This window comes from Vitis vinifera, chromosome 12, assembly GCF_030704535.1.
Source record: "Vitis vinifera cultivar Pinot Noir 40024 chromosome 12, ASM3070453v1".
Taxonomy (NCBI): domain Eukaryota; kingdom Viridiplantae; phylum Streptophyta; class Magnoliopsida; order Vitales; family Vitaceae; genus Vitis; species Vitis vinifera.
Genome location: NC_081816.1, coordinates 18,723,778 through 19,012,135, shown reverse-complemented (window position 1 = coordinate 19,012,135; position 288,358 = coordinate 18,723,778). Strand labels below are relative to the sequence as shown.

Sequence of the window (288,358 nt, the reverse complement as noted above, 5' to 3'; positions counted from 1 at the left end):
CAAAAGAATATTTACCAAAAATATTATCCATCATTCGTTGGAATATATGAAGAGCATTTTTTAGTCCAAATGGCATTACATTCCATCCATATAATCCACAAGGACATGAAAACGTTGTCCATGGTTTACTATCTTCTTCTAATCTAATTTGGCAAAATCCACTTTTACAATCTAACTGAGAAAAATACTTACATCCTTGCATAGAATTAATTAAAGAATCTTTTTTTTGAAATTTTATAGGCATCATCATATGTATTAACATTCAATCTTTTATAATTAATAACCATCCTAGTTTTTCCTCGTGTTTCTTCATTATGGTTTCTAACTAAAAAAAGCTGAGGATCTATGGGGACTGAAACTTTGTTTTATGAGGTTATTCTGTAACAGTTCTTCTATTTGAATTTTGAATTTCTTTGCATCTATAATATTACATGCTATATCTACAATTTTATTGTTAAATCTAGGTTTTTAATTGGTATTTTATAGGTTGTTTTATTTTTATTCCAATGGTTTTGTGGGTCTTCTCCTATAATTCCTGTTTTTTCTGCTTCTAATATAAGGTTTTTTTTAATCTATTTGCATTTCTTAATTGTTCTGAGTAGTCATTAATTATGCTATCCTTTTGTGCCTCTACTTTGTTAATTTAATGAGATGTTATATTATGATTTTTTTTAATACATTTTCCATGTTTGTATAAACAATTATTGTGGTTTTAGGATGAAAACTGACTTGGTTATTTTGTATTGTTATCCCTCCTTGTAAAGAATGTACAAAATTTAAACCTAAAATAAAAGGATATAAACTTATAGTAGGTACAAGATAAGTTTGGGGCAACACTAAGGTTATGTTATTAATTATAATTGGTACGTTTGAAATATACTTGGTTAGTATTAGTTTTTGTTGATTATATTGGATTAACTCTATTGGTTGAACTAATGTTTGTTGATCTTCCTAAGGTACTAAGGTTTCAAATAAAAGGTTTTTACTGGCTCTAGTATCTAACATTGTGTCTACCTTTAATTCTATGGTTTTTAATTTGATTATTGTTGGAAAAATAATAGATTTAACTTTATTTTCCATATTTACTTGTTCTATTGTTTGTATGGTTATTTTTTCAAGATTTATTGGTTCTTTTATAGGACTTTTTGGTTCTTTTGTTTCCTTAGGTTTTGAACAACTACCTTTTTCTTCTTCTAAAATTTTTCCTTTAATTATTATTTGTAAATCTTTCCATATATTATAAGGTTTTATTTTTACTTTCTAAAGGTTGTACATGGTTTTCTAAATTTAAAGGGCTTTTCTTAGCTTGATTTTCCTCTTTTACAATAATCATACAAATTTATTCTTTTTCAGTTTCACTATCTTCTATACTATATACACTTGAATTTTCACTTTCAAAATCTAATTCACTGATAAGTTCTTCTTCTTCACTATCTACCTGATACTCATTTATTAGGTTTATTTTTACTTGGGTTTTTCTATTTCGTTCATTTAATGGTTTTTTAAGTTCAAGACATTCAGGTCTTATATGGCCTTCCTAACCACACAAATAACATTTACACTGTCTTTTTCTTTATGTGGTTATTTTTCTTTTTATCCAAAACTTTCTAGGTTTTTTATATCTTGTCTAATATGGTTGTTTTTTATAAAAGGTTCTTGACTTTCTTCTTAAAAATTTATTATAGCTCTTAGGTTTTCTAAACTTATATTCTCTACATCCTATATCTAGGTTTTCTCCTATATGTAATTTTCTACAAAGTTGTTGATTTATGTCTTGTTTCTTTATTTGACTTCTTTCTCCTATACTTACACATTCTCTTTATAACCAACTTTTTACAAATTCTATTCTAGCACCTATATAAGAAGAGTTTTTATATTCGGAGGTTGTAAATTCATTCCATAGTCTTAAGTCCTACGGGTCCTTGTATTTTTAATATATATTTATTTAAATATTCAGGGGTTCTATCTACTCTAGCAAGGATTGCATATTTCCTAAATTTTTGTTCATATTCCCTTATATATGAAAGGTTACATAATTTCAATTGTTCTAACTTATGAAGGTATATTGCGGGTTCTTTTACATCTTCTTGTGTTGTTCCCAAAAAATAAAGTTTTATTAGATTTATAAATACAGATATGCTAAAATTATTTCTAACTTCTTGAAAATAACTGTTGTTTTCTTGTTCCAGGTTTCTAAAAAATTGTAATACGGTTCCTTTAAGGGTGCTTTTACAAAATTCATAAATTTCTTGTTGGTTTTCAAAGGATACTACCACACCCACTGAATTTAAAGATTGTTCCCAATTTTCTATGGTTTTCCTAAGATCTTGTACACTATCTATATCTAATATTGTTCCATATTCATATACTGGTTGCAAAGAACTAGAAGGTTTTATTTTAGCTTTCCATTGAGGTCCTTTTGGCCTGCTGTACGACTTATTGTATCTTACTATTTCACTTTTTACATTTACAAATTCCTTTTCTTCATTTATTGTATTTACTGACTCGTTTGAGATTATTTTTATGTTTTCTTTAACATTTGGTTTAATAGTAAATTGATTTATTATTTCTATATCTATAAGTTTTTTTTATTAAATTGGCTTTATAGAGTTGTTCTATTATTTGTTCATTTGTATAGTTTTTACACATTATATCAACAAAGTTTTCTTGATCTACCTGTTCGTCTAGTAATGTTGGATTACTAAATTCCTCTAACATTATATTTACTAACTCTGAGTTTTTGTATAGGTTTTCTATTGTCTCAATGTTTAGTAAAATATCTTCTTGTATAACATTTATAGTTTCTATCTCACTATCTGACTCTACCTCTACATTTACAGTTTTATAATTTCCAAAGGTTATACTTGCACTTCCATCTTGGTTTTCATATAAGCTATTGGATGTTGGATATTTTATTACTAGTTTATTTATTTGAGGTAATTCCCACTCTTGTCCTAATAAATAGTCTATATTTACGAGTTTCGCTTCTATCATATTTACAACCTTACTTCCAAAGGTTTTTACTATATCATCGAATTCCATCATACATTTCAAACTTAAAGCATTAGTAGTTTTTCCTATAAATCCTATAGCTATGCTAAGGTTCTTACTTCCTAATTCCATATCATAACCTTTAGTATTTACAGTTATTTTTATTTTTTCTGTGAATTCCTTAAGATCTATACAAAATTGAGGTATACAGCCAATAACTGCGTAATTTTGGTTCATATTAACTTCTGCACTAACTAAAATAGCTCATCCTACTATATTGTTTCTAGTATATAAAAGGTTAATATTTATAAGTGCTCCAATTTCTTTACGATGAAGTCCTATTATTCCTATTAAAATTATTCCTAAGTTCATATATTTATCGGTTTTATTTTTTAATAATTTGTGTTTTGTTTCTGGAGATACTAAGTCTAAATATACAATATTTCCTATTGAAGTTATAGTATGTTGATTTAAAAATCTAGTTATTTTATAATTTTGAACTAATTGTTTTTTGTAAGGTGTTACTTCTTTTACTGCCTTTTTAATTTTTTCTTCAATAAATTCTTTTACATTATCTTTAGGGTTTATTGCTTCTACTATTTCCATGGGTTTATTGCTAGACTTTTTGGTTCAAAAGGATTTATTTTTCTTTCTGTTCTAATTATTGGGTTTTCTCCTAAACTAAAGTTTTCAAATTGTTTAAAAGTTTATTTAATTTTTGTTCCTCTGATAATACTATATATCTTTGTTCTAAAAGTTTATCTACTTTTTGGTTAACTTTTTCTAAAGTTTCTTTTGAATTTTGTTGTTCTAATTTTATTTGTTCTATTTCATTTCTAACAAATTTTTATTCTCTAGCTAATTGTTCTTTAATATAATCTAGGTTATTTCTTAGCAAGTTATGGTTCTTAAAGTCTTCCAGCTTCTTTTCTAATTCCTAAGACTGTGTTTAGTTTTTCTACAGATTTTATTTGTCTTTTCTGGATTTCTTTTAAAATATCTATATTATTTTGGTTTTCTTCTTGGATTTGTTCTTGTAATACTACGTTTGTTATTTTTAATTGTGTTTCTACTAAAAATTTTAACTGCTTTACCTCTTGGGTTTGTAGATGAGGGTTCATTATCTTTAATATGTTTTAATTAGATGAGCTAGCATAAAAGGTAATATTTTATAATTTCTCTTTTAATTAAGGTTTTTGTAGCAAAAAGTTCGTCATAAGCTTCTTGTATAGCTAATTCGTATTCGTTCAAATATTTAAGAGAAGTTAGGTTTTTAATATCTGTGGTTAAATCTTTTACAGTAGTTCTTAAATTATGCAATTTATCACAAGTTTCTCTAAATTCTTTACGTTGAGCATACAACCTATTATTAAGTTCTTTTACACGATCATAATCTATATTATATATACCAGGAGGATAAGGAATAAAAGACATTAATTCATATCAAATAAGTAGAGTAAACAAAGATTCAGAATAAATCAAGCAAAATTAATCAGACTTTAAATAGGATAAGATAAAGTTCGGTACTCTGAAAATTAATTTGAATCTACAGTCTCCTTTCCTAATTAATATACTGCAATACATAGAGAATCTCTGACACCAACTTTTCCCATCAACAGTTTCAACAACAGTTTGTTAGTCAAAGTAATGGTAGGGGTTTTGAAATCTCTGTTAACAATGAAAGTTTTATATTGAATTAAAGTGTGAATACATTTATTGTTAACATTAAAATAATATAAACATTTCCAAATACTTATTATTTTAATATAAAATTTTCAAACCCTCATTAAAATAATATAAACATTTTCAAACAATTATTATTTTAATATATATTTAACTTAAAGCTCTCTGCTTAGAGTCTGAAACCATTTAATGTATAAAAGTTAAGTTTTTGAAATCGGATATCTAAAAAATTTAGGTAATAAAAATAAAAAATTTTAAAACATCACTTCGTGTCAAGGTAACACCCCCCTTCTGACCAGACATAGTCTCCCTAACACGCCAATTTTCCGGCAAAAACGGGTTTCAGGTCAAGGGTTAAGACTAAAGACTCTAGTTTTAAAACATGATTTTACACCGAAAATTTTCTAAATAACCCGATTTTTTTTTTTTTTTTTTATGTTGATGAGAACATTATATAAAAATGATCGATGTATATTACAGATATTAACTAGTAAAGAAAACTGAAAAATAATTCAAATAATTTTCATTTCTCTACTTTACCTTTTTACCCCTTTTACCCCTTAAGGGCAAGAAAAATACACAATAAAATAAATTCTGAATGAAAGCAGAAATTTAATAGAAAATTCTTATTTTCTTATTGATTGCTGATAAATTTACAAGGCTGAAGATACAACTTTCTTTCACAGACACCTTTACACTTTTGCACACTCCTTTGGACTCACTCTCTCGTGCACACTTCTTTTCTTTTACTACCACTAATTTATAGGCAAAGCATTTACAAGTGAAAAGTGAGAATTAAGTTCAAGTGGTTGGACGGTAGGAAAAATATTGACAAGGTGTTCAGAGGTTTGGTATAAAATAACTACAAAATAAATACAAAGATGGTAAAAGTCTTCTAAGACTTTTGACTTTTGTTTATTCATCCGTCTATCACTTCCTTCTTGTCTCTTTCTCTTGTCCTTTTCTTCTTATTTCTGTCACATGCCGAATACTTGGCTTGTACATGGCCTTCTTTTTGAACTTCTACTGCTCTATTAAATTTGTGTAGTTGGAGATGCATTTACTACTTCATTGTCGTCATTGCTGACATCATCCTTCCATTGCATTTTACAAATTATGATAACTTTCATCGTCCAAGTTTTCCCAAAATAATGTGTCATCGTTGAGGTAGGAAGATGGTTCTAGCATATCTACACTGAGTTCGGTTATAAAATCCTGTTCTTCAGAAGTAATAAAAGGTTTTGGAACAATAATGTGTTCTAAAGGTTTGACTCTCCATATAGACATGGTTTTTGTTTCACCAATAAGATGAAATAATTTATTCTGGGTTGGTCTAAGATCATAGATTTGAAAAGCTCTAAAGCGAGTAAAAAATTTGTGGAAATTCATTTGAACGGGTCATTTCCCATTCTAGTTCTTGTTAAGGGATGAGTGGTTCTTTATTATGTTTTATATATACATGATGATAGGGGCTGGTACTAATGATCCATCGATTTGAAATAAAGGTGGAATGGTTTCAAAAGAAATATCTATCTGTTTTTCGGTTTTAAAAAGATAAGTTAAAATATCTTTCAATTTTTCTGGGAAATTTTCAGGGATTTGAGATATATGGTTTAAAAAAACATTTTTTAAAATTCCCTGATCCATGAGCTACGGTACTAAATAAAAATTTTCTCTATTTATAACAGACATATTTACGTAAGCTAAATATATAACAAAGAAAAATTCAGGGTCATGATATGCCATATACCCTATTTTTATCCCGAGGTTTTTGGTTCTAAAATGTTTATACAAAAGTTCTTGATTTTTAAACACTTTGTTATATTGAGTTTGTAGGAAAAAGGTTTCGACTAAAAAGTAGTTATCAACTCCAATTAGGTTTTTAACAAGAAGTTTTTCATATTATTCAATCAGAAAAGTTGATTTCTTAATTAAACTAATTACTTCAAGTTGACTGTTCGAACAACTGGTTTGATTGGTTGACATTGTATTGGTTTTCAAATCTTCTATCAGTTTTGCCTGATTTTCTTGGATTTTGATGTTTTGAAATTTTTGGGTTTCTAAAGCAATCAGTTGGTTTTGAAGGTTTTGTAAATGTTGGGTTAAAGCTAACACAGTTTTTCCATAAGCATATTCTAAATTTTGGTTTGAAAAGCTTTGTGGTTTTAAAGACCAAAAATTATCTACAATAACCTTATGTTCTTCAAAAAGGTTTTGAGAAAATAAAGAGTTAAACCGCATATTTGGATTCAACACTTCGTTCAGACATATGGTTCTATATTGGAAGGTTCTAGGTTTAGTAGGTTTTCTTTGAGCCATGTTCTTGTAATCATAAAATCAATCATTAATATTATTAACATTATTAATTATTTGTCTACTTAACCAATATGCTAATATATTATCTTTTCCTTTAATATGTTCAAATTTAGGTTTAAAACCAATTAAAGAGTTTTGAAATTTTATCCATCTTTTGGTGGACATTTTTGAAGAATTTTTGTATTTTTTTTTTCTTTCATGTCGTTCCACATTTACCATCCCAAATCCATATTTTTTTTTTCAATATCCTAAGCCCATGCAAAACATTTATTTATTTTTCAAAATCCAAGATTTATTTTTATCCATTTATTTATTTATTTATTTATTTTTAATCTACTAAATGAATATTCAAAATTTCTTATCTCTTTCAATAAATCAACATATGTTCATAAATTCTCAATCTTTTTTATTTAAAATTTAAATAAACAACCCTTAATCTAGATTGAGATTTTTCAAATAATATTTAAAGTGCTCAAAACTAATTAATGAATTGAAAATACTAACCTAAGGGTTAAAATCTTACCTAAAAATTTGATTTTCAAATCCTAAACCTCCAAATTTTTTGTCCTACATTATCCTTCAAATCTTTCTAGTCTATGTGTAATAGGGTTTTTTTAAATTGAAAAGACAAACAAAATCTAGTTTATACCTTAGACTTTTAATGCAAAAAAACATTTATACCTTATTAAATTTATTTAATTAATTAATTTGTATTTTATTATAATTTACAGTTTTGCCCCTAACAATAACGATGGGGTGTTACAACAAGAGTCAAAAGTGAAATATTAATACATATTCCCATCCATGTATTTTTTTTTTCTTTTTAATACCAAATGGTTTCTTTGCGCATCTACTTGGAATCAACATTCTGAGGAAATACATGTGATATTTATTTCACATAAAATTAGGGAAAAAGTTTCTAACACTATATATATATATATATATATATATATGAGTTTTTCTTAATTTTATTAACACATTTTAAAGTTATGAAGGCCTCTAGGGCCTAAAGTAGACATATCTATATAGTTGGGAGTAAGTCATTACAATTGGTATCAAAGTCGATCTTCCACTCTAATGTAAAAGTTTCTTTGACCTTGCAATCTCATAGGACACACACACACATACATAAACACACAAATGGACTCCCATAATGAGAATATTGTATTTGCATAGGAAGCGATTGTGATATCCCACATTGGATAAGTATGTACTTCTTTTAATTTTATAGATGCATTTTAAAGTCAGAGTTCTTTAGGTTCAAAACAGATAATATCTACATAGTTGGAGAATGTCGTATCTGCATAAGGAGTAATTGTAATATCTCACAATGAATAACACATATGTATATACTCTTCTTAATTTTATGAACGCATTTTAAACTGTGAATTCTTTGGGTTCCAAGCAAATAAAATCACATGGTTGGAAGCAACTCATTACAATATATCTCGTCCAATTTAATCTTTAAATGATTGAGAAACTATTTGAAATATCAATATCCATATGTATTTATTTTTCATTAATATAGGTAATCATTTTCATATTAAAAGAAAAAAGAAATCATCTGCTATTAACTCTTTCCATAATCAAAGCTAAAAAAACTTTAATTCTAAATCATCATCTCCATTCCAATCATCTTCCTTGTCTTTATTTTCTTTCTTACAAGACTCAAAACAACTACCTCCTAATTCAAAAGGCTATAGTTAGAATCTTTTGAGTCTATATATTAATATCTTCCATGCCTGGATGCCTTGATCTACATTGATGAGATATTACTCTTTCCTATAGTTAATTTCTTAAATTCATACCAAAGCATCAAATAGTTTGAGACCATTAATTTGTTATTAAGGCATCGTGCTTGTAGAAAATAAGATACATATTGCCTAATAATTAATTAAATTTCTATCAATTTGTATCTCAAATGGAGGGTTCTCCCTATTAGTGATTCAATTGAACAAATTCTTATAAAGCTTCTTATGTTTATTTATTCCAATCAAACAAATTCAATAGGTTTTGTAGATTTTTAAGCATATGGTTGATTTTATTATTAGTCCAGCTCCCCATAGGAAAATATCCAATTGTGTATTCATTGATCAATGAGATTGACATACAACTAAATCCATGCCCTTGTAAACGTCTTCACTAAATAAGAAAGAGAGAACACCTTTCTTAGTTTGAAAAGTCAAATTGCTTAACAAATTATTTGACCATTGAAATAAAGCCGTTGATAAGTTAATTGGAGCCTACAATGCATCTTTCCCTTTCATCACTTTGCTGTCCATCATGTCTTCAATAAAATGGCCTAAAGAAAAGTGTGAGGATCCACCATCTATCATGACTTTTCTACTTATTTTTTGCATTTCTTTCTTCTTCTGCCTCACTTCACTATTGGTTTTTATTAGGTTCCTTAATCCATTTTCAATCTCATGAGCACTTACAATATGATCACGATCCTTATTGTAATCAATATTAATTTCTACCGCCAACTCCAAATCTTTCACCATTTGAAATGCGTTGATTTGTTGTTCTGCATATATTGGCCATGTGGCTACTGGAACACCATACCATATGCTTTCTAGCAAAGAATTCCATCCACAATGAGATACAAATCCTCCAACAGCTGAGTGGGCTAAAACCGCTATTTGTGGAGCCCATCCAATCACCTTTCCAATTCTAGCCGTCCGATGTAAAAATCCTTCTGGTAGAACTTCCTCAATATTTTCATAGCCGCCTGGAAATTCCATTTTACCCTTTTGGGGAGGTTGGCGAAGGGACCACAAGAAGCGATGCCCGCTGTGCTCTAACCCATATGCTATCTCCTTGATTTGATCCGCACCAAAGCTTCCCCTGCTCCCGAAGCACAGGAAAATCACAGACGATGGAGGCTGATCGTCAAGCCAACGCATGGTGGCACTAGCATCTTGTTGACCCCCACCAGATCCCATTCGGGTGTTGAGTATGGGTCCAACGGGATACACCTCGGGTACTGTACTGCCAGAAAGTGATTGAATGGCATGTGATTCAAGCTCAATAAATGTATTTACCAGAATACCCTTGACTTCTCTGAATCTCCTTGTGTGATACAGAAGCATCTCAGCCCCTCCGCTTTCCTTGTCAAACATCCAAGCAGGGAAGACGTTACCCGGAACTGAGTTAACAAAAGTCGGAACATCCAACTCAGCATCCGAGTCCTTGAACTCATTAATATCCAAACCCTCATAATCATGGAGGAACTGAACATGTAACAGGAAGCCAAGAACAGCAGCGCCGGAAGAGAAGAAGAGATAGGAAGGCACCCCAAACTCATCGGCCACGTCAATCATGTGGGTGCAGAGCATATCAATAATGAACCCAGAGAGCCGAACCGAGTTGGAGCGAATGAGCTCGTGGACGGCGTCTCGGACGAGTGGTATGTGAACTTTGACGAATTCAGAGATGAAGTGACCAGACAGGGTCGTTTCGGAGCTGACCTCTACAGGAGGAAGTGTGACGAAACGTATGGAATCAGAGTCCGTGTCCATACCTTCAGTGGACCCAAACGGAAACTTCATGATGAAAATCGTGATTGAGAATCGGGGGTCTCGCTTAGTAATCAGCTTTGCAATCTCCAGTGCAGACGCAAGGTGGCCGACGACAGGAAATGGGATGAAGACCAGCTCAGTTTGCTCCATCACTAACTAGCAGTTACTGCAAAGACACAGAAAAAAGGGATGTTTCGAGGGCTTTGCGGTGGTGTCACGCTCTTATACTAGTGGCTGGATAGTATTGGAGGGCAAAGGAACCGATGTCAGGTCTTTTAGCTCGTTCAATGTATTAATACAAATTTTGGAAAAGTCCATAGCACTAAATTAATACAAATTAAAATTCAAATTTGGACCCTTTCAGTTGTCCAATAAAATTTTAGTATTAAATGAAATGACAAATATATGAAACCAGATTACAAACAAAGGAGACCAAGGTATTAAATAATGGGACCAAAGTATAAAGCAATAACATTAATAAGGTACAATGCAATGGGACCACATTAAAGATACAGAGTAATGAGATCAAAGTCTAGGTTGAAGATTGACACAAAGGTAGGTGGTTCTAGATTTCTCTCATTTTAACTTAAAACAAAGAATAAAAATATGATTTATATTATGAAAGTTTAGAACTTGCTTATGAAATACCTAGTGGCAAATAGGTAGCTCTTTTTTTATTAGCTCAAATTTTTCTTTTTAAATTTTTCTTTAAGTATTATAGACAAAATAAAAAAGTTCAATGGCACAAAGAGACAACCATTTACATGGAAAACCACCCACAAAGTCTCCCAAAAACTTTGAGGATGTGAAACCCATCAGGTCAGAGACCATTGAGGGATTTGGAAAGATGTTTTAAAAAAAAAAACAATTTAGGAAATTTAAGAATCTTAAAAAGATTTTATTTTTTTCAATTAAAAATATTTAGAAATATTTTCTTTTTTAAATTATCAATTTAAAATTCTTTCAAAATTAATTTTATTCTCAATTTTTGTGTATATAAGTCCATCCTATGTCTTTTATATTATTATTTTCAATAAACTCAATCATACATACCTGTTTAATTCTAGATTGATTTTGTTAGCAACCTTGAATCTTCAAAATATATGTAAATCACAAGAAAGTACATATAGTCCTAAAACCAAGATGGATGGAATAAAATTGTCAACTTAATCTAAATAATCTAATCCACTAACAATCTCCCCTTCTCTAGCAATTTTTTTGACAAAATAATGATTACATAAATCTCCTAATATTCTCAAACAAAGTTTACAACTTGTTGATCAATGTCACTCATCTCAACCAAACATCCTATAAATTGATTTTCAATATCTACAACGCATCTAAAAAATTCTTGAAATCTAGAACATGTAATTTGCATACTCTTAATAAATAAAACATGTGAAAAGCAGTGTGTGGGAAAAAACCAATAAAACAATATAATATGATCACAATCAATCTTGCTTGGAAAAATAGTTATATCTAATTCATCTAGAAAAAAATGGATATCTTCATAAATAAATATTAATACAGGTTATCAATTAGATATCAAAATAATCATATGAATTTCTCCCTCTTTTTGTTCTAAAATTACTAAAATATAAATTTCTAATCATGTAAGGTTCACTTAGGGCTAATAGAGTGCCAAAGATGCAATTCTTGAGGCAGATGAGGTGAAATTCCATAGTAGTGTGTGATTTCAAAATTGAGCAAAATTTCAAAATAAATTTTGAAATTAAGTTGAATTTATGAAATCACCATTTCAACTTGAAAATGGTCTTTCAACTCTACCTAGTTGCCTTCTAATGGCCATAACTTATTTGTTTTAGTTTTGATTTGTGCATCATTTGAAATGTTGAACTCTTAAGCTTCAAAACCATATATAGCTTGCCCCAAAAAAGATCTTGGAAAGTGCTTCAAAAATCATGTCAAATTCAAGGTATGTCATATTGTTGAATCTCATGTCTTATTAGTGTTGAATCTCTCTTCAAGCATAATTGATCTTATACTCTACTTTGGATGAAAGTGACTTTAGCAACTTGTATTCTTTTTCTCTTTCAAACTTGAAATTAAACTCAAAATACATGTTAGATCCATAATTAAGGTTTTAACATCAATTTGAGTTAAGTTGGATGATGTGAGCTTTTTATATTGCATAAATCATATCATATATATGTCATTAGAGCACATATTTTGGCTTCAATAAACCCCCTTATGAGTTTAAGGCTTGTGGCTTTATCCATTCTATCTTCCAAAACAAAGAACCTTGGCCTCCATTTTTATAGAGAGAATTTCACCATTGTTACATGTCAAAGTCCAAGTGAGAGGTTATTAGGTAGAAGATTGCAAATTATTTGAGACCTACATCATCCTATTCTTCATTTGGATTTTGGTCTAGGAACATCTAGATCAAAGGTATATTTTTTTAAGCCCTAGATCTATAGTTTTTGAATTATTATCGCTTTTGTTATGTAGATCTAGTGAACCTAGATAACTAAAGAGCATGCACCTATGATCTAGGGTTATCCATATAGGTTTAGTGCTTAATGCCACCCCACCCTTTTAGTTCATTAGTTTAAAGTCAAGAAACAAGAGTGAGTGTTGGGATAAAGTTTGAAATGCACATACATAAAGTTTGAGTCTAATAGATTCTCATGTTCACATATAATTGTTATAATCAAAATGACACATTTAGAAGATAATTCCCCAAGTTGTACCATGAAAAGGTGGACAAAATATTTTAAAAAAAAAATTCTAAGATGTAATCAAATCATGCTAAGCAAAGTGAAAGTGGTGATGCTTCATAATCCATATGCTTTGGTGCTTTGAGCTCTCTAAGAAAAAAAGATGGTTTATTTTGCTTCACAAATACATCAAGGTTTCATGGATATATACCAAACATCAAATAGATAGACGTTATGTAGAATTATTGAGATTTTCAATATTACATCCGAAAGGGAAGATCACATATCCTCAAAAATGGGCATAAACACAAACACTCATTCTATGAACCTAGAGAATTACCTTTTTTGGGATCTAAATAATGTGAAGAATAAAGGGAACCTAGGTGGCTTAAAGGCCAAACTACATAAACCAAAAGATTTGGTAAATGTAAGAGTGCATGTCACACAATTTGAAAATGGCCAAAGATGTAATCAAATACAAAATTTGAATAGCAATATCACCTTACAAGATGAGTCCCTCAATTTACATATACAAGTTGACATATCAAATGAGGAGTATCATGCTCATATTCTAGAACATAGCATGACTCAAGTAATAACCTTTATTGTATTTATTTATTTATACTTATTTCACCATTATTTATAATGATTTGAAGTATTTATGTAACTCTCAAATTGTATCTACAAGATCACATATCTTTTTTTTCATGAAAACATGAAACTAGATCAACATCGACCGTTGGAAAGTTGTTAATCCACTAAATTCAAGTGACCATATCAAAAATGTCAAAGTCATGACGGATCAGTCACCTTAGTCTTTAAGTAAGTTTGGACATTTTTTATTTGTAATAAAAATAATCTATTTGAAATCATTTGAACAATCGCTACTACTCTTCTTAAAGGGTAATATATCTCACAAGCTCCTTTCTAAATAGTAATAACATAACCCTTTTCTTGCAATTGACTAGCACTCGACAAATTACTTTTCAAATCAGGAACATAAGAGACATTAGAAATTGTTTCCACAAAACCATTTTTGGTTTTTATCTTAATGTCACCTTTTTCGACAACCTTCACAGTAAAACAATCACCAAAACTCACATTGGTATTAAAGTCTTCATTTAAATGAGAAAAAAAAAAAAAAAGACTTACTACCACACATATGTTTATTGTAGCTTGTGTTCACAAATGAGACACCTGGTTCAATCTTGTTCTCATTCTCATGGAACACTATCAACATGGAATTCACACATGGAAAGGCGTAGACATCCAGGATATAAAAGATGCAGGAGAACCACCATGCTATTGCTGATTCTTTTTTAGCTTTGGCATATATAAAAAATAATATGTGCAACTTTTTTAAACTTTCATTATTTATAAAACTTAATTAAACATAAATATCTACCTTAACATTTAAAATAATAAAATATATAACTTTTGATATATAGATAAAATTAAATAATATAATTTTTTTTTCATCTTAAATACTTTCTCACATTTAAATATTATATATGTTATATTTAATAAAATTAAATATATGAATACAATTATATTAATCCTTATTATTGTTTTGTGATAATATAATATCAAATATAAAAAATAAAATATTAATAAATTTTACAATTATATATATATTCTAATGTCTTGCATCCAATTCAATTATTGATCTGGTTCTGAAAACATTGTTATTAAGTGACAACTTTAAAGCTTACTCTTCTTTGACTTGATGGACAAATTTGTTTTCATGAACACGCAAAAATCCTTGCAATTTGTCAATTGAAAGTTCATCAAGATCCTTTGATTCTTCAATAGAACAAACAACAGAATTAAATTTCAAAGTCATTGATCGAAGAATTTTCTTTATTATTGTAATGTCTATCATTTTGTCACCATGAATCTGCATCTTGTTGACAATTGCCATCGTCCGTGAAAAGTAATCCATAACCAATTCTCCTGAAATCATTCGAAGTGTTTTGAGCTCAGACCGAAATCCTTGAAGCTATTGCCTCTTTGTTCTCGTTGATCCCTTATATTTTTTCTTTATAGGATCCTATATTTGCTTGGAGGTTTCTTTGCAAAGAACTGTTTTCAAGATTAAGCAATCAATTACTTGGAAGAGATAATTTTTTACCTTCAAATCTTTTAGCTTCAATCATTCCAAATATGTCTTCTGTTTCTCTGTCAATACCACACCAGTTGTTGGTTCTTCTATTCCCATACTGACCACCTGCCAATACTCCTTAGACCTCAAAAGGTTTCCCATTAGCATGCTCCAATGGTTATAATAACCATCAAAACAAGAAATCGTTGGCTACACAAAATTATCAGAGGCCATTATTCACTGTTGTTGCTGCTGCAACACAAAACAAAGAAGCTACTACTAAAATTTTGTGTCTCACGAACTCTCTCTCTCTCTCTCTCACAGTTCTCTCAGGCTCACTTTTGTTTTAACCCATCCTTCTGACCAAGCTCTGATACCACTGTCAATAATTTAAAATCTAAACGGACTTCAAAACATAGGAGACAACTTCAAATTCTATTCATATTAATAAGGTATTTGTAATTTGAATGCAAGGAAATTAATTTAGATAACTTAATACAAGAATTGAGATTTAATATCAATTTGTAAGTTTTTAATTTTATGTGTGGAGAGAGATTAAGAAAAAATAACCAAAATAGAAAAATTCTATATAAATACATTTTCTTGGTGGGACCTTTTTGAAAAAAAACATAACATGTAAAATTACATAAATAGGCTTTCATCATAATTATATTCTCATTTTGCTATGGTAGAACAAATAATGTATTTGTACACATAAAATAATATAACATATTTTATTCATTTTGTGGAGGAATTTAGAGAATATGAGTTATATGGAAAGTTATAAATCAAAAGACTTTCAAGGGAGTATGAAAAATATTAAACTTAGAAGAGTTTTATGCCGTGTTTAAAATTGTAGTTAATTTCTATGTTTAGGGAGAGGAAGAAATAGAAGTAAAAGTAATTATTAAAACTCAATATTTTTTTCTTAGAAATTATATTTATCGATGATTATATAAGATATAAGGACAATTTTAATATTTTTAAAATAAGTAACAATCCGATTGTAAAATCGACTTAAGAAAAAAAATATTAGCATTTCAACTTTTTATAAAAAAAAAAATACAATTTGTGGGTATTCCCTTTTTTAGCCTTTGCTTCATTTTTTATTTTTTAAAAATTTTTCTACTAAAACCCTAATTTTTTTTATTCCCTTTCTTATTGGACATGAACTACATATTAGTTTCTACCATCTTTTCACACTTAAATAAACTCATTTTGAAAAGTTTAGTGAATTATTTTTTACCATATTTGATAAAATGATTTAAATTAAATTAGAAATAAATCAGTTAGTAATATTCTAATATTAACTTTTTTTTTTCTTAAAAATTATATTTTAACAATATTTATAATAGAGGTAAGAATAGTTTAAACATTTTTACCAACTTGAGGGAAAAAAAAATACTAATATTTAAACGTTATAAATCAGAACAATGAAAATGGAATGAAATAGAGTAGAAAAATAAAGCCGAAAATAATGGGTTGCCCAATTAAGTGATGGCTACAGAATCAGTCCCTTCTCTGCCCAAGGAAAAAGAGCAAGAAAATAAAATAAATTTGGGGTTTGGTCACTCCATGTCGTCTAAATGTCCAAACACTTCCTTCCAGTGAGATGAGGATTCTTCTGAAGTCCTAAAAGTCCAGATGTGAGGCTTGTCTTTCTCACGATTTTCCAGAATTTCCTGCATTTCAAACATCAGGTCTGTTACCTCCAGGATCCAGCAAAAGACATAATCAAGAGCTACAAAATGAAGCAACTGTGAAGTGAAAATATATGGCCATTCTCTCCCACAGTTGAAGTGAATGTATCTTGTTCAGCTACAATTTGGAAACCACTGCCATCATCAGGTGAATGCCTGGGGTTTTCTGAGGTGACCAAAATGTTGGAAACCACTGCAGTGGTCATGGTTGGCTCCCTCCCCTCCGAGAGAAACTAGAGGGTACTACTTGAGACACAGAACTCAGGGATATGCACCCTATGCATCTCAATGATGGACCTGACTTTTCATCACCTAGTTGGAATATTAAAGGTCTAGGCGAGATGGCTGGAGCTGGATGCTTCTTTGGGTGGTTATGGATACTCATACAAGGCTTGTGCCAAGCCTGCTTTGACCAGATTAAGAAGAAAGATGAATCTCCTGTGTCCTCTGGTCACGTGTAAGATTCATCAGAAGTTCAGAATGCGCATTCTCTTACAACAGGCTGATTTTTTGGTGTTGTTAATAGACTGAGCCTATAGGCCTGAGATCCTGGCTCACAAGGTTTGCATATGCAGAGTGTTGCTTTAGGTCATAGTGCAACTCAGCTAGCTTCTCCTAATCCTAAGGCCCAAATGGCCAAAATCATGGAGCCCAATATCCATGATGCCAAGCAAATTCTCAAAGGGAAGCTCTCTTTTATCTTTTTAATCTTCACAGCCACTGCTCTGCCGTGACAAACAAAAAAGAGAATACAACAATATTTGGATTATCCTATCAAAGCCTCAAAGACCTCCTCTGAAACAGATCTCTCTCAAGCACCTTGCCTCCTCCCTTTGAATAGAATTTAAACACATCTCATTAAAACTAGGTCCCCAATCTCCTGGTTCTAATAGGAGATTCTTAAAAGCATTTACCACCCCCCCTCCCTCCCCCGTCTCTCTCTCTCTCTCCAATTCAGGATCTTCTGAGGGCCTTACCCCATTCAGCTTAAGCAATTTTTTCTAACAAAGCCCACTTGCTGAATTCTTCAGCATCCTTTTTCCGAGCCCCCACCTCTGTTGATAGGATTGCCTCTTTCTCTTTAAAGTCTCAATAACCAATTGGGCTAAAACTTTTTATTTCCTAGAAGCCCCTTCCCAAATACCTTTTTGTTCCACACCTTTAGATCTCTTTTTAGAGCTTTTAACTTGCAGGCAAGAATGAAGCTGAATAATCCCCTAAAGTTATTACTCATCCACCACAATTCTAGCTGCTCTTTAAACCCTTCCACTTTTAGCCACCTATTTTCGAACCTGAAGGTGTTTTTCCTTTTCTCATCCTTCCTTCATCCGACAAAATAAGAAAGTGATCAGAAACTAGACTCTGAAAACAACTTTGCAACAAATTACTAAAATGGTTCTCCCAATCTCTCAATACCAGGAAGCTATCCAATCTTCATGAAAGTTGATTATTCATGCCTCCTCTCCACGCATATGGACCCCCTATTAGATAAGAATGCACAAATTCAACTCTCCTATCACCTCATAAAAGCATCTCACAGCTGAAGACAGCCTTACACAATTCCTTCTTTCCCTCATGTTTCTGACTACAATAAAATCAATCCCCTCCTTAACACCAATCACATAGCCCTTTGATATTCCCCAACTTTCCCAGAACTTTTCTCAGTCTCTCCCCTGAGTTGGCCAGTAAACCTTGGTGAACACCCATGTAAAACTATCATCAACAATTTCAGAATCAACATGATACTGAAAACACTCCTTTTTCCATTTCAATCGATTCTAAATGATGTCCTGTTACCCTAAAAAAACTACAACACAACCAGCTCCTCCCCTAGCTTCCATAGCACCCCACTTTAAGAACCCACCTACCCCAAGCTCTTGACTAAGTTCAGGATCATCTCCTGCACCTTGGTTTCTTACAAACACACTAAGTCTGCTTTTTTCATTTCGATAAGATACTTCATTATTTTTCGTTTCTTCTCGTCATTTACCCCTTTGACATTCCAAGATAGGATTTTAAGCTTCATTGACCAACTGATACTATCTCCCTCCCATTCTTGCTGGCACCATTCACTTTCTTTAGTCCACCAATGTAATTCACTGAGCTTTCCAGCTTACAAAGCACTCTTGTAGTTGTGGACACATTGGTGGATTTCCTTTTCTTTGCTGAACCCAAAGTCGGAGCCCCTCTTCTTGACTCCTCCTAAGCAGGGCTAGGATCTCCTTTTCGAACCCAGTCTCTGGTATTGCTGCAAATCTGCTAGAAAAGCGATCAATTGCTATTTTGAACCACCCGGAATCAGAAAAGGTCATGTCATCATGGCTAACTTCAAGATTTCCTTCTGCAAAAACAAGCTTTCCCCTCATCCCCACATCCACCCAGCCTGCCAGGTCCCTCTTAACATTTGCTGGAAACTCCATCATCCTCCCATCTTGTAAAATCATCTTCAACAGACCTATCTCCCATACAATGACCATCACCATGGATTCCACCTATCCAGAAACTTCCCTTGACCTCCCTTTCTATCAGTTCCACTGAACCAGGGTCCCCCTGAGAGAAAGGAGAAGAAGCCCCAACCCTAAAGAAAAAATAGAGGAAGAAGAACCTGGATTCGTATCCACTTCCAAGGACGAAGATTGATCTTGAGCAGCAGAAGCTTCTGGAGACGCCTCTGAACTTCACATTGCTTCAACAAGGGCTTTGAATTGACTTCGAGGCTCCTTTGCAGAGTGTACCAGAGAGGGCCTTCATCTAGATGGGTATTCTTATGCCTCAGCAACTTAGAAGGTTCAGGGCCCTTCTTGGCCCGACCCATAGCTACAAAGCACCTGCTTCTCCTCACAATTTTTTCAAGCATGAAGCTTGATTTCCTAAATTCCAAACAGATGCTATAAATGTCATGGCTTCCTTTTCTTTAACAAATTATTCCAATTAATTTTCAAATTCAAAGCATCCACTGTCAAAACCCATACACAACTCCCAACTTGTTACCATGCTGACAACACAAAGTAAATAGCATGAAGTAATGCTGTTAGGAGAAAGCAACAGCTACCAATTTTCTTGGTGACAATATTGAAACTATTCCTTTTACGATGCAATTCCTTGTGGCCACTCCCAACCACCAGTTTCTGCCACATATGTGCAGAGGTAAAGGTTGAGGTAGAACCATAAAAGAAAAAGAACCAAGGAAAATATCGAATTAGAACTCTACCATGAAGTTAACCACAAGGAAAAAGGGAGGTTCCCAAATTTGAATTTAGATCAACATGAAATGGAGCCCAGAAAAATTTCTACTGCTGGAGTATTTATTGTTTTCAAACCTAAACAACCAAGAATTAAGACTTGGATCAAGATAATGAATCCATGCAAACATTTTTCCAGATTCCTTATTTCTAAGATTGTAGGTAGCCTTAACACAATGAGAGAAAGAGAAAAAAAAAAAAAAAAAACCTAAGTTTTAAAGTAAATTAAGTTTAACAACCCACCTGCACCTCAGAAGATCGTTTTGTTTTCAGACTTAAACAGTCAAGAAGAGAACTCCATTTATCAGCACAGTTATCAAGAACACCGAGCCGATAATACTGCTGCATTTGATGAACTGGAGCTGTCAGAAGATAAATGCTCATCAACTTTATTGCTAAAAGCATATGCAAGGGAACAAATAATAGGCCAGAAAAGAGAGTTAGAAACAGTCAAAAGAACAGCACAGCATTCCAAAAAACCAGAACAGGCCAACACACTGCACACATCCCCTGTTTTTCTTACCAAAATGCTCTTGAATGTGGTTCCCCATTTAAAAACACTATAACACAAATGGAAGTTCCTCAAGAGAATACCAAGGGGGATATTCTTTTACAAAGTAATATCAACTGAATATTCAGAAAATGCAAAGGTAACTAGACAGCACAATTGGATGTGCTTCAATAAAATTGTAGTATCTTTGATTTAGTTCTACAAATTGCTGCAACTGCCAAGGCTTTTCACATTCCTTGATACATATAGCAACCACTCTCTTTCATGTACATGCATTAAATTCCAAACTTGCTAGCTTGTTCCCATTCTACCTTGTCAGGCATTCCATTACATTTCAATTACCACTTCAGATTATAGGAGATGAATATTCTCCAACTGATCGGTATGTATCCTTCTTCCCGAAGGAGGAAAGAGTATTTACTTTGACCAGTAACTCTATTTCATAGAGGACATATATGAAGATGCCTTGTCCCTTTATAGCAAAATCTAATAAACCTTCAATTACTATGAACTTGTCAACTGCCTATATAAATTACAAGTGTACCATCATAACACCATCAAAATTGGTTTTTACAAAATAATTCTAGTTACTTGTGAGATCAGGGATTGACCATAAGGCATTAATACATGTATATGACTTGAAATATGCATCCACACATAATAATGCTAAAAGTCCACAGTAAGTCTATATCCAATCAAGGGGCTTGACAGAGCTAACTACTTTAAAGATTAACTAATAAAGACAAACCCGAAAACGGTGGTTAAGGACACGAAACAAAAAACCATAAAAGCATGCAAAATAAGAAAAGCAGGCGAAACATGTTTTCCTTGTACAGTCATGACTTATCTTCTTAGTGATTTCCAGGTACCCCGTAATTTTTTTCTCCCTTTCTGGAGAGGTAGGGTTCACCTTACAAAAGGCTGCAAAAGTGTTATTTATGGAATAATTTGAGGAAATGATTTGCGTTGGAGCATTATTTAGTTGGATCTGGGAACAATTTTGGGTACAAAACCTACTCTCTTCACTCTTTCAATTCTCAAATTTTCATTATTTTTAGTTGTTATTTTGGAGATAATGGCAGTGATTGGCAATAGATCATCCAGTTTCTAACTCCTTTGTAGTTTAATTGTGCATTGCCTTAAGGTTTATATTAAGAATTGCTAAAAGTAGTCATTCATGCTGCTTTATTTCTGGTACAAGAGCTAGGGTTTCCACAAGAACCACAACATACTTATTATTAGAGGGAAGATTAGACCTGCAAACAGCCTAGGACCAAAGAATCTATGAGAATATATGGCTCATGCATATTGTTTCTTATGGAAGAATGATGTAAGCCTAAATACTGCACAGGATGATGAGTCCAAGAGTATGTGATGTTAGCTGGCAATGAATAGTCTCCAATTTAACAGAAAATATAGCATTAGATGGAGCAAACTAGAAGACAAAATTGGTGCATCCAAGATCCAACAGAACCTAAATAGGTGAAACAAGCAATTGAGTTGAATTTTAAGTCCAATTCCCACTTGATTGAATCCCAAATTTTAGGATCCCAAATGGGTACAATACTTATTTCTACACACAGAGAGGAGCTTCAAGACTCTTCACCTTTTTTTTCCTCTCCTTACAGTGTTCCAAAAGTTGTCTTTTAATTAGGGTTAAACACGAGGAGAAGATGGTGCCACGTGATTTTTCAGACACTCTGGAAAGAGGGGCAATGTAATGTTCCAAGACATCTGCATCTCCACTCTGAATTCAAAAGACTCAAAGCATTGTACCGAGCAGAATTTTTCTTTTGAGACCCCTATATTGCAAACTTCTTCTGTTCCCCTCCAATCTGATGTTTTTCCTATATCTCAGGTCAAACCACATGTACTGAGCAATTTCTACACATTTTTCTTCTTCATTAATAAATTCAAACCACCAAAATCAAAGTTTCCTAAACCCAAAACACCAAAAAACAAACCTTAATCTTCTACATTGCAGGATTTCATGCAAATATTAATGCCCCAATCCACCCAATTTGGGAGAAGCCTAAAATACAAACAACAACAGCAACAACTGCATCACTAAAATACTCCACTCTTGATTCTGAAACCAACAGAATAACATTCAACATCAAAATTTAACAAAAGAAGTATCAAATTCTTCGATTGCAATCCTAAGATTTCACCCATTCTAAATTGTTCAATTCCATACATGACTTCCAATAATAGCAAAAACCCAACATTACCAAAACCCTATCATTCTCACAAATCAATTAAAGAAAACAGGATCGAAATTTTCAACTGTGAATACAAATGTTGATGTGGAAATGAAAGTAAAGAACGAACTGAAGTGAGACGATTTATGGAAATAAAAAATAAAAAAACATACAGTAACAAAACCAGAGATTGTCGATGCAGGTCTTGCAGGACAGGCGCCTCTTAGGAACGGTGGCGGCTTGGCCCTCGCCCTCCGAAGTCATGGCTATGCCGGTCGTTCCACAGAGGAGGATGCTACGGCGTCGTTTTCCGGCATACGCTGTCGTTTTGCACTTCTTCACTCTTATTTAACTGCGGCTTTTCCCATATAAATTGGGCCGTTGGATTTTTTATCCATTGCCGTCTCACGTGGCACGTCACCGTAAAGTATCCCTCCGTTTGGCTTGAAAGTAAAATTTGTCTCTCGATTTTTATTTTTTTTAAATCAAAACAATTTGTTAAAAAAACATTTTTTTTTCAATGATTTTAATTAAGAGTTTAAGGCTAGTAAAAAAAAAAATTCATAGTTGAAATGTGTTTGACCACAAATAGTGTTTCAACCACCTTAAGGTCATGTTTGATATTCGAGAATAAAGATTAAGAATATATATCCTATTCTTTTTTTTCTTCATTGTCATGTTTAGATAATCCAAGTAAGTATGAGAATGGAATTAAAAATACTTCTATGAAGATGAAATCTTGTTTATAAATAAGATTTCAAAGGGTCTTTAAGAAGAGATATTTTAAAACATTTTTCAAAAAATAAAAAACTATTGGATAAGTGGTTTTTGAAAATAATTTTTTATTTTGATTTTATAAAAAATTGTAAATTCAATTTATGTAATATAAACTAAATTTAATTCATATCTTATTAAAATAAAAATAATTTTTTTATTAAAAATGTATATTTTTAATAAAATATGAATAGTAATATATAATAAAATCATAAATTATATATTTTTAAAAAATATTATAAAAAATATAAATATTAAAATCCTCGTAAGCATAATTGATTTATTTTGTTAAAAAACAATAATTTAAATTTAATAATTACTATTAATATTGTATTCTAAATGAACTTAAAAACAAATAAAGTTTAATTTTTTAAGGTATACATAAGCTAAGTTTTTCTGAAATTTTTTAGTTGGATTATAATTAATTATTTAGTTGTTTGAATTTCAAATTATTTTTAAAAATTAAAATATTTATTAAAGAATTTAAAGTGTTAATTATGTGTTTGTGTGCATAAATTTTGTAAAGTCTTACAAAACAAGGAAAAAATAGAAAAAAATTATACAAATAAAACTTTTGTACTAAAAATAATTGTGGAGTATAGATTTAGTGATAATATTTTTTACAAAAGAATTTTTTTTTCTCTAAATCATTTACTTTGATCACAATTTGAAAGACAACAATGAAAACACTTTCTTTGTTTTGGAGATTAATAGAAGGTTTAGAATAATTTATTTCTAAATGACTTTATTGAAAGACAAAAAACATATGTATGGCACTTTGATTTCTCCAACTTGTAAGAAAATTTTATGAAGTCTTTTTTTCTTTGTAAAATCTTTTTTCCCATATGAAGTTGTTTTCACTCTCCTCCCCTCAAAAGAAGTCACACGTATTTATAAGTAAAGTTAAAGAATTCAATTTAAAATTCCCAAAATTTGATGGGTTAATTAGTACTTTAATTGTTTGATTTGATTCCTTTTTGAAGACTTAATTTCATAGCAATTAAATTTCATCACATATAACCTTTTGAGTTGAGTTGCATGCCACATGTTTGATGGGTAGAACCTATCCCTTATCAAACCCAAAATTTGTTGAACTACAATTTAATGATAATTTAATTCATTAATTTTTTTTTATGTGTTTCATTTAATTTAAAATCAATTTATTGAGAAAATTCGTAAAATATAATTATGTGTACAAGAGAAACAATAAAGTCATAACTATATATTTAATGAATCTTTTATTTTGCAGTTATTCATTTAATTGTCTATTACTTTTTTTGCGATTATATATACTTTTTAGTTTTAAATTACTTATTGTATTAATAAATCCAATAAAAGTCTCGCTTAATTTGAAATTCACTAGTGAGAAAAAAAATGATTTGATGAAAAAGAAAAGCAATAGAGTACCAATTTTTGCATCCATAAATTTTTTGTATTTATTGGTTCATTATTTGAGTTTTAAATTATTTTTAAAAATTACTAGATTTATTAGTAAATCCAACATAATATGTTTTGTTTAATTTGAAGCTTATTTACCTAGAGAAAAAAATCACAAAATTATGATTATATAAAAGAAATAAACATTCATTCAAAATGGATTTAGGTCAGTGACTTTTTACTATTAATTCGATCGGTTTTGAGCTACATAACTTTCTAATACTAGTTGAATCGATTTTGAATTTTAAATTATTAAATATTTTGTATTAAGCATGGCATGGTTTTGAACCTATTTGTTTAACAAAAAATAAAATAGAGAGCATTATATATAATGTCTCTCGCCTTGATTAAAAGACAATCATTTCATTTTTTTTCTTTTTTTGGGAAAGTTATGCTTTGAGCTTCCCATCCCAACATAATAGCATTTTCGAAACCCAATAATGGGAAATATGATAATCAACTTTTAATTTGAAAAGTATTATCATTTTTGTGCACTTTGAGTCGGCTCCATCTTCTGTGCCCAAATTGCCCCTCCATTTCTCCAGCTCAATATCCTCAACATCATCTCAACCTCCATGTCACTCTCTCTCATTTGGAAGCTTTCTCTCATCTTTCTTCACTCCCGACAACCCAAAATTTCTCTCATTTAAGTTCAAAAACCCAAATCCAAAACTCCAAGGCAGTGTCAAAACGCGCCTTGAAAGTCCAAGAGAATTCGAGAAAAACGAAATGGAGATCAAGTGGACAGAGTAGGTACCCAAAAATCGAAACCCTAACCTCCAAATGAGTCCTAAACTCGCAAATCTGTGTCCAAGATAGTTCTATCGGCAAGAAATAGCACCAAACATCTCAACTAGACCACTGAATCGACAAAGCCCTTGAAGAACCAGAGGAAACGGTGCAGAAAAATGAAGCGCAAGAGACTCTCGAAGTATTGGGTCCCAACGAACCAATCGACCGATCCTTGACCAGTCCTCGACCGAGAAGAAAAGTCTACTAGAAGAGAGAGAATGTTTGTTCCATCTTTCGATCGAACTTCGACTAATCACCTTTGGTATTTTGGTGACTGTACCTTAGGTACTACCTTAATATCCCTTAGGTACTAGCTTAATCTACTTTAGATATTACCTTAGTTAAACTTGTGTACTACTTGTGTGAAGGCTCAAAACTTCATTTGTGGATATTGCTTACTTCATTTGTGACCCTTAGAGCATGTCATTATGTGATTAATTAGTGTGGTCAATTGGTTCACCTTTGGTATTTTGGTGACTAAACCTTAAGTACTACCATAATAGCCCTTACATACTACTTTAATCTATCTTAGGTACTACCTTAACCGACCTTAGATACTACCTTAGTAAAACTTGGGTACTACTTATCTGAAGCCTCGGAACTTCATTTGTGGATATTACTTACTTCATTTATGACCCTTAGAGCATGTCATCATATGATTAATTAGTGTGGTCAATTGGTTCACCTTTGGTATTTTGATGACTATACCTTAGGTATTATCTTAATAGCTCTTAAGTACTATCTTAATCTATCTTAGGTACTACCTTAACCAACCTTAGGTACTACCTTAGTAAAACTTGGGTACTACCTATATGAAGCATCGAAACTTTATTTGTGGATTTTACTTACGTCATTTGTGACCCTTAGAACATGTTATTATGTGATTAATTAGTGTGGTAGGTAGTATCCAAGTTTTACTAAGGTCGATTAAGCCAATACTTAAGGTAGATTAAGATAGTACCTAAGGCTTATTAAGGTAATACCTAAGGTACAATCACCAAAATACCAAAGGTGAACCAATTGACCACACTAATTAATTACATATTAGCATGCTCTAAAGGTCATAAATGAAGTAAGTAATATCTACAAATGAAGTTCTGAGTTTTTCACACAAGTAGTACGTAAGTTTAACTAAGATAATACCTAAGGTCGGTTAAGGTAATACTTAAAGTAGATTAAGCTAGTACCTAAGGGTTATTAAAGTAGTACCTAAGGTACACTCACCAAAATACCAAAGGTAACCGATCGATGTCCGATCGAAAGATGGAACAAACATTCTCTCTCTTCCGGTAGACTTTTCTTCCCGGTTAAGGACCAATTGACCGATTTGTCAAGACCCAATACTTTGAGAGTCTCATGTGCTTCATTTTCTACATTGTTTCCTCTGGTTCTTCAAGGGTTTTGTCGATTCAATGGTCTATGAGAGACGTTTGGTACTATTTCTTGTTGATAGAGCTATCTTGGACACAGATTTGCGAGTTTAAGACGCATTTGGAGGTTAGGGTTTCGATTTTTAGGTACTTACTCTCTCCACCTAAGCTCATTTTCGTTTTTCTCAGATTCTCTTGAACTTCCAAGGCGCGTTTTGACACCGCCTTGAAGTTTTGGATTTGGGTTTCTGAATTGAAATGAGAGAAATTTTGGATTGTCGAAAGTGAAGAAAGATGAGAAAAAGTTTCCAAATGAGAGAGTGTGACATGGAGGTTGGGATGATGCTAAGTTGGAAAAACGAAGGGACAATATAGGCACAAAAGATGGAACGGGCTCAAAGTACACAAAAATAATAATACTTTTCATATTAAAAGATGATTTTCATATTTCCCATTGTTGGGTTTTGAAAATGCTATTATGTTGGGATGGGAAGCCCAAAGCACAAGTTTCATTTTTTATTTATTTAATTTATCATATGAAGAATGACTAAATTAACATCATGTAACTTTTTTTTCCATTTTTCAAAAATAAAAAATGAAAGTAACATAGGAAAACATTTTTTTAGCTTTATGGTTTTTAGAAATGCATAAAATATGTTAATAATTTAACAAATATCCTTTACCATTTACATATTATTGATAGTCTAGATCTTCAAAGAAGTAGCTCACAATATATATGAAGTCCTGATATATAAGGTAAACAAAACACCTAGTGAGGCTACAAATCACATCATTCTAAATATTAATATATTTTTTTTTTGATAAGACATCATTCTAAATATTAATATTATGATATCATATTCAAAGTTTTAAAACGCGTGCATAAAGTGCCCTTGGGCTCAAAACCCAACCACTTCATACCTATAATGTCTTGCTTGGCAAGACATGGACTCCCCTTATCTGTTTTACTTTTTATTTTTAAACACTCTTATTCTTGAAATTTTTAATTATATATTAAAATTTATATAATTTTATTACTTTTTTTTTTAAATATCATTTTTAAATATTTAAAATCTTAAATTTTTTACTGACCTGATTAAATTTTGAATCATATTTTATAAAATTGATATGCATACTTAGATTATGTTTCACTTCACTTTAGCACGCACCTTGTGTTGCGCCTTGCGCTTAAGCTATAGCATACTTTTGGCCCTTATATGCGCCTTACGCCTTTTAAAACTATGATCATATTAAACCATCAATTATGTATAAGTCAAATCGAGGAAAAACCCAACATTGACCCATTAACTTAAAAATGAAAAATGCAAATAAAATCAAGCTTATTCTTCATTTCCCGTTAAAATTCATTAAAACTAAGCCTGATACGCACAATATGCGTGCCATTAAATTTTGTTCTTAATATAAAGTTATAAAATTGATATGTAAAAACTAGCCTTAACTGATATATAAGTCGTCAAAATTTTTAAGTGTGGTCATCCATAAATACAAGAGAGGATTACCGGGAAAAAGTTGGAGACAAGCTACCTCCCCTTAAAGGAGGTGAGACTGCCGCTGGTGGTCCTCTCCTCCTTGAAAGGTTGAGTTGATGCATCTGATATGCTGGGTAACCTTGAAACACTGCCCTTCCCTTTCCTCGCATTTGGCCCCAGCTCCTCTATCATGTATTTCCATCCATCGATGGGTCTCCTCCGGCTGAATATGTGCGTCTTAATGAAACTCGCTATCTGCATACCAATCTCAATTAATGTAACATTTATGAAAGAAAACCAGCAGTGACAATGGTGGGGTACAAATTTTTTGGTAATCAAATCAGTAAAAACCATATCTTCGTCAAGTTATAAATCCAAAAGTCCATAATCACGCTCCCAGAATATTGTCCTGCATTGAATGGATCTTAGCAGAACATTCAGATTTGAGAAGCTTGGTCTCTACATGCAACCCTAAAAGATCTATAACATATAACATATAGGGAACATTACACAGTTTCTGAAATTCAGAAAAACCAATGAAACTGCATGGGTGAATGATGATCCACTTCAATAAAAATTCTTTCAATAATTGGGGATAGTTTTTTTAACAGATAAAACTATGGTTTCTGAATCTTTTCAGACTAGCATACACATGTCATTGCTCTAGTAATCATATTCTGGGCACCTTATCACACCTAAAAAGAGATTATCAAGACCAAAGAACAAATAACATGTAATATGGCCAGAATAATCAGGCGATGTGTCCCACTCAACATGGGCGGGATGGATCCTCAGCAAGCAATGTGAACATTATGGGTGTCTGTATCCTTTGTTGACATAACACTTGTAACTAACTAATCAATTTTCTCGTAAGAAACTGGATGAAAATCATTGACCACACAACTGGAAAAATGTAAGCAATGATATTGACGCACCTGGAATTTGCAGTATGCGATTCTACGATCGAACTCTTGAAGGAGGATATCTTCTTCCCTCTGTGACATCTCCCATATATTCCCATCTTGGGCCTTTGATATTGTTTCCCAACCATCAGGCTTGTTTTTAAACTCAGAAGAGCTCGGAATATTCGAGTTATTGAAATCATTGTTGCCAGTATCAAAAATCCTGTGTCATTGAAGTCATTGTGCCCAACAAGTTTATTCTTATAATTCCAATTCCAAATTTGCCACATCCAACAAATGACAAAGATGTTATAACTGTGATAATATTAAAAAAAGAAAAAGAAAAAAAAAGTGTTCCTGTTCAAGCAATTTATCATGGCTAATCATTGATGACAGAGAAAAACTCAGTAGCTTTCAATTCTTCCCAGAAATTCCAGCACAATAATTTGATAGATCACCATCATAAACTAGTAGAAGTTTGCATCCTAATTATTAACCTACAATATATAATTTAAAGGACATACATAGGAAAAGAACAGCCAGTTCTGATTGGCATATTGAGAACCCCTAATTTCTTAGACCTTTTGGGGATCAAAACCATTCCATCTTGTTCTGGAGAGCATTTGAAGTCATTCTGTTTCAATTTTTATAACATTTATATTGCATTGGCAGGAGATCCCTTTAAAATTCTTTTATTGTGATTAATGAGTTCAACCATAAAATTAAAAATAAGTGATTTGATTTCAATGCAGAGACAAAACACCAATCTAGTGAATGATCTGCAAGAGCAAAAGAAAATAGAAACATACTCAGAGTAGCTATCAAGCAATCTATCGATGTCATCTCCGCCACCTGCAACCAAATCCCCCAACTTGGCTTCCTCCTGCTTCTCAATCTCTTTCATCCACAACCCAGCGTGCAGCCTCTGCTTCTTCAACCTGTAATCTTTCTTCATATTCTCAAGATTATAAAGTGAATCACGCTTCTCCTCTTGCTTTTGCTGACCTTTTCTCCTCTCATTCCAATTCTCAGTCATGTCCTCAACAAATGCCTTTGTCTCAGCATCAACATCAGACGGAAGAACAATAGCAGACTCTGAAGATGAGAAGTTGACATCAGTCTCCCAGGGAGCTCTGTTCTTGGCAGAGAGGTCTTCAGGAAGCCAAGCGGATTCCCAGGCATTGTTCCATTCATCATCACCGGCGCTTTTGGACTTGGTGGAGTAGGTTTTAAGATGGTGGCCAATGGGGTTGAAACTGGTGGTTCTGACTGCATGAAGGCGATTGTATATTTTCAGACGTTGCAGAGTCTGCATCTTTCTAAAGATTGATAGAGAAAATTAGGTTAGAGGAAAGGCTATTGGTGATCAGAGGCTCATAGGAAAGCAAGTTCATGAACCTTTACTTGATGCTTGGCTTCGTCACAAGACACACACCTTATAATCACTTTCCAATTATCCAGATTCAAATGTTCATTAAGCATTTTTCTTAAATAAATTATGCAGCTCCATCAAATGCTAGATGCTCAATGACAACTGAATCCCATAAAATTTAGGAGAAGGCTAGAAAGCACTAATGTGACACAAATGGAAGGAACCCCAAATTTAGAATGTCATCTGAAAGTTTCTACAAGAAAAAAGAAGAGACAAAATTTAAAAATGAAACAGTGAAAATTCAATAGAATAGAAAAAAATATGATAAATTTAAACAACATAAGTACCAATAGGGAAAAGAAAAAAGGGTAACATATCCTAATAAATTAAACCTGAAAAAAAAAAAGGAATAAATAATAGAATAGTACTTCAACAAAGGATATAAAAGTTAGCCCCTAGAATTATATGATCAAAGATTGCATGACCTGGATTGCAGAACGTGGTAGAAAATTTCTTCTTATTTCAGGCTCTTAATTTTCTTTTTTGGTGAGGCAAAGATTTAAGGTATTGAATCATAAAACTCTACAGGCTTCCTATCCCCATGGAGGAGAGAGAGAGAGAGAAAGTTAGAAAGAGAGAGCGTGAGAGAGTGGGTGGGGAAGAGAAGTCTGTGGGTGCGGGCGAGGAGACAGAGGGTGAGACATGGTTGGGGACTAGGAAAAGCCGGAGGGTGAGCAACTTTGGTGTGGAATCGAAATCGTTTGAGGTCGTAGTGGAGGAGAGGAAAGGTAAAATGAAAGCTACTATGGTGGAGAGGAAAAGAGGGATCTCCTCGTGGGTCAAGTTGGGACCGGTGAGCCTGGGGCTGTTTCTGGAGTGCTTGCTCCTCTGCTTAGAAGAGAAGAGTGAGGAAAAATGGGAAAAAAGGTGGGAAGAGGACGGCAGGTCCTATTCGCTGTTGCGTGATGCGAATAAAGGGGGTTGTTATCTACGTCTGGGCGTGGTGGATGTGGAAAGTAAAAGGTTTAGCATTTTCATCCCTAAGGGAAGAGGGGTGAAGGGAGGATGGTCTCTAATGGCGATGACATTACGCAATTTGGGGGTTGTCATGGATAGAAAGGAAAGGCAACAGCCGGATGTGAGGTTGTCGGAACCGGACCTGAGGAAATCCTTCGCGGAGGTGGAACAGACGCCAAGGAGTAAAGGTAAAGCAGTGGCGAAGGTGAAGATTAGGAAAGAGGCATTGAGCAGTAATTTACATAAGCTGACCCACTGTCTCGTTGGATTCTGGAATCCGAACTCAGGGAGAGGTGACGATCTGCAAGGGTGGGGAACCCAAATGGCAAGTATGTGGGGATTGAGGGGTAAGCTAGGGTTGGCAAAACTGGAAAGGGGTAAGATATTGTTGGAGTTTGAGAGGTTGGAAGAAGCTAGGAAAGTGCTCAAATCTGGGGAAGTGTTGGTGGGGGGGATTTCCTTACGCGTGGAAGAATGGAGCCTCGAAACGGGGTGTGTGATGGAGGGGGAAGCTAGAAGCGAGGCCTGGGTGAGGATAGTGGGGTTACCGGTATCGCTTTGGGATCGGGACACTCTAAAAAGAGTAGGGGAGGAATGTGGGGGTTTCTTGGCAGTCGACAATCAAACGGAGAAGCTGGAGGAGCTGCAGTGGGCCCGGATACTGGTGAAGGTAAACGGTGATGAGATTCCTAGCGCGGTGGAAATCTGGGTTGATGAGAGGTGCTATGTGCTAACCCTGTGGTGGGAAATCAGACCGCTTCTGAGGATTTTTCCGACGGATCAAAGCGGGAAGAAAGTTGCAGTAGATGCCGAGGTAGGGGGTGAGGCAGTAACACGCGCGGGGAAACGCGTGGTGGAGGAGGGTAATGGCACGAGTTACGAGGTCATGATTCAGTCTGCAGATGGGATGCAGCGTCAGTCATCTGGGTCAGGGTGTCCTTTGGGCCCTATTCCGGGCCATGGGATGTTGGGCCGGACCAGTGGAGGCGGGCCAGCGCTGGGTGGTTCTTCCAAGAAGGGCCCTGTTGAGGTCCCTTTCCCTAGCCCAAATGATTTATCCTTTGGCGCCTTTGGGCCTGGCCCATTTGTGGCTGGGCCAAGTAGTTACGGGCTGTGCACAAGGATGGCTCATGGGCAGACCAAGGTTAGTGGAATAAACGAGGATCTTGGGCTGGTAAGGGGTCAGTATCACTCAGGGCCAGGGGGCGAAGCCCAAGCGGGAAAGGCCTCTTCTTTAGTGAGGGTAGATCCAATTGTTGTGGGAAGGCCAGTATCAGAGTCTTTCATCTTCTGGGAGAAGGATGATTTGCGTAAGCAATTTGAAATAGAGAGCCAAGCTATGGAGAAATCGAAGACTGATCTGGCCTTAATTGAGGAAGCTTCGAGGTATGGGACTACTCTTAATTTTAAAGGAGCATTAGTCTCTGGTCTTTCTCCCCCTCTCTGTTTTTTTCATGGTCGGACTCTTGAAAGGGAGTATTACGACTATTCTGGGGCTGTGTGTGAGGCTGGTCAGGGGGAAAGGCCGTTATGTATGATCAATGCTTCGGGTCTCACGGAGGGTAAAGTGGTCTCTCGGTGGGAGCTGGTGGAGGCAAAGAATGGTTGCAGTATAGTAAGCGGTGCGGAATTGAAACCAGTCCAACCTAAGCCCCATGAAGGTAGCGATTGGGAGGAGGCCAGCTGGGAGGAAAGCGATTTGGCTAGATTCAGCAATTTTTTGGGGTTCTCCACAGAGGGACTGGAGAAGGAGATCATGGATTTTCTGGGTAAAATTAGAAAGAGAAGGGAAAGAATCCATAATAAGTCTTTGCTGGAAAAATCTAAATTTGAGAGGGAGCTAAGAAGACTAGAGTGTTCTATCAACTACGAAGGAGGGAAAAGGCAGGTTGGTGGCAGGCAAGGTAGAGGGTGTCAAATATTAGAAGTCCTATGAAGTTAAGACTTCTGAGTTGGAATGTCCGTGGAGCTAATGACAGCTCCAAAAGGAAGGTGATTAAGGCCCTGATTAGGAGTCAGAGGGTGGATGTGTTCTGTCTCCAAGAAACAAAAATTCAAGCTATGTCGGAGGGTGTGGTGAGAAGCTTGGGTACGGGTAGGTTCTTAGGGTGGGGGGCCTTAGAAGCTTCAGGCTCTGCTGGAGGGATTTTGGTTTGTTGGGATAGAAGGATGATGGATGTGTTAGATGTGGAGGTGGGCCAATTCTCAATTTCCTGTAGAGTCCGGAATGTAGAGGATGGTTTTTGTTGGATGTTCACAGGCGTGTATGGACCTTTCTCTAGAGACGAAAGGGAGTGTTTGTGGGAGGAGTTAGGGGCGATTAGGGGTCTGTGGGATGTTCCTTGGTGCTTAGGGGGGGATTTCAATATCACCCTTCTTCAAGGGGAAAGAAGTAGGCAAGGAAGGATTACTAGGGCAATGAGAAGATTTGCACAGATGGTGGATGAGCTTGAGCTGACTGACCTTCCTTTGCAAGGGGGGAGGTGTACTTGGAATGGGGGTAGGGGGAGTCAGTCGTGGGCTAGGCTCGACAGATTCTTGGTGACGCAGAATTGGCTTGATCATTTCAGTGGGGTGGTTCAGAGCAGGCTGCCAAGACCTACGTCAGACCACTTTCCCATATTGCTGGAGTGTGGAGGTCTTAGGAGGGGTCCATCCCCGTTTAGGTTCGAAAATATGTGGCTGAAAGTTGTTGGGTTTAAGAACTTACTCCGGGGGTGGTGGCAGGAGACTGTGGTGAGAGGGACTGCCAGCTACAGACTGGCCTCAAAGTTGAAGGAGTTGAAGAGGAAGATCAAAGTATGGAATAGGGAAGTTTTTGGTCGGCTGGAAGCTAACAAAAATTTAGCTCTCCATCAAGTAGAGCACTGGGATGGGGTGGAAAGTGAGAGGATCCTCTCAGAAAGGGAGACTGAGCTGAAGAAAGAAGCCAAGGAAAACTATCAGAAGTGGGTGCTGCTGGAAGAAATTCATTGGAGGCAATTGTCCAGGGAACTTTGGTTAAAGGAAGGGGATAGGAACACAGGCTACTTCCATCGAATGGCAAATGCACACCGAAGAAATAATACATTGGATAGAATCAAGATTAATGGGGTTTGGCTGTCGGAGGAGCAGGAGGTGAAGGAGGGAATTGTTAATGTCTTTCAGCAGCTTCTCTCTGAAGAGTCAGGTTGGAAAGCTGACATAGAGGGGCTGCATCTAAGTCATTTAAGTAGTCAAGAAGCTGGTAATCTGGAGCTACCTTTCTCTGAAGATGAAATACATTCTGCCTTGTTGGAGATGGATGGGGATAAAGCCCCAGGCCCGGATGGGTTTACAGTAGCTTTTTGGCAAGAATGCTGGGACTTTGTGAAAGAGGAGATCCTGGAGCTATTTAAGGAATTTTATGAACAAAGATCCTTTGTTAAAAGCTTGAATACAACGTTTCTGGTCCTTATTCCAAAGAAAGGAGGCGCTGAGGACTTGGGTGACTTTCGGCCGATCAGCCTGTTAGGAGGTTTGTACAAGCTTCTGGCAAAGGTGTTGGCAAATAGGCTGAAGAAGGTCCTAGGAAGGGTGGTTTCATTGGACCAAAATGCGTTTGTGAAGGGGAGACAAATATTGGATGCTTCGCTTATAGCTAACGAGGTGATTGATGCTTGGCAAAAACGTAAGGAGAAAGGGTTGATTTGTAAGTTGGACATTGAAAAAGCCTATGACAGCATAAGTTGGGATTTCCTTATGAAGATTCTGCGTAAATTGGGCTTTGGGTCTAGGTGGATGGAGTGGATTTGGTGGTGCATCTCTACTGCCAAGTTCTCTGTTCTTGTTAATGGTGTGCCAGCAGGTTTCTTTTCAAGCACCAAGGGGTTGCGTCAGGGAGATCCCCTCTCTCCTTACCTCTTTGTTTTGGGTATGGAAGTGCTTAGTGCACTGTTAAGAAGGGCGGCTGTCGGGGGATTCTTTTCAGGCTGCAGATTTTGGGGGAGGGGCAGGATGGAGCTAAATATTTCTCATTTGCTTTTTGCGGATGACACAATTATTTTTTGTGAAGCAAGGAAAGAAAACATGACTTTTCTAAGCTGGATTCTGGCTTGGTTCGAGGCTGCGTCTGGGTTAAGGATAAATCTAGCCAAGAGTGAGTTAATTCCAGTTGGCGAAGTGGAAGAGATTGAGGAGATGGCTGTGGAGCTAGGTTGTAGGGTGGGGTCTTTGCCCAATGTGTATTTGGGGCTGCCGTTAGGGGTTCCTCACAAGGCTTCCTCGATGTGGGATGGGGTGGAGGAGAAGATGAGGAGGAGATTAGCCTTGTGGAAGAGGCAATACATTTCCAAAGGCGGGAGGGTTACCCTCATTAAGAGCACGTTGGCCAGCATGCCGATCTACCAACTGTCCCTGTTTCGAATGCCCAAGATGGTGGCGAGAAGGCTTGAAAAGCTCCAAAGAGACTTCCTTTGGGGAGGGGGAAGCTTGGAAAGGAAAGTCCATTTAATTAACTGGGAGGCGGTGTGTGCTCAAAAGGAGAAGGGGGGCCTTGGCATTAGGAGGATTGCCCGTTTGAACAAGGTTTTGTTGGGAAAATGGTTATGGAGGTTTGCCTTTGAAGAAGATAAGCTGTGGAAGAAGGTGATTATGGAGAAGTTTGGTCAAGAGGGTCTTGGTTGGAGGACTAATGAGGCTCGTGGGACGTTTGGAGTGGGAGTTTGGAAGGAGATTCTGAAGGAAGCTGATTGGTGTTGGGATAACATAGAGTTCAAGGTTGGTAAAGGGACCAAAGTTAGGTTTTGGACTGACCATTGGTGCGGCAATGCAGCGCTGTCCCAAACTTTCCCTCTCTTATTCGATTTGGCAGCTCATAGGAATGCAACGGTGAACGAAGTTTGGGACCCTAGCTTTGGCCAAGGAAGTTGGAATATCAGTTTCTCTAGAGACTTTAACGATTGGGAGGTGGATTTGGTTGGTAATTTGCTGTACATGCTAAGGGATTACAAAATCTCTTCAGAAGAGGATTCGGTATTATGGAAAGGTGGGGGAAGTGGCATCTTTAGGGTTAAGGAGGCTTACAACCTCCTTGTTGCTTCGAATGATATTGTATTCCCGAATAAGGGCATTTGGGTGGACAAGGTCCCAACTAAAGTTGTGTTTTTTGCTTGGGAGGCCACGTGGGGAAAGGTCCTAACTTTGGATAGGCTACAAAGAAGGGGGTGGCAGTTCCCCAACCGATGTTTTTTGTGTGGGTGTGAAGAGGAGACTGTAAATCATATTCTTCTACATTGTACAGTGGTCCGGGTACTCTGGGAGATTGTCTTCGTCTTGTTTGGCATTCAGTGGGTGTTCCCTGAAACGGTTAAAGATATGTTGTTCAGTTGGAGGGGTTCTTTTGTGGGGAAAAAAAGGAAAAAGGTTTGGACTTCCATCCCGTTGTGTATTTTTTGGACGGTTTGGAAGGAAAGGAATAGATTAGCTTTTAGGGGGGGATTCTTATCTATACAGAAACTCAAAAATTCTTTTGTATGTAATTTGTGGAGTTGGGCTAGGGTGTATATTGGAGAGGAGTCCTCTTCACTCATAGGTTTTCTAGAGTGGCTCGCGTCCAATTGAGGGTAGGTAGGTTTGTGGGCTTTTTGTGGCTTTTGGGTTTGGCTGCTTTGTATACGTCCTGTATGCTGTGTGGCTTTTTGCCTTTTTAATATAACATCTGCTTACTTATCAAAAAAAAAAAAAAAACAAAGGATATAAAAGTTGTGCTTTGATGATTTCCAAATACATGGTTCAGTAAAATTTAATGGATAAGATCTATTCCAAGTTTCCAACTGCATTATGAAACAAACAAGGATTTTATATGGAGTTTTACTCAGATTCTAAATACATTATCTTAATTCAGTTTCTTTCAATCAAATATCTAGTCTATGCATAACATGGTTAATGATTTAAAGAACATGCAGAGTAGTCATATCAAGTTGTATTAGGAATGGCGAGTTTGACACAGTACAACATTTTTCAACCAAAACAGGTGGTTCAGCCAAGTTATGAACAAATTGCAAAATGAATCTCAAGTTGTAACACTGTGACATTACGACACAGCTGAGTTGTGAACAAGTCTCTCAACAATATCCTTAGCATGGGAATTACCACCCTGATTTATATACTAACTGTAGGACTAACAACAATGACTTTGAGCCTCTATGTCACTCAAACTAGAATTGAGTATAATTATTTATCAGAAAATAATGGCACATATAGTAGTAGAGTTTTAAATTCATAATATTAACAAAACACAATTCCAACTTTTGCTTATATGATTATTTTAACAATAACAAATATGGTACATGTTCTTTTATTAAGTTGTTAAGTCCATCTTATTATATTTATTTTCCAAAGATTTTCATTATAATTTAGAATTTTTTGAAAATTTTAATGCGACCAATCTGTCTCATAACCCCCTAAGTCAAGATCCGATACCACAACTTTCTACCATGGTATCTACCCCAATCTAAATTGAATTTAGAAGTGATCTTGTTTGGTGAATGATACTAAAATCTTGAGCCTTTTCAAAATGTAGAGGGGATGAAAATAAACCTCTAAGACCTACTCAAAAAAGGAACGAAAGAAAATAAAAAATAAAATCCTAAAGGTTTACATTTGAGTTTTATTTAAAATTTGAAAAGTTTTAGCATTCTCCTTAAGAGAAGTTCTAAACTTTCTTTTTTTTTTTCTTTCTAAATTAATCTCTTTTAAAGGTTTATATTTTGGGTTCTTAGAATCTAAAAGTCTTCTTTATTGCAAACTTTAATACAAAAAGTTCCTATAAAAGTAAGTTTCTAATTTTCAAAAGCAAGTTTCTTAATTTTTTTAATTTCTTTTAGAAGATTCAATAGTTTTAGGAAAGAAATGAGTCTCAATAAGTTACAACTTAGATTAAATTTGCCTTTTCATGTTTTTATTTTGTCTTTAAGGTTTTCTAAAGCCTATAAAACAAGGTTAATTGATGTAAAATGAAATTAAGGATTAATGATCAACACTTTTGTTTTCATTTTTGTGATTTTATTTTATTGCACACCCAACAATTTTCAACAATGAGACTCCATTGCTTTTTTGCTAGGTGAGACTCCCAAAAGGCCTTAGTGAGACCCTAAGGTTTGTATCTTTTCCTCTTTATCCTTCTTTTACCATATGCTATTTAACCTTTTCCCCCTGCCATAATTTTTATTCCTTGTTTCTCTCCCTAAATCCTAAAGACTAAAGCCCTAGCCTACCTATTTGATTGTAGACACCATCCTAGGTTTGTTCTACCTTAATATTGGTATCAAAGCGAAAGTTCTTGGCTTGCTTGAGGAGTAGAGCAACTTATTCAACCATGATTGACGGTTACAATTTTTTTATGCAACTATTGGTGAACAAACCAAGAGCAAATGAAGAGGAGGATTGACAGCATACTAGCATTTTCCAAACTTGTGCTACTTGCCAAGGGAGACTATGCACTACAATTATTGACGGAGGTAGTACTTTCAACATAGTTTTACAAGAACTTGTTGACAAACTAAATTTAAAATAAAAAAAACATCCAAACCCCTAACAAATACCATGGATAAATGACAACTCTATTTCGGTGAGCTCTCATTGTCTAGTAACATTTAATTTTAATAATAATTTTGAATTATCAACATGGTATGATGTTTTTCTGATAACAGTTGTTCATATTATGCTTGGAAAACCGTGGTGTTTTTATTAAAGAGCCTAATATGATGCCTATGAGAATACTTGTACACTTGTGGAAATAGGTGCAAGAAGATTTTTCACTCAATGAAAGAAATTCTACCACTTAAACAACCGGTGGAGAAAATATCATAATTGACACCAAAACAACCATCAAAGACTCTCATTAAGATGTAATTCAAAGTTGTGAGCAAAGAGGAAAGAGTTGTTAAGGATGAATCTAGAATGCGAGATGTGGTAAGACCTATCCCATAACAATTTATAGAGAGCTCAAAGAAGTGCAGCAAATATTCGTCAATTCTAATAACTTGATTCCTAAGGTGCTAAAGAATGAATCACTATCTAAAATGTAAAGCATGATCTTGATCTAGATTCCTCCTCTTTCCAGGTTTTATTCCCCCCCACCATACATATAACAAGTAGCAGATGGACTCTAAAAAACAAGTCAATAAGTTGTCCAATAAGGACTTTATTCCAAAAATGTTGACCCTTTATGGAGTTTTCTCTTTGCTAGCTCCTAGGAAAAATGATTATGTGAATGGTCAGACATGATCTTCTAATCAAACAATGCACGAAGTAGGTTTAGATGAGTCTTGATATGCATTTTAATTGTCAATGTTGAAGAGTATATATGCATATTACATAGTGGATACCATAGATTGAAAAATCGGATTTTATCGGCGATATTTCACTGATACATCATATATCGGGCGGCCTCAAAACGAAATTCAACACAGATTATCAAACAGGAGGAATATCGGCAAAAAAATCAACAAAATCGGTGACATATTGGTTTAGAACCGATAAATCGCGAGTGGAGTGACGTGCGGAGCAGCAGGAGGAGGATTTCAAAAAATGGCTGAAAATGTCGCCCATATTTCGGTCGGTATTTTTACCGATTTTTCGGGATATTTCCTACCAGTCCAGCCCGCGCACAGGATACAAAATCTGTCCAATTTTTTTTAAAAAAACAAAAACAAAAACATAAGATGCTATTTGGTAATCTGATCATGATTTGCAGGCAAAGATTGTATTTTTCAGCCTGGCTCAAAAATCGTGGATGGTTCGTGAAAGTTAAATCCAATGGCACAAAAGCAAAGAGACCCCTGGAACAGATCCAGAAAACACAGGGAGCAAAAGAAAAGCAATTTTTTGGGTTTTCCTTGGGGGTTTTGCATGGATTTTCTCGGAAATCAAACGAGGATGAATTTTCCCGGAAATCGAATGGGGGATGGATTTTCGGGGGTTGCAAAAAAAAAAAAATAATAACATGATTAGATTAGTACCTGCGTGGATTGAGAGTGGCAGAGGAAAATAGGGCCTTTTTAGGGAGTCTCTCGTCTGGAGGGCAACTTCAGAGAAGGGCTTCCTTTTGATTTTCAGATTTAGTAGAGATTAAAAAAATAAATAAAAAATCATGATAAGAATTTCCCTCGCTCTATATAAATAATTATTAATTATCTATCTTTATTTGGATTAAATCACTACCATGAAATTTCGGTTTTTATTGCTCACATATTTTATGAATTAAAATTAATTTAATAAAATAAATTATTAATAATTTTAATTATTTAAATAAATTAATATTAATAGAAAAAATGGTTACGACATATGTTTAATAAAATTTTAAAAATTAAATCTCAAATAAAATATTTTATATAAATTAATTTAATTTTTTATTTAAAATATAATAAAACATGTTTTAGTAAAAATATTTTAAAAATTTTAAAATAAATATTATCTTCAATAACAAGATGGGCTCCCTACATCTAATAATATGACGAAACCACATCGTTCTTCATTTTGATACTAAAGACTATTGTGATGTCATATGTATTATATTTATATATAAATTACTTTTATTCAATAAAATCAAATATTTCTTAACTCAATTCTAACTTTACATACTTCTAAAAATTCATATTTATTATTCTTAAAATTCAAATATCAAATTTACAAATATATATATGTCTATCAATGTTTTTCTTCTTTATCGTATCTACGTGAATTATATTTAATAATTTTAAAATGTGTATTTTTGTTTATTTATAAAAAAAATATCTATCAATATTTTTTATATATAGTAATTACCAATATTTTTATTCTGTTTCTATATAATTATTAAATTTATAAAAATTCTAGCTTGAGCTTTATTCCATTATGAAATCATAGAATTCAAAATTTTCAACGATAACACTAACAGGTTAAAGGCATTAAAAGAGAAACCCTAACCCTCTATTTTGTTTCCAGGAAAATACAACAATTAAAAAAAAAAAAAAAAACGACTCATTAGTCATTTCTCATATTTTGGTTCCTGTAAAGTGGCATGCTTCTATATTCCCGACTTATTGGTACCCTCTGTTTGGCCACCAGGAAAATGAAGAAATAATAAAAGAAAACCACATTTTGATCACTATGTTATCTCTCTCACTTTACATGCTGTCAACAATCCAAAACTAATAAAAAGTTTGAAAAAAAAAAACTAAACCTCAGGATCAAGTGATTTTTAGATAAAGTAAATTTTGTTGTATTCTCGAGCTCTAATGGTGAAAGATTTACGATTCAAAATTTTCTTTCATTTTCTCACTATTTCTCAGCATCCAAACGATTGTATGTAACCTAGAAGTCGATTGACTGAATTGGGAATACAGATTGAAACAGTACCTTAAACTCAGATATCGACCGAAACGCAGCGTTTGGAGAAGGTATCAATCGAATGCTTTTGTCTAAGCAGAGAGTGAATGCCGTCGTGCTCGATCGAAAGGCAGCGAAAGAGAAATTGGGGCTAGGTGGGTTGAGTCGGGGAATAATAGGCTAGACATGGGCCGGCCCAAGTTTTAACTAATGGGCTGTAACCGGTCCGCTTTAAGATTTACCTCATAAATCTCTTGATCAAATTCTACAAGAATTTCAACCTTTTAAAATTTTAATAAAGTTTAAGTTGGTTTTATTTTTAATATTCAAGTTGGATATGAGTTAGGTTTTTTTAAAAGAAAAATACTAGGGAAAGAGACAAAAAGAAAGGGAAGTTATGAAGCATACTTGCAGTTGTTGGCGCATGGTCCTGGTAGTTGAAAGGTTTGTCTCAAGCTTTGCTACGGTTGTTGGCTAAACCCTTGGAAGTTTGAACCGAAAGTTTCCGAAATTCCTAACAACGGTGGAAGTTAATAACCGCCACGATCTGCCAACGCCTTCTCCAATTGTTGGTAATCTTGTATTTATTTTACTAATTTTTTTGTCTGATATTAAATAACAAAACATAGTCTAACCAAATTATTAAAAAAAATATTTTCATAAAAGTGCTATTAACATAAGTTATTTTCTATTTTTAAAAAATAAAAAAATAATAATTTTTTTATATAAAATATAATAATAGGTATGAAATTACTTTATACCTCTAAAAATCATTTTTAAATTTTGAAATAGAATTTTTTTTAATACTTCAATTTTTTTAAATGATTTTTAAAATTATCATCTTTTTAAAGTAATTTAAAAAAAATATAAAACTTGAGTTGTTATAATTTTTTTGATTTATTACCTTTGTTTTCTAACAATAATTTTGATTTTATTTTTATGAAAATTTGTCCATTTTCAAAATCCAAGCTCGGGTTTTTGGAGTTAACTCACTATCGCATAATCACAACCCTTTGTCTTGGTTGATTTTGACTCTAAGCCCAATAACCTTTTGTAAATAAAAATAAAAATAATAATCCTCTTAGTTACAAATTTTTGATGCTCCAAGTTTTTTTCTCTTTGATTATTTATACACTTTATTAAGTGTTTGATTAATAAATATATTATCAGTTTTTTCCAATACGTGGACGCGCTTTGTTGGCGCGTGGAGGAGAGTACCAATCTTATAACTCACAATTCAAACCGAGTCGCTCTCACGGAGGGAGTGCACAAAGGCATTCACCATTGCTGATTTCACACTCTCCCACCTCCCTCTCCACCAGAATTGAGGAAATCCCATGGATTCATCCATTGGAGGATCCAGCTTCTCGATTCAATGGCTTCCTCCCCTTCTTCTCCTTCTTGTTCTTACCTTCGTCTCTTCCATCAATGCCTCCATTCACCTCTACGACCACCAAGGCTTCCGGGAAGTCGGGAACTCCTACCTCCTCTCCGGCGGCAGCGAGGGCATTGTCGCTTCCTCCACTCCCGGAACTGCCATCTCTCACGCCCATTCCTTTATCCGGTACTCTTCTCTCCCTTTTTTACTCAGATCTGTGCTTGCATTGTTCGATTCCTTGATTTTCTGTTTGGATCGCGAGAATGTTGGGAATAAAGATATGAAAATAGGGAAATGTTGGGTCTTGTGTTGCTATGTCAATGATTGAATTTTTATTTTTTTATTTTTTTATTTTCTATTTTTGGTAAGTGCAGCTAAGGCGAATGTCGGTGTTATCTTGTTGGATTTATAAATTTTTAAATCTGCTTGGTTGCTAAGAAACTTTAGTAGGAAAATGCTGGATCTCGTGTTCTTATGGCAATCTGATTTTCCCCCCTTTTTAAAGCAAGTTCAGCTATACCAAATGATAGTAACAAGCTTGTTCGGTTTACAGTTTTGTTTTCTTGATCCCAAATCGTGGAGGAAAATGGTTTGTTGATGAAGAAGTATTAACATTTTCCTTTGGTTGGTGGGAAACCTGCGGAGAAGAAAAGAAGTATTGAATCTTCTCTTTTTGGAACAAATCCAGCTAAGTCAAAATAATGGTATTAGGCTTGTGGGTTTGAAAATTTTGTTTTCGAAGGTCTCAAATCATGGAGGAAACTGCTCCATAGGTCTCAAATAATGCTGGAAAATGCTCTAAAATACTAACTGAAAAGTCTGACGAAAAATGTATGTGTAAAGTGAATAAGAGAACCATTTTGGGGTTGATGGATAATGGGGCCAGTTACTTTGCAAATGAATTGTAAAATACAATGCCTCTCATTTTCCATGTAAATTATATATATATATGGTGTTACTTGATATTGAAATACCCATCTTTCAAATTTTGTCACTGTTGGTTAATGGATCCATTTTCAAGAAAGGATTTGTACCTCGATTCCTATATATAGAATACAAGATGAAAACATTCAATTTTTATGGCAACCAGGAATGTTCAAATATCAATATTGCTGTATTTTTTATGATAGAATTATTAAACTACCTTTTTGAATCCGATGAAGAATAATAAATGGAGAATAGCATTATAAGTTTATGATGAGTATTTATAATTATCAATTCTTTTGACAAAATGTTAAAATTTAGTATGTTATATTTCTAAAAATTCTGGGGATGTATCATTTGTGTCATTAAGTTTCCTTTTCTTTTCCATTTTTCCTGCTTTTCTAAGAGCGATCATTTGTGCCCATTAAAAATTATGTTTTCAAAAAATTCAATTGCTTAGCTTCGAGAATATCACCTTCTGGAGGAGCAAGGCAGCTGCTGACCAGCACTCAGACATGGGGCACAGTACCGGGTTGATACAAGTTGTAATCTTTGAGGCAGCTGATCGTGATAATATTGGTGGTTCTGCTTATGGTGGACAGAGGTCTATATGCTGCACCCCTGATCTTGCTAAGCTGGAAGGCTGTAAGCAAGGTGAAGTCATTAGGATTCCTTCTGCGACAGATATCAATTGGCCTATTGTTTTAAATGTGCAGTTCAGTGGGAAATCTCTATCCACAAGTATGGCTAATTCAGAGGTTCCCATTACAAAGACTGGAATGTATAACTTGTTTTTCATATCATGTGATCCAAAACTCAAGGGACTAGTAATGAATGGAAAGACGTTGTGGAAGAACCCTGATGGCTATTTACCTGGTAGGATGGCCCCATTAATGAAGTTTTACGTGTATATGTCACTTGCATATGTATTGCTTTGCGTGACATGGTTTTTCCAGTACATGAGGTTTTGGAAGGATATATTGCAACTTCAGCACTGCATTACGGTTGTTATTGCTCTTGGATTGTTTGAGATGATTCTTTGGTATTTTGAGTTTGAAAATTTTAACCGCACGGGAACAAGGCCAGTTGGAATCACAACTTGGGTTGTGACAGTTGGAGCTGTAAGGAGAACAGTTTCACGTCTTCTTATACTCTCTGTTTCAATGGGTTATGGTGTTGTGCGGCCTACTCTTGGTGGTCTTACCTCAAAGGTTCTTCTTCTTGGCATAACTTATTTTGTGGCAACTGAGTTGCTGGATATTACCGAGTATGTGGGGACCATCAATGATGTATCAGGAAGAGCAAGGCTCTTCTTAGTCCTTCCTGATGCATTCCTGGATGCATTTTTGATATTGTGGATTTTCACTTCCCTTTCAAAGACATTAGAGCAACTACAGGTATCAGTTCTTCGTCTACTATCAGTTTTGAGTTCCAGTTGTTAATATCAGTTAAAATAGTGGCAACAACATCAGAGCTTTTCTTTCCTTTTTATCCTTTCCTTTTCTTTTTTACTATTTTTATTTTTCATTCATTATCATATTCTGATGCTATAATTATTTGTGTTCAGGCAAAGAGGAGTTCTGTTAAGCTGGATACCTACAGGAAGTTCTCAAATTCTTTAGCAGTTGCAGTGATTGCTTCAGTTGTTTGGATAGGATATGAGGTATGTTCTCCAGTGAAGACACTTGTGGTTTTGATTGGCAATAACATTGTTTTACTGTAGTTTATGTGCTTAATTTATATTTTACCATGTGAAAAAAATGTCTTTATTCAAAAACTAGTTTGATATGGATGATGTATATAATGTGCCTCCACACATGTCATCCGAAAGAAAATAATGTTTGTTCAGGTGAAAATATTCTTTTAGGCCTTTAATTGCTTCTTGTTAGTGTTTTCACCTTTATTTCTTCTTTAACAGCCGAGTACATGAAGTTTTATTGTTGAAACTTGTTTCTTTTTTTTCCTTGCGCTTAAGTATTTTGCTAACCTGGGGGATGCTGTTACATACTGATGTATAGATGGAGAATGGAATGGTTTTCAAGTGGATTTAGTCAGTTATGGTCCTTTGTTTGAAGCCATGTATACAAATGCTGTGTAAATAGCTTAAAACCATTTATACAAATGCTGTGTAAATAGTTTAAAACCATTTATACAAACGCTTTATAAATAGTTCAAAACCATTTCTACAAATGCTGTGTAAATAGTTTATGTTACAAAAGAGATGATTGTGTAATCAATTTTTTTTACCTTTTGTTTGTATAAGAAAATTTTTTTGATAGGCAAAGTTTAATATATTAACAGTGCCTACACCATAAGGCACACAAAAGTATACACTGCCTATATGAAGGCCTCAAAAGGCCAACTAAAGTCAGGGAAACACAAAAAGCAACTCTCTTACACTACTTTGCGCTTAACCAATCAATAAAATCCATCATGGACATAGAGCAATCTCCTATATACACCTTTGTTTGTATAAGAAATTGAATTTTATAGAATGAGGAATAGTGCAGAGAGGAGTTCTCCATAAGCAAAAGGCTAAGCCAAAACCAGAATCCAAGAAACTGGCCAGGCATGCAATTGCTGAAACAAAATTCTCTTGCAATATCAGTTTCTGAATTAGCCAATCTGGGATTCTGGAACAGACTTTTCTGGCTTGATGCGTGTTCTAGGAGAAGGATCACTGATCCTTCCATGTTTTCATTTGCTATCATAAATTTTATTTCTATCTCTTCTTGAGCCTCTCTGCAAGTCAAAGCCCTTTCCTGGAGAGTTGCTCTGAAAAGGGTTAATACCACTGTCATGCTTCAGATGTGGAGAAGATGCATCATTTCTCCCTGACTATTGCCTCGTATATTTTATTAAAGAGATGGTAGAATACCTTTTTCTTCTTCCCTCCATTTTAAAGATCTGTAGTCTTTTATCTTCAGTGATGCTAGAATCTAGATGAATCCAGCTGATCTGTTCCTTTTGAAACAACTCTTGCTCCTTGGTTTTGGGGAGTTTGCATGAATTATGGAGGTCTGCAATGCTTCCCTTTGAACAATTCAATATTAGGATCCATTGATAGGCCTCCTTCTTATGGGTTTTTTGTTTGCTGAAATCTCTATGGGATGGTTTTCAAAGTCATCGCTCACAGGTTTAGCATGCTATCTTAATTACTAGACTGCCATACCTGCATACTCCAGAACCCTCTGCCATTCTTTCCTTTCAAGGTGGTGTTAAGAGTTCCTCTTCTTGGTGCAGCTCATTCCAGATAGGACTTGGGGTTTTATGCTGGGATCCATTGGTCTCTATTGGTTTGCTTCTGTCCTAAGAAGTTTTAGATGTCCAGGGCCTGCGTTTGTATTTCTTGCTTCTGAATTGAGTGTGAGGAGATGCTCGAAAAAGAGTTATTTTTGCTGGTGGGGTGGAGTGTTGGGAGTGAATCTAACAATGTGGTACAATGGGTCAATTATCAACTCCCTGGTTATTGGAATATTCTAGCTATTTTATAGAATTCCAATAATTTCAATGATTGGAGAACTATTAGCTCTTGGATTCCTTATTTTCCAAACTCCAAGGTTGACTGCTTGGTGACATTGACCTATCTGGCAACTCATTTTATATGGATGTTGGGGTTTTATGTAGAGATCACACTGTCTTCATTCACTTGGCCTCATCCAGCTCAGTTCGTTAAGCCTTTTTATAATTCTTGCTTTAGGTAAAGAGATTTTTGAGAGGAGTTTGGAGCTTTTCCTTTTTCAAAACTATGATATGCTGTATTGGGTCCATTGTCAACTCCCTGATCTTGGAAATGCTACAACCTACTTCAAAAGATATCCTAGCTTGTGAGGAACAGAAAAACTAGTAGCTCTTGTATTCATTATGTTGTAAACTCAGGTGAACTTCTTGTATATCTTTGGGCGACTCAATTTAGATAGGTGTTGGGTTATCACTCTTGGACCCTGTTTGACAAACTCCAAGTTGTCCTACTGTACAAGGGAAGCAAACCCTGTGGAAAATTATGGTAAAGCATCTATTGCAGGAACATGTGTTCACCTTCATGAAAGTTCATGCATTTTTTTATTTTCAGTTGCATTTTATATGCTATATTTCTCCTTTTTTCTTCATTAACTGTTCATATTATATTATAAGACATGATTTTATTTGTCACTTTACTCTTGAAGACTGTTCATTGTTGTTGTAATAAGCTCTTTCCTACAGGTCTACTTTAAGGCAACGGATCCATTCAATGAGCGGTGGCAGAGTGCTTGGATCATTACTGCTTTTTGGGACATTCTTGCTTTTGGATTGCTCTGTGTCATCTGCTATCTCTGGGCTCCATCTCAGAGCTCCCAACGGTGCGTTAAATTTCTATAAATTTCATATGGTCATAGGGAGGTTCTTCTTAACTGTAAACTACTAAAATATAAATCCATGTTTTGGGTCATATTAGTCATTTTTGCAAATCAAGCACATGGATACAATCAAATTATTGAGATACTCGATTTTTCTATATCTTTCAAGGCAAAGTGAATTACATCTGTAGCTTAGCATGGTTAACATGGGTCCTTTATTCATATAGAAATATAACTGGCATGAAAGAAGTCAGTTCAGAAAATTATTTAGTGGAATTTATAGTGAATTAGGATTTTGTTCTTTCCTTACTTTGTTGGACACACCTGACCAACACATATTACACATCCATGGCAATGTTGGTTGAGACTTTGGTCCAATAAAAGCTCAGTGAACATATTCTTTTTCTCAGATTGACCATCTTACCAAATTCCCTTCTTAGCTCAAGAATCTTATTTGGGGATTTCCTTCTGTGCTGAAAATCCAAAATGCATTATAGTAAACTCTGTTGTCTGTAGGATGGTAAGACACCCCTTTCTGAAGGACTGAGCCTGGGTAACTCAAGATTTCAAAACCTGTATGCATATATTTATATATTGCCATCTGAACTTTTATATTAAAACAAAAATTGAAAATTTTGAAGTAGTTGGCAGTTTGTGAATCATAGGTTTAATTCTCACCCTGCTTCTGGAATGATTTTGGGCGACGGTTAATGTTACTGTTCATAAAGGGCTGCTACTTGTTACAAGAAAAAAAAAAAGGTTTTCTTCTCCGCATTACAGTCACAGACAGACCTTAATCCCAAACTTAGATCCAACATCTCTGGTGATGCCCCGTCATCTCATCTAGCTGACTTGTAATATCATTTATTTGCAGGTATGCCTACTCAGATGAAAAGGGAGAAGAGTTTGATGATGAAGAAACTCAATCTCTAACTAGAGGAAAGCCGGAAGGCGATATCAGTCTTGCTAAGCAAGATAATTTAGAGGATGAGGAAGAAGAGGACAAGAGGGAATGAGAACCGAGAATTCACTTTTAGGTACCCTTTGCTGATGAGATTCATGCAAAAGAGTCATGGAGCTTAGCCAAAAATTGTTGAAGTGAAGAGGCCATGTAATCGTTCACTACGTCGATTTTGGTTTATTGTATATGTGAATAAGGGCTGCAGTGAGCTCTTATTGACAAAGGTTAATGAAATCTTGTGAAGAAGAGTGTTAAAATCTTGGACATTGATGATTTGAGTGAGGTGTAGGCCGATGTATATGATTGTGATGTTAGCCAGTTATTCTTTTTTTCCCCCATTCGGAAGGACAGTAGAAAATCATTGTTAAAAGGTTGATTTCTTGGTGTCTGAAATATCATAAGTTTATTTCATAATTCTATTCAAAAGTTAATAAGCTAAGGAGAAAGTAGCTGATTAAGATAGTTACGGATGGTGGTGTTTGGTTTTTTACTTAATTCTAAATAGAACTTTAAAACTTAATAGTATTAAGTATTAGGTTGTTTGTTTTTTAAATATTTCTTTCTTTTAAATATTAAAAAGTAAAGAAAAATCAATATGTTATTTTTTTTCATTTAGAAAAAGTCAAATATTTTGACTTTATTTTTATCTAGCAAAAAGTTTATAATAAGTTATGAAAAAGTAAAAACACAACCAACCTAAGATTTAAAAACAAATTGTTTTGAGTAAAAAGCTAAAAAAACAATTGGTCTTGTAGAGGGTGTTTGTTTTTTTTAACTATTTACTAAACTCAAATTATTTTTAAATTCTATGATGCTTTCTTTTTTATTTTTTATGATTTATTATAAATTTTTTACTGAATAGAAAAAGTTAAACTATTTAACTTTTTTTTAGAGAGAATTGTGTTTTGGGCCCAACTGGACCAAAAATTAACATTTGGTCCATAGATGTTACAGAATTAAGCCCAACACCCAAATAAAGTCTCAAAATTAATAAGAAGGATATACAATGTATAATTTGTCGAAAATGCCCTTTGTTGGGTATTAAAAAAAAAAAAAAACTAAAATCCATGTTGGATTTCTCCATTTGTTTTCCCCAAATTGGAGTCTACATTAGGCGTTTTCACATTCCCGACTTTGTCCCTCACTTCCGCCCAAAGAATGTCCTAATACTCTATGTCAATCTTGTTATCTCTCGATCTCGTCTTTCCCGGCCATCTGATTTTAGGTGTAGGCAGTGGAGTTTTTCATCTTTATCGATCCATTGCCGTCGATGATCACCACTGGATTTGGCCTTCGTGGTGAAGTAGTTGATAGTTGCGGTTAGTAGGTTCAACAATTTCATTTTATGCTTCATTTCGGCTATCCGGACCATTTGATTTCAACCCAAATACATTGCCCTAATTTATCTCGCGATTTCAGTTTGCCATATATTGTTCCTTCATCGATCCCCACCGACGGTGCCCTCCGTGCTGAGCATTGTTGGATATTTGAGGTTAGGTGGGACTTTCTGGAGGTTGCTTGTTGTCTGAATTGAGGAGGGAGCTTTTCTTACCATCAGGTAAAGAAATTTTTTTTTTTTTTTTGAAGCTTAAACCCAATAACTGATGTTTTTTGGTTTAACATATATATTTTTTATGGGTATTTTTTTATTTAGCATTATGATTGTCAACTCTTTATTTTGTGTGGATGACTTGATCTCTTGATAGCCATCTTTCATTGTGGGTTATGGTGTTTCTAAGACATGGCTCACAGTTTGAAATAGTGAGGATCTTCATGGGTTAATTGTAGCTACATCTCGTGGTATCAACAGTTTTTGTTTAGATAATTATGTTTGTGTTCAATTTACATGATTGATAGCCTTGACATGCAAAACCCACTTCTTTTTATTAACCTGTGATGTCACCATGATTGACTTGTTTCTCCATCAATATGACAACCCCCGATTGGCATGAACAATAATGGTGATAATGAAGATGACATAAAAATATATTTGATTTTGCCTGCATTTTACTTGGTTCACTGATGTTTGTTTGATTTAGCATTGCATATTCATTTTAGAATTTTGTTTTATACGTGCAATCTGATTCTAATATATGATTAGTCAATGCAAATTGATTTTCCTTTTGCAGACATATTTTTCCTCCTTTGGTTCAAATCAAATCTTTTAGCATTATATTTACTTCCTCCTGTGGTAGTCTAGTTCAGTACGATAGTTCGTTTGTTAACTTTCTTCGATAAAACCCAAGTTCTAGTCACCCTATAGTATGAGATATTGTGGGCTACTTAGTATGTGTAGATAGATTATCATTTCCAACTTCATGAAATCTGTACCTAACATGAACATAAATAGCAAATAAAGAAACAAATCAGTTCAAAGCCAGTTCAATGACCCTTAATTCTATTAAATCAGACCAACAATTAGGGATTCAATACATAACAAATCAATTAAGGGATTTCTCATTGAAATCCAAAATGGTTTCCAACAATCATTCTAGTGCCCAAACACCTCCTTCCATGTTTACTATTCACTGATGTTAAATATCAAACGCATGCAAGTCAATATTATTTTCAGCATACAATTCAACCAGAATGAAATTCAAAGAAATTTGAAGCTAACTATTGAGCATGAGCCAAAACACTAACCACATAGCCATCATCTGTCCATTTATGAGTGTAAAAAATAAGTGTGATGTTCCCATTGGGATCCAGAGGGTCATAGCAATCTACAAAAACAGAGAAAGAGTCAACCAACTTGTTAAAAAACAGAATAAGTGAAGTAACAAAAGGAAAAGTATATGTATAAATGATGGTTGATAAACTGGACATGGCGACTAATAATAATGTCAACTTCAAAGAAAAAGCCGACATGAGAGAAAAGATTAACCCCATTTTCTATAATATGCATAATTGTTTGTTCTATAATATGAAATTTGTGCTGTGTTTGTATAGGTTGATGGACGCAACTAATAGGATATATTGTTACATTTTCGTGGGAGGCAAACTTGTCCAAAAAAATGATGGGCAATGGGAATACGTGGGTGGAAGAAACAAAGGTATTCACATATATAAAGGAATGTCATTTGAAGAATTCACCAAAAAAATCTTAGAGAAATTCGACATCTCCTTTGATGCGATGAAGATGCACTACACCCTCAAGTTCAACCCCGGAGTCATCCAAGATTTAGAAGATGAAGATGACTTGGATAACGTGGTTTCCCACAGTGATGACTTTGCAAATGTATACCTAGTAGACTTACCCTGTGTAGAAGCCATTGAAGCAAATATACTGAATACAGAGTTGACATTTGGGTAATGGACTTTAACATGAATGTCTATTTAAAATATTATGAATATCAATTTTACGCATCACGTAGTCTAATTATGTTAATGTATGTAAATGTAGAGGTTCTTCTGCCACGTTTCCTTCCTTTAATGCATCATGTGATGCAATTCCTAATACTATGATGCTATCAAGAGGTTTTGTGTCGCGTTGTGCAGATAATGAGTACACCCCTTTGGAATCGATTCGTTTTTGTCAAGCAATATTAAGGTTGGGACATACATTTAAAAATGTTGAGGAGTTTCGCAACGCAATTTACCAGATGTCATTAGGTGGAAGGTTTGAATACAAGTGCAAGAAAAATTCCCCTACACATACGTCTGTAAAGTGTTCGGTTAAGGGTTATCCTTGGAAGATAACAGCTCACGCTGTAGAGGGAAATGTCATCTTGCGAAGTTCATACTTACCAAGTGAATCATAATCATATAGCTCATGATGAGTGTTCATCTAAGGTCAAGGTTTCTTCAAAGAGAGGTGCGATTGTTGTTGAAGATGTGTTAAGAACCACTCCAGACTATCTTCCCCTTCAAATTTGTAAGGATTTTGAACGTGATCATGGAGTTCAATTGACATATAACCAAGCATGACACCTTAAAGAGAAGGCAAAAGAGCGCATATATGGAGCTCCACGTGAGTCCTACACGTTTGTCCCTTGTTTATGCCATAGGTTAAGGGAAATTAACCCCGCCACTATTGCATAGTACACTTCCCATGAAGGTCACTTCATGCAATTGTTCATTGCCCATGCATTTTCAATTCAAGGGTTCATCATGGGGTGTTGACCGGTATTGGCTATTGATTCTTGCCACCTAAGTGGTCCATATAAGGGAGCTCTTTTGTCCGCCATTGCATATGATACAGATGATGAAATGTTCCCTCTAGCCCTTGGTGTGGTCAGTTTAGAAAATTATGAGGACTTGTATTGGTTTTTGGAGATATTAAAGGGGGTCTTAGATGGTAAAGAAGTTGTTATTATATCATATGTCTTTAGGGAATCTTGCGTAGTGTTTTCAAGTTGTTCGGGACAGGAAATCATGCATATTGTTATCGACATGTGAAGAAAAACTTTTCTAACTTCTTGAATAAGCAAAACATTAGAGGAAAGAAAAGGAAAGAAGATGCTTTGTTACTTTTAGACAGCATTGCATATGCTAGGTTGGATATAAACTATGAGGAGGCATTTGAAAAACTTGTGCACTTCAATGACAACCTAGCAAAATGGGTTGCGGAAAACAATCCTGAACATTGGGCAATGTCAAAGTTTCTTCAAAAACGATGAGATAAAATGACAACTAACATTGCAGAGTCCTTCAATGCGTGGTTAAGAGATGAATGTCACCAAACAATTTAAACGTTATTGTTAATGCACATGGATAAACTTGTAGCCATGTCGGACACCCATATGCATGGTACACAAAAGTGGAAGAGCGTGGTCGGACCGAAAACTGAAGAGAAACTAATGTCAAATATCATAAGGTCTGATCCGATTAGTGTGTTGCCCTATTTGGGGGGGACGTTTAAGGTGTTTACTGGGGAGGTTTATTTGGTTGTCGATATGAATCAATGTACGTGTACTTGCATGACATGGAAAATGTCTGGCTTGCCATGTTCACACGTATGTGCTGTCATCCACACACTGAGACACGATGTGTATGAGTATATCGACCCATGTTTTCATGTCTCCACACAACATTTGATTTACTCGGGTCAGTTTCAACCATTACCAACACACAATATGCTGAAAGTTTGTGACGATGGGAATTTGCAAGATTGCGCAGGCAACTTCTTTCCTACTCTCCAACCCCTTATGTGAGACGTCCTCCAGGAAGACCCCGACAAAGACGCATTGAGTCACAGTTTAGTCATAAGAGAGCAATTCATTGCTCTCGATGCAATGGCATAGGTCACAACCACTTTAAATGTAATAATTCGTTGTCGTGACATGTGCCTTTTTTGTGCTTGTACGATTCCAATATTTTGTATCATCCCATACATTCTATTATTGGGTATATGGTAAGGGGTTGTTGATTTTCATTCTTATGTATTGGCCTCGTTATAGGCACGATGCCCTATTTTGTTATTTTCATGATTTAGAGTTGCTTTGATTAACTAAATTAATTGAAAGTGCAATTTGAATGTGGTTTCTTTTCACTTGTTATTTAATTTCATCAGTGTGTCTACATTATCAAGCATTTCTTGTTTGGAGCCTAAATGAGGATGACGGTTTATTATTAATATATTCACTTATTGGGGTTCACAATTTTTGTTTTTTTTTCAATAAAGGGAAACTTCCCCTTTGTTATTTCCACTTTTTTGTTTTTGCTTCTTATCGCATCATGTTCTGGTTGCACTTATTTGAATGTGTCATGAATTCCTAACACGTAATGAAAATTGTCTTTCAATGAGATATACTTGTTACGCACTTTGTAACCATTCCAGTTATTATCTAGTAATTTATATGGTCAGTTGTCGGTAGGATAGTAGTTCATACACATGTTTGCTTCCAAACTGTAAGCGCTTTCCTAAATTGCCATATTGTTATTTATTTCATTTATTTTTACCTTATAAATCTGAATATGGTATACCATTACCAAATTTATCCAACCGATTAATGGTACGAATAGTCAAATTACCTTTCCCTTTATTATTTGTTTCTCCAGGTGAGCGATAACTACTATAGCACCCATTTGAAGTTATCGATTTTTCCAAGGTTCAAGCTTACAACAATAATTTCATTATTCAATGGCCACTACGGAGGTAATGCATTCTTTCTTGTTTTTTAATTTTCATCACTTATTTTGGGAACTTGATATTTTAACCTACTTAAGGCAGTTACTTGTTTTGGGTGTTAAAGATTCTACATAAACATCCACTAGTAAATTATTCCTCCACATTAATTTGTTTGTTAGTTAATTCAATTGTATTGCTTTTTTTTTACCACGTTTATGTATTCATATTGGTTTTTTTATTTTTTTTTAATTACTAAAATTCATGTGTAAGATACTAATGATCTCCAACAATTTTAATGCAGGCCACCAGATTGTTCACACGTTGTTTATCTTCAAAATTCCTAAAACTATGCAACAGGCTCCCAATTGAGAAATTGGAAGTGGTTCGAGACCTTTAGCTTGGAGCTCTTTTAAACTTAAATTGCAAGGAGATACGACATAATATATGTCTATGGCTGATCGACCATTTTAACGTTGGCTTCAGACCCATAGACATCATCCGACAAAAGCTATGATCTGACAGCTGCTAATGTGAGCCTTGTCTTTGGCCTCCCGACAACCGGATGGATTCTACAAATTGCATCAACCCCATCTGATTATCTATTCGGTACACTCAACACATGTGAGGATAGACTCCTCAACTTACCTGTCGGGCAAGAGTTATGTAGATGCTTCCTTGACTACGCATGTGCGACGATATTGGCGCCCACCTCAACGATAGATGGATGCCGAAATTTGTGGCATACCATCCATGAATATGGTTTCAAAAACGATGTTAATTGGGGCCAATTTGTTGTTGACCAGCTTGTTGAGGGTATAAGACGATTTAAGCAACGAAACAGTGTCTGGGTACATGGTTGCATCCTTTTTCTCCAGGTATTGCTTTTTTTTTTACATTCATTACTTGGTCACTTTTTAATTGTTAACATCACTAGCAGTAAGTAACGAATGCACATATGTTTATTTCCATGGTGCAGCTCCATTACGTAATTAAATTCAAGATTCTTTTCATTCATGTTCCCATGACAGTGCCCTCCTCTCCGTATGGTCAGATGAGTTGATAAAGGAGCGCTTAGCTGCTAAGATCAGTGAATTTGGTAGTTTTGGGCATGGCGAGGTAGTCATTTAGTCTACATGCAGTTTGTTATGTAATTTGATGACATGCAAATTGAATACCTTCAAGGTTTATGTGTTCTTAACAAGCGTCATGTTCTCAACTGTAGGGGTTTGATGATTCATCACCGCCCCGTACACATGTGGAGGCTGAGAGTGGCTTGACAAGTAGTCATGTACGCATACTGTTTGTTACTTTACGAATTAAATACGTCTGAATGCCATTAGAATTAGGTTTACTTATTGGAATATTGTAAATCATTGGTTATAAAATATTTTCTTGAATAGTTTTAGAGTAATTTATCTTCTGGAAATTCGTTAACATGTCACAGGAAATATTGGAGAAGTACTATGCAGCAAAACACGTAATAAATGCATATCAAAAGGGCATTCAATAGCAGCTTGGCATCATGTGTGGTCTGATGCATAGATTGGAAGCCCAAAGAGAAAGAAGTGTACCTTTGCCTATAGTTGGTCACTCAGGCAATGCAGCCGATGACTTTCCCCAGCTCGAACAACATTCACACTATGCCCGAGATAACATGGCATGCCATGGCACTGAAGATGCACCAGACACTCCAATTCGGCATCCAACAGTTATTGGTAACATTTTGGGAGACATTCATTACTGCATCAATGCGTACATAATAACTCATATTATATTGCCATTCATTTAACTAATCTATTGTTACTCCAAACTAACAGCTGATGAAAAAGTACTCGTCTATGACCACTTTCCTTTGCGTTCTATGATTGTGGCCCCATTTGATAGGAGTGGGAGGCGACGAAGAGTGCGTCGGATGGCTCCTAATCTGTTGTCATCATTCATAGTGTAGCCACAAACCCGACAGTCTGCCATCAAGATGGACATGAAACAAGCAACTGCAATTGTATTTGATGGGGACTTAGACCCGAGGTATGTTAAAGCATATAATACTCCATTTTCAAATGTATGAACCTGCAAAAATTGGTATTACCCTAACATATATGGTTTTGTTGACAGCGAGGAACTTGTTTCAATGCATGACACGAGTTTAAGCAGAGGCAACCTCGCCTCTTTCCAAGGAGACAATTGGATTGACAATGATGTTAATATATCAATTTCTCCATTAGTTTGCATTATTTTTAGTTTAATATTCATGTAACATCTTGTCATTAGTCAATCTGAATATTGCTTACATATTAATCATTTCTTGTCTTAGGTTGTGGATGCATATTGTAGAATGTTGCAATTCGACGATGTATCAAGGACCAAACTGTTTCTTTCGCCATACATAGCTGTAATGATTATGGACACTACATTTGAATGATTTGTTGTTATAACATATCCACAAGTTTAGATATCTTTTAAAGCTTTAAATTTTTGCATATGATATGCAGGAAATGGTCATGCGCTCCAACGCTAAACATTTGACACACGACGCAGTAATTGCCCGTTTTGAGCCATATTTGTATTCCTTAGATGTTTCATATCAGAATGTTAATGAGGTGAGCTGAAATGCATTGTTTTATGTTTGTACACTTCTAATCTCATTGACCCAATATATATTGTAATCCATTGTAAGTGGCATCATGTAGGTCTACTTACCAGTTCTTGTCAAAAACCATTGGACGCTTTATGTGTATGACTTGCATAACAAAAGAATCCAACTCTTGAATTCTTAACTTGGAAGGAAAAAGAGCTGTATGAGTGGAATACAACAAAATTTGGTAAAGTAGCTTGTAGTTCCGTAATCTTTGTTGCATTGTACATAAGATGGGAAGTTTGAATGTACTTTGTTTGATTGTTTAAGGTGAAGGTTGTTCTATGGCTTGTTGCCTACAAGAAAGAAATGGTGGATGTAGACTTCAAGATGTTCTGTTTTGTCATGCCAGACGTACCATGCCAGCCAAATGAGTGAGTGTTTACGTTGCAGTCCGTAATTAGGTTTAAATTGATTGCAACGCATTTTAAGTATATTATACTTGCCATGTCACACATAATATGAGCAATCAGCTCGACCGGTTACCCTTGACCGGTCGAGTTTCGGTCGAGGAATGTGCCACAAACCCCCTCTCTCATCCAGTAGCTTCCTCTTCTCGGTTGGAGTGCCCTATTTCCCTGTTGACAGCCGGTCGAGTTTCGGTCGTTGTCCGATTGAGTAAGTATTTTATGCCTTTGGTTTTGCATTTTATAGGGTTAAATAATGAACTAGTAATTGAAAAATGTGATGAAGGTCAATGGCTATTGAAATGAGATGGCTTTTTAAGTTATAATCATTCCATGTAAGACAGATGCTATGAAATAATTTATTACATGCTTTTGTTACAAATTGTTAGAATGTGGTCTTGCCTCATGAAGTGATGATTGATTTACCATGGTTGTGATGACGTAGAAATAAGAACTAAAAATGACTATTTATTTTTTTGGTTGTGGGCAGCAGCGTATGCACAGTACTAGGATCAGACCAGTTCTATGGTTGGGACATGATTGGCCTTGGATCCATGTCAGAAGGGCCTAACGCAGGGCCAATGAAGGGGTTAATACAAGGCACCATTCCAAAGTTATCACTACCCTCACACGGTGGCTACGAGTTACTTCAATTATACAATCGTATATGGAAGGGGTCCTTCCAATTATATCCAGTTATAGTATGGTTATAGAATGCATTCAGATAAATTTTCAAGATTCTAAATACAGCAAGTAATCGATCAACATGTCCATTATGTGGGACTGAAGCTTTATTAATAATGCAAATGTGAAGACTGAAGCTATGGTAATAATGAAAAAAACATTCTGAATTTTTTATATCAATTGATACTGTTTTTTTAATCTTTAATTAAAAACTCTTAAAACAAGTATGATCAGAACATCTTAATTTAGTTTTGTTCCTTGTAGTCTCCAATTTCCCTTTCCTCTGCTGCAGTAGCCATCAACTCATCAAAGTTCTCCGTCTTTCCAAGCAAAATTTCAATCTGAAAGGGAACAAAACAAAGAAGGTAATGTCAGTCTCACATCCTCCAAGGTGCCTTGAAACTGTAGGAATAACTTAGTCATAATAAATTAATATGGCCTACTGTCACAACTTGGGTGTTTTCTTGGCCTTTTTTAAGCACACATATAGCACTTAGATAAATCAAGGCATTTTGAAGTTACCAAATCACTCAAAATTAGTTTGTCATGCTAGGCAACATTACGTAACATGGAAGCTAAGGAGGATGAACATAGGAAGAAGGGAGGTTTGAAAGAATATAGTTTTAATTAATCAAAGGTACATTACAATGTTTTGGAAGTTTTCAGTACTTTATACCACCCTTAAATAAGCTCAATTAAGACAATTTGGGCATGGTGCGATGCTACAATATGGTCTAGCTTGTAAACCAAGCTTGGTCTAACCATCAATCTAGAAATAACCAACCAAAGCATCAAGGTGATATGCTAAACCTACAAACAACTTATTTTAAAATCTATGATTCTAGGCACAAGTTGAACAACAGCACACTAAGTTACACACAAACCATTGCCTTTGCAGGTGTAAACTCTAGGAACTTCATGAAGGCATGCATGGTTATGTAGAAACTATTGGAAACTTTACAACTACAAGAACTTAATTTTGGAGGCTATGTAAAATTCAACGCTCAATGAGGCATGGTAAAACATGACATCATTGCTCCATTATTGAATTGCCAATAAGCATATGACATAACTTTCTAATAACTCAGACACACTAACCAGTACGTCCCAAATGATCACATGTCACCAAAACTAATATGGTTGGATGAGTTTTAAACTATTTGCTCCTATAAAAAAAAAAAAAGGAAATTTTAAACCATCTGTATGCACACTCTTAACAGATCTCAAAATCACCAAAGATTGTATGACAAAAAGATCCAGTCATACAGATATTTTTGTAAGGTTGCTCTACTAATTATGATCCAATAAATGATGTCTCTTTTAACTTTTAGGAACATAAGCTACATCTACCATTAGGTGATGCCGCAATGGTATGTTGTCAAGCAATATGTGTGAGGAATGTCCCCCACAATTGGAAAAAGTAAATGACTAAGTTCTTTAAAATCACTTGAAATACCTTAAGATACACACCCTTGTACATTTAGTACATTGACCTTGTACACTTGGTGTAAATACCTTGTACAGTTGGAGAAATCTGACATAGATACAACTGAATGAGTGTATATGGGCGGGTTAACCACATTCCAATGAAATGACTGAGTGAAAAGGGGAAAAATGAAACCCAATTTAAGTTCCTATTCATCATAAGTGTGCTAGCACATTCCAATGAATGTGTACGAAGGGAAATGAGGAATGACCATGAGGAATGTCCTCCTATGAAAAAAAAATGAGCAAGCAATTTTTTGAAAAAAAAAATTGAAATCCTTCAAGATAGGTAGCCTTGTACACACTTGTACAGTTAGCACATTTGCATTATACACTTACTATAAATGCTTTGTACAGTAACGAAATCCAACATAGGGACAACCTAACAAGTGCATATGGGTGGGTAAACAATGGTTCTATTCTCATGGATAAGGGAAAATGAGGAAAAAGTTAACCCTCGTTTCGGTTCACATACATCATTAGTAGGAGAGCTAATAGAATGAATTAACATGGTAGACATCAAATAAAATGCATGCAATGAGTGTGTTGTCAAGCAATATATGTGAGGAATGTCCCCCATGATCAGAAAAAGTAAATGAGTAAGTTCTTCAAAATCACTTGAAAACCCTTAAGATATACTCCCTTGTACATTTGGTACATTGGCCTTGTACACTTGGTGTAAATGCCTTGTACAGTTGTAGGAATTCGACCTAGCTACAACTTAATGAGTGCATATGGGCGGGTTAACCACTTCCCAATGTCATGGCTTAGTGAAAAGGGGGAAAATGAAACTCAATTTAGTTTCCTATTCATCATAAATGCACTAACTAATCCCCACAACTCACCGTCTGCACCATACCCATTTATTCTCTAGACTATAAACCCAACAACCAAATTATAAAGTGAAGAATTTTCAAACAGGTGAAATGCCATTTTTTAGGAGATTTTTTTCCAAAAGATTAACTATAAGTTTCTTCAATTTACTTAGGTTGTGCTTCATTCCGATAAGCCAAGATGGATATGATCAAAGTCTCATTTATACCCCACCCTGCACCCAAAAACACTCTATTATTAAGTTCAAAATTTTTTAAGAACACCCCATCAAAACAAATGTCTTTCCTCAAATCTTGTACTGATCCAGTAAACAAACATCCACCACATCATCAAATGAACCCACATGATCAAATCAAAATGTGAGAAAAAATAATCCACACCCACCGTCATTTCGATTTGGGAATGATGATGATCAAATACATGCAAAGGCTTTTCTGAGTTACTCACAATCCTCGACTACTAAAGAAACCGATTGGGGGACATTCACAATTGGCATCATCTTTGAGCATGGTGTTTACGAAAGGAGAGAAAGAGTTAGGAGGGTGATGACCCTTTTTGCCCTTTATTTCAGATTTTTTAGTCAGGTGACATGGCATTTCAAGTTTAACACCTGTGAAACCCATTTTAATTTACAACCATCTGACTTGGAAATATTGAAGGGTATATTGGTCAGTTAATATCTCATAGCCTTTCTATTAATTTTGTAACATCTATAGACTAAATGTTAATTTTTAGGCCCAAAACACAATTCTCTTTTTTTTTTAAATGAAAAAAGTAACATGTTGATTTTATGTACTTTTTAATAATTAATTAAAATAAAATATTATAAAAATAAAAATTTAATATTTAACACTATTAAATAATATTCAATTTTAAGTTATATTTAGAATTAAATAAATAAAAAACAAACATCATGGAGTTACCAATTATTTTTCTTCAATTATTAATGATTTATAATCATAATAATTAGATATTTATTTATTTGTTTCTTTCTTCCATTTTCCCTTTTTTTATGTTTTGTTTTGTTTTGTTTTGTTTTATATATATATATATATATATATATATATATATATATATATATATATATATATATATTTGGGTTTCACACCTAAGTACTTCCTTACCCTTTTTTTTTAATCAACGTTTTTGTTAAAAACATGTTTCTTTGATAGTGTAAGGTAAAAATAAAATGGGTTATTTGGTTAAAAAGGCCAAAATAAGTTGGTATTTGAAAAAACTAAAGATAATTAAGTTTAAATTAAATATTCAAGGAAGATAATTAAACTTGAATTATAATTTTTAATTATTGACAAGTGCAGATAGATAATAGGAAAAACTTAATCAAGAGAAAATAATGTGAGACATGATATGAAGAATGCGAAAGAATGTACAAATAATGTGAGACAAGGTATGAAAAATATGAGAAAATGTACGAAGAATGTGAAATAAGGTATGAACGATGAATCTTTCTTCACATTATTCATACCATTTTTTATATTTTTAACATCATTTCCCTTATTTTTTTGTATCTTTCTTCACTTTCGTTGTATCTTCTTCTCTCACAAGCAATAAATGTTGTTTTATAATTCTTAAATACTAAAAAAAAAATGATATAAAAATATTGAATTGTTTAAATACCAAATTGATAACTAGTATGATTAAATAATGTAATATTCTAACTACTCTTTCTTTTATATTTGAATTCCTTCATGGATATGATGGGCAAAGGCAAAGTAAAGGAATTCATTATCGATTTGAACAATGAAGATTTTGATTACCAATATAATGGCAATGCGAATATTGAGTTTGACGAAGAGTCCATGCTAGTTTCATAGAAGATTTTAAATGGTTTAACACTTGAAGATGTATGGAAAATGGAATATGGAAAATGGTTTAACTCTTATCAAACTAATGCTTATAGAAAATTGTTGGTTATACTAGTTGGCATTAACCATCACCATCAAACTCTAGTGATTGGATGTGCATTATTGGTAGATGAGAGTGTTAACACTTATACATGAGTTTCGGAGACATCTAAATGTAATGAATAACAAGAAGCATTTTTTCATTATTACCAATGAGGACAAAGGAATGCCTTAAGCTATTAAGAGAATATTTCTAGAGTCTTGTCATCAATTATGTGCTTGAAATATTCAATGTAATGCATTCACTAATGTCTATGTCAAAGACTTAACTAATAAGCTTTCTAGGTGCATGTTTATGGAATGCATCGTTGAAGAATTTGAATGTGCATGGAGTAACATAGTGGAAATGTAGAATCTTCATAGACATAAGTGGGTGACAAACATATATGCTAAGTATTCCAGATGGTTAAAGGCTTATTTAAGGAGACATTTTTTGCAGGTATGAGAAGAACACAAAGGTGTGAAAGCATGAATGCATACTTGAATCATTTCTATAAAACTCATTTGAAGCTGTTTGAGTTTATGAAGCATTTTAATAGAGTACTCTCATGTATTCATCATAATTAATCAGGATAATGCAAAGTTTGAGACACAACATTCTTCATATGTTATAAAAACCAAACTTTATGCAATTAAGAAACATGCGAGGATTGTTTTCACATGACAATTTTTTTTCTCAAATTTAGGGGTGAGATGAAGTTTTTTTTCCCTCTTAGTATAGAAAATCATGAAGATTATCATGTCCATGCATTGACCAAATTTAGAAGTCTTGGACAAGTTTTGAAAAGTATGCTATGGTAATGGTGATTGGTCTAAGAAATGTACTTATATGTTGTTTGTGTTAGTTGGTTTTTCATGTCCCCACATGATTGTTGTAATGAAGATAGAACACCTTAAAGAAATAATTGAAGTTATATTATGAAAAGGTGGTCTAAGTTAGCAAAGGAAATGGTCCAAGTTGAACATGGCAATGAAAGTCAGGGTGATGTGGCTAATATTATATGATATGGTGCACATAGATTTATGTGCTCACATATATCTTATTTTGCATCTCAATCAAAAAAAGTTTTTAAAGACGTTAGATGTGAAATTTAAAGGTTCACTTGTCAAATAAAAGAACTTTGTAAAAATTTAGTCAAATAAGTTGCATGGGAAAATTAAAAAGCTACAAGTTACCATGTTTAAGAGATCCTAACATTGTGAAGACCAATGGTAATCAAGGTATCTTAAAAGACAAATTTTAGAAACCAAGGCACTGTGGAAAATGTAAGAAAGTAGGACTCACTATTCAAAAATGTCCAGAGTTCAATAACACTCACAATGCAAAGATCCACATTGAAGATTCCAATGAGGAAAATGTATGGTCAAACTCCTCATTGAATTCATTCATTATTCACTTTACAATTATTTTCAATTGATAAGTTGATTGAAAATATTTTGAATTTTATGATGTTAATATAAAGGACATGTCTTCATTACTAAATCACAACATAGAAGTTGAACAAGACATGAGATAAATGAGTTTTCTCAAAATGTAATTTTTTTATAAGTTTTATTAAGACATGTAAAATATTATTTATGAGAGTAATTCAAAAAATAAATCATATTATTAGAAATGATTGATACATTCTATAATGGTCTAGAAATAAGCTTATATTATGGATGGCTCGGGTTACATTCACCAAATTACTTTATAAACCAAGTAAGAGTCATAGCATAACTTGCCTATGCCATATGTCATTTATCCATATATTGAGTAAAGTTTCTAAGTATTTAGTACTTAGTCTTATGATTTTCCTTTCAAAATATTATGTATAACTATAAATATTTTCAATATAGGTTAACATGAACCACTTTACATCTGGATTTTTAGGATCAAGTTCTTCATATGAGAACCAATGGGTAGTACTATGATATATAAAATCAATGACTGCATTTGCTCATCATATAGATAAAAAATAAACTCTTGATTGTATTCTATACTTTTTTTCTTTTGTTTTTTTTGTTTTTGCATGAATATGAATTTTATTTAATATTATGACTTTCTCACTATTTTCATTATCAAACACTAATTCAATTACCAACTTGTACCTTGTGAGTGTAGACTCCTCATGAATGAAGATTGAATTTGACTCCATATACTTTGATCTTTGCATGTGATTGACAAAATGTATTCTACAACCCCATCTAACATAGAAAACAAGAAAATTTTCACTTAATAAATAGAAATGTTGTCTTAAACACATTATATTTGATTAAAATAGCTATGCTTGTTTACTTAGTGTCTTGTAGATGTGCCCAAGTAGGTCTTTCAACCGGAAAACTTGATAAATCCTTGTCATGTATATTGAAATTTAAAAAATGTATACGTCTGTGGACCCTGCATTTCGGCTCATGCGCTTTCCACTTAATGGCAAGCTCGATTTTTATTTTGAAAATGATTTTATTTATTAGAAAATGACTTGGAGTCGCCACTTATTTTTGTTTTATTTTTAAAAGGGTAAACAAAATAAGAAAGAAAACCCTAAGTGCGACTCCTTATTTTGGAAAAGGTGGTTTATGAAAAACCGGATCGGGCTTGGGGGTCAGGTTTCTCATCGGGAAGGTACGGCAAAAGGCTGTGGCACCCCTTTAAGTCCCTAAAAATCGGGTCTCTACTAATAAAATGAAGCTGACGTGGCAATCAATAGGAAAATCAATGGATACTCAAATTGATTATGCACATATGAGAATCAAAACATGCATAGAGAATGACCAGAATAGGAGTGGATGCATACCTGGGCCACGAACGAGCAATGCGCTATCATAAAAATGGAGTTAGTGCACAATATAGAGCACGAAACATATCACATGCATCACCAAACAAAAATTAAGATTGTTCAAAGGAAAACTGGATTTTTGAAATTCGTTTGAAAATCGGAGTCTTAGAGATTATTTGAAAATTGGATTTTTAGGAATTAAATGTAAGAATGAGAATTTTAGAAATTAAGTTTGAAAGAAATTGGGATTTTGAAAATTATTTAAAAGTTTAGAACTATGAAAGTTGAATTATAAAAATTGGAAATCTTGGAAATCGTTCGAAGGCGGAATTTTTAGAAATGATAATAATAAATGAGTAACTTAATAAATGTGAGAATTGGAATATTGGAAATTGAAAATTAAGTTCGGAGATAAGAAAATTGGAATTTCAGATAATTAAATTTGGAAATCGGAATTTTGAAGAATTATTTAAAGACGAAATTTTAAATAAATGAATAAGTAAATAAATAAATGAATGAAATAATAATAATAATAACGGAAATAATACTTAAGCGAATGAACGTGAATAGTAAAAAATTTTAGATTGAAAATTAAATTTGGAAAACGGAATTTTGAAAAATTGAACTTTAATGATTGGAATTTTTAAGAGAAATAAATAAACAAATATGGAATAATAATAATAATAACGAAAATAATATTTAAACGAATGAACGTGAATAATGAAAAAAAAATTTAGATTGAAAATTAAATTTAGAAGACGGAATTTTGAAAAATTGAACTTTAATGATTTGGAATTTTTAAGAGAAATAAATAAACAAATATGGAATAATAATAATAATAATACCGAAAATAATATTTAAACGAATGAACGTGAATAATGAAAAAAAATTTAGATTGAAAATTAAATTTGAAAGTCATATTCTTTTTTGAAAAATTGAACTTTAATTATTTGGAATTTTTAAGAGAAATAAATAAATAAATATGGAATAATAATAATAATAACAAAAATAATATTTAAACGAATGAGCGTGAATAGTGAAAAAAAATTTAGATTGAAAATTAAATTTGGAAGTTAGATTTTTTTGAAGAATTGAAATTTAATGATTTGGAATTTTTAAGAGAAATAAATAAATAAATATGGAATAATAATAATAATAACGAAAATAATATTTAAACGAATGAATGTGAATAGTGAAAAAAAAATTTTGATTGAAAATTAAATTTGGAAGTCAGATTTTTTTGAAGAATTGAACTTTAATAATTTAGAATTTTTAAAAGAAATAAATAAATAAATATGAAATAATAATAATAATGACGAGAATAATATTTAAATAAATGAATGTGAATAGTGGAATTTTTGAGATTGAAAATTAAATTTGGAAGATAGAATCTTGAAAGATTATTTGAGAACGGTATTTTGAAAAATTAAATTAATTAAAAAAAAGAAATTTTGAAAAATTATTCTGAGAATGGAATTTAAAAATAAATGAATGAATAAATAAATATCATAATAATAATAATAAAATAAATAAATAAATAAAAATAAAAATATTGGAAAATTAGGATTTTGAGAAATTATTTTATTTATTTATTTTTTTTTAAATGTGAATTTTGAGAAAAGAATTTCAGAAGATTAAATTTCAAAAATCGGGGTCTTGGAAAATCATTTTGAGAATGGCATTTCGAAAAAAAAAAAAACTAAATTTCGGAAATTGAAATGTTAGAAAATTGTCCTAATATCAAAATATAAAGAAATAGCGAAAGAAAAGGCTTGTGATGATCTTCATTTGCAAGACTTCTCCACGTGTCCAAAGTGGAAATCAACCCATTCCCTATCTTGCCAATATACTAAAGAATGCCACAAGACTACTATCCCCCATATTACAATAATGCCACCCAAAACCCACTTTTCATGCAAGTCTCAAACAAACCCACCATGCACTTCCCGAGAGCACCACAAACATATTTTTCTTCATGAAAAAAAAAAAAAAAAAACTCCACTCCACAACGCAGCCACCTTCTTACCTATCCACCATTCTCACGTGGTAGCATGCGCATGGAGTTTCCATTGGTGGAATGGGTTAATGGGTATTGAGATGAGTAGGGAATGGAAGTGAGAACGGTGTAGGTAAGAGGGTATGAAATGGGTGGGTTAATGGATATGGCAAACGGGTTAGTGAGAGAAACATGGGTTCAGTGGTGTTATTCATGAATGGCATGGATGTTGGGAAGTTAGTGGAATAGGTATCGAGAAATGAAAAACATAGATTGGCATAAATGGAATGAGAGATGAAGAGTGGCAAGATCTTATGGGTTTAGTGAGTGAAGAAAACGGGTTGAAGATGGCATGTGGTGTAGAAAGAGAAAGCATGCGAATGAGAAATGGGAATGATGGAGAAAGATGTGAAGGGAGTGGGGGGCGGCCATGCACGCATGGCTCCTGTGCATGCAAGCAGGAAACGGGTATGGGGATTAGGAAAGGTGGGGTAAGGAATAGCAGCCAAGAACGTGAACCTGGCCATTTCCGATCTGACCCAGGCAGCACATGATGACAACCTGGGCAATGAAGTTGGCTGCCTCTTCCAAATTTGCTTGCCCGTCCGCTGAATGATCTTCTCTTACGCAGAACAAGTTTTGGAATCAGTTGAGCTTTCCTTGGGTGATGTCCTTGGAGAACCTTAACTAGTGATCCACGTTTCCGCTTCCTTTTTTCATCTAATAACCATACACGGATGCTATGGCTTCCCTGCTGCTTAGGTCCACACAAAGATCAGCAGCTCCATTCGCATCAAGGTAATCATCTGGACTACAGTACACAACCCTCTCAAATGCATCCACCATCAACTCAAAAAAGAACCAACCATTTACAGGGGAAAAACAAAGAGTATCCAGGAAGACAAAAACAGAGCATTACATGCAAACAAATATGTTCAACCAAAACCAACAACAAACGATGCTCAGAAATCAACAGAGAAATGAAACAGTGCATCCAGAAAGTGAAACCATTCAAGCTCAAGGTGGCCTTACCTGATGATCTGGGACCCCACCTTCTTTTGCTCTTCGTTTCCTCTGTAAAGACCCTTTTTCCCTCAGTTCAAAACTCCTTCCTGTCTTCCTGAAACCCCTGCTCTCCGTCTTCACCAGCAAACTTCCAACAGATATCTAGCTCCTCCCCTGTTTCTATCTTCCGCAACAAGCCATTACTAGCTCTACTATTCCTCCATCAACAAGCATGGCATCTTCAACCACCCTCATGGCCGGCCATCCCCCTTTGCCGCTACACGTCCAATGCAGCTTCTTCCTAGCAGAAAAGGGGTCCCCCTCTTCACTTCAAAAAATGGGAAAAAAAACTCTCTCAGGTGGTCCCAAACCAAAATAGAAAACCATTGGTCTTTGAAAGGGCCTACAACGTCTCAACTTAATTCGTATCATTATATTTTTTAGTAAAATAAGACATGTGAAGAATTGATAGTACTTAAAAGTAATAAAACTTTTTCACAAATGTAGTTCGTAAGTGGTCATTTTCCCATGATGGTAGTAGCGATGAGTCCAAAATATGAATATTGTATTGTTAAAAGTGCTTTTAAATTAAAACATTTTATTATTAAATATTTAATACAACAAAATCAAAATTATAAAATATTTATTTTAATTGATTTACGACCTTCAAATTTAATAAATTTCTTTTAAAAGTCATGTAACCTTTTGATTTCATATTTATCCATTTTATAAATAAATATTTTTATTATTAAATAATTTTATCGGAAAATTTAGCTTCTTTTAAATTAAAATTTTTATCATGTAAAAAAGAAAAAAGAAAAAAAAAGAATGGTTTAGGGAGTGCCCGCTGGTCAGGCTTGATGACGAAGATTTTCTAACCGGTGATGATTTCTTCGGCGAAATTAAGGAGGTATAATCCGTCGGAGTCATGGTTGACAATCCCTCCAGTGTTGTTGCTGAAGGAACCCTGATGAGAAACCGGTTCCGCCGTAAGCAAGTTCTTTCCTTTTTCATTTTCAAATTCAAATGAATGGATGGTCATGATTAAATCTACAAATCCAACGGTAATAAATCAAAGTTCGGTACTGCCGCGTGGGTACCATAGACTTCTCCTTTTAGTTGCTGGCTTGTAACGTTTTTGTTGAGTGTAGGGCAGAAGAAGGTACAGACTACGCCAATGGCGGCTTCTCTGCAACTGAGCGCGAGGCCATTCAAACCTCACTTTCAATCAAAATCACTCTCCAAACCCTCTTCTATCAGATTGGCTACTATCCGCTGCTCCGCCGCAACACCCCCAAAGCGATACTCCATCACTCTCCTTCCCGGCGATGGCATCGGCCCTGAAGTCATCTCTGTTGCTAAGAACGTTCTCAAGCTCGCTGGCTCTCTTGAAGGTATCTCATGCCTTTTTCTCAATACCACACATTTGATTTTATTGGCCTTTTCTTTTACCACATTTTTTTTCTCTATTTGGTTTCCGGGAAAACGATGGAAAATAAGACAAAAGGTCGCATTACGATCAATTGAATGGGAATGTGTACCATATACTAATTTAGTTCGATTTTCGTCTCTGCTGTTGTTGTCCTTCGGTAGGTTGCCGAGAAAACGGAAGAAAATACAAAGGAGATCGTTTTACTCGGATGGAATGTTTTTAAAAAATCCCAACTTCATTTTCTTTTCACTCCCTTATGATTGATGAGAAAAATGGAGGAAATGAAAAGAAAAGTTTGTGCTTCGCTGAATTGAGTGATTTTTCCTTTTGTTTTTTAACACATCTTTATATTCACTTTTCCTCTGTTTGATTTTTTTCTTTAATGGAGCAATATAAAACAAAAGAAAATAAAAGAACGAAAAGAAGGTAGCCTTGTGAATTTTTATTTTTACTTACTATTTTTGTTATTGCTACTGCCATTTTTGTTCTCTCGAAATCCTAGGAAAAAAATTAATACTGATGATTTATTTTTCTTTTAAATTAAAAAACAATATTAGGTATCGAATTTGGGTTCCAAGAGATGCCTGTGGGTGGATGTGCCTTGGATTTGACTGGAGTTCCACTACCGGAGGAGACCCTTTTGGTGGCTAAGCAATCTGATGCAGTTCTTCTTGGAGCCATTGGGGGGTAAGAATTTTTCATCAACCTTGTTCTATTCAGTTAGTATTTATTTTCAGAAAATTTTAATGTGTGACTATTCCTTATTTGTGTATTTGTTTGGTGGGTCAAGGTACAAATGGGACAGTAATGAAAAGCATTTGAAGCCAGAGACTGGATTGCTTCAGCTACGATCTGGTCTTAAGGTCTTTGCAAATTTGAGGCCAGCATCTGTACTACCACAGGTAATGTTTGTTATAATGCAGTAGAATACAATCTCTGATGTTTCGCTTCATGTGTAAATGATATGTATTTTACTGTAAATTGTTTGTAAAAATGCATAACATTAATTCGAGGTTTTTATTATACATTGATGCCAAGTTGTAAGGCTTATGGTATGAACTGAGAATATCAATACTTAATATGGTTGTGGGATTGGATCCAGTCAACTCCAAATGGGTTTGGAGGACTTGGGGCGTACTCTTTTAATTTCTTAAAAATCAATCTTAGGTAAGCTGCATATGGAAAATACCATGATCAATAGCAATGATTAGAGAATTAAGACTGTAGGAGCTTTAAAGCCTTGAGTATTAACCAGTAGCCAATTACAATTGAAAGATGCCCTTTCCATTTGATACTTCTATGTATAAACTAGTACACAAGATGACCTCTTATATCCATGAGTTAGCATTAAACATAATTAGACTGTAATTTGATTCAATCTAAGATTAGATTAAAATATTGTATGAGAGGAAACATCATACTATCAATCATAGTGATGATGAGATGGAGGGCTATCAATCTAGTCTTGATGAAAGTGATGACAATTTTAATTTCAATGATGACTATGTTTATGATGCCTAAAGCTTCTCTAGGATGTTTATCTTTTTTTATTTTGATTTTTAGATGTTTGGAAAATTAGAATATGTATTTAGAAAAGATGAATTTCTCTAAACAATATAATGTTTCTTATGATATCACCTTTTGCTTTAGACTAAAAGGAGTCCTATTGCCTTTTGCTTTTGCCAACACTTACATATTATTATTATTGTTGTTGTTGTTGTTGTTGTTGTGCATATTTCAACCTTTCCTTGAAATATACCCCCTCTAACCAAAATATTTGTCTCCACCCTGAAATATGCCCCCTTATTGTGCTTATTTCAACCATGCCCTGAAATATGCCCCCTCTAACCAAAATATTTGTCTTGCATATTTGAACCTTGCCTTGAAACATGCCCTCTCTAATGAAAATATTTATCTCTGCCCTGAAATATGCCCCTCTAACCGAAATATTTGTCTCTGCCACTGCTATCTATATAACTTCATGCAGGATTACACTATAAGGTCAAAAGTGATATCTACGCCCAAAATTTTGACCATCAAAGTTGTTGGGCCAACTATCACAAGAAAAATCGCTTCCCCTCTTGCCATCACTGACTCCCCATTAAAATCTACAAGCAAACTATTGCTAGATTTCAACTGCTCCACTGTAATTCCCATCCTTTGATATGTCGACATAAACAAAATATTAATTGAACTTCAGGCATTAATTAGGATTTTTTTGAACTTTGCAGTTGGCCATTGGCAATGTGACCACCAATGTATTGTTGTGTGGAAAGTTGACATTGCAAAGGGTGCTTCCTAAAAAATCAATTTGTTAGAACATGGTTGATGGATTCCCACAAGACAAACTTTCATGCGAACTTAATTAACTTGTTTGATCTTGGTAACTTTGCTTCTTGGGTCATCGCCATGTGTAATTGCAATTACCCTCCTCTGCTCCTTGTCGACAAATTGGTTAGGAGACTTTTGAGGCCGGTGGGATTCTTGAAGTCAACCTTGACCTTTGAATCAAAACTGCTGAAGCTGCCTCCTTTCTTAATAGATTTCAACCATGTGCTTGAGACTTGTGCAGTCCTCTATACCATGCCCATGAGTCCAGTGATATGTGCAATATTTACTTATATGTCCATTTACTTAGATGCAAGAGCCAATACATTTCCAAAGGAGGTAAGATCACGTTGATTCGGAGGACGTTGGCGAGTATGCCCATTTACTATATGTCTATGGTCTTTATGCCCAGAAAAGTCAGATTGAGGTTAGAGCAGATTTAGAGGGATTTTTTGTGGGGAGGTGGGGCCCTTGAAAAGAAGCCTCATCTTGTTCGGTGGAGCTTGGTTTGCCTTGATAAGAGTAATGGGGGTTGGGGGTAAAGTGCCTTTCTATCCTCAATAAGGCTCTCTTGTGTAAGTGGAGTTGGAGATTTGCTATTGAGAGAGAGGCTTTTTGGAATCAAGTGATTAGGGGAAAGTATGGGGAGGAACAAGGGGGATGGTGTTCTAAGGAAGCAAGGGGGGTGTTGTGGAAATCTCTTAGGAAGGATTGGGATGTTGTAAGAAGTAGACTATTTTTTGTTGTGGGGAATGGGCAAAGGGTAAAATTTTGGAAAGATTTTTGGTGTGGGAACAAACCTCTTTGTGTTTCTTTTCCCTCCTTATTTGCTTTGGCTGTTTTCAAGTATGCTTGGGTTAAAGATGTGTGGTGTAGCAATGAGGGTGGGGGGAGTTGGTACCGTTTAATGACTGGGAGTTGGATGAGGTTTGTAGATTTTTTCTGGCCTTATACCGGAAGAGAGTTCAACAAGCAGTGGATGATAGGGTGATTTGGAGAGAGACTAAATGTGGGAAGTTTTCAGTTAAGTCTCTTTACAAATCATTAGTATTAGGCCCTCTAGCCTCTTTCCCTTCGTCAGCCATTCCCTTCGTCAGCCATTTGGAAAGTCTATTTGCAGCCTAGAGTGAGTTTTTTTTGGGTGGGAAGCAACTTGGGGGAAGGCTCTTATCTTGGATCAACTTCAAAAGAGAGGATGGGCTTTAGCGAACAAATGTTACCTATGTCAAAGGCACGAAGAATCAATAAATCACATTCTTCTCCACTGTGTAAAGACAATGACTCTTTGGGCGTTGCTTTTCTCTATGTTTGGGGTGCAATGGGTGCTGCCAGCCACTGTTAAGGAGATGCTTTTGGGGTGGAATGGGTCTTTTGTGGGAAAAAAGAGGAAGGGTGTTTGGAGAGCAAGTCCTTTGTGTCTTTTTTGGATGGTTTGGAAGGCAAGGAACAAAATTGCCTTCGAGGAAGAAGCGCTGTCCATTCAAAGGCTTAAGTATTCGTTTGTAAATTTTCTTTGGTCAGAGACGAAATTGTCTATAAAAGATGGTCCCTCGACCTTAGCTGATTTTGTTGGTTGGGTGGGAACCCGTTAAGGTTGTGTGTTGACCTTGGCTTTCAGCTAGAGAGTGGGGTGTGTGTTCTTTCTTGTTTTTCTTTTTCCATTGCTTTGGTGGTTTTTATACAATACTTTTACTTTTAAAAAAAAAATAAAATTTACTTGTATGTCTTTTTTACAAATTTCCTTATGGTTGAGGTGGCCAATGGAAATCTGTAAGTTTGCCTAACTCTTGAAAGACATGTGCATTTATCCTATACATTTTACTTCTGCTTGTTGACTCATCTGATTTCATTGAGTGCTGCTTTTTATTCGTGGTGTTAGTGGTAACCAGTACCTTTTAGTTGAGATGCTGCAATGTCCTCCTCCAGACTGGCATGTAGGCTCTTGAAAAAGTGTAGTAGCTAGAAGTCCTAGCTTGAAAGCTATCGAAGTAGTTTTATTGTCATACACTTCCATCTGAACCAGGCTTTCACTTTCTAGTATCCTAACATTAAAAAGAGAACTTGTATCTCTTCTCTTGCATGATGAGCACATATTGGAAAATAAAAGCTGTACATATCTCTGATAAGAGGGCTGAATGACAACTATAAGAGGAAGGTAATTAAAGCTTTAATTAGGGCTTAGAAGGCAGACCTTGTTTGTCTTCAGGAGACTAAGATCCAGGAGATGTCCATTGGAGTGGTGTGAAGTCTTGGAGTGGCAAGGTTTTTGGAGTGGCGTGCAGTTAATGCAAGGGGAACAATCGAAGGGGTGGTGGCTTTTTGGGATAATAGAGTGTTAGGGTTGACTGGCATGGAGGTGGGCTAGTTCTCGATTTCTTGTTGTTCTAGAAACTACGAGGATGGCTTTGTGTGGGTCTTTACGGGGGTTTATGGTCCCATTTTGAAGAGATGCAGAGAACTTTTCTGGGAGGAGCTGGGGGCTATCTGGGCTATGGGATGACCCTTGGTGCATTGGAGGGGACTTTAATGTGACAAGGTTCCCTAGCGAGCATAGTAGAGGTGGGAGGTTGGCTGCTGCAATGAGAAGATTTTTGGAGGTGGATGATGAATTGACTTTGAGAGACCTTCCATTGCATGGGGGTCCGTTTACTTGGAATGGTGGGCTAAATGGGCAAACTATGTCAAGATTGGATCGTTTCTTAGTGTCTGAGGATTGGGAAAGTCGGTTCAGTGGGGTGGTGCAAAGCACTCTTTCTAGATCGGTGTCTAATCACTACCCTATTCTATTAGATGGGGGAGGGGCGAGGAGAGGTCCTATGCCTTTTTATTTTGAGATATGTGGTTGAAGGAGGAAGGGTTTAAGGACTTGTTAAAAGACTGGAGACAAGGGTTCAACTTCAGGGGTTCTAGCAGTTTCATTTCGACAGCAAAGTTGAAGGCTCTCAAGGGTATTTTGAAAATTTGGAATAAGGAGGTGTTTGGGAAGGTGGAGGTTAACAAGAGTTTGGCATTACAACAGGTCAATTTCTGGGATATTCAGGAGAGGTCTAGAGCCTTATCGGTGGAGGAGGTGGAGCCCTGAAAGGAGGCAAGGGAGGAATATAAGAAATGGGTCCTCATGGAGGAAATCTCTTGGAGGCAAAAATCTAGAGAAGTGTGGCTGAAGAAAGGTGACAGGAATACGAGTTTTTTTCACAGGATGGTGAATTGTCATACAAAGAGTAATTTGACTAAGATTAAAATTAATGGAACTTGGATAGTTGAGGAGAGGGAGATTCAGGGGGGTTTTGTTAGTGCTTTCCAACACCTGTTGTTGGATCCTGGTGATTGGTGTCCAAGTTGGGATGGCCTAGTTTTTGATAGATTAGCAGGGGAAGAGGCAGCTAGGTTAGAGGAAACTTTCTTTGTTGAAGAGGTAGTCTCTGCTCTTTTTGATCTAAGCGGGGACAAAGCTCCGAGGCCAGATGGTTATTCCTTAGCTTTCTAGTAGTCCAATTGGGATTTGGTGAAGGAGGAGATGAGTTTTTTCCGAGAATTTCACGAGCATGGGATGTTTTTTAGAAGTCTAAACTCTATTTTCTTGGTGTTGGTACCAAAAAAAGGAGGTGTTGAAGACTTGAGAGATTTCAGATGTATCAGTTTGGTGGGAGGGCTGTACAAGTTGTTAGCAAAGGTGTTAGCTAATAGGTTGAAGAAAGTGGTGGGTAAGGTGGTATCCTCGTCTCAAAATGTCTTTGTTGAGGGGAGACAAATTCTGGACGCAGTGTTAATAGCTAATGAGGCTATAGATTCTCTACTGAAAAGCAATGAGTGCGAGGTGATGTGTAAACTTGATATAGAGAAGGCATACGACCATTTAAAATGGGATTTCCTGCTCTAGGTGTTGCAAAAAATAGGGTTTGGAGACAAATGGGTAGGATGGGTTAAGTGGTGTATTTCTACATCTTTCTCAGTTTTGGTTAATGGCACATCGACAGGATTCTTTAACAGCTCCCAAGGGTTGAGACAAGGGGACCCCCTTTCACCTTATCTTTTTGTAACAGGTATGGAAGCCTTAAGTTGTTTGATTAAGAGAGCAGTTAGTGGGGGCTATTTAACAGGCTGCAGGGTGAAAGGGAAGGTGGTGAGGGAGTTCAACTCACCCATCTGCTGTATGCTAATGACACACCGATTTTCTGTGAAGCCTTTAAGGACCAACTAACTCACCTAAGCTGGGTGTTAATGTGGTTTGAAGCCATATCTGGTTTAAGAATTAATTTGGACAAAAGTGAGATCCTACCAGTGGGGAGGGTGGATAATCTAGAGGAGTTGGCCCTTGAGCTTAGGTGTAAGGTAGGGATGCTCTCTTCCTCATATTTAGGGCTTCCTTTGGGTGCACCTCACAAATCAGTGGCGGTTTGGGACGGGGGGAGGAGAGGTTTTGGAGGAGACTAGCTTTGTGGAAGAGGCAATATATATCAAAAGGAGGGGGACTCACTCTCATTCAAAGCACTTTGTCCAACATGCCTATTTACTACATGTCAATTTTGCGTATTCCTAGATTAGTTATATTGGACTTGAGCAAATCCAAAGAGATTTCCTTTGGGGTGGGGGGACTTTGGAGAGGAAGACTCATCTTGTTAAGTGGGCGGTTGTATGCTCAGATAAAAGTAAGGGGGGATTGGGCGTAAAATGCCTCTCTACACTTATTAGAGCTCTTTTGGGTAAATGGAGTTGACACTTTATGGTAGAAAGGGAAGCTCTTTGGAAACAAGTCATTAGTAGGAAGTATGGAGTGGAATAAGGGGGGTGGTATACTCGGGAAGGTAGAGAGGGATTTGGCGTGGGGTTGTGGAAGCAGATTAGGAAGGAAGGTTCTCAATTGAGCAACTACATTGTGTTTTCTGTGGGTAATGGTAAAAGAATAAGATTTTGGATGGATTCTTGGTGTGATGATGAGGCTTTATGCAACTCTTTCCCCTCTTTGTTTGCTTTGACGGTTTCAAAAGAGGAGTGGGTGGCGGAGGTTTGGGACCCTTCGGTTGAGGGGGGGAGTTGGAGTCCTTGTTTGTCTAGGGCTTTGAATGATTGGGAGGTAGTTTTGGTGGAGCGGTTGCTCATGACAATTCAAGGAAAGAGAGTTAGTGCAAAAGTGGAGGATTAGGGTGGTTTGGAAAAAGACAAAAAGTGGGTTTTTCACAGTTAAGTCTCTTTACGGTGTTGTGGAGCCGGGAAGTACAATCCAGTTTCCAAGGAAAATAATTTGGAGTCCTTATGTTCCTCCCAAAGTGTTTTTTTATTTATTTTTGCTTGGGAAGCCTTGTGGGAGAAAGTTTTAATTTAGGATCAACTCAAAAGTAGGGGCTGGATCCTTGCTAATAGATGTTTCTTTTGTCTAGCCAAAGAAGAGTCTACTAATCACTTGTGGGAGTCATTATTCACTTTCTTTGGGGTGACTTGGGTTCTCCCTTGCTCGGTAAGGGAGACTCTCCTTGGTTGGTTTGGGTCCTTTGTTAGCAAGAAGTATAAAAAAGCTTGGAAGTTGACTCCTTTATGCCTTTTTTGGGTGGTGTGGAAGGAAAGAAATAGGATAACATTCTGCAATGAAGAGTTTTCAGTACATAGGTTGAAGAATTCTTTTGTGTGTAGTTTATGGTCTTGGACAAAGTTGTATTTAGATGCTGGTCCTTTATCTTTAATTGACTTTTTTAATTGGTTGGGCTTTAGGTGAGGGCAGGTGAGGTTTTTTGTATTCCCTCCTTTTTGCTCTTCTTAGCCTTATGGCGTCTACTGTATACTTCCTGAATGCCTTGGATTGTCCTCTTGGCTTCTTTTTTCTAATTAATATATTATCTTCTGTGTTTACCCATCAAAAAAAAAAAAAAAAAAATCTCTGATAATGAATGGATTGAGGATTTCGTCAAGTCGTGAAATCATGCTAGTTCTGCCCCCTGCAGATTGGACAGAAATGCTTTGCATATCAGTGCATCATTGCCATGCACTAAAGTCAAAGGTTGATTTGAATAAATGCCTTATGTGATGTACTTGGTCTCCCATGCCATCATAAACTCGGAATTTTGGGAAGATTAACCAATGTCAGACTTCTATTTCTAAAGTATGAGAGTTAAATGGATTGATCAGCCCTTGAACCACTCAACTTGCTAATTGCTGGGAAGTCTTTCCATTATGGGAATCCACCTATGCCTTTAGCTCTTCCAATCTCATTTCAAGAAACCCTGTTTTGTGAATTAAATGTTCTGTTCATTGATTTATCCTCCTCGATATAGAAGGAAGACTCCCCCTGAAGGGATCTCATTACCATTGAGGGTGTGGTTATGGGGGAGAGAGACCAATGCAAATGCAATTGAGGACACAACTCTTCATTATTTGGGGCCAATGGCTTGTTGTGTTGCATCAATGAACAGTTTTTTTTGCTCAAACTAGACCTGTTTTTGATGCAAGCAGTCTTCTAGATGCCTTAAAGGGTCTTCTCCTCCACTAGTTTCTTCCACTGTGGCTCCTATCGCCTGTGACATCTTGCATCCCATAGACAGAGCCAAAGATGTAGGAGCTTCAAAGCCTTGAGAATTATAAAGGTGACCAATTGCAGTCAAAAGATGCCATGTCTATTTGATTCTTCTGTATTTATACTAGTACACAAGATGTGGTTACATGAACGTGGGTAGTGGTTGCAAACATTGTGGATGCCATTTCCATTTGATTCTTCTCTTGTGATTGGGCTCTTTTTAACTTGTGGTGTGTAAATCCAGGTGTTGAGCCTTATTCTATCAAGATGGCAATTGGGCTGGATGTGATGTTGGTATCACGTGGTGTACAACTTTTGCATTCATTGTTCAGCTTAAGCTTGGTGGTGCTGGAAGTTTTTCTGCCTAGTTTAAGGGGCACCTATAAAGACTTCACCTATGAAGCATTTCAAACAACACAAAACCATCTCTCACCTCCACACACACATCTATCCAGAATGGAATTTGATTTGGTGGGTTTCCAGAATTTCTTTTATTTTTTCAAGAAACCTGGAATCATATCCCTAATTCCATTTGTCTTGAGGCTTGCATATACATTTGTTTCTTTGTTTCATTTTTATACAAATAAATGAATAAAACTTCTGAATCGTTAGTTGAAAAATTTATTTAAAGAACTGTCCCCAGGATTTTTTTTCTTCCAAAAAACATATCTACTATCAAATTGTATTCAATGAATGAAAGTCTCTGAGTGGCTGTAGAGACTTGGTATCCAAGTTTTTGACTGCATGTTTTCACATGATTGTCATTGGGGTTGACTGAATCTGTAACTAATATATAGTAAAAGGCAATCTTTGTGTTGTTTTAAAGTGCTGGCACCTTATATACTAATATTCTCTTTCAGCCCATTCATCAAAATCCACATTGAGCTTGTTGCACATGCTTCGCTAGATTGACTTGGCTTCTGTATCCATCAGTCAATATTGGCAGACCATTTCCCACCAAGGCCTCTCTAATAATGAATGAAGTTGTGCCTTGTGCCTTAAAATGGCATGCTACCAATTTATCACTAGATTCACCATATTTGAACTCAAAAAAATTCAGACACTCAAAATTTGATGTATATTTGATTACCTATCTCATCTAAACTAATTGGAGGGTGTGACCTGAATGTTTGGACAATCAAATAGGTTCAGTTTGTATACTTTTTTTATTTGATATTAGGACTTGCAGCAATAGAACTTTACCCAGCTCACTCCATATATTTTCATATTAAGTTTTCTGAAAAGTTTTTGTAGGTCCAATATAGAGGATTTCTCTGTATATTGCTATCTGAAAATGTGGGGAAATCATAGGATACATGATATTCATTTTTTGGAGATTGTAGGGATGCTGCTTTTATTATTTTTGCTTATTTAGTATGAATTTTTATGTTCTAGTGCTATTCTTTGTGAATTGTTTGATATTTAGGTTCCTCATTGGCAACCCAATTTTTGTTTATAGTTTTTCAAGTTTTAGTTTCACTCTTTATAGATTGTATGATATTGGTGCCTGATTAGAGACCTAATTTTTAGTGAGCCATTCCTTATATCTGATACCTGGACCTGATAACATCCATCAATTTGGGTTTCACTCTGTGGTTGGGGGGGAGAGAGAGGTGCCTGATTAGGGGACCTCATTTTCAGTGAGCCATATCTTATATCTGATACCTAGACCTGATAACATCCATCAATTTGGGGTTCACTATTTGGTGGGGGAGAAAGAGAGAGGTGCCTGATTAGGGACCTAATTTTCAGTGAGCCATTTCTTATATCTGATACCTGGATCTGATAACATTCATCAATTTGGGATTTGTTATGTGCAGGAAATAGTAATAGAATTGGAGGGAGAGAGGGAGGGAGGGAGGGAGAGAGAGAGAGAGAGAGAGAGAGAGGAAATAGTAATGGAATTGGAAATGACAATCACATGATACTCTTTTTATTGAAGATTTGACTTCATTCTTTACAGTCCACATTTGCTGAAGTTACACTTCTCATGTATGATCGATAGAAGAGTAATGTGAGAAAGGTACTAAGTTGTGGGACTGCTAGTCAACATTGTAAGACTGTAGAACAATTTATGGATGGAACTTGCTACATGTGTTGAGGTGTAATAGGCTTGTGATGGGGAAACTCTTGGAACTATTTTATATATCTATAAACAGATGTATTGTTCTTTTTAGATTTAAACGTCTCTATGAAAAATGAGTAATTCTTTGTTTTCACATTTTAAGTTAGTGGACGCTTCAACTTTAAAGAAAGAGGTTGCTGAAGGTGTTGACTTAATGGTTGTACGGGAGCTTACGGGAGGTCAGTGTTCATTGATATCACTCGGAGTCATAGCACTTCTAAAAGTCATTTATTTATATATTTTTTGTTTTTACCAATGTTTTCAGAATCAGACAGGTGATCGAATCGGAAAAGTTACTGGTTCACGGTTTACTGGTCGGACCGGCGGTCCAACCGCGGTCGAACCGGTGACGTAATAAATATATAATTTATATATTATTAAAATTAAAAATAATTATAAAAAATTTAAAATATGTATGAATAGATTAAAAATCAATAATATTATCAAATTAAATCATATTAATATTTTTAATTTTATTAAATGAAATATGTAAAATATTTAAATGTGAATATATTAAAAATGAAAATTTAAACTAATTTTATAATTTTTAAAAATATTATATTATTTTAATTTAATATTACAAAAAATTTTAAAATCTAATATATATTATTTTGTTTGGCATATTAGATAACAAAAACTATGTAGCTGAGTGGTGTCCTTGGATGGCTATAGAATCTGGGGTCCAAGGTTCAAATCTTCTTGGGTGGGACTTGTTATTTTTTTTTTATTGATTAGATTGGTTAGCAATCCCACATCGGATTGTAAGAGAAATGAGGATGTAATGGATGCCTATAAAAGCTATCCATATTGAGGGCCAATGCATTTCCTCATCTGGTGGGCCAAGACTTAGCCCAAAATATGGTTGAGTGGGGTATGGGCTTTGTCATTACGAGACAAGGCCTAGCATGGGCTTTTGCCAAATCTTTTTATACAAGGGAGCCTTTAAAATGGTGGTCCAACTAGAATTGTTCGGTTCGATTAGAACCGTCCGGTTCCACCGGGTCACTGGTCCGACCGCCGGTTTAGGCAGTTCGTGGCCGGTTTAATTCTTAAACAGTTCAAAGGGCAAATCAGACCGGAATTGTGACCGGTTGAACCGGTTGGACCGGCTGCTCCGGTCCGGTTTTTTAAACATTGGTTTTTACTTATGTGAGTTACCATTCTAATATTGTCTTTGTTGGGAACAGGTATTTATTTTGGAAAGCCAAGGGGTTTTAGCAAAAATGAAAATGGCGAGGAGATCGGTTTTAATACTGAAGTATATGCTACTTATGAGGTAGTTTTCTGATACAAGTTCTCTTGCTAGCAGACTTTCATATGAAATGCTTGATATGGACCTAATGTTTGTCCTAAGGAATATACAAGTTCTTATGGGCAAAATTAGAGGAATTATCTACTACTGCAATTATATGTCTGTGAAGAAGAAAAAAGTGATTCAAATAGTAGATTTATCTTTAATCATGTGGGGAATTTTTTATGGGACCTTAAAACATAGTGGGTGTTTTGTAAATGCAAGTCTATAGCAGTTACAGAGAGTATTTCCTCTGCCAGACTGATGGTCAAGTATTAAAATGTATGTATTTAAGATATGCAAGGAGAATTCTTCTTCTTCTTCTATAGTTCTATTTTTAATTTTGATTTATTTTTATTTTTTGAACTTTTGAACTTGCAGAATAGCATGTTCTGAACCTCTTAAGAATCCTAGTTTTATTTTTTCCAGACATCTTTCTTCAATTTTGTCCTTTTGTAATTGCTTTACTATATTAGTGCATTAGTGGTTACTAAAGATGTAACATTTCTATTCCAGATTGATCGCATTGCTCGCATTGCTTTTGAGACTGCTCAAAAGCGACGAGGAAAACTTTGTTCTGTTGACAAAGCAAATGTCTTGGAGGTAGAAGTTCTTTTATATCATTCAGCTTCTCATGATATGAATAAAAATGTTGTTTGCCCCATCCTACCCTCCCCAACAACACCTCCCTTTTCAGAAGGAAGAAGTTTTGGTTTACACTGCAGAAAATATCTTTTGTTTTCTTTTGTCATCAGGCTGCTGGTTTTACCTTCTCTTTAGGTAGTTTATTATATTCTTTGATGATGCTGTGAGTGCCCTGCTTGTGACATGGAAAATTTGATAGAAAAATCAACTTCGACACAGGTAGCAATGCCCAAAACTCATAGAAACTTTATCCTTATCTATTTATATTGTCTTTTCTGTTTCATATGGAGAATGTGATAATCCTTCAGGAAGACCTTGTCAGGAGTTTTCATCTCTGTTGAATTTCCAATGTTTGTGGTTGGGTTTGCACTTCTTTGTGTGTTTGAATTCAGAAGAGGAGTTGGGCGCATGGGCTTATGTCCTAGGCTAGCATGTGTGTGCATCTATGATGAGCAAGAACTTAACTGTATTACCCTGGTAGGAAGATGACCATTTCAACTTTTATCACACATTCCAATCCAATGAACAAGCAAATAAGCATAAGTTTTGTGTGTCAATGACAAACTTTTCGGCCTCCATTTATTCATGACAATTTTTAGAGGCCCGCATTTGGTTTTTGCAGTCATTTCATGCTTCAGTCTAAGGTCAATTACCTACAGTTTCCATCATATGGTGGCACTATAGCACAGGCCATTCTATATGAATAACTTGAAGGATTAACCTATTATAGCTCTCCTTTTAGATGAGGCGGCACTAATTTACTCCATGAACTAATGAGTGCGTACAAGAAGCCACTTGGCTGGATTCTATGTTACATGGGATGGAGCATGTCATTGGATCTGACCATGAGTTTACAGTGCCTAAATGTCAGATTATGCGATTACTATATTTTAGCACATTGGAACTTGGATTCTTCATGGGCATTCTAAATATAATTTCTTTTAGAACAAAAACTAGATATACATTTTTTTCTTCAAAAAAAAAAAATTGTGAGAAAGAAAATAGCAGACTTGGTGATTGCAATTCTCCTAAAGTGGATGCTTCTACCAGTCTCAATTTTCAAGTTAGAAGAATTGTTACAAGTTCAAAGATGTACATACCAAGACTAAAACGAAAAAGAGCCATCTTATAGTAATAAGTCCCCGAAAGCCTGGCTAGGAGTACATGTCCAACTGAAATACTCCAAGGTCAATCTGGGTAGGATGTTGCTTCTGAATCTATTGGTTTGGGAGTTAAATAGATACTCCATTCCAGGGCTTGGGGTTGGATGGCTTTATGAAAATGTGAAGACCAAGGTTCTGAAATCCCTCTAACCCACTTAATCATATTTCTAAGTCATCTTCTAAACTTAACATATTTAGCCTTCTTTAGACCCCAATTTTGTGAAGTCCTCTTGCTGTAAATCTGGAAAAGCCAAAAGAAATAACTTCCTTTTTTTTTTTTGATAGGTACAAGGATATTGTATTAAATAAAGGTATACACGATGTATATATATACAAAAACCAATAGGGGCGAATACACACAAAAAGCAACCGCACCTATGGGCAGATTAACCAATCCACAAAATCTATCAAAGAAGTAACATTGTCCCCCATCTACACTCTAACCCAATCTGAAAAGAGATACAGAAAAGAACTTTTAATTGTTTGGTTTAAGCTTTTCCTATCCTTAAAAGCTCTCCAATTTCTTTCCCTCCAAATGGACCAAAAAATTGTAGAGGAGCAACTTTCCAAGCCTCTTTCCTTTTTTTGCCAACCAAGAAGCCACTCCAACTTAAGAGCACCCCTCTCACAGAAGAATGCATCACCCATTGTACATGAAATAGAGCAAAAATTAGCTGCCACAATATGGTTGCTTTCAGACAGTGCAAAAAAATATTATCTCCTATTTCCCCTTCTGCTTTGCACATGTAGCATCTGTTTGGCATCCTCCATTCCCTCCTTCTGAGCTGATCCTGAGTCAATATCTTAGCCCAAGTTACCTCCCAATTGAAAAAGGTATCTCTTACAGGGGCGGCGGGGCCTAAGAGTTCCAATTGCTTCTTGATCTAGTTTTCACGAGGTGAATCGTTGACTAGTGAGTTCAGCCAAATAGAATTAGTTTATGGTGTCCTAAAGCATTTTAACATGGACTATGGACAAGGTTGGATATGATTAATTTCCAATTCATGGTTAGGCCGAAAAATAGGATATTTGTTGTGACGACGGAAGCTTTCATGCAAACAAGGTTAATTCAAGAACACAAAGACAAAACAATCACACATATGGTATCCGATGTTTTAATGTGGTTCGGTTAACCATGCCTACGCTCAGGGATGAGAGAGAATCATTCCACTATACAATATAGAATATCACAGGATAGAACCAAATGCAATTATTGGGTTTTTGAAACATCCTATGTTTCCCCACTCTTTGTATCCATACCTTACCAAGAGTCTTCTCGCTCCACTGGGTGCCTCCCATTCTTCCTCACATCTCTATCCACCTCGTATGGTCTCTATAGGCCCATCTCCATCTCATAACTTTTTCCCTTCATGATCTAGAATATTTAGAGAGATTTCCAACAACTTTCCTTATTCTATAAGCAAATATAATATTACAATAATATATTAACTTAGGAAATATTCTATGCAATATTTTTTACAAAAAGGAATCTATACTAATTAGGAATTTGGGACAATTCCCAACAATCTCCACCTTGGACCAAATTCCATGAAGCCAATCTTCAATCTCTCCATGACATAGACTTTTTGTATCATATCACCACGAGAGAGCAATTGACTCCACCTTCAACTAAAATTTCTTTTGTCTTCGTCTTGTGTGCTCTGTAATCTTTTACTCTTCTAGAAATCTTCAACCCAAACTTTGATACCAATTTGTTGTGACAACGGAAGCTTTCATGCAAACAAGGTTAATTCAAGAACACAAAGATAAAACAATCACATATATGGTACACGGGGTTTTAATGTGGTTCGGCCAACCATGCCTACATCCACAGATGAGAGAGAATCATTCTGCTATACAATAGAGAATATTACGGAGGATATAACCAGATACAACTATTGGGATCCTGAAACATCCCATATTTCCCAACTTTTTGTATTCGGACCCTACCACAAGCCCTCTTGCTCCATCAGGTACCTCCCGTTTTTCCTTACATCTCTATCCACCTCGTATATAGACCCATCTCATAACTTTTTCCTCTCATGACCTAAAATATTTATAGAGATATTTCAAATAACTTTCTTTATTCTATAAGGAAATCTAATATTATAATAATATATTAACTTAGGAAATATTCTATACAATATTCTTTACAAAAAAGAATTTTTAGGAATTAAGAATTTGGGACAATTCCCAACAATCTCCACCTTGGACCAATTCCATGAAACCAATCTTTAATCTTTCCATGACACAGACTTTTTGTATCATATCACCATGAGAGAGCAATCAACTCCACCTTCAACTAAAATTTCTTTTGTCTTCATCTTGTGTGCTTTGTAATCTTTTGCTCTTCTAGAAATCTTCAACCCAAGCTTTGATACCAGTTTGTTGTGACAACGGAAGCTTTCATGCAAACAAGGTTAATTCAAGAATACAAAGACAAAACAATCACATATATGGTATATGGGGTTTTAATGTGGTTCGGCCAACCATGCCTACATCCACGGATGAGAGAGAATCATTTCACTATACAATAGAGAATATTGCAGAGGATAGAACTAGATAAAACTATTGTGTTTTTGAAACATCCCATGTTTTCCTACTCTTTGTATCCATACCCTACCACAAGCCCTCTTGCTCCACCGGGTACCTCCCATTATTCTTCACATCTCTATCCACCTCGTATAGTCTCTACAGGTCCATCTCCATCTCATAACTTTTTTCCCTCATAACATAGAATATTTATAGAGATATTTCAAACAACTTTCCTTATTCTATAAGGAAATCTAATATTACAATAATATATTAACTTAGGAAATATTCTATACAATATTCTTTACCAAAAAAAAATCTTTAGTCATTAGGAATTTAGGACAATTCCCAACGATCTCCACCTTAGACCAATTCCATGAAGCCAATCTTCAATCTCTCCATGGCACAGACTTTTTGTATTATATCACCACGAGAGAGCAATTGACTCCACCTTCAACTAAAATTCCTTTTGTCTTTGTCTTATGTGCTATGTAATCTTTTGCTCTTCTAGAAATCTTCAACCCAAGCTTTGATACCAGTTTGTTGTGATGGCGGAAGCTTTCATACAAACAAGGTTAATTCAAGAACACAAAGATAAAACAATCGTACATATGGTACACGAGGTTTTAACATGGTTCGATTAATCATGCCTACGTCCACAGATGAGAGAGAATCATTCCACTATACAATGGAGAATATTACAGAGGATAGAACCAGATATAACTATTAGGTTCCCAAAATATCCCATGTTTCCCCATTTTTTGTATCCATACCCTACCATAAGCCCTCTTGCTCCACAAGGTACCTCCCGTTCTTCCACACATCTCTATCTACCTCGTATAGTCTCTATAGACCCATCTTCATCTCATAACTTTTTCCCCTCATGACCCAGAATATTTATAGGGATATTTCCAACTTTCCTTATTCCATAAGGAAATCTAATATTAAAATAATATATTAATTGAGGAAATATTCTATACAATATTCTTTACAAAAAGGAATTTTTACTAATTAGGAATTTGGGACAATTCCCAACAATATCCTTTGAGCCTCTTTGTTGAGATGCCTATATGTCTTCTATGACTATTTGATCAATTGATCCAAACAAACTGATGAATTGTTTGTAGTATTGGGAAACTAGTCCATTGCACTGAATAGTGTTATTGGATCATCAGCTACTTCTTGCATGCTGAATTTGTGTTACCATCAATCTAACTAGTGATTGTTGGACTTGGTGACAAAAATTGCCATATGCACCTGTTTTTTCCTTTTTCGTATTTCTCTTGCATCTTATACCTTGAGAGAAATTTGTTGTTCTTGTAGATACATTATTTTAGTTCCCTTCTTACATTTTATATTGATGCAATTATATCATTTAATTGCATGATATCATTGCTACAAAATGGTAGTGCTAAAAGCATGTATAAACAGTCATAATTGGTTCTAGGCACCGCTGACAAAGATAACAATAATAGCATAAACCAGTAAACAAATTGCATGAGGTTGATATACATACACACATATACACACCCATATATATATATGTGTGTGTGTGTGTGTGTGGTGAATGTTTAAATAACTTTAATTTTATATATTGAATCATGGAGTCTTATTGGCTGCTTTTTAGGACCATATATAGTATTTTATAGTGTTAATGCTTAAGGTTGAAATGCAAGATATCATACTGTATTGATGGTAAAGACTATAATCTTAATATTTTAAGAAATTGTCCAGGCATCAATGCTTTGGAGGAAAAGAGTCACAGCAATGGCTTCAGAGTACCCTGATGTCGAACTCTCACACATGTATGTTGACAATGCTGCAATGCAGCTTGTTCGTAATCCCAAACAGGTTTACCTTCATCTTTGAAACAAATTTTCATGATTTTCCTCTTCCATGTTATTCCTCATCTAATTCCAGTTAAGAATCAGGAAAATAAAGTTTCAGAGCATTGATGAGAATTCTAACTGTTTCAGTTCCAAATCTGAAATATTGCAGTTTGATACTATTGTAACAAACAACATATTTGGCGATATTTTATCCGATGAGGCTTCAATGATCACTGGGAGTATTGGGATGCTTCCGTCAGCTAGTGTTGGTGAATCGGTATTGCCAAATCATCTGATTCTCTAAATGATGGAATCTTTGAGTGGTTCAGAAGGAATTCCTTGTAGTGCATTCCACTTTTAGTCCCAATTGAAGTTTTATGTTCTTTTTCGTTTGATGTTCATTTTAATTCTTTTTTATCTGTAGGGGCCTGGACTTTTTGAACCAATACATGGTTCTGCTCCTGATATTGCTGGACAGGTTAGAGTTGCTGTGCTTCTATTTTATCTTCTGCATAGAGATAAAAGCTGTTATTTATTTTAACTTTATGTGAACACGTCTTTTTATCCTGAATACTTTGTTCTAATATGCAGGATAAAGCAAACCCATTAGCAACTGTGCTGAGTGCTGCGATGCTTCTGCGGTATGGTCTAGGTGAAGGAAATGCTGCTAAGAGAATTGAGACAGCAGTGTTGGATACCCTAGATAGGGGCTTTCGGACCAGAGACATATACGAAGCTGGAACTGTATGTATAATTTTAGTTTACTAAACTACTTGTTCTTATTGTTATTGTTGTTGCTGTATTTTCTTTATATTATTTTTAATCCTTCTACCTTTTTTGCTTGTTTCTGCCATTTCCTTGGTAGGAGACATTACTGACCGTCAAATTACTTAAACTTTTCTAGTTGGTTGCTCCGAGGGGCATAGAAGGAGGGGGGAGGGGGGGTTGGGTTTATAATTAAGTAGTTGAAGGAATTCAACTTTCCCTCTTCTCCTTGGTAACCAATTGGACGTTAGAGAATAATCTACTTCAATTTTGTTTTAAAAGAGAGAAGAGTTCAAAATAAAGTAAGAGGGAAGATGAGACATTAATCTCTTGAAATCGAAAATTTCTTGTTTGGCATCCAAGTTTTATAGAACTGTTTTTCCAACAATGTCACATTCTTTGCCTAGCCTTTGCTTGGGCCATCAATCTATAATATCCAACTGACATGGCAGAATGGAATTCTTTCATAGCCATATCTCATCTGTCATCATTTTATTCTGCATGGTCCTTGTAGGGGTCTTACTGATGGATTTGTTCCCAAATTAGTTTGAAATATTCCCTCTGATTGCAGAATTGATTTAAGCATATGGTTATGGTGAGGGATAACTACAGAGGCTGATAACAAAAGGATGAAAAGAAAAAATGCTAAGAAAAATGGTTTTCTCATATTTGGTTTTACTATGAAAAATACAAAAGAAAATAAAATATAATTAGAAATTTATGTATTTTAATATTATTTAATCATGAAATGAGTTTGAAGAAACATATAAAAGTGATTGATTGACTTTGAATTAATTTTTTGGTTTTCCTTTGCTTTTTCTTTCCTTACACTTTTCCTCTTTATTTTCTTTCCCTTAAAATTTCCAGGAACCAAACATAACATAGAGCCTTTTCTAGTTTGTGTTCACCATTATCCTTGTTCCATATGGGTTATAAAAATTAGTTTGTTAAAACTCTTTAGACAGAAGGGATCTTTATGGTCAACATTCACTTAAAAATTCTTCTGATGAATATAATTGTTTAATTGATCACTAATGGCTTGCTCTTGCTTCTACAGAAGCTGGTAGGATGCAAGGAGATGGGTGAACAAGTGCTGAAGGCAGTAGAATCTCAAATACGTGCTGCTGTATGAACTGAAACCAGATGAACCTGCAAGCATTTCAAGGACTACAAGTCAGTTCCACCATTGTTTTTGCATTGGCCGTTTTGGTCTGTTATCCTGCCCTTCTTCTTCTTCTTCTTCTTCTTCTTCTCTCTCTCTCTCTTTCTAATTATCTTATCTTTATAATAATTTCTGATTTTGGAATTTATTGGTGTTAGCATTTAAGAGTGTTTCTGTGGTTATTTATTGTTAGGTCTTAAAAGCTGTTGCCAGTTAAAGTTGAGGACCTGGTTATTAAGGTTGTGTTTGGTTTCATGAAAGAAAAAAAATGTTAAGAAAAATAATTTTTTATATTTCGTTATATGATGAAAAAATAAGAAAAAAAATCAAATATAATTAAACTTAGTTGAAAACTTGTATATTTTTAAATTATTTAATCTCTTATGTCGAATAGTTAAAATAAGTGAAAAGAGTTTGAAGTAATATATAAAAATTATTTATTAACTTTAAATCTATTTTTTATATTTCTTTCATTTTTTTTTTCCTCTACATTTCTTCTTTATTTTTTGTCAAAATTTACAGGAATCAAACATAGTCTTAAAAGTCTTACTAATTGTTAATTGCCACCATATGTGTGTGTTAAGAAGTTGCCAAAAACCGAATGTTTGGTTTCTTTCCTAGAAATTTTGATTTTCCTTCTAATTCTTTTGGTAGAATCAGACATGGAAAAAAAAAAATTTCATTTTTTTTTTATAAATTTTCTAAGCATTTTGTGGAACAAAACATAGCTGAATAGATCGTTTTCTACTAATTATTGAAAAGGGTGTCGGATCCATACTAACTTTAACCAACCAACCAGAAGGATCTAAGCATATCCGCCTTAAAGTTGTAAGCATTATTCTTCTGTGGCACTCCTTCCCATTGCACTTCACTTCCTACACTGCTCTTTCTATCTACAATTTTCCCATTTCAACTCGGCAAGCTCTGCTTAACATCAGTCAGGGCTTTTTCACATCCATGATGAATCAACCCCATTACACTAAAAGCTTGTTTAGAAGTGAATTTGAGAGGATTATAAGTATTTTATAATAGTAGGAAGCATTTTCTTAGAGAAATTTAAAGAATGTTCTATAAAACTTAATGCTTAGGGGCTTTCAATGGCTTTAAATTAAATTATAGTTAAGTTATTAAATCATATCAAGTTATAAAGTTGATATATTAAAATTATTTTTATCTTTAGTTGTAATATTAAGTTATTTTATATGTATAATAACTTAAGTTAAGTCATTAAATCATATTAAGTCAATAAGTTGATTTATTAAAATTACATTTGGTTTTCAGGAAGTAGTAAAGAAAGAAAAAATGTTAAAGAAAACTGATTTTTTTTTAAACATTTGGTTGTCCTTTAAAAGATACAAAAAAAAAAAAAAAAAACAAATATAATTAAAATTCATTGAGAATTCATTAATTTTCAAATTATTTAATCTTTATATCAAAAAGTTAAAATAAGTGAAATGAGTTGAAAGTAACATATAAAAACAATATATATATATATATATATATATAGTTAATATGTTGTTTTTATATATTACTTTCAACTCATTTCACTTATATATATATATTTATTTATTTATTTTCTTTCACTTTTCCTGGCATTTTCCCTCAATTTATTTAGGAACCAAACATAGTTTAAATTCATTTTTAGTATGTTTGAATACATTTCTTATTTTATATTTTTAAAATAATAAAATAATAATAACTTTTATATGAGATATAAGAACTCTTACAAACTTATATTGAACAAGTAGTAGTTTTAAAAACTATTTAAAAAATTGAGATATTTATAAATGTTTACCATCTCAAATTTAAAAAATTTTCAAAGTAATTTTTAAGTATAGATATACATTTTTTTTTTGTATAAGATGTTCTATTTTTATATTGAAGGTTTTTATTTTAAAATAAAGAGCAAGAAATGTATGGTATATATATAATAACTCATGCTTGCCCCAAATCGCTCTTATAAAAAGACACAAAAGGGAGAAAATTGGAAATGGGAAGAAAAAAAAGAAATATAAAACTCAAACACAAATGTAAATTAAGAAAATACTTTTATCATATCATTATGTTGTTACATATAAAAGAACATGTATCAAGGGCAAAAGAAAATCGAATGTATATGAGTTCAAACATCATCCCTATATAAATCATCCTCAACCAGTAAAAACAAACCTAAAAAGAATATTTCGTACATATTTGACACAAACTCACCACTCCAATCTAATTGAAGTGCCTTGATATGTTTACCCAATAGGTTATTTAATTCTATCTTAAATTCAACAAATTTGTCTAAGGCATGAAATTTTCTATGTACTAGGTACGCATATCCAAAGTTAGAGCATTCATCAATAAAAGTGATGAAGTACCTTTGTCCTCCCCATGCATGAATACTAAAAAGTCCACACATGTCAGTATGCACTAACTTTAAACATTGCTTGGTTTCAATGTCCTTTAGCAATAAAGGGCCTCTTGATCATTTTACCACCTTTACAGGATTTATAAATTGGAAGATCCTCTAGAATCAAAGTGTCTAAACTTAACCAATTTTTAGATCTTGTTTAGATTATTATGACCTAGACTTTAGAATCCAAATATTTGATTAGTACTAGGTTGTTTTCTTTTGGTGAGATATGACTATTTTCATTACTTAGTAAAAGTTGTAATGGAGCAAGAAGTAGTATCTCCCACTAGCCGACACAACTAACTTTGGAACTGAAGTTAAGGTAAGTACATACCTATCATGTAACCTTCTCACTTATTAAATACTCTGTAAAGAATTATAAATTGTGGGCGTGGAATGTATCCACCATTGCATATTCAACAATGAGAATATGATGTGTTTTTTTTTTTTTCTTAGGTAATTCGGGCATTCCTTTTCCAATGTCCCAAAAGGCTACAAAGGAATTGTTTACCCCTGAGCTTGCTTTCTTATTATCTTTCTTGAACTTTCGTTATTTGGTGTTGTTCTTTTTCTCATTGATAGAAGATCATGAAGAACCCTTGACTCTCATATGGACATCCCTATGATCTTTGAGAATCCCCATAATCATCTTAAAGGCATCTGGTAAGGTCTCTAAGGTCATACAAGGCTTGGTATTCATAATAGTTCTAAGGGTAGCTTGTCTAGCTAACACACCCTCATCACCAAATATCCTTTGCAAACTAAAGAGATTATAAAAACCCATGATAATAGACGTGTTGTTGTTGCAACACATTATCCAATGATCTAACTATGAGACACTTGGTTTTTTGATCTGTCTTATACCGAATTTGATATACCACTTTTTTTTTTTTGGTTAGGTTTTTTCACAAGGGATAGCTAGCTCCACCTTAATTAGCTTCTCTACCATTAGTTACTATATGTAGATTATTTTTTTAGTAAAAAAGATTATTGGGGTTTGGTATATTAACTGATTGTGATAATGAGAGTGATAATAATAGGTAAACATGATATCTATAACAAAGAATATGAGCATGCATTCATTATTGAGTATTCAAGGCAAACAAAAGTTTAACAAATGCAGTGCTCTTATGACTACATATCGTTTGCTAGGTATCTTAGCGTCATAAGTATCAAATCTACGTTGGGTTGTTCATGATCTTATTACTAGGTAAAGATCCTCGTAGATTGATCTCCCTGCCTTAAATTTGAAAATTTTCCTTAGGCAAGATCAACACACCTTTTAGTTTAGGCCTTAGTTCATGAAAGCCCCTATGTTAGCATGCCACTATCATATTCTAAGTTACTGTATAACTAAGATCCTTGACATCAAGTATAGAATCCCATTGTTGGGGATGTTGTTTCCACTACATACATATGTAGTTTTGTACTTAAGAAAATCTATATGCCTTGATACCTTGGCCCAACCCATCTTTAGGGTTGTTATGGCCTAAATCAAGATGGGCTTGATCTTGGAGGTTATGGGTTTGCCTATTGCTCTCTTACACTACTTTTGAGTTAATTAAGATATTTTTAAAAAAAAATTTTAAAATTTTTTAACATTAGTTATTACCTTGATGAATATATTATCTTCTATGAAAATTTTCAAAAAATATTTCTTTCATAATTGGAAATCTAGGCAATAGGAGAATATAATCTTCAAAAAATTTAAAATTTCTATGAGAGTATTTTATCCAAAAATAAAATTTGATACAATCTCTACTCTCAAAATTTAAACCTATTTTATCTTTGAAATATTTTCAAATAAATTTATTTTCATCAAATTACTAAGGGCATACTTGGTACTTGTTTTCAAAAACAGTTCTGAAAAACAGTTTTTGAAAATTGTTCTCTAATGTTTTGTAGAACAAAAGTCTGTTTGGAAACCTAAAATGTTTTTAACTTTTTTTTTTTAATATTTTTAAATATGTTTTAAAAATAATTTTATTTTTAATCATTCTTAATGTTTGCATAATTATTTTTTAAAACATTCCTTAAAAAAGAAAAGCAAAAACAATAAAAAACAACTAAAGGATGTTATTTGAAAACACCGTGTTTTATGTTCTTATAAAAAACAAAAATTAGTTTTTGATAGCCAAACAATTTTTCTAGTTGTTTTTTTTTTGTTCTGGAGAACATAAAATTGTTTTAAAAAATAATTGCCAAATAGACCCTAAGTTTCTTTAAATCTTTTTGGTAATATCCTTTAATAATAAATTACCTCTTAAAATTTTTTTATACTATTTATTTTCCAAATTGGAAACTCTAGTGTAATAAGGAAACTTTCGATCAATGAGATTTTGAAAAATTAAGAGTACTGTAGACCCCCACCCGAGGAGAGGAGCTTTCAGGGGGGGGAATTATTATTATTTTTTTGCTGTTCCTCTGACCACACTCAAGTGGGCTGCATGGGGCGGCCAGATGGGATGGAGATGGGACGGGAAAGCAGGTAGGGAGACTTGCTGAGGAACCACAGAGAGAGGGGGAAAACAGGGGATAGGGAGATATTTTTTCGGAGGGTTCCATTGCTGTTAGAGAGGGTGTGCTTTCTCTGCTGTGGAGAAGAGGCTTTTGACGCTGGTCGGAGAGATATTTGTGGGGGGGCATTGCTGAAAAAAAAGCAAGCCGGACTGGCAGAGAGAGAGAAGGATTCTGGGAGGGGAAGTCTGGAGAGAACAAAGAGAGCATTGTGAGTAGTAGCAGAGAAATGGGAAGGGAGAAAGAAAAACGGGAGAGAGGAAGCTTGAGAGGGACGTCTTGAAGGGCATCACAGGTATGAGTCCTTGGAGCCTTTCTCATACATGCTTCCTCACAGTCATTGGTTTTAATTATCTCTGATCTGGATACCTGAGCATTGTCATATGATTGTATACTGAGTCGCATGGATTTGTTTGATATATAGCTTCTATATATATTTATTTGCCCAACCTTTCATTAACCATGTTATTCCTCTCTCCTTCTTCATCAATCCTTCCCTGCATCTACTTCTCTCTCTAAACCCGCGAATATCCATACACCCATGCATACCAAACCCATCCTTACCCTCATTCCCTCACCATTTCTCTCGTTCATCCATATCACCTAACCATACCCGTGCTTAGCTCATCTCCATAGGAACCCCCAAAGCCGTTCGCCTACCTGCATGGGAGCCATGCATGCCGCCCCTCCCCGCGTCTTCCTGCACCGGCCATGTGCGCGCCTGCACCAGCCACTAATGGCGGCAGCGCCTTCTGGACGTCGCCAGGCCGCTGCCACCTGCTCCGGCAACGCGCGCGCCTGCACCAGCAGCCATGGCGGCGGCACCTTCTGAACGTCACCAGACCGCCGCCACGGCTCCCCTCTTCCCCGCACCGCCGCTGCTCCTCTTTTCCCCGCGCCGCCATGGCTCTCCTCTTCATCGTGCCGCCGGTGGAGTCTTCGCGGGTGGAGAGGCAATTGGTGAAGAGAAGCTTTGCCCATGATGGTTTTGGGCTTGGGTTTGAACTGGGAACCCAGGCCCAAGCCTATGAAGAGAAGCCCAGGTTTATGAAGGCTTTAATTGCCTTGGGCTTGTCCATTAATATCATATGGATTGGGCTTGATGAGGATGGGGCTTATTGGTGGATTTGGGCTTGACTAGGTTTGGGCTTTATTAGGGTTGCTGATGGACTGGGTTTGGGCTCTATTATTATTATTAATTCCATATTTAAAATACTATTATTATTATTATAATTAATTCAACTTTCAAAACCTTATTATTTATTATTATTATTATTAATTCAACATTTAAAATACTATTATTATCATTGTTATTAATCAAACTTTTAAAAATCTTATTATTACTATTATTATTATTACGTTTATCATTATTATTATTTCTATTCAACATTTAAAATATTATTATCATTATTATTATTAATTCAACATTTAAAATATTATTATTATCACTATCATTAATCCAAACTTTCAAAACCCTATAATTATTATTACTAACCCAAATTTCAAAATCTATTTATTTATTATTACTTATTATTATCATTAATCCAAATTTCAAAATCTATTTATTATTGTTATCCTTATCATTAAACCCAACCTCCAAAATCTCATCATTATCATTATTATTAATTCAAACTTTCAAAATTTATTTATTATTATTATCATCATTAATCCAAGCTTTCAAAAATCTCATCATTATTGTTATTATTACCTCAACTTTCAAAATCTTATTTTTATTATTATCATTGATTAAAACTTTCAAAAACTTATTATTATTATTAATTCAAACTTTTTAACTTCCAACTTCCAAGCCCAATTTATAAAAATTCAACCTTCAAATGATACTCCAAAATTCCGATCTTTAAAACTCAATTTCGATTTCCGAAAATTCTCATACTCACTTTAATCTATTTAATTATTGTTATTTTGATTATTTATTTCAAAACCCCATTTCAAATCAAATTCTCTAAAACTTCTGATTCCCGAATTAAATTCCTAATCCCAAAAATTCTCATGTTCCCACTAAATTATTTGATCATTGATATTTTATTTATTTATTTATTTCAAAACTCCATTTTAAATCAAATTCTCTAAAACTTCTGATTTCAGAATTAAACTCCTAATTCCGAAAATTCTCATGTTCTCATTAATTTATTTAATCATTAGTATTTTATCTCCATTTTAAATCAACTCTTTAAAACTTCAGAGTTACAAATTAAATTCCTAATCTTGAAAATTCCCATATTTACACTAATTTAATCACTAATAGTTTGTTTATTTATCTTAAAATTCTATTTTAAACAATTCTTTAAACTTTCTGACTTCTAAATCTAATTTCCAATTTCAAAAATTCCAGCATTCCATTCATTTATTTAATCATTATTTTCGTCCTTATTATTATTAGTCCATTTATTTACTTCAAAATTCCATTTTTAAACATTTTTTTGAATCCCAATTTTCGAACTTAATTTCCGATTTCTAAAATTCTAATTTCCTTCAAGTTTGACATCCCAAAATTCCAACTCTTAAATTTAATTCTCAAGACTCCAATCTTCAAATAATTTTCGAGACTCCAATTTCCAAATAAATTTCAAAAATTCAATTTTCTCTCTAACAGTTTTAATTCTCTTCGGGTTTCAAATAACCTTTGATTTCTCTTGATTTTATATAAACATGAATGTTATTTTCATAATTCCAGAATAATGGGATTTGTGATATTAATTCCTGCAAAAATGAATGGGCTTTGGTGGGGGCCCAACATACGTGCTTTCCTCATGATTGATTGATTGTTTGATTGATTCAATTGCCATGCGTGTTTGATTTTATTCTGCTCTATGGCATGCCCGAAATTATCCTTTAATTGTGCACTAACCTCACTTTTTGATAAGTGCATTGTGGCTCGTCACCCAGGTACGTATCTATCCCCATTCCGATATTTCCATATACATGTTTTGATTCTCCTATGTGCATGATAGTTCCGGGTATTCATTGTTTTTCCTCATCAATTGTCATGATTGCTTCATTTTATTAGTAGAGACCCATTTAGGGACTTAGAGGGGTGCTACGGTTCATACCGTACCTTCCTAATAAGTAACCTGACCCCCGGACCTGATCCGGTTTTTCACAGACCACCTTTTCCAAAGTAAGGAGTCACACTTAGGGTTTTTCTTTCTTATTTTGTTTACCCTTTTAAAAATAAAACAAAAATAAGTGGCGACTCCAAGTCATTTTCTTAAACAATAGAAAATCAATTTTTCCAATAAAAATCGAGCCCGCCATTGAGTGGGAAACGCATGAGCCGAAATGCGGGGTCCACAAGTACCTTATTCAATTAAGAAAAGATTTAATTCTTCTATGATTCTTAGAAAATACTTTTAAGAAAAATGTTTTAAATCCTTTAGAATAAATTTAGAAAGAAATTTTAGCTCTCATATTCAAAATTCATTAGAACATTTACTTTACTTATTTCTAGATTTTCCAATTTAATAAATATTATTAAATATGAAATCTCATTTTCATAGTGATTTATTTCATTAAAAATGACCAAAATACAAAATTTTAGTAATTACCTTAATGATAAATTGTCTATCTTGAAATTTTTTAAAAAAAATTTATTTATTCTCCAAATTAGGCATTATTGTAATAAGAAATTTTCAAAAAATTGAAAAATAAAAATCTAAAGAACATTTTATCCAAAAAGGAAAACCTTTTATTCTATAAAGATTCTTATTAGAATAAATTTAAAGAAAATATTTTAGAAATCCTTTAAAATAATTTTAGAAATAAATTTAGCTCTCATGATTTTATTTTCCAAGTTTTATTTCCTTAATATACGCAATTCTAAAATATATAAAATATTATCTTTTTTAATCCAATTTTCAAGAAAATTTGTTTTTCATTAAGATTACTAAATATTCCCATTTTATGCCACACATACTATATATAAAAATTATATATAAAGAATAAAACATAAACATGGAAATTAAAATAGAAATGAGTCCCATGACTAAGGGTTCAATGGTGAATTATTTTGGTAGTTTCCTTTTTGGAATTAAATATCCAAAACATGTAAAAAAAAAACATAGAAGCTTGTTGCCAAAATTTGAGCCCAAGAAGATGCCAAAACCGAGCCTAAACCACCAAAAAATACTTGATCCAAACTCAATTCCGAAGCAATATTTAACTTTGTGCAGCCTTACTTCAATTGGTCATATCTCCCTTGCTTCAATTTTGATTTGTGAATGGTGTGAGCCTTGGATTCAAGTATATGTGTCTTGCCTCATGAAACTCATGGGAGATTACTCCAATTTTGAGTCAAAGTGAGAGTTAATGTGTTGCCAAAGATTAAAAAAAAAAAAAAAAAAAAAAACTTCCAAGACTCATATTTTATTCATGGGTCACCATAAATGGATTAAAAAAAATGATAATTTTATAATAATAAAAATTTAGATGTTCTTATAATGGAGCTTACAACCCATCTATTGAAAGGGAAAAAATATACAAAGGAAATAAAAAACCTATACTCCTTTTGGAGTTTTCAACCCATCTATTAGATCAAAAGACAAACACCACGTCCAACCATACTTAATTGAATAAATTGAAACATCTCATACATTCATCCTTAAGGCCATGAAATGAGTAAGATAACCCTATAAAACTAAGTTAGCATACCTTAGAATAGTTCTAACATGCAAAATCCTAATCCAGGGCTTTGATACTAGTTGTTGGAATCTCTAGATTGCTTCATTCCAAGCCTTAGATTGTTGAGGTGAAAGTCAAACTATCTTAAGGATCTCTAAATCTATGCAACATAAGTATTCAAAACATTGAATCAAATAAAACTGTAGATCTATGTGCTCAAAAAACATACTTATGATTTGAATGTTTCTAGATGAATTGCAATTGGTAAAGAAGCTAATGGGGATCTTAAAAACCAAGAGATTTTCCACCTGATGACTATTTTTCTTGGATCTAGGCACTTGAGGTTGGTGGAATCCTCTCAGAGAGATAAAGACTAGGGTTACTCTCCCTAGATTCTGAAAAACAAAAGAAGATTACTAAACTCCTAACCTCCAAGGGGGTTTATATAGGTTTCCTTATAGACTTTAGTGACTTAAGTCAATCTTAGGCTAGGGTCATTTAATCCAGCCCACTTAGGTTTTAATTGATTAATTAACTTTATTAGGCTCCAATTAATCAATTAGTTTAGTCTAAAGATAACATTCACAAACTCTTTTTCAACCTTACTTTTTTACTAAAATTTCCTTATGTACACATGTGAATAAATAACATAACCCTTAAATACTATGCCTCCAATTTTTAAATCTAATTCTAAAGTAGACTTAACATCCTACTACAGAGAGTTAATTGTACCCCAATATACTATGATATTAGATTGAGATAGGACTTAGGTCCATTACCTACTATCCACTACATGTAGACTCTTGATGAGTTGGTGCCCATAATCTAACGAGGTATATGCCATCAACCTTTCAAGATTACTTCTCTAATCCTTGAGTTATGGATTATGTGATCAACTAATATACTCTAACTCATTAGAGCATATGTCAAATTTTACATAAGGAATTATTACGATGCCACAGATTTCATGATTAGAAGTCCTTAGGATCATCAATGAGGAAAACACTATCTCAATTTCATGAGATACCATGGTATATTTATTGAGAATACTTATTGTCACTAGCTTCCATCAATAGTGACCCAATCTGTAGGGAATATATGACCACCTTAAGGTCTTACTCATTGTTCAAAGCCTCTTGATGACTTCAACATAGACTCCATACTCTCTCGAGGTTGAAAATCCATGCAGTATGATAGCTTAATTAGTAAATCATGACTACCTGATAACCAATTGTAGGTCTTATCTAATGTGTCATATATACTAACTTCCATCAATAGTGACCCAATCTGTAGGGAATATATGATTGCTTTAAGGTCTTACCCATTGTTCAAAGCCTCTTGATGGCTTCAACATAGGCTTCATATTCTCTCAAGGTTGAAAATCTATGCAATAAAATAGCTTAATTAGTGAATCATGACTACTCGATAACCAATTGTAGGTCTTATCCAATGTGTCATATATACTAGTGCAATCATCCTACCCATCTTGATGACTAAAACAATTCATCCCTCTAATTAGAATATAGTACACTATAACCTTATATGAATTGCCTAAATCCACGAACTAACCGTGAACTACTCATCAATCTTGCAAGGAACCTATGAGTTGGATCTTTCATGTAACTCCTAATGCACCGAAGTCATGTATAATGTAAGGGATGTAGACTTAGATACTCAAATCAATATGAATACAAACAATGCATAGAAGAATGGAAACTCAAGTCTAACTTTGTTACATTATGTTTTACTTTTAAGGGCTCTATCATAACACACTCACCATAGGAACCACATTCCCATGACCAAGAACAATCATTTCTCTAATTAAGTGGTAGTGCACCACAACCTTAAAGGCATTGCCTAAATCCATGAACTAGTTGTAAATGAGTTATCAACTTGCAAGGTATGCATGACTTGAATATTTTGTGCAACTCCTAATTCACCCCTAAGTCATGTACTATACAAGTGATGCAAAACCTGAATGCTTAGAAAGGATATTATACCATCAACTAATCTTGTACTTCACCCAATTCTTAACACTTTTTTAATATTATATATTTTCCTCTTTCTCTCGTATCGACAAGGCTGATTCCCATACTTCTTTCTTATTTTATTTCTATTCTTTTTTTTCCTTCACACAACACATGCACACACATCTATCTCCCTTCTCTTCCTTTTTCTTCTGACCTACACTTCCAAAAATCATATCGTATACTCTCTTCAAGGCACCAAAAGTAAAATTTTTGTTTTTTTTAACACCTAAATTCCATGCACAACCACAAAATCTTGTTTTTTTTTTTCTTTCTTTCATGTCATCACATGGTCACAAATCCTTTTCTTTCTTTTTCTTCTTTTCAATGCCCTAAGCCCACCAACAACAATAGTTTTTTGTTTTTTGTTTTTATTTCTTATTTTATGTTCAAGATTTAAGACTTATTTTGTTTGCATGTACTCAATGAATATTCCGAATTTCCTATCTCTATCAATAAATCAACTCATGTTCTTAAAATTTTAATCTTTTTGATCTAAAAAATTAAATAAACAAATCTTAATGTAGATTGAGATCTTCTAAATAATTTTTAAATTATTCAAAACTAATTAACGAAAATAAAATATTAATTTAAGAGTTAAAATCTTATTTAGAAGATTGATATTTATATCCTAAACCTCCAAAAATTTTAACTCTATGTTGCTCGTTCTTTGATTTCTGTGTAAAACGGTTTTGCAATAGAAAAGATATTACAAATCTAATTTATACATAAGACTTTTAATGTGAAAGGATCTTTATACCTTTATTAAATTTATTTAATTAATTTTATGTTCATAATTTACTAATCCTTGGAAATTAATTCGGGCTATTATAAAAAAAAACGTGAAAAAGAAACAAGTTAATTTATATAAAAAAATATATTAGAAAAAATAGATAAAAAATTCTTAAACTCCCAATTTCATGATAATATTTTGAAATGTGTCTTCAAGTCACAACTTCAAAATAATGTATTAAAATTGTATCTTTATGATTTAAAACAAGTTGTGATGTGGGACTTAAGTTTCAACTAATTCAGTTTTAAAAATATGTAAATAATGGAAAAAAATATATTCCTCTCCCTTTTCTTTTTTACTTTTGCTTTTATGTTTTACTTTTTTTAGTAAAAAGGAAAAAAATGAAGTAAATTATAACATTTGAGTCTCAATATAACAACCAAGTTTTTTCTAAAGCATTGTCAACCTAAGATTAAGGCTCAAATATCAAATAACTAGCCTCTTTAAGTAAGATTTTCTATAAAAAAAAAATTTAGATAAAGATATATATATGACAAGCATATATACATTGGCAGAAGTTTTTATGTTATAGCTAGAGTTGGATAAAATTTAATCTATCTAATGCTTTAGCAAGATTTTTTTATTTATCTAATTTTTTATTAAAAAATCTTAATAAATCATTATATAATTTAGGATTGATAGTAATTTTTAAAAAAAATTTAGGCCTAGTATGGTAGGACAAGTGTGGAAATTCACACTTTTCCCTTTGTTTTTTGACTTTTTTCCTTCTCTCTTTTAGGAAATGGGAAATGGGAAACTTCTCTTTTCCCAAGGTGGTTAGGCCAACCTCATCAGGAAAATTGCAGACCGCCCAATGAGTCTTCCACTAATTCTTGCAACTTGGATGTATAAAGCGACAGCCCATGTTCAACATCATTTTGTTCCTTCAAAGGTGGTCAACAGTCAACACTCCTTTCTATCTTTATCTTTTTGTGGTGGGCTCTTTTCAACATTTCACAACTGAGATGGGTGATTTTGTCAAAAGTCCCTTAATGCCATACACTATTGAATGGAAGACCTTTCCAACATTTGAAGCATCCAGAAAGCCTAAAATCAATAATTTTATTATTGCTCCAAAAGCCTGCTGTTGGGTTTACCATGTAGACCTGCACCTAGATTATGGGTCCTGGAAATTAAATATGTGAAAGGTTGATGAATGTTTTCTTATTTACTTATAAGGCAGGGACCAAATTGCAACCCATATGAATTCATCTGTACATTTGGCATTAGTTGATAGGCCACCGTTCTCATCTACCTCTTTCTTCTAAGGCCCAGGCTCTTCCTCGTTGCTTTGCATCTGCTTTCTTTCATTTTTCTCTGATCCACTGTTCACTTCCCTTGCAAATCAACAGACATGGCCGGGGCCGTAGTAGGAGGAGCACTTCTCTCAGCTTCTTTCCAAGTTCTATTTGACCGGATGGCTTCTCGCGACGTCCTCACCTTCCTCCGGGAACAGAAACTCAGTGCTACGCTCCTAAGGAAGTTGAAGATGAAATTTCTGGCACTTAAGGCAGTGCTGAATGACGCCGAGGCCAAGCAAATCACGAATTCAGATGTCAAAGATTGGGTGGATGAGCTGAAAGATGTTATGTATGATGCAGAGGACCTAGTGGATGAGATCACCACTGAAGCTTTACGATGCAAGATGGAGTCTGATTCTCAAACCACTGCAACTCAGGTACCGAACATCATCTCTGCCTCGCTTAATCCGTTTGGTGAGGGGATCGAGTCCAGGGTAGAGGGGATCACTGACAAACTAGAATTGCTTGCACAAGAAAAAGATGTTCTAGGATTGAAAGAAGGCGTTGGAGAAAAATTGTCAAAAAGATGGCCGACAACTTCCTTGGTAGAAGAGTCTGGGGTGTACGGTAGGGGTGATAATAAAGAGGAGATAGTTAATTTTTTGTTGTCCCATAACGCAAGTGGGAATGGGATAGGTGTGATCGCCCTGGTGGGTATGGGCGGTATTGGAAAGACCACACTTACTCAGCTGGTCTATAATGACAGGAGAGTGGACAGATATTTTGACCTTAGAGCATGGGTTTGTGTTTCAGACGAATTTGATCTTGTCAGGATAACGAAAACAATTGTTAAGGCAATCGATTCCGGGACTTCTGAAAATTCGTCTGATGAGAATGATTTGAATCTGCTTCAACTTAAACTGAAGGAGAGACTTAGCAGGAAGAAATTCTGTCTTGTCCTTGATGATGTTTGGAATGAAAACTATAATAATTGGGATAGGCTACAAACTCCGTTCACTGTTGGCCTACCTGGAAGTAAGATTATTGTAACTACACGAAGTAATAACGTTGCAACAGTCATGCATTCAGACCGTATTCATCATTTGGGACAGTTATCCTTTGAGGACTGCTGGTCGCTATTTGCAAAACAGGCATTTAAAAATGGAGATTCTAGTCGGCATCCAAAGCTAGAAGAAATTGGCAAAGAGATTGTAAAAAAGTGTAAAGGACTGCCTTTGGCTGCAAAGACCCTCGGGGGTGCCTTATACTCAGAATCACGAGTAGAAGAATGGGAAAATGTATTGAATAGTGAAACCTGGGATTTACCAAATGATGAAATTCTCCCTGCCTTAAGGTTAAGCTATTCTTTTCTTCCTTCCCATTTAAAGCAGTGTTTTGCGTATTGCTCAATTTTTCCTAAGGACTACGAATTTGAAAAGGAAAACTTAATTCTAGTGTGGATGGCAGAAGGTTTTTTGGACCAATCTGCAAGCAAGAAAACAATGGAAAAGGTGGGTGATGGGTACTTTTATGACCTAGTATCAAGGTCATTTTTTCAGAAGTCCAGTAGCCACAAATCATATTTTGTAATGCATGATCTCATCAACGACTTGGCTCAACTTGTTTCGGGAAAATTTTGTGTTCAGTTGAAGGATGGTAAGATGAATGAAATTCCTGAAAAGTTTCGCCACTTATCATACTTTATAAGTGAATATGATCTCTTTGAGAGATTCGAGACCCTTACTAACGTGAATGGCCTTCGGACCTTCTTACCCTTGAACCTAGGCTATTTGCCTAGGTATCACTTGATGGATAAGGTTTCAAAGAATAGGGGACCAGGCGGTTATGATTATTTATCAGGGTTTCAATTGAGTAATAGAGTTCCAAATGATCTATTATCGAAAATTCAATATTTACGAGTGTTGTCATTGTCTTACTATTGGATAATTGATTTGCCTGATACAATTGGAAATTTGAAACACTTGCGCTATTTGGACCTTTCCTACACATCCATCGAAAGGTTACCGGATTCAATTTGTAGCTTGTATAATTTACAAACATTGATATTATCTTTTTGTTGTTGTCTTGTTGAATTGCCTGTAATGATGAGCAAATTGATTAGGTTGCGCCATCTTGATATTAGGCATAGCAAAGTGAAAGAGATGCCAAGTCAATTGGGTCAATTAAAAAGTTTACAAAAATTGACTAATTATAGAGTGGGCAAGGAGAGTGGGCCAAGGGTTGGAGAGTTGAGGGAGCTTTCCCACATTGGTGGCATTCTTCGCATTAAAGAGTTGCAGAATGTGGTCGATGGTAGGGATGCCTCGGAGGCTAATTTGGTAGGCAAGCAGTACCTGAATGATTTGCGGTTGGAGTGGAATGACGATGATGGTGTTGATCAAAATGGAGCAGACATAGTTCTCCACAACTTACTACCTCATTCAAACTTAAAGAGACTCACGATTCAAGGATATGGTGGTTTAAGATTTCCAGATTGGTTGGGAGGTCCCGCAATGCTGATGATCAATATGGTGTCCCTACGTCTCTGGCGTTGTAAGAATGTGTCAGCCTTCCCACCGCTTGGACAACTACCCTCTCTTAAACATTTATATATCAGTGGGGCGGAGGAAGTGGAAAGGGTGGGTGCTGAGTTTTATGGGACTGATTCTTCGTCAACTAAGCCCTCCTTTGTATCCCTAAAAGCTCTGTCATTTTCGTTTATGCCAAAATGGAAGGAATGGTTGTGTTTGGGAAGCCAGGGTGGAGAATTCCCTCGTCTCAAGGAGCTTTATATACAGGATTGTCCCAAGCTAACTGGGGACTTACCAGACCATCTGCCATTGTTGACAAAACTAAATATTGAAGAATGTGAGCAGCTTGTGGCTCCACTTCCAAGGGTTCCAGCCATCCGCGAATTAACGACGAGGAATAGTAGTGGTGTGTTTTTTAGGAGCCCAGCTAGTGATTTCATGCGTCTTGAGAGTTTGATTACTTCAGACATCTCAAAGTGGACGGAACTGCCACCAGTACTGCAGAAGCTCTCGATTGAAAATGCCGACTGTTTGGAGTCCCTACTGGAGGAGGAAATATTGCAAAGCAATACTTGTCTTCAAGATTTGACATTCACAAAATGTTCTTTTTCCAGAACCTTGTGCAGAGTTTGTTTGCCCATTACATTGAAATCATTGCGTATCTATGAATCGAAGAACCTAGAGTTGCTCCTACCTGAGTTCTTCAAATGTCACTTCTCTTTACTAGAACGTTTGAACATCTACTATAGTACTTGCAATTCTCTCTCGTGCTTCCCGCTCAGCATCTTCCCAAGGTTGACTTTTCTTCAGATCTACGAAGTGAGAGGCCTTGAATCCCTCTCCTTTTCAATTTCAGAGGGGGATCCTACATCTTTTGATATCTTGTTCATCAGTGGGTGCCCTAATCTTGTGTCTATTGAATTGCCAGCGCTCAACTTCTCAGGATTTTCCATCTACAATTGCAAGAATCTCAAGTCGCTGTTGCACAACGCTGCATGCTTTCAGTCATTAACATTGAATGGTTGTCCTGAATTGATATTCCCAGTGCAGGGTCTTCCCTCCAACCTAACTTCACTTTCAATTACAAACTGTGAAAAATTCAGATCCCAGATGGAGTTGGGTCTACAAGGTCTGACGTCTCTTAGACGTTTCAGCATTTCAAGTAAATGTGAAGACTTGGAGCTATTTCCAAAGGAATGCCTGCTGCCCTCCACCCTTACCTCTCTCGAAATCTCAGATCTTCCAAATCTCAGGTCTCTGGACAGTAAGGGGCTTCAACTGCTCACCACTCTTCAAAAATTAAAAATCAGTTACTGCCCGAAGCTCCAATCCTTGACAGAAGAGGGGCTGCCCACCTCCCTCTCTTTTCTAACAATTGAAAACTGTCCATTGCTGAAAGATCGGTGCAAGTTTGGGACAGGTGAAGAGTGGCACCATATAGCTCACATTCCACACATTTTGATCGATAACCAACTTTTGTAATGAAGGTACTTATTCTGTCCTATAAATAATTTTTTTTTGGAAAAAAAAAGGGAAGTTGAGCTTAAATACCCAATTTTGTTTTCTTTCAGGCTTTGTACATGTTTCCTGAAGCTGGTGCACCAAGCAGCTCTATGTGTATGATTTCTTGGTCTACTAAAATATCATAGCAGCAGGCTTTTAATACTGGTTTTTCTGATAAGCAATAGGAATATCTTTTGTTGTCAGTTCCAAGAGTAGAGACTGTGTCTGGAAATCGCATTTTTGGTAATGTGCAGATGAAGGGATCAATTCTGAAGTGTGGCTAATTAGACTCCCGAGATCTTGATAATCTGATTTAAAATCATCTTAAAGATCAGGTACATGTTGTATGCTCAAAATAATTTTCTTCCAATTCATTGAGTAGACAAATCTGTGCTGCAAAAATTTTGATATTTATTTATTTATTTTTAAATTTCTAAGGTTAATATGGGCATCGACACTCTCTGAAAGACTCGAAGTAGCTCTCCAGGTATAATAAGAGACTTGTCTTCTTGATATTACTTGGTACATTATTAACATTTTCCATCACGTAAAACCTTTCTTGACTTTGTGCTCCCTCTGGTAAAAAACAATTAAAAATACAACATTTTCTGTTTTTAAAAGAAAATAATTGTTTTCCAGTTATTGAACATATATTTTTGTTTTGTTGTTTTGATGAATAACAACTTTCAAAAATAGTTATCAAACAAGGCCTTAACTTTTTAACCCTCAAATTGCAATTATTTTAATCATATATGCATTGGTTTGCAGGTTATTTGGGAACAGATACCTGCAACAATGTCTTATTTTTTCCAAAAAGCAATGGGTATGTCATTTTTATTCTTGTTTCTTCTTGTAGAGTGACGGAGTGGGTGTTTCTATTTTCGCATGCACTAAATTTAATTCAAGTAAATAAAAAATTGAACCTACCTCTCAAGACCTCTCAACATTTATTAATGGGTCTTATCAAAACTTAACACTCTGCATTATGTTGTGATTTTGCTTCCTTCAATATTAAATAAACCTCTGTTTCTTTTTCAAAACAGGAGCAGCTCGGAGAACTTCTTAGAAGAAACAAAGTTTCCTTGCAACAACTGAAAACATGTTAGTATAGAATTCTCCTTGGAACACTATTGTTCCAAAAGGCCTATATTTTCCAAACTTGATATACTTGCATCAACTTCTTCAGCAATACCTTCTATCATCATGACAGCCTCAAATCATACACTGACTATTTTTTCATATCGGCTTTGCCTTGAGGAATTGTGAATTAATTGGATCAACTCATACCACCACTCTCCATGCATAAATTTTAACAAGTACAAATATTTAAAGTTGAATGGTTTAACTATTAAATTGTGCTGATTACCATTTTGGATCTTTTGGAGCAGTCCCAGGAGGAAGATTTGCCATTGCCTGCCCATGCAATAGACGGGTCTTTAGTTGCAAGTGAGATTTGAAGACTTGAACTCTTTTCAGGAATGCTTCTTAAGGCACTACAATAAATTTCACATTTTGCTACCATAATTTTAGGCATAAACAAATTTTTATGGAAAAAAGAAGATTTTTGTAACAAATTTTATTTTTATGACAAAAAGGATTTCTTTTAAAGATGAAGCTTCTATTCGTAATAAAATATGATATTTAGCCACATCATATATTTGTGTCAAATAATATGATAACAAAATATACATATAGGAGAAAGCTTGCCAAAGAACTGCATAAATGTGATGGTGACTGCAATAGAATGAACAATTCTAGGCTCTGTAAAAATAAAAAAAATACTATACACTGCACCAATTTGAATTGTAGTGATAAATTTGTAGTTGTTTTTTCTCATTGTTTACCAGATTGATGTTCTTGCCATGTCTATGTGTGATACTTCTTCCAATCTGTTCTTGACACATGGTATGTTTCGATTCTTGTCCAGTTTTCTGTAAGCATGGGATGCTTATCTGCTTCACCATTTTTCATTTTAGGTTTGAGGTAGCCAGCTTGTAGGGCACAAATCTGAAGTAAGTTCATTAGAACTCAACAGAACCTTGGATGCATTTTCCTTTGATGACTAAATGACAACCTATCTTAATCCTTGCTTTTAAATCCTCTGGTGTGTGGGCTGAAATGGTCCCGTAATGATAGAGAACTTGCATCAAGTGGTAATGATAATCAGGTATCCATCCCACCAGTACTTTTCCCACTTCATTTTTGCAATTCAACTTTAGTGAAGTACTAAATGAGAGTGTATTGTTGTGGAACCAGCATTCTTAGCAACCAGTTTTGAAGTTGACAGAGCACACACCTGCTGTGAAAGACACAGCTTGGTCACCTCACCAGAGTGGCCTCCTTGCATTTGGAGGTGGGACTGCGGATCAGTATATCTGCTTCTGGAGTACCACAAGTGGGAATCAATTAAGCCATGTTGACATAGGAAGCGAGGTGTGTTTTCAACTTTTGTGGGGCATGGCATAGAGTTTTAGTGCACTAACTGAGGACACCCAAATATACTATACTGAATCAAATTTCAATGGTTTCACCTTCAGGTATATAATCTGGCATGGAGTAAGATGTGAACGAGGTAGTCAGCACTCATGGCTCTTCCCAAAATCAGATTATGGTCTGGAAACACCCATCAATGACAATGGTATTAATTAGTGAATTGCTTGAAAATTCTGGCATTATTTTCCATTACAAATGAACTAAATCCAACTTTCCTATGATTTTTGAATAGGTTGTAACTCTAATTGGTGATAGTTTGCGGGCACTCTACCTATTTACAGATGCATAAGTGAATTCCATAAGTGAGTTCCCAGGCATAACTTACTATTGCATATGCACATAATGCTCTCTATAAGAAAAACTTAGAAAAAGTGAAAACTGCTTTTGCAGACAATAGTGAGTGCAGCAGGGGATGAGACATTGCAGTTTAGAAAACACCAGTAAGCATGACGAAACTTTGAAAAAACAATTAGTGGTTAACTTCCATCATCCAAATCAACATTTTCAACCCCCCCCCCCCACCCTTTTTTTTATTTCTCTTTTCAGGCACCAGTCAAAGATACTGTTGTTTGATCATTGGGACGAAGGCATATTTGATGGCACATATGGGCAGAGAAGTGGCATAGGGACAGCATCAACTTGCAGCTTGGTACTCTCAGTAAGCTAATGCCTAAGTCTAAAAAGAGATGAAGCTAATTCCCAAGTCTGAAAAGGTACTACATCTTTTTCTCTTTCAATCATCCCTTTTCTTCTCCATTACTTGATTCAGCTCAATTTTTGAAAATTTAGGCACAAATAAATTTTTATGGAAAAAGAAAGATTTTTCCAAATAAAGTACTATATGGGTTAATTGTGGTGTGTTTTCAATTTTTGGTAACCCAAATAAAGTAAAGACATACGAGGTTTAAAATTTTATTTTCTTTTGTTTTCCATGGTGTTCTGGAAAGCCAAACCGAAGGTTTCAGCTCTTTGTGGTTTTGAAATTCATGCTATGCATATATATGAGTCATTGCAGGAGGAGTGTTTTTTGAGTTCACTAAATCTCTGTGTCACCACTGCTGCAGAAATTTCTCATTCAACTACGATGACCAAAGTTGTAGAAATTTCTCATATTGTAGTCTTCTTCTGAATCAGATAAAAGTCAAGAGACTTTCTCACGATGATTCTGGTAAATATGAAAAAAAAAAAAAAAGAACATTGAATTGAAATTTTTTCTGTCCAGAAATCCAATCTGATTCAACGACCCAACTGAGTATTTTTCAGGTTCACTTGGATAGGCCTGAAGCCAAGAACGAACGCCATTGGGAAGGAGATGCAGAGAGGCTTACAAAACACTTTTGTAGCTATTATCATTGGGGTTGGATGATAACTTCCATTTGGCTGTGAAGAAGGTAGATGGTAGAGGCCAGGATTCTGAGAAAGAATTTGAGGTATATATCATTGTTGGCAGCTTAGGTGGTTTTCAACAAGCCGCATCTCGACTAATCCCCTACCCTGCTCATAAACATGTCAAGCTAAGAGCTTAAAATTAATCCACTGAAATTTGTTGTAGCCCAACGTCTTCTGCAATCCGCATTTTATTTCATACCTCATCTGGTGGCCTTGCTGGCCAATTCCACCAGCAGGACAATATTTGCTGAAGGGTGAAACACATTTGATAAATAACATTCATTAAATTCGAGTTTTTTAACATTTTTTTCCTCTTATATTTCTATGACACAAACTAGTAGGAATTAAGATCTCTGCCTTACTAGTCAAAGAATTGTCAGGATCATTTCACAAATAAGTCTATGTGCTTTACCAGAAGGAGTTTTTGGAAATTTACAGAAGTAGCTTTGTTTTCTTTACAGATGCTTGTCCTGGACTCTGCTGAGTCTCTGATCTTCCAAGTGAAAAGCCCAGCAGAAACGCTTCTGATCATGCCTTGGAGACACATGGTAGGTAGTGGCCATTTTTGAAGTTCTCCAAAGATCAAATAACTTGTAGACTAGTTCACTGAAGTTTATAATGTTCCACTTTCAATACTCTTCGAGCAAGAACAGCAGCATAGAGAAACCATCAGGAGATACCCACAAGACTACCCCTCTGATGTTCCTATTTAGGCCAGGCTTGTGGATGAAAATCTAGGAATTCTAACTTTGGAAAGATTTAAATTTCAGAAATGTTCATGGGAAGCTTATAAAGTTGTATTGGATTTAAAGTTGTATTGCTTTTTTTACAATTTTTTTTTTGCTATTTAACCTTATTATGCATTTGAAAGCTTATAAAACATATTTTATCAGAAATTTTATTTCATGGTGAAAAGGTGATCTTTCACCATAATATTATTTTATTTTATTTTTTTTATGACAAAAAAGTGACCCTTTATCATGATTATTTTCATTTTAAAAAAACCAACATATTGGTATAAACTTATTTTATGGCAAAAAAAAAAAAATGATATGTTGCTACAAATTTTATTTTATGATTCAAAATAACAAGTTGCCACAAATGTTATTTTGTTGAAAAATTATTTATTTTTGCTATAAAATTAAATTTTATGATTAAAAATAATTGCCCATGGGCTTATAGCAACAAAATCACTACAAATAATTTTTTTGTGAAAAAATTTCTTCTACCACAAACTACATTCCTTTAATCACAAATTAATTTGTGGCAAAGTCTCATATTTGTTGTAGTGAGAGAGTGAGCTTTTTAGTCCCAAGAATGTGACAAGGAAGAAATAACACGGAGCCACTTGTGGATCTTATATTAAAGGAAGAAGATAGTTGTTTCTTTGAAAATAAGAAAATAGCACCAATCTTGGATTAAGTTTTTTTGTGGAGTGAGATTCCCATGAATAATATTAATTGTAATTATTGATTTGACCTTCAGAGTATTTGTTTTGTTTCTTATTTTGATGTTTGAGAAATTAATGTGTTGTTATCTTGAAGTAGTTAATTTGAATTCTCTTGTTAGCTTGTATTATTGATTTTATATAGAAATGATGCCTCTTTATTAAGTTTTTTCATCCATCTAGAATTTGCTTTTTGGCTAGATGCCAAAAAGCAACAATTACCCTTCACATTGGATAACATTCTATTTATATTTCACAACTACTATGTAATGTAATAATTCTTTCATCCTCATTCATACTTTTACACACTACCTTGTGTTAGTAGAGTGCTTGTACGTGTGAGTGTTTTAAAGTGAAAAAAGAAATCCCGCATTGGAAAGTGATGAGCACTTTTAGTGGGTATTTATATTAACCCACCTCTTTTAGCTTCATGAGCTCGTGGAGAGGCCAAAGAGGGCCTCATGTGCTTACGGGATGCACGATGTGTCTGCACACGCATCATACAAGGGTTTAATTCCCTCAATTTTGGTTTTCAAATCAAGTCAAATGACCTTTAATTCTCTTCCATTATGAGTTTATTATCTGGTGTAAATAGGTTTTTATTTGGGTTTTAATTCTGGAGTCGTTTGGCCTTTATGGCTTATAATCGTTTTACTCTTTAAAGCTTATAACTGTTTGGCCTTTAAGGCCCTTGACTATTCACTTAGAGAGACTGCCTAGAGTGTCCTCTTCAGTGTTACACACCTATATGCCACTACATCTCTCTCTTGACTGCTCTCGCATTCAACCACTGCTTCTCTCTCTCTCTCTCTCTCTCATTCTACCATTGTAGCCTCAATTTCTCGATGCAGTTTTCTTAATAAAGACACGCTATCCGAACACTACTGGTTTTATTAAAAATAAATAAAAAATAAAACAAACATTCTTTTCAGCCTTTCGTTTAGAGGAATATCAGTTCGAGTTGTATTACTCCTTGCTAAAGGTGTGCACTGAAAGCAAGGTTTTTTGGTTGTTGAATCTTGGAGGGAGGTTGTTGGATCCCTTTGCACCTCGTTTTGATACCCAAAGAGGGCAAATCTACTTTAAGGACAATGATTATCACACCTCAACTTAATCTAATAAGTGTCCTTTCTCACTTTTCCTATTTCTATTTGTTTGTTTTGGGCTTAGTCAACTTTCTTATCCCTTTCTTTGAGACCTAATTTTTTTACCAACAATCTTAAAGTATACGATTTTTTAAAAAGAATGAAGACCTTCCTAGTTCACACCCATCCTGATACCTCTAAGATTGATCCATTTAATGGAACATTCTTTAAGAGATGGTAGGAAAGGGTCTTTTATGCTATTGACGTAGTGAATTTGAGACATATTTTGACTAACCCAAAACCCAAAGATAGGTCTAAAAATTTGCCTACCTAGGAAATTGGAAATAAGCAAGTTAGATGTGTCCATTCATAATGCACTCTTTAATCAACTTTTTGATGTCTACTATTGTTATAAAGTAGCTAAAGATATTTGGGATGCCATGAAAAATAATCACATTTTGGAACCTAAAAATATGTTATAAGGAATTTTAGAAAAATTCCAAATGACCAAGGATAAAGATGTTTCATCTCAAATCCATGACTACCACTTGCTTATAAATGACCTTGCTAATGAAGACCTTAAATTGCTTGAACCTTTTGTGGCTAGATACTTGATTAAGACTTTTCCAAATTCCTAGAAAGACTATAAAAATAATATCAAACACAAAAGAAAACAAATGTCCCTTGAAGATGTCATAATCTATATTAGGATTGAGGAACATAACAGAAATAGGGACAAAGTTGAAAAAGCCAAAGAACTGTCTTCCAAGGCTAATGTGGTAAAAGATAAACCTAAACCCAAAAACAATAAGTGCAGAAAGCAAAACTCAAGGACCAAGCCCAATTCAACAAACAAGGTCCATAACCCGACAATAAAAAAGAGGGGTAACTATTTTGTCTATGGCAAACTTGGCCGTCATGTAACCCAATGTTGGAAGAAAACTGATAAATCCAACCCTAAAGCGAATCTAGCAGAGACAGAGGTAATCATTGTTGTAGTCTCATATGAGATGAGCATGGTCACTAGTATGAAGGACTAATCTGAAGTAAGTTCGTTAGAACTCAAGAGAACCTTGGATGCATCTTCTTTTGATGACTAGATGACAACCAATCTTAATCCTTGATTTTAAATCCTCTGGTGTGTGGGCTGAAATGGTCCCATAATGATAGAGAACTTGTATCAAGTGGTAATGATAATCAGGTATCCATCCCACCAGTACTTTTCCCACTTCATTTTTGCAATCCAACTTTAGTGAAGTACTAAATGAGAGTGTATTGTTGTGGAACCAGCATTCTTAGCAACCAGTATAGAAGTTGACAGAGCACACAGCTGCTGTGAAGGCCATAGCTTGGTCACCTCACCAGAGCGGCCTCCTCGCATTTGGAGGTGGGACTGCCAATCTGTATATCCGCTTCTGGAGCACTACAAATGGGAATTAAACCATTTTGACATAGGAAGCCAGGTGTGTTTTCAACTTTTGTGGGGTTGCAAATCTAACTGGTCATAGTTTGCGAGTACTCTATCTTGCCATGTCATCGGATGGTCAGGTACAGTGCTATCTCCTCCATAGTTGGAGCATTCTACTATAGTTTATAACCATATATACCTATTTACAGATGCATAAGTGAATTCTATAAGTGAGTTCCCAGGCATAACTTACAATTGCATATGCACATAATGCTCTCTATAAGAAAAACTTGGAAAAAGTGAAAATTTCTTTTGCAGGCAATGGTGATTGGAGCAGGGGATGAGACATTGCAGTTTAGGAATATCTTCCCTTCCATGAAAACACCAGTAAGCATGACCAAACTTTGAAGAAACAATTAGTGGTTAACCTCAATCATCCTAATTAACATTTTCATCGTTTTTTATTTCTCTTTTCAGGCACTAGTCAAAGATACAGGTGTTTGGTCATTGGGATGAAGGCATATTTGATGAAAACTCTGCACATATGGGCACAAATCTAAAGTAAAATTTAGTTGTGTTGTTTATATTTAACCACAGCCAGGCAGAGAAGTGGCGTAGGGACAGAATCAACTCACTACTTGCTACTCTCGGTGAGCTAATCCCCAAGTCTAAAAAGAGATGAAGCTAATCCCCAAGTCTGAAAAGGTACTACATTTTTTTCTCTTTCAATCATCCCCTTTTTTCTTGATTGGTTGATTCAGCTCATGTCTGAAAATTTAGACACGAATAAGTTTTTATGGAAAAAGGAAGATTTTTCCTAATATGTACTTTCAGAAGTTGGTAGCTTGGGTGGTTTTCAACAAGCCTCATCTCCACTAATCCCCCACCCTGCTCATAACCATGTCAAGCTGAGAGCTTAAAATCTACTGAAATTTGTTGTATCCCAACGTCCTCTGCAATCTGTATTTTATTTCATACCTCATCTGGTGGCCTTGCTAGCCAATTCCACCAGCAGGACAATATTTGCAGAAGGGTGAAACAAATTTGATAAATAACATTCATTAAATTCAAGTTTCTTAACCTTTTTCTTCCTCTTATGTTTCTACGACATGAACTAGTAGGTTGTGAATTAATATCTCTGCCTTACCAGTCAAAGAATTCTCAGGATCATTTCACAAATAAATCTGTGTGCTTTATCAGGAGTTCTTGGAAATTTACAGTAGTAGCTTTGTTTCCTTTGCAGCTGCTTGTCTTGGACTGGGCTGAGTCTCTGATCCTCCAAGTGAAAAACCCAGCAAAAACGCTTCTGATCATGACTTGGAGACACATGATAGGTAGTGGTCATTTTTGAAGTTCTCCAAAGATCAAATAACTTGCAGACTTGCTCACTGATGTTTATGATGTTCCACTATCAATCCTCTTCAAGCAAGAACGGCAGATTAGAGAAACCATCAGGAGGCACCCACAAGACTACCCCTCTGATGTTCTTGTTTAGGCCATGCTTGTGGATGAAGATCTAGGAATTCTAACTTTGGAAAGATTTAAATTTCAGAAATGGCCATCGGAAGCTTATAAAGTTGTATTGGATTTGAAGTTGTATTTTTTTTTTTTACAATTTTTTTTATATTTAATCTCATTATGCATTTGAAAGCTTATAAAACATATTTCACCATAAATTTTCTTTCATGGTGAAAAGGTGATCTTTCACCGGAATTTTTTATTTTATGACAAAAAGTGATCTTTTACCATGATTATTTTCATGTAAAAAAATGACATATTGGTATAACTTGTTTTATAGCAAAAACAAAATTGATATGTTGCCACATTTTATTTTGTGGTTAAAATAACATGTTGTCACAAATTTTATTTTGTGAAAAAATTATTTATTTTTGCTATACCATTAATTTTTATGGTTAAAAATAATTGCTCTCGGACTTATAGCAACAAACTCACAACAAATAATTTTTTGTGGAAAAAAATCTTCTACCACAAAATACTCTCTTTTAATCACAAAATAATTTGTGGCAAAATCTCATATTTATTGTAGCGAGGGAGTGAGTTTTTAGTCCCAAGTACGTAACAAGGAAGAAATAACATGGAGGCACAAGCACTAGTACATCTTATATTAAAGGAAGAAGATAGTTAGTTCTTTGAAAATAAGAAAACAACACCAGTCTTAGATTAAGTTTTATGTGGAGTGAGATTCCCATGAAGAATCTTAATTATAATTATTGATTTGACCTTCAAAGTTTTTGTTTTGTTTCTTATTTTGATGAGTGAGAAATTAATGTGTTGTTATCTTGAAGTAGTTAATTCTAATTCCCTTGTTAGCATGTATTATTGATTTTATATAGAAATGATGCCTCTTTATTAAGTTTCTTCATCCATTTAGAATTTGCTTTTTTGCTCGATGCCAAAAAGCAACAACTACCCTTCACATTGGATAACATTCTATTTATATTTCACAACTACTATATAACGTAATAATTCTTGCATCATCATTCATACTTTTACAAACTACCTTCGTGTTGGTAGAGTGTTTGTGTGTGAGTGTTTTAAAGTGAAAAAAGAAGTCCCACATTGGAAAGTGATGAGCACGTTTAGTGGATATTTATACTGACCCACATCCCTTAGCCTCATAGCTTGTGGAAAGGCAAAAGGGGGCCTTGCGTGCCTAGGGGGTCCAAGCCCATTCAAAAGTGGCTCAAGTAAAAAACCCTAAATGCACGATGTGCCAGCACATGCATCATGCGCAGGTTTAATTCCCTCAATTTTGGTTTTCAAATAAAGTCAAATGACCCTTAATTCCCTTCCATTCATAGTTTATTATCTAGTTTAAATGGGTTTTTATTTGGGTTTTAGTTTTGGAGTCGTTTAGCCTTTAAGGCTTATAGTCGTTTTTCTCTTTAAGGCTTATAGTCGTTTAGCCTTTAAGGCCCTTAACTGTTCTCTTGGAGAGACTGCATGCAGTGTCCTTAGTGTTATGCACCTATTTGCCACTACATCTCTCTCCTGATTGCTCTCTCATTAAACCACTGCTCCTATCTCTTTCAGTTTTCCATTGTAGCCTCAGTTTCTCGGTGTAGTTTTCTTAACAAAGGCACCTTACCCAAACACTATTGGTTTTATTAAAATAAAAAATAAAAAATAAAACAAACATTTTCTTCATCCTTTCATCTGGAGGAATATCCATTCAAGTTGTACTACTCCTTACTAAAGGTGTGCACTGAAAGTAAGGTTTTTTGGTTGTTGAATCCTAGAGGTATGTTGTCGGTTCCCTTTTGCACTATGTTTTGATACCCAAGAAGGGCAGATCTACTCTAAGGACAGTGGTTATCATGCCTCAGCCTAATCGAATAAGTGTCCTCTCTCACTTTTCCTATCTCTATTTGTTTGTTTTAGGCTTGGTCAACTTCCTTATCCCATTTTTGAGACCTAATTTTTACCAACAATCTTAAAGTAAACTGTTTTTTAAAAAGAATGGAGACCTCCCTAGTTCACACCCAAAATATGTTGTAAGGAATTTTAGAAAAATTCCAAATGACGAAGGATAAAGATGTTTCATCTCAAATCCATGGCTACCACTTACTTATAAATGACCTTGCTAATAAAGACCTTAAATTGCCTAAACCTTTCTGTGGCTAGATACTTGATTGAGACTCTTCTAGATTTTTTTAAAAACTATAAAAGTAATATGAAGCACAAAAAAAAAATGTCCTTTGAAAATGTCATAATCCATATTAGGATTGAGAAACATAACAAAAACAGGGATAAAGCTGAAAAAGCCAAAGAACTATCTTCCAAGGCTAATGTGGTAGAAGATAAACCTAAACCCAAAAACAATAGGTCCAGAAAGCAAAATTGAAAGACCAAGCCTAATTTAAAAAACAAGGTCCATAACCCAACAATAAAAAAAAAAAAGGTAACTGCTTTGTCTATGGCAAACCTGGCCATCATGTAGCTTAATGTCGCCATAGGAAGAAAACTGATAAATTCAACCCTAAAGCAAATCTGATAAAGATAGAGGTAATCATTGTTGCAATCTCCTCTGAGGTGAGCATGGTCACCAGTGTGAAGGACTAGGTGGTAGACTCTAGGGCTACCAAGCACATATGTGGAAATAAAAGTACATTAACTTCTTATACCATTGTAAAAGAAGGAGAGCAACAAGTGTTCATAGGCGATTCTTGAATGTCCTCGATGATTGGGAAAGGGAAGATTCTCCTTAAGCTAACCTTGGGCAAAGTGCTCACCTCTAGTGATGTCCTTCATGTGCCAGATATTCATTGGAACTTAGGATTAGTATTTTTGCATGGGAAGACAGGAGTGAGGATCATGTTTGACTATGATAAACTCGTCTGAATAAAGAATGATGTTTTTGTGGGGAAAGGCTATTATAACCATAATTTATTTATGTTGAATGTTTCCAATATTATCAATGACAATGCATCTTCTTCTTCTGTTTACATAGTTGATTCTTGTGATATTTGGCATGGTAGATTAGGATATGTGAACATTTTGTATATAAAGAAAATGGTTTAATTTCTAAATTGTCCTTAAAAAACCCTGGAAAATGTGAAGCATGTGTAGAATCTAAAACCACAAAGAAGTTTTGCAAATCTATAAAAAGAGAATTTGAACTTTTAAATTTAAGTCACAATGACTTAGGAGATTTGAAAAGTACAATGACTAGAGGTGGTAAACATTTTTACATAACTTTCATAGATGACTACTCAAGGTATACAAAGGTATATCTTTTGAGAAACAAAGATAAAGCAAGAAATGCTTTCATCAAGTACAAAAATGAAGTAGAAAATAAAGTAAGAAAATTAAAAGGCTTAGAAGTGACAGGGGAAGACAGTATGAGTCCAACCTCGTTAACTTTTTTTATGAAGATCATAAGATCATTAATGAAATTACTCTAGCTTATTCCCCTAAGTCAAATGAAGTAGTAGAAAGAAAAAAACAAAACCCTAAAAGAAATTATGAACTTAATGTTAGTTAGCTCAGGAACACCCTTGAATTTATGAGGGGAAGCTATCCTTTTTGTGTGTCATATTCAAAATATGATACCTTATAAGAAAACCAGTAAAACACCTTATGAGTTATGGAAGGGTTATGCACCTAACATTGTATACTTGAAAGTATAGGGGTGCTTGGCTAAAGTTCTTTTTCTTAAACCCAATAAACTAAAACTAGGTCCTAAAACTTTTGATACAATGTTTATAAGGTATGCTGAGAATAGTGCAACATATAAATTTCTGGTTATCAAATCAGAAAACAACCTAGCAGAAGTGAACACAATAATGGAAACAAAGAATGTTGATTTCTTTGAAAACATCTTTCCTATGAAACCTAGTGGTAGGGAACAAATCTAGAGAACACTTAGAGTAGAGTTTAATAAGTTTTCTAAATTGAACCTAGAATGAGTAAAATAGATAAGGAAATAAACAAACTTTGGAGATGGTTTCTACACCTTCTTAATAGATGAGGAGCCTAGATCCTACAAAGAAGCTATAACTTCTACTGATGAACCATTCTGGAAAAGGCCATTAATAGTGAGATCGAATCAATTATGTATAACCGTACATGATAACTAGTATATTTACCTCCTAGTGTAAAGACTATCGGTTGTAAGTGAATCTTTAAAAGAAAGTTAAAACAAGATGGGTCCATAGAGAAGTATAAGCCATGTTTAGTAGCCAAAGGCTTTAAACAAAGGAGATATATTGATTACTTTGACACTTTTGTCCACGTGACTAGAATTTTCTTAATTAGAGCGTCAATTGCTCTAGTCTCCATTCATAACCTAGTGATACATAGAATGGATGTCAAGACTATGTTCTTAAATGGGGAATTGGAAGAGGAAATTTATAGGGACCAACTCAAGGGTTGCATGGTTCTAAGGAAGGAGGAAAAAGTGTGTAGGCTAGTGAAATCACAGCATGGGTTAAAACAAGCACTCAAACAGTGGCACAACAAGTTTGATCATATGTTATTAACTAATGGATTTTCCATTAATGATGCTGATAAATGTATTTACAACAAATTTGAGGATAACATATGTGTCATCATCTATATGTTGATGACATGTTGATCTTTGGAACTAGCCTAAAGGTCGTTTGTGAGACTAAGAAATTCCTAAGGTTCAAGTTTGACATGAAAGACCTAGCTAGGAAAGGCAAAGGTGGTTCTAGGAATCAACATAACTAGAACACCTAATGGGCTTAAACTATCTTAAGAACATTATGTTGATAATATCTTAAGGATGTTTGAACACTTTGACTATAAACCAATGTTAACCCCTTATGATTCCGGCTCACAACTAAAGAAGAACAAAGAACATAGTATTGCCCAAACTAAGTATGCTTAGATCATAGAGAACCTAATATACTTAACGAATTGTACCAAATCTGACATCACTTATGCAGTTAGTAGATTGAGTCGGTACACCCAATGTCCTAATTAGGACCAGTAGACTATTGTTCGTAGAGAACTTAAGTATTTAAGAGGAACCATTAACTATAACATGTGCTATAGTGGATTTCCAAGTGTCCTTGAAGGATTTAATGATGCAAATTAGATCTTTGATTCAAGTGAGATGAAATCCACTAATGGGTATGTCTTTACCCTTGAAGGAGGTACAGTTTCTTGGAAGTTTGCCAAGCAAACATGCATCACTCGGTCTACCATAAAGGTTGAGTTTATTACCTTAGAAAAGGCAAGTTATGAGATTGAGTGGCTCATAAACCTCTTTGCAAATATCTCTTTATAGATGAGACCAACATCCTCTATGTCAATGCGTTGTGATAGCTAAGCTACAATATCTAAGACTAAGAGTAAGATATTTAATGGGAAGAACATGCATATAGGCCTAAGGCACAATATTGTGTTGTAGTTGCTTGAAACATGGAGGAAACTTCGAGGAGATTAGGGCTTATGCTTAATACAAAAGTCAAGAGTTATGGAAACCCAACCGATTAGATTGGAGACCCTATGAAGTAGGTTCATATGGGTAATAACAAATCATTTGTGACTGAGATGTTCTATTAGTTTTATCTGAAAGTCCATCCCTATAATGTAGCTAGATAGATCAATGTCTAATGATAAGTATATTTACAGTTAATGAATACCATATTCCTTATGGATAGTGTGTTTAGTTGTAGAAAACACTTGATGGATTCACCTATCTGACAATGAAGGCGGGGTTGCTTCCTTTGAGAACTTAGATAGGTTCTCTAGAGCTCTTATGAATATCTAAGTAAGGCGTATGACCTATTTTCATCGACTTGTTTTGTACAACTCGTAGTTGAAAAACCAATGTGGATTGTAGGCTCCTTGAATTACATAAAGAAATACAGGTTCATAAAAATTTATTTTCACCAAGTTTCTATAATTTAATACTTATTTATCCTAAGGCTGGTTCATAGCCTGTTGGTACTAGTTTTGATGCATTGGATTCTAGTTTTCCTCCAATCATCTTCTTCTTCACACATACACTTTGTGGGGGATTGTTGGTAGAGTGTTTGTGTGTGTAAGTGTTTTAAAGTGAAAAAAAAAGTCCCACATTGGAAAGTGATGAGCACTTTTAGTAGTTATTTATACTAGCCCACCTTCCTTAGTCTCATGAGCTTGTAGAGAGACAAGAAAGGATTTTGCCTGCCTAGGGGGTCCAAGCCCATTTAAAAGGGAATTTGGATGGCTTAGGCCGAAAACCCCTTAAAGCCCAATATGTCCACACACACACATCTTGTAGGAGACCCCTTGCATATGCACGCGAGTCCAACGACTTTTTACATTTTGAGAACTAGAATTTTTATTTTAAATTTTGAATTCAATTTTGAGTTTGGAATTGGTAATCGAAAAATTAATTTTGCATTCTTCCATTGGGTTTTTAATTTTGGTTTTCAAATCAGGTCAAATGAGATTTTATTCCTTTCCATTCTAAGTTTATTATCTAGTTTAAATGGTTTTTATTTGGGTTTTAATTTTGGAGTCATTTGACTTTTATGGCTTATAGTCATTTTGCTTTTTAAGGCTTATAGCCTTTTAGCCTTTAAGGCCCTTAACTGTTCTCCTAGAGAGACTGCCTATAAATGGGCTTCTTCTCCTTAACATTATACACCTATTTGCGAATACATCTCTTTCCTGATTGCTCTCTTATTCAACCACTACTCCTGAATCTCTCTCTCTCTCATTCTACCACTATAACCTCAGTTTCTCAGTGTACTTTTCTTAAAGAAGGCACCCTACCTAAACACAACTGGTTTTATTTTAAAAAACAAACAAACATTCTTTTCATCATTTCGTCTGAAGGAATATCAATTTGAGTTGTACTACTACTTGTTGAAGATGTGCACTGAAAGCAAGGTCTGTTGAATCCTGGAGGTAGGTTGTCGACTCCCTTTTGCATCGCGTTTTGATACCTGAGGAAGGTGAATCTACTTTAAAGACAATGATTATCACGCCTCAACCTAATTCGATAGGTGTCCTCTCTCACTTTTCTCATATTTGTTTGTTTATTTTGTGCTTAGTCAACTTCCTTATCCTATTCTTTGAGACCTAATTTTTAACCAACACCTTGCTCTATTTTTTCTATAAGTATTATGACCAAAAGCAACAAAGAGGTATGTCACACCCCAAATTCTAAAATTATGGTTTCATTATAATATTAAAGGATTAACCCATAATTCCATGATTTGAAATGTGAATTAATGAATATGCTATAATGTTTGTAATATAAAATGCTAATCTTTTGGTTTTCATGTTAAAAAATTCTAGTTCTATTGTACATGTAACAAGTAGAAGTTTTTTTTTCAAATACTTATTTGTTTATCCTTACATTTAATTATTTTAAGTAGCAATAGTTGAAAGTTTGTAGCTCTTGCTTATGAAATACCTAGCAGGGATGAATAAGTGTTTAAACTTTTTGGTCCAAAAAATTAATTATTTTTTAATTTTGTGATAATCACTTTTCAATTTAGGAAATCTTAAAGGCATTCAACATAAGACACATAGGATTTTTACATGGAAAACCACTCACACAACATGCAGATGTAAAAACCACGAGGTCAAGACCTCGAATCAACAATCTACTATATGAGAAAGTAGTACATAGAATTATATACTACCCTTAGATTTACTCTGCAAAACCTATACTACAATCCATGTCTATGATGCAGCACCTCGTGTCCTCCAATGGATCTCTCCTCAACGCATGAGGGGATATAGATCTCCTTTATAACCCAACAAATGGAAAGCCAAGCTTATTTGAGAGTTTTGGGTTAAGCGCAAGGACTAATGAATTAAAAGTTTAGGTTCATTCACTTTTCAAAAAACTCTCACAATAGGCATATATAAAATCTAGTGGACTTAGAATAAATTTAAAAGTCATATTTTAACAAAAATAATTTAGAAACTTAAAAATTTTAAAAAGGTTTGGAAAGATTTCATATTTTAAATTAAAAAATAATTGGAAAGATTTTCCTTTTAAAATTCTTTTCCAAATTCCTTAAAAGATTTGGAAAGATTCTCTTTTTAAAATTCTCAATTTAAAATTTATTTCCAAATTATTTTTATTATTTGAATTTTTTTTTAATTCTCAATTTTAAATCCTTAATTTAAAATTCCTTTTTAAATTATTTTTATTATTTAGAAAGACTTTTCTTTTTAAATTCTCAATTTAAATTCTTTCCAAATTAATTTTATTTCTAATTTTCATAAGTCCATTCTATGTCTTCTATGTCATTATTCTCAAATGACACAACCACACTTACATGTTTAGTCTCAAGTTGATTTTTTTGGCAACCTAGAATCTTCAAAGGAATAAAAATCATGGGAAAGTACACGAAGTCTCAAACTAGGATGGATGAAACAAAATTGTCAACTTAATCTAAATAGCCTAATGCACTTTTCCTATTTAAATTTTTTTAAATATAGATAATATGGGCCTATGGATGGAGAGTTTTCAAATACATACTACATGTTTTATTAGAAATTTCACTAAGTATGTGAAATAGTTAATTTTTCAAAATTTCATAACTTAATACAAAAAAAATGGCAGATATTGTTATTTTCGTGTTGGTAATACTCAAAATAACTTTTCTATATTTTTATCTTTGATAATTTTACTTAGGTGAACTTTTTTTTTCTAAGAAAAATCAGTAAAAGCTGTCAATTTATAACAAAAATTGAAAAATTAGGTTTTGATTTACTTGGAATTAGGTTTTCAAAGTATTTTTATTAAATTCAAAATGGAAGGTATTTTGTTATTTACATTGTAAACTTAAAGTAAATGCAGATATAAATGACAAAATAAAAAATAAAGTTGGCATAACGTAAATGTAATGTTGAGGATATAACTATGTTGAGGTGCTAGAGTCAGTGTGGTTGAGTTGAGAGGTACGCCAACTACACTAAGAGGTGCACCATTTTTGTTGCATGTTGTGCACTTTAAAACAAGTTTAGCACACCTTACCTTTTAAACATATTCTGGACACCACTAGTTAATTTGTGCATCTCACCCTTTAAACAAATCCTATGCACCATCACTTAAGTTGCACAACTTATCCTTTAAATAAATCTTGCACACCTTAAGATAGAAAAATCTTGTGCACTTCAACCTGTTGTTCCTTTATTTGTCACACCTCAACTTGTTGCAATTAGCGCCTCTATTATACCTTAGATGTTTCCCATTTTTCATATTTTCTCCATTTTTTGTGCATTGAAAATATCTAAAAATCATTTCTAAACCCTTATTGAATAATTTTAAACTTTAAAAACTTATTTACAACTAAAAACTTATATTTATAATCAAGATAAATATATACATATCCAAAAAAGATGAACATTAATTGGGTTCCTTTAAGCAATAGTTATTTTTATAGAGTTATGAGTATAATTCTTTGTTCCTTTCATGTACAACTAACTAGCATAAAGCACTCCAAATACATTAGAAATCGATAGTAACAATAGTTACAAAATATTGTGTGTGTGTGGGGTGTGGGTGTGTATATTGGTGAAATTTCATTTTTCCAAATGAATTCTATTGTGTTACTATAAACAAGTATTAAATAATTATTTTATAAACCTTTTAGTTATAAATAAACTTTTCTCTACTGAGCTGTCACTCATTTTTTTCTCTAAAGGTGTATATATAGCATTTCCACACTAAGTCATTTTCAACTTATTATATACCTTCATGTACCTCAACAATTAGCATTTTGTTTTCAACCATGAATATCTATATTTTAGGGACTGTTATTCAAGGACATACATTTATACCCGCTATTCTATCCCCCCATGGATATTCTTAAGGTATGTCTTGGGTCTTTCACATTATAGTATTTTATCCTTCTTCTTTTAAGGACACTCATCCAGGGACCATTTCTCTCATTATTTTCCATAAGGTAAACCTATCATGGTGCCATGATTTTAAATTCATAATGCCTTCAACATTCTTCATGTTGCTCATACTGCATATCCAAGTTAGTTTCCAGCAAAACAAAGCCTATTACACATAACAAAGTATATCACAATCATGAGCTATAAATTCTTAGCATTTCAATCAACATACTTTGCATTCAGTCATTATATATGCTTAGAATTTCCTCACACATCCATAATTCAACATGTTAATTAATTTCACACCTTAAAATATCAACCAAAATATCAATAAACAATTTAATTTTCAAATCCATAAAAAGAAAAATTAGAGTTTTCAATAGCAACTTTTGTACCTATTTTATTTCTCAGTTTTTCATTTCATCTCCTTTGGTTTTTTCACTTTCAAGAATAGTTCTCAGTTTTTAGAATTTTTTTTATCAGTTGATACAACCTATTAAAATTATATATTCTTGCTAGCAACTTACCTTTCTTAACCTCATGAGCTTGTGGAGAGGCAAAAGGGGGTCTCGCGTGCCTAGGGTGTCCAAGCCAATTCGAAAGGGAATTCGGGTGGCTTGGGTCGAAAAATCCTTAATGCATGACATGTCCGTACACACATCCTGCATGCCCCCCCACCCCTTTCCCACGTACACGCATGAGTCTAATGACTTTTTACATTTTGAAAACTAAAATTTTCTATTTTTAATTTTTAATTTTATTTTGAGTTTGAAATTTTGAATTCTTCTATTGGATTTTTAATTTTTGTTTTCAAATTTGGTCAAATGATCTTCAATTCCCTTCCATTATGAGTTTATTATCTGGTTTAAATGGGGTTTTATTTGGGTTTTAGTTCTAGAGTCATTTAGCCTTTAATTTGATTGTTCTCCTGGAGAGACTACCTATAAATAGGCTTCTCCTCCTCAGTGTTTCACACCTATTTACTAGTACATCTCTCTCCCAATTGTCATCTTATTTAGACACTACTCCTCTCTCTCTCATTCTGGAATTGCAACCTCAGTTTCTCGATGCAATTTTCTTAATGAAGGCACCCTACCCGAACACTACTAGTTTTATTAAAAAAAAACAAACAAACAAACGTTCTCTTCATCATTTCGTCTAAAGGAATATCAGTTTGAGCTACATTACTACTTGCTCAAAGTGTGCACCAAAAGCAAAGTTTTTTGGTTGTTGAATCTTGGAGGTAGGTTGTCGGTTCCCTTTTGCACTGCATTTTGATACCCAAAGAGGGTAGATCTACTTTAAGAACAATGATTATCATGCCTCAGCCTAATTCTATAAGTGTCATCTCTCACTTTTCCTATCGCTGTTTGTTTGTTTGTTTTGGGCTTGGCCAACTTCCTTATCCCATTATTTGAGACCTAATTTTTTACCAACACCTTGCTTTATTTTTTCCATAAGTATTATGACTAAAAGCAACTAAGAGGTTTGTCACATCCCAAATTCTAAAATTATGGTTTAATTATAATATTCAAGGATTAATCCATGATTTGAAATGTGAATTAATGATATGCTATAATGTTTGTCATATAAAATGCTAATCTTTTATTTTTCATGTTAAAAAATTCTAGTTCTATTGTACATGTAACAAGTAGAAGTTTTTTTTTAAATACTTATTTATTTATTATTACATATTAATTATTTTAAGTAATAATAGTTGAAAGTTTGTAAATCTTGCTTATGAAATACCTAGTAGGATGAATAAGTGTTTAAACTTTTTGGTCCAAAAAATTAATTTTTTTTAATTATGTGACAACCATTTTTCAATTTAGGAAAGCTTAAAGACATTCCACACAAACACATAGTATTTACGTGGAAACCACCCACACGACATGCAGATGTAAAAACCATGGGGTCAGGACCTCGAATCAACAATCTACTATATGAGAAAGTAGTACATAGAATTATTTAGCAGATACTACCCTTAGATTTACTCTCTAAGACTTATACTATAATCCACGCCTGTGATGCAGCACCTCATGTGCTCCAATGGATCTTATCTCTGGGCCTAAGGAGATGTAGATCTCCTTTACAACCCAACAAATGGAAAGCCAAGCATATCCGAGAGTTTTGGGTTAAACGTAAAAACTAATGACTTAAAGTTTAGTTTCATTCACTTTTCAAAAAACTCTCACAATAGGCATATATATAAAATCAAGTGGACTTAGAATCAATTTAAAAGTCATATTTTAGCAAAAACAATTTAGAAACTTCAGAATTTTAAAAAGATTTGGAAATATTGCATATTTTAAATTAAAAAAATATTTGGAAAGATTTTCCTTTAACATTCTTAATTTAAAATTCTTTTCCAAATTCCTTTAAAGATTTGGAAAGATTTTCTTTTTTAAATTCTCAATTTAAATTCCTTTCCAAATTATTTTTATTATTTGGAAAGATTTTTCTTTTTAAATTTTTCCAAATTAATTGTATTTCTAATTTTCATAAGTCTATTATATATCTTTTATGTCATTATTCTCAAATAACTCAACCATACATGTTTAATCTCAAGTTGATTTTGTAGCAACCTCAATCTCAAAAGAATGCAAATCATAGGTAAGAATGAAAAGTCTTAAACCAAGATGAATGAAACTAAATTGTCAACTTAATGTAACTTGCCTAATGAACTTTTCCTCTTTTTTTTTTTTTTTAATATAGATATGTGGTCCAATGGATGGGGAGTTTTCAAATACATACTACATGTTTTATTAGAAATTCCACCTAGTATGTGAAATAATTCATTTTTAAAATTTTCATAATTGAAGATAAAAAGTGACGGATTTTGTTATTTTCATGTTAGTAATACTCAAAATAATATTTCTAGATTTTTATCTTTGATAATTTTACTTCGGCAAACTTTTTTTTTTTCCTAAGAAATTTAATAAAAACTATCAATTTATAACTAAAATTTAAAAATCATATTTTGATTTACTTGGAATTAGGTTTTCAAAGTATTTTTATTAAATTCAAAATTGAGGGTATTTTGTTACTTACATTGCAAACTTAAAGTAAATGGAGATATAAATGAAAAAATAATATATGAAGTTGACATAACGTAAATATAATGTTGAGTATACGACTTTGTTGAGGTGTTAAAGTCAAGATGGTTGAGTAAGTTGAGACGAACACCAACTGCACTAAGAGATGCACCATTTTTGTTGCACAGTATTCACTTTAACATAAGTCTTGCACACCTTACCTTTTAAACGCATTTTGCACACTACTACTTAAGTTGTGCATCTTATGCTTTAAACAAATCTTGTGAACCACCACTTAAGTTGCACACCTCACCCTTTAAATAAATCTTGTGCACCTTCAGATAGAAAAATCTTGATCACTTTAGCATGTTGTTCCTTTACTTATCAGAGCTCAACTTGTTGTAATCAGCACTTCTGTCATACCTTAGAAGTTTCCCATTTTTCTTATTTTCTTCATTTTTTTATGCCAAAATATTTGAAAATCATTTCTAAACTCTAATGAATAATTTTAAACTTTAAAAACTTATTTACAACTAAAAACTTAGATTTATAATCAAGATCAAATTTGTACATATCCAAAAAAAAAAACCTTCATCAAGTTCTTTTAGGAAACAGTTATTTTTATAGAGTTATGAGCATGATTCTCTATTCCTTTCATGTACAACAACTAACTAGCAAAGAGCATTCCAAATACATTAGAAATCCACAATAACCATAGTTACAAAATATTTTCGAACTTCATAAAATAATTCTCAAGATATATATATATTAGTGAAATTTCATATTTCCAAATGAATTCTATTGTGTTAAAACAAATATTAAATGATTGTTGAATAAACCTTTTAGTTATAAATACACTTCTCTGCTAAGCTATCATCATTATTTTCTTTAAACTGATTTTTGGACCAACCTGAAGGTGTATATATAACATTTTCACACCAAATCATTTTCAACTTATCATATACCTTTCATGAGACTTTCATGTACCTCAGCAACTAGCATTTTCTTTGTTTTCAATCATGAATATCTATATTTTAAGAACTCTTATTCAAGGACATATATTTATACCCGCTATTCTATCCCCTCGTGGATCTTCTCAAGGTATGTCTTGGGTCTTTCACCTTATGGTACTTTATCCTTCTTTTAGGGACACTCATCCAGGGACCATTTCTCCCATTATTTTCCATAATGTAAACCTATCATGGTGCCATGATTTTGAATTCATAATGCCTTCAACATTCTTCATGTTTCTCATACTACATATCCAAGTTAGTTTCCAGCAAAACAAAGCCTATTACACATAACAAATTATATCACAATAACGAGCAATAAATTCTTAACATTTCAATCAACATACTTTGCATTTAGTCATTATATATGCTTAGAATTTCTGCGCACATCCATAATTCAACATGTTAATTAATTTCACACCTCAAAACATTAACCAAAATATCAATAAACAATTTAATTTTCAAATCCATAAAAAGAAAAATTAGAGTTTTCAATAGCAACTTCTCTACTCATTTAATTTCTCAGTTTTTTGTTTTTGTCTCCTTTGGTTTTTTCACTTTCAAGAGTAGCTCTCAGTTTTTAGAATTTTTTTTGTCAGTTAATACAACCTATTAAAATTAAATCTTCTGGCTAGCAACTTACCCATCTCTAACTACTACCACATGTCATACAACTTGTCATTCGAAGTGTCTTGAACTCACCCTCTCCTCACACCTGTTCCAACCCCTTTTAATTAAATCTAGAGATGACAAATGACTTCCATATTAGCCAAGTAAGATAAAGAAGAATGGTTGAACTTCCAATCACACAAAAATTAAGCAAGCAATTGAATAATCTGCCAACTTAAGTGCAACTGTTGTTACAAAAAAAATTCACTATTGTCAAACACATTTAAACTAATTTATAGCTAAATAATCTGTCAGCTTAAGTGCTATTGCTATTACAGAGAAATTCCACTATTATTAACCACTTTTAAACTAATTTACAGTTAGTTTAACATGCTAATCACCCAAGAAAACACATCCTTCAATTAAATATATGGTCAAACCGATAATCGAATCATCAATCTTCATTCAAATATTAAGAAAATCAATATTAAGCTTATTAATAATAACTTCAAGTCTTTATAAGATCAGGTAACTCAAGTGCTTTAGGAGTTATAATTGACTCTATCGACAAATAACATATCTGTGGACCCCGCATTTCGACTCATGCTCGAATGCGTTTCCCACTCGATAGTGAGCTCGATTTTTATTTTTTTAAAAATTTGATTTTTATTGATTAAGAAAAAAAATGACTTGGAGTCGCCACTTATTTTTGTTTTATTTTTAAAGGGTAAACAAAATAAGAAAAAAAAACCCTAAGTGTGACTCCTTATTTTGGAAAAGGCGGTCTGTGAAAAACCGGATAGGGTTCGGGGGTCAGGTTACTTATCGGGAAGGTACGGTAAAGACCGTAGCACCCCTCTAAGTCCCTAAAGTCGGGTCTCTACTAATAGACTGAAGCTGACGTGGCAATCAATGAGGGAATCGATGAATACTCAAATCGATCATGCACAATATGAGAAGCAAATCATGTATAAAGAATGAGCAAAATACGAATAGATGCGTACCTGGGCGGCAATCTTGAATGCGCTATCATGAAACAGGGTTAGTGAGCAATGAACAAGATATAATTAAGCGCATATCATGGAACAAAATAAATCAAACACGCACGATAAGTAAATCAATCAAACAATCAATCAATCGTCAATTCACATATGTGGGGCCCCCACCAAAGCCCGTTTTATATTGCATGAATTAATTTCATAAGTTCCATTAATTGGAATTACGGAATTTAATTCTTACTTATTTCAAAGCATTTTAAAATATTTTTAAAAATTCATGGAAGTTGTAAAAATTGCATGCCGAAGAAAATTGGCGGCAAATTTTATTGGAAATGAGATTTTGAATGATTCTAAAAGAAAAACCTAAAGATGAAAATTAAAGATAAATAAAATAAATCCTTTGATAAAAATGGAATTTGGAAAATTAGAAAGAAAACTAGAATCCGGGGAATTATATAAAAAATGGGAATGCAAGGAATTATTTTAAAACTCTGAAATGAGAAAATAATGATAATGAAAAAAAAATGAGGAAAGACACGCAACCTAAAGTTGCATGCCCAAAATGGCCATGCAAGCCATGCAGCAGGGATGGAGCCATTCTGAAGGGGTGCTCATTCTGTCGTTTCTCTTTTCATACCTACTTCTGAAACTACTGCTGTTTAGCCTTTTTCCTCTGAATTGTTTTCTGGCGAGACTCATAAAATGCAAAATCTTCCAAGACACATGTATTGATGGAGTGTTCCTTAAAGACTTGGAGCATCTGAAGCCCCTGCTCTAGCTTAACCCCTTGTTCTTTCAAACTTACATACCTTTGACCGCACATAAAGTTTGGTATGGCTGTGTGGCACAATCAGGAGCTTTCTCAAAGTGTTTTACTGCTTCGCTAGAATTCTCAGGACCCCAGAGAATAATCGTGTTCTGCCCTAGTGGAGCCCTGTTATCTGACCATCATCGGATGATGCCGAGATGTCCACATCGGTATCCAAGAACTTCTCCACAAATCCTAGGAACCAATTCTTGTGACTTCATTCGCAATATTTCAGTCAAGTCAATGGTTTCGCCAAGACCATTTCTTCTGATCTACTCTGTTGGAGGTGGGGACCTTGGTTTTGGGCTTGCAGTTGGCCATTCACTGGTCTGCGTGGAGTTCCTGGTGCAGCAAGCATAGAGCCAACTGGAACAGCCACCCTATGCACACATGGGTCATTCCCAATGAGTGACGCACTTGGAAACATAGCAAGAATATGCTCAAGGGTTGAACGGTCACAATTTTGTGCCAACTCATGAGATAACTCCATCAACCAAACCATTATTCATTGACAGAAGCTTTGTGGTTGTGTTGACAGAAGCAGCAGCCAATGTCATCGTCGGAATCGAGATCAAGATCTGCATTCTGACGTGTCCTTTTCAGCACCGAAATGCCTCTGCGGCTTCTGGTAGAGAACCCGTCCAAGGCTTCCCCATCTTCGCTGCTACTTATGTCGACGCTACAGCAGCCTCGGCCACCGCCGCCATCACTCCTCTTTTCAGACGAATTATGGACCTCGGCAGCCCTGCTTCTCTTCGATGAACTTCGCAGAGGAGCTGCCTTTGCCGCCACCTCTCCTACCAATGCTTCAAGACATCCCTCACTCTCGCAGTCGTATTCGTTCAGGTCAATTGTCGAGGCCTCCAACTGACGAAGATGCAGTTCCGGCGCCCACGGGAAAATAAACGCCGGTAGAGGAGTTCATTACGTCCCATAGATCACTTGTCCCATTAAATCTGTTATCCAAATGAATACCTTCCTTCCGTCAACATGAATATACTCCGAGCTCTCCTCATAAAACCCAAGAAGCTCCAGAATACATCATGGTTCTCCTCTATCAAGGCATATGCTGCAGAGGTCATCAGAGGAGAAGGAAAGTGAAAGAGCTTCAATGGTTGTTTGGCGTTCTGGTGATGGTGGAGGCGTTTCGCCGCCGGCGGCTTTGCCGCCGGCGTCGTTCGAGGATAGCTTTGCTCGCTCTATTTCTTTCTCAAGTTCGTTTTCCTTCACTCTTTCCCTTGTAGGAGTTTGTAGACAGACCCAAATCTCATCTCTCACAGTCCTGGACACGGGCTCATAGGAAAATCAATGACCATGCCAACCAAAACCCTTATTTGCAGCCCAAATAAATTCGAGTGACCACCATCCTCCAGATTAGGAGCAGCCAAAGTTTTCTCAAAGGATGATACACAGTCCAAAGCATTTTCATAGCTAAGCATACGCGAGCATAAAAGTATAAGGGATGAAATAGCTAAAACAGAGTAAAGATGAGAGACTCAAGAAATTATCAAGCACTATTTCGTTTCATGAGTGATGAACGAAATGTCAGTTGGTGGAACGAGAAGTAAGCTTTTAGATATTTGAGCAAACATCAAACTCAAAGAAAGCAAACCATACCCCAGTTATTTGAGAAAGAAACAGAGAAACCAGAGAAAAGACAAAGCAAATCAAATATATGAACAAAATCCATCCAGCCATGCCTCAGATCGATGATATCAAACGAGGAAAAACAGAAAAACAACAAAAAAAATACAGAGTGAAAGTGCCCATCATGGCCATACCTGAGTCCTCAACCGAGGATAATACCACTTGCTTTCTGCTCACTCTTTTCAGACCCCTCTCGTTTTCTCCTTCAAGCTCCCTTCTTTTCTAGCTAATCTCCTCTAAGCCTTCCCTCCGTCGCCGCCTCAAATCCCGGAATACCCTCACTCTCTTCTCCTTTTTCCCTCTCAAAAACCCCCCTCTCTCTGGTATCCTCACCAGCTCTGAAAAGCACCTCTTTCCTGCAGCCGCAAGCCTCCACTACCCCCATGCAGCTGGCAGCCTCTGCTCCTCTAACCTCCATGCAGCTGGCAGTCCTCAAAAATATCTCATAACTGCCTGAAGAATCACTTTACAGGTGTCACCACCTGGTTTGCCTCTCAAATCCACTACTTGATCCTTCAGCAGCCTGTCAAGAGGCACCACGCGGCCTCCTAAAGTTGCTCCACCTGGCAAAATTTGCCACAACAATTACCTCCCAAAGTGGGGGTCTACAATATCATTGTTAGAAAAAATTCCCAAAGGACATTGATTTCAATCAAATGTAATTCCTGATGCAACTAAAGCCCCCTTAACGTTTAACACTCATCACATTACTTTTATGAAATTAGCCTTTAATCATTATTCTAAGTTGAAATTTCTTAAGGTTTAACACTCGATCACCACATTATTTTTATGAAATTTGTCTTTAGTTATTATTCTAAGTTGGGATTTGGCTGCAACAAATTAACCTAGAATCAGCAATTAAGATAAACTCATACTCTAAATCCACTAAGATTTGTCATGTGTTAAGTTATCAATTGATTCAAAAGTTTAAATTATTAAATTATAATATAAAAAACTAAACTAAAAGAATCTAAAAACTTCCATTGTGGTTTAAAAATTATCTTTTTATATTTTTCTATGAAAAGGGTGTTGAAAATGAACCAAAACTCCTCTCTTTTTCTTTTTCTTTTTTTTCATAAGAAAATTTTGATAGGAGAAGAGTGGTAAAGAATGACATAAACAATTATTTTGAATGTATATTCATATGTTATTTTAAAAAAAAATTGAAATAAATATAAATATTTATGTAATAATACAAATTTAATATTTTTTAAGATGATAGAATGGTATAATATATTGAATAAAATTTGATTTTATGCTATAATATATCTTTTAAATAGTAAATCATAAATATTATATATTTATACTATTAAATAAACATAAAAAAATTTAGTAATTATTTTAAAATTTTATATTATGATATCAACATAATTTGATTGTGGTTGAACTATCAATCTAACTAATAAATCATAAATCGATAATTTTTTTTATTTAATGACCAATCCAATTATGAAAACATTATATTAAACCATGAATGTATCTAATTCCTAAAACATTATATTCCCTAAAACATAATGTGTTATTAATATTTTGAATCTTTGGAGAAGTCCCATGACGAAGATTTGCCATTGCTTAAGTTTTATACTGAGCGAGACTCCAATTTGGTTGTTTGAGAAATGTGTTATTATCTTCTAGTCCCTTGTTGAACTTTCTGATCTTGCATAGAAATGAATTTATTTTTATTCACACAGAAATTGCTTCTTTGTTATATGCTTTGCTCAAGTTATTTTTACATGGTGATCACTAAAATTACTTCAACTAAAACTTTGGATTGTCCCAACGGCATGAGTTGACTCAATTAAGGTGTGTGTTCCCTTTTCCTTTCCTTTTTGCTCTATTGAAGAGTGACATCATAGGTAAATGACAAGGTTTTTTTTTAAAATACCATAATTTTAAAAAATAATTTTCAAAACATAAAACTTTCAAAAATGTTTTTAAATCTATGACAATTTATGACACTAAGACTCCTCACATATTTTTATTGTATTTTGCTAAAACTGTGATTTAAAGGCAGGATTTTAGTGCATTTGAAGTATATTTTGTTGAAGTTGTGATTTGAAAATACAATTTTAATGTAATGGTAATGCATTAAAATAAAAAATAATATAATAGTAATAATAATATATGATTTCAATAAAGATAGAAAAAACAATTAAAAAAAACATGAAAAAGAAATAAAGTAATTTATATAAAAAATATATATTATAAAAATTAGATAAAAGAAAAAAAATCTTAAATTCACGATTTCTTGATAATACACTGAATCCTATCTTCAAGAAATAATTTCAAAATATTACATTAAAATCATGTCCTGAAAACACGATTTTAAGATAATGTATTGACATCATATCTTCAAGACACGATTTTAAGATAAGTTGTGATATAATGGTTTTGGTAAGCTTATATGATATAAAGGAGTATAATGTTGTCAATAGTTTTAAAACTACCACCTTTTATAAATGATTTTTTATTTACTATAAAATTATCAAAAATCGAATAAATGACAGGAGCAGCGTGGCAATACTCCCCACCCTTTTATTTTTTTGTTTCTTTTTTTGCTTTATGTTTCAACTTCAGTTTTAAAAATATATAAATAAAGTGCACTCCTCTAGCATTTCTTTTTCACTTTTGCTTTTATGTTTTACTCTTTCTAGTAAAAAGGAAAAAAAAAAAATGAAGTAAATTATAACATTTGAGTCTCAATATAACAACCAAGTCTTTTCTAAAGCAATGTCAACCTAATATTATGTTCAAATATCAAATAACTAGGCTATTCAAGTAAGATTTTCTATTAAAAAAATAGATAAAGATATATATGACAAGCATATATACATTGGCATAAGAATTTATATTATAGCTAGAGTTGGATAAAATTTAATTTATCTAGTGCCTTTAGCGAGGATTTTTTTATTTATCTAATTTTTTTAATAAAAAAATCTTAATAAATCATTTATTTTGATATTAATATAATTTAGGAAAAGTGTGGAAATTCACACTTTTTCATTCTGTTTTTTTCTTCTCTTTTTTTGGAAGTAGGAGAGATGCCTCTCTTTTCCCAAGGTAGGCCAATCTCATCAAGAAAATTGCATATTATCCAATAAGAGTGCGTTTGATAGTAATTTTAGAGAACCTTCATAGCATTTCTAACACTTAAAAATGATATAATTTTTAAAGTATTAAAAAGTTCGAAAACACTTCATGATATAATTTTTGTGGCAGACATTCAAGGGTCTCTTTTCAATATTTTACAACTGAGATGGGTGATTTTGTCAATATCATAAACTATTCAAAGGTCTCTTAATGTTATACACTATTGAAGGGAAGACCTTTTCAACATTTGAAGCATCTAGAAAGCCTAAAATCAATAATTTTATTATCGGTCCAAAAGCCTGTTGTTGAGTTTACTAAGTGGATTATGGATCCTAGAAATTAAATATTGAAAAGGTTTATGAATATTTTCTTATTTATTTATAAGGCAGGGACCAAATTGCAACCCATATTCATCTGTACATTTGGCATTAGTTGATAGGCCACCGTCTTCATCTACCTCTTTCTTCTAAGGGTCAAACTCTTCCTCGTTGCTTTGCATCTGCTTTCTTTCATTCTTCTCTGATCCAGTATTCACTTCCCTTGCAAACCAACAGACATGGCCGGGTCTGTAGCAGGAGGAGGAGCACTTCTCTCGGCTTCTCTCCAAGTTCTATTTGATCGGATGGCTTCTCGCGACGTCCTCACCTTCCTCCGGAGACAGAAACTCAGTGAGACGCTCCTAAGGAAGTTGCAGATGAAATTGCTGGAAGTTCAGGCAGTGCTGAATGACGCCGAGGCCAAGCAAATCACGAATTCAGCTGTTAAAGATTGGGTCGATGAGCTGAAAGATGCAGTGTATGATGCGGAGGACCTGGTGGATGATATCACCACTGAAGCTTTACGACGCACGATGGAGTATGATTCTCAAACTCAGGTACGAAACATCATCTTTGGTGAGGGGATCGAGTCCAGGGTAGAGGAGATCACTGACACACTAGAATATCTTGCACAAAAAAAAGATGTTCTCGGGTTGAAAAGAGGCGTTGGAGATAAATTTTCACAAAGATGGCCGACAACTTCCTTGGTAGATGAGTCTGGGGTGTGCGGTAGGGATGGTGATAAGGAGGAGATAGTTAAATTTTTGTTGTCCCATAATGCAAGTGGGAATAAGATAAGTGTGATCGCCCTGGTGGGTATGGGCGGTATTGGAAAGACCACACTTGCTCAGGTGGTCTATAATGATAGGAAAGTGGTGGAATGCTTTGCCCTTAAAGCATGGGTTTGTGTTTCAGACGAATTTGATCTTGTCAGGATAACGAAAACAATTGTTAAGGCAATCGATTCCGGGACTTCTAAAAATTCGTCTGATGACAATGATTTGAATCTGCTTCAACTTAAACTGAAGGAGAGACTTAGCGGGAAGAAATTCTTTCTTGTCCTTGATGATGTTTGGAATGAAAACTATAATAATTGGGATAGGCTACAAACTCCCTTCACTGTTGGCCTACCTGGAAGTAAGATTATTGTAACTACACGTAGTGATAAGGTTGCATCAGTCATGCGTTCAGTCCGTATTCATCATTTGGGACAGTTATCCTTTGACGACTGCTGGTCCCTATTTGCAAAACATGCATTTGAAAATGGAGATTCTAGTCTACATCCAGAACTACAAGAAATTGGCAAAGAGATTGTGAAAAAGTGTGAAGGATTGCCTTTGGCTGCAAAGACCCTCGGGGGTGCCTTATACTCAGAATCACGAGTAGAAGAATGGGAAAATGTATTGAACAGTGAAACTTGGGATTTAGCAAATGATGAAATTCTCCCTGCCTTAAGGTTAAGCTATTCTTTTCTTCCTTCCCATTTAAAGCAGTGTTTTGCATATTGCTCAATTTTTCCTAAAGACTACGAATTTGAAAAGGAAAACTTGATTCTATTATGGATGGCAGAAGGTTTTTTGGACCAATCTGCAAGCAAGAAAACAATGGAAAAGGTGGGTGATGGGTACTTTTATGGCCTAGTATCAAGGTCATTTTTTCAGAAGTCTAGTAGCCACAAATCATATTTTGTAATGCATGATCTCATCAACGACTTGGCTCAACTTGTTTCCGGAAAATTTTGTGTTCAGTTGAAGGATGGTAAGATGAATGAAATTCCTGAAAAGTTTCGCCACTTATCATACTTTATAAGTGAATATGATCTCTTTGAGAGATTCGAGACCCTTACTAACGTGAATGGCCTTCGGACCTTCTTACCCTTGACCCTAGGCTATTCGCCTAGGTATCACTTGATGGATAAGGTTTCAAAGAGTAGGGGACCATGCAATTATGGTTATTCACCATGGTTTCGATTGAGTAATAGAGTTCTAAATGATTTAATATCGAAAGTTCAATATTTGCGGGTGTTGTCATTGTCTTACTATGGGATAATTGATTTGTCTGATACAATTGGAAATTTAAAACACTTGCGCTATTTGGACCTTTCCTACACATCCATCAAAAGGTTACCGGATTCGGTTTGTAGTTTGTATAATTTACAAACATTGATATTATCTTTTTGTAAATATCCTGTTGAATTGCCTATAATGATGTGCAAATTGATAAGGTTGCGCCATCTTGATATTAGGCATAGCAGTGTCAAAGAGATGCCAAGTCAATTGTGTCAATTAAAAAGTTTACAAAAATTGACTAATTATAGAGTGGACAAGAAGAGTGGGACAAGGGTTGGAGAGTTGAGGGAGCTTTCCCACATTGGTGGCATTCTTCGCATTAAAGAGTTGCAGAATGTGGTCGATGGTAGGGATGCCTCGGAGACTAATTTGGTAGGCAAGCAGTACCTGAATGATTTGCGGTTGGAGTGGAATGACGATGATGGTGTTGATCAAAATGGAGCAGACATAGTGCTCAACAACTTACAACCTCATTCAAATTTGAAGAGACTCACGATTCAAGGATATGGTGGTTTAAGATTTCCAGATTGGTTGGGAGGTCCCGCAATGCTGATGATCAATATGGTGTCCCTACGTCTCTGGCTTTGTAAGAATGTGTCAGCCTTCCCACCTCTTGGACAACTACCCTCTCTTAAACATTTATATATCAATGGGGCGGAGAAAGTAGAAAGGGTGGGTGCTGAGTTTTATGGGACTGATCCTTCCTCAACTAAGCCCTCCTTTGTATCCCTAAAAGCTCTGTCGTTTGTGTATATGCCAAAATGGAAGGAATGGCTGTGTTTGGGAGGCCAAGGTGGAGAATTCCCTCGTCTCAAGGAGCTTTATATACATTATTGTCCCAAGCTAACTGGGAACTTACCAGACCATCTGCCATTGTTGACGAAACTAGAGATTACAGAATGTAAGCGGCTTGTGGCTCCACTTCCAAGGGTTTCAGCCATCCGGGAATTAACGACGAGGAATAATGGTCGTGTGTCTTTGATGAGCCCGGCTAGTGATTTCATTTGTCTTGAGAGTTTGATTACTTCAGACATCTCACAGTGGACGAAACTGCCACCAGCACTGCAGAAGCTCTCGATTGAAAAAGCCGACTCTTTGGAGTCCCTACTGGAGGAGGAAATATTGCAAAGCAATACTTGTCTTCAAGATTTGACAATCACAAAATGTTCTTTTTCCAGAACCTTGCGCAGAGTTTGTTTGCCCATTACATTGAAATCATTGCGTATCTATGAATCGAATAACCTAGAGTTGCTCCTACCTGAGTTCTTCAAATGTCACTTCTCTTTACTTGAAAGGTTGGACATCCTCGATAGTACTTGCAATTCTCTCTGCTTCCCGCTCAGCATCTTCCCAAGGTTGACTTCTCTTCGGATCTACAAAGTGAGAGGCCTTGAATCCCTCTCCTTTTCAATTTCAGAGGGGGATCCTACATCTTTTAAATACTTGTCCGTCAGTGGGTGCCCCGATCTTGTGTCTATTGAATTGCCAGCGCTCAATTTCTCACTATTTTTCATCGTCGATTGCTGCGAGAATCTCAAGTCGCTGTTGCACAGAGCTCCATGCTTTCAGTCATTAATATTGGGAGATTGTCCTGAAGTGATATTCCCAATACAGGGTCTTCCCTCCAACCTAAGTTCACTTTCAATTAGAAACTGTGAAAAATTCAGATCCCAGATGGAGTTGGGTCTACAAGGTCTGACGTCTCTTCGACATTTCGACATTGAAAGTCAATGTGAAGACTTGGAGCTATTCCCAAAGGAATGCCTGCTGCCCTCCACCCTTACCTCTCTCAAAATCTCACGTCTTCCAAATCTCAAGTCTCTGGACAGTAAGGGGCTTCAACTGCTCACCACTCTTCAAAAATTAGAGATCAGTTACTGCCCTAAGCTCCAATCCTTGACAGAAGAGAGGCTGCCCACCTCCCTCTCTTTTCTAACAATCGAAAACTGTCCATTGCTGAAAGATCGGTGCAAGGTTGGGACAGGTGAAGATTGGCACCATATGGCTCACATTCCGCACATTACGATAGATGGCCAACTTTTGTAATGAAGGTACTTATTCTGTCCTATAAATAATTTTTTTTTGGAAAAAAAAAAAAAAAAAAAGGAAGTTGAGCTTAAATACCCAATTTTGTTTTCTTTCAGGCTTTTTACATGTTTCGTGAAGCTGGAGCACCAAGAAGCCCTATGTGTATGATTTCTTGATCTACTAAAATATCATAGCAGCATTGTAATACTGGTTTTTCTGATAAGCAATAGGAATATCTTTTGTTGTCAGTTCCAAGAGTAGAGACTCCTGAGATCTTGATAATCTGATTTAAAATCATCTTAAATCAGGTACATGTTGTATGCTCAAAATAATTTTCTTCCAACAATATTGATGTACCACAATTCATTGAGTAGACAAATCTGTCCTTCAAAATTTCTGATATTTATTTATTTATTTTTAAATTTCTAAGGTTAAAATGGGCATCAACACTTTCTGAAAGACTCGAAGTAGCTCCACAAAACTTCTTTCCATGGGCTGATTTATTGATATTCATAGCAGGCTATCAATTTGATTTGCAAAATGCTACAGATGTGGCTGTTCAATTCTCACATCAACGAATTGTAAGATTTACTTTAATGCATTTTATGTACTACGTGTATATGGCATCCAAATTACTTGGTACATTAACATTTTCCATCACATAAAACCTTTCTTGACTTTGTGCTCCCTCTGGTTATTGGTCAGGTTCATATATCCTAAGCTTTTAGCCTTGAGTTTCTCAACATTGCCGGAGGCTTTTGGCAACTATCCAACCATTTCAACTCTCTTCAAGAATTGTTCTCAGTATGCTTTCTTCCTTCGATTTAGGGTCTAGAAGGGTGTATTTTCGCATGCACTAAATTTAATTCAAGCTAATAAAAAATTGAACCTCTCAACATTTATTAATGAATCTTATCAAACTTAACATTCTGCATTGTGATTTTGCTTCCTCCAATATTAAATAAACCTTTGTTTCTTTTTCAAAACAGGACCGGCTCGGAGAACTTCTAAGAAGAAACGAAGTTTCCTTGCGACAACTGAAAACATGTTAGTATAGAATTTTCCTTGGAAAACTATTGTTCCAAAAGGCCTATGTTTTCCAAACTTGATATACTTGCATCAACAGCTTCAACAATACCTTCTATCATCACAACAGCCTCTAATCATACACTAACTATTTTTTCATATCGGCTTTGCCTTAAGGAATTGTGAATTCATTGGATCAACTCATACCACCACTCTCCATGCATAAATTTTAACAAGTACAAATATTTAAAGTTGGATGGTTTAACTATTAAATTCTGTTGATTACCATTTTGGATCTTTTGGAGCAGTTCCAGGAAGAAGATTTGCCATTGTCTGCCCATGCAATAGACGGTCTTTAGTTGCAAGTGAGATTTGACGACTTAAACCATTTTCAGGAATGCTTCTTAAGATACTACAATAAATACCACAATTTGCTACCATAATTTTAGGCATAAACAAATTTTTATGGAAAAAAGAAGTTTTTTGTAATAAATTTTATTTTTATGGCAAAAAGGATTTTTTTTAAAGATGAAGTTTCTATTCGTAACAAAATATCATATTTAACCACATCATATATTTGTGTCAAATAATATGATAACAAAATATATCATACTAGTGAATCCCCTTTGCCTAATTTCGATGCTCTCCTCGTCATCCTTCTTGCTATGGTGATGAATCCAATGATCTCTCTCTTCAGTCGCAGCAACAAACCCTGCCACTGTGTGGAGGTATTTTCTTTTACCGTCTGTTTGGTTTCTTTAATTCAATTTTGAAGTTGAGTTATTGTGTGTGTTTGTGGACAATTCTATTTCGATGTTTGAACAAGAAATTCACAATGATGAATGTGATTTGGGTCCTACTCCGAGACCAGTTGGTGATTCTAGTTGAAGCCCTCTTGTTTTCTTGTGCAGTACTATCTTTATCATCAGGGAAAATAAATGAAAATGGACAAGCCAAGCCACTAAAATGAGTGGCCTCACTAGAGATCAATCTGAGAAAACTTAGGATTGTCCCTGGTTGTGAATTAAGTTTTAGAAACACCCTCCTCTGCTTTATTCCATTTAGCAAAAAGCAACGTCTAATATAAGGTTTCACTATCCTTAGAGCCAAACACAACTCCATGCCCGACACACAATAATACCATGGTTGAAAATACATATACATACAGGAGAAAGCTTGCCAAAGAGCTGCATAAATGTGATGGTGATTGCAATATAATGAATAATTCCAGGCTTTGTAACCAAAAAAAATATACACTGCACCAATTTGTATTGTAGTGATAAATTTCTAGTTGTTTTTTCTCATTGTTTACTAGATTGATGTTCTTGCCATGTCTATATATGATACTTCTTCCAACTTGTTCTTGACAAATGGTATGTTTTGATTCTTGTCCAGTTTTCTGTGAGCATGGGATGCTTATCTGCTTCATCATTTTTCGTTATTCTTGAAGATCCTTTTAAGATTTAGCTGTGTTGTTCTCATAAGTAAAATTTTAGGTTTGAGGCAGCAAGCTTGTAGGGCACAAATCTGAAGTAAGTTCATTAGAACTCAACAAAACCTTGGATGCATTTTCTTATGATGGCTAAAGGACAACCAATCTTAATCCTTGATTTTAAATCCTCTGGTGTGTGGGCTGAAATGATCCCATAATGATAGAGAACTTGCATCAAGTGGTAATGATAATCAGGTATCCATCCCACCAGTACTTTTCCCACTTCATTTTTGCAATCCAACTTTAGTGAAGTACTCAATGAGAGTGTATTGTTGTGGAACCAGCATTCTTAGCTGCTAGTTTTGAAGTTGACGGACCTCACAGCTGCTGTGAAGGCCATAGCCTGGTCACCTCACCAGAGCAGCCTCCTCGCATCTGGAGGTGGGACTGCCGATTGGTATATCCGCTTCTGGAGTACTACAAGTGGGAATCAATTAAACCATGTTGACAAAGGAAGCCAGGTGTGTTTTCAACTATTGTGGGGCATGGCATAGAGTTTTAGTGCACTAACTGAGGACGACCATATATACTATACTGAATCAAATTTCGATGGTTCTACCTTCAGGTATGCAATCTGGCATGGAGTAGGAATGTGAACGAGCTAGTCAGCACACATGGCTATTCGCAAAATCAGATTATGGTCTGGAAACACCCATCAATGACAAAGGTATTAATTAGTTAACCGCTTGAAAATTCTGGCATTATTTTCCATCACAAACGAACTAAACCATCTTTCCTATGATTTTTTATTAGGTTACTACTCTAACTGGTCATAGTTTGCTGGTACTCTATCTTGCCATGTCATGGGATGGTCAGGTACAGTGCTATCTATATATAACCATATATACCTATTTATAGATGCATAAGTGAATTCTATGAGTGAGTTCCCAGGCATAACTTACAATTGCATATGCACATTGTGGTTTAGGAATATCTTCCCTTCCATGAAAACACCAGTAAGCATGACCAAACTTCAAAAAAACAATTAGTGGTTAACTTCCATCATCCTAATTAATATTTTCATCCTTTTTTTTTTTTTTTTTCTCTTTTCGAGCACGGGTCAAAGATCGTCTTGGGACGAAGGCATATTTGATGAAAACTTTGCACATATGGGCACAAATCTAAAGTAAAATTTAGCTGTGTTGTTTATATTTAACCACAGCCAGGCAGAGAAGTGGCGTAGGGACAGAATAAACTCGCAGCTTGCTACTCTCAGTAAGCTAATCCCCAAGTCTGAAAAGGTACTACATTTTTTTCTCTTTCGATCATCCCTTTTTTTCTTGATTACCTGATTCAGCTCATGTCTGAAAATTTAGGCACAAAAATTTTTTATGGATAAAGAAATATTTTTCCAAATAAAGTACTATATGGGCTAATTGTCGTGTGTTTTCAATTTTTGGTAACCCAAATAAAGTAAAGACATAAGAGGTCTAAAATTTTCTTTTCTTTTGTTTTCCATGGCGTTCTGGAAAGCCAAACTGAAGGTTTCAGCTCTTTATGGTTTTGAAATTCATGCTATGCATGTATATGAGTCATTGCAGGAGTAGTGTTTTTTGAGTTCACTAAATCGCTCTATCAGCACTGCCGCAGAAATTTCTCATTCAACTACTATTACCGGAGTTGTAGAACTCTCATATTGTAGTCTTCTTCTGAATCAGTTAGAGTCCAGAGACTTTCTCACGATGATTCTGGTAAATATGAAAAAAGAGAACATTGAATTGAATTTTTTTCTGTCCAGAAATCCAATCTGATTCAACGACCCAACTGAGTATTTTTCAGGTTCACTTGGATAGGCCTGAAGCCAAGAACGCCATTGGGAAGGAGATGCTGAGAGGCTTACAAAACACGTTTGTAGCTATTATCATTGGAGTTGGATGATAACTCCCATTTGGCTGTGAAGAAGGTAGACGGTAGAGGCCAGGATGCTGAGAGAGAATTTGAGGTATATATCATTGTTGGTGGTGGTGTTGTTGTCCTGGTTCATTTTTTTTCCCACTTTTTTGGTAATACCCTTGATTGGTAACAGGATCATGGTTTAAGAAACCAGAATAGATCTTCAGTGTTGGATTGATGAATAATGACTTGACATCTTTGCTTTGTCTGTATGATTGCTAGTTGAAGTAACACTGCAAATAATTATCACATTAAAAGCGCATTTAATTTCCCTATTGCTAGTAGTTAAGTCATCTTTAAATATTTGTATGTACTTTCAGAAGTTGGCAGCTGGGGCGGTTTTCAACAAGCCTTATCTCGATTAATCCCCCACCCTGCTCATGACCATGTCAAGCTGAGAGCTTAAAATCCACTGAAATTTGTTGTAGCCCAGCGTCCTCTGCAGTCTTCATTTTATTTCATACCTCATCTGATGGCCTTGCGGGCCAATTCCACCAGCTGGACAATATTTGCTGAAGGGTGAAACACATTTGATAAATAACATTCATTAAATTCGAGTTTCTTAAACATTTTTTTTCCTCTTATATTTTTAGGACATGAACGAGTTTCTTAAACATTAAATTCGAGTCTGATCTTCCGAGTGAAAAGCCCAGCAGAAACGCTTCTGATCATGCCTGGGAGACACATGGTAGGTAGTGGCCATTTTTGAAGTTCTCCAAAGATCAAACTTGCAGACTTGTTCACTGATGTTTATGATGTTTTACTATTAATCCTATTCGAGCAAGAACGACAACTTAGAGAAACCATCAAGAGATAACCACAAGACTACCCCTCTGATGTTCCTGTTTTGGCCATGCTTGTGCATGAAAATCTAGGAATTCTTACTCTGGAAAGATTTAAATTTCAGAAATGGCCATGGGAAGCTTATAAAGTTGTATTGGATTTAAAGTTGTATTGTTTTTTTTACAATTTTTTTTTTTTAGTATTTAATCTCATTATGCATTTGAAAGCTTATAAAACATATTTTATCAGAAATTTTATTTTATGGTAAATAATTTTTTTATGGCAAAAAAGTGACCTTTTACCATGATTATTTTCATGAAAAAAATGATATGTTGGTATAAATATGTTTTATGGCAAAAAAAAAAATGATATGTTGCCACATTTTATTTTGTGGTTAAAAATAACATGCTGCCATAAATTTTATTTTGTGGAAAAATTATTTATTTTTGCTATAAAATTAAATTGTATGATTAAAGATAATTGTTCACGGACTTATAGTAACAAATTTGCTACAAATAATTTTTTGTGCAAAAAAATCTTCTTCCACAAAATACTATTTTTTAATCACAAATTAATTTATGGAAAAATCTCATATTAGTTGTAGTGAGTAAGTGAGCTTTTAGTCCCAAATATGTGACAAGGAAGAAATAACATATAGGCACTTGCAGATGTTATATTAGAGGAAAAAGATTGTTATTTCTTTGAAAATAAGAAAACAGCATCAGTCTTGGATTAAGTTTTATGTAGAGTGAGACTCCAATCTTAATTGTAATTATTGATTTGATCTTCGAAGTTTTTGTTTTGTTTCTTATTTTTATGTGTGAGAAATTAATGCGTTGTTATCTTGAAGTAGTTAATTTGAATTCCCTTGTTAGCTTGTATTATTGATTTTATATAGAAATGATGCCTCTCTATTTGAAAATAAGAAAACAGCATCAGTCTTGGATTAAGTTTTATGTAGAGTGAGACTCCAATCTTAATTGTAATTATTGATTTGATCTTCGAAGTTATTGTTTTGTTTCTTATTTTTATGTGTGAGAAATTAATGTGTTGTTATCTTGAAGTAGTTAATTCGAATTCCCTTGTTAGCTTGTATTATTGATTTTATATAGAAATGATGCCTCTCTATAAAGTTTCTTCATTTATCTAGAATTTGCTTTTTTGCTAGATGCCAAAAATCAACAAGTACCCTTCACATTGGATAACATTCTATTTATATTTCACAACTACTATGTAACATAATAATTCTTGCATTATCATTCATGCACACTACCTTGTGTTGGTGGAGTGTTTGTGTGAGTGTTTTAAAGTGAAAAAAGAAGTCCCACACTGGAAAGTGATAAGCACTTTTAGTGGGTATTTATACTAACCCACCTCTCTTAGCTTTATGAGCTTGTGGAGAGGCAAGCGGGGGCTTGGGCCCATTCAAAAGGGAATTCGGGTAGCTCAAGTGAAAAAAGAAAACCCCTTAATGCATGATGTGTCTGCACACGCATCTTGTGAGGGGGAATTGTTTAATTCCCTCAATCTTGGCTTTCAAATCAAGTCAAATGACCCGTAATTCCCTTCTATTCCATTCTAAGTTTATTATCTAGTTTAAATGGGTTTTTATTAGGTTTTAATTCTAGAGTCGTTTGGCCTTTATGGCTTATAGTCGTTTTGCTCTTTAAGGCTTATAATTGTTTGGCCTTTAAGGCCCTTGACTGTTCTCCTAAAGAGACTACCTACAATGTCCTCCTCAGTGTTACACACCTATCTCCCATTACATCTCTCTCTTGATTGCTCTCTCATTCAACCACTGCTCCTCTCTTTCTCATTTTACCACTGCAAACTCAATTTCCAGGCGCAGTTTTCTTAACAAAGGCACCCTACTTGAACACTACTGGTTTTATTAAAAAAAATAAAAAATAAAACAAACATTCTTTGCATCCTTTCATCTGGAGGAATATCAATTCAAGCTATATTACTCCTTGCTGAAGGTGTGTATCGAAAGCAAGGTTTTTTGGTTGTTGAATCCTAGAGGTAGGTTGTCGGTCCCCTTTTGCACCACATTTTGATACCCAAGGAGGGCGAATCTACTTTAAGGACAGTGATTATCATGCCTCAGCTTAATCTGATAAGTGTCCTCTCTCACTTTTCCTATCTCTGTTTATTTGTTTTAGGCTTAGTCAACTTCCCTATCCCATTCTTTGAGACCTAATTTTTTTACCAACAATCCTAAAGTACATCGTTTTTTAAAAAGAAAGGAGACCTCCCTAGTTCACACCCATCCTGACACCTCTAAGATTGATCCATTTAATGGAAAATTCTTTAAGAGATGGTAGGAAATGGTCTTTTATGTTATTGACGTGGTGAATTTGGGACATATTTCAACTGACCTGAAACCCGAAAATAGGTCTAAAAAATTACCTATCTAGGGAACTGGAATAAGCAATTAGACATGTCCATTCTTAGTACACTCTCTAATGAACTTTTTGATGTCCACTGCCCTTATAAAGTGGCAAAAGATATTTGGAATGTCATGAAAAATAATTACATTTTGGATGATGCAAGAACCTAAAAATATGTTATAAGGAATTTTAGAAAAATTCTAAATGACTGAAGACAAAGATGTTTCATCTCAAATCCCATGACCACCACTTGCTTATAAATGACCTTGCTAATGAAGACCTTAAATTGCTTGAACCTTTTATGACTAGATACTTGATTAAGACTCTTCCAAATTCTTAGAAAGACTATAAAAATAGTATGAAACACAAAAGAAAACAAATATCCCTTGAAGATGTCATAATCTATATTAGTATTGAAAAACATAACAGAAATAAGGACAAGATTGAAAAAGCCAAAGAATTGTCGTCCAAGGATAATGTGGTAGAAGATAAACCAAAACCCAAAAACAATAAGTCCAAAAAGCAAAACTCAAGGACCAAGCCTAATTCAACTAACAAGGTCCATAACTTAACAATAAAAAAGAGTGGTATCTGCTTTGTCTATGGAAAACCTGGCCACATGTAGCTCAATCTCTCCATAGGAAGAAAACTGATAAATCCAACCTTAAAGCAAATCTAGTAGAGATAGGGGTAATCGATGTTATAATCTCCTCTAAGGTGAGCATGGTCACCATTGTGAAGGATTGGGTGGTAGACTTTAAGGCTACCAAGCACATCTGTGAAAACAAAAGTGCATTCACTTTTTACAACACTGTAAATGAAGGAGATGAACAAGTGTTCATGGTCTATTCTAGAATGTCCCCGATGATTGGAAATGGAATATTCTCTTTAAGCTAACCTTGGGCAAAGTGCTCACTTCAGTGATGTCCTTCATGTGCCAAATATTCGTTAGAACCTAGTATCAGTATTTCTGCTTAGGAAGGTAGGCGTGACGATCTTGTTTAACTCTGATAAACTTGTCTTAATAAAGAATGATGTTTTTATGGGGAAAGGTTATTGTAACCAGGATTTATTTATGTTGAATGTTTTTTATATTATCAATGATAATGCATCTTCTTCTTCTGCTTACATAGTTGATTCTTGTGATATTTGGCATGGTAGATTAGAACATGTGAACTTTTCTTATATAAAGAATATGGTTGAATTAAGTTTAATCCCTAAAGTGTCCTTAGAAAACCATGGAAAATGTGAAGCATGTGTAAAATCTAAAACCACAAAGAAGTCTTGCAAATTTATATTTAATTCATAGTGACTTAGGAGATTTGAAAAGTACAATGACTAGAGGTGGTAAGTGTTTTTACATAACTTTCATAGATGACTACTCAAGGTATACAAGGTTATATCTTTTGAGAAACAAAGATAAAGTAAGAAACGTTTTCATCAAGTACAAAAATGAAGTAGAAAATCAACTAAGTGAGAAAATTAAAAGGCTTAGAACTTATAGGGGATGAGAGTATAAGTCCAATCCCTTTAACACCTTTTATGAAGATCACAGGATCATTCACAAAATTACTCCTTCTCATTCCCCTAAGTCAAATGAATTAGCATAAAGAAAAAATAAGACCCTAAAAGAAATGATGAACCCAATGTTGGTAAGCTCAAGAGCACCCTTGAATATGTAGGGGGGTTATCCTCTTCATGTGTCATATTCAAAATAAGATACCTTATAAGAAAACCGGTAAAACACCTTATGAGTTATGCAAAGGTCATGCACCTAATATTGCATACTTGAAAGGGTAGAGGTGCTTAGCTAAAGTTCTTTTTCCTAAACCCAAGAAACGAAAACTAAGTCCTAAAACTGTTGATGTTGCGTTCATAGGGCATGATGAGAATAGTGGTCATATAGATTTGTGGTTATCAAATCAAAAAACAACCTAGTAGAAGTGAACATAATAATGGAAACAAATAATGTCAATTTCTTTGAAAGCATCTTTCTTTTGAAACCTAGTGGTGAACATATCCAAAGAACACTTAGAGTTGAGTCTAATAAGTCTTCTGAATTTGAACCTAGAAGGAGTAAAAGAGATAAGGAAAGAAACAAACCTTAGAGATGGTTTCTACACCTCCCTAATAGATGAGGACCCTAGATCCTACAAAGAAACTATAACTTCTCCTAATGCACCATTCTAGAAAGAGGCCATTAATAGTGAGATCGAATCAATCATGTACAATCATACATGGGAATTAGTAGATTTACCTCCTAGTGTAAAGACTATTGGTTGTAAGTGAATCTTTAAAAGAAAGTTAAAACAAGATGGGTTCATAAAGGAGTATAAGACATGTTTAGTAGCCAAAGGCTTTAAACAAAGGATGTAGATTACTTTGAAACTTTTGCCCCTATGACTAGAATTTCCTCAATTAGAGTGTTGATCACTCTAGCTTCCATTCATAACCTAGTGATACACTAGATGGATGTCAAGATTGTGTTCTTGAATGAAGAATTGGAAAAGGAAATTTATATGGACCAACCAGAGGGTTGTGTGGTTCCAAGGAAAGAGGAAAAAGTGTGTAGGCTGGTGAAATTACTATATGGGTTAAAACAAACACACAAATAGTGGCACAAGTTTGATCATGTGTTAGTAACTAATGGATTTTCCATTAATTATGCTAATAAATGTATTTACAGCAAATTTAACGATAACACATGTGTCATCATCTATCTTTATGTTAATGACATGTTGATCTTTAGAACTAGCCTAAAGGTCATTTGTGAGACCAAGAAACTCCTAAGGTTCAAGTTTAACATGAAAGACCTAGGAGAGGCAAAGGTGGTTCTAGGAATCAAGATAACTAGAACATCTAATGGGCTTAAACTATCTTAAGAACACTATGTTGAGAAGATCTTAAGGAAGTTTGAACACTTTGATTGTAAACCAATGTCAACTCCTCATGATCCCAACTTACAGCTAAAGAAGAACAAAGAAAATAGTATTCCCCAAATTGAGTATGCTCAAATCATAGGGAACCTAATATACTTAACAAACTATACCAAACCTGACATTGCCTATGCAGTAGGTAGATTAAGTCAATACACCTAATGTCCTAATTAAGACCATTGGACTGCTATTCGTAGTGTACTTAAGTATTTGAGAGGCACCAGTGTCATTGACTATGACCTAATCATGGAACTCTTATCGAGAGTGTGTATAAGGCTCAACCAACAGGGTTTGTTGATCCTCAGTCTCCATCCCATGTGTGCTATCTCAAGTGAGCTATTTACGACCTCAAACAAGGACCTTGTGCCTAGTATCAAGAATTGAAGCAATTTAAACTCCATCAAGGGTTTGTGAAGACACTTTGTTGTTCATTTATAAGAAGTCTCAATTTATTGTTTTCTTTTTTGTATATGTTGATTATATTATTGTTATTGGCAATAATGACGGTCTTGTTAATCGCTTTGTTCATACACTTTCAACTCAGTTCTCCATTAAAGATCTGGGTACTCTTTCTTTTCTTTTTTTTTGTGAGGAAGTGGGCGAGGGGGGATTAAGGTTATTCCAAGCTCCTCTGGTCTCTTTCTTTCTCAACAAAAATATATTCTAGATTTTTTGGAGTGCACGAAAATGGTGGATTCCAAGCTTGTTACAACTTCTATGTCAACATCTCAACTATCTAGTCTTATGGATGGCACATCTTTGACTGATCCAACTGAGTATCAGTCCATTGTTGGTGGTCTTTAGCACCTCTCCTTGACACCAAACATTGTTTTCTCGGTCAATAAGCTCTCTCAATTCATGCATAGACTGAGTAACACTCACTAATTGGTAGTCAAATAACTTCTATGATCTCAATGGTACGATGCATCATGGCTTATTTCTCAAGAAAGGTTCCCTTCTTCACCTCCATACCTTCTCTGATGTAGGTTGGACTACTGATCGTGATGCTCGCACTTTGACCAATGCTTATGTTATGTTTTGGGGTCATAATGCCATTTCTTGGAGTTCAAAGAAGCAACGTTTTGTTGCCTGTTTCTCAACTGAGGCCGAGCATCGTGTTGTAGCCTTAACCTCTTATGAGCTTCTTTGTCTTAAATCCTTGTTACTTGAGTTGGGTGTTTTGGTTCCCACACCTATGTCGATCTATCGTGACAATTTTGGCACCACTTACTTGTGCACCAATCCAGTTATCATTCTCGAATGAAGCACATTACTATTGACTTTTATTTTGTGCATGACAAAGTTCAAAATGGTACTCTTCACGTGTCTCATGTTGCTTCCGCTGATCAGCTTGTTACAAAACCACAATCCTCAGCTTATTTGCAGCAATGTGTGTCAAGCTACACATTCAACCAAAGCCTATCTTGAGGGGCATGATAAGGAAACCCGTTTCTTTTGAAAAACAATCTCAATCTCCCCTGAACCCTCCTTGATTTGTTTTCTATATTTGGATAACGTGTACAGCAAATTTTCTTTATTTGAATTTGTAATCAGCCATGCATAGTCGCTTCTTTTGTAAAGATTGTTTAGGTAAGTTTGTAACCAGTGCTAGGTTTGTATACTATATATATTTCTCACCTTCGTTCAATGCAAGACAAGCCATTTTCAGTCTCAAAGCCTCTATTATCTTCTATGGTTTCTACTCTTTTTAAATTTCACTCCCAAATGGTTTGTGAGTATTATACAAATTATATATGGGTTTTGCATTTTTGGATGATAGAAACAATTAAAATTTGAAAAAGTTTTGTTGCATTACAATTAAAAACTATTTTTAAAAACATTGCCAAATAGACCCTAAATTTATTTTCCAAAAAGGGCAAATAAATTAATGAATAAGAAAAAAAAAGTGAAAAAAAAAAGAACTTTAACTTATTAATTTAAAAAAAATGGTGAGAAAAATAAGATAAATTAAAACCAATGATTTCTAAAAACAAGGTGAGAAAATTCAAAAATAATTTTAAGTCAATAATTTCTCATATCATTTTTAAAATATATATATATATATATATATATATATTCCTCTTTAATAGGAAAAAATAGATGATTATAAATTTTTTTTCTTTATAAAATTTTTTACCACATGCAAAATAAGAGACTTTGAAATTTTTCTTCTTTTCTAAGTCTTTTTCATGTCATTTTTTATTATTGTGTTAGAGCCATTCCGGAATAACTTTGATTAAAATGATTTTAGTTTGATTATGAAAAATCACCTATCAAGTGATTATTCAAGCCTCTAATATGATTTTCAAAAATTTGCTAAACACCCAAGATTTGTTTGAAAATATTTTTAAAAATGTTGTATGCAAAAATATGCCGAATAGGTTTCTTCTTGAAACATAACTATATATTTAAAAAAAAAAATTATTTGGTAAATAGGCTCCAAGACAAATAAAATGTAATGTATTAAATTAATTAACAAGTTTAATAATTTTTAAAAATAATATAAAACTCCAAAAATGGGCTCAATTGATACTATAATTTTGTCAACCAAAAAGTGTTCAAAAATGCCCTATCAGTAATTGAATAGTGAGAATGTGTATTTGTAAGGAAAAACTTGATTATTTATACATTTTAAAAATGAACAGTCATTATTTTATAATTCACTTAATAAAAATATTTTTTGTTTATTATTGGGGGAGAAAATATATGAAACTTAATTTAAGGGTAAATTTCAACGGGGACATTTGCCCCTTTGAGGGGCTCTGCCCCTACTTGTATTTTTGGCAACAAGTTGAAATTGTTAACTAAGAGATGCATTGTATTTTTGGCAGCTTTGAAGACTCATTTTGGGACTAATTTTGACTCATAATACATCCTCTTTTGCCCCTTTTGAATGGATGTTTAAAGCAATTACATCCTCGGGAAGTAATTGTAAGTGTGCTAAATATTACATTTTTGTTTTGTCTTATTTTATATTTATTTAAAAATATGTTTATAATAGTCTCACACAAGTTGCTTCTTGGATAATTTCGGGTTGATTCAAGGAAAATTTGGATGATATGAAATTATAATTGTGTATGATAGTGATTTTATGATGTATTTTTGGTTTTTTAATATTTGAAAAATAAAAATTTTTAAGTATTAAAAAATTTAAAAACGTTTTCTAAAATTATTATTAAACACACTCCCCAACGCCCATAGATCATTTTAAATACTGAGGACGTTAAAATTTATTATTTAATATCTACTTAAAAGGCATAAAGAATCCCAAATTTTTATTGGGATAGTCTTTTTTGTTTTGTTTCCAAGGATCTTTAACAATGAACTTGTTCTATGATAAAAGATTTGGAACATAAAAATTAATAAAGAAAAAAAGGAAAAAAGTAATAAAATAATTATTTAATTATTTAGAAAAATAGAAAAAAAAAACATCTAAAATGAGTATAGGAAAAAATTAGATTATCTCCATGTATTAATTTTCTCCTAAAAATTATGGCAATTATTTAATTATTGAAGAAATTTAATTCTATGATATAATGGGCTTCTTCAAGAGTTTGATGGTGTTTGAAACTACTCTCGAAAACAATTTTTTGCTTTTGAGAATTATTTTGAAAACAAAATATTTTTGAAAATATGTTTTTATTATTTTTAGTTGTTTCCATTTGTAATTTTTTTAGATTTTTTATAAAATGTAATTATGTAAATATGAGAAATGATTGAAAATAAAACACTATAGATAAAAGTTATTAAAAAAATACTTAGAAACGCACAAAATAAAGACTTTTATTCAAGAAAATATCTATTTTTAAAAATTATTTTTTGAAAACTTTTTCAATTAGTATTAAAAAATTAAATTAGTTTTCAAATTTGTAAAACCTAAAATCGGCTTAGTCCTAATCAAGAGTACGTTTAACAGTGTTTTTACTATAAATGTTTTTAATGAAACTGTTTTCTCTAAAAGTGTTTTTAGGAAATACTATAAGTGATTTTTCATATTTTTTTAAAGTGTTTCCTAAAATTTGTTAAACATCTAATTTAAAAAAAAAAAAATTATAAACTACGTTTGATAGTAATTCTAGAAAGTGTTTTTGGTCTTTCTAATACTTTAAAAGATAAAAATTTTCAAATATGTAAAATCCTAGAATCACTTCTTAAAATCACTATCGTAGTTTAAAAACGCTTCCTAAAATTTATATCAAACATGTTGTTAATGCCTCCGGGATTGAAAACCATGAAAAGTGAAGTGAGCTAGTTGCAAAAATTTTATTCAGCCCATTCATTAAAAAACTGGGTGGCCCAAATTTCAGCCCATTATCACTAGACTCAACTCACTCAGAGTGAAGTGAACTAGTTGCAAACAAGCATTCAATCGTTCCTTCGCCAAATGCTGCGTTTCGGTCTATCTCTCTGAGTCTAAGGTACTCTCCCTATCTTTATTCCCAATTCAATAGATCAACTTCTAGGTTTGATACAATCGTTTGGATGCTCAATAAATAACGAGAAAATGAAAGAACTTTTGAATCGCTAACTTTTCATCATCTGGGGATTTACCTAGATTTCTTGTTGAGTTTTTTAATATTTAATTTTTTTTTTTTATCTTTGTTTGTTTGTTTTGGATTTCTGGTAACAAAGAAAGTAGGCGATATGACATTGTAATCAAAATTTTGTTTTCTTTTGTTGTTCTTCATTTTCTTGGTGACCAAACAGAGTCGGAATTCGTGCATTTTAACTGTGGAATGCTATTGCCAGGGTTTCTCTTTGGAAGAACTATTGCCAGTTTGGGTTACAGTGAGATTTGGATTAACTGTCTGGCGTAGACAAAGAAAATATCAAAAAAAGTATTAAATTTTGTAAAATTTTGGGAATATAGAGCAAAAAAATGCCACTTTACCCAAAAATCATATGCTGAGGGGTTTTCTTTTTTTGTTTTTTTTGGAAGCAAAAGATGATAAATAACATAAGAATCAACATTTTCTCTTATTTCTCTATTGTCTTGGAAACCAAACAGCATTGATGAGTCTATCAACATTTTTAATAATTTTTAGAGATAATATGAAACTCAAAAATTGATCAGAAAAAAAAAATGTATTAGTATTCATTTTGATATAAATTAAAAGTTATGTGTCTCCTTTAAAAAATAAATTAAGAAATGAAATATTAGAATGATTTATGTGATTGGTTATGTTAGAATGAATCATGCGATTTTTTATATTAGAATGAGTTGTATGATTTTTTAAAATATTAGAATAAAATATGCATTTCTAGATCCATTTATCCTTCTAGTTCTTATTATTGTTTTTAAAATTGATGGCAATGCACATGGATTGCATGAGGTTTGTTTGAATTGAGATTTTTTTTTTTTTCTTTTGTTTTTTTTACTCTGTTGGAATACTTTCACATTCAAAATATCATTTCCAGTCCATTTCTTAACCATACTAAGCAACCAATCTCATAGGAATGGATTTTGTTTTGGTATTTTCTTTAGGTTCAAATGATCTACTTTCTATGATATCTACTTGTTTTTGTCAATTAAAATACCCAAAGATTTTGGGCTTTTAAAAACTAATCCCTTAAAATTCCTATATGATCAAATATTCGATACCTGCTCTTTTCTTTCTTTCTTTTCTTTTTTTTTTTATAGATAAAAGGATGTATATTAAACGAGAAGAGAAAGCACCAAAAACAGGTTGTCAAAATTCCTATATGATATCTTCTTTTTTTTTTTACTTATTAATATACTATACTTCCAAAAGATTATAATGGTGACCAATAACGATTATATCAAAAGAAGTGTGAATGTAAAGGAAGAAATATTATAATAACAATCCATAGACTATGAGAAAGAGATGCTGAGCAGCATAGTTTAAAAACTGCTGCATACATGAGAAATAGTATTTCTCAAGAAAGATTATTTAAAAAATAAAAATAATAAGAAAGAAGGAAAGATGACAAGAAATAGTTAATTTTAAGAATAATTGAGAAAGTTTTGAGTCATTAAGCATGCGTTTGACAGTGATTTTGATAAGTGTTTTTGACATTTCTTATACTTGAAAATTAAAAAAAAAAAATTGGTGTTAAAAAGACTAAAAACACTTCATAGAATCACTGTCAAACGCACTCTCTAACTTTTCCAACACTTGAAAATTTTTATCTGTTAAGTATTAAAGATGCTAGAAACTCTTTCTAAAAAGGAAGCGTTTCTAACCTTTCTAATCCTTAAAAAATAAAAATTTTCAAATGTTAGAAAGATTAGAAACATTTTTTAAAATTACTACCAAACACACTCTAAATGTATGAGTTTATGTAAGGCTTGAAAACCTAAGGGGGGGGGGAGGAATTAATAAGAAAGAAGGGAAGATGAGAAGAAACAGTTTTATTTTAAGAATAATTGAGAGAGTTCTGAGATATTAAATATATTTGAGTTTACATCTATATAAGGTTTGATTACCTTTTAGTTTTGAAAATTGAAATAGAAAGGGGGTTTATACTTTGTGGTAAAACCATAGCCATATTAAAAATAAAAGTGATTTTTTTTTCTCCCTCAGCTTTGAAGGATGAAAAAGACAACTTGAGAGGGACGAGCATCTCACTTCATGGTCATGGTACAAATGAAGGGCTCCATGGTATGAGGTCCAACATCTCCTACAATGAATTATGGGCTCTCTTGGAAATGCACACCATCTGTTTGATAGAATTACTAAATACTAATTTTGTTGTAAATCACACCTTGTTTTCAGCTTTCTAGTATGACTCCTGTCACTGCTCCTACACTACAATTCAAGTCTTCTGGTCTCTTTGGAACCCATTCAAATTCTATTAGTTTTCTTTCCATGCCCATTACAAGTAAGTGGAAGTTGAACCCTTTGCTCCTCATTCTTCTCTCTTCCTCCTTTTATGGTATAATGTTCTTCTGTTTTGTGTTTCTCCTCTAGTTTGGCATTCTTGCTTATTGTATCTTGCGTACACTGCTACAGATTCTTTTACCAAAGCAATGGTGATTGAAGCAAGGGCAAATGCTAAGAAGGACAGTGCAAAAATCCGAAACAGAAGATTGCAAAGAAAGGTGTGTTTTCTCTGCACTTCACCAAAATAAGCTCTTTCTAAGATCAATTTGTCCTCTTGTATAATTTTGTTTCACTTTTTGGTATTAAAATGCTATTTATGGAAGGTTAGTTTTTTTTTTAATTGATATTACATAATAGGGGATCAGTATATATTATTGCATGTTGTATTCTTTTGGTAAAAGACAAATCATGAATACCCTGTTGTTGATGTCTTGCCTACTTAAATGTGGCTGAACTCGTGTTCTTAGTTATTTGTTGGAATGCCCTGTTTTGAGTAGGATAGAGTTGTTTGCTGATCTATACCGTGATTTTGCATTGTCTTGACCAGTTCAATGGCTCCCCTACAAAACCAAGACTTTCAGTATTTTGTTCAGCCAAGCAGTTGTATGCTATGCTAGTAGATGACCAGAACAAAAGGTGTTTATTTTATGGAAGCACTCTGCAGAAATCTATTCATGGGAATAACCCTTGTAGCGCCATTGTAAGTACACCTTGTATGCTTAAAGACATGTTCATGCTTATGATAAAGAAACCTTAATCCTTTTTCAAATTAAAAAATTTTGTAGGCCCCATAACTTATTTTAATTTCATCTCTTCTTTTGTTGTCACCTATAGACCCTCTAATTGTATTGTATTGTTGATCCGTTGTTTTTGTTCTTTTTTTTTCACATTTGATTCTCTCAGGAAGCTGCTGAACGTGTTGGGGAGGAGCTTGTGAAGGCTTGTATCGATCACCAAATTAATGAAATATCATCTTATGATCGCAATGGTTTTGCCCGTGGAGAAAGGATGCAAGCCTTCGAGATTGCAATTTCTCGTCATGGGTTCTTGCCTAGGTAGATAGATAGATAGATTCTTGTCTAGATAGATAGATAGATACGCAGATAAATAGATAGACAAATAGGTAGATCCATGTCTAATTTTATCAGACAATACTTGGGATTCAAGAGTAATTTTGGTAGGATTTCCAAGAAGTGTATATGGGTTTGCATGGGTTATTTTTTTTTTTTTATATTCAAAATTATTAAGAAAAAGCATTCCTAAAGATTTTAGGCTTTTAAAAACTAATCCCTTAAAATTCCTATATGATCAAATATTCAATGCCCACTCTTTTCTTTCTAGGCATCTTTCAATTAGATTATATTACCCATATATTGTCAAAATTTTATCTTAATTGATAAATAATTTTCTTAACTATTCGTAAAATCACATTTTTTACTTGTGAAATAGGTGTTTCGTAAGAGAGATTATTTTAAAAAATAACATTTAATAAGAAAGAAGGAAAGACAAAAAGAAATAGTTTTATTTTAAAAATAATTGAGAAAGTTTTAAGCCATTAAATATATTTGAGTTTAGTAAGGTTTGATTACCTTTTACTTTTAAAAATTCAAATAGAAAGGGGTTTATACTTTGTCTTAAAACCATAGCCATATTAAAACTAAAACATTTCCAATTAATTCTCATAAGTGAATTTTTATTTTTATTTTTTTCTCCCTCAGTTTTGAAGGGTGAAAAAGACAACTTGGGAGGGGACGAACATCTCACTAGGCATTGCCAATAGAACCCACATGGTCAGGGTACAAATGAAGGGCTCCATGGTATGAGGTCCAACATCTACCATCACACCACAAAAAAACACCCCAATTTTTTTTTAACTGTGCAGTGCTAAGAACTCCTTTTTAGCCAACCTTCTCCAAGTGCCTCAATAATAGTGGTGTAAAAGAGGCCAAACAATTACAAGAACTTTTCCTGTGCTTATTAATCAACTACAAGGATTACAAAACTAGATAAGTGTCTCAACACTTATACACTGAGTCAAAGAACATATAATCTGTCAAACCTTTCTCCTATATGCGTCTCTGATATGCAAGAACCTTTTATAACCCATTGCTTATAGTTTTCATTTTGAATTCAAATTAGGAGCCTGGAGGTGGTAATGCAACCGCCATAACCACCTAGCTGAAGACACCCTTTGGAATCGAGGTCTCTTTGCCCCAACTGTAGCCAATCAGCCATCTTCATGTTCCCATGATGCTGAGCCTAGGCTGCTACACTCCATGTGTCTTCCTAAACGGATGCAACTCTTCACGATGCCCTTAGCCAACCATTCCTTTCAAGTCATCTCTTCAAGGAGCAACTGTTGATGAGTCCCCAACAAGGTACCTTCTCCCCACAAGGTGTCTCTTGTCAATGGGTGCCTACTAAGGTGCCTCTAAGTCAAGGGCTTTTTGAATCGACATGTTACATTAGTCATCCAATTGTGTCCCTTTGATTCATCATTGTGCCTTCCCCTTACTGATGCTTGAGCCCACGTCATGTCAAGGTGTCCATGGCAACAGGCTTGTCAGGCTCCTTGATGCCTTGCTCATGCCATGCACTACCAACCCACTGGTCTAGTTGCTGCAACAACATCTCATGTCAAGCCATCTTGACCATAGCATCAAGTCATGGCATTGCACCCATGGCATAGTCATCCTCGTGCTTAGGGCATTGCACCCCTATGCCATGCATAGGCATCCTGTATGAGTCGGTTGTATGTGTCTTGTCACCCCATCGAGTCATGGCAATAATATTTTATTGCATTCTATTATATTATTTTCAACATAATAATAAATCTATTTAGAATAAATTAATCATACTTGCCCTATGATTTTAATTCATATCATACCAAAAATTTTAATTAATATAAAAAAAACCTAAATAAATAACATTTTCTAATGTTTCTAAAATTCTTCTAATTTAATTTTAATTCGTATTAAAATTCCAACATGTCATTAGGTTTTTTTTTTTTTTTTTGACTTCTTGATGATGCATCGTTACAATCTTTTTCTATCAGTTACTTAAAATTTTTTATTTTTAAAAATAGAAATTTCAATATAAAAAAGAGAAATTCTTATGCAAAAAGTATAGACTTATATTATGTTTTTAAAAATTACTTTAAAAAAATTTAGAACTTGAAGCAATAGAAACTTTTTAATACCTCAATGTTTTTTAATAAGTTTTTAAAAAATCATTACATCATCAATGTGAACCTCTTATATAAAAATTACTATAATTTTCTATTTTTAAAAATATAAAACAAAAAATATATCCAACCGATCTTTAATCGGAGTATTGCCTTATTCAATTTTCAAGGTTGATATCAAGGATTCATAATTGTTATTTTTTCTTATATTTTGTCAATAATATTAATATTGTCATCGGTTTTTTTGCTTTGAAAAAAAAAATCTTGACAATGTTTACATTGTTTCTCATTACAATCTTTTTCTATTATTTACTTAAATTTCTTTTATTTTTTCATGAGACAAATTACGATGATTTTTATATCTCATCCGTTTTTTAATCCTTGATGATGTTTACATTGTTTTTCATTATAATATTTTTCCATTATTTACTTAAATTTATTTTTATTTAAAAAAAAAAAACTTTTGTGTAAAAACTAGAAACCATATATAAAAAGTATAGATTTACCTTATATCCTTAAAAAAATTTAAAATTTGATATGATAAAAAAAATTAATTAGTTTTCAAAAACTATTACATTTTAGACTTAAGCCTTTTAAGAGCTAATGTATTTTATATAAAAATTATTATTATAGTTCATTTGGTTGTAATATTAGACAACGCTTTTAATTTTTTTAATATTTAAAAATTTTAATTTTTTATGAAGACAAAAATTACTGTCAAATACATTCTTAATTTATGTTATTAAAAACAAAAAGTAGAAAATGTTTTCAAATGAATACTAATCAGTGAATTATTGGATCAAATTTTAAAAGTTGATGTCATGACTTCGTAATACTATCATTTGTTCTTATAGTTTGTGATAATATTAATGTTTATCTCATCTTGATGTAAAATAAAAATATCATCAAATCTTAAAAAAAAGAAAAAAAAAACCCTAAAAAATTGATCAAATATTAAAGACAATAATAAAATATTGTTTATTAAAATAAAAATATCATCAAATAACAATATATATATATATATATATATGATCAAATATTAAAAAGGATAATAAAATATTTATGTTAAATATTTTTTATTAATATATAAAATATTGTAAAATTTTATTTAAATTTAGCTCAAATAATAATGTGGAAACAATTAAAATAGTTAAAATCATATTCTTAAAGAAGTTTGAATGAAGATGGAAAGGTTGTAGGTTGTAAGTTGTAACCCACCAACCATATTTTCAACTACTTTATATAAATTAAGTAATATTATTTGAGAAATAATTTTGAAAATTTTTTATGAATATAATTTTATTTTTTTTAAATAATCTAAAAAGAAATGTTTGTAGAGAGAAGAGGTGAAGTGAATTTAGGGTTTTTGATTCTGAGTAGCTCAGAATTGGAATTCTCTCAGACCCAAATGCATCCAATGGAAATGTGGTGAAGTGAATTTTCCCTAAGATTCCCAACAACCAAACCACACTACTACTCCACCCCTGAAAACCGAACCCTTCATGGCCATGGCTGGCAGTGACGGCAGAGAAGGAGAAGAAGAGCTGAAACAGTTGGCGGAGCTCAGCAAATCGCTAAAAGAAGGAGAGAGACTTCTAGCTCCGACTCGAAGACCCGATGGTACGCTCCGAAAACCTATCCGAATTAGGGCTGGCTATGTTCCTCAAGACGAAGTCGCCATTTATCAATCCAAGGGCGCTTTGGTATGTGCCCGTTTTCATTCAATTTCGCTTGGTTTGTTTTGTTTTTTTCTTGCTCTCTGTTTGGTTGCTGGGAAAGCGTGGAAAAATGGGAGGGAAATTCGAATGATGATGAAAAGAAAAGAAAAGTGCGACTGTTGTTCTTTGCGATCCCAAATGATGCAAAGTTGAAAACTTTTTTCAATTGCCTCTTATTTTTCTCTTACCCTCAATTTGGTTGCCGAGAAAGCGTGGAAAAGAGAAAATTTTGAATGTTGGCTCAACTGAGAAGGCCGCTCTGTGGAAAGTGGTTGGGTCCCAAATGATGGAGAATCTAAGACTCAAAACTTTCTTTCAACTTTGTCTTGTTTTCTCTCTTACCTTCCAATTGGTTTCCAATAAAGCATGACAACATCAGAGAAAATTCCGAATGTTGGTTCAACTGAGAAGCTGGATTGTTGTTATGGGCTTTGTGGGAAGTGTTTGGATTCCCAGATGATGAAAAAATTATTCAGAATTTTCTTTTTTTCCTACAATTTCTTGGAAACCAAAAGATGCATGAGAGTTCTGTTGTAATTTTTTGATACAGTGGAGGAAGGAGATGGCTTCACAGGAAGGGCCTCCCGGTTATGATCCACCTACGGATGCAAAACCTAAGACCAAGTCTGTTAAGAGGAATGAAAGAAAGAAAGAGAAGCGACTACAGGTACTTTTGCTCTAGCTATTTTCTTTTTTGTTCCTTTTGGGTGATCAACGCAGTGTTGTTAGCTAGCTGGCTTCATTCTCCTACATGGGTTTTATTGGCCAGAGTGAGTCTTGAATCAAATAATTGATTTTGGTGCTTCACTGATTGTTACGAAATGTTGAAATATGGACTTAGAAAATATGATTTGGTTTCTATTTGCAGACTTTTGGATGGAAATTTCCTTGACACAAGAGAATCCTAATTCTATGTGCTGCTTGTCATCAAGCTTGCACCCAAGTTAGGTGTGATATGGATATGGATTTCTTTACATGCTCATGGTTTGTTATGAATGTTCTTTTTCCTTTACTATTAAAATAAATTTCTTTGGGAGAAGAATAATATGCATGATGTAAAATCAATGATTTGTAAATTTTATAGTAGGAATCTCTAGGTTTATAAGCAAAATAATTTGAAGAGACAACACAAAAGTTCTCATTCCTCTTTCTTGAGTGCTGTCAATTGTGACTTCCAAGCTTTCGAGCATATGGGATCCTTCCTAGGGATCAAAAACAGTGTAAGGGACATTTTCAGTTGGATAGGGTTTGGGAGTACATAGGGGATAGGATTTGTTGGAACTCCAAGTTCAGAAGACAGATTTATGATTGGGAACTAGATAGGGTGGAGGTCTTTCTTAGGATATTGCAAATGTAAATGATTTGTAGGGACATTGGCTAAACTTGAAGTGTGGCAAATTCTCAATCGCATTTTTCTATTACTCTTTATCTATTAGAAGAATGAAGGTGTTCCCTGCAAGCATTGTTTGGAACCCTTGGGTTCTGGTGAGAATCAACTTTTTCGCTTGGGAATCTACATGGGAAGGATATTGATGTTGGATAAGCTCAAAATGAGAGGCTCAACAGATGTTATTTGTGCAAAGGAGAAGAAGAAATGGATGATCACATCCTCCTACACTACTCGAAAAGGGAGGAGGGGAGGTGGGGGGCAATCTTTTATTGGTTCTTCTTCCTCTATTCCATGAATGACACAAACACCCCGTCCTTCATGCCTAGACTCTCAAATTCCTCCTAGAACTTTCTGGGACACATCCTGAAACTTAGAGTTATGTATCATAATTTCTGGTTTGTTCCTGAGATCACCTCTTGAGCAGCTCTGTATTTCCTCCTCCAATCAACCCTTACATTCAAACTAATGACCATTGTAACAACAAACTACAGCCCAGGAGTCCACTCAAAATGTTCAGCCTATTACCCTTACTTAGGGGGAAGAGGGTCCTTTTAGCCTTTTCCCTTTCTTTTATTATAGAACCTTGCCCACATATTTTGACCTTGTTTTCTCCATCACTATTGCTCCCAAAATGGGACTTTAGTCTCTAGTCTTCATCCATATATAAGTCTCATACTAATCCTTCCCATGCTGACCAAAGGATTCAAAGATATGGTTTGATTGTGGCCATAGTCCCCAATAGGACTATTGATCTTTCCATGATGTGTTAGGTTGTAGAATAGGGAAGCTGCCCACTTCCTATTTGGGTCTTCCTTTGGGACCCTCTTGTAAATCTTCCAAGATGTGGGATGCTAGGGAGGAGGGATTTAGGGAAAGATTAGTGATGTGGAAGGGCAATAACTTTCTAAGGGTGAGATACTTATTCTGATCAAAAGCACTTTATCAAGTCTTCTGATTTATTTCATGTAAGTTAGAGAAAAGACCTCTTTTGGTTAATTGGAGCTTAGTTCGTTTGGGAAAGAAGGATGGGGGCATTGGAGTTTGCAACCTCTCTATCCTAAGCAAGGCATTGCTTGGTAAGTGGAATTGGAGATTTGCTACAAAAAGGGAATCTTAATGGAAACAAGTCATAAGAGGCAAGTTTGGAGAGGAGGAAGGGGGTAATGTTCAAGATGGGTGAGAGATGGTTATGGAGTGGAGGTTTGAATAGCCATCAGAAATGAATGGAAAGGTATAATAAGCAAGTCTTGTTTCTTAATTGAAAATGGGAGAAGAGTTAAATTTTGGAAAGATTTGTGATGCGAGGATCAAACATAGGATGAAGCCTTCCCGAATTTATTCTCTTTTGCTTCTAACAAAGATGAATGGGTGACATACGCATGAGAGTAGGTTAGGGAAGGGGGTGGTTGGAGCTCTTGTTTTTTAAAGTAGTTTAATGATTGGTAGCTTGATGCAGTGGAGAGTTTCTTTCGGTTATTATATTCGTTGTCAATTGAAAGGGAAGTGGAGGACTAAGTTGGAATGAGTCCAAGTGTGGCATTTTTTCAGTTAGATCACTTGTTTCTTCCTTGTCCAAGGGATATAGTGAGCCTTTCCCGACTAGTATAGTGGGAAGCACTTAAGCACCTATGAAGGTAAGTCTCTTTGCCTAGGAAGCTTCTTAGGATAGAATTCTAATCCTTAACCAACTCAAAAGGAGGGGTTGCACTCTCCCGTGTTACTTGTGTAAAGGGGAGGAGGAAACGACATACCAAATTACTTTTGCATTGCTTCAAAGTAAGAGTGATGTGGCACTTGATTTATTCTCTTTTTTGGAGTGGAGTGGGTGATGCTTTCGTCAGTCAGAAGGAACTTGTTGGATTAGCATGACTCTTTCATGTGGAAAAAAGGGGAAAAAAACATGGACAGTCACTCCCTTGTGCTTGATGTTTGCTCTTTGGAGAGAAAGGAACAAAAGGATCCTTAATGATGTTAAGCAGTCCTACCAAGCAATCAAATCCGATTTTATGTATACTTTTGTGAATTGGGTTAGGGTATATATAGAGGACCACACAACAACTTCTATTTTAGATTTTGTAACTTGGTTGAGCTTAAAGTAAGGAGAGGGGTTTTTTGTTTCTTAACCTTCTCGCTTATATTAGGCACTTTTTTGTATACTTTGTTTGTACTAAACTACACCTCCCTTTAGGCGCTTTTGATATATGTTCTCTTTCGCCTATAGAAAAAATGATCTTTCCATGATCATTTAGAAGGAGAGGTGGAGATGAAATTTTTTGTGGGTGAGGCATAAGCCTCAAGTCATTTTAATTATTTATAAAATAAAAAAATAAAAGTAGAGAAATAAATATGAAGGTTGGGGGTTGTGATCTTATGAAAAATAATGAATCTAATTGCAGAATGAGATAGTTTTGTTTAAAAATCCTTTATTGTGATGGGAAAAGAACAAGCATCTCTCTCTCTCTCTCTCTCTCTCTCTCTAGCTGTTTAAGAACTGATTTTTCTTACATTGGTCTCTTCATTAGGTAGTGTCTCTCCACCAATAGTTGTGACAGCACTTGTATCAAACATTGTTATACTGCCAACATTGCCGTTCTTGAAACTCCATTCCCTTGAATACTCATTGAGATGTAGGAGTGAAATTCTTTAGACTTGTGAAAGGAATATAAATAAATTACAATAGAACATATCGGTTCAGCTTGTTTTTTGCAATTTTTACAAGAGATAAAATTAAAAGTGAGAGCAGAAAAGAATATAGAGAAGACGCAGCAATCATGGCCTTATTAAATGAAATTTTGCTACATTTTCTGGTAGGGAATGAGGAATGCTAGTTTTCCTTTCGCAGGAGATGTGAGACACCAAATTCCCTCAAAAATCTGATTCACTTGGATGGAAAATGAAGGTCATAATGATTGATAAATATTCAAAAGAAGAGATCCTTTTTGGTGCTGCTGCAAGAAAACATGATAAAGAAGCAATAAATAATATTTCATTGCATTGTAGTACAGCTTAGGAGATCTAGATGTTCATTTTTATCTTTTGGGATAGCATGGGTTATGCCGAATTCTAATAAGGAGTTGTGTATGGATTGGAAGGGATATTCAGTGAAAAAGATGATTGGGTTTACTTGGAGATCAGCCCCTATATTATTTTAGGTATGTTAGGAAAGAAAGAAGTATGAGGGTCTTTGAAGTATGGAGCTTCTGTGCATATGATCAAATTTTTGGTTTAAGATCTCTCTAGTCTACTTGCCTAAAAGGTATAATATATAGAGTCTACTCCTTTAGGTGTTAGGAATGTCTTTTCAGGGGGAAGGATATGTTGTTGGATCTCATTGACAAGTTGATTTGCATGCAATTTGTTTTATTTTACCTTTTCTAAGGTGTTTCTGATACAATGTTCATGTGTATGTCATACAGCCTCACCCTCAATGATGCCTGTTATGAAATTCGGTCAATTATAGAAGAAAAAATATAGTTCATAGTAAAATATTAAATTCCTCTAATAACAATAAACTAAAACTTAGCCATCATTGTATCCATTACTGCTACCCCACCATTACCCTCTTATCTATTTTTTAAATTTTGTGGTTGTACATGCCACCACTCCATCTTTTTCAACATTTCATCACCATTGTGTTATTATGTCACCACCAATACAAACTAGGTTTCTGCTACCATCAACACATCAATATCATCACATCCACTGTCAACAAGTTACTACTAGTTACACCACCTCCACCACACAATCACCAACTTGCTACCACTTCCATCCCCTTGTTACCGGTGCTGGTGTTCTGTTTTTTGATAAACAAATTAAGGAAATAAATATTAATAGTTATTAACATTGGGGCCACAATCTGAATACATAGGAAGTATACAAGGTGCATCAAGGGGAAGAGCAAAAGAAAACTCTCATCTAATCCAACCCAATACCCAATCTATTAACAAACTTAAGGAAAGACAAATTTAACATTTACCATAGAACATATTTGATCATGACAACAAACTCATTATAAGTTTTTCACCACCAGCATTTTTTTTTTTGATAGGAAACGACAAAGGGATATATTGATAAAAAGGAAGTACAAGAGAAGGATGATGAATCCTCCCACCAAAGAAAAACAAAACTACAAGGAATCAAATACAAGAAAATACAAACTAAAAACAAGCAAACTCTCTAGGTTAGAGTTTTTCACCACCAGCATCAAATGGCCAAAGCCATAAAAATATTCTTCATTTCTCTCTTTTGATGTAGTAAAGATGTAATCTTTCATGCCAGCTTCCTCCCTTGACCCACAAAATTGGCATGCCATCCTTGCAAAATGTCTTCGATTGTCCAAGAAAGAACCCCAACAAGAAGAGCACCAAGGACCATAAATTGGACCACAATTGGGATAGAATATGATCTCCCAACTCTTCATAATTCTTGCAAAGATAGCACCCATTACCAAAGTCATCTTTGACTCCTGATCATTTGTGAGAACTTTTCCCTATACCACCTTCCAAGCAAAGAAGCTAACCTTGGACAGCACCTTTGAGGCCCAACGGTAAAGATGTTGCAGCTACTAAACACAACTTCTTATAATAGGATTTTACTAAGAAATTGCCCTTTCTAGTGACCTCCCAAACCAGCTTATCATCAAAATTACTCCAGATTGTCACTGACTTCCAAAGCAGCAGAAGCTTTTCCACTTTCTCCCTACTTTCAATTATAAAATCTCCACCTAAACCTAAGACTCCAACCACCCTGCATCCCATCCTTAAGATTGCAATAGTCCACCACCCAAGTTTCTTATGAGCTGCCTACTTTGAGGACCAGAAAATGAACCATAATAGGTGCCTTGCCACCCCAGAATTTGGTCCAGAGGCCGTGACTGAAAAAAATGATGGTTCTTACATGAAAGTCTCCCCACTCTACTAATGGCTTTCTAGAATTTAGAAACATGAGCCTCCCTGCCACCCTCAAACACCAACCTTCAGCAATCTCATCATGCATCCCCATTATGACTCCCCCCTATTGACCATCATGCCTACTAGCCATTCTTGGTTCCCCAAAGCTACTTTCTGAGGAAAGCATTTTTAGAGCTGAAAGCCTTCTGATGTCTGGTCCTCCCTTGCTCTTTTCAGAGCAGACCGCTTCCCACCTTTCCTCCTGCTTTACCTTTTATATTGTATGTTATGTTATTTGTGTTTAATTTGGATTTTAATTTCTTTTCCAGCATTTTTTAATTTGAAGAATCTGTTCTGTACTGATTCATCGACTGATTCAAAGGGTGATATTAATGCATGCTGCATATGTAATATCCAACCCTTTGAATAAAAAATCTGGATTCTTTCTCATTGTGATTATTGACGAGACCCTTGGTGTCATTTCCTAGGAACCTTGATTTGATTGCTAAGATTCTCTTCATTCTGCCTCACCCAAGTGAGATTGCTTAGGAGGATTTAAATATGATAACCTAGGAACCAGGGTGTGATTTACCAAGATTCCCTTTTCTATCCTTCACCTAAGCGAGATTGCTTAGGAGCCTTCACGTAATTGCCAAGGATTCTCTTTTCTTTTCTTTTCTTTTCTTTTCTTTTCTTTTTTCGTGTGTTTTTTTGTCGTCTTTGATCTTTCATCCCATTATACAATAAATAAAAAACCTCTATAGTGCTGAAAATTTTATGATCCTGCAGGAGCTTTGGCCTTTCTATTTTTATTTTATTTATTCATTGTTTCTTTTCTGTCTCATGCCCTTCATCTATTGTACTTGTTCTGTTTCTTATCGGGGGGAGAAAGAGAGAGAGAGAGAGAGGTATCTTGTGAATTAGGAAACATCTGTAAGAAAACCAGGATGAGAAAACTTGTAGGAGAAATAAGGAAGAGTGACAGATGAAGATCTGTAATTTTGCTAGTTTGAGCTTTGAGTCTTGACTCTGACACCTGCACTCAAGGTTGAGAGTCCCTGTTGGGATTAATAGAATATCACCAACTTGTAAGCAAAAGAAACCTCACCACAGAAATCAATATGCTTGACACTTCTGATTCTTTTTTTATAGGAACTTACTGTTTTACTTCAAACTAATGGGAAATGCATTCATGAAGCCTCTATGCAACCGGGGACTGGGGCCTTGTTTATTCTATCCTAATTTGTGGAATGAGTGCCCAACGTATTCCATACTCTAAGAATCTTAGACTAACAAACGCACATCAGTTAGAATAACAAATTATACTTTTCTTATTCATGCAATCTGTGCCCATGTCCTTCTTCGATTCTTCTTCCATTTAATCAACTGTCCAAGCTGAGCAGTTCCTTTGGTGTTAGAAATATTAACAGTTAGTGAACATAGCTGGGCATGGGATCAGAGGAAATTGTATGGTAAACAAAGTTATCTGATTTTCTTGGATGGAAATCATTGTCATACCAACAGTCCCCAGTTTCTGGTGCACTACATCACTTTTGATACATTGAAGGAAAACTTCCATAAGATGTAGAACTTATTTTATCAAATGACTGACATGTCAGCTCATCAAAGGTTTTATGAAGTTTATAAATCATGTAGGGAGATGGATATTGTTTGCAACAGGCCTCACAATTACTGGGAATAGAGTACTCTTTTTCATATTTCTAGTTTTCACCTATATTATCAATACCAGGCAAATAAATTTCATAAAGTGTGTGAAGTTCACAGTAAGCTGCTGCTTGCTTTCCTATTTCTCTTTCCTTTTCTCTGATTGGAGGTAAATTTAATAAATTACTTGTGGCAGGCTGCACTTGATAAGGGTAAGAACTTGGAGCAAATGGTAGATGGAGAGGTTAACCAAGATGGAGTGCTTTCTGCTGAAGATGTGAATCATGGATCAGAATTTGTCGAGTCAGTGGCATCTCAGATGAATGAGCTAACAGTTACTGAAAATCCTACTACAGTTACTCCTCCTTCAGAGTCAATAGAGTGTCTAAATCCAGGGGGAGCTGCTCCTGATATTGATAAAAGAATCCGAGCATTAAAAAAGAAGGTATGAATTCTTATGCTCCTGTGTTCCCTAGGAATGGTAATCACTGATTTTTAAACATTATATTATCTTCAACAAACTGTTTTACGAACTGATCTTGTTCTCTAAGGAACATATAGCTCTGTTCTTTTTTTTTTTAATCATTATTGAAAATGTTTAACTCAACAAAGTTTTATAACCCAATCGCTTAAGGTCCATTATTGGATCCTTTCTATTATTCAGTTCTAACTGAGCCCTTTCGTCTGTTCTTATTATTTAAAAGAAAAAAAAAAAAGACAAGAATTTTTGGTTTGATGTCAATATTGTTCACTGCATTATTTGCCGTGTGCAGTTTCTAATGAACATACTCTAGTGGAATATTTTTTGTGAGAAAATGCTACTGAGATTTTAAATATTTCAATTTCTGGGATTCTATTTGTTATTTCAAGAGAGCAGATTTATTTTTTTCTAGAGTTGAAATGATCAACTATAAGGATCTTGTTCAAGACTGATGTGAATATGAAAAATGCTACATGGGGATGCATGCAAATTCCAAACGAAACCTGTGGGAAGAAGCCTTAGTTGATCACAACCACTGTAATATGGAACTCATTCTGAAGGTATGGACCTGCAGTATAAACTCTCTTATGCAGGTCTTGACTCTTCTGCTTAGGTGTTTGAGAGAGAGGGATTCACTCACTCACTCAAGGTTCAGATCTGTTGGATAAGGATCTCTTCTGTGGCTCTTGGCTGTTGTGCTGAATGGCACAATAGTAATTGCTAGTTTGAGAGAGAGGGATAGAGAATTGGGCCTGTCTGAATATATCTGGTCACCCAGCTTTCATCAGGAGAGAATTGGATCTTTCTGCTCGTTACTACGGTTACCCAGTTTTCATGAGTTAGAGAATTGGCCCTTTTGAGTAATTATGGGTGGAGCAGTTGACGACATGCTCAATTTCATTGTCATTCTTAGATCAACTACTTTATATAAATGTCGTCAAATCTACTCCTGTAAGGCAATAGGTTTACATCTTAATCCATGACTTTCCTCTTTAAAGAAATTAAGAATGTAATTCGAGAAGGAATTAGAAATGTGAATGTTTTTATTTTTTTATCTATCTAGTTTCAGTTAAATGTCAGTAATCATGCTATGGTGCATATTTACAACTGCAGATTCGGCTCACAGAAGCCCAACAGCAGAAAGCGTCACAGCAAGAAATGAAGCCAGAGCAATTGGACAAGATGATGAAACTGGAAGGTTGGCAAAAGGAGCTAAAGCTTTTGGAGGACAAAAAGGCAGAACTGGCAGCATCATGAGTTGAGGTTTGTGTTAGGGTGATGAAAACTGGGTAGCTTCTTATTCATGGCTGTTTCATGAAGATGTAAACACTACTGCATTGCCGAAACAGAGGTTTATTTATCCAGATTTTGTTCTCCAGCTAACTATGGTAATATGTGTATGTGTAGAGGACCATATGCATATATATGGGTCCCAAGTCTTTGCACTCACACCCACCCCAAGTGGTAGGATTCTGCATTAGTCTTATTCGGCTTCATTACTGTGTTTTTATGATCTTTCTTCAACATCATCAGCTTCCTGCTTTAATCCAGTGTTTTGACTTTATCCCTCTCACGATCACACACGTCTAAGCTTTGAACACTTTACTCTTTTTATTGAAACTCTAAGTTGAGGTGTTTTATATAGAAAAGATAATCCAGGTATGTTATGGATTTTTGTTTTGCATTTTTCATTGATACTATTTTGGGTCTTACTAAAGCTAGAAATGATGAAGATTGGTCCATCCGTATGATTTTGTGTACTCTTAAGATTGAAACTAAACAAGGGATGTCATCTAATGAAGATTGATGAAATCCTGGAAAACCAGCAATTGCATTGAAGTTTTTGATGTGTTTTGTTTAAGTGTGTCAGGTTTTTGAAGAGAGACCAGGAATAAAAATCTGGAGCGGCTTCGAACAGAGGTGGTAAAGTTTGATAAAACCCACCCTGAAGTGGTTTTTAGATAAGTAGAGAGACTGAGAGCCATAAAAAAGAGAAGCCTACATCTAAAAAAGAAAAACAAAAAAAAAAAAAAAAAGGCAATTTCTTCGTATCTTGCAAGAAATTTTACAAGCAAAATCTTCTCCGGGGAAAATGTTATACCTCAAAAAGAGCACAAGCCTAAAATTAACTGCAATAGCTTACAAACGAAGGTCATATAATAGAAAACACTTTCTATAACCTCAGAGTTGGCCAGGGGACCCTAAACAAAACTCAGACACCATTTCTGTATCACTTGGCACAAAAACTCAGCATCACCGTCACAGTTGTGATCAATGCCCACATCAGTATTTTATGAGGATTCAACATCTGAGTCATCGAGGCCTTCTTTGTAGAGGTCAAATTCATCTGGGCTCCATCTGCAAACCAAGTGAAGTCGGAAAGTAGCCATCTTGATCCCAAGTAGACGCTGCAATCAATCAGAAATCAGTGAGATTGTTCTTCAGTTCCATCTCACAAAACAGACTTACAAACATAGAGAGAGTTTAAATATGCAGAGCAGGGTTTTCAAAGCCAGTAGTGAAGCATAATCCTTTTGATTTTTTTGTTTTCAAGGATAAAGAATAAATTAAGTGCACTAAAATGATGTAACGATACTTTGAAGACATGTTTATAGCATATTAGTATGAGCTCAACAGACAAATCTTGCTAATATTCCGTGACTTAAATTTCTTATTTCTCCTTTCCAGTTATTATCTTATATATACACAAGTGCCTCTCCAAAACAGAATTTCAATTAATATGGGAATATGCTAGATGAGGAAATTCGCAACCATCAATATTGAGATATTTCTCCATCCACATTTTGAATTCCCTTGTTGCTCAGTTCAAATTTTCAAAAATGAAATTTAAAGCAAAAAATTAAAAATTAAAAAACAAACAAACAAAGAAAAGGTGATTGTATGAGGTATAACCCATGAGCAAGTGGAGCGAAGTGCCACTTTATCATGCTTTGACTCATATGTTGTCCACCCAACAAGACCCCTGAATAATTTCTAAGGCCTTCAAAAACATTTTTGGACCATCATGTCTTGAGCAATCCTCAGGCCTACCACTACACAGTTTCATTGAAGACGGAAGAAAAAAAGACTTTCATGCACCAAAAAGACAAGTAGAATCTAAGGTCAGTTCCCTTGATGGGCAAAATCAGAAAGCACCTCCCTATCAGAACTGCATAGGATATTTTCTATTTTCTTTCCCCTTTTATTTTCCAGGAAAACTTAATACAGTATCTTCTGAAGTTTAAATACTTGTATATGGTGTTTACTATAACTCCTCAAAGATGCAAGTTAATTGAACAACCAAAACTAATGCAGGATCTGATTTTAGAGTGATCACGATTCATGGTAATGATGGGGCTGGCATCCTTAATGAGCATGCATATATGGCATGTTAGCAGATGATAAAATGATAAAATGCATCACAACTTTGCATGGAGTCGCAAAGGAAAAATTAACTGACAGACATCAGATCTTAAAAAAATTATGAGTTCGAATAAAAGCATATCTTGTTCCAAAGTGAGGAACCTAATACTGCTAATATACTAATTTGCGAGTCAAACGACTAGATAGGAACGAACCAGTATGCGAGCTGACTCAGGCGACAATGGTGTTCCCTCTTCACAAACAACAAAATCCGAAACAAGCTCCACCACACCTGCATAGCATGAAGAAATAAAGAATGTTAAGTCTGGCTTTTCACAGGTAAAAGGCGAGCAAAATGAATTAAGCAAAAATGCACCTTTGTTCAACCGAACCGGCATCCCTTGCTTGCGTAGGAAGGGTTCCATCTCATGTGTGAACTGATCAAGAGGACCTTCTTTAAGCTCCACCTGAAACATATTAAGGATTCAATGCAAGAAATTTTGTTAGGATATATGAGATGAATCATATATGCAATATGAAAAGATGATCACAGATTTCTGTGTTTTAAGCTTACAAAAATTGTGTTAGGATATATGAGATGAATCATATATGCAATACGAAAAGATGATCACAGATTTGTGTGCTTTAAGCTTACAAAAATGAAAGAAGCTCAGACAGTAAAATTGTCTTATTTAACTCACTTAAGAGATAAGAAAAGGAATTGAAAGTCAGGTGAACTATAGGCTCACAATAGAAACTTTTAGATTAGAGAGTTTGCTTTGAGTGTCATTTGTTAAACCAGCAAGTCAGGCAAACACCAACAGTATTATATCGCTTCAAAGTATGCAGAGTACCCACATCAGAAATGACATGACAGTATTCTGCCTATTGATCAGAAATGTCATCAATAGCTGTTTCTAACAAAGAAAGAAGATGAACTTCCCAATTTGTTGCAAGTAACCTTTGATTCAGGTTCGCTGTTCTACTGAGTTGTACACTTGAATTTAGCGTAAGGTATAAAACAGGAAAATTTGAAATTAGCCATTTAGCCATGTCCCAAAAATCTGAAGCTTAAATACTACACATAGACATACCAACACCTGGTACTTATACCAGAGTCCATGCAACATACAACAGCAGCATACATTTACTGCTTCCCTACCAAAATATTGGCATATAAGATTAATGAAAAAGCACCACACACCTTTTCTACTGCAGTGCTTCCTGTCCTTGCAAAATCATATTCTTCATATTCATTAAATAACCTGCAAAACAATGTTATTGTGAATATTTGGCAAAAATATGCAACTAAATATTCCAAGAAAAAAAAACCCAAAACTTGCGTTAGGAAGGCATAGAAAATGAAATGAAATTCTATTTTATATCATTGAAATTGAGACGAAATTCAGAATTCTGGTCAAGAAAATATAGCATTGAAATGCTACAATCCTTAAGGAGTCATTACAAGGGAGAATTTGACAACATTACATTTTCTAGGAAGATAGAATAACAAAACTAATAAGCAAAAAAATTATCTTTTACTAACTTTTCTTTCAACACTTAAAAGCAAGCAGAATTATGGTTCTTCATCACTTGTCATGGAAGAGTGTCAGTTTCGGATATACAAATTCCACTTTCTACCTGTCCTCCATCAACATTGTACAGGAGCAATAATGGATGTATTCCTATAGCTATATATATATATATATATATGATCAGAAACAATAATGTATTAGAAATGGGTAACGCAAATACATGAGCAGGATAAGGAATCCTCCTCAAATATATATATATATATATATATATATATATATAGATAGATAGATAGATAGAGAGAGAGAGAGAGAGAGAGAGGTGCATGAATAACACATACATAAGTATTCATGTGTTTGTGCATATGCAAAGCTACGGGGAAAAAGAGGGAGAAGAAGGGGGGATTGTGGACGAGGAAAGAGGAAGAGAGTTCACAAATTTTCATGTCTTCTATTCAATTTGAATATATAATCAAATTTCAATTAACTTTTGTCTGTTGTCTAAGGTTGCTGAGAAGACAGAAAAAGAAATGAATATTTAAAATCTCATAAAAACATTTCAACCCCAAAGAACCAAAAAACTATAATTGCTATTTTCCCAGAAACCAGAAGGAGCATAGAGATCCAGGCATATCACATATGAGAGAAGAAGTTTGAAAGGTTACCTTTGGACTTCTTCCTTAGGCAGATTAGTAAAAAAGAGCCCAGTATCTCCATGAAGAAGCTGAACGGGAAAAAATGAGAAATTAAAATTAAACAATGAGAAGTTTGATAGAGACTCAAATAGAATAGCAGAGATGGCAGTATGCCTACCTTAGAAACTTTACGAAGTCCTGGTCTGATCTCATCAGCAACTGAACGCCCAATGGCAATTTGCATGACTTTATTTGATCCAAGGAAAAACCTGACAATCAAAATAATACGTTAACCTTGATAAGTTCATAATCATATTGAGGCATCCATTGTGAAGAAATGAGATGTGGTATGTGCATATCTTTTCTTAGTAGTGGTCAGGTAACTGTTAAGAAAAAATGCAGGAAAAAATTAAGTGCATTCCCTAGACTCCAATCTAGTAAGATTGCACTAAATAAGCAGGCATCTGGAAGTCCTATGACAAATATATCAGTTAATTGTGCCTTTTTTCTCATCCAGAGTTCATTATGCTTTCACAGTCAGAGACCATTGTGCTTTAACTAAGATCCTAAGCAAGCCCAAAAAGTTCATTGCAAAATAAAGTTGGAATTCATTTATGTAATCATAAAATGCCTATTTCAAAGCAAAAGCTAAGAAATAAAACAAGGCATGTTTAAAAACATTAATAATACACTTATTCCAAATCCCATGTAAAACAAACTCATTAATATCAAAAGGCCCTATAATTGAAGTACAAATGCTAGCTACACCAACAATCAACCAACTTTTATGATATTACAAAAGGATGGTGAAGAAAATATTTTGCCACAAAAAATCAAAAGGAAAAATTATGTTGGTAGAAAAGAGTTTCTAAAAGAAAAAAAAATAATTACAAATTTAATCTTGATGCTAATTATTTTTTTCTCTCATTTGCAGCTAATGGTGAAAAGATGATAAGTTTTCCCAAGTTTCATTATTAAGTATCCATCAAGATGCATAGAGCCTAACAGAAACCTTTTGTTGTAAAGCATCATTATTTTTCCATCAGACATAAAATAAATGATAAAACTTTTCAACCTTTAAGGGGAAAAAGAGAGAGAGAAAAGAAAAACCATCCACATAGATAATGCCTCAAAAGTATTTTATTTTATTTTATTTATTTTTTTCTGGGGATAAGCATTCTATGACAAGTACCAAAAGGGTGCAAACAAAGTACACGCAGAGTATGCAACAATCAGGAAGACAGGAACTAAAAAGGGAAAAGAAAGGAGGAAAGACACTCACTAAATACCCCTCTTCAGGAATCATGGTTCTTGTTTCTACTCAAAAAGAAAAAGAAAAAAGGTAGAAGCAAGACAAAAAAGCAGCACCCTGTCATGCCAACCCTTTAAGAGGTGCATCCAAACCTTGGCAAATCGCATTGCATCTCAACTGGAACAAAGAGAAAATGACACAACTAAGGAGCCACCATGCAGTGAAAGCCTGCATGGCTTTCTGTATCCTCTTCCATTTAAACATACAACACCAGTTGACAAGAATCTCTCTCTCCATCATGAATATCAAAGAACCAGAATCCTTTTTCCTTTTTCTTTTTTTTGATAGATAAATCAATGAACAGAGTCTTATAAAACCAGCAGATTCAATGCAGCAGTCAGAACAAAGAAAGGCACCTTTATGGGGACCCCTCCGATACACTGCCATCAGAAAGTCCCCATCTTCCAGCTCTTCCAACGCCTTGACATACACAACACCTTAAACCGAGCAGCAATCAAACAAAGAAAAGACACTTTCACAGGAACCTCACTCTGCCACACCTCCATAAGAAGCCCACATCTTCCACCTCCACCAATACCTTGATGAATGACAACAGAAGATGCCATTCCTGGTAAAAAAAAACCAATGAATGGCGTCTTGAAACTTCCCCACAATCTGAAATCTAAAGATACTTTCAAGTAAAATAGACCAATTGGAACCTCCAATACTGGAAATGTCTGAAAGAGAAAGTGCTCTAGAAAGGCCACCCCCTTTCACACCCCATGCTTCCTTATTCAACTATTGCATATAGGTTTGGAAAAGTGTCTTTGAAGGACTCCTCCATGCACCAGGTATTCATTCCTTACAATAAAGACGCATGTTGCAACTCTAAACACACTTTTGTTATATCTACTTTGCAGACCCAATCCTGTGCTCTCTTGTCACCCAAGCCCCCTCCTCCCCACATCCTCTTCCCCATGATTGTTATCTACCACCCCTCTCTACAATTTATCACTGTCAGAAGCAAACCTCCAGAGAAGCATAATAAACCAAAACTGCCTTATTCTACATGCTTAGACAAGAAAGCCCTAGAAAAAATCTTGTTTCAGTTTGCATGATGTATCCCATCCCACTAACACACACATCTATCCCTCTCCAAAAGCTTTCCACAAAAAGTCTTTTGAAGCTTCTCAAATTCACCACCATCAAGTGCTGACTCTTACAACAAAAAATAAAGTAGGACAGCTAACCTGGATTTGTTCAATCAAAGTCAATCTATCCCCTTAGATAAATAATGTTCCTTCCATCCAGTCAATTTCCAGTCAAAAATTGTCACACTATGAAATCCCACATTGCAATGGCTTAAAGAAGGGCACGTGATGACAAACACCACCACCACCACAACCCCCACCCACAAAATTAAAAATAAAAATAAAACACTAATGGAAAACCCAAATAAGAGGTCATGAGAGAGACAACACCACACCCTAAGCTAGCTGCTAATCTTTGTAAATCATCTACATACAATTGGAAAAATGCAACTATTCTCCAAGCTAATCCTAAGCCCAAAACCACCTTGAAAAGGAGAAAACACACGCAATAAATCAAACTCCATATTACTTATCACATAAAAAACCAGTGTGATTGGCATGCAACCAGCCAGATATGATCTTACCAGCCCAAAACCCCCATTCACCTTCCACTCACCCACCAAAAACAAACCCCTTCCTTCTCAATGTTAATTAACCTACTGAATTGCAGAATTGCTATCAAAGTACCAATATGTTGCGCTACAAATGCAATATTAGTTAGGGATTTCTCAATCAATTCTAGGATCTGCTTTGACTAAGCACCCAATAGAGTTGGCCAAATTCATTTGATTGCTCAGGGAACACAGTAAAAAGGAACTCAGCCAAAATTTTGAGATTCTACATTAACTAGATTTACTGAGCCCAAGTACACAACTGAGCGTAACAGGACCATTTTGCTTAGAAAAGAGTGTTCATTTATTTGAAAACTAAAATAATGCTGATCATGTCATTCATAAATTGGTTCCCTTTTCTTTTACCTTCTCTTCTTTGAAAAAAAAACGAAAGAAAGAAAAGAAAAAACCTTTTCAAGAAATTATATTCCATTGGTTTTTACCTGCTGGTAGATTTGAGCTTCTCTCTGAATTCCTTGAATTTAAGATTTCTCATGTTCTCAAAAGAGAAAACATAGATCGAACTGTAATTTTCCACAGCCTGCCTTATCGAATTCACTATGGACTCTTTGTGTCCCCTCCCCTTCTTCTTTGTCTTGGATAATGTAACTGCAATTCATATACCAAGAAAACATTTAAAGACACTATAACAAGCATTTGAACCCTCATATTGGTTTCTTCAGCAAACTATGCAAAGCCCCTAAGCCTCTGTTAGGTCGCTGGGAAAATGAAGGGAAAAAAATCAAAATTCAGAGTCTTCTATGCTTTGCTGATTTTGTTTATAGCTAGATTACCTTTAAACCCAGTTGGGTTTCAAGTGGGAAAAATAATTAGAATTTGTAAATTGTTTTTGTTTCACTGAATTTTCTTAGCGAACAGCCAGAATTCAAACTAGTTTCCATCAGAATCACGACACCCCAAAAAAATATATATAAATATATAGTTTCCAACTTTTTAAGATCCTAACCCTCAGTTTGCTTGTTCCAAAAAACAGAGCAAAAACACATAACTTGAGCTCCTTATTCTCGTTCTTTCCAACCAGAGCTGTAATTACAGTTATAGTAGGTGATTGGATTTGAAAAAAGTTGAGTTAGTTTTATTTTCCAGCAGTTTCTAGGAAACCAAACGGAAAGGAGAAGAAGAGAGGGGGCAAAACCTGGTCGATCACGCTTGGACTTAGGCATGGTGAAGTGGCGGCTTCCTCTTCCTCTTCTTCTACCGTTTCTCTAAAACCCTACGACCTCCCAATGTGTTTGGGTCACTAGGGTTTTATTTATATTTATTCTTTCTAGAATCTAAAAAGGAACCATTTTTCTAATTTCCCTTATTTTTTGGGGCTATTTGATTTAAGAGGGCATTAAAAATTCAATTTTAAAAATTATATAAATGTCCTCGTTTTTTTCTTATAAAATTATATCTTTATTTTAAAACCTATATATATATATATATACTTGTAATACTCAAATATATTTATGTGAAAAATAGATTACTCTTCAAAAAAATATATAGAATAAATTAAGGGTTCATTTGATTATGTTCTCTAAAATTTGTTTTTAAAAATTATGTTTATTTCTTTAACTTAAAAACAATTTTTAAAAACAGGTCTCATAAAACATTATCAAATGAGTTTATTTTTTATTTTATTTTAAAAAATTTGTGAAAACAATTCCTAATCGTTCACTATTTCATTTTGTTTTTTAAAATTATTTCCAGAAAATAATAGTCAAACAATATTAAAAACAGTTTTTTATTTTTAAAAATAGAACTATTTTTGAAAATATTTTCTAAACATGGTCTATAGGCTTGGGAATTGTTTTTTAAATTAGTTTTTTGTTTTTTAGAACAAAAAAAGCATTAAATCATATTTGACAACAAAAAATTAAAAACAAGTAATTTCGTGTTCAAGTTGTTTTCAATTATTTTCTAAGAGTTGTTTTAAAAATTAATTATACAAATACAAAAATTATTAAAGATAAAAGTACCACATATAAATAACAAACTTATTTAAAAACAAAGAAAATAGGTTAAAAATATTTATTCTACAAAATATCATAAACACAATTACAAAAAATTGTTATCAAAAACTATTTTTGAAAATAGTTACTAAATATGGTCATAATGTTTTCTCAAAACATATTTTATTTTTTTCACTTATATTTTAAATTTTGTTTTAAAAAATACTAAAACAATTATGAAAAATAATAATAAAAAAAAATAAAGTAATACACATAAAATTTATTTTTAAAAGGTATTTGAAAACATGAGAACCAAGTTGAAAACATTTCGGCCAGTTTGGTAATTATTTTCGAAAATAATTATAAAAAATAGTTTTTGAAAACAATTTTAAAAACTATTCTCTAATATTTTGTAGAATAAATATCTATTTAGGAACCTAAAATATTTTTAACATATTTTATATATTTTTAAATATGTTTTGAAAATAACTTTTATATGTAGTACTTTATTTTTAATCATTCTCCATATTTGAATAATTATTTTTTGAAACAATCTTCATAAATTAAGTGAAAACAATGTAAAATAACTAAAACATATTTTTTTTAAAACAACATGTTTTTTGTTTAAGAACAAAAAATATTTTTATGTTTTTATGAATAGAAAACAACTTTCAACTTTTTGGTTGTCAAACTTTTTTTTTTCTTTTTTCGTTTTGAATAACATAAAACTATTTTGAAAACAATTATCAAATAAGCTCAAGTGCACAAACAGACTTTTGTTCAAAAAAACATAATATAACTATTTTTGAAAACAATTACCAAATAAGCTCAAGTGCATTGACAGACTTTTGTTCAAGAAAACATGATATAACTATTTTTGAAAATTGGTTTTTAAAATAATGTAAAGAGTGTCATGATTAGCAAACCATAATTTCATACTGCTATTTCATCTCATATTCCATGATAATAACAACTACATTACCCAATTGTCCAAATGTCAATATTTTGATGAGTTTGTTAAACAAAGTTTGGCTTTATTGAAAATTTAGCTTTAATATTATTATTAAAAAGTTTATTTAACAACTTGAAATATTCTTAAAACTATATTTTGAAAATTGTTATCGAAAAACTATTTTTTTTAAATGTTTTAAAAGTTATGCCCTGGTTTAAGAACAAGTTCTCAAAAAATTGTCTTCTATCAAAATTTATCAAACATATTTTTTAGTCTAGGAAATAGCTCCAAAACAGGTTTTAAGGCCATAGTTTGGTTTTTCTCTAAGTACTAAGCTTGATTCCCGATAATTTTATTTTATTTTATCTTATTGGTAGTGACTCTTAAAGTATTACAAGTATTTCCAAGCACCCTCTTTACAAAAATTACTTTTTAGTAAAGTTTAAAAACAGATAATGATTTGAAGTGATTTTTTATCAACATTAGTATGTTTAATAGTGATTTTGATTAAAATCCTTTTTAAAAATGAATTTTGGAAGAATCACCTATCGTGTGACTTTTTAAAAACTACTTCAAGTCATTCTTTAGGTTTTTAAAAGTGATTTTCAAAAAAATTATCAAACACTAAATTTTTTCAAGTATTAAAAAGCGCTTTTCTCAAGATCATTGCTAAATAGTTGCTTCTATTTTATTTTATTTAAAATATATATATATATATATATATATATATATATATATATATATATCTTCATTAAAAAAAAACAGTTGTAGGGATAAGATAATTTTTGGACATATGGAACAACCAAATAATAATACAAGGTGAGCATAACACGAATACTCCCATTTGCCACATCATCCTAATGGGTCCCTCCTCATCATAGTCAAAACCTTGATAGGTTGTTTCCCACCATTAAAAAAAATAAAGACAAGACTCATCACTCCTAATAGCAGTCTCATAATAAAAATGAATCAACAAAAGCCATCAATGTAGTACCTACTTCCAGGGTGTAACAAATGTCAATCAAATCACTTAATGGTAACCAATGACCTTTAACATTATTATTCTTTTCATAACCGACTCTTCAAAAAAGGTAAGAATCCCACCTTAAAGAAATTAAAAAAAAAAAAAAAAGATAAGCTAGCTCCCAAAGCAAAATAAGAAAAAAAACAATATCACTCTTTATCTATTAAACCCCCTTACTCAAAATGATGGCTAATTTGATTATTGGAGATGGCTCAACCTTAATTGTCCCCCTCTTTCCTAACCTCATTCTTATAGATTAATGGGAGAAGATATCAAAGGATACCCCAAGGCATGATGCTAAAAGAGGATGAAACAACTTTTTAAAAACATTGTGAAACCAAGGTTTAATTAATCTGGATATTGATAATAACAAAATAATGTTTGAAACTAATAATTATATTTCAAGTATGATTAGACAAGGTGGTTTCCAAAATAACAATTACAAAGACCAAATCAAGCTAAAGGAAAATTAAGAAATAAGATCAAACCTTAAAGAGAAGAGTCTTCAAAATATTTCATAGGATTTATTTGCAATGTTGTTGGTGCATTAGGTTTTTCATATATTTTATTTTATTTGTTTTGCACTAAAAATCATCTAAAAGTTATTTTGCTTAAAAATTTTTCTAATTGGATGGTTTATTATTCTCAAATAAAACTTTGTGCTAAAAACTTTCTAAAACTTGTTTAAAAGGTTTTAAGTTTAAAAAAATGATTATTGAGTCAAAAAGAGGTCCAACCAATCAAAAATGGAATGAACTAGCTCAACTGGTTGGGGAACTAGTTGATTGATTACCCTTTCCTAGTCGGAAACCAATCAAGGGGTGCAAATTTTTTTCTCTCTTCCAAAAGGGTTGTCTTCTAAATCGAAGAAAACCCTTTCTCGATCAAAGGTACCCTTTTCCCAATAAGCCTACATCCACGAGTGAAAAAGAAGAAGAACTTTCACTATTGTTAAACGAGATTACAACTCTCGAACCTCTTAAATCCCAAAGCCCCAATTTATAAAAAAAAAACAAACTTACTATTTTGGTCAAAATCTCTTCATATATTTTTTCCTAATTACAAAGGAAGTTTCTCTATAGGTAACAAAGTGTATAATTGTCAAAGATACCTTTTCCTAAAAAAGAAGATCTCATAATAAGATATTTCCTATAATAATAGGAAACTCACTTTCAAGAATATCTTCTATTATGAAACTATCAATAACTTTCCAAATTGACTTAAAATACAATTTGAGACACTTTCCAACAATCTCCACCTTGACTCAAATTCCCAAGATTCAAACAAACTCGAAAGTCTTTCCGGTTATTTCACTCTCACACCTCATAGGGGCATTTAGATACTGCTAACACCAATTAAGCCAGAGCAATGCTTGAACTTAATCATAGGAACAAACTTAGTCATCATATCTGGGAGATTGTTGTAAGGATTTTTTTTTTAGAACAATAGCACCCTAGGCAATCACATCCTTAATAAATTGTATTTTGACATTAATATGTTTGATCCCCTCATGGAACATCTGATTTTTAGTCAAATGTATGGCACTTTGGCTATCACAATACACAATAGTCAACTCTTGTTATAAGCCTAAATCGCTAACCAAACCCTTAAGTCAAATAACTTCTTTCACTGCTTCTATGGTTGTCATGCATTTTGCTTTAATAGTTGACAAAGCAATTGTAGATTGCAAAGTTACTTTCCAACTAATAACACTACCACATAAAGTAAATACATACCTTGTTAAAGATCTTCTTCCATCAAAATCTCTAACTTAATCAAAATTAACATAACCAACAATTTCCCTAGAGATGTCAAAAAATTTTATCATATACTAAGTCAACGTGTGATGTTCCTCTCAAGTATCGAAGTATCCATTTCACTGCTTGCCAATGAATTTTTTCAAGGTGATCCATATATCTACTCACCACACTAAGTGCATGTGAAATTTCTAGCCTAGTGCAAACCATGACATACATAATGCTCCCAACTGTACTAGCATAAGGAACATGTGACATGTACTCTCTCTCTTCTTTAGTCTATGGTGATAAAGCACTAGAAAGTTTGAAGTGAGCTGCTAACGGAGTACTCTCTAGTTTTGACCGTTGCATTCCAAAGCATTCTAACACTTTCTCAATATACTTTTTCCATGATAAGTACAATTTCCATACTTTTCAGTCTCTATGAATCTCCATACCCAATATTTTCTTCACAGCTCCAAGGTCTTTCATTTCAAACTCTTCTTGAAGTTGAGTTTTCAACATGTTGATCTCAGACATATTCTTGCAGGCAATTAACATGTCATCAATATATAATAATAAATAAATGAAAGAACCATCAAACAATTCCTTATGACAAATAGAATTATCATACTCTATGGTAGCCATTACCAATCATAAAAGTATCAAACCTTTTATATCATTGTCTAGGAGATTGCTTCAAACCATAAAGAGATTTATTCAATAATCAAAACATGGTATTCCTTTCTTGAAATAATGAATCCCTTGGGTTGATGCATATAAATTTGTTTTTCCAACTCACCATGTAGAAAAGTAATCTTGACATCAAGTTGCTTTAACTCTAAATCAAATAAAGCAACCATAGCAAGTAACACCCTGATTGAGCTATGTTTCACAACCGGAGAAAACACTTCATTGAAGTCCACACCCTCCTTTTGTGTGTAACCCTTTGCCACCAAGCGTGTTTTGAACCTAGCATCCTCCACTCCTGGAATTCCTTCATTTCTTTTAAAGAGTCATTTGCAACCAACAATCTTTTGATTTTTAGGTTTCTCAACTAGTTTCCAAGTGTGGTTCTTTTGAAGAGATTCAATCTCCTCATTCATTGCAACAATCCACTATGTAGACTCTCTACCAGTGATGGCTTCATGATAAGTTTGAGGTTCCTCATTTTCAATGTTTTCTGCCACACTAAGTGCATAAGCAACAAATCTGCATAAGCATACCTTTGTGGTTGTTTAATTTGTCTCCTTATTCTATCTCTAACCAAACAATATTGTTGCTCTTGTGGTGCACTTTCTTTATCATCAAGAAGTTGCACTTCTTTCTCATTTGGCTTTATTGAAATTGCTTTTTCTATTGTTTATGAAGCTTTAGTCACAAACTCCACATTTTCTCTCATACGGGGATCGTTTTCTGTATGAAATTGCTATTTCCTAGGACTTAACATTGCAAACTCATTAAAATTTACATCCCTAATAATAAGAAATTTTGAAAATTTTGAATATGGGCACCATAACCTGTACCATTTCACTCCATCGGCATATCCTAAGAATATGCACTTCTTTGCCCTTGGTTCCAACTTACCTTCACTCATGTGAGCATAAGCAGGACAACCAAAAATTCTTAAATTAGCATAATTAGAAGGTTAACCAGACCATACCTCTTCAAGAGTCCTACAATTAATAGGAATTAAAGAATATATTTATTCACAAGATAACAAGCTAAATTTACCGCTTCGACCCAAAATTCCTTTGACAACCCTACATTCGAAAGCATGCATCGTGCTTTCTCTAAAAGAGTTCTATTCATTCGTTTTGCAACACCATTTTGTTATGGAGTATGCCTAACTGTGCGTTGTCTCAAAATACTTTCATTATTGCAAAACTCAATGAACTTTTTTCCCACAAAATTCCATGCCATTGTTGGTTCTCAAGTGCTTGATCTGTTTTCTAGTCTGCTTCTCGATCATATCTTTTCATTGCTTGAACTTCCCAAAGACATCATTCTTATGTTTTAAGATATATACCCAAACCTTTCTAGAGTAATCATCAATAAAGGTCAACATATATCTTCCACCACCATATGATACAACCTGAGAAGGGCCCCAAAGATCCAAATGGATATAATCCAAAGTACCTTTAGTTCTATGAACACCTACACTAAATTTCACCCTGCATTGTTTCCCGAATACACAATGCTCACAAAAATCCAGTTCTCCCGTTTTTTACCCATCAAGCAAACCTCGTTTGCTCAAAATTGTTAACCCTTTCTCACTCATATGCCCAAGCCGCATATGCCACAATCTAGTAGTCTCTATAATTGATTCTGAGATTGAAACTACAACTGCACCTGTAATTGTGCCACCTTGCAATGTATAGAGACCATTAATTTTCTTTCCTTTCATCACAACAAGAGCACCCTTTAAAATCCTCAAAACTCCACCTCCAGCTTTATATGTGCATCCATTTGAGTCAAGTGTCCCTAAAGAAATCAAAATTTTCTTCAATTTTGGAACATGCCTTAGATCGATTAATGTTCTTATAATGTCACATGAGTCTTAATTCGAATTGTGCCTGTCCCAACAACCTTACAGGCCACATTGTTTCCCATGAGAACTTTCCCACCACTTATGGGTTGGTAGGTACTAAACCAATCCCTATTGGGAGACATATGATAGGAACACCCTGAATCAAGAATCCACTCATCACTTGAGTTTGTAACAGTGACTAAAAGAACATCTGCAGTATCTGAATTTTCTTCTACAACTGCTGCATCACCAAAATTAGAAGTTTTCTCATTTTCTTTTCATTTAGAATCTGGACAATTTTTCACATAGTGCCCTTCTTTCTTGCACTTGAAACATTTGTTGTTTCCCCTGGACTTTGATCTAGATCAACCTTTTCTACCATTATTTTTCTTTCATGTTCTCCCTCTAGCCACCAAACCTTCACCCGAGTCATCTTCTCTACTTTCAGACACCCTCTTCTTCAACTCCCTAGAGTTCAAGGCTACTCTAACATCCTTTATGGAGAGATTATCTCTACCATTCATCATAGTATCTACAAAGTGCTCATAAGATTTTGGTAGGGAACACATCAAAATTATGGCTTGGTCTTTATCATCAATTCTAACATCAATATTCCTCAAATCCATGATAGTTTTATTAAATTCATCAAGGTGCTCTTTAATGGACGTACCTTCTTTCATCTGGAGACTATACAATCGTTTCTTTAAATACAAGCGATTTGTAAGAGACTTCGTCATGTACAAACTTTCCAACCTCAACCATAACTTGACAGTCATATCTTTTTTTGCAACCTCACGAAACACCTCATTACCCAAGCACAATAGAATAACACTATGTGCTTTCTCCATAAGTTCATCCTTCTCTTCATCAGACATTGTTGTTGGTAGAATCTCTCTACCCTTCAATGCTTTTGACAACCCCTATTGAACCAATAAGACGCGCATCTTGACATGCCACAAACTAAAATCACTTCTTCCATCAAACTTCTCAACCTCAAACTTTGTCGCCATTCCAAGTCTAATAACCTAAGCTTTGATACTAGTTTGTTGTGACTTATGATGACAAAGAATAATAATAGGGAGAAAAGAATAAGAAAAAACGAAAATCAAAACACGCAATGATTTACGTGTTTCAACCTTAAGCTTACATCCACGGGTGAAGAAGAAAAATAACTTTCACTATTGTTAAAGAAGATTACAACTCTCAAACCTCTCAAATCCCAAAGCCCTAATTTATACCCAAAAAGAGACTTATTATTTTGGTTAAAATCTCTTCCTTTATTTTTTTCTAATTACAAAGGAAGTTTCTATATAGAAAACAAAATGTATAATTGTCAAATATACATTTTCCTAAAAAATAAGATCTCATAACAAGATATTTCCTATAATAATAAGAAACCCACTTTCAAAAACATCTTCTATTAGGAAACTATCAATAACTTTCCAAATTGACTTGAAATACAATTTGAGACACTTTCCAACAACATAACTCATTGAGATCTCACCATTTCATGTACTTCTTATAATTTAATCATTCAATTTGTACCTCTTTTGGAGCTAATTGTTTAATATTCTTTTTCAGTGCTATCTATTTTATTTGTACCTCTTTGGGACTATAAGTTCATCAAATCTAAACTAACCAATTATTATTGTAGCCTCTTTGCGAGTACCAAGTTTTCATAGTGTCCTCCTTTTTCATGGAATTATATATATCCTTTTAAGTCTACATATCTACCACACTTCAGGTCTATATTAGATTTGTTTATTAACAGTCCTGTAGGGACATCCATCTGTGATAGAGTATTTGAATATGGAATATGTGACTTTTTCACTTTATTTTTATTAGTGAATGCATATAGTAATTGGTTCACAAGATTTTGTAAATAGTGAACATTTGAACTTCTAACTCATATTGATTTATACGAAGATCGATACGAGATAAAGTCGATGGATTTAAAGCAATTCTTATCACTACTCTAAAATTAGCTTTTCTCCTTCTAATGACGGGAAAACATTTTCATCAAAATGACAATCTGCAAAGTAGGTTATAACAAGATCAATCTGTAAGAGTTTAAGATACCTTATGATAGATGAATAATCAAAACCTACATAAATTTTAAGTCTTTGTTAGGGACCCATTTCAGTGCATGGCAAGGGTGCAATTCATACATAAATTGTACCATTAAAGATCCATAAGTGAGATACATTTGATTGTTTTCCAAGTACAAGTTGTGAAGAAGAGTATTTATGGTAAGTATAGGTTGATTGTGGATTAAAGTCGCAACATTCATAATAACATGTTCTCAAGTAGAAGTAGGCAATTTGGTTTTCGTTAGTATGAGGAATTGATTGGAGGCATTTAATGATGGATCTTGCCAAACCATTATGGGTGTGAGTTTGAGCAACAAGATGCTCAATATCTATCCCAATTGACATACAATAGTCAATTAATGTATGAAAAGTTAATTGTACTTATAATCGAATTATTTGTATAAGGAGACTGTCAAAGGTAACATTACATGTAAAAAATAGATGAATGTGTAACAACCAGTAAGGGCATCTATTAAGGCCATAAGATAATGGAATGGTCCATATGATGGGTGGATAAACCCATGAATATCCTCGTGTATTATTTCTAAATGGATTGATAATTGGAATATGACTTTAATAAAATACGGTCTAACTATTAATTTGCCTTATGAGCAAGTACCACACAGATATTTATGGAACAAAAGAATCTTCCGGTTCTTTAATGAATGCCCATGTGAGTATTTTATAATTTTACGCATCATTAAGGACCATGGGTGGCCTAGCTTGTCGTGCTAAAGTGTAAAAATTTTTAGGTTGTTAAACTTTTAGTTTACGACAACATATGATTCAATATGCTTTGTGATTGTATGATATAATCGGTTGATAAAGTTGAAAGCTTTTCCTTTTATACGTTTGCGACTAAAAATAATAGAAGTAAAAATATTCTACATTATCTTCATTCATAATTTCAATATAATGCCCATTTTTATGAATATCTTTAAAACTTATCAAATTTCTTCTGAATTTGCTAGAATATAAAACATCATTTATATGAAACTAAGTTCCATTTTGTGGCATAATATTTACTCTTCTAAAACCTTCAATCAAATTTATAGTACTAATATGGTATTGATATTAGTCTTTGCTAGTATCAAATTAAAAAAGTATGGTTTACCTTGAAGGATTCTATGAGTGGTTGCTTAGTACTCGAGACATACATCTTCCTCGTTCACTTTGAAATAATATATGCAATTTCATATATGAATGGTATTGGAGAAAAATGTAAAACATATGATAAATACAAATAATAATGTGATTATAGTAAATGATATATCATCAATCAATAAGAATATGTCCATCATTCGTAGGAAGATTAATTCTTTACTAGGACATTACAAAAAATCGATATCAAAAGAAGTTGAATTTAATTTATCTCTATTAATGAAATTCATTTTTATTTATTTCCTTTTACTTTTTATAGGGACTTAGGTGGTTACAATATGATAAATACAAATAATAATGTGATTACAATATATGATATATCATCAATCAATAAGAATATGTCCATCATTCATAAGAAGACTAATTCTTTACTAAGACATTACAAAAAATCGATATCAAAATAAGTTGAATTTAATTTATCTCTATTAATGAAATTCATTTTTATTTATTTCCTTTTACATTTTATAGGGACTTAGGTGATGCTTGTTTTTTTACTCAATTCTAAATAAAACTTTAATACTTAATACTATTAAATATTAATCTTAAAAAATATTAAATATTAGGTTGTTTGTTTGTTTTAATATTTTATTTCTATTAAACATTAAAAAGTGAAGAAAAAAATAAAATATTTTGATTTTTTCTATTTAGTAAAAAGTAATTAAAATGTAAAAGCAAATTATTTTCAAAAAAATTAAAAAAACAAACGGCCTCTTAAGAGAAGTTGATTGAAAAATGCTCTTTCATATTACAACTATGATGATTATGGATATTGTTTTCACTTCTAGTGATTTGATGTGGTTTATTTTATTATGTCAATTTTCACTCAAGGATTATGTAAAGGAGAATTGAAAGAACTTGAGAAAGGCGAGATACAACTTTTCTTGCTTGGGATGTAGTTTATACTGGGAAGCCTTTTATAGGGTTTACAAAATGACTTTTATCTATCGATTTTTATTAACTCGAGGTCATTCCCCCTTTATTTACAATAAATATAAGATATGATAGGACGAATCTGCATGGGCCGGCCCAGTCCCTGTGTCTGTGACTCTCCAGAAGAACCCGCCCGTCACCGCTCTCACACTTTGAAATCATCCAGGCGCCCAGGCTTGGCGCCCTTGAAAACCCTTTCCTGTCCTCTTGAGTCCTCTCAACTCACAGCGCTTTCTCTCTCCCATGGACTCATCAATGGAGTCGTCTCTCATCTCCAAGCTCCAATCCTCCGACTTCGCCAACATCCACCACCACTTCCTCTCTCACCTCCGCCCATTCTCCCCATTCCTCAATTCCAAACCCACTACCACCACCACCACCACCAGAAAACCTAATCGCTCATCATCTTCTTCATCCTCCTCCTCCTCTATTCGATCTCTTGCTAAGCAGTTCCTCCCATTTCTCAATCGCGTCCTCTCCATTCTCCCCAAAATCCTTTCTGTTTCCTCCTCCGATCTTGAAACGACGTCGCTTCGTGAGCTGTTCGACACCTACAGGCTCTGCCTGGACTGCTTGGAGTGCGTGTCTTCGCAATTGGCCTGCAAGTTCTACTCCATTCATCTCCAGAGGGTAAGGATGGTTCACTGCTTTGTGGCTCAGGCGATGTGGAGGGAGGCTGTGGACGAGAGTTTTTCCATTCTCCAGAGCCTTCCAGCGGGATTGGAGGGGCGGTATCTGCCGGATTTGGGGAAGACTGGTGGTGGTGATCAGGACTTCTGCGGGTTGGTTGTGGAGATTGTGTTGTCGGTTGTGAAGTGTGTTTCAATGAGTCAGAGTAAGGAGGGACGAGAGTACAGGAGAGTGCTTGATTTGGTGGAGGAGCTCACGCCCTGGTTCAGGTCTGTGTTTTGGATTGGACATTTTGTGTTCCTAAATTGTGTATTGATCTGTTTGGTTGCTGAGAAATTGTCAGAAGAGTGCATGAACTAATACCTTGTTTGGCAGCTAATTTTTCAGTCAAAAAGGTTTAAGGAATTGGGACTGAAGAGAATTTAAATAGAGGGGCATTTGTATTGCATGTTTTGCTTTTCAATGTTATTGACAAAATGTGGGTAAAATGGGAAACCAAGATAATCCTCCAAATTCTGAATTTGGGTGGGATTCAAGCTTTTATGATTTCATTTGCTTCCGGACAATGCAGATAAAAAATTTCCCTCCAGATTCCTCAGTATTGGGACTTGGGAAAACCAAATCATTTTCGATTGAGCCAAATGTAAGTATTTGGTTTAGCTTAGGCGAGCTTTTCATTTATCACACCTAGAATTACATAAAATATTAGAGTTAGTTTTTTATGTTATGCTTCCCAGCAGCTTTCTGGGCAACCAAACAGAAGGTATCTGTGTAAGAGTAGTTCCATATTACATTTCAGTGTTTTCTAGTTGAACCATTGTCTGCAGAACCTGGTTGAGCATATTTGAACTAAGTTAAGTTAGATTATTTATTGATTTATTCTTTTAATTTGAATCTTTTAGGGTTTTAGATGCCAATACATATGAGAAGTTGCACAGGGTGCTTGTGTCCCATCTGTACAGATGTACTCTCTTTTTGGTAGAAGAGCTGGCATGTTTTGATGGGGATTTGGTATGCACATTTTGTGCGGCAACATTGACTGAATATGCAAAGTCGTCAATGAAAGATCAAACTCTGAAGGTTCGCTTGTGTCTAATCCTTGTTTGTGGACATTTTAAATTACCTCTATGTTGACCTCTAATTGATATTTTTTATGCAGTGTGGCCGCAGGATATGTTCCTCTTTGTTCTCACAAAAGGAGAATGGATCATCGTTCGTTGTTGGTGTATTGATGTGTGTGTTGGACACCATTGCGGCTGAATGCAAAGTAAAATCTTAATGGAGCAACCTTAAATGTGAATGGTTAAGAAATATGCTCAACTAAGCCATCTATTCATATATATATATATATATATATATATATTGCATAGAAAAATTTGGATTTTTTCCTTATATCATTTCATAGCCCTTTGTATAATGCAAATTTGAGGTTTTTTCAACCGTATGTTGCATAAAATAGGAAATAAAAGAAACATGATTATGCTCATGTATCATGTGTATTGAGTGAACATTGATCTGAATTCAGCTTAAGTAGCCCTGGAAAAGATTCATTTGAAGTATATAGGATCAACTACACAAATTTCCTTGCCACTGGTGGTGGAAACCAGTTTAGTATTTATTCCTGATTCTGGGTTTCTCGGGCCTTGCCTGCTTCAGTGTTGACTCTTAGTAAGTTGGAAAGTTGAAGCTTGTAAGCCCCATTAGAAGGTTCTTCCTGGTCTTAAAAGTTATATTTGAGGCTTGCTTCCATGTGAGATGGTTATAGGACACCTTGACTGCAGTATCTCATTAAGCATATGCCTCTTGAACCAAGGCTTAGTCGAAGTGTGCCTTTTTCTGCACTTATTATGCCTAGTAAGGTTCAGTGTATGCCTTATCAATTTTTATTCTAAAATTTAAGTGACTAAACATGTTCTTTTCTTGTTTAGTTAATTTTGACAATTTAAACCACGTTCCTTCATTTATTTATTTATTTTTGTATGTAATGGACCATTATCTGTTTGTTTTCATACTATTAAACATGTGATAGAATGTTAATCATGTAGTTGGCCACTATTATGCTCCTAAGAAGTCTAAAAATTATAACAAACATACTTCCTTTTTATTCTCTTTGTGTATTTCATTAACATAGGCTAGAGTTCAGACTAACTGAACCAACCTAAATCTTAGCCAAACGTGTACAGGTAATTTTACAAATTCGTCTGCAATTAAGTGTGCCAGTGCCATTTGTTCTTGGTATAGGGTCTTTTAGCAATTCTGTAATTCAATTGTGGAGCCCCTTTATGAAGAGTTAAGGATTTTATCTTTTGCAGCTGTTCCTTCTCGGGTGACCAAAATCTATAAAACTTCATTTCAACTATTGCCAATTGGAAATTTTCTTATTTGTATTCGGTTGAATTATTCTTTATAAGCATATTACTTGTTCTAAATCTGTTATACAATACTCTCTAATTTAAAAGATCGTACTATTTACTTAGGTTTTCCAAAGAAAAACCTATTGCCTGAGTGATAGCATTATCTGCAATATGACATAGTTCATTTTATGGCAGGTCGAAATGGGGAACACTTTCATAGAGTTCGTTGAACTTGTTTCTTATTGTGCCAATAAATGTAGAATTACAAGTAAGGACTTGTGTACTGCTGTTGCACTGCATCTAAATAAAATGGCAGGTGATTTCCGTCAGGTATCTTGTTTGCATTTTTTGCAAATTTACCTTTATCATTTATGGAGTTGTATGCATTCATTACGTGCTTGTGTTTGGATGACAATATTCTGCTGCATGAATGCCCAGCAGGTTTTGGAACCCCTTAATTTGATTCTGAGGCTTTATGCTACTGGTTTGAACTTCACTGGTTGCAATATTCAGTCAAGCGGCAGTGATTCTATAACCTCTAAAAGTGCAGATGATGAGTCTGCATTTGAAATTTTACTTGATGATGGGGATGAACTGCAACATCTGGCTACGTCAATTGGTTTATTGGATAATTACTTTCATATCAATAGCAAAGAGAACAAGGTGTCCTTTAGTGCTGAACATAAGGTTACTGTAGGTCAAATATGTTCACATATGGAATCTGATTATGAGGCTTCTATGGCTTTTGCTCAGAAGAATGGCAAGGCTTACTTGCTGCTGTACTTAAATGCACTGAAATTCTTGTGCCAGCCACTTGCTGAATTAGTAAACTTGGAGAGGGTACAGATAATCGCTGAAAGTGAAGCCATTTCCTCTTCAGCTAAACTATGTCATATCCAGAATGCATTACACCAATTTTGTGATGTTTTTCTTTTTTGCCACTGGTGAGTCTCTCTGTAATTTTCTATGCTTTCACTCATTGGCCTAATTTTGCAACAAAATTCTGTTGCTTGTTCACTTAAGCTGATGTAGTGTTGTATCTTGCATTTAGCTTCAGAAAACCCTTTGTTGCTGAAACAACAAAACAAAGAGCGTGTTTAGAAATCAGATCTATGTTGTTGGCTTCACAAATCCTATTTGTTCCATATAGTCTCCTGATATGTTAGGTCAAGCTTTTGGGAGGGTGAAAATCAATTGACTGCCTACTGCATCCAAGGTTCTACCCAAACTATGAATCACCAATGCATTGCCTAAATGCTTTCCTCTCTCCCTCCCTCCCTCCTCTCTCCCCCCTTCTCTCTCTCTCTCTCTCTCTCTCTCTCTCTCTCTCTCTCTCTCTCCCTTGCTTGCTGTTGCTCTCTAAGTAACATATATCCATAGAACAAGTCCTTGAGAGGGAAAATTTGAAGCAATGCTATGCAAGCAGCCTACTTAAGCAATAAGGACAAGTTTAAGATGATATTGAATATTTATCTAGATTCATGTGTTAGAAAATGTTTAAAGCTTATCTACATGGTTTAAATACCTTAATTATGGAGTTTTTCCTTGCTAATGGGTGCAGCTGTACATCTGAAAATAAGAGAGAAGAATTTGATGAAAATAACAAAGCAATATCTAGTGTTGCAGTAGCTGCCTTTACTCTGTCCTTCAGAACAAGGATAAACATGCAGGTTTCCAATCTTACTGAATGATAATGAAATGATCAAATTCGCTTGTTCTCTTTCATAACACATCCTTAATTCTCTTTAGTTGCTGCAAGAGAGGCAAGAGAGGTATACTCTTTTATTTGTATTTTTTCCTATTTAGTTAATTTGTTTGTCCTTTCATATTTCAGAAGAGTGCAAATTTCATTAGGCATGTCATTTCAAATGGATGGATTCAACTTCAAGGGCTAAAATTTCTCTTCGTCAATCTTCACAACATTGGAGTAATTTTGTACAGAAAAAGGCAACTGAAAGAGGTATCCTTTTAATGGAATAACTAGGCTATATCATGGGTTGCATATGCTGTTACCAATTTGTGTCCAAAATGTTTGACTGTTTGAGCAGGATAACACTGTTATTGTTTATCCAAAATTTGTTGCTTTTTTCTTCTTGAGTTTATTCTTTAAAACTGTTCAAACTGTTGCTGTTTTAATTTGGAATCTTTTTGATGAATACTTCATCAGAATAGCTCCAATAGGCTCTGTGGCTCTTTAGTTCTTTGGGTTGCTTCTGTTTCAAGTTGGCAGCTGCTATTATTATCATTTTTTTATTTTTATTTTAACCAGAAATGAAATATATTCATTAAGATGAAAAAATACAAGTGAAGGATGAGAAATCCTTTCCAATTTACAAAATCTTACAAAAAACAGAAGAGGAGAAAACCTACTTCAATAGCATCGATATGGTATAGTGGGAGATCATGTAATGAAAATTGACTTGAAATTCCCTAGAGGGTCATGCAACTCCTACAAAACAGTCCCTTAGCTTTGTTCCTCTACAACCTGTTTCATTTAATAAGTCAAGTATATATTTTCTTTGAGAAATGAAAATACCTTTCTTGGATCTAGCAAACTCCTTACCAAGAAAGTATCTCAGGGGACCCAAATCTTTTATCTCAAATTCACGAGTTAAAGCTTTCTTCAATCTCTCAAGTTCTAGACTGTCATCACCAGTTATAATAATGTTATCCATATAAACTATCAACACAACAATCTTTCCTTCTTTTGAGTGTTTATAAAACATTGTATGGTCAACTTGACTTTGAATATATTCTTGAAGTTTGATTACTTTTCCAAATCTCTTAAGACCATACAAGGACTTCTTTAATCTACAAACCTTTTTTTTTTTCTAGCTTTTCTTCGAAACCTAGTGGTAAATCCATAAACACTTCTTCCTCCAAATCGCCATTTAAGAAAGCGTCATCTTCAACAACCTGATTCAACAACAATGATTTTTTCACTTCTAATTGGTGTAAAGGCCAACTAAAATGTATTGCAAGAGAAAGTAAAATCCAAATGGAATTGATCTTTGCAATAGGTGCAAAGGTCTCTTGGTAGTCAATTCCATAGGTTTGTGTGAAACCTTTGGCTACTAACCTTGCTTTATATCTTTCAATGCTACCATCGGGCTTACACCTGATTGTGAAAACCCACTTGCATCCCACTGTCTTCTTCTCCTTAGGTAAATCAACAATTTCCCATGTTCTATTTTTCAAAAAAGCATTCATTTCTTCTTGAATTGTTGATCTCCACTCGAAGTGTCCTAGTGCTTCCTGTATAGTTCTAGGGATAAATAAATGAGATATATTTGAAGGAAGTGAAAGCTTTATATTTTCCTGAGAATCTTTGATAAGACAAATATTTGGCAATGGGATATTTGGTACAATTCCTAACTCATTTTCGGATTGCAATAGGGATATCAAGATCAGAAATAGGTAAAGGAGTGGAGTCCATAGGAAGATTACTTGGATTTTGAGAACTAGTAGTTGATGATTGACCATGCTCAAAATTGACTTGATTATTCTCAGTATTAGAATTAAACCTGCGCCTAGTATAAACACAGAGCTCAGTGGACATAGGTTGTAGAGTTTCTCCCCCTATTTATGATGCAATTTTATTTGGCATAGATAAATCAGTATTTCCCCCTCTTTCACTAATTAAAATATCTGTTTTTTGATTTATTTCAAGAAGAAAAATACTAGGTTTTGGTTGTTTTTGTTGCCAATCATCATTAGAGCTCTCCTCCCGAAGAGTAGTTTTGTTATAAAAGGGAATATTTTCAATAAAGTTGGCATCCATACTAACATGAATTTTCCTAGTGGTAGGATTAAGACACTTATACCATTTTTTATTAGGAGCATAACCTAGAAAAATACATTTTTCGGTTCTTGGAACAAATTTGGATCGAAGATGAGTTGGCACATGGACGAACACTATACAACCAAAAATTTTTAAGGTAAATAAGAGGTGAGGTGTGTGTTTGGAAAAGTATTCTTAAGAGTTTGTAAAGGTGTTGCATAGTTTAGAACCCTTGTAGGCATTCTATTTATCAAATAACAACTTGTTAAAATTGCATCCCCCCAAAGGTGTGTAGGAACATTCATATGAAACATAAGAGCTCTACCTACTTCAAGTAAATGTCTATTTTTACGTTTTGCAATTCCATTTTGTTGAGGAGTGTCCCTACAAGTTGATTGATGTAAAATACCTTTCTCTTGCAAAAGATCACCTAAACAATCATTATAAAATTCTGTTCCATTGTGACTTCGAAGAATACTTCTTTTGGTTTGAAATTGGTTTTCAACCATATAATAAAATTCCTGAAAGAGTTTTGCAACCTCAGACTTAGAGTTCATTAGATAAAGCCAGCATAGGCGTGTGTGATCATCAATAAACGTCACAAACCATTTTTTCCCAGTTAAAGTGGTAATCCTAAAAGGACCCCAAACATCACTATGTATTAAATAAAAAGGTTTTAAGGCACAATACGGTTTTATTTATAAGAATTGCGATGACTTTTGGCCAAAAAACAAGTTTCACAATCAAAAGAAACACAATCCAATCCTTTAAATAAACCTGGAAACAAATGTTTTAAATAGAAAAAACTAGGATGTCCTAATCTGTTATGCCATAACATTATTTGATCATGCACAAGGATTGAATGGACACTACCAATAAAACCCTCAACTTGTTTATTCTCAAATCGATTGTCATCAAAATAGTAGAGATTGTCGATCAATCTAGCATTGCCAATCATCATCCTCGAGTTCAAATCCTGGAATTCACAAAGAGAGACACAAAAAACAACACGAAAATTAGAATCCTTAGATAAACGACTTACGAATAAGAGATTACAAGAGAGTTTTGGGACATGTAAAATGGATTGTAAAACAATCTTATCAGACAAATGAAAAGAGCCTTGCCCAGTAATAGAAGATAAGCTTCCATCTGCAATACGTACTTTTTTATTTCTAGAACAAGGTGTATAAGAAATAAGCAAATGAGATAAATTAGTCATGTGGTCAGAGGCACTTGAATCTATGATCCAAGGTGCAGATAATGAAAGAGAATATGCACACGAAAGACTACCTAACTGAGCTAGAGATGCTATAGGAGTAGTAGGAGTTGGCAGAGCAAGTTTTAGCAGCTGTAGCAGTTAGTCTAATTGTTCTTTGCTCAATGAGGGTGTCTCGACAGCCTGTGCTTTAGCAGGGAAATGATTAGAGTCGTCTTGCTTATTAGTCTTCCATTCAATGGGCTTCCAATCAGCTGACTTCCCATGTAATTTCCAGCAGGTTTCACGAGTGGCATGGTTTATTACAATGATCACACCAAACTCTTGGCTTGTCATCTGGATGACATTGGTTATTAGGATTGCGAGAAGCCGTTGTTGCAGTGCCCAATAAGGCTAAGTTTTCCACAGGTCCAGAGAGCTTCTTCCCAAGCATAACATTCCTCCGGCTTTCCTCACGACGCACTTCAGAGAACACTTCACTTACATAAGGGAGAGGTTGCCGACCAATGATTCTACCCCGAACTTCATCAAACTCAACATTAAGCCCAATTAAAAATTTGAATATCCGTGAACTTTCTACCGTCTTCTTAAAATAGTTGCAATCATCCGTATTTTTCCACTCATCGTCATTGAATAAGTCAAGATTCTACTATAAACCCCTAAGCACATTAAAATATTTCGTAACCGAATTCTCACCTTGACAAATATCGCCCAATTTGAGTTGTAACTCATAGATTTGGGATTGATTTCCAAGGTCTGAATACATTTGAATAATGTTGTCCTAAAGAACTTTGGCAGTAGGATAACACATAATTCGAGCTGATCTCCTCCTCCATGGAATTTACCATCCATGCCATGATCATGAAGTTTTCTGCATCCCAAGTGGCATATCTAGGGTCCGTTTTTGCTGGTTCTTTCGTGTCACCAATCAAATAACCAATTTTGCCTTGACCCCTGATGTACATTCGAACAAATTGTGACCATTTGAGAAAATTGTTCTCATTATGGCGGATTGTGGTGATCTGGACAGAGTGGGAATGAGAATTGGATGTGGGTAATTTTGAGGAATTGGAACCAACAGTAATGGAAGGTGTAGATTCGGAAATTTCTAATATGGTAAAGAGATAGCAATAGAAACGAAAACAGAAGATGAACAGAATTGGAAAGAATGAGAGGAAAAAGAAAGGGCATAGCCAATTAACTTGAATCTAATACCATGTAGAAAAGAAAAAAAAATGTCGTATATTAAATTGAATAAGGAAGGGAAACATGCTTCATTTTATAGAAAAGCTACAATAAATCAAACTAAATCTACAGTTGTACACCCAAATTTCTAGGAACAAAATAAATTTAATATATTCAACTTATCCCTAAAAAACAACAACTTATCCCTAAAAAATAGGTAACAACCAGATCAGAAAAATTCTGATATGATTGAGATTCTCAACATGTTCTACTCAATTTGTTGTAAAAAAATAGAAGGTGGCAGTGATAGGTTTTGTTGTCTATCAAACCACTTCATGAAATCCCCCCATTCTCAACATAGTTGTTTGGTTTTGTTTAAAGTAGGCTAAGATGTTTTAAAAATTAAAGGTGATTTGACATGGTTTAAGAGGCTTTTAATACATTGTTTGTGATGCGTTTATGATACAGTATTGCATATTGAACCATAAGCGGTATATCCTAGAAACAGTATGACCATATTGAACCATAAACAATACATCTAAGAGTGGACTCAATTATACTATTTGATGCCTTCAACAATGAACATTTTTGGACTATTAACTCCAACGTTTAGAGCCTTTGGTACTGATTCAGTTACTAACCTTTTTTGCAGGCTTCAAAGGCAATAAAATTATGTTGTAGAGCATCATGGGCTCGTGTTTCATTTCTTTGCCAGATGTTTTTAGAGAAATCTAAGGGTCTTCATGATGATCTGTCAGAGGATGCTATTACTGATTTTGTCATGGAGGCATGTAAAGAAAGTTCTTTTCTTCTGGACATTGTCCATCAATTTGACAGTGGTAAGGTGAAGAGCATAGTTATGAGTAGCCTTGAAAACTGGTCTGCTGCTGCAAACTTGTTCAACATGCTACCATGTCCTACAGCCTTGGTGAAACAGTGGGTTAAGGTAGCATCCAAATATTCCCCCATTACTTCATTTTATTTTAATGTGACTACTGCCTGATTGTTGCTTGATTTTCAGATTGAATGTAAACTTTCTAAGGATGATATAGAGGATGAATTTTCAACTTTTCATTGTTTGCTGTCATCGTCTGCAAATGTGTCAAAAAGGACACTTGGGATTATTCTAGAGCAGGTTAGACCTCTTTGTGGTGTTTTTCTTTCAATAGGAGTCTTATTGTGCCCTTCCTTTTATATAACTACATCTAGATTTTGGTGCTTTCATTTTGGCTTCGATTAATAGCCATTTTGTTTTCACTTCTTGCTTGAATTTTGATCAGGAACTTCTAGCATATGAAGAAATGAAAGCACTATCCCCCGAATTATGTCAGAAAATGCAAATGAAAATCTTCAATATCCTCTTGCAAGATGTGTTTATCACAAAAGATAGTTGTTTACAGAAATCAAGAATTCTCATTAGAAAAGGAAAGGCACTAAGGGCCTGTGGGACTGAAGGTCTGAAGGATTGTATTCACTGTTTTTCCGAAGCAATATCTACAATTGTGAGCTCCATTTTTGCTTTATTCTTGTTCACTTGTTGCTTACTCATTTTAAAGCCTTTGGTGGTAACGCCTTTGCTCTTCCTGGAGTTGGATTTCTGATTGACATGAAGTAATTACTCATACAGAATGACATGTATGGTGAAACATGTAGCCGTGATATTCCAGTTTGTCATCAACTAGCTGTTTCATACTGCTTACGTGCACTTTGTATCCAGGAGGCTGAACCGACCTCAAAGGTTGTATCAAATTGAGGGCTCGTCTTTCAGAATCTAAATAATTATTGTTAGATGTTTTTTTTTGTGTTCAATTAATATGTGTGTTTAAGATTGATGTCAACAATTTTATCTTACTACACGAAATGTTTACTTCATTTTGGCTGCAAACAGCGGGTCCTTCAAGATATTCATGCTGCCTTAAATCTGTGGTTGAGTATACATATTCCTGAATGCAGCTCTACAGCTGACCAGCACGATCTCTTGTCTAAGAATACAATGCTGCTACTGTATAACATTGTTGATTTGTTATCACTGAAGGTATCTTTTATGATCTTTTTAGTTGGAATTTGATTCTGCTTAAGGAAATATCATCTGGAGAGCTTGCCATCATGGTAATTCTTTTTCAAAATATGCTGTGTTTTCATATTGCAGGGTTACACAAAATTTCACCTTGACATATATAAGCTGATAATCAGATTGTTCAAGTGGAAGAATGTCCCACTGGAGAAGTGTTTGGCTATACTGTGGGAATATAGAAGGATTAACCATGCCCTCTGTACTTCACCCATAAATGAGGCTTTCATCATGACTTTCACAGAGCATTGTGGTGAAAATTCCAAGGTTATTGATTTCTGGATAAGTTGTATAAAAGGATCCCAACCACTGTTGGTTGGGTTTCTTCAGATTTTCTCATTTTTGTTTGCTAATTTGCCCCAAGGTTCTTGTCATTATAAAAGTTCTTTTAGGGTGGATATCACCATTGATGAAGTTAAGGACACTGCTGAAAAACTCATTTCAAGGGTAAGATCCTTCTAGGTTGCCACTATGGATATTTTATTCCCATTTTATGTTAAAGCTAAACCAGTAATCATTTTGTGGTATGCTTCTTATAGGTTCCCGTCAGCAGTCATTCAGTTTTCCTTGCTGGATATCTCTACTATGATTTGTGTGAAAGACTAACATCAAATGGAAGGCTAATTGAGGTAACCTATGTAAGATTTGCTTTCATATTTCATGTTGATGGAAGTTGTGAATTCAAGAAATTGATCTTGTGTGATCTGAACGATGTTATGAGATGACTCACTAGATCTCTACCATAATGAACAAAAATTCTGAATTCCTTGGCTTTGCATTGATTCTGATACAACCATGCAACTGCAATCAGGTTGATAATTGATGTAGAATATGTTGACAAGGAATAAGGCATGTATATAAAGTAAAATATCCTGTATTAATTTTGGGAAATCAACTCGTACCTACTTTAGCCGCCAGATATAGTGTACATTTATAGGTTAGTGCCATTTGGTAACTGTTTTTGATCTAAGAGTGTGCTGGGAAATATGCTAGGCATACATAGAGGGCTCTTTTTACCCATTATCGATTAAATAGTTTGGTTTGCATCTTGGCAATGCCATTCATGTGTGCATGCGAATGTTCTATTGAATGACCAGTGACTATAGTTAAAAAACAAAAGGAATGTATTAAAATTTTTATATGCAATTGATGAGGAACAATGTTGGGAGCACCCTTTCAGTATTTATGGAAGAAAAGGAAGAAAAGAAATAGCATTATAGTTTAGTAGTTTTTAGCATTGCATAGTTATTTATTTATTTTATTAGATTTGGTTTTACTAGCTTATTTCTAGTCAAATTTCTATTTGTTTTAGTTTCGATTTTGATTGGGAAAATGAGTGATGTATGTGTCTCCAAGGAAATTTCCTGGGATCTTAGGCCCTATTTGGAATCACTTATGAAAAGGTAAAAACTCGTTTTTGCTTAGTAAGAGCTTTTATGCCTATTTGGTCAATTGTATTGAAAGAGCTTAGTATGGAAGTTAAAGAAATTTTATTTCTCATGGAAGGTATTTTTTGACTTATATGGGAAACTATTTCATATTTCATTTTAACTTTAAAGATATCAATATTATCTCTTTATAACTCTGGCTTTAGCTTCTATTTCTAGTCGAAAGAAAAAGTTATAAGCTATCAGAATCATGGTCATAGCCTTATGAAGAATGTTAAAGCATGGTATACATTGTGCAAATCCTAATGGCTTAAGCTTTTAGGAAAATTGATAACTTAACATGGTATTATAGCCTCATTTAGCAGGAGGTCATGGGTTTGGATATTATCACATGTTTATTTCTCCAATTTATTAAGCTCACATGGAAGAGGCTATTCGTGGTTTGTTTGCCTATAGGCCTATTTTTCTCTACATGTATGGGTATGGGGCCACACATGAGAGGGAGCATTATAACATGATTAAACATTACAAGTCCAACTTTTAGTAGTTTAAATTTTTAGGAAAATTGGTAACTCAACGAAGAAATTGAGTTTTATGAATCTATATGAACTAGTAGATTCTTTCAATTTTATTAATGGAAATTATTGAGAGTGTAGTAGCTTTCTTCCTTGAAAGGTGTGATTGCCTCCGCCAAAGTGAGATTACTTAGGAAATCTAAGTGTGATTGCCTAGGAGCCTTGGTGTGATTACTAAGGACTCTATTTTTAGATCCTGCATCAATAATCTCCTGAGTAGAATGGGAGTTGAAGCTATCATCAATGGCAAGGGTAAAGGGGTGGTTAGGGTTGTTGTTGTTTATGAGGGATGGAAAGTAGGATTACCTTTTTAGGTTGAAGCTAGTTTGCAATCATTAAATTGAGGGTAGTTTGGTTATAGGAGGTTGAAAGAAGTAGATAGAGCCTTCTTAGGTAAATGGTTGTTTGGATTTGCCATGAAAGGTAGAATTGATGGATGAGAGTGATAACTAGGTATGGAGAGAATTTGGGTTGCTTGTATGGGGTGGGCATATGGAAAAGGATAGGGAGGGTTGGTTGGAATTCTCTAAATACACTTGCTTTAAAATGGGTTATAAGCAATATTGATCCAGGAAATGGTTGATGAATGTAAGCTTCCCTGATTTGTACATTATAGATTAACAAAGATGTGAGGAGTAGCAATGTGTTGTTGGAATGTAAGCTTCACAAGAGATCTTCAAGATTTGGAAGCAAGGGAAAGGTATTTCTCTCCCTCTCTCTTTGTGTCCTTTGATGGATCAACTTTATGGGATGGAGATTAGTGGGAATATAGATGATGCCTTGGATAAGAAGTTATAGTGAAATAAATTTGGAGTACTTTGGAACTCACTACGGTGGAATGCTTTTTGTGGACAATAGTAAAAAAGATGATTTTAACCATTCATGTGTTGGTAAGAAGAGAAATAATGAGAGGAGAGTTCTGTTCACCTTTTTTTTTTTATAAAAAAAATACATGTTATGGTGGTTAGGGATCTAAAAGATTTGATTTTTGTCCTTACTAGAGAATTGGTTGTTCCCATGCACCATGGGGCTGGTATTATCTTGTTGGCATGGAAAGTGTGTTGATAGAGGAAGAAATATGTGGAAGATTGCACCTTAATTCTTAGCTTGGTTATTTGGAAGGAGCCAATTCTCTTGTGCTTAGAAGCCAAGGTAATCAGGACTTGAAGCAAATTCCAATTGGGCTATCTGCTAACTCTAGTTGTGTAAGTGTTCATATACTTTGTTGTTATGTGCTTTATATAAGTCCAATGTGGGATTCAGTTAAGGAAAGTTTTCACAAAAGGTTGGTTTGTTGGAAATGGTAGTACTTATCTTTAGAGGGAGGTGCATATTCATTAGAATCATCCTTTCTAGCCTACCAATTTATTCTATGTCTTAAGGTAGTAAAGATTGATCTTGAGAAATTTAGATGGATTTTATATATGTGTATTTAGGGAGGGTGGGGTTAGATCCTTGAGAGGAAGGGACATGTAGTTAAACGCATGACCTTTTATCTAATAAGAAGCAATGATGAAAATATTGGTTTTTACAGATAGATTGGTAGTTAGATTTTACGAATATATTTGGAAATATCAATGACAATTTTGAAAAAAAAAACATTGATGAATAAAAATTGATCAAAACTTATCAAAATGTTAAGAAAAAGGCTCCTTGAGAGGAAGGGATATGTATTTAAGTGTGACTCTATATCTAATAAGAAGCAAAGATTAAAATGTCAGTTTTTATAAATATATTGATAGTTAGATTTTATGGATGTATTGAGAAATATCGATGAAAATTTTGGAAAAAAAATATTGATAAAATTAAAATTGATCAAAACTTATTAAAATGTTGAGAAAAAAAAAAAGAAAAAAAAGAAAAGAAAATAATTGCATATATATATATATAAAATAAAATCTGTGACATTTAATAACAATATGTGGACTTGAAAATTTATTTAATACTAAAATAATGATCTATTTAATTTAAATACATTCAATGATATAAAGTAAATGATGGTATGTGTATGCCTTTTTAACATTTATATTTTTAATATTTAATTAACATATAAATGATATAAAGAAGCCTTGTTAAGAAAATTATCAGGATAGTTTTATATTTTTGGTAATCAATTAATGAAATTTAAAAATAAAATATTAAGATTAATTTATTTATTAAAATTTTTAATATTTTGTTTTTATGATGGATTTCAATATATATTCTTTTGTGTATATCATTAAGGGCAAATTTGCTCTAGTGGTTATCACTGGTTTCATTTGAACCTTTTGTCATGGGTTTGATTCTCCCATCCACAAGCCAATTTTTAAGGCTTTGACCAAGCAAGAGATGAGCATTGATTGAACAACAAAAGTAGTAGATGTTTGATTGAGTGTTGACCGATTGAAGAAATTGGGAAATTATAAAAAAGGCGAAAGAAATAATCAATACCAAAATATTGGCAAAAGTTCTGAAAAATAGCAGAAAAGTTGGCTAATCAATGTTTGTCCACCATTTGTTGCTTCGATGATGACCGAAACCTTATTGGCCAATTTGAATAGTTGGACTATTGATCATATCTACTGTTAAATTCTCAGTTTTGGTGAACGGTGTGCCAGCTGGATTTTTCTCAAGCTCTAAGGGGTTGCGTCAAGGGGACCCTCTTTCCCCTTACTTGTTCGTCATGGGAATGGAAGTGCTAAGTGTGCTAATCACGAGGGCTGTTGAAGGGGGTTTTATCTCTGGGTGTAGCATTTGGCGAGGTAGAGGGCAGGCTGTCAATATATGTCATTTACTTTTTGCGGATGACACAATAGTTTTTTGTGAGGCAAAAAAAGAGTACTTAACGCATTTGAGCTGGATACTTTTTTGGTTTGAAGTGGCTTCAGGGTTAAAGATGAATTTGGACAAAAGTGAGGTTATTTCGGTAGGGGAGGTGGAAGAGGTGAACGAGATGACTGTTGAAATAGGGTGTAGGGTGGGACAGCTGCCTGCCGTCTACTTGGGGTTGCCTTTAGGGGCGCCTAATAAGGCCACTTTCGTGTGGGATGGGGTGGAAGAGAAGGTGAGGAGGAGACTTGCCCTTTGGAAACGCCAATATATTTCCAAAGGTGAGAGAATCACTCTTGTAAAGAGCACGATGGTCAGCATGCCCTTGTATCAAATGTGTTTGTTCCGCATGCCAAAATCAGTAGCAAGGAGGTTAGAAAAGTTACAAAGAGACTTTTTGTGGGGAGGGGGCAATGGGGAAAAAAAAGTCCACTTAGTCAATTGGGAGGTGGTGTGTGTGGATAAAGAAAAGGGAGGGCTGGGATTAAGGAAGCTTGCTCGTTTGAATAAAGCCTTGCTAGGCAAATGGATTTGGAGGTTTGCTTGTGCTAAGGAGGATCTTTGGAAGAAGGTGCTTGAGGCAAAGTATGGGCAAGAGGACTTTGGATGGAGGACAAGGAAGGCAAATGGGGTGTTTGGAAGAAGATTTTGAAGGAATCTGATTGGTGTTGGGAAAATATGGCGTTCAAGGTGGGGAAAGGCAACAAAATTAGATTTTGGACAGATCCTTGGTGCGGGAATTATGTGCTGTCCCAAAGTTTCCCGAATCTCTTTGCCATGGCTGCCCTAAGGAATGCCACGGTGGAAGAAATGTGGGACCAGAATATTGGCCAAGGTGAGTGGAATTTAAGGTTTCTAAGGGACTTTAATGATTGGGAGTTGGATATGGTGGGCAACTTGCTGGATGTGTTGAGGGAGCATAGGGTTACGTTGGAGGAAGACTCAGTGATTTGGAAGGAAGGAAGAGACGGGCTGTTTAGAGTCAAGAAAGCTTACAACATGTTGGCAATCCCCATTGTCGCTGAGTTCCTGAATAGCAATATATGGGTGGATAGAGTTCCAACCAAAATTGCTTTCTTCGCATGGGAAGCCGCTTGGGGGAAGGTTCTCACTCTTGATAGGCTTCAGAGAAGAGGATGGCAGTTCCCTAACTGTTGTTTCTTGTGTGGTTGCGAAGAGGAAACGATAAATCATATTTTAATTCATTGTACAATTGTCAGAGTATTGTGGGATATCATTCTTGGGTTGTTTAGTGTTCAGTGGGCCTTTCCAGAATCTGTAAAGGAGGTTTTATTTAGCTGGAAGGGCTCTTTTGTGGGAAAAAAAAGGAAAAAACTATGGAAGTCCATCCCGCTGTACATTTTTTGGACGATTTGGAAGGAGAGTAATAGATTAGCTTTTTTTTGGGGGGGGGGGGGGGGGGTTAGCAATTCAGAAGTTAAAAACTTCTTTTGTGTGTCATGTATGGGGTTGGGCTAAATTGTACATTGAAGAGGAGCCGCTCTCCCTTATAGGCTTCTTGGAGTGGTTAGCCTCCACTTAGGGGTTGGTGTGTTTTGTTCTTTTTTGGTTGGGAGGCCTTATTCGCCTCGTATACTCCCTGTATGCTTTGCGGCTCTTTTGCCTCCTGTTAATATATTCTGCGTTTACTTATCAAAAAAAAAAACTATTGATCAGATCTTCTTCCTATTTTGGTTTGAGCAATTGGTTTTTTTATTAAGCCTTTTTTTAGGTTTGATTCTCATTTTTGGCTCGGTTATAAGTTGGAGAAGAGAAGAATTGACTGACTTGGCTGGTTTGACTATTTGGATTGTTGATCGAATCTTTTCTCCAATTCTAGTTCAAGTAGTCGGATTGTTGATCAGACCTTTTGTTTTGCTCAACTCTCGATTTTAGCTCGGTTATAAGTGGAAATAGAGAAAAACTGGCTGACTTGGGACTGGATTGTTGGATCGCAAGAACCGGCTGGTTCCCTTAAAATTGGCTAGGTTAATTTTCCTTTTCTATCATTATTGGTTATTGGTTTTGATGGGAAGATCTCTTGCAAGAAGAAGTAATGTTGACCACTAGGTTAAATATGACTTAAAATACTTTTAACTACCAGTTGAAGCTTTACAAATTTTAATATTTCTCCACTTTCATAAAATGTTAAAATAATATAGGTAAAAAGAGATGATAAATTTTAGAACTATTTATTGGCAAATGCTTCAATAAAATGATTGGAACCAAATGTTTTTTGTTGCTTAGATGAAAACTTTGGATCATATTTGTTGATATATGAGGATATGATAAATGCTTGTGTATTCAAATTTACTTTATTTTTTAACATTGCATATGCACCTTAAGATGCATCTTACTTTGTTTAGGTGGGTGCCTTGGATTGCATCTTGTGCTTAGGTTCTAGAAGAGGCATTCAGTCATAATTAAACACATGATAGTTTGCACATTGGCATGACCTTTGCACTTAAGTGTACCTTACATGTTTTAAAACTAAATTTGAATTTTTATTTGCTTGGTCTCATAAGATAATGGGGGTTGATAATTGTTAGGACTTTAGTCTAAGCCTACTTGATATACATTTTTAGCCCATTACCTAGTAAATTAAGCTTTTGGTTTAAATTTGTTTCTTAACATGGTATTGGACCTTTATTTACTGGAGGTTATGAGTTCAAACCTCTGCGATCGTTACTTCTGTTATTTATTAAGCCTATGTGCAAGCCTGAGGCTTTAGGCCAAGTCTGCTCGAGTGCTCTAAGTCTTCAAAAGTCTATGATTGCACTCTTGCATATACAAAAATAATAACTTCCAACAGTGCCTAGTAGCCAAATCCTATCCAACTTGATTTGGACACTTACACAAAAATATGAGAAAACTTAATATTAATAACTAAATAAGATCCTAACTCTATCAGCAATAAGAATTCCTAAAACTATTGCCTTATGGCTGCTGTTTTCACACACAAACCAAAATGTGTAAAATCACTGAAATTCTCAATAAATGGAATTTCAATTTTCTTCAGATCCAAGGAGGCTATAACTAAGTAGGTGCAGTAATGCTCCATGAAGAGTACTCCACATCATGTGGATTGTATGGAGCAATAATCATTGGTGGACCCTTATGGCCATTTGCAGTTATTTTACTTTATTTTGGTATTTATGTTGGCTTTTTTACACCATTTTTTGACTCATCCTAGAAGCAAAACTTTGAACCACCTGTAATATTATGATCCTTGCCAATTTATGACATATTTCTTATCAGCATCTCCACTTCCCTGGATATATTCATATATCCTAATAACTCTTGTCTATAACTTAGTGGAACACATGCTAATTGATATGTTGTTTAGAGATTTTTTGATCATACTGTGTAGTTTCTATGGTTGTATTTGTATTGAGTAGCAGATCTCTGGCAACTTTTTGAGTTCACCTTTATTGTATATTGCCCTAATTTTGGTGGTATTTAGCAGAAGAAACTCTCATCCATTCTCTTACTGAACTTTGGCCTTATCTCAAGTCACATTTGTTGTTTCAGTGGATGTTTATACCCTTTATAAAGATGCATTTAGAAGGGCAGTACTTTTTCTTCATGACCTTTTCTTTGTTCTTTTTTCCTTTTTGAAGAGGAGAATGAAAGAGGATCACGTGGACTGAGAACTGGAGAATGCCTGTATAATAATAATATTCTCTATGGTTGAAAATCTTCTTACTGGTAGAACTCATTAAGTTCTTGTTAGCTGCATGAGTTGATTTTTTAATTATTTCTTGTCCTTCACCATTTTAATTGTTTGTTCTGTGTGAAGAATTGTTTGAAGGGTTCATCTTAATAAATATGTGTCTTTTTGGTTGCCCATCATAAGTTGTGCTTCTTTAATGGGTTCTGAATCTCCAGGCTCTCTCCTTTGCAAAACAAGCTCATCAATTACGTAGTAAACTCTTTCAAGAAAAATTCAGTCAGAAGTATACATCTGGTCTTAGCGATCTCCAAACTTTTAGACTGGTAGCCACTGAAGTTTGGTCCTTTAGTACAATATCATGGGAATTGGAAAGCTGTGATCTCAGTCCATGGAATGTCCTTCGATGTTATCTTGAAAGTACCCTACAGGTTTGAGTTTTTTTCTTTCACAAAACCTTCTTGTTTTGAACATGAATCCCTACCTCTTGAATTTTTCAAACACATGGATTGAAATTTGTTTCATTCATAATACAGGTTGGAATTATTCATGAGATGATTGGAAATGGGACAGAGGCTGAGGCTCTTTTATGCTGGGGGAAAATGATCTCCAGCTCACAAGATTTGCCACTTTTTATAGTTTCTTTTTCTTCAATGTTAGGTATGGATAACAACTTTTCTTGTTCCCTTATCTGTGCATGCATTTCAGGATATTAATCATTGGTTCTCTACTTAGAAAGAAGTGTAATTATCAGTCAACTTACTGTTTGGTTAACTTTATTTAGGAAAATTATACTGTAAAAAAAGGATTTGGGATTTGGCAGAGAAGGAACTTCAAACTGCCAAACAAGTCATGGTTGATAGCAGCGCAGATATTTCCTGCTTGAAGTGCAGACTAATCCTGGAAGCTACCATTGATCAGCAACTTGGAGATTTATACAGAAGTCACCTTGATTGTACTACAGAAAATCTTTCCATAAAGAGATTGTCTTTTGCTGAAAATCTGTATAAATCAGCCCTAGACAAGCTAAATCTTTCTGAGTGGAAAAACTCTGTTAGTAGTCCTGAAGAATCATGTGCGGCGAGCATATTGTCCAGAAACCAGTTGGATGCAGTGACATTGTTTTCCACAGGGGAGGTGACAAAAGTAAAGATGGAAAACAAGTCTAGAAAGGCCAAAAAAGCATCACAAATTTTACCACAAGAGCAATGCCTGATATCTCAGAATAATTCAAGGTTAACTCGTTCCAAGTATCGTTCTTGTCAGGACAAAAGTGTGAGTGTTCAAGGTGAGGAACAAGCCGGCCTTACTAAATATTCAAATGGAAAATATGTGCCTGCTGGCACTGATCCTTTTAGTCAGAAAGGTTCTCATGTGGACGTAAAAAGTTCAATGGCTGACGTTGGGAGTGAAATTACATGCATTTGTAACAAAATGAAGTGTTGGCATTGTCTTCCTATGGAAGTAATGGAATCTGGGTTGGTGAACAATTTCATATTTATGAAGTGGGAGTTTGTTCGCAGGCGGTTATCACTGAGATTGCTGACTGGCATAGGTATGGATGCAACTGCTCGTTATTAGTTTTAGTTTATGACTGAATATGCACACACAAGAAATCTAGTAACTTGAGCTTGATTTATTCTTGTGAATAAAGTTGAGAATTTTTTTAGCTGAAAATAAAAATGAAAGTTGTGATTTTTTTTATCAAAGTGAGGTTTCATGACAACTCTTTTCCTTTTCCGTTTACTTCTTTCAACTGATACACTTTTTGATCATCGAGATCACTGGGCTAGAACTCACTCACTTTCATTTGCTCTCCCTTTAGAAATTTCTTTAGCAGATAATAAAAAAGGAAAGTTGTGATTGTTGTATCAAACATTTCATGACAACTCTTTTCCTTTTACTTCTTTCAACCAATACGCTTTTTGATCATCTGGATCATTGGTCTAGAACTGAGTCATTTTTCGTTCCTTCTCCCTATAGAAAACCTATCTGTTGGTGATTTAATGATGTAATATCTGTTTTACCCTCCTATATAGGTTTATGAATGCTGTCTTTATGGTTAAATTTGTATTTTGTTTTTTGTTGCATATCTTGAGAGGTGATTGTTTCATAAATACAATGGAAGACTAGACTATTATTGCTGGAAAACATATTTATAGTGAAGGAATGTAGAGCCCTCATAAAAAAAACAGTGAAACACATAGAAAATCCCAAGATAAAGAAAAGAACATTCCCACTCAAAGATCATGAGGGGTTAAAAATCTCCTAATAAAGATGAGAGATGTGGTTCTCCTCTTAGCCATCGTATCTTCTTCTTGATTTGCCAACAGAGTCAAAGAGAGTCAAATGTTTTTGGAAAAGTGACATCCAATGATCATGACACTGATGACCTCTGTTTCCTGTTGAGATCCATGAAATTGGCCTCAGAGGAAACTCCCTCCACCAGATTCTTGAGCTGTATAGAAAGACACCTTTGAAGGCCTTTAGGTAAGGCTAGAATCTTGGCTTCAATGGTGACCCCTATCCCAGCTGGTTTAGGAAAGAGCCGAACAGCATCAAAATTCATTAACATTGAGAATAAGGCCCCTTAACTAACAATATCTGATTACTGTATTTTTCTGTTTGGGACCTTGGGTTCATGGCATACTTAGTCGACTTTGTTCTTTAATTCACACAAAGTTTGGCTCAGAAACTAGGAACAAGTTAGCAGCTCTTAATTCTAGAGTTGTAAGAACCAGAACATATCCATTTGTGTACAGCGTAACCCAAACCCTCTCTTGCCCATCCTCCTCCCGCTCTGTCTGTATCTGTGACTACAGCCAGGCTCTAAGAATCAGCATGTGTCCTCTCTGTGCATATATATAAATGTATGTATGTGTGTACATGTGTGTGTGTGTGTGTGTGCATGCGGTGTTCATTTTGCAATAGCAAGGAGCCAAATATGTTTTAGATGAGAAGTAAAACATGCTAAGAATATTCATGAAATTGGGTTTTGCTCGCTTAAATTTCAACACTATATGATGGTTAAGAACCTTATGTGTATAGAGGTAAATTTGATACATACTATTAATATTATAAGGATGGATTAGAAAAATAAAATCTCTTCTTGAAAGTTTATTGTTAGCTTCATGTTGGTTTCGGTGTCAAGAACCGAAGGGATCTAGCCTTCATTAATTTAACATCAGATATGTTATGAACTTGGTATACTATTCCCAGATGGTGCACTTCTAAATGGATAGAGATGGGGATAACTGGCAGTCTTGATGCAGCAATGCCTGAAATTTGTAGTCTCCATTGAGAGAAAACTTGATTTTTCCTCAATGGTTCCCGAAATAATTAAGAAAATGGAATCAGTGAGTCAAGAGATTGTGAAGGAAGAGATGTTTCTCTAAATGTCATTGATATCTCTCGCTTGAAAAGTTGAAATGACAAAGAAGCCATTAAGGGCAGGCATTTGAGGTTAAATAATATTTGAAAAGCTAACTATCTCTAAGAGGGGACATTTTATTTGGATATGTGATCAGTACACGTATGTATCCATCTTTGTGTATGTATATATATGAATCCACTTGTATATGTATACTTGTGTTTTTTGCTTCTTATCTTTTCTCCTAGCCTGGACTAAAGAATACAGCCCTGTACTTTGTTTTGGCCATTTGCATTGCCAGGAAAATGCTTGGGTGGTCGTGGAGAGATTCATGAAACTCATGAAATTTTTCTGCAAAGCATATTTGTTCTAATAAGCAGAAATCCATTCTCTTACGGTTCGAGTTATGTTCGGCCCAATTTCTTGCTTGACTTAATTGGGAAGGAGATTCCAGGAGATGTTTTTTCAGTTGAACATGCAGCGATAATTTATAACATCTGTTGGTTCTCTTTGAAGAACTACCGCTCACAGGATACAAGGTGATTCTTCCTTAGTTTGCATCTGTATGTTTGTTATGCATTATATATAGTTATCAGTATCTTATAATATGCTACACTGCACAACATAATACAGTTTATAGGGAAAATGAAGCTTTGTGATATATATTGCATCTTGAACAAATCTTACCACACACATGATGCATCAGACATGAAATATTACATCCTTATGTACACTTTGCATACCGTTCATAGAAACGTATCCTCAGTTTGAATATTTGATATTTTATTAGGAAATCAGTTTTTAATTTCTTGTTTTCCTTAATGCTGTTGTTTTAATGTTGATTATAAGGTACTTGGAAGTTAAAGAAACTATTTCAAAGACACCTTTTTTTTTGGGTTCTTTCATTTGCCTCTTTGGTTCTTTCATTTGTCTCCTTTCTAAAATGTTTCTTCCTATTGTCCTCTGCATCTGACCCCATTTAGTTGTCGCTATGTTGAACAAAGCGCAACTATTATAATTCTTTAATATTTGAAGCAACATGGGCAACTTGTCATTGAATAATATATTATTCTGTACAACATAACACAGTTTATATGGAAAATGAAGCTTTGTGATATATATCGCATCTTGACCACATCTTACCATACACATGATACATCATGCCTGAAATGTTACATCCTTATGTACACTTTGCATACCGTTCATAGAAATGTATGCTCAGTTTGAATATTTGATATTTTGTTAGGAAATCAGCTTCTAATTTCTTGTTTTCCTTAATGCTGTTGTTATAATGCTGATTATAAGGTCTGTGGAGGTAAAAGAAACTATTTTGAAGACCCTTTTTTTTTTTTTTTGGGTTCTTTCATTTGTCTCTTTGGTTCTTTCAATTGTCTCCTCTCCAAAATGTCTTCCTATCGTCCTCTGCATCTAATCCCATTTACTTGTTGCTATGTTGAACGAAGTGCAACTATTATGATTTTTTAATATTTGAAGCAACATGGACAACTTGTCACTAAAATCGAAATCTTTACAGATTTGGATTTCTGTAAGTTAAGAATTGAAACTTGTAATTATTAAAATTTATAATATTGATTATACTAAAAGATATTTTCTTGTAGGTGTATTATTTTATGTGTGGATGAATTCTTTTCTTGTAATTAGTTTCTCAATGATTAGTTTTTTTCTTACCTTCTTGCATTTCTTCAGCTGTCTCTTTTCTTTTTCCAAATTTAATTTCATCTTACAATAGTTCAATACAAAGTGATAAGGTGCACAATATAAAAGAGGCATAAACTTAATCATCGATTCTATTTGCAAGTTAATTTCAATATAGTTGTCTATTTATTTTTTATTGTTGTCAAGTTTATTTATTTCTGCAATGAGGAGATTTTAAAGCTAGCACTTTATTGAGTACATACTACATTCCACCATGTAAGATATTTGAATTATGGCTAATTCTAAATTTTTTCTACTGAAACTTGACAATGTGATCTGTGCATGACTCCTCATGGGGTTCGACCCTTTCTACCTGTGATTTTCATAAAACCGATGTTTTGAAGTAACATCTTTTTAGCCATTTGTTTGTAAGATAAGCTAGTATGGATGCTGACTGAACAGCGGCCTTTAATTTTTTTAATATATTTTCAAAAAATTTTCTCTGTCAGATGTTTCTGGATCTGGTATGGATAGGGCCGATAGGCCACAGAGACCTAATTTAGGGACAGTTTTTATCTGGATGATTGTATCTAGCTATCAGTAATCCCATGAAATCCTGTGTAAAATTAGTTGTATTGTTGCCTATATTGCGTGTTTGATGTAAAATTTTACAGTAATCATCAAAATACTCTCTCACATGCATGCATGCATCACAGAAGAGATGCTTTTTTCTAGATTTAGCTACACTTATAATCATTACCTTTGTATGCCTAACTTGCCTTGCCTTTTCTGTTTTGATTTTTTTTGTTTACCAGGAACATTTGCTGTGATCAGTCTCACATTCAGATAACGAAAATCGTATCTTGGTTGATGCTAGCCTTTGTACTCTGTCGTGAGGTTCCTATAATTTTTCAGAAGGTGAAGCTTTGGTTTGGTTTGGTTTAGTGATGAGTTGTTATGATTAATTTGACTTTCATAACATTTTAGATATATCATAAATCTTCTGATATTAAATGTGCCTTAAGCTTTGTGGCTGATTCTCAAACTTGTGCTTGTCTCCATGTTTAGAGGTGTTCAAATGAGTATATTTTCTTGTTATTGGGAGGAGTTGATCTTGTGACTTGTTATCCCCAATGATATCTTTATAATTAAACTTCTGGAGAAATATATATAGAATTAGTGTTGATTGGAATCTTGTTTGTTGAGTCTGATTGGTCTTTATATTTCAGCTTGAAAAATCGAAGAAGTATGATACGTGAAGAAAGCTTTGGAGAAATTCTTTTGTACTTTTCTGAATGAGTACAATCCTTTACATAATGCATAATACGTGAAGAAACTAATAGTTGCTTTATTGTCACAATACAGCCTCATAGACCCACCATTGCCTATTGTGGATTCCTTCAATAGAGACTTTAGCTACATTAGTTCACAAAATTCCTTGTGCCATAGATCTGAACTCTTCTTCAGCACTTGATCTAGCTACAACCTATTGCTTTTTGCTTCTACAATTCACCAAATTTCCTCCCACAAAGGTATAATACCTAGAAGCAGATTTTGTATCATATATAGAGGCTGCCCAATCTGCATTAGAGTAGGCTTCAACCTCTAAATGACTCTTCTTAGTGAAGATAAGACCTTTTCCAATAATTCCTTTTAAATACCTCTGGATCTTTACCACCACATTCATGTGTTCTGTTGAAGCATTCAAGAACTGGCTAACAACACTCGCAACAAATGCAATATGGGGTCTAGTATGTGACAAGTAAATTAGTTTTCCAACTAGCCTGTGATAGCCTTCTTTATTAATTGTGGTACATCATGTTGCTCCATTTTTGTGGTTTACATCTATTGGTATAACTCCTAGCTTGCATTCCAACATGCCTAATATCTTTCAAGAGGTTAAAGACATACTTTCGTTGTGACAAAAAAATTCCTTTTCTTCATCTAGCAACTTCAATTCTAAGGAAATATTTGAGATCACCCAAAATTTTAATTTCAAACTCCAGTGCAATTGGTTTCTTTTACTGGTCCATTTCAGTAATGCCATTATCGGTTAATATTATGACATTAACATACACATTTGTCTCCTTCAACATGGTTCTAGAACATATAATGATCACTTAGCTTTGAAGATGCCTCTTTTACAAACTGATTTAGTGAATTTTTGAAACAGTGCCCTTGATGATTGTTTCAAGCTGTAGAGTGATTTCTTTAGTCTAGACCATTTTTCTCCTAAAGGTTTCTTTGAATCTGAAAGGAGTTCCATGTATGCTTCCTCTTCAAGATCACCATGGAGGAATGCTTTCTTTGCATCTATAACTGGTGTAATAGTCACTCCAAATTGGCTGCAAGAGACAGAAGAACTTGTATTGTGTTCATCTTGGCCATTGGTGTAGATGTTTCCTAATAGCCAATCCCATAGGTTTGAGTAAACCCTTTTGCTACGAGTCTAGTCTTGTATATATCAATACTCCCGTTTGCTTTGAATTTTACTATAAATACCCATTTACAAGCCATTGCCTTCTTACCATAGGTATTGTTCTACGAGATCTCATGTCTGATTCTTGAGCAAGACCCTCATTTCCTCCAGCATTGCCTCTCTCCATTCTGGACTTTCTAAAACATCCTATGTAGTTTTAGGAGTATTCTCATTGGAAAGATTAATAGTAAAGACCTTCAAGGATGGATATAGTCTATGGTAAGAGACAAACTTGGCGATGAGGTATTGACTACATGACTGAACACTCTTTTTGGACGAATATTGATACATCAAGATTGGACTCATTCATGATAGGATGAAATTGTGACTCACCAAAGTTAAATTCCACCATGTCAAGGGTAGAGGATTGGCCATGCTCATTCTTGTGCAAGGCCCTTGTTTCCTCCAACATTGCCTCTCTCCACTTTGGACTTTCTAAAGCATCCTGTGTAGTTTTAAGAGTATTCACATTGGAAAGGTTAGTAGTAAAGGCCTTAAATGATTGATTTAGTCTATGGTAAGATACAAACTTGGTGGTGGGATATTGAGAACTTGACCAAACACTCTTTTTGAGTGCTATTGGTACATCAAGATTAGACTTATTCATAAGTGCATGAAATTGTGACTCACCAAAGTTCAATTCCACCATGTCAAAGGTAAAGGATTAGCCATGTCAAGTAAGATTTTCAGCCTCTTTATTTCTTCTGGAGTGCAACTATAGTTGTGGTTAATTGGGAATAGGCACAACACAAATATAGGAGTCATAAGTAAATGACTCTTAGGCACACGAATAGGTAAAACAGACTAAAACTGATCTTCCCTTATACTTTTTGCATGTAGAATAGAAAGGGAAAATAGTTTCTTAACTAAAATTAATTTTGAAAAAATACATGGAAATAAATAAATAGGCTAAGTCTGTAGCTTAACCATGTAACTAATTACCAAGAATCTAGGAACTAACAAGCACAATTCTAGGACTTAACTATCAAAAGACCTAAATATCCAAAGCTGATCAATAATTAGTTTGAATTTATTGGAAATAAATAACAAAAAACTTAGCAACAAACTCCTAATAATCCGACACTCCCCCTCAAGTTGATGCATAGATGTTCATCATGCTAAACTTGCTAACAAGAGTTTCAAACCTAGGCCTAGATAGACTCTTGGTTAAGACATTGACTATTTGTTGTTGTGTGGTAATGAATGACATGTAGATGACTTCACTTTCAAGCTTCTCATTGATAAAATGTCTATCAATTTCAACGTGCTTTGTATGGTCATGCTAACTAGGATTGTTTGCAATGCTAGTTTCTGCCTTGTTATCACAAAAGAGTTTCATAGGAGATTCTGAATTCAAACTTCAGTTCTTCAAGAATTCTCTTCAGCCATAAAATCTCACATACTCCATTAGCCATTGCCCTAAACTTTGCCTTTGCTCTACTCCGAGATACGACGCTTTGTTTCTTGCTCCTTCATGTAACAAGATTGCCCCAAGGAAAAGTACATTAACGTGATGTGGATCTTCTGTTTGTAACTAAACCAACCTAGTCAACATTTGTGAAATCCTCCACATCTCTTTTGCTATCGGTGTACTTTTTCAAATATCTTAGAATTTGGTATACAACTTTAAGATGTTCTTCATATGGTGAATGCATAAACTGACTCACAACACTAATTGCAAATCCAATGTTAGGCCTTGTGTGGGAAAGATAAATTAGCTTCCTTACAAGTCGTTGATCCTTTCCTACTTCAGCTAGCACTCCCTTGGTTTGTTCTCCAAGTTTATGATTTTGCTTGATTGAAGTATCACTCGGTTTGCATCCGCTCATTCCTATTTCTCCAAGTAGATCTGAAACATACTTTCTTTCTGAAATAAAGATCCTATTTTTAGATCTAGCAACTTCCGTTCCCAAGAAATGCCGTAAAGACCCTAAATCTTTAATCTCAAACTCTACTACAAGGCTCCTTTTTAATCTAGCTATTTCATCTTCATCACTTCTAGTAAGAATGATGTCATCCACATGGATGATCGAAATAGCTGTCTTACCATCTCCAAAATGCTTTATGAACAAGGTATGATCCTTTTGTCCTTGACTGTAGCCTTGATTCTTAACAGACCTTGTAAACCTTTCAAACTATGCCCGAGGAGACTGCTTTAGGCCATATAGAGACTTCTTTAATTTGCATACCTTGGTTCCAAAGTTGTCCTCAAATCCTGGTGGAGCATCCATGAAGACTTCTTCTTCTAATTCACCATTAAGAAATGCATTCTTGACATCTAATTGATATAGGGGCCATTCCAAGTTTAGAGTTAGAGAAAGTAACACATGAACTATATTTAGTTTTGCAATTGGAGCAAAGGTCTCCCGATAATCAATACCATAAGTCTGTGTAAAGCCTTTCGCCACCAACCTAGCTTTATAATGTTCCGATGACCCATTTGATTTGAACTTCACAGTGAACATCCATTTATACCCCACTAGCATCTTTCCATTAGGCAAGTTTACATTTTTCCCATGTGCCACTTTTCTCTAGAGCCTTCATCTCCTCAAAGATAGCCTCCCTTCATTTAGGAACATTTAGAGCTTCTTGTATAATCTTAGGTACATCCACACTAGATAGTTGTGAGATAAAACTAAAGAAACAAAGTGCCAAATTTTTATAGGATACATGATTGGAAATTGGATGTTTAGTGCATTTTCTAGTGGCTTTTCTAAGAGCAATGGGGATATTGACAGAAAAATCAGTTTTTTGGTTTAGAAGTATAGTAAGGATCAAGAGAAGTACTTGGACATGAAGTTTCTATAACATTTGGATATGGTCTCGGATTGGACTCTTAGCCTTGTAAAGCTGTAATATCATCTTTCCCTTGAGTTTGGCTTTTCCTTGAGTAGACAATTTCACATCCTCCTTTTTTCCTAGTTCCTGAATCATTTTTTGTTCTAGTGTTAACTCCACTTATGGGCATTGAAGTAGGTTGCCTTACTTATAAATGTAAAGTATTCGAGTCTATTAAAACATTTGGCTTCATTAAAACACTAGAATTTATCAATTCTAATTTTTTTATTAGAAACCATGCCATTCTCTTCCGATTCATGTAACGACTCTTCATAACCATTGTCCCATGAAGAGGAGTATTGTTAAAACTTTGAGCTTCAAAAAATGTGACATCCATAGTAACAATTTTATTTTAATTTATTTTTATTTTATTTTATTTTTGGATCAAAACAACGGTATCCTTTTTGAAAAACGCATTTCAATGCTCATGGGTCTAACTTTCTATGGTGATGATTATGCACATGTTTAAAAGCGGCACAACCGAAAATTTTAAGAGGTAAATCAGAGACTAGACGTGACATTGGAAAAAATTCATTAGACATTTTATTGGTGTCTAAAATTGAAAGTTCTTGAGGGCATCCTATTGATCAAATATGTGGCAGTAAGAATAGCTCCTCCCCATAAGTATTTAGGTATTTTAGTTGTAAACATTGAAGACCTAGCTACTTCCAAGAGATGTTTATTTTTTCCTTTCTGCCACTCCATTTTGTTGTGGAGTGTCAAAACAAGAGCTTTGATGTATAATCCCCTTTTCCAAGAAATATGTGCCCAAAATTTTGTTGAAATACTCCTTTCCATTGTCACTTCTAAACACTTGTATTTTTTTTTCTTGAAATTGAGTTTCTACCATAGTGTAAATTTTTTAAAAATTTGTTTAGCATTTGATTTTTTTTTGAGCAAATAAACCCAACAAACACGTGTATGATCATCAATTAGTGTTAAAAACCATTTTTTTTTCCAGAAATTGTTGGAGCTTCATATGGACCCGAATCATTACTATGAACAAGAACAAAGGGTTTAGAAGACTTGAAAATAAGAATGTGTAAGAAATGATGCACGATGATGTTTTGAAATTTGATAGACATCGCATTGAAAATAAGATGGATTTTTATTTTTGAACAAATTTGGAAACAAATACTTCAAATACTAAAAGTTAGGGTGGCTAACCAAAAATGCCACAACTTTATTTCATTGCTACTAGATTTAGAAAATGATTCAAGACTAGTTATCTGAGTTTTATGCGCTTGTTTGCACAAGTTGCTTCCATCTTCAAAGTAGTAGAGTCCATCTCTTTCTTTAACATTGCCAATCGTCCTCCCCGAGTCAATTTCTTGAAATTCATAATGAGTAGAGAAGAATTTAACACAACATTGTGAGTCATGAGTGAGCTTGCTAATGGATAACAAATTACAAGAAAGATTTGGAACATGAAGGACATTATGAAGAACAAGAGATTTTGAAATAACTATTGATCCTTTCCCATCAATTGCTGAAAGAGAACCATCAGCTATCTTGATTTTCTAATTTCATGCACACGGACTAGAGGAAAATAATTTAGAACACTTGGTCATATGATTAGTGGCACCAAAATCTTTGATCCATAGACAACTAGAAGTAGTAGATGCATTAAATACAACAACTTGACAATAGTTACCTTTTTGGGCCAAAGAACAGGAGGAAGACACATTCTTTGAGAACTGTGTAGATTTAAAAAGTTTATACAATTGATCTAACTATTCCTTACTAAAAGAAGTTGTCTCCGCAACTCCTTCCAAGCCACTATGCTCATTGGCTCCTACTTGAAACACCTTTGGATCACAGTTTATTTGACTGAATGATCTTGACTTCCAGTTTTGTGGTTTTCCATGTATCTCCAAATACATTTCTCTAGTGTGTCGAGGCTTATGGCAGTGATCACAATAGATCTTGTAACCTCTTCTGTTTTGTTGTGCTTGTCCAGGTTGAGCGGACTGATTGTTTCCTGTTACTAGGGCAGCTGATTATTTTCTCCCATCATAACCTTTCTTTGACCCTCTTTTCTCCTTACTTCAGCAAACACTTAATGAAGAGATGACAGTGGTTTTTTGCCAAGAATTCTGCCTCTTCGTCCTGCCAAGAACACATACACTCTATCATTCTCCATCCTTTTCATATACCTTATGCTATCCTTTGCATAGTCCCATTCTTCATGATAGCTCAGGTCTAGTTCCTGCCATAGTGCTTTCATCTTATTATAATACTTTGTTACCTCTCGATCTCCTTGCTTTGAATGCCACAACTTTGTTTTCAGTTCAAAAATTTGGGATGAGTTTTCTAGATTCGAATGTCTCCCGAACAGCTTCCGAAACTTCTTTTGCAGTAGAGCGAAACAGTAGGTCTTTCCAATTGCCTGGCTCCATGGAATTGATGAACTATGCAATCACTAACGAGTTCTTGAATCTTCAAGTCTTCAATGTTGGATCATTGTCTGTTGGTTTTGTTGTCTCGCCTGTTGGGTAGCCTAGCTTTCCCTTGCCATTGATCATGAGCTTGATTGACTATGCCTATTCTATGTAACATTTACTGTTCAATTTGTGAACAGTCAATTGAAGAGATGGATTTTCAAGTCCATTAAAGGTTATAGTAGAAACTTGAGGTGCACCTCTTAGGATGCTGTTATCCTTTCCCCAGTCATTGCTGTTCTCACCATCACAATTTCCCAAAGAGTCACCTACGCTCTGATACCATGCATGCAGAATAGAAGGGGAAAATAGTTTCTGACTAAAATTAATTCTGAAAAATTGCAGGAAATAAATAAATAGGCTAAGTCTGCAGCTTAATCATGTAACTAACTACCAAGAATCTAGGAACTAATAAGCGCAATTCTAGGACCTAACTATCAGAACACCTGGATATCCGAAATTGATCAGTAATCAATTTGGATTTACTGGAAACAAATAACAGAAAACATAGCAACAGACTCCTATATTTTGACACTTTCCCTTTGAAGATACATTTGGGTAAGGTAAGACTTGTCTTCGAAGAAGGTACCATAGACAGTATTTTTAAGGAAGATGGAAACTTTTTTTTTTCCCTTTTTGTGTTGAGAGTATGCAAGAAATGCGCAATTTATGGATTTAGGGTCTCCAATTGTGATTATGAACATGAATGAAAGTTTGACACCCAAATCTTTAGGAAGAATAGATGAAAAAAATTAAAGTTTGACATGGATAAGATAATTTAAGGGTATTAAGAGGAGTATTAAATTTTAACACTCGAGTAGTCATTATGTTGATTATGTATGAGGCTATCAAAACATCATCACCTCAATATTGTTTTGCTACCCCCATTTGAAATGTCAAGGTTCTCACAACTTGTAAATGGTGGTTTTTTCTTTTGGTTATCCCATTGTGTTGGAGGTGTGTCAATACATGGTGATTAATGGATAATTCCATTTTCCTTGAGGTAGGGCTGCAATATCTTTGAGGAGTATTCCTTTCCATTGTTGGTTTTTGGGATGCCCACTTTGGCTTGAAATTGTGTTTGAACCATTTTATGGAAATTTTGGATGACCTTTGCAGTCTTGATTTTTGGTGGTGTTTGGCAAGTTCACAAGTTTCATACTGAAAATCAGAAGGATTTTTATTTATTTTTTATTTTTTGAACAATAAGGGAAATAAAATCTTTAGATAGGTAAAACTAGGATGACCTAACATCCTAACCTAAAGTGCAGCAAGTCTATTTCTTTTTCAAAAGACAGATTAGAAATGTTTCATATTTGGGAACTTGAGAAATGACTGCTAGAGCTTTAGACTTCTCCAAAATAAACTAACCATCCACCTCTTTAGCACCATCGATCCTCTTCCTAGTACACAATTCTTGAAATGAGTTGGAAAAAATTTAGCAACACAATGTAGGTCACATGTAAGTTTGCTAATAAAAACTGGATTAAAGGACAAATTTGGGACTTGTAAAATAGAATTTAAAGTAAGATACTTTGAAATAATTTTTTTTTGATAAATAAAGGCAATTATATTAAACGGAAAGAGGAAGCACCAAACCAGTGCCCTCTAAGTATACAGGGAGTATACAAGAGCAACCCAAAGGCTTGAAATCAAGGGTGGAGGAAAGAAACAAAAACACTTTATCTTCCCTTACTTAGAGCCTAGCCAATCTAAAAAGCTAACAAGAGAAGAAGGGCTCAAAACTATAAACGCCCTCACCCAAGACCAAAGATTACATACAAAAGAATATTTCAATCTTTGAAGCGAAAGATCCTCATTCCCAAAAGCTAACAAATTTCTTTCCTTCCAGATTGACCAAAAAATACATAAGGGGGCCATTTGCCAAGTCTTTTACGGATTTTCCCCACAAACGCTCCATGCTACCCAAGGAGAGTATCCTTCACTGAACCTGAGAGAACCCAATCCACACCAAAAAGGGAGAAGATAAGACTCCACAAGGCCCGCGTCTTTACATAATGAAGTAAAAGGTGATCCACTGTCTCTACTTTAGAAAGGCATAGAAAACACCTATTTGCCAAAGAGTACCCCCTCCTCTGGACTTGCTCCAAAGTTAAGATTTTATCCCAAGAAGCCTCCCAAGCAAAGAATGCTACCTTAGGCGGCACATTTGTCCTCCAAATACTACCACAAGGAAACAAAAGAGAACCTCCCGGCTCCAACATAGAATAAAGTGACTTGACTGAGAAAGCTCCACTCTTAGAAGCTGTCCACACCACTTTATCCTCGTCCTCCCTTTGCACCCTAAAGACTTGGATCTTTAGCATAAAACGCTCCACCATCTCAATCTCCCAATCATTAAACGCCCTTGAGAAAAGAGGGGTTTAACCATCCCCAACACCGTCTAGGCTCCAAACATTCGATACCCAAGCATCTTTCTCCAGGGAGATGGCAAATAAAGAAGGGAATGACTCACAAAGAGGCTCATCTCCACACCACTTGTCCTTCCAGAATCTCACTCTTCGTCCACACCCCACTTGAAAGGCTAATCTACTATTCAAACACAACCATTCCTTTCTAATTGCTTTCCAAAGCCCGACACCATAACTCCCACTTACGGCCCGAGTGCACCATCCCCCCTCTTCTTCACCATATTTGTGACTGATGACTTGCTTCCAAAAAGCCTTTCCTTCAATGGCAAAGCGCTAATTCCACTTAAAAGAGCTTTATTAATCAAAGCTAAATTTCTCACACCCAAACCACCTTTTTTTTTTCCAAGCAAACCAGGTTCTACTTAACAAGGTGTGGCCTTTTCACAAGAGCTCCTCCACCCCACAGAAAATCCCTTTGAATCTTCTCCAATCTCAACCTTACTTTTCTGGGCAAAAAAAAGAGTCATGAAGTAAATAGGCATGCTAGAGAGAGTGCTTCGGATTAGAGTGAGTCTTCCTCCTTTTGAAATATACTGTCTCTTCCACATTGCAAACCTTTTTTGAAATCACTCTTCAACACCATCCCAAACCACCTCTGGTTTGAAGGGGGCCCCCAAAGGCAGACCCAAATAACAGGAAGGGAGACCAGCCACTTTACAACCTAACTCCAAAGCCAAATCCTCTATATCATGCACACTCCCCACCTTTAACAGAAGATTTTAATGACTAGAACATGGGACATAGGAAGAGAAAAAGTTGGATGACCCAGTTATGTGACCCTTGAATCAATGATCCAGGGGTGTGATTTTAAATTTTAACTATAAAGAGGAGTAAGGAAACTAATTGTCTATGTCAGATTGCAGGAAGAGGTAGGATTGGAAGTTATCCATGTTTGACTCATAAACCTATATAGGTGCTTGAATTGTTCCTTGGTGAAAAAGGTTGTTCTAGTTTAGTCTTAACTTGCAGGCTTCATTCATTATTACTTAGAAATTTGTTTCCTTTGCCCCACCCTTAAGGTTTTTCATGTAACTTTTAACACATCTTTTATATCACAAGACTTGTGGTACTAATCACACTATAACTTATCTTTGTCATTGCTCTTTTTTGCACTACTCCTTTATCCACTTACTAGGGTGGTCTCTTCTTTGATGCTGACTAATGCTGAATTTTCAGTGTTGGGGTTGCCTATCATGACTGACAGTCTACTCAGTTCCCTTCTCACCTCATTATATACTTCTCTGGCAGATGACAGTAATTTTTTTCCTAAGAATTCAAATTAAGACTTGATCAAGTTCTGGATTCAGACCTACCAAAAAATCAAATACCCTCTCCTTTTCAAGTATTCATTTGAACTTCACACTATCTTCTAGACATTTCCAGTCAGAGTCCTAATAGATATTTGACCCTTGGCAGGGTCAATCAAGAGCATTGTAATAGGCTGTCACAGTTCTTCATTGTTGTTTAGTTTCACACACTTTGTTCCTCAGATCATATAAAATGAGAGCTATTATGCTGATCAAAGTAGGTAAGTGCCACTGCTTCCCATTTCTCTTTAGCAGTAGAAAATAATATACTACCTGAACTGACATTGGGCTCCAATGAACGGTTGAGCCAGGACATGGCAATTGAGTTCTTTACATCCCAAGCCTTTGAGCCAAGACCTTAGTATGACAGGGTTAGATTTTTACCCTATTGTAATTTGTCTTAAATCAGATATGGTTGTTATGTGCTTGTAAGGTGAACTTTTTTGAATTTTAAAGTTAGGTTTGGGTCAGATTTGGTTTTAGGGTTGTGCATATGTGGAGAAATATGGAAATCAATTTTGATTATTGTGAAGTCCTTCAAATTCTATCTATTTTATACATGACGGTTCAAGCATCACAAGTGGAAGTAGCTTCAGATTTTGATTTTATGGTCTTTCTCTGCTCCAACGTTTTCTTCCTTTACTTATTATTATTATTATTATTATTGTTTGTAGATTTTTAGAATGGAATAATAATCATTCATTCTCAGAAAATGTACAGAGCTATGTAGGATATAAGAGTTGACTAGCCTAAATATAGAAATTACCTATTTACAGGTATAGAATAAAGGAAAAAAAAATATTCTGTACAACTTGACCAAACCAAAAGAAGGAAAGAAAGAAACTACAAAGAAATAAAATCAAGTCCACTAGCAATCCCCCTCACATTGATGAAAGATGTTTTGCATTCTCAGCTTGTCATTGATTTGTAGAAACACTACATTTGGTAGGCCTTCTGTAAGGATATCAAGTTGTGTTGTAGGCATGTAGGTAGTACGGACTAATTCACTGTCCAACTTCTCTTTTATAAATTGTCTGCCAACATCCACATGTTTTGTTCGATCATGGTGGATAAGATTGTATGCACTGTTTATGGCGACTTTATTATTGGAGTACAATTGCATAAGCTTCCTAACTTCAATTCTAAGAACTGTTAAAATGATTTTAATCCACAATAGTTCACAAATTCCATGAGACATAGCTTTGAACTTTGCTTCTTCACTTGAGCGAGCTACTACAACTTGCTTCTTACTTCTCCACGTAACTAGATTTTGTAACGATCCGCTCCCGACCATGTAGATGTTGTTCGCTTTGAGGCAAATGAGTTATCATGGCTTTAAAACATGTTTACATGGTTAAGAGGAGCCATACATATATAGTGTCAAAAACTTTCACCTATCCAATGTGAGATATCATAATTTCCTCCTATGCATACACAATGTCATTGTTCTATCCCACAGGATTATAAGGCCAAACCAATAGACACCCTTTCCAGGGCTAAACAAATTCCCACTAGGGTAAAAAATTGGCTTTGATACCATTTGTGATGACAAGGTCCCAAGGGTCCTCACGACTTTAAAACGTCTCTACATAGTTAAGAAGAATCCATACATATAAAGCGTTAGAAATTTTTTTATTTATTTGATGTGGGATATTCATTTGTAATAACTTGCTCTCAATTGTGTAGATATTGTCAGCTTTGGGCCCCAAGGGGTTTATGTTTGTTTGGCCCTACTATCTTAGGGGACAAGGAGGGGGGAGTGATATCCCACATCAGATAGAGAAAATTTTTTCTAGCAATTCACATGTATGGACTTCTCTTAACGTTGCAGATGTGCATGAAAGCCATAAAAAGCCCCTTGGGCCCAGATTTGACAATATCTACAGGATTGGGAACATATCATTACAAATGGTACTAGAGCTGTTCCCCAACCCTGGTGTGAGAGTTTGTTTGATCATGTAAGAGGTGTTTGTCTATTTAACCCTACATTTCTATGAGACACAACGAGGACATTGTGTTTGCATGGGGGTGGGTGTGATTGCGATATCCTTTATCAAATAGAGGGAAAAGTTTTTAATGCTATATATATATGAATTCCTCTTAACCAAGTAGACCTTTTGGTGCAAAGTAGACAATATTTACATGGTTACAAGTGGGTCTTAGGAAGGTACAATATTCTATGGTCAGTCTTCTATCTGCAATGGCACCTACCCAATCTGAGTCGGTATAAACTTCTAGTTTCAGCTTACTTCCTTTCTTGAACAAAATTCCTTTTCTGGATGCTTTCTTCAAATACCTTAGAATCCTATACACGACATCAAGATGTTGTTTAAGTGGAGCATGCATGAGTTTGCTTACCACACTAACAACATAGGCAATGTCAAGGTGTGTGTGGGATAATTGGATAAGTTTACCAAACCAATCTTTGGTGACTGCCTCAATTAACAGGTTGCTTTTCTTCAAGATTTCCCAAATTGTGATTAGGTTCTATAGGAGCTACCATGGGTTTACAACCCAACATCCCTATTTCTTTCAAAAGTCTTGAATATGCTTATGTTGTGAAATGAACACTCCCTATTCCAACTTAGCCACTTTGATTCCAAGAAATATCTCAACTTTCTTGAGTCTTCAATTTCAAACTCTCTAGCCATATATGATTTCAGCTCCATTATGTCTTCTAGGTTATTTCTATTGATGACAATTAATCCACATACACATTTACTGTCTTTACCTCCCCTTCAGAAGAGTGTTTGATGAACAATGTCATCACTTTGATTTTCACTATATCCTATCTTAATCATTGACTGTGTGAACCTTCAAAATCCAACTCGAGGCAATTGCTTGAACCCATATAGAGACTTCTTCAATCTGCACACCTTGAATGTAGGAAAGCCCATTTCCATACCTAAGAGGAATATCCATGTGCACTTCTTCTTCAAGATCTCCATGTAAGAATGCATTTCATACATCAAATTGGTGTAATGGCCTGTCAAAATTTCGTGTAAGTGAGAGAAGAATAAGGATCAAATTCATTTTGCCCATTGGAGCAAAGGTCTCTTGGTAGTCTATGCCATATGTCTGACTGACCCTTTTTCTACAAGACGTGCCTTGTATAAAGAACCATCAGGTCTGTACTTGATAGTGAAAATCCACATGCAACTTACTGTTTTCTTTCCTTCTGATACCTTCATGATTCCTAGGTCTTATTCTTCTCAAGTGTCTTCATTTCCTCATTCATGACTTCTCTCTAAGTCTCCATCTTTATTGCTTCTTGGACAGTTTCTGGAACTATTTGTGAAGATAACAGGGTGAAAAATGCTCGAAGCTGTGGTGAGAGATTCTAAGTGTGGAATAATGAATCATTCATTCTCAGAAAATGTACAGAGCTATATCGGATACAAGAGTTGACACCTAAGTATAGAAACTGTATATTTACATGTATAGAATAAATAAAAAAATAGTTTGTACAGCTATGACCAAACCAATAAAAAGAATGAAATAACTACAAAGAAATAAAATCCACCAATATTATTATTACTGTTATTGTTTTTGTTTTTTCTTTATTTGATTTTGAAGCAAAATTGACATTTTGGCCTTTGATGAAAATACAACAGGTTTCTAGGTTGCTTGCTGCTATTTATGTGCTTTCTGCCTCAAGTGAGCCTTTTTCTCTACCTCCATCTTCTTGCAAAGCACTTTCAGAGTGTCACTGGGCTTCATATTTTCACCATGCTTCCCTTGGTACTCATCTTAACCACCAGTTCTTTTCAAATATGGCTGGGAAACTTAAAGCCCAAAATCTTCTGAATGTTGAGGTAAGCATGCACACTAATCTTTTGGCTTACTCCTTAGCTGTACTTGTAAGAGTAGATCTCACAAGTAATTCATCAATGTGTTAATACAAATTCAGGGAATCTTTGCCTTTTTCTTTTGGGTTAGATTACAAAAATTAGCCATATGCTTTCACTTGTGTCTCAATTGAACCCTAATATCTATATATATATATATATATATATATATATATATATATATATATATATATATATATATAGATAGATAGATAGATAGATAGATACAATGTCAATCCTAAACGATGCTTAAATGTCAAATAGGCCCTTCTATTAAATTTTTCTATCAAAATGGATGGACAAACCCTTACCCTTGTAGCAAGCATGTGAACAAATTGGTTATATCTAAACATCATATAAAAACTCAGGTCAATTTGTAATTGCTTATCACATGGATTTCTCTATCAATTTTTTGAAAATAAAAAATAAAAAAATCTTTGGTCAAGGTGAACCATAGGAAGTGTGGTCCCAGTAAGTGGCACATGATGCTGGGTTCGAATCCTGTCATTGACGATACCCTGAATTTATCCGGTGTTGGTTGTTGTGGGGCGGTCAACACCCCTAATAATAATAATAATAATAATAATAATGTTGGTTGTTGCGGGGCGGTCAACACCCCTAATAATAATAATAATAATAATATTGACATTTGGGATAGTTTAGGATTGATATTGCTGCAAAAAAGTGTAGGGGCTAAATGAAAGTATATGGGTGAATTTTGTATTTTCCTTGGTTTCGTTCTTTTTTTTTTAATGACTCACTTGACATTTGGGATAGTTTAGGATTGATATTGCTGCAAAAAAGTGTAGGGGCTCAATTGAGACATAAATGAAAGTACATGGGTGAATTTTGTATTTTCCTTGTTTTCGTTCTTTTTCTCACTTGACATTTGGGATGGTTTAGGATTGATATTGCTGCAAAAAAGTGTAGGGGCTCAATTGAGACATAAATGAAAGTACATGGGTGAATTTTGTATTTTCCTTGTTTTCGTTCTTTTTTTTTTTTTTTTTTTTTTAATACTTGGTCTTGTCCATCATTTTTAAAACTTTTCCTTCATTATCTGTTTATTGTAGTTATGTTTTGGGTGGGCTCTAGCTTCCAAATGTTTGTGTTGCCTAATCAGATGTGTACTTTAGATGCTTCTCATGCATTAAGGTCCTGTATAAGGTGTGCAATTCATGCCCCAGAAAGGCTTTTGCACCTAGAAATGAGATTAAATGTCACCCCCCTTCTGGTTCTTTGTATTTGTTCAAAATACAATTCAGATATTCATTGCTTATTTGCAGATGTTACAGGACTGCATAATTTTCTATTAGTAAGATGATTTAACCCTCAGCCTTTAAATGTATGCATCATATTTTGACATTCTCATATTCTTGTTTTGTGGGAACAGACACAAACATGTATTGACATCACATGGACACATTTCTTGGCAAGAATACTACAAAACTAAATATCTCTTTATCTATAATTATATTATTTGCGAAAAATATAATTTTTGGTGAAATTATTGTAATTTGTTTCCATTGTAGAACTTGGAAGATGAAATTCAAAAATATGAAAGAATAATAGCATACACCACTTCCCTTCTCTCATATTTTTATTATCAGTATATTATGTTTTAAATATAAAAACAGAAGAGTTGTTCCCTGATAAATTAACAACAAAAACTACAACAAGAACAACTGCTACCTGTTGATTTGTTGAGAGTCTATAGGCTCTGCTCTTAAACACAGTTACCATACTAAATGACATCGCTACTACTTGACATGCTCAGTTTTGTAGGCTGTTCTCTATGCAATTACTATGTTTATAATCCCTTTTTTTTATTTATGGTGCTGTCATCACTATGTGAGAAGCACATGTTATTTCTTAATAATTTTTATGTGAAACTTTATGTTCAGGGTTCACATTCAACTGGCCCAAATTGCATCAGAGCAGAAACATATAACTTACTCAGGTGTCAGCAGCCTCTTCTTGAAAAAATGAAATGTACTGTGGTTTGAAACGTGAACATAAAGCTAACCTAGTCTAGCTTCTTTATTTTCCTTCCTGCTGCAGGCTTGCCCCTGAATCACTTCAGGGCCTTGAGGAGTTTGTTATGAAATTTTTTGAGGACCTTCCTTGCACTACAGTGATCTGTATTAGTTTGCTTGGAGGTGCTTTGGCTAGTCTATTAAGAGAATTGCTGAATTATCCTTCCTCTGTCAATGCATGGGTACTATTGTCACGCTTGAATATGAAGAGTCAACCTGTTGTTATACTTCTGCCTGTGGATTCAGTTTTAGAAGGTACTTTACTTTTAAGTGAATATGGGAAATTGAACACATGCAACTGTTAGGATCCACATTACCTCCTTATGTATAACCTATGGATACTAAATAAATTGCAAAATTTTGTCCAGAAGTTTCAGATGATGATGCAAGCTCTGAGTCTGGAATACACTATGAGCACAAAGATTTGGACAAACAATGGCACTGTCCTTGGGGCTCCACTGTGGTTGATGATGTAACTCCTGCCTTTAAAACGATACTGGAGGAAAATTATTTATCATCTTCAACATTTCCTCTAGATGATACAAAGGAGAACAGATTGCAGTGGTGGACACAGAGAAAGAAGCTTGATCACCGTCTTGGCAAATTGCTGAGGTAGGTTTTCACTCCCTTTTTACCCTATGTTTGTATATCCATGTATGGAGTTACAAAGGTTCTTTAGTTTGCATTTGGGAATAGGGGCCAAGTACCCAATTCCCGTCCATCAAAATTCATTTATAGAATTTGCATCACTGATCTCTCATCTCTAATTGTTTTGGATTTTGACATGGTAGTTAAAGATCAAGAATTTCAATTGTTGCTATGTTAATGGTTGCTGAAAGTCCATAAACATTATAGCATTATGCACCACTTTCCATATTTATTTTATCTTCTGGAAATTCATTTTTTAATAGATTATCAACATGCCATGCCTTTTATATGCTAGGGACTTGGAAGATTTATGGTTGGGCCCCTGGAGATACTTGCTTTTGGGGGAATGTTTGGACTGTGAACGCCTGGATTTGATACATAAGAAGCTGGTGCATGATCTGAAATCTAAATGTAAAATGGATGTAAATGAGAGCCTTCTTAAAATTATTCTTGGGAGTGCCAGATATTCCCATGGAAGAGAACAATGTTTTTTGCAGCTATATTTAAACAAAGGCTGCTATATTGGTAGAGTGGGATTTTATGATGAAAAAACAAGGTGTAAGGTATTCTCTAACCCTTGTGATAGAGTTGAAAAGAAATCTGCATTGGCCAACCAGCTCATATCTGGAGCAGCAGAAGAGCTTGAAGAGGAAGAAAGTGTAAATAGGGAACCTATAATTCTGGTGCTAGATTGTGAGGTGCAGGTGTGTCTATTTCTTTCCATCCCTCATTGTACTTTTCAAGATTGTCAACTTATGAGTTCAATGTTTCTTCTATAACTAATAGATTGAATTCAATTTAGTGATATCAAGGTGTAGTGGAATGTGAATTATGAGGTATTATCTTAAAAGAATATCAGTGCTTTTGAAATTTTGCTATTACAAATATAAGAACTGATAGTCACCTATGGGCTTTAGTCATAACCTTTCTTTGATGTGGATGAAACCAGTTAATGTTTCATCACTAGAACAATCTCCAGAGACCTCCCTAAACTTGTTAAGATCCATTCCTAATAAGAATTTGATTCTGAAAAAAAAAAAGTTCCAATGAAATGATAAATATACCATCCAAGGTACTTGAAACTTATTGATCTATTTGCTACATGAAAATGTTTTTACCACCCTAATGCGGGGTTCTTCTCCAGGCATCCTTAGGAAGGAGATGATTGGGCCATTTTAATATTTTCATTCACACAAGCTAATTGATTGTGTAGATGCTTCCATGGGAGAACATACCAGTGCTACGAACACAGGAGGTTTATCGCATGCCTTCAATTGGCAGCATCTCTGCCATACTTGACAGAAGCCACCACCATCAAGAGCAGGCTGGAATGAATGCTGCTGCCTTTCCGTTGATTGATCCCTTGGATGCATTTTATTTGTTGAATCCTAGTGGTGATCTCAGCAGCTCACAAGCTGCATTTGAAAAGTGGTTTAGAGATCAAAACATAGAGGTAAATGCCTTGCTGTTTCCCATTTAAAAGAATTTGATGGGATTTTAGAATAGAATGATTGCTGACTTTGTAACTGATTGCTAGATTATGATCATGCTTATTCATAAATACTAGTTGCATGCTTTTATGCTTTGGAAAATGCTGGTTGTACCACCTCTTTGCCACTTGATGTATCTGCAGATACAGCATTGTCATGGCAGAATAATATAAAATTTATTCCCCTTAGGCTGATATAAAAACTCTCATTTGCTGACATAGTGACACCATGTACTAACTAATATCAGCTGCTTTGTTAAATGGTAAGAAAAAGACAGTAAATCTACTATCTTATGCATCTAATCATGCCCCGTAACATACCCAACACCAACAGCCTCCTCCACTCTGCAGTTCCAGCCATCTAATAGGGCCATATCATTTAATATTTGACTTAGAAAGTACTTAATATAAGGTATATGCATCTAAGTAGATTTTTATGACATGATTTATTGTTTCTGTAAATGATATTGTTTTGCACTCGAAATTCAGGGTAAAGCTGGAATTGCACCCACAGTCGAAGAATTGGCTGGAGCTTTGAAAAGTCACGACCTCTTTATATATATTGGCCATGGAAGTGGTACGCTTGATTGAAACTGTTAATCACTGTGATTTCTTCTCTGTTTTACTCATGTTGTTCCTCCTGGCATTCCTATCAATTTATTACTATGCCCCTGTGAACTTATTAATGATTGAATTTTATCTTTGTGGTGGTTCAGGGGCACAGTATATTCCCAGGCATGAGATTCAGAAACTGGAAAATTGTGCTGCTACTCTCCTAATGGGATGCAGTAGTGGATCATTGTCTCTAAATGGGCAATACACTCCACAAGGTACTCATCTTTCCTATCTATCAGCTGGTTCCCCTGTTATAGTTGCCAATCTATGGGAAGTGACAGACAAGGATATTGACCGATTTGGTAAGGCCATGCTTGATGCTTGGTTGAGAGAAAGATCATCTCCTTCTGTGGCTTGTGCCCAGTGCCGTTTGGTTGCTGAATTGAAGTCCATGAGCATAACTGGTGGTAAAGGAGATGCTAAGAAGAAAATCCCAAGGAAGAAATTATCTAAAGCTTGTAGTAGTGTTGTATGTGAAGATTACTGTAACCATAGACCAAAGATTGGATCATTCATGAGTCAAGCTCGAGAAGCCTGTACACTCCCTTTTTTGATTGGGGCATCACCAGTATGTTATGGTGTCCCAACTGGTATACGGAAAAAGAAAGACTCATAGCATAATTTGTTTAAAAATTCTTTGCATCTTGGGGCCTCCCATTATAATAAATCAAGCAAAAAAGTACATAGCAGAACTGTAGTCACTGTAAAATTTAGCATCCACAATCTCCTCTTTTTCTTAGGTGTATAGTATCCATCGGTTTCCCATTTACTAAGGTGTACAACCTACCAAATACATCTTTCTATCATGTTTATTCAATGCAATGTTGTAACCTGAATAATTGCTCCCTCTTTCCCTGTCCCTCCTATTCATCAAGCACCAAAGTTCTTGGTTATCCTGCAATGTTAATTTTACTCTATTTAGTAATGATTGTAATGAGATGTGTTTCCAGTTGGCATGATGAATGACAGAAAGTCTAGTTGATAGTCCCTAAGTAGTTCTTTATCTAGGATGTTAATGTTGGTTTGGGTTATTGGATCACCAGACTTTATTTTCTAAACTCCTACATTTGTTAATAAAATTGGGAATGTGAACAGGAAATAAATGGGTATCACTAGTAAAAATATTCTAGTGATTAATAAAGGGGAAACAATTTGACCCTAACGATGCTCAAGCTAAATTTTATACATAAGCATGTAAAACTTCAAGAATATTGATAGGTTACATCTTCTATGTTAGCTTTGAGTATAGAATTCAATGTTTCATGTTAGATGGACAGCACTAAGCAGTACAGAACTTTGGTTTCTCTTGGTTAAAGCTGTGGATATGAGAGAAGTTAAACTAAGATTTTATATTTAAATTTTAAAATTAGTTGCTTTCCATTTTTGTAGCACTGCATAGGAGATAAAAGAGTGTCAGTTCAACTGGATTTGGTCCTTAGAATTTGCAAGTATTGTTTCAAATATGTGGAGATGAAGTATGAGACTCCAATGGTTACCATGAATTTGAGTGGTGGGCTTCTTGTAATGTCTCCATACAAAGATGTTTGCTAGATTAAGATTACTATTTTCTTCAATCTGAGCTTCCACCGCACTTCTGCATTTACATTCGAAAGATAAAATGAATATTGGCGTAAAACCGCAATCTCTTCTCTACCTTGCCAACTTTCACTTGTTATTTTAATTGATGAAGGTGATATAACATACAAACATGCCTTGTTGCCAGTGGAAATTTCAGGGAATGAAGTTCATATGAGCCCGGGGTTGTTTCCAAATTATTACTCTTTATTTCAATCTAATAACTATATGAAACACTGAATCAACAGAAATGGTAGCAGCAATAACGAACCTTTTCATCCTTTTCAGATTTTTCTCCAAGTGAGACATCAATCTCAGCAGCAATCAGAATAGATCAAGGAACAGAAATTTGGTTAATCCATAATGGACAATTAAACCATACCAATTATATGTATTCAACATTCTCATCCTGCTGCATATAAGAGGATCAAATGGAACTAAAGAAATTACATGTCTACATTTAGCAAATTTTGCATATAGGGTTTTTCATGGAAAAGGAAACTAGGCAATTACAAATTAAAAATTACATATGGGGAAAAATGAACACCATTTTTCCCAACTTCAGTTTTCCCAGTTATTTTTATCAACATAAATGAGAATCAAATGCATGAAAATCAGAGAGAGGAGGAAAGTATTGTCAAATCCATTTTTTTTTTAATCCTTTTTTATGATCCTTTTTCCCTAAAAACTAAAGAACTGTGAAACTTCCCCCGGCCCCTGCCTTTTCATTTCCAAGTACCATAGGGGCCTTGTCCTTCTAAATATCATTCTGCTCTATCTTGAACCTCCATTAGGTTCTCTGCGCCTTCGTCTCCTGATGGACTGGCCCAACAGCACTCTAGCCCTGCGGCGTCGATCAGCCAGTGACATGCCATTGTTGTCACCATTGTCATCGTCACTATTATGTATATCATTCTCATCAATGGAATCAGCGGGAGAGGTCTCATGGATTCCCACAGCACCCTCATCCAATGCTCGACCAAGGCCTCTTTCAGACCGCCTCAAGCGCCTATTTAGGCCAATATTCCCTGCTGGGCCAAATGCATGCAGTAGTAGGAAGACATTGACCAAATTGCTATCAAAGCCCACCTCAAACCCCTCATTCCTCTCCACTGCATCTGCATCAAAATGCTCCCCTTCATCAGAATCAAAATCATAATGATTTCCTTCTATCACATAATCTCCAAAAACCATTGCCCCGGGCATTGATGACCTTATAGTGCTGATCACATCATCCCTCTCACGTTCACGCTCAAGTCTTCTCCATTTCTGTTCTAGTATGGGATCCACTTCACGTGGCTGTGCAGAGGGGTGCTCTGCCCTGACATGCTTCCGCAACTCCTTGTAATTCCCAACAAATGAGCAGTTATCCTGCATGCAACTTCTCTTCTTGGCATTTAGATACTCCCTCGCAGGTTCAACCACAGTCCAGCCCTTCACCTGACCTCTGCAAAGGGGGCACGCAAGCTCTGTGACTTCACACTTCTCAACAGGCCAATTGGACACTGGATTCATGATCGGATTATCAACTGAGCCATCCAAGGATTGTCCAGGATTGGTTGATGTTACTTTGGTGTAGGCTTTCTTGTATTGGTCAAGGCAGTTGGAGTAGCGAAAGCTGGTGCCACACATGTAAGGACGACAACCCTTATCATGGGACGAGCAAAGGAGAAGAACAGCATTGTGAGGGTACTCCATGCAGACAGAACAGGTTGCATCTTCCCAGTCTTTCTTTTCCAAGGATTTGCAACATTTCTTTGAGTAGATTTCCTCTGAAACATCCTGATTACCTGATGGCAATGGGTATGGGGTTGGCCTAAACTGGCGGGAAGCAATTCTGCGTCGTCCCCTGCTACCTTTCGCCATTTGCAAACTAAACCTGAGAATCATTTTGATAACATTTATAATGTAAAGGATAGCTTAGTTACAAAAAATTAAAACAAAAATTGTCAAAATATCAGCAAACAAATTATGTAGGAAAAGGCTATCAAAATTACAAATCTCCAAACTATTTTGGTACAGGTATTAAACTATTGCTGCATTCCCATTACTCTCTATTTATCAATGTATTACACCATGATAAGTGGTACATCATGTGATAGGGTAAGTCCACATGATTATCACTTGTTTAAAATTATTATCCATCAGAACCACCAACATTCACAAGGCAGATATATACAGCAACTACAGTTCTACTTTCTATGGAAAATATGGAAAATAGAATCTCATCCTGAGCAAAATCATACATAAGTGTAGATCCTGATTGTAGCACAATTCTGTGTCATATATTGCCTTGTGAAATCATGAGGAATTAGACCCTGAATCTGTGGAATCTATGGAATCAGTGTCATATACTTCTCTAATAGGCAGCATCATTCAAACTTTATTTACAAAAAGTACCATCTTTTTAATGTTTTTTTCCCATTCAATTGAAAAAGAGTCCATTTATTTTAAAATAAACCAGAACACCTTTTCAAAGGTTTTCAAATTTTTTTTTTGTGAGCACCTTTTCAAAGGTTTTCATACCAACACTCTCTACTACAACCACAACTAATATTATATAGTTTAGTGCTCTTTTTCAGTTGTTCAACAGAATCAAGATGAAAAGTCCTGTATTTCTTGATTTCAGACCTCCAATCATATGTGTGTGTGCATGCGCATAAATATAAAAAACTTACAAAAAATTCTGCCTTATTAAACAAAAAAGGGTTTAATAACAAAGGGAACAAAATTCTTCCATAACACAATAAAATATCCTTAAAATTTAAAAGAACAATGCAGTCCCTTCACAGATCTTTCCAAGAGAGTGCATTTGTACATTTCCCCAAACTAATTAATTTATGGTCATAAGGTGTTGCTTAACAATTAATCAGAAGGACAGATGTTGGTCATAAGGTGGGTCAAGACTCAAGAAGAAGCAAAATCAAACTTAAAGAATGCCTTCAACAATTTGTCAAAAAACGAACAAAATCATCCAAAACATTTGGATGTACATCCTGAATCTATCCACATGTCTTTTAACTTGGCTCTCTTAATTAGCCACTTTTGCTAGCCAACAAACATGTTTATTGTACAAAGTCCTCAGATGGTATCACACAGGCAACTGTTTTCCTCCTTATCTTTTGTACATTTAATGGTTGCTTAAAGAGATCATTGGCATCTAACAAGAGATAATAATATGATACACAAATATCAATTGAATAATCTTGAATATATATGACACAGTGTGGCAACAGGTAGAAAAAATATCCCTTTTGTGAAACTCCTCATAATGGATTATCTAGTACATGTAATATGCATGCTATTTGCTTTTACTGTTTTTCATGAGCACAGTTTGTAGACATTCAATTTATTTAACAATAAATCTATCAGTTTATTATCCTCTTAAATGCCCTGAAAAGAGATTTATTTTTCAAAAGGATCAAAATTCCACTATAGATCCATTATCACTTTCTAATTTTCGATCATAACAATATTGGCACATTCCATTTCAGAGTATATTTAGATAGATGTACAAAGTTTGTTCTTAGGTTAAAAACATTAGCCTGGTCAGTTGCTTAGTACAAAAGGGAAAACCTCCAGCTCTACTACCTCCAAGTATGTCTTTGTGGGGTTTAATCATGCTTACTTTGCAATCTCAAACCTTTTCCAGAAACTTGAATTTTTTTAACAATAAGAATTGAATTTATCTTCGACCAGCACCCTGTGAGTAACCCAGTACAGCAGGGAATAAGAACCATAATGGGATACATCTTCAATGTTTCCACTTGTGATTGATGATGTAATTAAACTGTGGTGCTCTAGTTGGAAGGGAAGTAACTTGGTTGAAACAATATTCTGCATGATGGGGGAATTTTACTATCATTAGATGTATCAAAGCTACTTTTTTAGGTTGCGTGGAACATTGTTAATTTTATGTGGTTGTCATCGCATGAATTCCCAAATGGAATAAGGAACTCAGAAATAAGAGATTGAAATCTCATTTAAAAGCACAGGCCAAAATTTCATTGTATCGCTGCAATTTTGTTTATTCAGGATTCCAATGTAAGATATCCTCAGTTTTGGTTTTTTGATACAGCATGGTTGAAACCATTCAAAAGGAAGAAAAATGAAAATTTTAAAATTTAAAATCAAAACCTACAAAAACTCAATCCTCCAAGAAGGAAAATGCCCTCTTCCTAACTTACCAGACCAGGTACTGGGGCATATGCATTCACATGGTCCAAAAAATGTGACAGCAACAATGTAGAGACATCTGGAACAATAGGTGTTCCCATCACCGTGATAAAACACAAGCTTCCTTGCTTGATATTCATCAAGGATCGCCAAAAACGGTGGTAGTCTCCTGCCACAGATCAGGTGCTAGCTTGTACGATTGTGAATTTAAGTAACAACCACTGCAATAAAGCATGAGGGTCCTATGGCAGAACAGCATTATAAGGAACACTCAGTCACATTCCCCAGAGTTACTGCTCGTAATTACAGCCTAAGATACTTATTCAATGTCCAAGAGTTTGAATTTTTTCTTTCTGTTTTGCATTTCCTCAATTGCAAAAACGAGTGATCTCTAGTTAATGTAAAATCAAAAGAGGGAAGAGATATACAACCAAAATATAGAATGCTTGCAGTTAGTGAGGAACCAACTAAAAAATATTCACTGAAGTATACATTTTTTAACCTACCATCCATGTATTAAATACACACCTCCATAAAAATTAAACTGGTTATGAAATGTTATTTCAGAGGATCTGAACAGATAATTAAAATCTGTTGATAAGATTAATTTTCAGTACAAATTTTCTTCAACAAAATGTATATAGCTTCCAAACTCAAAGGGTGCATGTAAACAGATAAAAATGTGAAAATATGAGATATAAAACTTTGTTAGCAGTCCAAGTGTAAAATAGAGGCACAAAAACCAGTTTCCTGTAATTTCATCTCCAAGGTAATAAGCAAAACCTTAATAATCAGTCACTTGAAGAAATTGTTAATGAGATACAACTGATTGTAAGTGGAATATATCATGTCAATAATAGATTTTATGCTTACTATAAAATTGAGAAATTTTACAAAATAAACGCAACTGAATCCATTGCAATTTCTTTAATACCTATTTTTGCAGAGGCAGACATACAGAATTCATGAAAGTAATGTATCCTAATATTCAACTCAGCAAAGATCTATTCTGTTAATAGAAAGAATATATCAGAAATTGCCAAATGGCACTCCAAAAAGTGGGTTAAATTTGAAACAATTCAAACATTTAAAGAAGGCTAAGAACCTTTTCATCTCTTGAAAATTATCAACCCAACAACAGAAAGCATAATCCCACATTTGAAATTTTGATAGGAAAAATTTTTGTTGTATTTTTAAATACTAAGTATAATTAAATACCTTACCTGTATATTAAAAACAATGCGTAGTTCATTGGTGATTACTTTGGTTCAAGTACTAAAGTCTTCAGATATATAAATTCATAGACATATATGTCATTCTTCTTTTTTTTATTTTTATGAGAATATGACATTCTTGTTCGTTTAAAAATAAGAATTAGTTAGCATTACAAAACATAATATCTGAGTGTTCAATGAGTAAATAAGAATGCAATCTCCATTAAAAGTAAACTAGAGGAAGCACCATAACCAAAATAGACCCAAACCCCAAAAAATACCAAATTTAATAAGGAGATCTGAACTATAAGATAAATGAGCATGCGAAGGAGCCCTCTCAAAGATTAGGGGTAAAATGGAAAATGAAGATCCCTAAAGCTTGAGCATCAAATGACAAGGTAAACTAACTTGTTTTATTCACCTTGTCCACAATTGGCAACACACAAAAGGCATAGCTGATAGCAAATACAAGCAGGAAGAATAAATGAAGCATTGGGTTGATTAAGATTAATAAATAAGGAGCCACCCACCTCAATCTTCAAAAGAATCCATTGAAGGTAATGCTTAGGGGGCTTCTTGGGGAGAATCCAACAACAGAGTTCAGAAGGAAGGCTAAATTCTCTCATGTCCTCACAGAAATTATTAGAATGCAAGAAATGAAATTATCATTCCTTAAAAAGAGCATAGATAATTCAATGCTGATCACCAAATTATAAATTTCAAGCTACAAAATTCAATAGGAACACTGAATTCCACCTTACCTTCTTTGAAATGCTTCAATTGCTCAGAAATGGAACTATAATACCTTAAAGGGAAGGTAATGGTTCAATAAATAATCAAAACTATAATTCTCAACTTTCAATCTACCAAATCCAAAATGAAGCCCAATTTCATCATGCCTCGGCTTGAAATGCTCACAATGCAAGAAACAAAACCATTACACCTTAAAGAGAAACACAGCAATTCAAATCTAATCACAAACTTGTCAATTTGAAGCAATTAATCATAATTAATTAAGCATGAAAAAACTTCACACACCTCAAGAATGCAGCAAATCTAGATCCAAGATTATAACTCAGTTGGAGAGACCCAAATGCATATGGCTCTATATCATAACAAACAAATAAAAGTCAGAGAAGTTATAAAAAAAGACAGCTACAAACTCAATAAAGTAATGCTGAAGTTAGCTTTAAATTAATTAAATCACATCACATGGGCTTGACCTTTATCCATCTGAGATCCACAGTTAAAGAATTACAAAAGAATCACTCCCCATGCCCTTACTCTAACATTATCCTTATTAGCTACAGATAAAGCTGAGTAAAGTAATAGAAAAACCGAATTTTGTATCCCAATTTAAGGGCCAAAATATTGAAATTTCATTTTCTTTCATTTTCCCACGTTCTCTCACCAAACAACCAGAAGAGGGGCACAAAGGGAAAAGAAAAAAACCTCCTCCGCCGCTTGGATAGCTAGAAAGCCGATGAAAATAATAGAAAAAACCTAAATTCCGAATCCAACTCTAAAAATCTGACCAAAATGATGGGAACCCCCAAATTGCATGTCCAATGTTCTTCACGGGAGCGCAAAACAGATACAAAATTTCCATTTCTCCGATGTTCCCAGGTTTTCCCACCAAATAAACAGGGGCAAGAAGAAAATCAGAGGACACAAAAAAACCCAAAACCAAAACCTCGCACCCTAGTCCATCAAGGTTAAAAAAATTTCAGGTGTCCCACGTTTTCCCACCAAACAAACAGGAAAGGAAAGGCGTACCCAACAAAACAATAACATACCTGTAAATCTCTCGAAAGTCTTCAGCGATTTTCAACAAACAACAATTAACTTATACATGATACAGAGAGAGAAGAGAGAGAGAGAGGAGAGCGATGAGATCGAGGGCACGAGAGATAGAGAGAGTTATGAGCGGGAGATTAGCATCTCATCTCGCTTTGCGTTTAGAGAGAGAAAGTAGAGAGAGAAAGAGAGTATAACTTTTGTTTGGATTCGTCCGACTCATTTCTACGCTACTTTGTACAGAAAGAGGGAGAAAGAGATAAAAGCCCCCAAACGATGCGTTTTGAGGTGCGTTGACACCACGCTCTCTATGATCGCTGCGAAAAATAGAGAGATGGCACGTCGCATGGGTGCAGATTTTGGGTACACGCGCTGTGATTGGGTTGAATGAGGGAGAGCGTGGTGTGGTGACATTTGCAAGCTTGGATTGTTTTGGCCTTTTTTCATGGGGTTGATGGTTTGGTGGCTTTCATGGAAGTGTCTTGTGTTGATTGACTACCATACATCACTCCAATTAAAATTAAAATAAGGCCCATAAGCCCGGCCCGTAATTTCCAACCCGGTTTAATTCCCGATCTTATTATTTTATATTTTGATCTCATTCATTTATATCTCGATTTTATTCTTTATATTAAATATAATTTTTTTATATCTCGATCTCATTATTTATATCATCATTTAATTATTTAAATTTTATCATGCATTTTTTATAAGAGAATTAATATAAAGTTTTTCATGAATTGGAAAATAAGAATTAATATCGTACATTTTATCATACATCTTTTGAATCTCGGTCTCATTTTTTATCCTTTTTAACTTCATCCTTCTCATGAATTGGATTGACTATGTTTGGTTTATATCAAATTTTTTTGGGAAAAGGAAAAGGGTTCTTCCTAGACAAATAAATTGAAAGAAAGAAAATTAAAATAAGGGAAAAAGTTTTTTCAAGGAAAATTAAATTTTACTATGTTTTTATTTTTTAGATTTTTTTTCTATAGTATTTAAAAATAATGTTTTATGGCATATTTATCTTTTATTATATTTTTCATAAATGAAACATAATAATAAAACTTGAGAAAAAATGTAAAAAAAAAAATGGAAGAATTTCTAGGAAAAAAAAAAGGAGAATTTCCTTATATGCTTCAAGCTGACCCATTTTTTTTTTCTCTTTTATATGAATTATGAAAATATATAAATTTTCAAAGAAAAATAATTTGGGTGATTTTCCTTTGTACTTTCTATGTCAACAACAAGAAATTATTTATAATATATTAACAATTTATTTTAAAATGTTTGGCATCATAATACTTTATTTATAATAGTATCTTAAAATGTTAATATATTTACACTTGATGTAAAAATTTTAAAATGAAATAATTTTTTTAATTTAAATAAATTATGTATATAAAAATTATTTATAAATTTATAATATCAAGTTACTTAAAGAAAACATTTTATTAATTGAAAAAAAAAAACTTTTAAACATGTTTTTGGTTTTACTTGTTCTAAAAAACTTTTTTATTAACTCAACCAAACATGTTTTTTTTTTTTTAAAACAAAAATCATTTTCCAAAATTCAATTCCTAAACACAATTTTTTATTTTTTTTATTTTTTGAAAACACAAAAAATTGTTTTTAAAAACTCTTTTTCAAAACCCTTTTAAAAAACAGTAACCAAACAGACCGACTTGAACTTTTTCACTGAACTCTATTTGCAAATAATTTGATTATTATTTTTTTGGGTAAATATATTTTATATTATTAAAATATGAAATGATATCTTAATATTTTTAAAAATAATTCATTTAAAAAAAATGTTTTCGAAAATAAAATTTAAAAAGCAGTGTCATTTTCCCTGTAGCCCATAGGCGGGAAAGAGAGATTCAGAATTCACAAGAACTCAGAAGAGAGAGAGAGAGAGAGAGAGAGAGAGACGCCCATCACAGCCGGAGATGAAAGCCACTGGCCGCCGTCGTCCGAAGGACTCTATCCGCCCACCGCCACCACCAGCTCCCTCCGTCGACCACCACCGCCAATTCAGCCGCGACTCTGACGCTAGTTTCGCCAGCAGCCGCCCTTCCTCCCTTGGAATCAACCGCTCCTCCGCCGGCGATGCCCTCACCGACCGGTCCTACCAACTCTCCGCCATCCGCACCATCAACTCCTTTCTCGCCTCCCATTCCTCTCCTCTCTCCCTCAAACCCCCTCTCCCCTCCGCCAAAGACATTTCCGAAACCCTAAAATTCCTCATATCCCAACTCGATTTCCCCACAACCAAACTTGAAGACGATCTTCCTATCCTCCTCAAGCACCTCAATTGTCCGATCAAGCTCAACAAGTCCGCTCTCAAAGCCCCCGGAACCCCACATGCTTGGCCTCCCCTTTTAGGCGTAATGCATTGGTTGGTTCAGATCGCATTGTATAATGACCATCTTGTGTCGAATTTGCAGTGTTTTGACAATACTTTTGTGTATGCATTGGATAGTTACTTGCATTATATTCGCGGGGATGATGATGGGATGGAGGCGGTGGATAGGGAGTTTATGGGGAAGTTGGAAAAGGAGAGGGACGCGGTGGCGGAAGGTGTGAAGGCATTGGAGAAAGAGGTGGCAGAGAGGGAGGGGAGGTTGGAGGAATTGAGGTCGGGGCCTTCGGCAAAGGAGGTTGTGGAGAAGGTGAGGGGGGTGTTGGAGGAGGATGTGAAGAAATTTCATGCAATAATTGCAGAATTTTCAGGAAGGATTGCATCAGTGGAGAAGATTTTGGAGGAGAAGGAAAAGGAGTTGGGGGTGAAGGTTGAGGAGAATAATAGAATTTGCGAGGAGAATGAAGAGCTGAAGAAGAGGGTTGAGTTGCAGACGTTTAATGCAAGAGATGCAGAGAGGATGAAGAGGGAGTTGCAGGCAGTCGAGAGAGATATCACGGAGGCTGAGGTTGCAAGGAATGGTTGGGAGGAGAAGTCTTGGGATCTTGACACGACAATTGGGCACAAGTTTAAGGAGCTTGAAGCTCTTTCAATTGAATGCAACCAGGCTCTCAGGAGGTTTTCCTTTCATACCTCTATAATCCACTCCACTAGGATTTTCTTAATTTCTCAAGTTGCATACTCTAAAGTCTTTCTAGTAATCTTCAGTATGCTTTCTGATCATTAATGAACATGGTAGAATTGTGTTCTTTCTTAAGTTTGGTAATGCTTGGAATTGATTTTCTCTATTCCATTAAGTCTACTGTGATTCTTATCAACATTAGGTTATCTACCTCCAAGAATTAGATTACAAGATTTTTTTTTTTTCGTTTTGACTTGTCTGTCATTTATGGGTGATATGAAATATTTTCCTGTTCTTAGCAAACACATTAACATATACAACATTTTAGTATAACTTCAGTGAGAACATAGGATCTGGCTTTGTAGTTATAGCATGACTAGTCAGTGATTCCTAAGAAGGATCCAGCTGCTGTTCTCTGCTTAAATTATTCCAGTGAACATGCCCTTGAGGCCTGGATCAAGAGGTAAAGGGTTGGGAGGGTTTGTGGAAGTTTCAGGTTCAAATCCCAATAGGGACAAAAATTTACCTAACAAAAAATTAAAATTTCAGTAGACAAAAATTCAGACCAGGTGAATGTAGTTGCTGAACCATTCAATGGCTTATGTCTTCTTGAGTCACATGCATTATTTCCAAGTATCCAACTCCAACTTCATTTGTTTACTTGGGGTTGTGATTCAACACCAACAATGGGTAGTTTCTGAGTTGTAATTTGCCTTACCTGCATTTATCTTTTGGGTACATTACAGCTTTTGTATTGGTTTATGATTTCATGTTTGTTCATCTTCTGTAACCTTTTGAGCTAAGTGTTACTCTCAAACTGCTAACCATTCTGGAGCTTTGTCAAAGTAAGAAAAATAAAAAGTTTTTTAAGGTTAGCTAATGTTCATTCTCAATTTGGCTTTTAAAAAAAAAAAAATCTCCATTTAACACTTTCATCCTCACAAGTTTTCTAATCATTTATTTAGACAGAGATAGGTGATACAGTTGCCCTTGGAAACCTCCTTTTTTGAGGTAGCCTCCTCTCCCCCCTCTCTCTCTCTCTCAGTATATGAATTTCAACTTGGAACCTTCCCATACCCACCCAACCCTTTGCCTCCTGAGCCCTGCCTTAGGAGCCTATTGTTTCCTTTTGAACCATGTTCTCTTTAACTTTTTGAAGTAAACTAATAGTCATGAAGAGGCAACACTAAATACTTAATTTTCAGGAGCATCTTTGAATTGACAAATTAGCATGTCACCTCATGCAACTCTTTCAACCCATTAAACTACAATCTATTGTGTGATTGAAGTATTTTCTCTTGGATGGTTTCCAGGTTAAAGTTAGGAAATGGTTTGCAGTATGTGTTGAATGCCAAAGGGTCTTCGCCTACTGAGGTTTTGGGAATTGATTACAAATCAGCGCTTAAGCCTGCACTTGACTCCTTTGCTGATGACATAAATAAAAGCTCTATGTCAAAGTTGGAAGAGTTGATTTCTCTTCAGCAACAATCAGTTGAAAATGCTGCTAAAATTGAAGCAAAAAGAAATCGTCTTGCTGCACTTCAATCCCGTAGTGATGAAGTAAGTGAATTAGAACTCATTTTTCTTGTTCAGCAGCTATGCATTTATATAACTCTCATGAAGAATAAAAAACTATGCCTTTTTTATATGCTTTTAGGGTGTCAACAGGAGCAGGCAGATTTTCACTTTGTTTTCATAAAAATTTTAAAGAAGGGTAAAAGTATTGGTGATGTTAGATACAGATTAACTCCAGAAGACAAAAATTTTGGAGAGGATGATGAATCCTCTACTCATAAAATTCTCAAAGACATTCCTGAATATCTTTGGTACAAATAACAAGATTGATCATGTTACAAGAAAGAAGAGCTCTGCAGCACATAAAAATTTAGGAAAGAATGACAGACCCATAAAATTCTCAGACACACATACATAGGATACAGATGGAGGGAGCGTGCACATAGTTGGAGCTAATGGTTCCCTATTGAATATGCAATTAACTGAAGTACAAATTGACTCAACCTCTTTTTGCTGCTCTCAGAAAAGGCCAAACTCTCTCTCTCTCTCTCTCTCTATATATATATATATATATATATCCATCTATCTATATAACAAATCAAAGCAGATCTTCTTTACCTAGTGGTTTGACTTTGTGAGCAATACCATTTCTAAAGTACCGGCAGTAGCATATACAAATTGCATGGTTGTTATATTGCATGGATGCCACTCCAGGAAAACTAAAGTTGTAACCGTAAGCTTCTCTGGTATTTTCTTTGCAATCTAAAAGAAAAAATTGTTTGGAATCTTGCTTTCCCCTTCGTTTAATTTGTTTTTTGAATTGTGATATACCTATCCAAAAAAAAAAAAGGAAGGTTTTCTTGAATTGTTAGTAGTTGAATGCACAATAAGAAAATTTCTTGGAAAATCAATTACTGTGGTTAAATTGATTGGACTACAATTGGAATTCAAAAAGGTGATAATTTAGATGTATTCAAATTTTGACAGAAAAATGTTGTTCCTAGAAATTCCATTGGGATAGAATACTACTAAATTCCAGAATGACTCAAATGAAATGTGGGAGAGAAAATAATTGGAAAGGAATATAGTACCACCTGATGGTCAATCTAAAATTTGGTACAAAGGGCAAATGATGTGTCAATTACACAAGCAGTTGTCACTCAAAATTTGATAGCAAGAGCTGCCTGGTCTAACCACCTGTCTAATTGGTGATCATGGTTTTAAAAGGCATGCTTTAAGTGCGCCTAGGCTCAAGGCGCCACCACTCCCAAGTTATAGCGCTTGCTTGCCAAGATATGTGCCTTATTGAAAAAGTGCGCCTTGTTAGCTTTACTTTTCCTTTGTAAACACTTTTATTTTTGAAATTTCTAATTATATACTGAAATGTATATAATTTCATTACTTTTTATTGAATGTTTCTTTTAAATGTTTTGAATCTTAAATTTTTTTATTGATCAGATTAGATTTTGAATCATATTTTACAAAATTGATGTGTATCTTAGGTCGCATTTCACTTCATTGAGGCGCAGACCTTGTGTTGCACTTAAGCTATAGGAGACTTTTGCGTCTTAGGTGTGCCTTGCGCCTTCTAAAACTATGTGGGTGATGAAGAGGATAAGTTGAGAGATAAGTTTGTTATTCCTCCTAGAAACACTTCCTAGGAAGGTTGCTTTTTGGGAAATCTGAGCTGGTTGTGGGTTGGGGGTTATTATTAAGGGACAATCATGGGCATTTTGTATCCATTCAGCTTTAGGGGTTGTACTCTTCTGGTTGTAGATGAAATCTTAACTTCTAGATGCCCTAGATAGACATCCATTTTGTATCCAAGCTAAAAACAATTATTTTTTTTTTATAAGTAAAAACAATTATTGTATATGAGCAGAGCATGTATTACCCACTTTACAGCTTTTTGGCATCAATGGATAGCTCAGGTTGTAATGTTCCTTTGAACTAATACAAAGGGTGACCCAAAAAGTGTGCTATCATAGTTATGTCAGATTGGTCCAGAGGACTTGGAAGTTAAATGTCCAATAGTATCTATCTGGGGTGCATGCCATTGTTTCTGAAGTCCATTGATCAGGGTTAGATGGATGTTGATCAAGGGCCAACTTGTTGTATGGTTTTCATATGGTACCTAGGTGATGTGAAGATATGATGAATAACAAATATAGGGAGGAGGGAGAAGAAGAAAGAATAAGAAATAGGAATATGTGTTCATTTTCATAATGCACATATCTTCAGGATGCCCTAGATGCACATACTCCAACTGCATAATTCTAGAATTGTGTCCGCTTTTGGAAACCAGACATGTGCTTTAGAAAAGTGACCTAAATATGCTTTAGTATAATTCAGTTGAGAATAGGTGGTATTTTCAAATTGGATTAAAAGGGATGATTAAATTGTTGGACATATTGATGTAGGACAACCCTATGATGGTTGCCTACAATCAAATAGTGGGCTACGGTTTTTATTTTTTAGGGTTTAAGGAGAGGAACAAGGGATAAAGTTTATGGTAAAGAAAAATAAAATAAAAAACCATTGAGAAAGAAGATACAGAGAAGAAGAGATAGAAACCTTGTCTCACTAAGGCCTTCTAAGAGTCTCACCTGGAAGAAAATCAAGAGTCTTACCATTGAAAATTGCAAAGTATGCAAGAAAACGTAATACTATTAATTATCAATCCATTACTTTGATTTACATCAATTAGCTTTATTTATAGGCTTCTCTAAGAAATCCAAAGCCTACTAGGATTCTAATATAACCTATTATGACTCTCATTCTCCTCTAAATTATTTAGCTCTTCCTAATTTGATTCCAATAAATACTAATTGTAATTTTATTCCAACTAATACTAATCCCACTTAAAGTTTATTTGTGCCTTCCTTTCCTTTTTGAATATACTTTGAAAGGCTTTCCCCCATCACGTCTTGGGATGTATGACATGTAACTCCCTAAAACCCTGGATCTAGCTAGTAGCTTGGGTTGTTCCTTCTATTGGTCCCCTCATTTAGTGAATCAGGTTGCAGATTGATTGGATAAATGTGGAGCCATGCAAATGGACTCTTTTGTAAGGTATGTTTTACCCCCTTCAAGTGTACATTGTCGCTATATTTTGTACAAGTTCTTGTATCATCCTTGATTAGTATAGCTATCTTGCTACTCTTGTTAGGTTTTTCGTCAACTTTTAATCATCCTTTATATTTTGAAAGGGTTTGTAATTAAATTCATATCAATGAATGATTTGTTTTGGATAAAAAAAATAATAAAAAAATCTGCTGGAGAAGTCAATTGTTATTGCACATAGGTTGTCAGGCCCCAAATTTTCAAAGTAGCTTTGATGGCCTATAAAACACTTAAGAAAAAATATTTTTGGATGATAATTCGTCCCTACAAAGGATTGACTACATTTGATTCTTTTTCCAAGTATATTTTTTAGCAAGTAATTTTGCAACTTGCTGATTGGAAATTATTGTTAATCGTTTTGACTATATTTGACATTAGCTTAAACAATGCTTGCATAACTATGCCATGTAAGGTTATTCCATTATTAAAGAACTCCATTATTAGTGTCAAGAGCTATTGAGTAGTGTCTTCCTAATAATGTGATTTTATTAATAAGCTATTGAATAGTATCATCCATCACAGAATCACTCTTTGTTTCTGATGGATCTGATGTTTAACTTGATTTTTCAACATAAATTATTGGGTTACACATTGTTTAATCTAATTGTTTTTCGTTCATGGATATTTATCTTCTGGTTGATTTTTGACAAGGAATCAGAATGAATACTTTTTAGACTATTGTTGTATGAGGTTAACCATGGATGAATGATCAATTTGTCAGGTGGAAGCTCAATTAAATTTTTTGAAGAAGGAAACGCAAAACTACACCTCCAGATGTGCAATGGAAGCTAAGAAGTTGGTGGAGGATGTTGAGATAGAAACCCATAATGTAGATATTGTGGAAAGAGAAGTGGCAGATGTTCTGGAGGTATAATTTTGTTCTTCTTGTCTTAAATAGTTAGTTAAGGATATCAATATTGCCAGGGTGGATCTCGTAAACCTGAAAGAAACTTATTTTAACATAAGTTGGTTTCCCTTTTCAGAGCTAAAAATTCCTACCTGGCTCTATAATTGTTCTTGATTAATGTGAATAATATTGAAAAATTCAAGGGATTCTGACTAGACTTTGATGTTGTCATGAAGACGTCCAAATTGAAGTTGCAGGAAGCAATCAAGCAAAATGAGGAAGAAATTCAGATATGTGCTTGGGAACTCTATGCTTTGGTTGATTCAGTTTCGAAATACAAAGAGCACATGGCATCAAAAATTTCAGAGATGAAGAGCAACCTTTCAGAAACAGCAGGAGCTGTATCAGATTCTTACAAAGGCTCCTTGTCAGCACAGTTTGGTATCACTTTGGATACAAGCCACTGACCCAATAGATTATTCCTTTCTGCGACACAAGTTCTTTTTCTTTTTCCTTTTCTTTTAGGGTAATGGACTGATTTGTATTGTATGTATACTTGTCTTAAATATTTGGTACTAGCAACTTGCCCTATGGTAACAATGTGGCTTGGGTTGAGAATGGTATAAAGATGAGCCTAGGATTGACAATGGAGCATGGGATGGATCTGAAGGTTCAATGGAAATTTGTTCAATAGGGTTTTGGCAGGTGAGAAAATGAAAATGGATTATGGAACTGAGAGTCTGAATGCCCTATGCACTAAATTTAGAGCATCTATTATTTGGGAATCAATACTTTATGTGATTAAAGACCTAAAAAACCATGGAAATCATGTTTGTAACTCGGGCTATTGTTTTGCTTTTATTATAAAAAATGTATGTCAAAACCAATTTAACAAATATAAATTAAAGCAAGTGTCAAGATATAACTTTCCATTTTTCCGAGTTGGCCCATCAAAGAGTGGGATGGAGATTAGAAAAAGGTGCAATGAGATGAAAACATTAACAATGGGTTTCGGTTGGAAAATGTTTTTCATTTTTCATTTATTTTTATTCTCTAAAAATAGCTTTTATTCCTATTTTTGTCTTATCTTGAAAATGCCTTAAGTCAAAATAAGTGAAAATCATTTTTAAAAATGGAAACTATAAAGCACCTTTTTGTTTAAATTGTTTTCATTTGTAAAGAAAACATAAATCAATATTTCAGAAAATAGAGTTTTAAAAATAGAAAATACGGAAACACCAATTTCGTGTTATCATAATTTTCCTAGGAAATATTAAAATTGTTTTCTAAAAAGGTGAACAAAAAAGGAATAAAATCATGTGAAAGACTTTATGATGTCTATTTGCATTGTGCATGTTCCCTTATTTTTATTTTTATTTTTTATATTTTAATATTTGTCTTTTGATTAAATAATTCATTTAAAAGCTATGTTTAAGTGGGTGTATGGTAAAACTTATTGCTTAATGATTTAAGTTGGTTTTAAGTTAAATGGTTCTTAAGTTGTAAATTTAAAACTTATTAATTATTTTTTATTTTAAGTATTAAGATTATTTAGTAAAGTTAATTTAAGATTTATTCTAAATAGTCAAATTGATATATTTATTCTTATTAATTTTAACTAATAATTATATTTTCACTAATATTAAACAAAAGATTTATTTGTTAAATATTCATATTTAAAGCATCGTATTTTGACTTAGAGTTAATTTTATTAAAATCGTTCAGGTTTAGTGTAAGTACATTAAGCCATCGTAGATTTCAAATTTCATCAATTAGCACATCTGTAAATGTATTTGTAGACCCCCATTTGGGGCATGCTCTTTTCTCTCATTTTTGCAGCTCACTTGCCAGCTGGAGGGCTCTTTGAAAGCCAAGTGCTGCCTCCTGGTTGGTTGCTGAGGAATCAGCTTAATGGAGTTGATGGACGAATGAGAAGGGGATACCTGTTGGAGGATATGCAGAGGAGGTACGTTTCTGTTAGGGAGCAGCGTTTTGGCTGCAGGGCGGTGAGAGATATTTTGAGAGGAGTTTTCAGAGAGAGGGGAGGACGACGGAGGAGCTTTCTTTGAGGGAGGTTTGAGGGGAGCAGAGAGGTAGGTTTTTTTTTTTTAGGAGAGCTTAGAGAGACATTCGAGGGGAGCAAGCTGGAGATGGAGAGGGGAAAAAGATATTTTGAGAGAGCTTTTCATGCTAGTCTGAGAGAAGTTGAGAGGAGGAGAGTCTTGAGCAGGCTAGCTGCAGTGAGGGGTTTTTTTGGATGCTAGCCTGAGGGATTTTGCAAGGGGGGATGCTTTTGCAGAGGAAGGAGATATTTTTTTGGGGGGGATTGCTTAGCTTGAGGAGAAAAAACCAGAGATTAAGGAGTAAGGGGGCGAGAGACATTTTCAGGGGAGGACGGGGAGCTGAGGGAAAAGGACCAGAGAGAACAAGGAGAGCATTGTGAGTAGTAGCAGAGAGCTTTGGGAGAGAGGAGATCCCTGGAGCTTAGGGGAAAGCTGCTAGAGAGGTTTGTTCAGTTGAAGGAGGAGAGAATAGAGGAAAGGAGCATCCTCAGGTACGTTTGCTGAACCACATTTTGCTTGCCATTGATATCTTTTGGGGTTGCTGTGACTATGTGATAATGTATCCATGCTTTGTTCTTCATAGAAAATTTGTTTTAGAATGATCTAATTCCTTTTTAGCTCTTCTTTGTGTGGTTGAGTCATATCTTTGGATTTTGTTTCTACCTGGTTTTCCCACCTATACATGAACCTACTGACTTCAATATAAGAAGAGGCTCATGCAATTGTTTCCTTAAGTTCATCTGGATGCTCTGTTTTCGTGCTGGTTCCCTTGCTATTCACTCTCTGTTCTCGGAAGCTATTCATACCACCAAGGAGAAGGGTCATGGCCGGTATTACCTTTGATTTTCATATGGGCACAGTCTCTGAACCTGATTTGCAGACTGGATGACAAGCTCCTGCTTGCGGACATAGATTTGTTGGAGAGCAAACTCCATTTTTCTCTGAGAAACCTCCCAAAAGCCAGGGCTACCCTTACAGCGGCAAGAATATCAGCCAATGCTATTTATGTACCTCCTGCTCAACAAGGTACTATGGATTTGCAGAATGGGATTCTTCATGTAGAAGAAACAGATTATAAAACTGCTTGTAGCTATTTCTTGGAAGCTTTTGAAGCTTTCTACGCTCTTGGAGAGCCTCGGGCAGTGTTTAGCCTCAAGTATATGTTGCTGAGCTGATTGAGATGCCAGTAGATCATGTGGAGAGAAAGTTGTCCCAGATGATCTTGGATAAGAAGTTTGCCGGTGACTTTAAGGATCTGTTTGATTGGCAACACTTCATGAAGGCACTGAAAGATGATGTCTACATAGTTGAGATATTACCACCTGATTATGCTGGAATTGAACCTTTCACAAAGACACCAATATCATGGTCTAAGCACAAGAAGGTGGAGGAACTGGCAGTAGTGGGGCACCTGTGATTGCAGTTGCAGAATTATTGGGGAAGAGTTCTGCATCCTGACTAAGGGACAGAGGTGACAGATGATGTCAATTTACTCAGCCATTTAATGATGGATATCCTGTTCCAACTCATCAGAAAGTGGTTGATGTACCTCCAGTTGTCGAATGGATACACAGTCTTGAGGCTCTCCTACTGTTTCCATTGGAATTGCTGATGATGGGGGGAATGGAAGGGTACAAAGCATGAACTTCAGCTTCTGGTATCAGGTTCACTTGATGGCCAAGTTCCCATTGGAACCACTACAACGATTCTCAAGCGCTTTCTATTTCATTTGGCGACACCATAGGTGTGGAGGTTGTGGGATTTGAAGCGGCCTCGGCAACTGTGGAGGCTGGAACTGAAGAAAATGCTTTGCTGCATGACAAGGAGAATGGGAAATTCGGTCAAGAACCTGGAGTTACCGAGCCCATAAAATTTGGTTCTCATGGAGATGAGCCTGTCAAAGGGAAGGGTCCAGTTCTAGGAGCATTTGGTAATGCAAAGACTGTCAGAAACAATAATTCAAGTCGGTTTGGTAAGTTTGTGGAGATTCAATTTGATCAGAGGGGAATGATTTCAAGAGCAGATATCAGGACTTATTTGCTGGAAACAAAGCTATGTTTGCTTGAAGGGGGTTGCTCAGCTTTCTCACTTGAAATCACTTGGAGCACTGCTCAAAAGAACTTGGGTTTCGTCCTGTCAAATTGCTGGGTATAGAAGAAAGAGAATGGCATTCAACAAGTCTCCTCTTTCAAGACTTAAAAGGAACCTCTCCCTTCAATCATGCTTCCTTGAAGTGAGGTATTCAGATGCATTTGACTGCAAATCTCCTGATGATAATGCTTTAAGCGTAAATGGTGGACTTTCTTGTGATGGCATACATCATAATGTCGATACCTGCTTGGACATAGATGATCAGTGCACCTCCCCGGTTTCCAGTTGTGGCAAAACCTCTACTGCATTAAGGCGTATATTCCCTCTAGAAAGCAGGAGTTTGTACAAATCAGCTTTTGATATCCAGAATTCTAAGTCTGAATTGTTTTAAGCTGTTCCAGAAGCAATTGGAAGTGGTGCCCACGTGGCTTTGGATCTGTACTCATGGCCAAGTGGCTGCACCCACTCCAAAAATGAAACCAAATGGACCTAAGGTCAATGTTCCCAAAGTCGGTGCTGCAGTCCTTCGCTCATGTGCCTACTCCTATTCATAAGTGGAATCTTCATAATTTGCCCAAAAACACTCAACTCTGGATCAAGCGTGATGACCTGTCCGAAATGCAAATGAGTGATAACGAAGTCAGAAAATTGGAATTCTTGTGGCAGCACTTGTGGAAGGAAATTCAGACATAGCTGGGGGAGCTTCAGAGTGCAGCATTGATATATAAGATAAATGTAGCATGCTTGATGGGTGAGGAAGTTTTGTCGCCTGCTGCTGCAGCTTCAGTGCTGAGATTCATGGGATGCTCATGTAGTGGTGATGTCAGAAGGGCACCCACCTGAAGTACTGACATGGATGTAACCTGTGGTCATTATTGATGATGACCATTTTTGGTGGCTAAGGATCCAGGTGAGAAGGAGATGAATGCGTTGGCGCGTCACCTATTGAATTTGCTGATGCCATTGGTTCCTTTCTTCTCCAATGTCCCATGTGACCCCTTCAAGGAAGCAGTAGATTTTTGTTCAGGTGTACCCATTTAGCTTGAAGAAAAGAACCCCCAGTTGACATATCTCACGGGCAGTGGCTCAACACCCCTGATTTTGACGCCCCAACACAGCTTGTCCAATCACTCGAGCATGACGCCGAGCATGTGGATGCTGTTATGATTACCCCAGAGAGAAATGGTATGGTTGAACACTTTGGGAAGCAAGTATCAGGTTCCGCCTTCACCGTCAGTGGATGGGTCCAACCTTACGGGTCCCGTTATATCAAGCCGCCTATCATCTATGGTGATAAATGACCAGCCCAGATTCGAGACTTGCTATTAGATTGCTTTGGCCATCCCTCTTTTGACATCTTCCTACCAAGTCACCCTTATCATGGTGTAAGCTATACAAGCTTGGTGGCGAATTCAAGCACTCACTGTTGATATAGAATCAGATGAGCATGTGACACAAATAATGAATGAAATCAATGCTACTGCAAGACTGGGAGTGGCAACCAATGAGAAGGCGGAGGCAGAGAAAATTTTGTAAATCAAGCATGCAGAGGGTGAGGCTGAGTCCAAGTATCTATCAAGGCTTGGTATTGCTCGTCAGCGTCAAGAAATTGTTGATGGCTTGAAAGACAGTGTGTTAGGCTTCTCAGTCCATGTTCCAGGCACCACTACAAATTATGTGACGGACCTGGTCCTTGTCACACAACACTTCGACACCACGAAAGAAATCGGTGCTGTTTCTAAATCCTCAGTTGTGTTCATCCCCCATGGACCCGGAGCTGTTCGCGATGTAGCTACTCAGGTTCGTGATGGACTTCTTTAGAGTACCCTCTCACATCAGTAATTGTCTTATGTTTACAAGGCAAAGAACTCATTTGAAGAGGGAGGTGACTGGGAAAGGAAGAACCGTTTGAGAATGAGAACTTTGACACCAACAGATTCATGAAGGTTCTTCCTAGATAGAAGACCACCAAACCAACAGCTGTTCATGTGCACTCACTCAATGTCGCGGTATTGCCATTCTACTCATCAAAGCTGACCAAGGACCCAATTGGAAAACCACTGCAGGAGTCCCTTAAGAGGACAAGATCAGGGCATGCTGCTAATTCGATAGGAGTGCACGAAACAGGGTCGTTCAGAAAGCCTTTGATGGAATCCATGGAACCAGAAAATAAGACTAGAAGGCGATCTCTTTCATCCGAAGAAGATGGGGACAAGTGGGCAGACTTGTTGCCAGACAGCAAGGGGTTTGAAGCGGCTCTTGTTGCTGCAGTTCCGGGTTCAGCCACTGAGATAGGGGAGAAAACTGACCTGGAGTAGGCAACAGAAGTACTCTCCCATACTGGGCCCACTCTTGCATATTTCCCCTTTGCATGACCACTTTTTGCATGGCCACCTCAGACATGCAGCTTTTGACCATGAGTCCTCACCTTTCATTTCCTCATTCTCTATTCTTAACCATTGCTCCTAGTCCCATTTTGCAAGCATTTTTCTCAAAATCTGGTTTTCAAATAACTCCAATTCTCTCATATTTCCTCATTGGAATCTTTAGGTTCCAAAAGTCTCACTTTCCAATAAAAATTTGCTCCCACTCTTCTTCTTGGCAAGCCATTTTCACATCTCTTTTGTTTTTTAAAAAATGTTTTAAAATAAGCAAAAATCAAATTTTGTAATTCGTAATGATGGAATTTACGGATTTGGTTAATGCAAAATAAATCGGACTTTGGTGGGGGCCCAACATCAAATATTTTTTCTTTAAAATAAAAATGAATTTTGAGTGAAGTGTCATGCGTGCCTTTGATGATTTTGTACTCGATTTTGTGACATGTGAGTTATGTTTGTGCACTTTATTTTGCACTAACCCTCTCTCTTGATAGCGCATAGTGGCTCGCTGCACAGGTACACACTCATTCCTACTCTGATTAGTCTATATGCATTTTCTGACTCCCGTATGTGCATGTTTTGCTCTGAGTATTCATTGATTTATTCATCCATTGCCATGTCAGCTTCATCTCATTAGTAGAGACCCGACTTTAGGGACTTAGAGGGGTGCTACGGTCTTTACCGTACCTTCCCGATAAGTAACCTGACCCCCGAACCCGATCCGGTTTTTCACAGACCACCTTTTCCAAAATAAGGAGTCACACTTAGGGTTTTTCTTTCTTATTTTGTTTACCCTTTAAAAATAAAACAAAAATAAGTGGCGACTCCAAGTCATTTTCAAATAATCAATAAAAATCAATTTTTCAAATAAAAATCGAGCTCACCATCGAGTGGGAAACGCATTGAGCCGAAATGCGGGGTCCATAGTATTATATATATAAATTTTAGCTTTTAAATAATAAAATTTAGATTTTAGTGAATTGTTAAACACTCCTAACTAAAATATTTTTAATTGAAATCTCTTTAAAAAATAAATTTTTTAAATAAAATAAATTTATAAGTGTGTTAATTGATGAAATTTGAAATCAATGGTAGTCGAGTATATTTATACCAAACCTCAGGGGGTTTTAATGAAATTGACCCTTTTGACTTATTATTTAAAGTTAAAAATAACTTTAAGTTGTAGTATTAAGTTATTTTATCAAGTATGCTTAATCTCTTTAATGACTTAAATTAAATTATTAAATCATATTATATTATAATATTAAGTTGATTTACCTAATAACTATTTTGACTTAACACTAAATTTATATTATAATATTAATTTATTTTACCAAACATAGTTAATCTACTTAATAATAAATTAAGCTATTAAGTTATATTAAATTATTAAGTTGGTTTACAAAACACCATCCAAAAGATGTTTAAAATTACATTATCAAATTATATTTTTTCTATTAATTTTAGAATAAAATCCTTCTTTGCTTCTACTATATACTAGGATCTATCCCACAATTGTAATGTAGTGATAGTATTAAACCATGAATATTCCATACATGTTTACAGACCACATTAATAGGTATGATTTTATCATTGGTATCTTGAATCACAAAGACAAATATTAGGTTATATTTAGTTCCCAAAAAGTATTAAAAAAAATAATATTTTAATATTTGATATCTCATGAAAAATTGGGAAAATAAATAAATAATATTAAAATTATGTATAAAATGGGTTTGAAATAACAAATAAAAATAATTTATTAATTTTAAATATAATTTTTTTTATGCTTCTTCAAATTTTTTTCCTTTTATTTTTTCTCTTTATTTTATTTTCCTCAATTTTTTCAAAAACCAATCATAACATTAGAGAATTTGTTAATAAATGATTAAGTTGAATGTTGGCTCTTGAGTAATAAACCCCTAAAGTTAATGAACCTAGTCGAGTAAGACTAAAGAATGGTATTAATTTAATACTTTTGAAAAAAAGTTTAATACAAAAGTATTTCAAAATAAACACTCGAGATAAAATGTGATGGTTATAATGTGTGAAATGTGATAGAGACCTTTGTCACAACATGAAAGAATTAACAACTTCAAGAGACTTGAATTGTCTATGTGCCACATAAGAGCTTTGAAAATACTTAAATCCATGACACTTGTCTTTCACTATCCAGAGAAGCTCTAACCACTAGCTTGAAGATATAGAGAGGGTGATATGCTTCATATGCAACATCAAGGTCAATTATATACCCATAAGAATGGCCTATAACCACACATCTTATAGGCAAAAACATGTCAATTCAAGTTTTCATTTTTTAACATTCCTAATTCACACTTTCAATACACAAATTGTAGCATCTTTCTTGATGGTCATGATGGTAAGCAAGACTGATCATATGCAAGAGTAGACCACCTTAGCAACATTTGGAATCTCACTTGCATCTTGAGATTTACTTCTCCTCATTGTCCTGAGGTTTCTACCTACAAACAAATTATAAAATACAACATTTCAATTTCATAAACATAGTATAATAAACACACATTATAATTATTAACCCAAGTATATTTCACACGGTTGCGTTTGATTTCCGAGAATCATTTTCATTTTCCTTCATACTTTCTTGGATTTTTTCATGAGAAAATCATTTTCACGAGGATTTTTCTTCCCTTATAATTTCTTGGAACCAAACATAGTGATAGGGAATCACATATCATTAGATACACTTCATGCTAATGAAGCTAGAATCATAGCCCTAAAATGTTTAAATTATAACATAATCGTCAAAGGAACTAAAAACATATTTAATGGTATTAACCATTAACTTAAGAATTAATTCAAACATATATAAATTGTTGTTTACCTATATCAATAGCAAGGAATTTATAACTAACTCTTATGGTGTAGATGAAGGATTTAATTTAATATAATGATACTTAGTGCCTTATACCAAGCACATGAGAACAAATATATATCCTAGTTAATTGTGGATTGCCTACGACTTTTTTTTTTTTTTTTTTTAATAATCGAACCTTCCATGACCAAGCCCTTAAAACTCTCTATGGGGACCCAAACCTCAGAGTGCTAATCACCCACGACAACTAGTACTAGGTAAATTCAAGGTATCATTGGTGGTAGAATTTGAACCCTGAACCATGTACCACTTACTGGGGCCACACTTCGCAATGTTCGCTACCCTAGTGGTTTTCAACTTATGTTTGGTTCCCATCGAGTACCAAGAAAACAATAAAAAATGTCAAGGAAAATGATAAATGTTTGGTTTCATTATGAAAAATATGGAAAAAAAATTAAATATAATTAAAATTTGTTAGAACTATATACATTTTAAAATTATTTAATTTTTATATAATGAAGCATAATAATTGAAATAAGATTGAAGAAACATATAAAAATAATTAATTAACTTTAAATCTAGTTTTTATTCTTTTTCACTTTGTATTTCCTTTTAATTTTTTTTCTCTATTTTCTTTCCTTTATATTTACCCTCAAGTTTTTCAAAAACCAAACATAATAGAACAAAAAAGGGATCAAGGGAAAGAGAAAATAGTAAAGAAGTTGAAGAACTATAATCAATTTTCTACACGTACTAAAAGAATAAATGAACAAAATGACTTACCAATAAGTTGATAGAAAAAAACATAAACTCCACCCCCAGCAACCCCATGTGATTTCGTTCTGATTGGCACTATCACAAATTTCACTTAAGATTAGTATGATCAATTGTTAGGTAAACTTCATGAGCATATCAGACTCATAAGTAAATATAAGATTAATCCAAAACTCCCATCTCGGGAAATAGACAATAAGTATGCATGTTTAAACATGTTTTAGCATGCTTAAAGAAATTTAATTCTTAAATACAAAAACCATAAACAATTTGACTCTTAAAACTATTAAAATCACTATATGGGAGTTTTATTATTTACTTGCATCAAGTTTCTACATACATCTACCTCATAATACATTCAAATTTAACTTCTAATTTGTATACATGATCTTCTCTAACTAATTTTGATAACTTATTGAAATTTTATCTTAAAAGCAAGTAGAAAAAATTAATTAATTAATTAATTAATTAATATTATGTCTAATAAGGTAATAAAGAATCCCTAGAACTTCATAATCACTTTGTAGAGGTTTTCATTTATCTAATTAAATAAATAAATAATGAAAAAAAAAAGCTATTTACTCTATCATATCTATGCCATATCTAAAAAAAACTATACATGTTTTTAAACTAAAGATGACTTTCAAAGTTAGCCGAAGTTATTTTTCATATTTTTATACTTGGTTTTCCTATAGAAAATATGAAAGAAAATAAAATGTAATTAAAATTGATTAAAATTTTATCTATTTTTAAATTATTTAATTTTTATATAATTGAGGAAAACAAGTGAAATGAGTTTAAAAAAAAACATATAAAAATGGTTTATTGACTTTAAAAATAATTTCAAAAGGAGAGAAGTTGGAATATATGAAAAAGGGTTGATAATGCACCTGGTGATGGAGTTCAAAGCAAGGGATCGGTGTTGGGTGCTCCCAATCTTTTATAATGTGGCTCCTCCACTACATCGGGTAGGGAATCATCACGTCTTCTCTTACGGTTTCCATCAGTGCCTTCATCATCTTGATTAGCCCCATGAACATTACTGATCCAATGTCACCAAAATTCCCAGGAAGATCTAACAACATGGGAATATGGTAGTGTTCATCATCTTGATTAGCCCCATGAACATTACCATCGGTATCTTGTAATGCTGATCCATTGTCACCAGAATTCTGAGGATGCTCCAACATGGGCATATGATTTTGTTGATCTCCCGCAAATATAAGATCGATGCCGCATTTTTTTATCTCTGTCCAATGACCCCTAAATGAAGCATTAATATGTGTGTATTTATGGTGATGCTCTTTCCGAATAGCAATCTTAGGATACCACCAAACACATACTTGATCTATCAAATCTTTAAAATTACCAGGCGAATCATACCGATAGCATTTACCCTTGAATTCAAATCCATTGCCATGTAAATTCAATTCACACATGAGATCAACATCACGGTAATCAAAATCAGATGTAGGAATATGCCGATAAACACATGATACGACAAATCCTAGGAAGTGAGGATCTTCATACCAATTCGTTGGAAGCTCTGTTGTTACTTCACTTCCCATGTTCTGATACCTTATCCACTCTGGAATTCCATTACTTTCACGAATAACAGCAACGAGTTTCCAGCATTTCAACTCCTGAACAAATTATTATGTAAATATTGACTTTATATATATAAAAAAAAGGTTTAAGTGGCATAATTAAAATATATATATATATATATATATATATTAAATTACCTCTGTTGTGGATTTCAACCAGTTGAGGTGGCAAAGCCAGAGCAGACCTGATAAATCTTCCTTGCTTGTGCAATGGTATGCGTCTATTTCTTCTAGACTTGAAGGAAGCACCAGAATTTGTCCAGCCATTTTGCATTGACTGATATTAAGTTTTTGCAGATTGCAAAGCTGATTGCTTATTAATCCTTCCCACAGGTCTGAGCAGTCACTGAGGACAAGTCTTTTAAGTTTTTTCAACCTAGAAATGTTGGTGGGAAGATCCTTAATAGCAGTAATTTTTAAATGAAGCTCCCTTAACCTTTTCATGTTCCCTCCCTTCTCCGGAAATTTCTCAAACTTTGAGCAATCAGAGAGATCAAGAAACTCAAGAGATTTCAAGTCTCCAATGCTATCAGGCAGATCCTTAATAGCAGTATTTCTTAAACGAAGCTTCTTTAAGCTTTTCATGTTCCCTCCCTTCTCCGGAAATTTCTCAAACTTTGAGCAATCAGAGAGATCAAGAGACTCAAGAGATTCCAAGTCTCCAATGCTATCAGGCAGATCCTTAATAGCAGTATTTCTTAAAAGAAGCTGGTTTAAACTTTTCATGTTCCCTCCCTTCTCCGGAAATTTCTCAAACTTTGAGCCAGAGACATCAAGAGACTCAAGAGATTCCAAGTCTCCAATGCTATCAGGCAGATCCTTAATAGCAGTATTTCTTAAAAGAAGCTGGTTTAAACTTTTCATGTTCCCTCCCTTCTCCGGAAATTTCTCAAACTTTGAGCAATCAGAGAGATCAAGAATCTCAAGAGATTCCAAGTCTCCAATGCTATCAGGCAGATCCTTAATAGCAGTATCTTTTAAATGAAGCTTCCTTAAACTTTTCATGTTCCCCCCCTTCCCTGGAAATTTCTCAAACTTTGAGCAATAAGAGAGATTAAGAATCTCAAGAGATTCCAAGTCCCAAATGCTATCCGGCAGATTCTTAAGCTTATCACAGCTTCTCAAGCTTAAGGTAGTAAGCTTCTTCAGATTTCCAACAGATGGGTGAATATCGATCAAGCTTACACAACCATTAAGAAATAGACTCTCCAAATTTGGCATTCTTGAGAATTCTGACATTTGAATGAGCTTCCTTGAGTAACTTAGATCAATGACCTTTAACCTTTCAAGATCCTGTACAAAAAGAAAATTAGTGTCAATAAAGACATAACTATCATAAATTTCAAAATCAATACAAAGAAAAAGAAGTCATTATTAAATGATAATAATACCTTATTCCCTAGCCACAACCGTTTTATGTTGCTACAGTGCAAGTGAAGTTCAACAAGCTTCCCTCCATCAAAGTTTGATGGTAAAAAATCTAAAGGATATCCATCCCAACAAAGATACCTTAACTCATAAGAAGGAAATTTAAAACCCCGGTCAAGTTGCATTTTAGAAGCATGTGCAATTACACCATAACAATAATACATCTCCTCCTCACTGTCAAGATCTCCATATTTGTGATCTATATGGAAACCTGAATGAACTTTGAGCAATCGAAGTCTAGTCGTCTTTGCGAAAACATTTGAACTCACACATACTCCTTTTGATTTAGACAAGTCCAAGGATATTGTTTCAACTCTTTTTATTCCCTGAAAAAGAACATCGATAAGACAAACATAAATACAAACTAATTCAACTTATATGGATATGTAATTTCTTATACAACAATGATATTATTGAAGTTTATATCTTCAACTAGTGCTTAAGTGAATTCATGCACTTGGCTCTTACCTCATATGCTGTAAGTGCACGTTCAAAATCACAGGGATCCCACAATCTGCTCCATTTGTTTGGCTCATCAGGAAATTTTTCACGAACAATTTCCCAGCCCATATGTTGTATCAAATCATGCATACGTATTTCGTTGTATGGGAGAGTTATAAGACACTTATCATTTAGATTTCTTATTCCTCTTTTTGCATGGAAATCACAACCATCCAATATTCTTGACACAAAATCCCTATCTTCACCTTTAAAAAAACATGCAACATCAAGAAATATATTTTTTTCTGTACGATCTAATCCATCATAGCTTCGTTTAAGCACATTGTGAATTTCCGCTTCAGGTTCTCTGTCCAATTTATGCAATTCACTTTCCCATTCAGGTATTGTCTTGTTGAATAAGAGAGAACCTAGAACTTTTAGAGCTAATGGAAGCCCTTGACAATAGCCTACAACACGACATGCGAGGTTTCTGTAATCTGATTTGGGAAGATTTTGTTTAAAGGCATACAAACTGAAAAGTTCACAATCTTCTTCAAAATTCAATCCCTTAACCTCATATAAGTTATCCACTTTTTGTACAGCTAACACATGTTTATTTCTAGTAGTTATGATGACTCTACTTCCTTCTCCAAGCCATTCACGATGTCCAAGTAAATATTCTAATTGACTTGGATGATCTACATCATCAAGAACCATTAAAACTCTTTTAGATGAGAGAATGTCCTTTATCATACTTGCTTTGTGGGCAACACCATTCATATTTTGACTCACCTCTCCCTCTAGGACATCAACAAGAAGTTGATTTTGTAAGTGAGATAAACCTTGGGTATTGGAAACCTCCCCAATATTTTCAAGAAAGCTCATACATTCAAATTCACAAGAAAGTTCATTATAAACAACTTTTGCGATTGTTGTCTTACCTATCCCACCAACTCCACATATCCCAACAATACGAACATCACTTGATTCCATATGCAATCGCAAAATCATCTCTTTTACACGGGAACCTATACCAACTAAATTGGCACCAACATCAAGCCTCTTACATTTCAATTGACGAAATATGTTATTAGTTATTTCTTTAATTTGATTGGACTCATACCTGCCAATTATAAAAGGACAACACGTTAAGTAATGAGCCACAATTGTAAATAAAACACATTAATTTTGACATCTTTACGAGAAATAAATTAAAGTAGAATAGAATATATCAAAGATATTAGTTCATTTACATTTTTAGGACACTTTCCTTTGTATCAAGTATGCATGAGAAAAAAAATTAAAACATGAATTTTGTTAAAATGGAAATTTAGTGCCATAATGGAGGACAATGATTATGAATCGAGATATTACTTTATCATTCATGCACATTTTAAAAACTCTTTAACAGCCCATGGCAATTAGAAACCTTGTAGGAGCAAAAAAAATTTTCTTTGACATTCATTGTATACCTTGTAATGCATGAAGCCTCATTGTAGATATAGTACTCAACCTCTTAATATAAGAAGTTTTAGATTAAAAACCCCATGTTCAATTCCTCAAGCTTCGAAACTTATTTATCCCACAACATCATCTCCTTATTATTCATTTATATGATAAAAATTAAAAATTAAAGGCTTGTAAACAAGTTATTCATTTGTATTTTATTTTGAGTTGAGTTGATTTCCTTTAGCATCATCTATAAAGAATTAACTTCCTAACCTATGTTCTTTATTGTCTATATATATATGCACACAAACTCGGAAGTTGAATACCTACTAAACAATTTATGTTACATAATTTTGTTATTGGTAGTTGTTACATAATTAATCAAACTATTTGATCAACTTGTTCTCAAATAAAATTGGTTAAATAATTTTGTTACTTGTTACTTGTTACTTAATTAATCAAATTATTTTTAGAATTTGATTAAGTTGTTCTATTGATACACAAGAGATTGGTTAATTGAAATTTTTGAAGCTCGTTAATAGATAGTAATAGTCATTAATTTTATTGTTACTTGTTATATAATTATTCACACAAAATTTCAAATAAATTGATTAATTTTTGTAACATTAATGCGGATTGAATCTTGAAAATTGAAAAATTAGTAATAAATTTTGACTAAATTATTTTAGATATAGATTCTCATAAATTGATCTAAAATAGTAAAACTCATTAATTGGGTTTTAATAAGTTCATTCTACCATTTATCATAAATTCTAACTCAATATAATTGTTATTCTACTATTCTTTTTATACTAATGTCATTGCAACTACTATAAACAACAACAAAAAACAATAATATTAGTAATAAACGACAATAATAACAATAATATTAATAATTTAATTTGTAAATAAAACCCACTAATGAATGAAAAGTGAAAGAAACTTAAATTGCATGCCCATTAAATTAATATAGATGTCATCCATATAAATTGACTGCTTATTTGGTCAAATCAATACTCGAATTTCCTATTTTCTCCTTATTCATGACACATAGTCGGCTGCCCAAATGATGTACTTGAATAAAACCAACTTATAAATAAAGCCCTAGAAAGCAATAGTTTATTTTTATTTTGAGCAAACAAATATATGCCCGTTGTTCTAATATGTTAACAACCTCAAGTAATGTTACAGTTTGTTTGGGAAGTATAAAATGTGTCTTTATAAAAATAAAAAAAATAAAAAAAAATAAAAATTAAGGCATTTGATAAAGAATTTAGAATTACTTATAAAAAGTAAAAAAAAAAAAAACACTTATAGTAATTCTTTGAGAAATACTTGATAATTTTCCCAAAAATATTTTTTTTAAAAAAACTTTTACTAAAAGCATTTAAATAGAATTGCCTGCTAAAAACACTCTAAAAATACTTTTAGAAAGTACTTATAAGTCTAAAAAATGTTTTTGAAGAAAAAATAAAATTAACAAAATTTTGAAATTACTTTAAAAAAGGTTAGAAAAAACAAATTCGTGGAAAAGAAAGCTAATTTTCTAAAAAAACACTTATACTGAGAACATTTCCTATAAAAGAATATCAAACACATGTACACATAAAAGACTTCAACTAAAAGCGTTTTGAGGAGAAATTTGTGCTGAAGTAGTAGACCTCCAAATAAAAAAATTTGAGCTTATGTATTTTTATAAATATTTCAATCAACATCATCACTCTATAAATGCAAAACTAATCATTCCTATACTTACAAATAGTTGAAAGGAAATTAAAGTTACCCATCTAGTATATGCCATCCAGAAAGATTGGCTGCTTCCGTCAAGGCCCTCCTCCACCTTGGTATCTTGTCCTTCCAGTTTTCTTCATAACCGGCAAAGGCCTCTCCAAAACTTCCTTCTTGCTTTCGTACATGGGATGGATCCACATGATAGAAAATTGGGAAAACAACATGTGCCGGATCTTTCTGGCACTCCATGATCTTTACCAACTCATCCAAACACCATCTCGAATGAGCATAGTTTTCAGAGAAAACAATTACGGAAGACCTTGATTCTTCAATGGCTTTCAAGAGTTCTGGAGCAATCGCTTCTCCTCTCCTGAGTTTATCGTCTCTGAAGGTGTGAATCCCTCTCCTACCCAAAGCACTGTAGAGGTGATCAGTGAAATTATAGCGGGTGTCTTCGCCTCTAAAACTCAAGAAAACATCATAAGTACTTGTTCGAGGGATGGCAGGAGTAGAAGAAGAAGAAGAGGCTCTGAAGGAGCTTGTGGAAGCCATTCTGGGTTTCTATCTCAAAACTACAAAGACAGTTTAGAGGGGTTGATTTCCCTTCAGGATAGTGAGTGAATGAGGAGATTGTGCAACCCTAACTTATAATCTAAGAAATTGGGAAGGCAAGGCGGCTTCCAGGAAGTGAAGAGGAAAGTTAGGGACAGCTCTGTGTCTCTCGGGTCATTTATATTGGAAGAGCTTTATCTTTGAAGTACAAATATTTTTGGAAGAAGGAAGAATAAAAATGTAACCATTAATTCTAATAAAAATCGTGATAATATTCTAAAGAGATTATTATTAAAATAAAATTTTAAATATTAAATATTAGAAAATAATCTTTTTTATATGCATACATCTAAATATAATTGAAAAATAATTTAAATCTAAATTAAAAATACTTTTATTAAAAAATTAATTCATTTTATGAATGATTTAAGAGATATCAAATATTTAAAAAAATCAGTAAAATAATTATTTTTTTAAAATAAAATGAATTTTCACATGAAAATCAATCCAAGAAATAAAATGAATAAATTGAAAAAAGAAAAAACTTTATAAGACATCCTGTGAGTATAGAAAAGCATGTACAATATAAAAAGGACATTACAATATAAAAAGTTGGGAAGACAGGTAGCTTCCTATGACCTTCGGAAAAGTGACGAGGAAAATTAAGGGTAACGCTCTCTCTCTCTATTGACTTAGATATTCTTTTCTCACTTTTTTCTTTTTCTTATTACCTTCGTTTTTCTTTTTTCTTTTTTTTCTATTTTCAAGTGGGACACCACCAAGTTTTTTATTTTATTTAACATTTTTTTTCTTCATTATATTCATGCTCTCCTATCTTACTATTATCTTTAATATATTTTGTTATTATTATTATTTAATTTTATTTTCTTCATATATTTTTTAAACTACCATCCTTTCATTTGGAAGATTAGAATATTGATGGCAATTTAGTGATTTCATCCAATTTCAAGGCACCTTCCTGTAAAAAGTAAAACTGATTTCTACTTAAGTTTGGGTGCAGTTGGTGGGCCCGAGGCTTCCTCTTTTAAATATTTTATAATCCTACATTTAATACAAGGGCTTGAGCCTAATAACTCTTTGGGAAAGTTGTGTTTTCATGGACCAATTTGCTAAATATATGGTTTTTGGAACCCAGATTTATGGAATATGAAAAATATATTTCAATGTGGAAACTTATATCAGATTCATGCACTCTGAGCCTGCTGTATTTTTTCTACCGAAATTGCCCCTCCAGGTATCCACATCAGCAACCCATCTCAGCACGGGTTGAAACTGAACCGGTTGAAAACTCCAAAATCAAATGTTGAGCTTCCCACAAAAACACCCTAGCCGATGGTTCTTTCTTCCCTCTTTCTCATTTGATACCCATTCCTCTCATCTTTCTGCAGTCCGTCACCAAGGCGAAGCAGAAGTTCCCACAAGAAAACCCTAGCCGATCGACCGTTCTTTCTTCCCTCTCTCTCATTTTGGCACCCATTCCTCTCATCTGTCTTCACTCGGTCACCAAGGCGAAGCAGAAAATCCCATAAAAATAGTGTAGTCGAGGGTTCTTTCTTCCCTCTCTCTGATTTGATACCCATTCCTCTCATATTTCTTCACTCCGTCACCGAGGCGAAGCAGATTTCAGTTGAGAAGGTCTTAATCCGATTTGTCACATCTTAGATTTTCTCTATCGAGGTAAGCCATTTGTTCCGTGTTTTGCATTCGCATTCTCATTCATGAAAATCTGCTGTTTGTGTGGGTTTTTTCTAAACCAGGCGTGGTTGAAATGTTGGCATTTAGGAGTTGGTACTGAAATTTTAAATATGTTGGTAATGAATCATCATCGTCTTTTTGCAAATCTGATTTTGTACTGTTTTTTTTGGATTGACAAATTATCGCAACTCTGTTGTTTTGATATAAAGTAAAGACAAGAATATGGGTTAGGAATTGTTTCGTTGAAAAAGACATTTGTTTTTGTTTTGGCTTAGAACTGAGAAAAACATATTTTGAATTGATTAGCAAAAAAGGAATTTTTTTTTTCCTAGTGGTGTTTTTGGGTATTGGGAAACAATGCATTTTTAGTGAAACCCATTTATTGGATTGTGTTTTTGGATTAAGCTATGCAGTGGATGACCAAAAGGGAACAATTTTTCTGGATGAAGTTTTCATTTTGAGAGCGAAAAAAGTTCTTAATAAATGGTGATTTTTAGATGGGAAAGTTGTTCCAAATTACTCAATTTTTTGGGTTTTTGTGATATTGATGGTTGATGGGTGCTAAAGTTTTTGTTGTGTTTTTTTGTTTTTGTTTTATATGTATAGTTTCAAATCACGTCCCATTTCTTCAAACATATAGTAACATATGTATGGTTACTATATGTTAATGTTCTTGTTGATTAGTAATTGATATTGATTCAGAGATCCGTTTTAGAAGATGGTAATAGGAAAGGCTATATAGGAACTATTGGTATCCATGCATTGGTTTAATTCCCTTCATAACATAAATAGAAAATAGGGAATGCTGGTCAGAATGGATGAAATGCATTTTTATCTATATATTGTTTGTTTTGGTGATCAGTTGGTTAACCTTATTGTACTGGTAAGTTAAGCTTATGTACTACCTCATTATTCCTGAATGTACGACCTTAATCGACTGTATGTACTGCATTAGTCAACATCAGGTACTACCTGAACCAATATTGGGTACAAGTTGTGTGACGACTGGAAACTTCATTTTTTAATATTCAAATAATTCATATGTGAATAAAAGTTGTCTTTATTGTTAACCCAATGGGGTTCAGTTTGTCAAACATAGGACCTACAGGCTGTTTTCAAGTCATGCATAAATTAAATTGTATTCACTTCCACATACAAGCTATCATGACATTATGTGTTTGACTACTCTGCTCATTTGGTTCCCCCGTACCTTTACTTGAGACTGTACCATAGGTACTATCTTAATTAACCTTAGGTCTAACCTTAGTAATCTTTAAGTACTAGGTTAGATATCCTTAGGTACTACCGTAGTTGGACTTGTACACTACTTGTGTGCATCGGCCAATTAGCATGTTTGAACCTTAATTGTGTGCATCAGCTAATTAGCATGTTTGAACCTTAAAGTCTATGGAATCAACATGCATAATTCCTCAATCTTTCATTGTTGTATTATTTTTAACAAATCTTTATGTCAATAAGAAAATGGAAGAGGAGATGTTTTGTTACATTCATGAAGGTGGTGAGCTTGTTAAGACTGCTGTTGGGTCCGTCGAATATAAGGGAGGTCGGACCAATTGCAGTGTTGTTAGCAAGAATATCTCACAATCTGAATTCGTTTCAAAAGTATGTGGTGTATTGAACTTGGATTCCAATTCCATTAAATTGGAATTCACAGTCAAGTTTGACCCATCATGTCTATTGCCACTGCATAATGATGGCGACATAGTCAATATGTTCAAATTCAACGACATGTTTTGTCATGTCTACATCTCCCATTGTACTGAATGTGGTGATGACTTCATTTGCCCTACTAGGTGCCTAATGTCCTTCCACAATAATGTTCCCTTTTGTATAATCGCTTTTCACACTTAGATTGATGGATGATCAAATTTTTTCCTTATGTTTTTTGCAGTGGCCCAACCCCCATTGTTGCTTCAAACTCAGCTCATGTTTCCTCTATTGGCCAGCCCCCATTACACATCTCTAATGAGTCGCCCACAATTCAGTCAGTTGGGTTTTCCCAAAGATGTGCTATGACAAATACCGTTCAACTTCAACCAAGCCGGTTCGAACATTCAATTGTAGGTAGTGGACATACCTTCCCAAATGCGTCGGAGTTTCGAGATGCAATCTATTTGATGTCTTTGGCTGGAAAATTTCGATATTCTTACAAAAGGAATAGTCCAAAACACATGACCGTAGTATGCACAATTGAAGATTGTCCTTGGAAAATCACTGCGCGTGCAATAGGGGATTCAAACATTGTTCAAGTACACACATTCCGAAATGTGCATAACCATTGCTTGGAAGATGTTGTCTTGTCTCAGCCTTTAGTGAGATCCACTCGTGCATCGTTGGTCATTGATGATGTCATTCGATCTACTCCTGAATACCAACCACGCCAAATTTGTAAGGACTTTGTAAGGCAACATGGCATCCAGTTAACTTACCTACAAGCATGGCAAATGAAGGAGAAGGCTAAGGAGCGCATTTATGGACAACCCAAGAATTATTACAAATTGTTGCCATGGATGTGTGAAAGAATGCTTGCAACAAATCCGGGATCGAGTGTTGAGCTGAGTTATTCCAATGATGACCATTTTGAGAAGCTTTTTGTTGCTCATTCAATATCTATCGAAGGGTTTGTAAGGGGGTGTCGACCAATCATTGCAATTGATTCGGCCCATATGAGTGGGCCTTATGGCGGTGCTCTATTTTCAGCCACCTCTTACGATGCTAATGACTCCATGTTCCTCTTAGCCTTTGGAGTGATGAGCTCGGAAAATTATGAAGATTGGTTATGGTTCTTGGAAAAACTGAAGATAGTTGTGGGAAACAAGGAAGTTATTATTATCTCAGATAGACATCATGCTTTGCTTCGTAGTGTTCCTGAGGTGTTTGGCATTGAAAACCATGCTTATTGCTACCGTCACCTAAAGGAGAATTTTAGTAGTTTCTTGTCCAAGCATAACACACGAGGGAACAAGGGTAAAGAAAATGCATTGCAATTCCTAGATAGCATTGCGTATGGAAGGCTAGAACATGATTATAACGTTTCCATGGTTGAACTAAAAAAATACAACGAGGCTTTAGCCACATGGGTTGAAGAAAATGCGCCGCACCATTGGGCCATGTCAAAATTCCCAAAACAAAGATGGGATAAAATGACTACGAACCTTGCCGAGTCATTTAATGCTTGGTTACGGATTGAAAGACATCACTCTATTTGTAACTTTTTATTGGAGCACATGTCCAAGTTAGCTTCTATGCTTGTGAAGCATCAAGAAGAGTCTAAGAATTGGAAAGGGTGTATAGGGCCAAAAATTGAAGCTAAGGTGCAGGAAAATATTGCAAAGGGTGCGGTGTATCCAGTCACACCGTTCAAGAATGGAGTATTTGGGGTATGTATCGGGAGAGCCTTGTTGAATGTAGACATTCTGAACCATACATGCACTTGTAGGGGTTGGCAGATGTTGGGAATCCCTTGTGAGCATGCCACAGCCGTCATTATTTCCATTGGTCAAAATGTTACTGATTTCGTCGATGATTGCTACAAATACCCAATGCAAGAGTTGATATATGGGGGCTCTTTCTCCGGCATAGAGACCCATGACATGCCTACTGTGGACGATGATGGTTTGGTTCGATCTATCACCGGGGAGGTGTTCTTCTCTCTAAAGCCTCCACATACAAAGCGCCCTCTCGGAAGGCCAAGGAAGAAGCGCATTGAGTCTCAATTTCAAGATAAACGACCTGTTTATTGCTCTCGTTGTCATATGTCCGGCCACAATAGAAAAACCTGCAAAAATCCTTTGCCCTAAATGCATATCTGTCTACTTATTGCATTATGCTGATCTTGTATTACTCTATTTCAACTAACTGGTTGTCACCCAATCATCGTTACTATTTGAATGTTTTGTGCCTTTCCATTCACCTCCAATGTTCATTGAGTTACATTATATTTCTCTGCTGATTCAGTTCTTTCACAAAGTCCGAACTATGTTTGCACCACATCTTGTTTTAATGGTATTTACTCAAATCCCATGTATTTGGTAAGATTACATTGCTTAAGCCATTTCAACCATACTGCAGTTTGTGTTCCCATGTATCATTTGGTGGCATCATTTAATTATCCGAAAATAAATACTTTGAATGAGTGGCATCATTTGGTGGCATTTTTCAGAGGCTGGTTGCTAATATCAGTGTCAGCTAGCCTGTTTCATTTAATTATGTGCATATTTGTCCTTTGATTTGAGTGTTATTTTCCCAACCGCATGGAATAATTTTTTCCCATTTCCGTAGGACAAGACGAACATGTACAGACTCCAGCTAGAGCTGCAAATAGTCCTCAATGAATGCAACAGTGTCAGAGATACAATCATGGCCGCATGTCATTTGTGACTTCATAGTTCATGATAAGTTTCTTCCTATCTGCTGCTACGTACCAAAATGACCAAGGGTTGATTTAAGTATGTCCAAAATTTATTAATTCATATCATGTTGTGTGCTGATGTGATTTGTTACAATTGTAAAACCATTATTTATGTTCTATATGTGATGTATCTGATGAAGTATTCCACATCCCATTGTAACAGTTAAAATGAATTATGCTGAATATGAGGACTTTATGTACAAGAATGGCCAACGTGTAAGGGAAAGGAAGAGTACCTGGTAATCCTGCTGCTGGAGCATATGGGATGCAGTCACAGCAATGTAATAGGGCTGTTCATTTTTCCTTCAATATTGTAAAGTAAGGGAGTAGGAACATGGACAACACTCAGTATTTGTTCTTTTATTATAGTTAAGGGTGCTGGTCAGTGTTGTATTGGCGACTGATTGGACAACAACTGTGATTGTAAGATGTGATCCACAGTGATAGGTTGATTATGGGGTATGGTACTACTTTCATAAGAGAACAACAAACATAGATTGGAACCTATTTGTTTGTACACTGATGCAGTTTCAGTTTATCCTTCCATACACACATTAGTAAATTGTTTGACGACTTTCCTTTCATATTTACTTATTGTGTAAGCTTTTACATATCATCTTGTGTTAATGTTATTGGTGATTTACTACCAGGGTTCAGGACTATTGCACATTCTCATTGGCACGGGCTACTCAGGGTTCCTAAATGATTGTGCATTTTGCTAATTTTATGCTTCAAACCATGTACAGGTTGTTATAGAAAAAATAAATGTGGTAGAAAACCAATAAATATTTGCTTCGCATGATCACCTTCCGTATCCAACCACAACCATCGTAACTTGACATAACCAGAAAAATGAGAAAACAACAGTATGATTAAATAAATATTGAGAGTGAAAAATTGTCGGGAGAGTAAAATTTATCGAATATGGTTTAAGGTAGTGTCATTCTGCAATAGGTAATGAAATTAACTAATAAAAGTCTGAAGCCACAAAGTGGCTACATTTCTCGCAGGTGCGTTAAGGTAGTACCTTATGTACATTAAGGTAGTACCTGAAGACCATTAAGGTAGTACCTTATGTGCATTAAGGTAGTACCTGAAATTTCTTATGATTACATAAGGTACCGTTGGAGTAACCTATGAGAACATAACAATGTCATGCTGCAATAGGTCATGAAATTAACTAATAAAAATCTGAAGCCACAAAGTGGCTACATTTCTCGCAGGTGCGTTAAGGTAGTACCTTATGTACATTAAGGTAGTACCTGAAATTTCTTATGATTACATAAGGTACCGTTGGAGTAACCTATGAGAACATAACAATGTCATGCTGCAATAGGTCATGAAATTAACTAATAAAAATCTAAAGCCACAAAGTGGCTACATTTCTCGCAGGTTCGTTAAGGTAGTACTTTATGTACATTAAGGTAGTACCTGAAGACCATTAAGGTAGTACCTTATGTGCATTAAGGTAGTACCTGAAATTTCTTATGATTACATAAGGTACCGTTGGAGTAACCTATGAGAACATAACAATGTCATGCTGCATTACATATAACAGCATGCCATTGTTATGTTTTTATAACTTACTCATTCGGTAGGTTATGTAATCATAAAAAATTTGAGGTACTACCTTAATGCACATGAGGTACTACCTTAATGACATGAGGTACTACCTTAATGTACCTGAGGTACTACCTTAAGGCACCTTAGAGAAATGATGCTCTTCTATGATTTAAGTCAGAATTAGTTCATTGCATTACATATTACAGCATGCCATTATTATATTCTTATTGCTCACTCATTCGGTCAGTTATGTAATCATAAAAAATTGGAGGTACTACCTTAATGCACATGAGGTACTACCTTAATAACCTTAGGTACTACCTTAATGTACCTCAAGTACTACCTTAAGGCACCTTGGAGAAATGTTGCTCTTCTATAACTTAAGCTACAATTAGTTCATTGCATTAATATTTACAGCATGCCATTGTTATGTTCCTCTTGCTGACTCATTCGATAGCTTATGTAATCATCAGAAATTGAAGGTACTACCTTAATGCACATGAGGTACGACCTTAAGACCCTTAGGTACTACCTTAATGTACCTCATGTACTACCTAAATGGACATTCGAGAAATGTTGTTCTTTTGTCAATATTTTGTTGTGACTATTTATTTAAGTAAACAGTTGTCTTCCCATTTTGGTATTCATCTAGATTTTGAAGGGTTGTGGTTGGATATGGAATGTGATCATGTGAACCAATTTTTTTTTTTGGTTTTGTAACATATATTTATTTGCCTATCACAACCTATAGATTGTTGGAAGCAAAACATGCTACATGCAAAACCATTTTGGAACCCTATATAACTTTTTGCAAATGGGGATGCTCTTTCTTTGGGAGAGCGAGTGCCAGCCCTACAAGATCAACATTAGAATTCTCATTTCCCTAATGATGTTAAGTTAGGGACCGAAGGATGAGGAGAAATATTCTTCATGAGTAAGAGCTAAGCCAAATATTAAGAACATGATGAAATGCCAGATCATCACTTAATATTATTAACTAAAAGAAAAAAAACTCGTGATATGTAACAAAGAATTATCTCAGCACATGACAATCTAAAAAAATGACCAGTGCCAATAGTCTTCAATGATTCATTACGAATACCATCCAATGTCTTCACCATCACCCATGACACCTAAATTTGTCACCATGGTTTGTAACATTCTACTTCAACAAAGGATCATTATTTTTGAACTATATTTGGAGAGGACATTGGGATGGAACAGGGAAAAAATTGAAAGGATATGTAACAAATGCCTTATCTATATTAGGATTTCCTGTATAAAACAAAACACAAACATAGTCCTTGGAATGTGTACATCAGCCAAATGTTTGTAATATAGTCAACAAACCAAATAAACCTAATTTTGATCATATGGTAAACCAAGTTTGCTTCATACAATCCGAAGAAAGAGGATAACATATGACTCATTCTGATATTACTCCCTCTTGTAAGCTATAGCAATAGCATCACCATGCAGTCTTTCTTTCCCTTACGCGTTGCCCATTGTTGTACATAAAGTTCTGACATTCAGCATCACCATACTGTCACTATTACAATGGGATGTGGTATACTTAATAAGATACAATAAATATAGAACATAAATAATGGTTTTAGAATGGGAACAAAATCACATCATCACATAACAGGATATGAATTCAGTCATTTGTGGACAAACTACAATCAAGTATTGCTTTATATGGTAAGTAGCTTCAGATAGGAAAAAACTTATCATCAACCATGAAGTCACAAATGACAGGAGGCCATAATTTTATCTCTAACAGTGTTGCGTTCATTGAGCACTAGTTCCACAACAAGCTGGAGTCTGTACATGTTGAGCTTGTCCTACAGAAATGGGAAAAACTTATTTTATACTGTTTTTTTTTTTAAAAAAAAACAAAACCAATTAGGATGTAAACTAGCTCTAACCTCTGCCACTGAAGTAGTTAAGGTGGCCCCATTCCAAAATTTCATGAATTTTAGGGCAAGGATACCACAGTCAAACCTATAACACATCACATTTAGGCTTGTCATGTATATCATAGAAATCTAAGAAAAAAAATTCACCTCAAATGTCCGTTTTGGTTAGAATATATGAATATTTTACCCATTCAGTTGTTGCACAAGGTGTGGTTGGACATGCTCAAAAGTCGAGACATCCACGTCCATATGAATTGCATATGCATGCAGTGCTTTATTGATTGCCATAGATAATCGCTTTGTTGCAGCACTAATACTGTTTCCTCGCCTCAAGGGCAAAGATGAAAGAATTTCAACTCGTCCAGCTGCAAAATTAACTACATGCATGTGCCAGTGATTGTTCTCACAAACTGGGATGAACATCTGCATGATCATAAAAGAGTTATTACCTTTTATGGTATAAGATAATAGTCATGTCCAATGCCATTGCATATATTACTATGGAAATGAAATTTAACAACCGTTATTTACCATGTCACATGTCCCCAAATCATGGCCCAATATACCAGCATCCAGATACATGCGACATCTATCCATGATCACTTGGCTGGTTGCATTTGTTTTCAAGTTGGTCAGAATCACCTGTTCACGAGTGGGGTTATCAATACAAACATCAACAAATGCTATTCTATTTTGAGACTATGTCAATTTAGGATATTAGAGGGTTCACCGAGAACGAAGGATCAAAATAGTGTGTGCGCGCTGGTGGTGCTTGCTGTCCATTCATCATGCGAGAGACAATCGCCACAATTTGGCAAAGTTGTAGAAATGAACATATTTTACAACCCCATCAACACTTTATACATTATATGACCTATTAATTTTGAATTTAATTCAACATAAAGATAAGTAACTTACTACTGAATTAACCCACCGCCCTGCATTTAGACAAGAAATTTCTTCTCGGGTAATGTACATCCCATACATCTCGCATAAAATCTCGCTAGAATGATTGAAAATGAATAATGTCATAATGATGTAAAGTTATTCACATATTAAATGATTGCAAGAATTATTTTTAGAAAAATGAAATGTACCTAGGATCACCAATTTCTGCCAAAGCGTAATCTGCTACTACCCGATGAGCATGGGGGATTTTAGGGAATTGTTTAACGCATTGGGTGACAAATGGACTTTTGCAAGTGGGAGGACGCTTCACTATCCTCTTACAAGTCCGCTTAAATCTGTTGATAGATGAAGGTTTAATGGCTTGATTACCACTCCCACCTACCCTATCACATTCTCGCACTTCTTCTGTTGTCACTTGTGGTGGAAGCGATGCCTCTGCATGAGACTGTGGGGCCATTGGCTCGGAATGAGTGGCTTCTGGTGACGGTTCCATTCCAATTGGAGAATGGGGGGTTGGTGCGAGGTTATCTTGTGGTTCCATTTCATCAGCTGACGTCTGCTTGCCCGGTGTTTCGCGCATTGGTTGATATTCAGCGTGGTGCTGTGCTTTTGGGCAAGGGATTGAAGATATCCCCTCTGGTCCACTTCGGCGGGAACATAGTGCAGCAACATCCCGCGCCAGAGAGGAAGCTAATCGTACCATACTCTCCGATGTGTCAATGACACGGGCTTCAATTACCTATTACATAGTGGAAAACAGAATAGTTTTAGAATAGTATTGTATGCATTGTATAGAAGAACTTGTATGAGTGGTTAGTGAAGAAGAACTACCTCTGTAGCCTCGTCATCAGCTGTAGAGGTTGAGGCTACTGATGGTATATTCATATTGGTTGTGCTTTGTGCTCGCTCCTGTGCCTGTGTCTTGCATCATTATTTAAATGAGGGAATCAACAAATTGGTTATTACTGGTGCGAGGCTAATATGGTAATTTAACTAGTAGGGAAAGCTTTGTTAAGTTAGAGCATACATGCACATATCCATAACCATCGAATGTTGATATTTCAGCTGCTAATCGGCGTTTCATTACATCGTCAGTCCATGCAGCAGCTAGCGGGCTGGTCACTTCAACATTGACTGATGGCATGTAGAAGTATGCCATGTAGAACAGCTGTCCAAGGGAAGTATATGAAACAAGGAGCATTAAAACAGCAAATTGCAGTAAGCATGACATTCAAATTAAAATGTAAACTAAGTTCATACTAATTGCAAAAGGGGTTGGAGCCTAAACTGTACCTGGAGGAACATGAGGCAGCCTCGGATGTAAGTAGGCTGCTTTTGTCGATATTCCTTGATTCCATCTTCTAAGTGTTTCAGCAGAAACTTTTCCCAATTCCTTTGGACACCAACATCACCATCCCATATGGTGTCCCAAAGGTCATGGCTTCCTTCAAGCTTTGAATTAGGTGCCAGTAGAGTGGCACATGAAAAAATTAAAAATGATTTTAAAAATTCATCACACACGGGCAAGTTCTCAAGGTTTTGCTCCAGTACCCTGAGAGTGTATGTGCGATTGGACGGGGTTGTTCTCTTAAGGATAACCACGTCTACCCCGAAGTTAGGGATGCCCATCACTTTGTTGACATGTTCTTCATTGACAGTGATAGCATTGCCGGTTTCCATATTAAGTCTATGGTAGGTAAAGTCATATTGAGATATGAGCCACCCGCATAGCTCATATCTTAGTTCGTGGCAAGCAAAAGTCAGTAGGCCCCCAAAGCCCATCTCTCTAATGGCTTGCTATTTTTCAGGGGCTAGGCGTGCAATGGCAGTTATGAATTTCTTCCCAGAACATCGGGACTTAGGAAGCTTAACCTACAGTTAAAATGAAATATGGGTTAGTGACAAAAAAAATCCAATATATGCAAATTTCCAATTAAGCTGAATTTGAAGATTGGAGCCATTGTTCAATGAAATCTGTTTTACCCACCTGTGTGCATGTTGGTGGAACATGCTCCTTCCTTTTTCTCTTTTCTGTTGCCATGTGTATAATCAGTATGTTTGGATGGCGATACTGAATCGGCGAGTTTCGAAACCTACAAAGTAATCAATGGCCTTATGAACATTGAAGCCTATGGATATGAAAGTTGTACAAAGGAGTAAAAATGAGACACGTATGACTTCAAATAGATTATTGTGATATATATTAATGTCATTGGTTTAGCACAAGATCAACAGCTCTGAAACATGAAGAAGAAAACTATGAACACTGATGGAAAAAAATGTTTCCCAAATTTTCAACACGCTCCTGTACAATTAGTTTAAAGTCAGTATGCACTAATGAACAAATCGGAACTGTCAAAACTATGAGAAGACTAACAAACAAGTGAAGATAAGCTGTGGCGGCGACAGAAAGGGGAAATGAGGGAAAAACTAAGAATAACAAAATACATTGATTCAATGGTATACAATTCATGTTATTGCGTAGGCGTACTATATAGTACAACAAAGCAGTAGTCTTTATACATGGAAACATATGCTGCAGTTTGGTTAAATTGGTTTAAGCAATGTAATGGGAGGCAATACATGCGGTTGGAGTAAATACCAATAAAACAAACTGTAGTGCAACCATAGTTCGGACATTGTGAAAGAAATTAATAATCAAAGCAATATAACTTAACTCAATGAACATAGTAACGCTGATTTGGTGACAACCAATTCACTAAAGATACTTG

General features: G+C 34.6%; 16 protein-coding genes and 1 long non-coding RNA gene across 45 annotated transcripts; 11 read left to right on the top strand and 6 right to left on the bottom strand.

The window, feature by feature from the left end:
- Positions 1-9,112: 9,112 nt before the first annotated feature.
- On the bottom strand, positions 9,113-10,806 carry LOC100261789 (anthocyanidin 3-O-glucosyltransferase 2). The gene has a single exon (XM_002273502.4). The coding sequence runs from the start codon at positions 10,659-10,661 to the stop codon at positions 9,234-9,236; it is 1,428 nt and encodes a 475-aa protein (XP_002273538.1). The 5' UTR covers positions 10,662-10,806; the 3' UTR covers positions 9,113-9,233.
- Positions 10,807-16,679: 5,873 nt separating this feature from the next.
- Positions 16,680-23,341, bottom strand: LOC100242881 (uncharacterized protein C227.17c). The gene is made up of 3 exons (XM_002276107.5): positions 23,121-23,341; positions 20,479-20,597; positions 16,680-16,975 (listed from the first exon to the last, which is right to left on the bottom strand). The coding sequence occupies exons 1-3, from the start codon at positions 23,209-23,211 to the stop codon at positions 16,862-16,864; spliced, it is 324 nt and encodes a 107-aa protein (XP_002276143.1). The 5' UTR covers positions 23,212-23,341; the 3' UTR covers positions 16,680-16,861.
- A 5,302-nt stretch (positions 23,342-28,643) lies between these two features.
- Positions 28,644-41,146, bottom strand: LOC100256690 (protein GAMETE CELL DEFECTIVE 1, mitochondrial). Its single transcript, XM_010659502.3, has 4 exons — positions 41,083-41,146; positions 30,522-31,031; positions 29,746-29,935; positions 28,644-29,065 (listed from the first exon to the last, which is right to left on the bottom strand). Exons 2-4 carry the CDS (start codon positions 31,025-31,027, stop codon positions 28,862-28,864), a joined length of 900 nt encoding a protein of 299 aa, XP_010657804.1. The 5' UTR covers positions 31,028-31,031; positions 41,083-41,146; the 3' UTR covers positions 28,644-28,861.
- A 2,521-nt stretch (positions 41,147-43,667) lies between these two features.
- LOC100265168 (uncharacterized) lies at positions 43,668-50,406 on the top strand. The gene is made up of 5 exons (XM_002276274.4): positions 43,668-43,994; positions 45,193-46,129; positions 46,300-46,395; positions 48,936-49,072; positions 49,944-50,406. Exons 1-5 carry the CDS (start codon positions 43,768-43,770, stop codon positions 50,083-50,085), a joined length of 1,539 nt encoding a protein of 512 aa, XP_002276310.1. The 5' UTR covers positions 43,668-43,767; the 3' UTR covers positions 50,086-50,406.
- A 20,271-nt stretch (positions 50,407-70,677) lies between these two features.
- On the top strand, positions 70,678-91,845 carry LOC100259968 (3-isopropylmalate dehydrogenase, chloroplastic). 2 transcript variants are annotated; one of them, XM_002276348.5, is made up of 12 exons: positions 70,678-70,819; positions 70,982-71,224; positions 71,820-71,949; positions 72,053-72,164; positions 82,324-82,399; positions 83,408-83,496; positions 84,028-84,114; positions 89,586-89,702; positions 89,850-89,957; positions 90,105-90,158; positions 90,272-90,424; positions 91,503-91,845. In XM_002276348.5, exons 1-12 carry the CDS (start codon positions 70,759-70,761, stop codon positions 91,575-91,577), a joined length of 1,305 nt encoding a protein of 434 aa, XP_002276384.2. In that variant the 5' UTR covers positions 70,678-70,758; the 3' UTR covers positions 91,578-91,845. The 2 variants fall into 2 exon arrangements, with proteins under 2 accessions (XP_002276384.2, XP_059597147.1); XM_059741164.1 differs by lacking the exon at positions 70,678-70,819 and adding an exon at positions 70,879-70,894.
- Positions 91,846-105,214: 13,369 nt separating this feature from the next.
- Positions 105,215-113,952, top strand: LOC100242853 (putative disease resistance RPP13-like protein 1). 12 transcript variants are annotated; one of them, XM_010659514.3, is made up of 17 exons: positions 105,215-109,239; positions 109,324-109,369; positions 109,460-109,590; positions 109,694-109,742; positions 110,024-110,078; positions 110,299-110,356; positions 110,644-110,701; positions 111,232-111,267; positions 111,392-111,422; positions 111,512-111,688; positions 111,793-111,893; positions 111,981-112,050; positions 112,139-112,188; positions 112,295-112,461; positions 112,813-112,916; positions 113,012-113,178; positions 113,599-113,952. In XM_010659514.3, exon 1 carries the CDS (start codon positions 105,335-105,337, stop codon positions 109,232-109,234), a length of 3,900 nt encoding a protein of 1,299 aa, XP_010657816.1. In that variant the 5' UTR covers positions 105,215-105,334; the 3' UTR covers positions 109,235-109,239; positions 109,324-109,369; positions 109,460-109,590; positions 109,694-109,742; positions 110,024-110,078; positions 110,299-110,356; positions 110,644-110,701; positions 111,232-111,267; positions 111,392-111,422; positions 111,512-111,688; positions 111,793-111,893; positions 111,981-112,050; positions 112,139-112,188; positions 112,295-112,461; positions 112,813-112,916; positions 113,012-113,178; positions 113,599-113,952. The 12 variants fall into 12 exon arrangements, with proteins under 12 accessions (XP_010657816.1, XP_010657818.1, XP_019079155.1 ...); XM_010659516.3 differs by having other exon boundaries at positions 111,183-111,267; XM_019223610.2 differs by having other exon boundaries at positions 111,103-111,267.
- Positions 113,953-114,240: 288 nt separating this feature from the next.
- LOC132254821 (uncharacterized) lies at positions 114,241-118,713 on the top strand. Of its 2 annotated transcripts, XR_009467201.1 has the most exons (5): positions 114,241-116,870; positions 116,960-117,217; positions 117,396-117,464; positions 117,555-117,782; positions 118,321-118,713. It is a non-coding gene; the product is annotated as an uncharacterized LOC132254821 (long non-coding RNA). The 2 variants fall into 2 exon arrangements; XR_009467200.1 differs by lacking the exon at positions 118,321-118,713 and having other exon boundaries at positions 114,244-116,870; positions 117,568-117,676.
- Positions 118,714-140,073: 21,360 nt separating this feature from the next.
- On the top strand, positions 140,074-149,390 carry LOC104877392 (putative disease resistance RPP13-like protein 1). Of its 7 annotated transcripts, XM_059741391.1 has the most exons (16): positions 140,074-144,054; positions 144,148-144,193; positions 144,281-144,339; positions 144,462-144,612; positions 144,737-144,835; positions 145,021-145,078; positions 145,366-145,422; positions 145,674-145,785; positions 146,554-146,744; positions 146,834-147,010; positions 147,115-147,216; positions 147,303-147,365; positions 147,616-147,790; positions 148,140-148,240; positions 148,329-148,491; positions 149,048-149,390. In XM_059741391.1, exon 1 carries the CDS (start codon positions 140,174-140,176, stop codon positions 144,047-144,049), a length of 3,876 nt encoding a protein of 1,291 aa, XP_059597374.1. In that variant the 5' UTR covers positions 140,074-140,173; the 3' UTR covers positions 144,050-144,054; positions 144,148-144,193; positions 144,281-144,339; positions 144,462-144,612; positions 144,737-144,835; positions 145,021-145,078; positions 145,366-145,422; positions 145,674-145,785; positions 146,554-146,744; positions 146,834-147,010; positions 147,115-147,216; positions 147,303-147,365; positions 147,616-147,790; positions 148,140-148,240; positions 148,329-148,491; positions 149,048-149,390. The 7 variants fall into 7 exon arrangements, with proteins under 7 accessions (XP_059597374.1, XP_059597378.1, XP_059597379.1 ...); XM_059741395.1 differs by having other exon boundaries at positions 145,366-145,785; positions 147,712-147,790; positions 148,091-148,240; positions 148,329-149,390; XM_059741396.1 differs by lacking the exon at positions 144,281-144,339 and having other exon boundaries at positions 144,551-144,612; positions 145,021-145,785; positions 147,712-147,790; positions 148,091-148,240; positions 148,329-149,390.
- Positions 146,388-148,427, top strand: LOC109123491 (protein FIZZY-RELATED 3-like). The gene is made up of 6 exons (XM_019223402.1): positions 146,388-146,430; positions 146,874-147,010; positions 147,115-147,216; positions 147,303-147,365; positions 147,716-147,790; positions 148,329-148,427. Exons 1-6 carry the CDS (start codon positions 146,388-146,390, stop codon positions 148,425-148,427), a joined length of 519 nt encoding a protein of 172 aa, XP_019078947.1.
- A 9,469-nt stretch (positions 149,391-158,859) lies between the features above and the next one.
- LOC100254864 (uncharacterized) lies at positions 158,860-162,680 on the top strand. Of its 4 annotated transcripts, XM_010659520.3 has the most exons (7): positions 158,882-158,969; positions 160,193-160,237; positions 161,105-161,174; positions 161,289-161,394; positions 161,526-161,614; positions 161,944-162,096; positions 162,300-162,680. In XM_010659520.3, the coding sequence occupies exons 3-7, from the start codon at positions 161,145-161,147 to the stop codon at positions 162,453-162,455; spliced, it is 534 nt and encodes a 177-aa protein (XP_010657822.1). In that variant the 5' UTR covers positions 158,882-158,969; positions 160,193-160,237; positions 161,105-161,144; the 3' UTR covers positions 162,456-162,680. The 4 variants fall into 4 exon arrangements, with proteins under 4 accessions (XP_019078844.1, XP_010657821.1, XP_002276553.1 ...); XM_010659519.3 differs by lacking the exon at positions 160,193-160,237 and having other exon boundaries at positions 158,861-158,969; positions 161,097-161,174; XM_002276517.4 differs by lacking the exon at positions 160,193-160,237 and having other exon boundaries at positions 158,862-158,969.
- A 3,074-nt stretch (positions 162,681-165,754) lies between these two features.
- Positions 165,755-176,219, top strand: LOC100249740 (partner of Y14 and mago). Its single transcript, XM_002276538.5, has 4 exons — positions 165,755-166,283; positions 166,849-166,965; positions 174,439-174,687; positions 175,837-176,219. The coding sequence occupies exons 1-4, from the start codon at positions 166,083-166,085 to the stop codon at positions 175,978-175,980; spliced, it is 711 nt and encodes a 236-aa protein (XP_002276574.1). The 5' UTR covers positions 165,755-166,082; the 3' UTR covers positions 175,981-176,219.
- Positions 176,220-176,747: 528 nt separating this feature from the next.
- LOC100244591 (uncharacterized) lies at positions 176,748-184,531 on the bottom strand. The gene is made up of 8 exons (XM_002276559.5): positions 184,364-184,531; positions 183,651-183,816; positions 180,432-180,522; positions 180,284-180,342; positions 179,291-179,351; positions 178,463-178,553; positions 178,302-178,378; positions 176,748-177,131 (listed from the first exon to the last, which is right to left on the bottom strand). Exons 1-8 carry the CDS (start codon positions 184,389-184,391, stop codon positions 177,015-177,017), a joined length of 690 nt encoding a protein of 229 aa, XP_002276595.1. The 5' UTR covers positions 184,392-184,531; the 3' UTR covers positions 176,748-177,014.
- Positions 184,532-195,710: 11,179 nt separating this feature from the next.
- Positions 195,711-241,131, top strand: LOC100259948 (separase). 4 transcript variants are annotated; one of them, XM_059741383.1, is made up of 27 exons: positions 195,713-196,484; positions 197,118-197,295; positions 197,375-197,482; positions 198,765-198,899; positions 199,008-199,513; positions 200,131-200,239; positions 200,404-200,529; positions 205,404-205,697; positions 205,773-205,886; positions 206,032-206,253; positions 206,379-206,489; positions 206,640-206,786; positions 206,901-207,269; positions 207,362-207,451; positions 215,482-215,694; positions 215,800-215,923; positions 216,048-216,818; positions 218,935-219,172; positions 221,105-221,207; positions 235,401-235,601; positions 237,539-237,594; positions 237,696-237,925; positions 238,042-238,282; positions 238,614-239,022; positions 239,532-239,771; positions 240,297-240,384; positions 240,524-241,131. In XM_059741383.1, exons 1-27 carry the CDS (start codon positions 195,829-195,831, stop codon positions 241,036-241,038), a joined length of 6,594 nt encoding a protein of 2,197 aa, XP_059597366.1. In that variant the 5' UTR covers positions 195,713-195,828; the 3' UTR covers positions 241,039-241,131. The 4 variants fall into 4 exon arrangements, with proteins under 4 accessions (XP_059597367.1, XP_059597366.1, XP_002273874.2 ...); XM_002273838.5 differs by having other exon boundaries at positions 195,714-196,484; positions 199,011-199,513; positions 238,039-238,282; XM_059741382.1 differs by having other exon boundaries at positions 195,714-196,484; positions 238,039-238,282.
- A 1,298-nt stretch (positions 241,132-242,429) lies between these two features.
- On the bottom strand, positions 242,430-249,412 carry LOC100266910 (uncharacterized). 4 transcript variants are annotated; one of them, XM_059741381.1, is made up of 4 exons: positions 249,184-249,412; positions 248,426-248,492; positions 246,185-248,330; positions 242,430-243,876 (listed from the first exon to the last, which is right to left on the bottom strand). In XM_059741381.1, exons 3-4 carry the CDS (start codon positions 246,208-246,210, stop codon positions 242,772-242,774), a joined length of 1,131 nt encoding a protein of 376 aa, XP_059597364.1. In that variant the 5' UTR covers positions 246,211-248,330; positions 248,426-248,492; positions 249,184-249,412; the 3' UTR covers positions 242,430-242,771. The 4 variants fall into 4 exon arrangements, with proteins under 4 accessions (XP_059597364.1, XP_019079283.1, XP_010657827.1 ...); XM_019223738.2 differs by having other exon boundaries at positions 246,185-246,415; XM_010659525.3 differs by having other exon boundaries at positions 247,918-248,330; positions 249,184-249,411.
- A 1,634-nt stretch (positions 249,413-251,046) lies between these two features.
- LOC100249714 (kinetochore protein NDC80 homolog) lies at positions 251,047-258,363 on the top strand. Its single transcript, XM_002273906.4, has 4 exons — positions 251,047-252,227; positions 253,545-253,791; positions 257,591-257,737; positions 257,953-258,363. The coding sequence occupies exons 1-4, from the start codon at positions 251,137-251,139 to the stop codon at positions 258,181-258,183; spliced, it is 1,716 nt and encodes a 571-aa protein (XP_002273942.1). The 5' UTR covers positions 251,047-251,136; the 3' UTR covers positions 258,184-258,363.
- A 7,961-nt stretch (positions 258,364-266,324) lies between these two features.
- Positions 266,325-275,289, bottom strand: LOC100256601 (disease resistance protein RUN1). The gene is given in 7 exon segments (XM_059741098.1): positions 266,325-267,957; positions 268,770-268,911; positions 268,914-269,522; positions 269,625-270,779; positions 270,878-271,240; positions 271,383-272,478; positions 274,588-275,289. Coding segments are annotated over 6 exon segments (3,852 nt in total). The 5' UTR covers positions 275,088-275,289; the 3' UTR covers positions 266,325-267,957; positions 268,770-268,782.
- Positions 275,290-278,285: 2,996 nt separating this feature from the next.
- Positions 278,286-280,624, top strand: LOC104881008 (uncharacterized). The gene is made up of 2 exons (XM_010659559.1): positions 278,286-278,617; positions 278,716-280,624. The coding sequence occupies exons 1-2, from the start codon at positions 278,286-278,288 to the stop codon at positions 280,622-280,624; spliced, it is 2,241 nt and encodes a 746-aa protein (XP_010657861.1).
- The last annotated feature ends 7,734 nt before the right edge of the window (positions 280,625-288,358 follow it).

What these genes read in the sequence shown, in the direction of transcription:
- LOC100256690 (XM_010659502.3), bottom strand. Translation starts at nt 31,027, where the DNA reads ATGCAGACTCTGCAACGTCTGAAAATATACAATCGCCTTCATGCAGTC. An exon ending in TTGCTTGATAGCTACTCTGA is followed by an intron (nt 29,936 to 30,521) that starts GTATGTTTCTAT and finishes TCAATGACACAG; the next exon opens with GATTTTTGATACTGGCAACA. An exon ending in TCGCATACTGCAAATTCCAG is followed by an intron (nt 29,066 to 29,745) that starts GTGCGTCAATAT and finishes ATTGGTATGCAG; the next exon opens with ATAGCGAGTTTCATTAAGAC.
- LOC104881008 (XM_010659559.1), top strand. Translation starts at nt 278,286, where the DNA reads ATGGAAGAGGAGATGTTTTGTTACATTCATGAAGGTGGTGAGCTTGTT. An exon ending in GACTTCATTTGCCCTACTAG is followed by an intron (nt 278,618 to 278,715) that starts GTGCCTAATGTC and finishes TGTTTTTTGCAG; the next exon opens with TGGCCCAACCCCCATTGTTG.
- LOC100261789 (XM_002273502.4), bottom strand. Translation starts at nt 10,661, where the DNA reads ATGGAGCAAACTGAGCTGGTCTTCATCCCATTTCCTGTCGTCGGCCAC.
- LOC100249714 (XM_002273906.4), top strand. Translation starts at nt 251,137, where the DNA reads ATGAAAGCCACTGGCCGCCGTCGTCCGAAGGACTCTATCCGCCCACCG. An exon ending in TGCAACCAGGCTCTCAGGAG is followed by an intron (nt 252,228 to 253,544) that starts GTTTTCCTTTCA and finishes GATGGTTTCCAG; the next exon opens with GTTAAAGTTAGGAAATGGTT. An exon ending in TTCAATCCCGTAGTGATGAA is followed by an intron (nt 253,792 to 257,590) that starts GTAAGTGAATTA and finishes TCAATTTGTCAG; the next exon opens with GTGGAAGCTCAATTAAATTT.
- LOC104877392 (XM_059741396.1), top strand. Translation starts at nt 140,174, where the DNA reads ATGGCCGGGTCTGTAGCAGGAGGAGGAGCACTTCTCTCGGCTTCTCTC.
- LOC100259948 (XM_059741382.1), top strand. Translation starts at nt 195,829, where the DNA reads ATGGACTCATCAATGGAGTCGTCTCTCATCTCCAAGCTCCAATCCTCC. An exon ending in GAACAAGGATAAACATGCAG is followed by an intron (nt 200,240 to 200,403) that starts GTTTCCAATCTT and finishes TTCATATTTCAG; the next exon opens with AAGAGTGCAAATTTCATTAG. An exon ending in GAAAAAGGCAACTGAAAGAG is followed by an intron (nt 200,530 to 205,403) that starts GTATCCTTTTAA and finishes CCTTTTTTGCAG; the next exon opens with GCTTCAAAGGCAATAAAATT.
- LOC100254864 (XM_010659519.3), top strand. Translation starts at nt 161,145, where the DNA reads ATGGTCATGGTACAAATGAAGGGCTCCATG. An exon ending in TCTTTCCATGCCCATTACAA is followed by an intron (nt 161,395 to 161,525) that starts GTAAGTGGAAGT and finishes ACACTGCTACAG; the next exon opens with ATTCTTTTACCAAAGCAATG. An exon ending in ATAACCCTTGTAGCGCCATT is followed by an intron (nt 162,097 to 162,299) that starts GTAAGTACACCT and finishes TGATTCTCTCAG; the next exon opens with GAAGCTGCTGAACGTGTTGG.
- LOC100244591 (XM_002276559.5), bottom strand. Translation starts at nt 184,391, where the DNA reads ATGCCTAAGTCCAAGCGTGATCGACCAG. An exon ending in GTCCAAGCGTGATCGACCAG is followed by an intron (nt 183,817 to 184,363) that starts GTTTTGCCCCCT and finishes TATGAATTGCAG; the next exon opens with TTACATTATCCAAGACAAAG. An exon ending in CCTAAGGAAGAAGTCCAAAG is followed by an intron (nt 179,352 to 180,283) that starts GTAACCTTTCAA and finishes ATTGTTTTGCAG; the next exon opens with GTTATTTAATGAATATGAAG.
- LOC100265168 (XM_002276274.4), top strand. Translation starts at nt 43,768, where the DNA reads ATGGATTCATCCATTGGAGGATCCAGCTTCTCGATTCAATGGCTTCCT. An exon ending in CACGCCCATTCCTTTATCCG is followed by an intron (nt 43,995 to 45,192) that starts GTACTCTTCTCT and finishes TCAATTGCTTAG; the next exon opens with CTTCGAGAATATCACCTTCT. An exon ending in CCATCTCAGAGCTCCCAACG is followed by an intron (nt 49,073 to 49,943) that starts GTGCGTTAAATT and finishes ATTTATTTGCAG; the next exon opens with GTATGCCTACTCAGATGAAA.
- LOC100242881 (XM_002276107.5), bottom strand. Translation starts at nt 23,211, where the DNA reads ATGACTTCGGAGGGCGAGGGCCAAGCCGCCACCGTTCCTAAGAGGCGC. An exon ending in CAATCTCTGGTTTTGTTACT is followed by an intron (nt 20,598 to 23,120) that starts GTATGTTTTTTT and finishes ATCTTCTGACAG; the next exon opens with CTCCAGTTCATCAAATGCAG. An exon ending in AACGATCTTCTGAGGTGCAG is followed by an intron (nt 16,976 to 20,478) that starts GTGGGTTGTTAA and finishes TTTGAAATGCAG; the next exon opens with GAAATTCTGGAAAATCGTGA.
- LOC100249740 (XM_002276538.5), top strand. Translation starts at nt 166,083, where the DNA reads ATGGCCATGGCTGGCAGTGACGGCAGAGAAGGAGAAGAAGAGCTGAAA. An exon ending in ATCAATCCAAGGGCGCTTTG is followed by an intron (nt 166,284 to 166,848) that starts GTATGTGCCCGT and finishes TTTTTGATACAG; the next exon opens with TGGAGGAAGGAGATGGCTTC. An exon ending in AGAAAGAGAAGCGACTACAG is followed by an intron (nt 166,966 to 174,438) that starts GTACTTTTGCTC and finishes TACTTGTGGCAG; the next exon opens with GCTGCACTTGATAAGGGTAA.
- LOC100259968 (XM_002276348.5), top strand. Translation starts at nt 70,759, where the DNA reads ATGGTTGACAATCCCTCCAGTGTTGTTGCTGAAGGAACCCTGATGAGA. An exon ending in CTTCTTGGAGCCATTGGGGG is followed by an intron (nt 71,950 to 72,052) that starts GTAAGAATTTTT and finishes TGGTGGGTCAAG; the next exon opens with GTACAAATGGGACAGTAATG. An exon ending in CTCCTGATATTGCTGGACAG is followed by an intron (nt 90,159 to 90,271) that starts GTTAGAGTTGCT and finishes TCTAATATGCAG; the next exon opens with GATAAAGCAAACCCATTAGC.
- LOC109123491 (XM_019223402.1), top strand. Translation starts at nt 146,388, where the DNA reads ATGTCTATATATGATACTTCTTCCAACTTGTTCTTGACAAATG. An exon ending in CAACTTGTTCTTGACAAATG is followed by an intron (nt 146,431 to 146,873) that starts GTATGTTTTGAT and finishes CGGACCTCACAG; the next exon opens with CTGCTGTGAAGGCCATAGCC. An exon ending in AACACCCATCAATGACAAAG is followed by an intron (nt 147,217 to 147,302) that starts GTATTAATTAGT and finishes ATTTTTTATTAG; the next exon opens with GTTACTACTCTAACTGGTCA.
- LOC100242853 (XM_010659513.3), top strand. Translation starts at nt 105,335, where the DNA reads ATGGCCGGGGCCGTAGTAGGAGGAGCACTTCTCTCAGCTTCTTTCCAA.
- LOC100266910 (XM_059741381.1), bottom strand. Translation starts at nt 246,210, where the DNA reads ATGCATATGCCCCAGTACCTGGTCTG. An exon ending in ATGCCCCAGTACCTGGTCTG is followed by an intron (nt 243,877 to 246,184) that starts GTAAGTTAGGAA and finishes AATGATTCTCAG; the next exon opens with GTTTAGTTTGCAAATGGCGA.